Source organism: Leucopleurus acutus (assembly GCF_964270905.1).
Source record: "Leucopleurus acutus genome assembly, chromosome: 1".
NCBI lineage: Eukaryota > Metazoa > Chordata > Mammalia > Artiodactyla > Delphinidae > Leucopleurus > Leucopleurus acutus.
The window spans coordinates 39,471,570-39,759,927 of NC_139142.1; the positions used below are offsets into that span (position 1 = coordinate 39,471,570).

The 288,358-nt window shown below is 43.1% G+C and overlaps 2 protein-coding genes and 1 pseudogene across 3 annotated transcripts; 2 read left to right on the forward strand and 1 right to left on the reverse strand.

Moving 5' to 3' along the window:
• Positions 1-9,230: 9,230 nt before the first annotated feature.
• Positions 9,231-232,023, reverse strand: PRKCH (protein kinase C eta). The gene is made up of 14 exons (XM_082846315.1): positions 231,555-232,023; positions 160,838-160,901; positions 111,688-111,838; positions 106,867-106,901; positions 103,415-103,503; positions 101,770-101,899; positions 99,157-99,284; positions 96,092-96,235; positions 95,737-95,910; positions 72,315-72,469; positions 31,493-31,631; positions 30,651-30,839; positions 11,872-12,015; positions 9,231-10,458 (listed from the first exon to the last, which is right to left on the reverse strand). The coding sequence occupies exons 1-14, from the start codon at positions 231,915-231,917 to the stop codon at positions 10,312-10,314; spliced, it is 2,052 nt and encodes a 683-aa protein (XP_082702441.1). The 5' UTR covers positions 231,918-232,023; the 3' UTR covers positions 9,231-10,311.
• Positions 62,779-63,748, forward strand: LOC309960240 (large ribosomal subunit protein uL11-like; annotated as a pseudogene). The gene is made up of 2 exons: positions 62,779-62,901; positions 63,263-63,748. The product of its transcript is annotated as a large ribosomal subunit protein uL11-like (transcript).
• A 35,562-nt stretch (positions 232,024-267,585) lies between the features above and the next one.
• Positions 267,586-270,897, forward strand: TMEM30B (transmembrane protein 30B). The gene has a single exon (XM_082844588.1). It carries the CDS (start codon positions 267,777-267,779, stop codon positions 268,836-268,838), a length of 1,062 nt encoding a protein of 353 aa, XP_082700714.1. The 5' UTR covers positions 267,586-267,776; the 3' UTR covers positions 268,839-270,897.
• The last annotated feature ends 17,461 nt before the right edge of the window (positions 270,898-288,358 follow it).

The following is a 288,358-nucleotide window of genomic DNA, read 5'->3' on the forward strand; positions in this document are numbered from 1 at the left end:
GACTTCCAAAACTATGTTGTATAATAGTGGTGAGAGTGGACAGCTTGTCTTGTTCCTGATCTTAGAGGAAACGCTTTCAGTTTTTCACCATTGAGAATGGTGTTTGCTGTGGGTTTGTCATATACGGCCTATATTATGTTGAGGTAGGTTCCCTCTATGCCCACTTTCTGGAGAGTTTTCACCATAAATAGATGTTGAATTTTGTCAAAAGCTTTTTCTGCATCCATTGAGATGATCATATGGTTTTAATTCTTCAATTTGTTAATACAGTGTATCGCATTGATTGATTTGTGTATATTGAAGAATCCTTGCATCCCTGGGGTAATTCCCACTTGATTATGGTGTATGATCCTTTTAATGTGTTGTTGGATTCTGTTTGCTAGTATTTTGTTGAGGATTTTTGCATCTATATTCATCAGTGATACTGGTCTGTAATTTTCTTTTTTTTGCAGTATGGTTGTCTGGTTTTGGTATCAGGGTGATGGTGGCTTCATAGAGTGAGTTTGGGAATGTTCCTTCCTCTGAAATTTTTTGGAAGAGTTTGAGGAGGATGGGTGTTAGGTCTTCTGTAAATGTTTGATAGAATTCACCTGTGAAGCCATCTGGTCCTGGACTTTTGTTTGTTGGAAGATTTTTAATCACAGTTTCAATTTCATTACTTGTGATTGGTCTGTTCATATTTCCTGTTTCTTCCTGGTTCAGTCTTGGAAGGTTATACCTTTCTAAGAATTTGTCCATTTCTTCCAGGTTGTCCATTTTATTGGCATATAGTTGCTTGTAGCATTCTCTTATGATTCTTTGTATTTCTGTGGTGTCCATTGTAACTTCTTTTTCATTTCTAATTTTATTGGTTTGAGTCCTTTCCCTCCTTGATGAGTCTGGCTAAAGGTTTATCAGTTTTGTTTATCTTCTCAAAAAACCAGATTTTAGTTTTATTCATCTTTGCTATTGTTTTGTTTCTATTTCATTTATTTCTGCTCTGATCTTTATGATTTCTTTCCTTCTACTAACTTTGGGTTTTCTTTGTTCTTCTTTCTCTAGTTCCTTTAGGTGTAAGGTTAGATTGTTTATTTGAGATTTTTCTTGTTTCTTGAGGTATGATTGTATTGCTATAAACTTTCCTCTTAGAACTGTTTTTGCTGTGTCCCATAGGTTTTGGGTCATTGTGTTTTCATTGTCATTTGTCCTGATATTTTTTGATTTCCTCTTTGATTTCTTTAGTGATCTCTTGGTTGTTTAGCCTCCATGTGTTTGTGTTTTTTACAGTTTTATTTTCCTGTAATTGATATCTAGTCTCATAGCATTGTGGTCGGAAAAGATGCTTGATACTATTTCAATTTTCTTAAATTTACTGAGGCTTGATTTGTGACCCAAGATGTGATCTATCCTGGAGAATGTTCTGTGTGCACTTGTCAAACCCAGCCTTTGGTGGTAAGATCCATATTTCTCCCTAGCCTTACTCTCAACACATATATCTCCAGAGCAGATCTCTGTGCTGGAGTTCTGCCTGGTTAGGGAGGATATTTAGCTCTTCTTCCTAGAAAGCAGATAAGCATGATGAGGGACAAATCAATAGGGGTGAATTCAGAGGTTTCCTAATGCCCCTAGGATGCTAATGATGCAGACAGTAGTCCGAGAGGACTACTTATCACTCTGCATGATGGTGAGTCAAGAGAGCCTTTATCATTTGCTTTACCTCTTTGTCATCTGAGCTGCTGTGCAGTTTGTACACACTTCCTGAGCCCGTCAGCAATGCTGAGCACAGGTGCAGGACTGTGTGGTATAGTGAAAGCAGCAGGGGCCAGGGCATGTGGCCAGTGGAGACATTATGGTGAGCCAGCCCCAGGCCTCCCCCGGTGCGCCCAGAGAAGCAGCACAGTTACAGTGTGCTCACTAAGCCCATTCAGTGTGTGTCATGATGGTCTCCCAGGGTTGAAAGGAACCTCTCTGAGATGGTCCATTCTGACCTCCTGTCCACCATCTCACCAAAGATTGTAGAGTCCTTGAAGATGTCCAGTGATGGTGAACTCTTTCTTTCCCAAGGAAGCTGATTACACGTTTGAGTACCTTCGTGAAACAAAGTTCACTTTTATGCTAAAACAAATTCTTTAACCCTTGTTGCAGCCTGACATGATCCTAGTTTTAACCCTGGGGGCTCTAAATTACCAGACTCTCTCCATATAGCAAGCATTAGGATGGACGAGGTTATGCCACAGTGACAAACAACCACCACAATCTTAGCAGTGATGAAAATATGAGTAATTATTGCTGATCTTGTAAAATGTCCATCAAGGGTTGGTCGAGGGCTTGGCTGGAGGGGAAAGAGAGTCCGTCCCAGCACTGAATGTTCAAGGTTACACACATTATACATCATTCTGCTCTTAACTTGTTGGCTAAAACTCTTCATGTGGTCTCACCTGTCCACAACGGGGCCAAAATGGGGCTCTTACTCAATGTCCAGGAGGCAGAGAGCTGGAAACACTTGAAGAGCAGCCTTAATGATCACCACAGTAGTTGTTGTATACTTGAAGGTAGTTACCATGTCATCCCTCATTTTCTTCTTGGGCTCACGCCCAGTTTACCCTCTCATTGCTGTGTTACACACTTTTTCTCCCTTCATCACCCAGTTCACTCTTCTCTGAATATGATCGAGCTTTGTATCTCTGTACTGGTGTCTGCAACTGAGTGCAGTTTTCCGGGCATAGTCTAATCATGGCCAGCTCAGTGGGGCTCATCATCCCCCTCATCTGACAGTGGGAACTCTGGGGCCTCGGTTGCATTTTTATTTTTTTGGGTAGCCACAGCACCCTGTGGTTGTCTATTCACTGGACCATAAGCTCCAGTGGGGAGTGTGGGGACTGTGACTGTCTTGCTTGTCATAGTGTCCCATAACTTAGCAAAAGTTAAATCCTAATAAACATTCATTGGATGAATACATACATTGAATTTATTCTCTTTGCCTCTGCCTACTTTTTTGCCCCTGCTGTCATCTCCATCTTGCCCTGATATAATCAGCTTTTTCAGACCCAAGTACAAGTTTCATTTATTTCTTAAATTTGTTCCAGGTAGAGCTGAGAAAGTGTATTATCTTTGTAGTCAAAAAGTGGGTGTTTGACCCCCAGCTCTGATGGTGTCATTCAAGAGCACATATTTCTGAAGCACCTATAATGGCTCAGGTGCCACAGGACCACAAGCCTGCCTTACCATTGAGTGGGTTCATTTGGGTAAACACTATCACATCTCTAGATTAGAGTGCAGGAATCTTTGGGTGTGTTTTTATTTTTGTGTTTTCGCTTTAGTGTTTTCCAGCCACAAAAGCATGCCAGGCATATAGTCCGTGCTTAATACATATTAGCTTCATGAGTGAATGGATCTCTAAGCTTCATTTTGCTTTTATGTATCAGAATCTCCTGGGAGGGCATGTGTAGTTTGAAAACAAAGTGGTACTTTGTCTCATTATCAGATTGTTGTGGTTGGTCATGATGTTTGAAATCTAAAATAAGACTCACGGAAGATGTGAAATTTGTCTGTTACTGTCCAGGAAGCAACGGTTACCCAAGGTTGCAGAACACTGTTTCAGATTGATACTAATCTATTAATCACCATACTTTGGGTACCATTGTTCATTGAATCCTGCTGGGCCACATGGAAGTAAGACTTTGTCATGTATGTTGTTGAAGCTCAGCTATGTGAAACTGATCTTACAAACCTGATCCACCAGTCTAGTAAACATCAAAGAAGAAAACAAGATTAGACTTTCAAGAGTTGTTTTTTATGAGCCGCTGTAAGGATCAATAACCCTTCCGGTGCTCATGCATTACTGCTTAAATAATTCTGCAATTTTGCCTGTACTTACCTAAATAATTGATATCATCTCTTCATACACCTTGGCCTACGATTCATTTTCTCAATAACTATTGTATCCTTGAAAATCATTTTCTTTGAGAAAATGGAAAGGGAGCTGAGTTGAGGAATACTGCTTTCTCTTTCATTCTTAAGTGCTTGATTACCAGTTGCTAAAAGGGGGCTTATCCTTCTTGTGATCTTGGGCTGATCATGATTTTAGAGAGCCTTTTTCCTTTCCATGTATGGACAATCATGAGAAATATGAAGGCCAACCACGTATAACATGTAGATATGTGATTTTGGGGACAAGCGATCTGTGTGAGACTCAGGGGGGTTCGGATGGAGAGAGCTAGCAGAGAGGGTGTGTGGGTGTGCCAGGGTGTGACGTTTGCAGAGATGGACAGGGAGGAAATCTGAGTGATGGAGGTCTTGTGTGTGGTGAGAGTAGTGTGGAGTTGATGTCTACTGGTGGAGGCTGATGAACCATGTCCCTCTGTTCATCTCTACTCTTGAGAGCACAAGCCTGTTAGAACTTCAGAGATCATCCTGGTAATTTCTGACACTGTCAGATCAACTGACTACTAGACTAACCCTGGTTTCTAATTTGAAATGTTTCCAAAGAAGATTCCTCTTTCAACCTTTACAACCACTTGAATGTTGGACTGTACTCAGTGCCTGCACAATCTTCACTTTGTCTAGCCCAAATTCTCCCAGCTGTGGCCCGAGCCCTTAGAAGAATGAAACCTCTGTGAGGTAAGAACTGCCTTGGTGGCATGAGAAAGGCAGCTCTGGGTGGCCTTTGAGTGTTACATGAGGACAGGGGTGCTACGGCCCACGTTCTGGTGAGAACACATAGGACTACGCGCTCTCTGGTTTTACCAGAAACCTTCATAGGTATCTTAATCCAGGAAGAACAGGCTCTGTACGCTATGGTTGGCTTCCAATCCTTAGGCATGCTAGGATGCAGTGGACATCTTGAGCACACGTGTTCTCTTTTCCGAACTGGTCCACAGGCGTGCTGAGGGTCCAGAGGGTACCCGGCAGGTATTGGTGTTGAGGTGTGGTTCTTGTGTTATTTGGTCAGAAGTCAGTTGAATGTACCTTCAGATTAAATCCAGCAGAACGAAAGAATTCCTGAAAGGCTTGAGAGAAGAGCCATTTTAGGGGAAAACCATGGGTACTTCTTAGTCTCTTTTTTTAGGGTGAGCAGCACAGTTTCAAGCTTAATGCTGACTCTGCATGTCAATCAGGGCAGCACAGACTCAAAACATCCTAGGAGAAGTTTTTGAAAGAGTCTCCTGAGAAATCTCAGCAGCCAACTAGTTAGCAAAGTACAAAGCCCTCCAACATGGAGCTGGCAGGCATCCCCATAGGTGAGATGGGCAGGATGGAGGACATGGGGGTCCCACTCTGCCCATTTTCTGGGGGGCGTCACATGCAACCTTCCCTTGGTCCTCTGGAATAGCTCACAGTAATCATTGTTACCACTGACTGAGCATTTTCTATGTCCCACCCTGTAGTATGGGTTTCACGTAGAGTATCACATCTAAGCCCTGCTGTAATAGGATGGGCCAGGCAGGTGTCATTCTCACTCCCACTTCACAGATGAGCCCTGTGGTCACAGGTTCTTCTGAACTGATTTGCGGATTGGACCGAGCAGGCCAGAGTGCAGCGTGTGGGCCAGAAAATGGGAGGCTGGGGAACTGACCCCCTTTCTCCAAGCACACATGTGAAGAGGCAGAGTTAACACACAGACCTACACTCTGCCCAGCTCACTCCTGTGACGGCTTACCTCCAAGAACCATGGGCGGCACAGGCAGGGCTGCACTCAGAGGCTGTCTATGCCAGGGCAGTAGCTGACACAGGGGGTGGGGTGCGGTGGGGGTGATGCTGGAGATGCAGAAACACAAGGGAAGGACGGCTGCCATTTCCGGGCTCTAAAAGAGCCTATAACGTAGGCAAATCAGGATTTTATGTCATCTTGGTGGTTGGAAAACTGGCTGTATGACGGGCTGGGCTGTAAAAATCAAATGAGAGAGGGAGAGAGAGAGTACAGAACTGACTTATTACACCAGGAAATAAAGAGTGTGGAAGGGGAGGGGGAGGAGAGAAAGCACTGACAAGGGAGTGGAGGTGATGGGGAGAGGGGCAGCTGGGACAGGAAGAAGCCGACGGTGGCATTCAGCTTTGGTTCTAATTCAACACAGGAAGGAAGGGAGATGACAAATCCTCATTTATAGCCGCACTTGGACCCTTTCTGTCCAACCCACACCTCAGTTCAGAGCAACTATGACCACAGGGCTCATTTCCACTGCAAATGTCTCCAGCTGTATCTGAGTCTTATCCCCAGGTGACATAAAATGAGAAGTTGTAGGACACTGAGCCAGGGGCAGTCACAGTGGGCTGCCTAGTCATTTTAAGTCAACACAGCCAGATTAAGCAATGAGGATGACCAAATCCGGGAATAAAGAGGACCTAAAGCTTTATGACGTTGGCCTGTGGTGTGGTCAAGGCCAGACCTGTGGCTGGAATATGTTTATGGCAATGTGAACCTAATTAAGATCAACAAATGATAAACGGGGCATTGTTATTTCACTCTTTTCTTTACTGCCAAGTTACATCAGCTCTGTAGCTGGAAACATGCAGCTGCCCGGGTAGGACTTGGGCTATATGCCTCTTTCCTGATGATGCCGTACTACCAGCAGGGTGGATCACAAGGGTGGGTTACCAAAACACAAAGAAGCTCCTCCGGGAGGGGAGAGGAAGGGAATGGACCCTTACCCTCAAGGCTCAGAGGTCACCCCAGGGGTTCAGACAGGGTTTACAGCATCCAGTCTGGGTTTATGACCCAGACTACCAGACTGTTTCCTCTTGGGGCGGCCCAAGTCCTGATTACGTCATTCTGACCTGCCCCAGTTCCTTTAAGGGGGTGCATGAGCAGCTCCAGGCCCTTGACATGCAAATCACATGGTTTCACTGCTGGTAAATGGTTCTGCAGACCGGCTGAGTAATACCATCCTGCCCAGCAGGCAGCTTATCTAGTGCTTTCTGCTAAATCCAGTTTACACCCTTTTTTTTTTTTTTTTTTTTTTTTGTGGTACGCGGGCCTCTCACCGTTGTGGTCTCTCCCGTTGCGGAGCACAGGCTCCGGATGTGCAGGCTCCGCGGCCATGGCTCACGGGCCCAGCCGCTCCGCGGCATGTGGGACCCTCCTGGACCGGGGCATGAACCCGTGTCCCCTGCATCGGCAGGCAGACTCTCAACCACTGCGCCACCAGGGAAGCCCTACACCCTTTTTATTGTTCTCAATACCTTACAAAAGTGGGAAAAATAAAATTGGCCTTAATAGAGGAATTTCAACAAATTGGGCTAAAACTAGGGACTCAGGAGTTAAACCGCCTTGTCCCAATCCTGACCCTACTGCTTTACTTGTGTGACTTTAAACAGGTTACTTAATCTCTCTTAATACCTCAGTTTCCCCAGTTGTACAATGAAGATGAGAGTACCCACCCCTTGGGGCACTGAATGAGTAAATACATTGAAAGTGTTTGCATCGGGGCTTCATACATAGTAAATGTGCAATGAATGTTAGCCATTAGTAAGTGAAAACCCCTTCTGCAGTCAAAGGATAATCAACACGTCAGAGCAAATGCTTTACGGTTTATTCTTTCAAATACTCAAGGCTGCACGTCTAACTTAGGTTGGCGTGGAATAGTTTGGGAGGGTAGGGACAAACGCGTGTCGGGAAGAGGGAGTAGGGTGATAAGGCCTGAGGATTTCTCAAGATTCCTCTTGCAAGAGGCGAGATGGTCTTGAGGGAGGGACGTGTCAGTGTGACCTCGTCTTGACCTCCACGGTACCTGCTGAGCTCAGGGAACGGGGCAGCCCCAGCAGACTCAGCACCTGCTGATCAAATGGCTCGTGGCCAGCCCGCCTCAGGAAGTGTGGGCCTGTGGCCTTGTGATTCTCAGAAGGGATGCGAGGTTTAGGAGAACTGATGAAAGATGTGAAACAGAGCTCTAACCCTGGAGTCGGAGACTGCGCTTTAGGTCAATATCACGTACCTCCTCTCTCTCCTCACATATAAAAGAGCGATGGGGATGAAGCGCTGGAAATCCCATCATTGCAGGCTTTGGCTGTTGGATAATCTGTCTGATAGGTCTGGAGTGATCTTAGAAGAATGGACTGAACCTGAACTGGGGGACCCAGGTAGCAGGCTTGAGAATAGATTGTGACGAGGGAAGCTGCTGAGTCTGGAAGATATTTGGGTCCTCTGCAGGCCTGTGATAATGGCTTTTGTAAATGAACACGGGGGCCTGCTTTATTCTTTGTGGTTCTTTACACTGTGGAGTAAACCATATCCAGTAGCTCATCAGCCCCACTGCTCTTCAGAGCTGCCAAGTCGCTACAAAGGCCAAAAAAAGTCCTCAAGTCAGAATGAGCCTCCCTTTCCAGAAGTCTGTTGGATCAGAACATCAAAGATTTAGACTCTAGACCGGATCCACTCTTTACCAAGTCTGAAACCTTTGGGTAATCAACTAACTCAGCTTCTCAGAGCCTCTCTTGTTCTCGTGTGTAAAATGTACCATGGTATTCACACCGGAAATAGGGGTAGAATGAGCTGCTTGCCTCACAGGGATGCTGGGAAGATCTAGTAAAACTGCGTGGGGGAGAGTATCTATGCACTGCTAAGAGCTAACCATAAAGGGCGGCTCCTAGCTACTCTCTTCATTCGAGAGTCATTTTTCACGTTGGGATGCAACAAAGAATCCCCAACAGAGACCGTCACTTCTGCCCAGGTACCCCTGGGCTGCTCTATAATTCCCAGTCCTGTGTGTAGTTAGAGGGAGGCCATGTTCTGGCCAATCTGGTGTGAGCAGAGGTGACGTGTGTCCCTTCTAGGAGTTGTAGTTAAATAGTAAGCACCGCCTCCATCTCGCCCTTCCCTTGCTATGGCAATCTTGGAAGCTGCATTATCAGAGGGCACAGTTATGAGTTGGAAGAGGGCCGTTGAACTTGCTCTCACTGGATGAGAAATAAGCAATTACTATGTCTAGCTACTAGGAGTTTGAGGGTTACTCCGTGGCAGCAATACTTAGCAGTCATTACCCTGACTCAGGATGAAAGTTGTGGTTAGGAAGAGACAGGCCACATTCATTTAAGTGCCTTACACAATGTGATGCCAACCTTTGCTCTCAGGACATTGCTTTGAGTCAAGAGTTCTATCCATTCTGCTCAAAGCTTATTTTAATTACATATCTCCTCTCCTAGTGGGGATGGGACAAATCCTTCTAGACAAGAAGAATCCCTTTTGTTACAAAATGCATTTATTTCAGCCAGATAAAATTCTCCAACTGCATACATGGGTACATATTATAAGGTCCTTCTTTGATACATGTCCTGCTTACGAGAGCCATTTCTAATTATTAAAATGCATACCAAACAGACATCTTTGTCTCTTAAAATATAATTTAAATAAATTGCTAAGGTATAAGCCATAAGTCTGGTCATGGATGCGAGTGGAGTGCGATTCTTCAGTGATGAGTCCAGAGCAATATTGGCACATTGCCCCCACGATGAGATGCCACAAGTCAGCGAGCACCTGAGCTCACCTGCTGATTAACCTGCCGATTATGTGGACAGTTGCTGTTGGGGCATCGAGCTGCCTCCTGTGAAAAACGTTATGTGCAAAGTATGACGTAGGCAACGTGGAGAGGCCTTTCACAGAACGCAAATGCCATTTACGTAACTTAAGGATGAAAGCTTGGTGAAAGCAAGTCTGTTGTTTACACTGCTGGGTATTGTGGCCCCGTCTCACTGGGCACTCAATAAATATCTATTAAATGAAAGTAAGGATAAAAGAATAAGCTGTAGCCGTTGCCTTGGTGCCCATCTGTTGTCAGGATGGGGCTTTAAGTTATGAGCTTTATGGACACACTTTTTTGTTCAGAGTAAATTGCTCTATTTGGAAGCCATCCCTTTCCTTCTCTTCAAGGGCTTCCTTAGCATTTACAGACTTCTTGCAGAAGTCTGCCGGTATTCGGGGCTCAGTGGCTTACAGAAGAGCCCGGCACACCATACAAAGTCTAGGTTTGTCCCTTGAAGTAAAACGCCTGATTGGCTCAGAAGTTCTAGGATCTGATTTATTCTTCACACCTTTTCTCCTTTTGGCTCCTGTCAATCTCCCGAACCCCAAGTAGCTATGGAAACTCAGAGGCTGAGCAGTGTATTTCTTCATGAAATCTCATTTCAGTATCAACTGTTTCCAGGACCGTGGCTCCCTCAGGACTTGAAATACTGTAGTTGATCTCTTGACGTTCCGTCCTTCACAGAGTTCTCCACCTGCTCCCTGAAGGTAAGGTTCTTGTTCTAAGGCTGATGCTGAGGAGTTCCCCACAAAGGAAATTCCTGGAAAATCTCTATCCCCTTTTGATTCTCATGCCATCTCTCCCATTCCCCATAAGGCTATGGATGCAATTCTGGAGAGACAAAGGAAAAGTTTCTAAACTCATCCTGGTTAATCATAGGAAGATGTCCCTCATCAATTGGAGTTAAAGCTGGTTCTTCCTTTATGAAGTCGGGGTCAAAATTACTGACGTCTTCTCGGGATTTCTGTCAAAAAGGAAACAAGGGAAATTTCAGATTCTATGCACTTGAGGTTTAGTCATCTTCCACGGGACTTAGCCCATTTCAATGAGTTCGGAGGCCTGCCCTGCAGCTCTCTCGGTAGTGTTATTCACAGTTATGACAATCGGTTAAACAGTGCTTTATACTACTTCTACTGCATCGTGTATTACTAGGGCATTTGGTAACCACCAATTCACTAACCCCACAAAAATCTTGCTGAGCAGGCCAGCCTTAGGTTGGGAAACTAAAAAATTAATGTGCTCACCTGACCCAGCCAGCCGGTTCACCCTCCCCATTTCACTGAGGTACCACTTCTCAGCAGGCCTAATGGAGAGGCACATAAACCAACAGAGGCAGAGCAAAGTCATGCTCGCCCCACCTCCCGTCTTACAAAGGTCTAGATGCTTGAAGAGATTTTCTTGAAAGACTTCTTGGAAATGCTGAGTTTAGGGAACAAATGCCTCTCACTTTACTCAATAGTCAGATTCATTCTGCCCTGCTGGCAAAGCCTTCCCTCCTCCCAGAGGGGCTGGCAGGGGGATGTCCATTAAAGGAAGTGGCTTTGTCTCTGTGTCTCAACCTAGCAGGCTGTTACAGATGAAGCTAATGACGCTTGGAAATGTGTATTTTACATCTTCATAAACTAACGCTGGAGAGATCATTTTTACCATTGTGAGACCTCCTACTTCTCTTCCTTGAGTCAATGATAGTTTTCTCTCTGCCTTTGAGCACCCCTCGTCCCCCTAACTCTTGAAGTACTGCCAGCCCAGCTTCTCTGCCTTCCCGTTGCGGTTCTCTTGACCCACCCATGAGAAGGAGCTTAGCTCTCAGACCGAGAGCTGGACCACCCTCAGGAACGCCACCCCACTCAGCTGCCTCACTTCCTAGTGAGGTGCTCCCAGTATTTCCTAGTCAAAGAGGACTCGGCCTGTTCTGCCCTGAGCCCTGTGCTGCAGTAGCTGTTACAGACCTGAGCTCTCCAAGCCAGGGAGCCAGGCTTAGGGCTTTGAGGAGCATTCCATGGCCTCTCTACTTTCTTGGGGGCTTGGGAAAGGCACCCTGACTAAGGAGCATAAGGAAAGCACCTAGGAACAATGTTGGGGAAACCTGGAAAGTTTCAAGGCCTCTTAGACCCCAGGAAATTTTAAATTAAGAGAGGATGGGGCCAGGGCAAGCAAGAGGTAAAAACTTTTGGAGAAGTAACCCTGGCACACACACACACAGAGATGTTGCCTCAGGGGCAAGGAGCCCAGCCTTCTCCTGGGTGAAGTACCTTGCAGAGCGGCAGGCTGAGCTTCCGGTCTGATCATTCCCCAGGGGACCACCGGGCTGCTCAGTGAAACACTGAGACGTTTTAAGAAAGAAGAAGGTCTACTAAGGTGGTCTTGGACAACTTACAATTCTGGGTCTGAAAGGCGGTTCTACTTGGCGATGGTTCAGCTGGGTCCAGTCGATTTCCTTAAAGAAAGGATGTCGCAAGATGGCATGCTCGCCGCCCAGACTCGGGCTGCCCAAGCGCATAGTGGGGTTCTTGGTCATGAACTGAGAGGGAGAGAAAGAGAGTCGATCATTCAATCCTAGACAATAAGTAGGTCACAAGACGGTAGGCATTCGCTCTGGCAGAAGAGCCGATGTGAGGCTTTCCGGCTGATCTGGCTTAACCAGCTGAATTTTCCCAGCGGCACAGCCACCATGAATCATCCCGTAAAGGCGCAATTTTCCTTTACACACGAGGCGCAAATTGCTCATGTGTATTTATGGCCTTCCCCACTTCCATTTCAGACGTGGCACCGAAAATAAAACCGAGGGGCCCGGTTTTCTTTCCTGTAAATACCACGTATATTTTTTTTCCTCTTTAAAGAAAAGAAACGCTTTATAAAATAGTGTGCTTTTCTCTAGCACTGCAGTTGTGGACAGCCGGCATCTTATGAATGGGGCTACTTTTCAGAACAGCTGTGTCATTCTTCTGAGAGACCCAACCAGCCGGCCAGGATTCCCACTCTCTGACAAGACCACAGAGAGAAGAATGAGAGTCATTTTTCTGAAGAGCTGTGTGAAGAAGCCGCAAGGGTGAAAAACTTAAAGTTCTGTGTTCGGGCTCCAGGAAAAACAAAGTTGGCCGCTTTTATTATGCAACAAAGATATCACAGTTTTGAGTGAAAAGTTTTTTCCTTTGAGATGCTCCCTTCTCTCCTGCCCCTCCATTTTGAAATGTCTCATGACTGGGACTCTTGCCACATAGTCCAAAATTTAAAAGCACTGCCATACATTCAAGGAATGTGTGTATATAAATCCTCTGTATTTATATCAATTGGGCACTTCCTCGCAGCTGAGCTCCTATCAAGATGTTTTGGGCTAACCCTCCTTTCCCAGAGTGGTCAATAAAGGCATTCTGATCGTATCCTGACCAAAGACCCGTATAGGATAATTCACTTTTCATGGCCAGAATGTCATTTTCAATTTTAAAGACACATAAGCTAATTTCCCATTATCAAAAGAAAATTGCCTTGGATAAAAACTTTTTAAAAACTTTAAATCAAGTTATCTTTAAATGAATTTATAACAGTCCCCAAGAACCCCTTTCCAAGTCTGATTTATGAACACAAAAGTAATGGTGTGTTCATAGAAATGGCTTTGGAGTGGAATTTACACAGTATTTTGGAAAAAATCTTGAAGGTGCACACAAGAAAGGGTAGGGTTGGGAGGTGAGCAGCCCTGCCATGTCAGGTGTCCAAAGCTGCGAAACCTCGTGGATTGCTTCAGGTGAACGGGATCAGGTGGAGGGAGGAGGCTGCCGAAGTCCCTAAGCAAATCTGACAGGACAGACCTCATAAAATGCTAAAAACGCTTCCAAGGGGAGCCAGTAAAAACTGAAGACACGGATGGGGTTTAATGGTTTCTCCTCTTTCCTAGAGACAAGGAATGAAAGGCCTGGTGGCGCTGAAATTTGGACGTGGAGCTCGAAAGTAAAAGCAGCTTTCAGAGCTCCACAGCAGTTAGCACTCTGGGCACGCACGGTGATCAGCGTAGACTTAGGAAATATATCTCATAAACAACTCCGTTCTGAAAGAGCTAGGAGCTCATGCTGCGTGGGCTCTCCCCAGATAAGTCTGTGCAACTCAGAAAGGCAGGGGAAAATAAATATACAAAAGAAATGAGTAGATTCTCTCCTTAGGAAAGTCAATGGGATACAATCCCTGATGGAATAGTCATGTCTATTCTAAGAGCTAATTAACAAAAAACAAACAATGCTGCAAAAAACCCAAGCTACAAGGACAGCAGAACAGACCCAGATGGCTTGTGGGAAACTCCCAGGCCTGCCAACGGTGCGAGCAGAGGACACCTTGTGAATGTGTGAGTACAACTTGTTCTTCTGGGCAAGAGGAACAGTGTGGGGCTCTTGATGCCAGGGTGGCAGAAGCCCTGGTGTCTGAACAACTTTGCCCATTTTTCCCTGCCCGGCACGCAAGCCAGCCTCCCAAGGGGCACCGTGGAAAAGCACTGCCCAAGGAACAGGAGACCAAATCGTGGCTGCTCTCCTCTATAAACTTCATCCCTGGGAATGGAGTCAGGCAGAATGGCCCTTTCACTAGCTTATGCTTAGAATTCTGATAAATCCTTTCAAATAACCAAGCAGTTTTGTTTTTGTTTTTTTTTGCGGTACGTGGGCCTCTCACCGTTGTGGCCTCTCCCGTTGCGGAGCACAGCCTCCGGACGCGCAGGCCCAGCGGCCATGGCTCACGGGCCCAGCCGCTCCGCGACATGTGGGATCTTCCCGGACCGGGGCACGAACCCGCGTCCCCTGCATCAGCAGGCAGACTCTCAATCACTGCGCCACCAGGGAAGCCCAGCAGTTTTAACTTTGGCTGTATCTAAAGGGCTCAAGATATTCATTCTCCACATAAAAAAATTCAATTTACAAAGGTTTGCAGGTGTCTATGCAAGGCAGTGCACTAGGCCTCATAGGGGGTGGGTACATGGATGACAAGGACAGTGTCTCCCCCCAAGAAGGAGCTGATCAAGAGAAGGGGCAGAGGCAAGCACACTTTATCTGTAACGCAGCTGGATGAAAGGAAGAGAGACACTGCCAAGTGCAGCGGGAGCTTCGGAGAGAGACTGGGAAAATCGCATTGGGGGCTGGTGGTGAGAGGGCAGGCGATGGCCTCCCAGAAGAGGTGACAGCTGCTGACATGAGGCAGATACAAAGAATTAACAGAGCCAGGAAGGAAGAGGGCAGTCACGCCCGAGAACGCAGTTGGCACAGCAGTAGGCAACCACCAGCCACATTGGTGAGGGAGCCTATAGGGTGGTAGGGCTGCCGTGAAAGGACGGCCGAGGAACCGTGGGGCAGCCAGTAGGACCCGACAAAAGCGTCCGAAGAGGTGAATGACGAGAGCTGCCCTGTGACTCAGGGATGACTCTAGCCACGATGGGATGGATAAATCCCTCATGGAGGGGTAAGAGATTTGTGGGTAGGGGGCTGACTAGTTAGGAGGCTGAGACGACAGCCGAGAAGACACGACAAGTCTGGAAACTAAATTTTCTGGTTAGTGGAAAGGAAAAGAGGGGCGCAGGTCCTGGGGGGCTTGTGGAAGAAAAATGAGCACATTCCACACTGCCTGGAGCTGGGGGGAAGGGGCAGGAGGACAGCCAGGTCCCAGGGTCCTCTCCGGCTGTTGAGGGACGGAAAAGGATAACGAAAGAGAGACTGATTATTGTTGGGAGTATTAGTGTTAACAGAAGTATAGTAGTAGTAGCGGTAGTAACTTTTGTCAAAGGGATGAAAACAAAAACATCTACCATTTCTCAAGGTCTTGCAGATCTGGGAGGTTGGTGAGCTCAGCTTTGCATCTGAGATGCGCAAACACCCCCCAGGAGCTGACTAGCCCTGTAAGCCTGGGGTGCAGGCCAGGGTGAGAGGTCTGACGCCTAGGGCCATCACCGTTTGGTGAGAAAGAGCTGATGCTGGGAGGGCAGAGGTGGAGGGAGAGAGAATAGAACTGAGAGCAGCTCCAGGCCACAGACATTTTATTTGGCCCACATAGAGTGTTTCTAAAATAATTTTAACTACTTGTCAAACATTTAAAAAGTAGCAAATGTCACATCACACACATGAAAGTCAAGTTTTCCAAATTCCCTTGGAAGATGGAATATTCTGGAACATTGGACCTGCACTTCTTCTTGGTGAAAATGACCTGGAGTTGAGCAGTGGCTGCCTCATTAGCTGGGGCGGGTGACCCCCTGTTCCCACCACTCCCCTCGGCCTCATACCTGGCTGGCTCCCCACATGCCTGAGCCCTGGCTCCGAGCCCTGGCATAGGGTGGAAAGAAGGCCGGGGTGGCAGCAGGAGCTCATGAGAAAGCCAGAGCAGGATGAAGACCACGGAACAGAAACCAGCACAGGGACCATTCCGGGCAGGAGGAGGGGTGATGGGTGGTGCTGAGGGTGTGGAAGGCTGGGCGGGGAGGGTTATAGCTCCTCTGTGACTAACCCCTCCCCCCTCCAAAGGTGGGAAGTTCAGGGAACACTGAACATCAGTCCCAGGCCTGGAATCTTTCACAGTACATGTCGGTGGAGGGGTATGGGGCTGGGGACAGGAGGGGTTCACTGCCCTAGGCCAGGCCCAGGACTCGCCTTAAACACGGTGTTCCTGCTGCTGTGATGGTGACGGCACGATCCCGTTGCAGAAAACTTCCTCTGTTTGCTTATGCCCCTACTGGGACCCGAATGCCAAACAAGTTAACAACCGTGGCGTTTACAGCCATCACTCAGCTGTGTCTAAGGTCATACTGAAAGCTTGCCTCACCTCAACTGACCTTCTCCCCGACTGTGGTCCCAACGGGGAAGTCACCAAAGAGGAAAATAAAGTGACTCCATGGAAGATTCTGGACACATTTACTAAAGGAAGCAGAATGGCTGCTAGGGTCAATGAAAGCACGTTATAAGCCGCAAAGAGGGAGGAGGCCCGGGTGGAAAGTCTGATTCCACCCCGAATGTAAGTCTCCAGCTAACTGGAGGGCAGGGGCAAGAATGTGTGGACTCGTTTCATATTCCCCTTCCTCCTGTGGCCCTCGTGAAAGTGGAATTTCTCTAGAGGATCCGGAAGGAATCAGAAGCACACCTGCCCAGAGAATGAGAAACAACAGTTCCTTCAAGGCCGCAGAGAAGGCATGACCGCAGGGGAAAGCAGTCATCCAGGCACCTTCCTGAAGAAACATAAGCAATGCAGGCCAGGTCTGTACAGGAATGTCCTGCCAAGCCTCCAGCCAGCCAGGGACGGATCATAAAGGATATAAGAGCTCCTCTGATATGGAGGGCCCAGAGGGGAGCTGGTGAGGCCCTGCAGCTTCACTGCTGTGTCTGGATGCCAGTTCTCCCATTGATGAGCTGTGTGACTTTGGACAAATGTATTAACTTCCCTGGACCTCAGATTCCTCAACTATAAAATGGAGACTTTTCTGTATATCCTAATATGATAATGAGTAAATGAGATAATCAGTATAAAGTACCTGGCACAAGAGCAAGCCTTCAACCAAAGCTAGTGAGTTTCAGCAAGATCTTGTTAAACCACTTGGAGGGCCACCCTGTCCGACCTAAAGACAGGGGCATGGACTGAAAAGCCTCTGAGAGATGAACATCTGAGGTGAGCCTTGGCCCCGAGGCTTATCTGGCTCTGTCTCTCTCTCTCTCATACTTTGCAGCCAGGAAAAGGGACCAAGGTCTGTTTCTACCTTCACAGCCCCAGACTCCAACAGGGGGGTGGTAGTGATGGTCTCAGTGAAAAACAATTTTTCTGACAGCAAAGATTTCTAAAGACAATTGAAAGTAAGAATACAGATGATACGCAGGTTTTAACGTGCAGTTGTATCTGCTTTCACAACAGAAGGGAAGTGCTGAATGCAGGGTGAAGGGTGCAGTGCAACACTTTCCTATAATTCTGAGGTCAGCTATAGCACTTGTCATGTCTTGTGGGCTCTGCTACACCTGAGGCGGCTTTGGTTTTGAGTTTTCAGATGTTCCAGAGGATAGAGTTCAAACTCACCCCATGTTAACAATGTGTCTAGAGATAACAGCGTCCAAATGTACTCTGAAACTCATTCAAACGTAGGCAATGACTACAAGTATATTTCCTTCCAAAATCTGATTTCATAGGAAGAGGACTAGTTACATAAATAGGGCCATTAATCTAATGAGATTTTCTTCCAGCAGAGAGATAACACTGTATTTTCTACTTAACAGATGGATTTGGCTGTTGGGCAAACAAAAAGACCTTTTCCTTTCATTCAACTTTGGACCAAAGGGCAGAGAGTTAGCAGATAGTGCTGGTAAGCATGCCATAGGACATCCCCATCAGTATTCCAGGGAGATGCTCCTAGTCAGGAAGAAGGAATTTTATGACTCTACAGAGAGTCCTGAGGAGGGAGTGCAGAGAAGGAACACAGGACACAGAACAGAGTATGGTTCACGGCCATGAAGGCCACCCTGGGGTGGATAAAATGCATGCTTGTGTATGTTGCAGCCTCCTGTGTCTCTGTGTTTTGCCACTATCACAGGTAGAGTCTGACCTTGTTATGAAGACTAGTCAGCAACCTTCTCCTCTCATACCCCTTCCTGCCAGCTGCAGTGGTGGGCATACAGCTGGCAACCACCAGTGCCAGCCACATTTCTCCAAAGAAGACATAAAAATAGCCAAGAGGCACATGAAAGGATACTCAACACTGCTAATTATTAGAGAAATGCAAATCAAAACTACAATGCGGTATTACCTCACACCAGTCAGAATGGCCACCATCAGAAAATCTACAAACAATAAATGCTGGAGAGGGTGTGGAGAAAAGGGAACCCTCTTGCACTGTTGGTGGGAATGTAAATTCATACAGCCACTATGGAGAACAGTATGGAGGTTCCTTAAAAAACTAAAAATAGAGCTACCATATGACCCAATTCCACTACTGGGCATCTACCCTGAGAAAACCATAATTTGAGAAGATACATGCACCCTAATGTTCGTTAAAGCACTGTTCACAATGGCCAGCTCATGGAAGCAACCTAAATACCCATCGACAGAGGAATGGATAAAGAAGATGGAATATTACTCAGCCATAAAAAAGAACAAAAGAATGCCATTAGTAGCAACATGGATGGACCTAGAGATTGTCATACTGAGTAAAGTAAGCCAGACAAAGATCATATGCTATTGCTTATATGTGGAATCTAAAAAAATGGTAGAAATGAACTTATCTACAAAACAGAAATCGACTCACAGATGTAAAAAACTAACTTCTGGTTACCAGGGGGGAAAGGGAGGGAGGGATAAATTGGGAGATTGGGATTGTCATATACACACTATTATATATAAAATAGATAACTAATAAGGACCTACTGTATAGCACAGGGAACTCTACTCAGTATTCTGTAATGACCTATATGGGAAAAGAATCTAAAAAAGAGTGGATATATGTATATGTATAACTGATGAACTTTGCTGTACACCTAAAACTAACACAACATTGTAAATCAACTATACTCCAATTAAAAATTAAAAAAAAATAGGGAAACTGAGGAACAGACCCACCTGGAACCTGCCCCAGGCCACACAGTTTGGGAGCAGTAGAGCTGAGATTTGAAGCCAGGCCTATCTAACAGTAAAAGCCTTTGCCCTCAGTCACTATGCTAAACCTCCTTTTGAGGTTTACCAATCTTCTCATTTGGATCGTGGATGAAAGAGCAGTGACAGGTCAGGAGCAATCCTGGGATGATGCCCAGGTAAGAATGCACAGCACTGTGTGTGTTTACCTATGTTGTACTTCCTTTGCTGGCCCACAAGCTGTTCTTCTTTCTCTGACTCTATGGAGGGAGAAGGGATGGAGATGTACACCCAGAGCAGGTGCTAAGAGAAGGGAGAGAAAAGGAATAGGCTTGAACCCAAGGAATCCTTCATTCTGACCACCTGGTTTTATTTCCAACAACTGGGGTCTTTATATTGGAGAAGAAAAGACAGATGCCACTGTTGATAGTTTCAAATAATGGAAGTGCTGTTGGCCAGAAGAGACGGTTCTAAATGGGAGAAATAAGTATGGGGAGTGGAAGTTAAAGGAGTGTATGTAAGGATGTCATAAGGAAAATTAAAACAAAAATTTCTAATACTCAATGCCATTAAGTGAGAGAAGGCGCTTCCCCGGGAGGAGCGGGACTGTCTTATTGGAGACACTGAAAGAACCACCTGAATGACCCATCTGTCGTCAGGTGGGAGGGGAGAGCAATGTCCTCCAGGGTCTGTGCCTCCATCAACAATCTACAGTCTTATCCTTTCTTCTCTATTTGGAATTAGAAAAATTTTGAAGACAACTGTACCTCCCTCAGCTGAAGATGCCATGTTTTCCTTGGGTCTGAAGTGGACTTGCTTTATAAAAATGAAATAAAACATGTTTAAGCTGATCTCCAGAGCTAGTTACTGAAGGAATGGGCAGGTGAGTATGTAAGTATATTTGAACACACCAGTGGATCAATGTCTAACCTGAGCCACATCAGAATATTCTGTGAGATATCTCCAGAGACAGTCTACAGTGCACTTTATTCGCTCCTAATGGAAACAAGTACAAAAATGCCCTGTACTGTTCCTCTTTCTGCACTGGGGCAGGAATAGTGCTAAAATCTGTTGCAGGTTTGTTGGCTATATTTTCCATCCTGTCTCTGATTAGAATCCAGCAGCCTTTACACGGGCATATACTTATTCCTTATCACTGCTCTTAACACTCTGCCTTGCCTGTGTTTTATACTCATTATAGCTTCCCCCGAAACCCAAGCCATCTCAGTAGCTTCACTAAGGTCATGTGATAACACTGGTTAAAAAAAGTTTACGATCAGAGATGAGTCTCAGAGACAGAAGCCCAAGGTCGGGCCCTTGTGCCCATGCCAGTGTTGTTGGCCAAGAAGGTTTTATTCCTGGCAAACCAGACCCGAGCATCTCTGACTAATGGTGAGGGTTTCACTGCTCTCCAATAACTCCCAAGTGTTGAAGGAAAAGGAAGCTCACCTGATAGCTGTGATCCCCCAAAGTGCAGCTATTGAAAGGAAGCAAGTGCTAAAGAAGGATCCTCCAGAGGCGTACTACACAATGTCTTTATTTCCTCCCGATGAAACCCAGGCCAACACCCTTCTTTATCCTGCATACACATTATCTTGGGTGTCCAAACCAAACCTAACCACCACCTGCTAAAAGTTAATGCTCTTTGATCACTGGAAGGGACAAATGAAAGAAAACAAAGTGCGCTACTTAGAGTTTTTAAGTGTGTTCCTTAGAGTTTTTCCAACTTAAAACAAAAAGCTCTTCTGACCCGCAGACATCAGTTAGCAAAACCCTACATAGAAAAGATTTCCATGCTCATTTTACAAAACCTGATATCTTTATGCTCCTATCTGAGATAGGAAGATTAAAGAGTCATGTGGTATTAATACTTCATTAAAAAAAAAAAATCCTTCACGCTGCTAGCCACAGATAAAATGTAAGTTTCCTAAGAATAGAGGTCCTAAACAATCTAAAATGGGGGAAGAAAGTTGAGAATAGTAACTTTAATAAAATGATAAAGAATGCCAAAAATGAAGCCTCTAGGAAGATCAGTATTTTTCTGTTTTCTGCCAACACTAGCCTGGCCTATCTGTGAAAAAATGGTCCATTTCTGAAGGTGTTAGTTTCAGTAAGAAGCCTGAAGCTCCATTTCCTCGTATGGGAACTCCAGTCCCGGCAAAGGGCAGGGGCTGCCAGGCTTCATGTTAACCATCCTCTTTTTAAAGGACCTTTTAGTAACTTACTTTTGGATTTTCCCTGTAACGCTATTTGAAAAATTGGCTCTAACGATGGAGAGCTGGGTCCTCTGCATGACCCTGGTCCCAGTTTTCCCTCCACTTCCTCAGCCCCCTCCTGGCTGACCACCTTTGGCTGCCGCCTTGACCATTCCAATCTTTGCCAGGAGGGGAGGAGGAAATGCAGAGGATCAAGCCCAGTGCCGCTCTGGTCAATTGCCTGGTAACAGATGGGAGACACACTCAGGGCTAAAAGAGGATCCCAAATTACTTGTGGTTCCTTCTCTGTACACAGAGGCAGACGAGACTCCTGCAGGCAATGCACAGAGGATGAAATCTGATAGGCGTGATGACAGATAAGCCCACATGCAAACACACAGCTTAATTTCTGTAAAGCTTAGGAGCGAAAGCATGCTATAATCTCCTTCTGAGGCCAAGTTTACAAGGCCTCCCGAACTGACAAAGGTGACTCAGGAGAATGCAGCAAACTCCTTTCAGCACTTTATTTAACCTGGCCACCTGTGTGAGCCCCGAGAAAAGGGCGTTGACCTCACCCAAGTCAGCACTGGCGCCTTGTGATCTCTCACCGGAGATGATTTAGCACAAAGGCATGCTCACCTCAGAGACAGAGGGCATCACCTTCCTAAGCTCTGGGGACTCACGAGGACTCCCTCAAGTCTTTCTGGAGCCGATGAGGCCAAAGCGCAGTGCAGCTGCAGAACCTCTAAGCAAACCATACATTTTCGTCTGTGTCATGATTATTCACATTTTGGGATAATTCAGTGCCAGTTTAGGAAACTCGGTAACACGGTGGCCAACAGAAAACGCGTATTTATACCAAAACCAAGTAAAAAAAAAAAAAAACAATTAAAAAATCATCTTTAAGGTCAGCAATCTAGAAAGTCTAGGTCTGTTTTTCACACACGAGTGTGTATCTTTATGTATCTTTCCTGTGCTACCTTCTGTGGGTGTGGCCAGTTTTTACAACCTGTTCTCTGAGGGGGGAGGGGAGGATGGTCTTGCTTTCGGAACATGCACGTGTGAGCATTTAACACACACACTCCTTCACAGCGAAGATGAGACATGAGAGACAAAAGGGCAAGCAAGAAAAAGTCTTCCGCTGTACATTTTGGGGTGAATACTATGGTTATTTTCAGTTGTCAGGATCACTGGTTAATGACTTGGGAATTTTTTTCAAGTAGAAAACTGGGCTAAAAGCTGTGTGCCCCCCCTCGCCTCCTCCCGCGACTCTGTGCTCCGTGGGGAGTGTTCTCACACGCAAGTTCTCAGCTCTCTATCCAAGCTCATGTGAAATTTGGGAGGACTTTTGAGTTTTGGGTGTATGGCTACCCAATCTTGGGGGTGGGGGTAAAGACGATGATGGGAAGGGTGAGGGGAAGGAAAGTAATACAGGGTTAGGAGTTACACTGGGTAAGATGTTGGTGCCCATCCTGTTCAACCCCTCACTCTCCTTGAACGACAGACAAGAACACCCCTCACCCCGAATTCAGAGGACGCACTGACGTTATTATACCATACGAAGCCCCCAGGTCTTGAACATCTATGACTCTCTAGTGTTATATAAATGGGCATCCAAACAGCTTCTACAGACAAGGAATGATAATAATACCTTCTACTTAAAAAGGTAAGAAGGCATTCAGAAAGCATCTCTAGTGTTATATAAATGGGCATCCAAACAGCTTCTACAGACAAGGAATGATAATAATACCTTCTACTTAAAAAGGTAAGAAGGCATTCAGAAAGCATTTCCTTCTGAAGGGAAGAAACAAAAGGGCAAGTAAACTATCCAGCAGACACCAGTTCCAGGAAGAGTGCTGACCTTACGTTCCAAAGAGAGGATCATCAGGAAATCTCAGGAAGCCAAGTAGAGATGACCCACCATGCTGATTCGGTGGTGAGAACGGATGTGAAGGGCTGGCTCGGGGATCTTGGCTTTCCTGCCTCTCTGGTGGGGAAGGATCGCACACAGAGGCGAGGGCAGCAGCATGGGCAGAGCTCACCAACGGGCGCTTGCTCCTTCTCTGTTTATTTGTTAAAAATCTTTCTTTGGGGTGCACTCAGGTACTCAACTTGGGGGTTGGGGAGTGGGGAGAGGTAAATTAGGCATTTGGGATTAACAGATACACACTACTGTATAAAATAGAAAAATAGGGGCTTCCCTGGTGGCGCAGTGGTTGAGAATCTACCTGCTGATGCAGGGGACATGGGTTCGTGCCCCGGTCCGGGAAGATCCCACATGCCGCGGAGCGGCTGGGCCCGTGAGCCACAACTACTGAGCCTGCGCGTCTGGAGCCTGTGCTCCGCAACAAGAGAGGCCGCGATAGTAAGAGGCCCGCACACCGCGATGAAGAACCGCGATGAAGAGTGGCTCCCGCTTGCCACAACTAGAGAAAGCCCTCGCACAGAAACGAAGACGCAGCACAGCAAAAATAAATAAACAAATTAATAAACTCCTACCCCGACATCTTTAAAAATAAAAAATAGAAAAATAACAGGACCTACTGTATAGCACAAGGAATTATAGTCAATATCTTGTAATAACCTATAATGGAAAAGAATCTGAAAAAGAATATATATATATAATATATATATATATATGTGAATCACTTTGCTGTACACCTGAAACTAACATAACATTGCAAATCAACTACAATTTTAAAAAGGTATAAGAAAAAAAATGCTTAATTGGAAAAAAAGGCTCCTGGGAAAACAGAAATACAACTCTCTCCAAAATAAAAAGCTAACACAGCCTCATGTACAATTAAGTGCTTAATAATCTTGATGATGTTGGTGGATTGTTCAAAGGGAGGATGAAGATAATGACACCTCTCAGCGTGCTGTAAAATTACTACTCATAACGTAACAATACTAATAACTACTCCTGTATTGTGCACACCACTTTGAAAATGCTTTCATGGGTGCCACCTCATTTGAAGTGGGTACTGTAGGTGTTAACATCATTGCGTTACAGAGGTACAGACTGGAAAGCAGTGGCAGGAGTAGAATGAGGTCTCGCGATCCTCAGACCAGTGTGTGCTCCTTCCATTCTACTGTGTGAGGTTGGTTCACCTCTCAGCCTCAGCTTCACCTACCAACCAGGGAGTTAGACAAAGTGTGTTTTTTGTTTTGTTTGGTTTTGTTTTTTTTGCGGTTCGCGGGCCTCTCACTGCTGTGGCCTCTCCCGTTGCGGAGCACAGGCTCCGGACGCGCAGGCTCAGCGGCCATGGCCCACGGGCCCAGCCGCTCCGCGGCATGTGGGATCTTCCCGGACCGGGACACGAACCCGCGTCCCCTGCATCGGCAGGCGGACTCTCAACCACTGCGCCACCAGGGAAGCCCTAGACAAAGTGTTTTTAAAGATCCTCCATCTCTGAAATTCTGTGTTTATGTTTCTAATAGTCACCAAGCTCCATGACAAATGATTACAATCCAAAACAGTACGCACGACTTCCTCACAGTTTTGGGGACTATGTAAGACACTACCCAGAGGAGTCAACATTAGGAACTTTTTTTTTTAGTTGAAATATCCTTGATTTACAATGTTATATCAGTTTCAGGTATACAACATAGTGATTAAAAATTTTTATAGATTATACTCCATTTATAGTTATTATAAAATATTGGCTATATTCCCCGTGTTGTATAATATATTCTTGTAGCTTGCTTATTTTATACATAGTAATTTATACCTCTTAATCCTCTACCCCTTTCTTGCCCCCTTCCCTCTCCCCACCGGTAACCACTAGTTTGTTCTCTATATCTGAGTCTGTTTCTTTTTTGTTATATTCACTAGTTTGTTTTATTTTTTAGATTCCACATATAAGTGATATCATACAATATTTGTCTTTCTCTAACTTATTTCCCTAAGCATGATACCCTCTAGGTTCATAACATTAGGAACTCTTGAAGTCACTAAGCTCCCAGAATCACAGGTGGTCACAAAATCCTTGCAAAAGGCCTGAAGTCTGTATTTTTAAAGAAAGCAGTGTACCTTACCTTGATCTGGAATTACACAACAAAATGAAAGCTTGTTCAGGGTCCTTAAAAACATTTCAACTTACCTACCTCCTAATAGATACTTCCCCAAGCTCTCGGTTTTCTGGCCAAGGACCATTTTCTCCTGAACCTGGCTAGCACTACTCAAAAGTTATTGCAAGCATCAGTTTCTGGGGAAATCACACTGTAAAACCACTGGCCTATTTCACCACAAGTAAAACTAGCAGATGAGCTGCAGATTGAGATGTTTACACAACCTGAAGTCATTCCTTCCTGACCTCCTCTTCCACTGTCACCCTTTCAATACTGGTGTCCCCAGGCCTTGTCCTCCTTTTACTCTTCACCCTCTCCCCCAGGCCATGCCTTCTCCCCTGTTCTCACTACCATGCTACAGTGGTCACCTCCTACCTCTCTCCTGAGCTCCAGACCTATGTGACCAACTGCAAGGAACAGACCACTTTCTGAATGTCTCCCCAACCCCTCAGAGGTCCCATTTCCTAAACTCATCTTTCCTAGCCCCTACCTTGCACCTAACACACCCACGGCGGAACTGGTGACTGGAGTTCTTTGAACACGCAGGCTGCCTCTCCCCTCCGAGGCTTTGCACAAGTTGTTTCCTCTGTCTAGAATACCCTTCTCCCCCTTGTCAACCCTACTGAACCCTTATTTGTTCCTCAGCACCCAGCCTACATGCCGCTTCCTCTGCCTCGTCCTTATGTCATTTCCCTGTCCCTGATCCCAGAGAGAGTTTTGATCATTCCTCCTCGGCAGCCAGCTAAGTATCCGTTTACGTGTCCTCATTCCTACTAGGCTGTGAGCAACAGAAGAGGCCGTGTCTTTTCAGCTTTGCTTCCCGGCACTTAGCGCAGGCCAAGCCACGGGAAGGCATCTGACAAGTATTTGCCGAATGGAACTAGACAGGGATCCTAATTCCCTAAAGTATCAGTTTCTCCTTCTACCGTCACAGGCTCACCTCAGGTCAAAAGAGAAAGATTCAAATGCACAATCTTTAAATAACACTGACATTGTTATCACAAACATTATATCTCACTTTACGGAAGGTTAAAAGGTGGCAGATTCTTGCTCTGTGGGTATTAAGTACACAGGACCCTGGTAACTTCCTCCAGTGGCTCATGCTTCTAGGACAAGTGGAAAGAATTACATCAGGGAGTAATCTGGGTGCTAACACGTGGTGCTCTAAGGGTACAGGACACTTATTAATGAGACGTAGAAGAAAAATGGGGAAAGGCCAGGTGTAGCTAGCTTAGGACCCTGGACTGGGAGTCAGGAAAAGCTGGATTCTGATCCCAGGGTTTTTTCCTTACTGTGGTGTAATATACAGAACATAATATTTACCGTCTTAACCATTGTTAAGTGTACAGTTCAGTGGGATTAAGTCTATTCACATTGTGGTACAACCATCACCACCATCCACCTACAGAACTTCTTTCATCTTCCCAAGCTGAAATTCTACATCCCTTAAACCCTCGCTCTCCACCCACCCACGCCGCCAGCCCTCGGCAACCACCATTCTGCTTCTGTCTCTATGAATGACTATTCTAGGTACCTCCTGTTAGTGGAATCATACATTTGTCCCTTTGTATTTGGCTTATTTCATTAAGCATAATTCATTCAAGGTTCATCCAGGTTATAACGTGCATCAGAATTTCCTTCCTTTGTAAGGCTGACTAACACATTTTGTTTATCCATTCATCTATTGATGGACACTTGGGTTGCTTCCACCTTTTAGATATTGTGAATAATGCTATGAACATTGATGTACAAATGTGTTCGAGCCCCTGCTTTCAATTCTTTGGGATATACAACCAGAAATGGAATTGCTAGGTCATATGGTACTTCTACGTTTAATTTTCTGAGGAACTGCCTGCTATATTACTTTCCGCAGTGCCTGCATCATTTCATATTCCCATGCGAGTTGCGCAAGGGTTCTAATTTATTTGTTTGTTTTAAGTAATGTGCTGAATGGTCTTTGGTGAGTCACAATTTCTCTGGACCTCAGTTTCCTCATCTATTAAATGAAGGAATTTTAATGGATAATCTCTTAGGTTTCTAGTAGCAATTAAAAAAAAACTGTAATGGTCTAATTGAATCAAGTTGCAATTACAGCCAGAAAGCAGTTTAAATCATTTCCTAATACAGTAAATAGAGTCATAATTTTTCAGAGAAATGGGCAAAGGATCTAAAAATACACCCAGGGCTTCCCTGGTGGCACAGCGGTTAAGAGTCTGCTTGCCAATGCAGGGGACAGGGGTTCGAGCCCTGGTCTAGGAAGATTCCACATGCCACGGAACAACTAAGCTCATGTGCCACAACTACTGAGCCTGCGCTCTAGAGCCGGTGAGCCTCAACCACCGAAGCCCGCATGCCTAGAGCCTGTGCTCCGCAACAAGAGAAGCCACCGCAATGAGAAGCCCGTGCACCGCAACTAAGACTAGTCCCCGCTCGCCGCAACTAGAGAAAGCCCACGCGCAGCAACGAAGACTCAACGCAGCCAAAAAATAAATTAATTAATTAAAAAATAATAAAAATGCACCCAGCTCTCACTGATGACAGTGGTGGCTGCTTCCTGAGCACCTACTCTGTGCTCAGCACTGTTCCAACTGTCCTCCACGCATTATCTCAGAGCCTGAGGGTACAGATGTGGAAACCGAGGAGCGGCAAAACTGTGCCATCTTCCCGAGGTCCCACAGCCAGCAGGTGAAAGAGTCAATATCTGCCCTCGGACAGCGCTGCTCTGGAGGCAGGTTCCTCACCAGCACGCCCTGACCCTTCGCTCCTGGGTGCTTTGCCCCAAGTCTTCAGTGCTCTTCCCTGTTTTCTGTCTTGTCTTTGATCACACTTCTGTTTAGCTGTCTCAGTCCTCTGCCAAGAACAGCTGAATTTCCTCAGCTACAGCGTTGAAGCTTCTTATTTTTAGGTCTGGAGGCTGAAATGTACAAAACTGTCTCAGAAATCCTCTCGGTGACTGTTTTTTAGTAATTTTCTCTGACACCTTTTCCAGTGTTTTCCAGAAAATCACTTTTAAGGTACACTCCTTGAAGGAGGAAGAAACCGAATGCTTACTGTGCTCCTGCGTGGTTTACATATGCATTCACTGCATCTGGGCAGTAACCCTATGACATGGATTTTATTACCTCAATTTTATAAGATTTTATGAGCAAGGACACGGAGATTCAGAGAGGTGTGTTAGCTCATCAAGGTCACTCAGCCAGAATGTAACAGAGCTGGGAGATAAGACCGCCACGGGGTGAAACCCAAGCTCCTTCCTAGGGGGGAGACTCCCGGCAGAACACAGAGAGCCACTTAGGAAAATCAGTGCTCGGCCAGTGACACACCATGCCCCGCTACCATGACCCGCTGAGCTGCTAGCATTAGAAAGGGGCCAAAACAAAGGGAAGTGAAGAGGTTCACAGCTTCGCAGAAGGAAGTAGAGGGAACAACCCAGTCCACACTGAAGAGTAGATTCTCTTTAGGCACCAGAGGCTCTGTTTTCTCCCAGAACAAAGATTGTGGAGGGAGGATATTCCTGGATAACATATATTCTAGTTACCAAAAATATTTCTATATACATCAAAGATATAGTTTAAAGTAATTGGGGGAGGGATAAATTAGGAGCTTGGGATTAACATACACACACTACTACATATAAAATAGATAAACAACAAGAACCTACTGGATGGCACAGGGAACTCTACTCAGTACCCTGTAATAACCTATATGGGAAAAGAATCTGAAAAAGAATGAATACATGTATATATATATAACTGAATTACTCCGCTGTACACCTGAAACTAATACAACATTTTAAATCAACTATACTTGAATAAAAGTAAAAAAAAAAAAAAGTAATTGGATTTATCTGGGTAAGAAGAAACCATCTTAATAGTTCCATATGATCTTAACATTGCTTAGTGCCTGTTCTAGGTTTTACAGGGATTGAGTTAAAAGGGATGAAATTTAGGTCCCAGATTTAGTCAGAAAGAATTCTCTTAAGAGGATTCTAAATGCCAGAAAGAGGTTGAGGACTCCTAAAAACTGGAAATAAAAAAATTGAGAGAAGCAGATGTGGGTTAATGTTCAACTCAAACGATGATGTGGTCTCTAAAGACCACCGTAGAGGATTCTCAGGGACAATCATCCCATCAGCCCCAGGACACAGTGATCTGTATACAAAGTGTCCTTAAAATGACACTAATTATATGACTGGAGATTTCTTTTTCTTTTTTTTTTAAGATTTTCTATTTTTTGATGTGGACCATTTTTAAACCATTCAATAAGACTTTACTGAATTTGTTACAATGTTGTTTCTCTTTTATGCTTTGGGTTTTTGGCCATGAGGCATGTGGGATCTTAGCTCCCTGAGGAGGGATCAAACACATACCCCCTGCATTGGAAGTTGAAATCTTAACCACTGGACCACCAGGGAAGTCCCTATGACTGGCAGTTTCTAAAGAGAGACAAGTCTTTCACCAGCATGGCTAATTAGTTTTTTTGTCTCAAATCACTGGACAGGATATGATTTGAGCAAAGTAATTCTTATCCCATAGATACTATCCAGGAGAGAATGGATTGTTCTGAGTTTTCCCTATTTGAAGAATATTCATCTTTATTCCTCCTATGCATTTAGTGGGAAATAATACCTGATTTTCTAATACAGAACTGACCCAAATGATATGTTATTCTCTCATTACATGTTACTTTCTTATTTTCAACATAAAGCATCAGATCCATTTTCTTCCACACTTGAAAATAAGGCTTCCAGCACAATGCCTTAAATGCACGAATGAAAGACTTTTTCAGTGTGATATTCTACACTGCACCTGAATCCTGGGCCTGGCACCTGACTTGCACAAGGATAACATGGAAGCAAATGAGATCTTGCACAACTTTGGAAAACCTCTCTTCTCTTCTCCCAGCACTACAGGAAAGGCCCCTTCATCCTTCGATGTTGCCGACAGAAACACAATCCGTATCGAAACAACCGGGAGTGCTGTTCACATGACCCAACGGCCTAATGTGTCCCGACTGGATGAAGCGGGAGCATCACTTCACCTACACTGAAGCCACAAGTGCTAGAAACACTTGATATATGGCAAACAATGCAATCAACTGCTCATGCATCGGCTCCAAAATAACTATTGCGTAAGAGAAAAAAAACAGCCTGAGAAAACTCTGCTTCTTTGATTCTACAGATTAAAACACAGATTTCAGTTAGAGCTGGTAGCTTCCTGGCGGGTGGTATTCAAAAACAAACAAACCAACCCGAAGCCCAAGAAGCACACTCGTCAAGCTGGTTTGCAGTAGTTCAAAAGCTGGCTGAGCGCACCAGACTTACAGATTTCAGGATCCCTGTGGCATCTTCATGCAGCCACGTAGGGTAGACCACTTCATCGTTCAGTATGGCTTCAAAGAGGTCATCTTCGTTCTCTGCTTCGAAGGGCGCGTGGCCACACAGCATCTCGTAGAGCAGCACGCCCATTGCCCACCAATCCACTGCGGGCCCGTAGAGCATCTCCTGGAGGATCTGTGCATAGGGGTAATGTGAGAAGAACTTCGTGCATCTGATGAACAAATGCATCATTAATGACGAAGGAAAATGATGGATTAGGAGATGAAGTAAAACAAGGGAGTTTCCTGCGTTGGCATACGTGTTTCATTCCATCTCTAGAGGGCGGTCTGTTCTCCCTGGGGTCAATTCAGAGGCCTTGTCATCCAGGTGATCAAACATCTATGGCCTGCTTAGGCCAAAGTCATAGTATATGCAGATCCAAACCAGAAAGGGTTTTGGAACTCTATCTGTGGGCTCACTCACTCCTATGGGAAAGATTCAAGAGCTTGTCTTTATTTCTGCTAAATGGGGCTGGGATCAAAGCAACTGAGTAGAGGCAAAGAAAAAAATTAAATCGCTGTGCCTGGAACATACTTTGTCCTCATTCAGGGCTAAACCCTAAAGCAACTGCAAAGTTTACAAAACTTTTTGACTCACATTTGTATCGGGAGGAACCAAGGACATTTTCAGCCATCATTCACCCAATGAGCCACAAAGGAGTCTGGAGGCGTCAACTTTCAATGCCGCCCACCAGGCTGCAGCACATCAATGCAGCCTGTGTGGCTTTTCTGACGGGGCTGCTAGAGAGCCTGGATTTCCAAAGCTGCTCAAGGCGCAAGCACACTCACCTCTGGAGCAATGTAGTCGGGTGTGCCGCAGAAGGTGGCCGTGGTGACCCCGTTACAGATCCCCTCCTTGCACATTCCAAAGTCTGCCAGTTTACAGTGACCCTCGTGGTCCAAAAGTACATTGTCCAGTTTCAGATCTCTGCAAGAAACAAAAAGCAGCATGTGGTGGGGCAGCCAGGCCCCACGCCATCCACCTGGCTGAGCTGGGTCACGGGGTGGGAGATCACGCAGCTGGGAGAGCTTTCTGCACACACCCTTCAAAGGGAACACACTTCCTTGTGTTATCTGGAGAACAAATTTGGATCTGCTCTTGACGTTTGCCTCGTGGTCCCTAGACGATGGTTCCATCTGAATGGGCTAACCACATATCAAAACACAGGCTGCCCATTAGAAACTGAGAACGTGACTTCCAGGCTTCCCACTTACCTTAAGCCCATGAGACATCCACCCACCCGCCCCCTGTTCTCTGGCATCTATCTCTGCCCACTGGGCTTCACTCGGTGAACATTCCGGAGCAAGTGGCCACTGTGTGGCATGGACTGTGATAGGCATGAAGAGTACAGACGATCCTTCTTCCTAAGGAACTCACAGTATAATGGGGAGACAAATATTTGCTAGACTGTAAGCTCCATGGAGGAGGGACCAGGTGGGTTTTGTTCCTAGCATAGTGCCTAGCATAGTGCACTCAATAAATATTTGTTCAAAATGTATACGTATAGATGTGTGTGTATAGAGATACACACACATGCATACACACACACACACACACACACACACGGGGGAGGGAGGAGAGGAGAATGAGAAGGGGGTTGGGGAGGGAGACAGAACCAACTGTTGTATAATACAAGCGGCACAAAGGAAGTATGAACCGAGCGCTGTGAGGGAAACACAAGAAGGAACAATTCATTCCTTCTAGTGGGAGGGGGGAGGGACATTTCCACAGTAGAAACAGAAATTGAGCTGGGTCTTAAAACATGAGTCAGCATCTTCCAGACAGGGAAGGGGTGTGAGAAGGTCGCTGTGCGCAGGTGGTCAAGGCTATTACATGGAGCAGACGCAGAGGTGTGAGGTGCAGGTGGGCTCAGGAACCCCACGTGGTGTAGGAAGGATGGAGAGGGGGCTCGCATGGGAACACGGGGGCCATCAAAACGCCAGGGCTAGAAGGCAAAGTTAGGTCCAAACTGTGAAGTATCCTGAATGCCACACTAAGGAATTCTGATATTTAGATATTAGGCGAAAGTGACCCATTGAAGCTCTCTAATTAAGATTTCCAGCTGAGGAGAAGAGATCAGCTGGAGGCAGCTGAAGCAGTCCAGGGAAGAGACGACCTGAACGAGGACAGTGACAGATGGAATGAAAACTAGGGGGTCAGTCAGCAGTGCTTTGGTGAAAACACAGTTAGTATTAAGGCTCGATGACCATTTAGAGGGAGATGAGAAGAAGCAGCAAAATTGATGACCCCTGGGTTTCTGTCTTAGATTCAGTGGGTCAGTGGGGACGTGAATAACCAGGGAAAAGCAAAACAGGGTAAGAAGAGGGTTTGTTCAGGTGTACCCCAGATACACAGAAGCCTCAGATATTATGGTGAGCACACGACAAAAGGGCACTTACCGTCCCTCGCCCAACCCTTAGGAGCAGCATCCACTTAAGGGCAGTGCGTTTCCAGCAGCAGAACTGTCTGGTAAAAGGCCTCAGTGGAGGCAGGAACATGGGTTGGATGCTAATAAAACTGTCTGCAAGTGAAAGGCAGTGCCCCCCGAACACCCCCTCCCCAACACAGGCTTCTGGCGCCACCTCTGCCATCGCCATGCATATCCGGGCATCATTAAAGACGGAGGTCAGGCACCATGGCAAACTGGGAAAGAGTCCTACACACCGACGCCATTGCCAGCCTCTAAGCTCAGCCTCGGGAGAGGTCCAGAGAAGCAGCTTTGCCTGTGGGGCGACACCTTTATGCTTTTGGTTTTTGAAGGAATGACGTGCTCAGAGGCAGCCACGCGGACTTATCAGTAAGGAAAGGCTGCCCAGCCAGAAGGCGATGCTAGGTGCCTACCCTTCCCTGGAGGTTTGCAGTCGCCTGCCAGGTGGGAGGCTGCCACGGCCGCGGCCTCCTGGGGCTGTGCTGTTAGGAGTGCTGGCGGCCCCTCACTGGGCATCTTCACGTCCCCAGTGGGCTGTGTCGAGGCACTCATAGCTCTGTTCTCCCATCCCTGCTCTGACAATAAAGGTCTGTTGGGCTGCTTGGCCCAATGGGAAAGGCTGGTCTCTGTCCAGCCCAGAATCACGCTGTGGCTCAGAGGAAGCAGGTGATGACAGAACTGGCGAGACTGGTTTCCACACTGGGCCCTGTGAGTTGATCCAGCTGGACCATGCAGGTCTTACAGACAGTGGTCACTGGAAGACACCCAGGAATGAAAAGCAAGTCCTGTTTTCCAGGAATCCCCGATAAGCGAGGTGAGAGCAGCAGAGCTTTCTCAGACCAGCCTCCTCTCTGTGCTTGCGCTCCAGGCGTCTCCCGGGTGTCAGGCAAAGATGCGCTGGGTACTTGTGCAGCCACCGCAGGAAAGCGAGGCTCCTCTGCCTCTAACCCAAACCGGGCCTCCGTCCTCCAATCAGGCTCCCGCCCCTTTCCCTGAGCAGAATCCCACTTCCCTCACAAGCAATGCTTTCAGTGGGCTGTGGTCTGTGGAAACCATACCCTCCTCCACTGACCCCTAGACACACACACCCAGCGTGAGCAAGATTTGTTTAGCCAGCGTGAAGGCGGAATCCCGAAAGCACAGGTTGGGGGTGAGGATGACACTGGTCACGGCCACTGCCAAGAGCACGGTCTCACGCAGTTGTTCTTCCAGAAGTGGTTTCAGACCCGAGGCCCTATTAGCGCCCGGCTGTCTGGCTCCTCTGGGGACTGAAGCAAACATTATAATCTCTAACCTCGGCCAGCCACCTCTAGTCTGTGCCTTCAGGAGAGACCAAGGCCGTGGGGGACCCGAGCCTGGGGACTGGCTTTATCAGCACCATGTTCCAGCCCAGCGGTCCAGGTTCGTGTGGTCCTGCTCCCAGAGCGCTCTGACTCTCTCACATTGCCAAATAGGGTGACTGCATTTCTGAACTCTCCTGAAGGGCTGATAAGGGCTGATATAATGCCTGATAAGGGCTCGGAAAGGATCTCCTTGGGTAGCAGAAACAAGTGCTAACAGAAACCCACAACGGTCTAAAGAGCTGGCCTGAGATGCTCAGGAGAGCTTGTCACTAACCACCCAGGTAAAGGGGTTTGATTGTTTACTGCTCAGCAGCTGTCACAGGTAGCAGGAATTGTTCGGGCAGAGAAAAGTGCTTTGTCATCAGTTTTCACAGTGCCCTCTGCACCCAGCAGTCTTGGAACACAGCCCCGACACTCAGGACACAGAACCGAGCAGCGCTGGGGATGAGCCTCAGCCTGGTCATAGGATGCCCCAGGACACAGAGGCAGGTTATATACCTCAGTCCTGAGTTTGCAGTCTCATTTTAGGCATGCTCAGAACCGGACCAGCCCTGAGGGAAATGCCACTGCTCGTTTCACACCAGATGCTACCTAATAGGGCAAAACTCTCAAATTGGGATCCTAAGGGGGTTCGATTAAGAGCATAACATAATCCCAGGCTATCAGTTCTGCCCTCAGCCCAGATATCTCCAACCTCCACTGTGGGGTCTGTTCTAACGTCCCCAGCTAGTCAACTCTGCCCCTGGAGCACGCAGTTCGGAGCCCTACGATAGCACACCTTTCACTGCACTCCAGAAGACTCTGTCTATGCACCTGTCCCCCCCCCCCGTGGCTGGGGCTGAGCCTTATTCCTCCTTAGTGTCAGCTCGGGGCTGGCAGAAGATGCTGACCAAAGACATAAGCAGAAGAATGGCAGATGGATAACAGTGAGTCGTGCTGGTCAGTTCAGAGCCTGTTTTATTTTTAGGGGAAGGAAGGAAGTTCCATAAACTTCACTGGGACTTTTGTTCCAAAGTAATTAAACCCATAAAAATCCATGCGCTTTACCCCTTAGAGAGAGATTCTAGGGGAAGAGAAGAGTCCTGAAATATAAGTTCAAATTCTTTGCTTTAGTGAAGCTGGAGGAAAGAAACTGCTTTAGGAGGGGCAATTATAAAGCAGAGAGGACCCAAGCATAATCCTTTCCCCTGGTTTACACGCAGACGGAAGAGGGTTTTCAAACAGATGCAAAGGTTACAGAACCATTTATGGCCACGGTCAGCTTCCGCTCTAAGGGTAAATAGACATCTTCACTTCAACAACAACAACAAAAAAAGCAAAAAAGTCACCCTCTGACTCCCAAATTGAATATGAAATATGCAGAGGTCCGTTTTTGGCTTTGGAGCTCCTCAGCCTCCTCTGCCCACATGTAACTCGGCAGCCAAAGTTAACAAGGCTACACAATGAAGCCTACAAGTTCATACAGGGCAGAGGCTCAGATCCTAAACTGCTGAATACACAGTTACGGGCTCATCACGCATTAGCTTATTGAGCACTTGTATTTAATAGCTATACCTTTGTTATGCAAGCACAGAGGGTAGAAAGAGTCATTTTACCCTCCCTGATGGTCTGAAAGGTACATTGTTCTTGCCGGGTAATCAGGGTTACTTAAAATGCCCACAGTGGTTTCAGAGAGGATTCTCAAGTGGTTGAAGACAAAGGAAATTCAGAAATTGTATTTATTTTGTTTCCACCATGAGCTATTCTGAGAGTCATAAAACATAATGACAAGAGACTTACTGCTTAGATCACTAGAATCGGTTACTCTTCCAAAAGAAATAAAGGACAGTGAGTTGAGAGCTGGCTCCCTGAACAAGAATGCATCTAAGAGGCTATTCAGTAGCTATTTTTAATGTATTTACAAAAATTTTTATCTTGGAAAACTTCAAACTTATACAAAAGTATAGCGAATAACACAACGACTCCCGCAGTGATCTCACAGCAAAAGCCGCTATCGATGCCCAATCCTGTTTCAGCTGTGCATTTTCTCCCTTGTTGACCCACCTGTTCCAGATCTGGAAGCAAATCCAAAACATGAAATCATCTCATTTATCCATACTTTAATATCTAAATCTAAATGACAACAATTTTTTAATAAAGTACAACTTTGCTATTAGTTTTCCTAAAATATACAGTCAATATACTATTGTAAGTATATTGCTTTTTGTCTGTTTGCTCATTTAGGGGGTATGTGTGTGTGTCCAGAGAACCTGAAAAAACCTTCTGGGGATGATGATGATGATGATGATGATGATAATAACAACAATCAGTGTCATTAGTGGCTAACATACATTGAATGTTCACTAAATGCTAAGTGCTTTATCCATATTCTTATTTTACCTTCAAAACAACCCTATGAAGCAGGCTCCACACCAACATCATTTAGTGAGCCAGGGATAGAGTCAGGATTTGAACTCAGTTCTGCTCACCTCCCTCCAAGGCCTGGGCTCCAAACCCACTACAACAGGCACACTCTCTTCCATGCAGTACTATTGTGTCACTGGCTAATCCTCCTAGTAGACTGCTTCCTGAGAGGACTACATCAATTGAGGAACAAGAACCATCTGAAAATCAACAAATATCCTGACCCTGAATTATGCCCAAAGGCCATTTTTGTGCACATTATTAAATGCATGATCAAAATTCTGGAAAAATAATTTTTTTGCTTTGGTTCTTAGCTTGTGCATGGAGGAGCTGACTGGATTTCACACAATCCTTGAAGGTACAGGAGTAAGGGAATGCATAGCAAATCCCTCTCTAGTTGTCAAATATTGAGAAGGTAACTTGCTGCCCTCTTCTAAGGAAGAGAGGCTGGCATGTGGGCAAGAGTTAAGAGGTGGCATTTGCCAAGGGAGTGAATTTGGATTATGATCTTAGTTTCAAAACAAAACCATTTAGGGCCGGCTTGGGTTTTGAATATGTGGGTTTATATAAACATGACATTTTTTCAAAGCAAGACGGACTGTATTAAATTGGTAAAAGAATTTTGAAAAGTCACTGAAATAACAAAAGCCTAAAATTTGGTTTTATCACAAGTTAGATACAGTAATGCCATTCATGTCACCTCAGAGAAGACATTCAGACATTCATCCACCCAACAAACCTTTGGGTGCCATGTGTGAGCCAGGCAATATGCAAGGGACTCAGAATATTGAAGGGGGCAGGAAATGGCAGGAGCCTGATATACCAGGGTCCAGGGAAGATTTCCGTCTTCAGCCCACGAGTTAAAAGAAACCACTGAAAGGTCTTACACAGGAGAAGGATAGCATTAATCTGATTTCACAACAAGCCTCCAGCCACAGGAAGGATAATAGGTCAGAGGGGATGAGAACAAACATGAAGAGACCAGCTGGGAAGCTAATGGAGTATTCAGAAAAGAACTGATGGTGGCCTGGATCAGGGTGGGGCAGTAAGGTAAAGAGAACTCGATGGATGGAGAACTACTAGGGGAAAAAAAGCAATGGGATTTAGTAATGCAAGGATGTACAAGGTAAAAGGAAAGACGGTATGAGCATGTTCTGGCTCAAAGAATTTATTTTGGACATACTGAGGTATTTTTTAGACATCTGAGTGGAGATGTTTAATGGGCAGCTGAATATACATGGCTAGAACTCAGATGAAAGGCCAGGCAAAGGATAGAAATCTGCAAGTCATTAGCTGGGTGTGGATGAGTTCACCTGGGGAGGGAGAATGGAATAAAAAGGAGAGGGCTTGGTACTAAGCTTTGGGAAGTGTATCCTGAGGATAACATCCCTGGTCTTTTTCACACTGAGACCACAAACACTAGAGAGAAATGATAGTCAGAGTGGGTAGCATAGCTGAGTGCCGGGAAGCAGGGATCCAACTCTTTTGCTTCCAGTGGATCATATGTGGTCCTGTTAAGATTTAAAAGGATTAGAAAACATTACCCTTTTACATTCAAAACCATCTTATGGATTCTTTCTAGGTTCAACTGTCAACCTCTGCTACATGAAGTGATGATTTGGAGAGTGTAAACGTAAATCTTATTTTACAAAGATGTTTGTTGCTGTATTGTGCATAACAGCAAATTTTGGAAGCAAGCTAATTTATTTATTAATAGGGGAACAGCTAAATAAATTATGGTATATCCATGACAGAATTTTATGAAAGCTATTAAAATCGTATGAAGGGCAAAAAATGCAGGGAAATATTTATGACAGAATTTTTGTCTTTTGAAAGTTACTTCTTTGGGGATTATACAAGTACTATTTTCATTACCTAAAATTTGGTCATTCCTGAAAAAATTATGGCGAAAATGACAGGTTCCTAGTCGTCCAATCTTTTCTTCTTAATGCTACACTACCATAAATCAGGAATTAACTTGCTTTTCTCACTTAGTGAACTTTTGGACACATTTCTATATCCTGTAGATCTGCCTCATTCTCTGTAATGGTTACAAAAAATTCCATTATAAAGATGTTTCATAATTTAACTAGTCCCCTCTCTATGGACATTTAGATTGTTTCTCATTGTTTGCATCTTCAAACAATGGAGTAATGAACATTATTTGCACTCTCGTAGGAGGGTTACATTTTTAGAAGTGGAAATGCTGTGTCAAAGGGTATGAATATTTAAAATTTAAATAGATGTTGAGCAACGGCCCTCCAAAAAGCTGGTACCAATTTATACTCCCACCAATAGTGTACGAGAGCATCCGTTGAGCTTCCTTATTCAGGTTAGATGTAATCATCCTTGTATCCTTGCCAATTTGCTAGGGGAAAATGATCTCATTGCTTTAACCTCATTTCCTGATAATTGAGATTAATCTTTAAAATATATATATATGGTTAATGGCCATTTGTATTTCTTCTGTCTGTTGCCTATTCACAAGTTTTACCTGTTTTAAAATTTGAGTTATTTTTCAGATTCTTTTTTAGAGGCTCCTTATACATTATGGATAGAAGTAATTTGTTATACGGGTTGCAAATATTATTGTTCAGCTTGTTTTTGTTTTGTTTATGGTAACTTTCATATTTTTATATAGTCAAATCTATCAATCTTTTTATAGCTGCTGGGTTTCACAACTTATTTACAGACTGATACCATTCTAAATTAAAAAGCAGAACACGAAATTGTATTTTCAATATTCTCTTATGTTACAGTTGTTGGAGTGGGGGACAGAGGGAAGAAAGAAAGACAGGAGGGAAAAGGGAGAGGTGGGAAAAGCTAAAAGAAAACGATTACAAGTTTATTTCTAGGTTATATGTTTATGAATGATTTTTCCTTTTTTGTATTTTCTAAATTTTATAGGAATTACGTATTACTTTGATAGCCAGCAAACAGTCATAAAATATGTATTTACATCTTTTGGCTTTAATCCTTTTCTTTGGTCTCCCTACTGTTTAAGGTTGTAATTCCCAAGGAAGATGTGGAGGGAAAGTGATCTACTGGTAGGAATGGAAAGGATTTATTCTGGAACCCAGGCCGTAAGGGAACGTTGAAAAAAAATCACCTTACTCGCTTAGGGAATGTGAACATTTGTGGACTCAGAATTCTGACCTGTTGTCATAAGCTCATTTTTTTAGCCACTGAAATTACCAATGCTTGTGGATAGCACTGGTATTTTCAATAGCCCTGCGACATGTCCCTGTAGTCTTAACCAACTTAAGTACGAAAATGAGGCCCCTGCTAAAAGAAGCAACGTTCCCAATTATTAAATGAGGTCCCCATGCCATTTGTCCTCATGAAGTGACAATCTATCTGGTGTTTGTGAGGCTGATCTATTGCAACATCAGCTTAAGAACAAATACACGAGGCATGAACATTCATCATTATGAAGGTAAATGCGAAATAACTTAACTTTCCGGTAAATGAAAGTCGGTAAAACAATTTCCAACCCAGGAAGTGTGAGAGGCTCCTTTGTGGCTCTTTTCCCCCTACCTTTCCATGTTTCTTCCCAACAGCTATTTGAGATGGGAAATGATCACAAAAGTGACTCCGTGGCGAGTCTGGCTATTATACTCCCTTTAAAACGGGGCCAGGGACTCACGAACTAACCCCCCACAGGCCAGGTGCTGGGCTCTAACCAGTGCTGGTGTTTGGTGCACTTGATATGCAGGCCGCCTGTTCCCACCTTCACTCCTGTGTACACACAGGACCAACTTAACTTGAGCAAAGGGACTGAGAGATTGCCCCTTGCCTTGTCTTATGGTAGGAAAAATAAGTGCAAAGAAAACATTCGTTGACTCTCTGGACAAATGCAAGAGGCAATGAGTTTGGTTAATGTCCACACTGCAGGTCACACACCTCCTTAGGACCATCCAATGAATGAGCCATCAAACCGGCAGTTGAGCCTTCGATATATATCTTTTCCTTCCACACCCCCCCACTCCCAGGAGGGTTGAAATTCCCTGGCTGAAGCGGCACAAATTTATTTAGCACTCCTTACAGTACTCTTATTTTATAGTTGCCAAGAAAACCTCTCTCAGCGACACTTCTTGCCAAAACGCTTCCTACGTGATACCTGACAGCATTCGCTGAGAGAGCCGGAGGCAGGGTGGAGGGCTTCAGACAAAGACACCAGGGAGATGACAGCCCCTTGGTGGTCAGGGAACTCCTGGCCATTGGGCCTAGCTCCGACCACACAGAAAAGATGCCGGGCCCAACGGCATACCTGGACTTGATGGTCCAGGGGGCACAAAGTGATCAACACGCTGAATCCCGCTTTAACTCCGCAGGCCCCCCGACTGCAGAGAGCCAAGTGCAGCTGCTCCATGGAAAACTACCTGCCAGGGCAGCGTGGCTTTCCAACCACAGAAATCCAACAAGGAAATGGAGGTTCTCAGCTAGCAAGACCGCAAATAGCATCAGTGAGTCACAGGGATACTGAGAGCCTGCAAGCTGGGGTCACGGTAGGCGGGGAGGAGACCCTCCCTGGCTGGCCGTCTGCAGGGCACGTGCATGAAGATGAAGGATGGAAAGATTTCCAATAAGGAGGAATCAGAGCGTGGCTCCCTCCTAAGCAGAAAGATTTTAATGACAATCAGGGCAGCTGTGGAGGAGGGGGGGCGATGGGCAGGGGCAGACGGATCCTACCAGGTTTATGTCGGACACACGGTGCCAATACCAACAAACGGGTTCACAGAGTGAAACTCTGTTAACGTTACCGGGCACACAGCACTAGGGAAATGCTAGCCATGGTTTCTGGAGACGATGGAGACAGTGTAAGGGACAATGAGACATCTTAACTTGTCTAGCTGCGGCTGGTTCCCTCTAAGGAAACCCAAGACTCTTCTGACTAATGAGACTAGATCCTGTCACTGGGGCTGGTTCCCTGAAGCCAGTCCACTGCGAAGAAACAGTAATGTCCCTCCTCTGCCAGGGTTACAGCTTGGGGCAAACAAGCAGCAGAAGCTGGTGCAGCCATTTGCTGAAGGAACATGCAGCCTTGCAGACCACGTGAAGGGGGACATGGGTACTGCTGGGAGGGGGTGAGGAGGAATGTTTTATGACAGGAAGGAGATTTTATAGCCCCAACCCCCCCAAAAGCAGGCTGTTTTTGGCAAATGGCTAAACACAAATCTTTGCCAGCATTAGTAATACCTTATGCAATAGCAATCTCAGAGGGGAGGGGCTGGAAGAGCAGGGGAGGGGTGGGGAGGGAGGGAGCCCTCAGACGACCTGAACAGGAACTTTTGGCCACAATCAACAGGTCTCATCTGGTTACCTGCTCTCCCTATCCGAGCAGAAACCTGAGCCATCTAAACGGAAGTCTGAAAAAACCCAAGGACATCTATTCAGAACCACTCCCAGGCCCTCAGAATTGAATGGGAAGCTCACATCTTAGTCCTGGATTACAGTCAGTACTGCTTTGTTTTCTAATTATGTTTTGCATAAAAAGTCTTGCTTTTCCCAATCAGATTACAAACTCCAAGGGTAGGCCTGGAATATTCCACAGCTCATTCCCAGACTACTGATCACAGGCTGGACTCAGGACAGCAACACACATCTGAGTTCCTTTCCAAGAAGGAACTTTACTGATTTCCTCCTAACGCTGCGCATGTCAGAGAAAATGTGCAAAGCATCACATTTTCCCCTAAGATATCTCCCTTTGGGAGAAGTCATTGCTACTTCCTGAACACCTACCTAGTCTGTTCCCGGTACTTGGTCTTGTAACCAAAGAGCCCAGGTTTTTCAAAACAGACATTTCAGTTGTTCACTTTGAAATACGTGAGTACTTGTCTGTGGAGACGCTGTCCAAGGACTCGCCAATTTTATGTAGTAGTATTCTTCCTAATAAAGGTAATCTGTTAAATGTGTAAGAGTCATCATAACTTCCTAAGATCTTAAAAGTCAACAGAATTCACAAATCAGGGGGAAAAGTATTTTTAGCTTATGCATCTTATTTTTGCTTTAGAAAGTATCACCAAACTTGTAAGCAGAAGTAGCAGATGAACATACTTTTTGAGAGGAGACTAACATTCTTCTTGCCTAAATGCTGGACTAATCTTGATCCAGTAAATAAAGGCTATTTCAGTTTGGTCACTTTCCCCAGCTCCTCAGTTTCTCTGTTAAAACACTGTTAAGGTCACAAGGTGATCGACCTTAGTCTAAACAGTTACTAACCCCGGATTTCATTCCATAAATAATCCATGCCACAACATTATACATATTCCCATATGTATATTACAGAGGCAATTAAAGACCTTTTGCAAATATAAGGTTTCAGGCAGCAATAATAGTGGGGCATATTTTACATTTCCTAGGGAACCATAGTCCATGCTGATGATCTGGTAACAAATCCAGAGTGATCAATTCTGAGGACAGAGCAAATCTGGACTTGGGGCCAAGAATGACGGATGGGCAAATACTCGATTATGCCCTTATGGAGCAATACAGCCCCCACTTGCCTCTTTCAATCTGCTTCCTTCCCCCTCCCCCGGGCACCCTTAAGGAGGTTATTCGACTGACTTTTGTCTGCCTGTTCCTAGGAAGTGGTGTAGTGTGAGGTTAAGGGACTCTGGAGCCAGGCATCCTGGGTCTGAGTCTTGGCTCAATTCTTTACTAGCTGTGTGATCTTGGGCCATTTACTTAATCACTCTGCGTATATTTCCTTATCATGAAACACAGATAAGGAGAGTTCCTGCCTCATGGGGAATTATGAGTGTTTCAAATATGAATTGCTTAAAACAGTGCCCACAATGCACTGAAGTGTTATGGAAGTATTAGCTATTATTTCCTTGTCAACAACAACAAAGAAACACACAACAGATAACAGCATGGCCAGTTACTTAAGGTTTTTATGAGAATCAAAACCAATAGAGAGGACACACGGACTTTATAAATTCTAAGTAACTACGGTAAGCTTTTGAGTTTGAGGCAGGGAGGTCTATTAGGTTATTAAGTGACACATCTGGCTTATAAACGGCTCTGTGGGGAAGAGAACAAGAAGTCAAAGCAGCGTGCCACGCAGTGCCCCAGCCTGACGCCAACAACGAGCAAAACGTCTCAAGAACTGGTGCAACCCCGTCATCCAACACCTTCGTCTCCTCTGCACGTCTTTGCTGAGACCACTTTCTGAAGCACTAAGATGGAGGAACAAAGATCTCTGTTCAGCATCAGCAGCCCTGCCCAGCACAACGAGAAAAGGTGGGCTTAAGTTGAACTGCCAGGCAGTTCACTACAGGTGATCCATTCTTTCAATCAGACTAAGCTGGAGGAGGAGAGGGAAGTCACTAGATCCTGTTGTTGGCTATCAATACCATCGCTGTGGCCGGGGACATTTATTTCCATTCTGAAGAACCGACATGGGATCCATATCTCACAATGCAATCAGATAAAACTCCACTGGTACACCCAGTCCTCGCTTTCTACTACCCTCTCCCTGCCTAATTATCTAGGACATAAACCCAGTTATGGAGATGGGTCTCGTACATTCAACGATGTGATAAAACCCAGGTCCTGCAAGGCCACTTTTGGGAGATGTTGTTTCTAATTGTTCACTGTTTAAACAATATGGTGATAAATGAAGGTATCTTTTCAGTGTGCCTAAATCGATTAATATTTTTTATCACGTGTTTTCACAAATGAGCAGTCAACTCCGGGTACTATTTAAGAATTTCTATCAAGGCCACTGCACTGGTGTTCACCTTCCTTTACCACAGGAAGCCAACAACGGTCACAGGTATTCAAAGGAAGGGGCAGGCAGAGAGCACAAGTTCCAAATCCTGCCTCGGGCTGCTGTTTTATGATTCTCATTTTCCCAACTAAAATGTCATCTCCAAGGCGGTGCCTCGTTTTCATTTTTCTATCTTTGTATTTTTGAGTTCCCTTTGGTGCCTAACACCGTGCTTTGCACCTACTGAGCCCCTAATAAATGGCTGATATTCTTTTTTTTAATAAATCTATCATTTATTTATTTATTTTTGGCTGCGTTGGGTCTTCATTGCTGCGCAAGGGGTTTCTCTAGTTGCGGCGAGCGGGGGCTACACTTCGTTGCGGTGCCCGGTCTTCTCATTGCGGTGGCTTCTCTTGTTGCGAAGCACGGGCTCTAGGCGCGCGAGCTTCAGTAGTTGTGGCACGCGGGCTCAGTAGTTGTGGCTCACGGGCTTGGTTGCTCTGCGGCATGTGGGATCTTCCCAGACCAGGGATCCAACCCGTGTCCCCTGCATTGGCAGGCGGATTCTTAACCACTGCGCCACCAGGGAAGTCCCAATGGCTGACATTCTGAAGAGCACGCTCCCTCTGCCATCTGGTGTTGGTTTGGTCCTGAGACCCCAAAGAAGCTGGATTAAGGGAGGACGTGGGGGACTCTTAGGAAGCTGGTTGATTCTGGTTTGTGCTGGAACTCTGGCACCCATCTGGGACCTCTGGAGCAGACATGAAGCTGCCATTGCCTACTGGGGTCCTGTCTTAGAGGTGACCTAGGACCAGTACAGTACCCCAGGAACCTTTGTGGCTCTGAACACACTTTCAAGTCCACCCCGCTCCAGACATGAATCCTTCCTGTCCCATCTAGAACCAAACCAATTCCATCCAAGAGAGAAAGGTAAACTGGCCCTGCTTGGTGACTGCCTGTTCATGTTGGGCTGATAGGTGAGAGCAACCTGTGTTCCTGTAAAAGGAGGATATTAAAAATTCTGTTGACTTCCTAAACAGGATGTATGTGAATTCAACTGACTACAGGACACAGTGAACCTGGGAGTGGATTCTGTCATTAAGACGGTGGCCATGAGCGGAGAGCACAGGCAGTCAGGCCGGCTGGCTGAGTGCTGCTGGGCAGTGGGCAGGCTGGCATCTTGGTGCACCAAGACCTTCTGAGGGACACACATCCTACCCTCTCCTCAGAGGCAGCACAGGGGGTCAGGTGGTCAAGCTGGAATGCAGGTACTATCTGGTGCACTGTCTAGTCAAGGGACAAGGACACTCGTTCCAAGCAAGAAAGCAAGGTTTCTTGCCTCAGCTCTGCCACCTCTCTGGGCCTCAGTTTCCTCATCTGTAAAATGATGGGATGGGGCTCAGTGACATCCCCTCTCTACTGCTCACATCCAGTCAATCACTAAGAACCGACAATTACGCCTCGTGATTATAGTTAGAATTGGATGCCTTCTCTGCACCACACTGCCATGGTCTCTATTCAGCCCATCTCTTCCCAGGTGGATCACTGCACTTCCTAACTGGTCTCGCTTCCCCTTTTCTCCTCCATTCTCCATGCTCTACCAGCTATTTTTCAGAACTACAGTTTTGATCTTGTCCCTTGAACGTCTGAAACTTTAAGAGGCTCCTGTCTGGCTGTAGCATCCGTAATGCTCCACCACTGGGCCTCTGCCTGCCCTGCCTACACTACTTCCTCCCTACACTGTCCTCGCCTGCTTTACATTCCCAGATGAGCACCGTGCTCTCTGGTGGACAAATGCTCTCTGTGCCTAGAGCAGCGCTACTCGAAGTGTGGTCCGTGGACTGGTACTCACCTGCAAACTGCTACTGGCCCACAAGGACGTAGAAAATGAATGAAGTAGCAATGAGGTAAATAGAAAACTTGAGAATCAGCATGTAGAAACTTTTATAACTCTTCAACAGTAATTTTATGTCTGTTGAATCTAATAAGAATGTGGGCTTCTATTTATGTCTTTTTAAAAGTTCATTTTTCTAGTAATTTACTTTTATTACATTTTATACAAGTATTGGTCCTAAATGGATTGGAAAGGAAGAAAAATCCACTGGTTTACCACTGCAGATAGTTTGAGGAGCTCTGGCTAGCATCTTTCTTCCTTCTTCTCTACTGGGCTTGTCTGACCACTTCAGTCTCACTGAAGCCTCTGTGCCTCAGAAACTTCCTGAGTCCCTTCCTTGGACAAGCATGATGTCTCTCCTCTGCGCTCCAGGGGAATTCGCTGCATACGTCTAATTACAGCATTGATTGCACTGACTGTAATTGTTGTTTTCCCTGCAGGTCTCTCCCATGCTTAATTCAGCTCTCTAACCTCAGAGCAAGGCGCCTGGGCTGAGTGGGCAACTAAGTGCTGATTAAACTGAACAAGCCCTAGTTTTTTACCCTAAACTCTGGTGACATGCCCTTTACCCATACACCCCTTGAGTATAAGATTCTTCTGGCCAGTGTATCTCCCTCAAATACCTAGTTGGTGTTCTGTACATAATGGGTGCTTAGGAAATGAGGAAGAAATAATGGGAGCGCTTTCTGCATCTGGTGGTGACTTCTTCGTGCCACGCAGCCAGTTGTACTCAATACTCTGGCTCTCAATCTAGTCCTAGAGTTAATACAAGAAAGCTGGGCTTGTAGGTTACAACAGCGCATGACTAATGTGTATGCCTGGTGATTAAGCATCCTTACAGCAGTGTAGTATTATAACCAGCCAAGACAAATTACCCCTGTACATTTTGCATAAAATTAAAAGGTTAGTCCGGGAAGAAAAGGAATAATAAGATTCCTGAAGTCCTTCATCATGTTGAAAAGCTCCTCTGATGTTTTTTGTAAAAGGCATCTCATGGAAAACTCCAAAACCAGAAGGGACAGAATATTACAGAAGAATCGACTTAAAATCTCAGAAAGTCCTTTAAGCCAGAACTAAAGAACACAATTCCCACCACATGGGACCACTTTCTTTCTGAAAGTTGATAAATCCAAAATCGTCACTGGGAGCCAGTGGTTCTCTGCATTTTCCAGAGAAGGCAGTCTGAGTACACATTTCCTGAACCTCAGCCTCTTGGGTTCTACTCCTAGATTTTCTCTTTGAAGCCATGGAAAAATTCTCTCCCCTCCTCTCTGCTTCAGAGACCTTTCTTTTAAAATGGTTATGTAATCGCCCGCGTTTTCAGGATGTAGTGTATGAAATTATCCCAAAACTTCATGAGGGCTTCTGAAGCCAGGGCCCCTAGGTTCACTTATGGTTAAGAACCAAACAAGCAAGCCCCAGAGACGGAACAAGTGATTTTTTTTTTCCCCTGTTGGAGAAGGGAGTCTTCCTCATTCAAATTAAAAATAAAGGATCAGCTGATGAAAGAAAAATCACCAACATTTAAGATCTGAAAAAAGTGATTATTTTGAAACAGAACATTCTGACTGACTGATGTAGGTAATGTACAAGCCATGGAGTTCCACCCACTCTGATGAACCCCAGTTTCACTCTGAGTTTTACGGCCGTTCTGAACAATGTGTTATCTGCCTATAGGGCCGGGGTCCCGTTGACACAGAGGTGAACTCGGAATGTTTGGTCTGGGTTACATGACACATTCCTGGCCAGGAAGGTGGTGCTCTCTCTCCTCCTGTAACTTTCCATCAATGCAAACGAGGTCACAGAGGCCGGGAGGCAGCAGCGACAGGTCTACATGGGAGAGACTCATCAGCCGAGGCGGGGCTCGTGCTTTCTCTTCTGCAAAAAGCGTTCACATCATCCTGCTGGCACACGTCGGGGAGGCCACAGATGAGTCGAGACACCCTCCAAGCCATTGCTCTGGGGATGCCTTTTCTTCCTTGCATGGCTCAGGAGGCAAGAAGCTTCCTCTGCCCTTCCAGGCCCTCAGAGGTCAGGACTCAGGGCCATCAGAGAGGTTCTGCCTGTTCTGGGCTGGGAGTGGCCCCAGCAGCTCCTGACTTCTGGCTGGAGCCGAATGTGACAGGGGTGAGTGGCCTGAGGGCGTGTCCTTTCCTAGGGACAGCGAACATGGCCCGCCCTCTTGGAGCCACCGGGGGACGCTCTGGAGTGGGCATTCCAGAGACATCTATTCACTCTGCATGTTGCTCACCTGCCCAGTATTGGCTCTCAGGGAGCAGAGCGACAGAATTGATCATTCTAGGTCCTAACCGGATGGAGACTGTTAACTCTCCCATTGGCTGGGGTGGGGAGAAACCCGTGGGATAGGTGAAAAGGGGAAACTCAGGGATACTATTTGCAGGGGCTCCACCTGAATCCTTAAACCGAAGTAAGATGGGAGTTCACTGAGTGGGACTACGTTGTCAGGTAAATTCCAAAGCAGCTAATAAACACAGTCTTCCTCACGTCTCTAACCACTCCTAAGTGTCTCCTTTCTGGGCCCCTCCTCCACCCTCCCTTGAAGGGTAGGCGGCTCCCTGAGGTTCTGTTCTTGGCCCTTGCCTGGGTTTATTTCCAGCACAGCTGCTAGACCATATGGCACCTTTGTGCAAATTAGAGAAAGGCACCCTTTTCTCAAGACATGTTACCACCATTGCCTAGGAAATTCATAGTCATCACACACATTATCACAGACTCTGACGGAGGGGCATTCCCTGGAGTTGCTCAGCACACGGTCTGGCCAGTTGTGCAGTGGAAGTCCATGGATTCAAATATCACCCTGGACAGATGGCTCCCAAGTTGAAACCTCTACCCTGACACCTCTCTCTGGAGATCCAGAGATGCCTGAGAAGTTAGCCATTAACTGATTTGGGGGCAAAGCTACCAGGGATGTGTCAACCCTTCAAACCCAAAAGGATGAAACTGGACATTACCCAGTGCTGTCTTCACTCAGTTAAAAGTTATAAAGCAGAAACTAACACACCACTGCAGAGCAATTATACTCCAATAAAGATGTTAAAAAAAAAAAAAAGCTTTAGAGTTCTCTGCGGGAAATCTCGGAGTCATCTTGAATGCCTACTCCTTGGTCTCCATATGCAATTCACCAGGGTCCTCTCAGCTTTCCCCCCACTCCATCTCCCATCCCTCTTCTCTCTCCATCACTGGCACTGGCTTGCTTCAAGCCATGACTAGGTCTTGCCTGACTTACTCCAAGGACTCCTACCTGAACTCCTGGCTTCTGGACTCGCTCCTCTGCACTCTATTTCACACAGCACACTTATTTCCTATTAGTCTCTTTTCTCCAAAGCTTCTGAGGGTTTCAACTGACAGGCCAATAAAACCCAAACCTCGTAGTCCACATCCAAAACCTTCCACGTTCTCACCCCAACTTACCTCAACTGCCACCCGCCCCCTGCTCTGGTCCCTCAATCACATTGAGTCCTCATGATTCCCCAGCACAGGACACTTCCTGCCCCCAGGCCTCTGCCCCTACTGTTCCAATTACCTGGAAAGTATTTCCGTATTTTGCTGCTAACTAAAAACCTATGGCTCAAGTGCCATCTCTTCTCCAAAGCCTCTGCATCAGAATTAACAGCTTCCTTTTCTGTGTTCTCATCGCATTCTGTTTTCGTTTCACTTTGACCATTTATGGTACCATGCCTTAAGCTGTCAACTTATGTATGTGTTTGGAGCCCCCAGTAGACTAAAGCCTTGAGGGCAAGGACCCTGTTTTATGTATCTTCTGGTTTTCAGAGCCAAACCCAGTACCAAGCAGATGTGCAGGACATACTGAATAAGTAACTGAATGAGTAACTGAATGGTGGAGACGGCTCCTTCATGGTCAAACAAAGGCCACGGAAAGACTTAACGATGGTCTACTCTGAGCCTGCATGTTGCAAACCCCAGCCAAACAAGGGAAAATGAGTGCATCACAGTATGTCAGGCGGGGTGAAGGGTACTTTCCAAACCCAAAGGTCCATTTAAGACAAACATGCATTGATGCCATAACTCACAACCTGCATCAAATGTGATTCCTGGAAACCAAAAGCTCTTGGCAGGGGGCTGAGGCTTGGCACCTTGGAAGAGAGTTGGCAGGGCTTGGGGTTCTTTCTGAAGTTCCCTTCTGCCTCTGCACAGCTCTCCAGACCCTGGACTGACGCAGCCCTACCGCCCATGTTAATAACACATTACAGGAATCTGGGCATGACTCAGAATAATGCTCACCTTGGGAAGGTGAGGACGTGGATGGGAAAGAAGTACCGCCAAATGGGATGCTTACGAATCTAATTAGTAGCACCGTCTTGAGAGCAGAGCAAAAAAACTGACTATACGTTCTGAGTGCAGTAATGCCCTCAAGCTCCACTCTTTGAGACACATTTACAGACATGAGAAATCCATCTAAGAAAGACCATTTACAACATAGGGTCTCACGTGTGAGACAAACCCAACCACCTGACCAGCATTTTTTCACCTTTATCCTATGTAATGCCAAACCTCCTCTTATCTGAGATTGGGTTCCCCCATTTGGGTGAAAGAAGTGACCAGGAGCACAAATCTACCAAGACAGAAACTGGGGAGGGGTAGACTGACTTTGCTTTTCTGACACAGTGGAAAATGTGGGTGTCTGCACATACCACTGCCCTTATATTCTGTCCTCACGCAGAAGCCTGACTAGCACAGAAAAAAAAAAGGAAGAGCTTTCAAAGTCAGCTGATCATACGCTTTTCTGGCCATCTAGATTCTTGCTTCCTGGATAGATGTCACTAGGATGGCCTTAATAATATCATTAACCAAGCCATCCTCCATCACTGTGCCTAGAGAGCGGGAAAAAAACCACACCCCTATCAATACCTAGAGAAGAACAAGACTCCAACCTCTGTATTACCTTGATGCTAAGATCTGTGCCCACTCCATCCCCTTTAATGATTTTGCAACAGGGGAGTTTCTTGAAACTAACGACAAAAAAACTTGCCAGTTGCCAGTATCCTCATTTTCATCATATCAGATACCATCAGCATCTTGTGATCTTTGGTTACTTGGAATCAAGGATATACAGTAATTTTCAGTAGGCATTCCCCTTGTCAATAGCTGTGTTAAAGGCTGGGGGAACCAAAGGGAAGGAGTTACTAACAAGGAAATTACGACTTATGCATATTGATTCACCTTCAAAGAAAACAGAGTCTAGGTAATTCCATTTGAAGACACCAGTGCCTTAAAAGAGGCTTTGTGGAAGGCCACTGGCTGCAGGAACTTTCCTACTGCATTAAATGTCTGTTCAGGAGGAGTCACTGTGTGGCCAAAGGGAATAAGAAGTAGTCAGGTTCCTTCTTAGGGGTTGTCTTTTTTCTTTCTTTCTTGGTCTGAGAAAGAGCCCCATGGAGCCAGAGGGCAGGTGACTGATAGCCTCTCCCATCCTTCATGAAAGTCTCGGTTAAGGATAGTGTCTGGTTTTCTAGGAGACTCACTCTTGGCACTGAAGAGAAATTTTCTGGGAGAGTGGCAGGGGGTGGGTGATGGCTAAAGAAGAAGGGAAGATGAGCTTTCCAGAAGAAAGCCCATTCAGGAAGCCAAGGCTTTCAGACTTGGCTTGGGAGGGTCACCATCGCCCACTCGAAGGAGCCTACATTCCAGGGCTGGCATGTATGGTAACACCACGTACCCCTCCCGACACCCCCCAGCTGGGGCTGGGAAACTTCCACAGCCCCTCTGATTGGAGGCCCGGGGCCACAGTGTGGTGGAGTTCCTCCTGCTGACTCACGGGAGCTCCACAGAAGTGTGTAAAAATTCCATGATCAAAGATGATCTTTGTGACATTTCTGCCAGTGCTGGGATATTCCATCAGATTTCCTAGAGCAGAGTCTGGCCGCCATCCAAACTCTGGAGGGATGGCTCAGTGTTTCCAAAGTGAGGTGGAAAAGCTCCCTGTGGTTGTAACATTCTAATACATACTGCCCTCGTTTCCTCCGAGGACCCACAAGGGGACCTACTGCAATGGAAGACTGAACCAGGCCTGTGGGCACTGATGTGGAGCTAAAGGACATCTGGGAGTTTTGGAGGAAGTGAATGAGTGGCCAGGCCCAATGTGGTCTGGCCTTGGGTTCCTTGTTTTTCTTTTTTAAACTGAACTTTAGTTGTACAGACACATGAGTTCTATTTGGTTAGAACTGTGGGACTGTAGTGTCCCCTTTGGTCCCTATTCTGAAGCTATTTGAGTCTGAGATCCCGTTCAGCAACAAAAGAAGTGGACAGAGAGGTAGCTGTCTGTCTCTCTCATCTCCCCTTTCTTTAGCTCTATCGAGTAAAACTAAACGTGAAAAATGCACTTATTTCCTTCCATGTCATTTTCACGAGCAATTACTTTTACTTTTTTATATGCTTACACTAGAATACATGCTTCCTGTAGGCAGGGTCCTGGCCTATCTTGGTCACTATGATATCCTTAGACACAAAGTAGGTCTCAATGAATATCTGCTGCATGAATAAATGAATGACTTAACAGATGCATAAATAAATAGATGAATGTGGACCCATAAAGTTATGACTACTGACAAATTTATCTCTCATGCAAATATATTAAAGTATCATGCAAAGGACATAACACATGGGACTCAGGGGAAAAGCAATTTTCTTCCATGTGTCTTTCAAATGAAGATAGTGACCAATGCTAAAAAGATACTTTTAAACGGTTAATAACTAAATTTCCAATTCATGGCCTGGGAGAGAATAGTCCATGAAAAGAAAATGCTGGGGGAATTCCTTTCCTACAGAAGGGGGACCCTCTAAACTTCTAAAACATATCCCCTTTTCTTTGGTTCTGCCATCTCACAGAAAAAAAAGAAAAAGTTGTAGAATGTGGACACCTCTTTGTAGGGTGACTGTGCAATGTATTGTCCAAAATGGGCCTCTGAGTAAAAGGGGGGCGCTATTCAGGGGGAATCACAGGAGCAGACTGGGGCTTCCCTGGGAAAACTAAGATACGGGGCTGACCTACCTCTTCACCATGTAAGCTACCCACTCAGAGTTAAAGCAATTTCTTGAAATTCTTCTCTTGAAAGTGCTTGTTCTTTCCTGAATTCTTCTCATCTTAACTCTTTGCTGAGTTGTTATCTTGAGAACTCATTCTCAGGAAGTACGGTATCTTGAGCTTCTCTGGGAAGTTATCAGTTCTAGAGTTAACTCTTTACACACCAGGTGTGACCCAGGCCACCCTTCCTGGATCATGTATCAAGTGAGATACTATGAAAATGCTCTGCAGAGTAAGCCCTCGATGCTTCCTCTTTCTTTTCATGCAAACAGAGCATAAAAATACACCATAGCTGCAGCAAACTGAACAAAGCCCAGCGGCCCCTCAGACAGGCTTCGGAGGGAACGTGCTTTTTAACATACTCACTTCCTTTGGTAGTGCCACAGCACAAAGATTACACTCAGCCTTCCCAGCCATAAAAGCTTCAGTTTTTCCCATTCTTGCTGCCAAAGCTGAAATGCCAAGAAATGCTGGGAACTGTGATTATACACACTTCATATTTTACACTCTGAAACTCCAAGGAATAAGCTGTGGAGAACAGAGTCTTATTTCTTAAATGGCAGCTGAACAGATAGGGCACTCAAGCTTTGCGGAACGCGGCTGAGTATTTGCATGGGGAGAAACAAACAGAGACCTCACAGATTTTTCCCGTCTGTGTGGACCTTCCTGGCATGTGGGGCAGACGTTGGCTAGCTTTTCTCATTTCTTTCTTTTTTGCTATTTTTTAACTTTCTGAATTACTCATCCAGATTCTTACGGGAAAAAAAAAAAAAATCAATGCCACACATATAAGTCAGTCATAAGGAAACTCAGCAACTGCCTCTGACAGGTTTGAACCTGTTTCTTTACAGACAAGAAAACAAAATTTCAGTGTTCTTTAGGCCCAAACTGAATCCCCCTTTTTTTAGAGTAGCAATAAAGCGGCCAGCCTGACGGCATTTAGATCTCAGGTTTGCTTTGTCAAAATTTTCCTCCCAAGCTGTAAGTTAAGTCTTAAGTTAATTTCACCGCTACAGAGTATTTTTCTCAATTCCAGCATCCAGTGTAGGAATTAGAACAAACACACACTAACCAAAAAAACTGGTCTTCCTTCCTCCCTCCCTCCCTCCCTTCAAGAATTAACACAAGAGCCCTGGGTACCTCACTCAGGAAGGGCTCATGATGGCAAGAGCTGTTCTTCTAAAGGGTGAATTTCATGACTCACTTATCACCTGCTTTCCTCTATTGCCCCCTCCCATTTCTTTGTCAAAGGAGTGTTAAAATCCTCACTCAGGGCAAACTTGGGAGGGGCCGGCTTCTCATTGCTTGGATTAAACGAAGATTTAACACCCGCTCTTGCTTAATTCACAAGATCTGGAAGGCTTCCACATGTTTACAGAGCATAAGAGCTCACGTCTGATTTTTTTCCCTCCCTTTGCCAGTGCCTGCTCCAGTGCTTTGCAGAGAAAGGGGTTTGAGAAGCTGCTGGTAAATGACCACTGTGCGCCAAAGCAAAGCGAGCACCACGCAGCCAGCGTGGACGTGAGTGCCGCTGCTCCTTAATCCCGTGATAAACATAACCACTGATGCAGCTGCACGATGTGTAGGGCTGGAAATAAATTTCTCTTTGTAGCTATATAACTGCACTAAACTTTTATAAGCCTGTTGCATGATCTCCACAGACCTGCACAGTTTCTCCCACAAGAGCAGAATTCTTTGCAGGTTTGAACCCTCACCCACAGACCCTGCTTGGAAAAGAGGAGGAGTCTCAAAACTGCTATAGCACCATTTGTTTTTCGATAGGAAACATAAAGCTTGTGTATATGTAAACCATTTCTGGCAGGACATACAAGAAATGGGTAACTGGTTGCCTTGAGAAAGAGAAATCAGGAAGCTGGACTTAGCTTTCACTGTAATCTTTTTAGAATAGCTCAATATTTCTTTTTTTTTATCATGTGTATGCATTAACTCATCTAATTAAGTTACATCGACACTGCTCTTTAGTCAATAACTAATACCCTGTTGATACCCATCTTCATATCATTTATCTCCCCCAATGTGTTCCTCTGGACAAGCTCAGTAGCTAGAAATAAAACAGAAATGAAGAGAAGAAAGAAGAAATATTGCTATACCATGTGCCAGAAATGGAGGGATACCAAATGAAAATGAACAAGGAAACCAAAGCTCTGGATGCCAAGCCCTGATAGAGCCGTGACAAATGAGAGAAAGAGCCTGAGGATCTTGGCTCTTCATCCTGCACCCCCTGGAGAACATCCCTTCCCTTGCTGACAATTCCCTTTCACTCCCTACTGACTGATTTCTCCTCTTCCTCTGCGCATCCCCCACTCCTTTTGCTTATTTCATTTAAAAATATTGGTTCTCAAAAATCACAAAGGTAACACATTCTCACTACAATCAGTGTGATACAATATGAAGATAGCTATCGAGAAATTAAGAACTGTCCACCCCATCCCAAACTTGTTTTGTATCTGCTCTCCCACAACTTCTTCCATGCACATATCTATGTACAGTTGGGTTTTGCTACCTTTTTTATTTTTAAGCAAAAAATGGGACTTAAATGAGCATATGAACCATTTAACTTATTTTTCTCACTGATTTATCTATCAGGAAAAAACCACCCAGGTGAATAAATGTAAATCTAACTCATTCACTCTTTCAATAGTTGTATAATATTCTGCAGGGTATACTGTAATTTATTTAACCTTTCCTTATTAAATCTGTCCACCTCTTAAATGGGTTCACTATTCAAGTTTCTTCCCTGGGTCATTTTCTTCTTTATAACTGATAACATGTACGGAGAATTAACTGATACCAGATATGGCGATAAACAAGCAGCATGAATTGAAATCTCAAAATAACCTCATGGGATAAGCAGAACTGTCATCCCCATGTTATAGATTAGGAAACTGAGACTTAGAGGAATTAAAGAGTTTACCCAGTATCACAGAGCTAGTACACTGTGGAGGTAAGTTTCAAATCCAAGTTTGATTCCAAAGCCTTGCTCTTAACTGTAAGTCAATACTGCCTCATTGGCACACTGTTGCCACGCAATCAACCTGGAGCCTATGGCCACTGTCTTCAGCGTTAGCCTGGTATTTACAACTTTGAGATGGGTCAGTTGACTAGGCGTTCCACAGGTACCTCTAACTCGAGGTGTTCATGTCTTCATCTCCCCCATCCCCACACCTGTGCTCATCCTCTGCCTCATCGTTGCAAAAGGAAACTCTGAAGAGCCTATTTTTTTTTTTTTCCTTTGCGGTACACGGGCCTCTCACTGTTGCGGCCTCTCCCGTTGCGGAGCGCAGGCTCTGGACGCGCAGGCTCAGCGGCCATGGCTCACGGGCCCAGCCGCTCCGCAGCACGTGGGATCCTCCCAGTCCGGGGCACGAACCCGTGTCCCCGGCATCGGCAGGCGGACTCTCAACCACTGCACCACCAGGGAAGCCCTGAAGAGCCTATTCTAAAGTCACATCAACAATCAACTTCCCACCATGCCTGCTACCCCTATAATCAGCATCAACAAAATTCAGTTAAAGCCCAAGTCTTATTTAAGAGGAATAACGTGAGCTATTAACATCACAACTCACTGTAGTTAACCAATTACTAGTTATGACGCTGCTGATTTTACTAGAGAAGAAGAATGTAACACATCAAACAGATACTGAATCAAGAATGAAAAATTACATGGATGGCTCATGAGTGCTCAGAAATCAGTGATCGCAAAAAGATAACCAGAATGAACAATATCACACTAATCACATTTCCTTCTTTGACAGGTAAACTACGTTGGAAGAACCAGATTGCCTCCAAATACCTAAAAGGCTTTCTTGTAGAAGGTTTGTGTTTTTTCAGTTTCCTCCTTATAGGTGGTTCAGAACCAGTGAATGGAAGATACTGAGAGGTACTGTTTGGGTCAATACAAAGGTGAAATTTCCAAGTCATTGATGCCTAAAAGTGGAGGGAACAAGTTCCTTTTTGTTTGGAGGTGTTTAAATACAGACAAAATGACCACTCAGCAGGCTATTAGGTATTCATGCTTTGAAAAAGAAGGGTATGTAACTGTGAACTCCCTTCCAGTCCCAAGGCTCAAAAATTGTGTCAGTGGGACATGGATCAGGGAAGTATCAAGAATGTAGGACAGAGATTCTATATGTGAAAAAGCAGGTTTGGAGGGATATTCTGAAGGTTGGAGGAGCAGTGCCAAGGGAGGAAAGAGAAATGAAAGGTCATACAGTCAAACTGCCACCTTCCCATTTTGAGCACCATGCACGCACTTTGGGAACCGGATCCCTCAGTGATGTCATTCTCCAAGGTGTGGGGCAGTTTGCCTGTCAGTTTCACTCACTTTTCTTCGCAGCTGAACTCAGAAATTCATCAGTGTCTGGGCATTTTTGCCAAATGGTAACAGGGTGCTTGCACCAAGTTATATTTCTTCTTAGGAAGTTTGCTGATAAGTAAAATTTGACGTTTGCAAGACAATGGAAAAAATTCCACCTTCAGGCAGACTATTTATCAAAAGGCAAACAGTAATAATACCACGTTCCGCTTAGCTATTTCTCCTGCCAGGCTTAAGTACTGGGATCCAGGAGGAGGATTTGGTCTCAACACAACTGGAAAACATACCCTCCAAGACTAACATACACGGCTCAGTGAGCCAAAAGAATGACAATGCCCTCATCTAATCCACAGCTGTTCTCTCGCGTCAATCCATGGTGTGTTCAACTCCAGCAGGTACTATTCTCCTCAGGGCTGAAATTATTTCCAGGTAGATTTTGTACCATCAAGTAGTTGCAAAGCACCTTGCTTCACATAATAGGAAATGTTGAAAATTGAATAAACGTATGAATGAACCACTGCGATGGACTGAATGGCTGCATACCTCCCAAATTCATATGTTGAAGCCCTGACCACCCCATATTTGGAGATGGGGCCTCTGGGAAGTAATTCAGGTTAGATAAGGTCATGAGGGTGGGTCCCCCATGATGGGATTTGTGCCTTTATAAGAAGAGACGTTAGAGAGCTTGCTTCTCGTCTCTTCTCCACCAGGCATGTGAAGATACAGCAGGAAGGTGGCTGTCTGCAAACCAGGAAGACAGGCCACACCAGACACCAAAATGGCTAGCATCTTGCTCTTGGACTTCCCAGATTCTACAAGTATAGACATAAATTTCTGCTGTTTAAGTCATCCAGTCTATGGTGATCATTACGGAAGCCTGAGTAGACTAGGATGATGACTCACAGACAAGGAGTGATCACAGCCTGAAGGCCAAGGCTTGACAGAACTTAACTGGTACAGCAGCAGCAAGGTACCTATTTTTGATATAATCACGTTGCAAAACTCGTATTGGGGTATATTCAATATCATATTTGAGATTCCCTTTTGAAAATAATATTTTTAATGATTAAAAAGACAATGTCTGTTCAATGTAGAACATTTGAAAAGCATTAAAAGGGAAATAAAAACCACCTGCATTCCCTCAGATACTCAGACAACCACTGTTGATGTGCTGATAAACATCCTCTTGAACTATTTTCTCTACAGAGAATAAAGCTGACAAGGAATGAGGTCTTCTGGGGGGTTTCTTCTGAACCATGACCATCACTGCACTCACAAAGTCACCTTAAAGAACCCCATCCTCTTATACTCATAAGGACATTACTGAGAAGTGGTTTTATTTTCAGGGTCCTAATATGGATATGCACATCCTATACTATCTACATAGAATCAACACTGGTTGCCTATAGGGGTGATTAGGGATTAACTGAAAGGAGCACAAGGAAACTTTCTGGGATGATGGAAACGTTCTATCTGTTATTTAGAGAATTGATTACATATTGTGCACTCACCAAAACCTATCAAATTGTACACTTAAGATCTACAGGGGTGGGGGTGGCGTGAAGTGGAAAGACAAATACAACCCACTGGGTAACACCAATACTCATCATTAAAACATGTGCTTTGATGCATTTTTCCAAAGAATGTTCAAAAGGTGAACATTACTGAGCATGTACTACATACCAGGCTCTGGGCTAAAGGCCTCACATGCACCACTCAGGTGTGCATTTCTAGGATCTGCATTTTATCAATGAAGAAACTGAGGCTTATAGCCGTTACGTAACTTGCTCAAAATTCCACAGCTCGGAAGTGGCAAGGCAGAACTGGAACCCAGGTCCCTCAAACCCCAGGAAAAAAAGTTATAATAACACGCATGCCTTTTGACTCAGCAGTAATACCTCCAGGAATCTGTTCCAAGAAAAGAATCAAAGGCTGATCCAAACAGATGTGTAGAAGGATATAATAAATTCACCATTATTAATAAATCAACTTAAAGGTACTATAAATTAAGTAGGTCCATATGGTAGACCATTCTGTATCATGTAATATTAGGTTTAAAAGAGAATGTAAATGACTTTCATGATAGGGGAAAATGGTCATGACAAATTAAGTGAAAAAAAAATCAGGTTAAAAATGTATATATAGTATGACCTCAATTTTGTTTCTTTTTTTTTTTTTAAAGTAAATACATTTTAAGACTCTAAGGAAATATATCTGAAGAAAATGATTATCTTTCAGTGGTAGGGTTATAGGTTATTTAATTTTAAATTTTCAACAGTTACTATATGTTACTTTTGTAATTAGAGAAGAATCAATTTTATTTTAAAAATAAAAAACATGGGGAAAATCATTGCTCTCACTAACGAATGTATACCCGTATACCCAAGACTGTATATACACATTTTTATGAGAAAAATATCTTTGTACAGCCCCTTAATAATTTTAGGGTATTGATGGTATTCGATAACTTACACATAACTGTAAAAAAAGTGAAATCACCAGGATTTCTAACATAGTCATATAGGTAAAATATACATGATAGGTTTAAGGAACTTACAAAACAATGTCTGGTTTGTAAAAATGATCTTGAAGAAGCTTTTACCTTTCCTTTTAGCAGAAAGGCATAAAAAAATGGAACAGATTACTGTCGAAGTCCTCTGAACATAGCAGACAGACCTGATGTAAATCTGAGAGGAAGTAGAATCACCTAAAGCAGAAAAGTACACAACTTAAGTTTTCTACAAATTCTATGGATCTAAGTCATCCAGTGTAGAAGGGTCATGGCAGAGACCACCACTGTTTCTCAAACCCAAGTACCGTACAGCTCCTTTTGAAAGAACATGTGAAGAAACACTGACAGACATGTCTTTTCCTATGAAATATCTTTCACTTTCAGTAGGTCAAATTCTCAAAAGGCATTCATTTATTAAAAATAAACTACCTTGATTTCTCAGCAAATCATGGGTTTGGACCAGTATAATAGTGGTGATAGATACTGGGTTAAAGAGGCATGGTCCCTGCTCTCACGAGGCAGCCCATACGCAAAGAGGCATAGGCCAGGAAGGAAGCTGAGGAAAGGGTATTACAGGACACCGTGCGAGCAGAGAGGGTGGGTACCCAACCCAGACAGAGATGGGGGGCAAGGGGGTCCAGGAGAATTTCCCATTAGAGGTGACAATCTAAGCAGAGACTGCAGGGATCAGCAGGCATTCCCTTGGCAGAGAGAGGGAGAAGCGTTCCAGGCAAAGGGAAATGCATGTTCCAAGGCCTGGAGGATGGAGGAACTGGCACCTTCCTGGATTCAAACCTGAGGTGGGATGATAGAGTTCCACCACAGGCTGCATGACCTTGAGAAAGTTACTTCCCAGAGCCTCAAGTTTCCTTATCTGTAAAAGAAGGTTGACACCATTTCCTTGGAGAGATGTCATAAGAAGGCAAAATTAAATAGGTACAACTCCTTTACAGAGGTGTTTGTCCTCACGAGATAAATGCTCAGCACACATGGCTATTATTCTGTGTGGCAGAATCAGGGAGAGAGCTCGGATCATCTCCTCCGCTCTGCCCCATACCTCTCTGTCCAGCCATCCTTGACCTCGAAGAGCACATGCCCCTCCCACAGTGTCCCTGCCGTTCCTTCCACCCAGAATGCTTTTCCCCCCGTTATTCACAGAGAGCCTGTTTCCTCGCGTCCTTAGGTCTCTGCTCATCTGCTCAAAGAGCCCTTACAAGAGAAGCCTTTCTTAATCCTCTGTGTAAACAGTAAAACCGTTCTCCTCAAACTTTATCTTCCCTGACATAGCTTTTTCTCCACGGAGTTTATCACCCCGACACTCAACATACTTACTTTTTGCTTGTCTGACTACCTGTGCTAGAATTTAAGCTCCTGGAGGGTAGGGTGGCTTTATTTCCAGAGCTTTGAACAGTGCCTGGCCCACGATGTGTACTCAACACCTAAGTGTGAAAGGAATGGATAAGTAACCCAAGCTAGAGGGCGAGGCCCTCCTTTATTCTTCTTTTAGTCTCTGAAGGTGTGACATAAAGCTTTGCATTAAGTAGGCATTTCATAGGCATTTGTTTAACTGTACAACTGAATCACTTTTTACAAATGGCAGTGTTCATCTGGTACCTAAAGATCAACGATTATATTTTTAGAGCTTAGCAAATGAATCCAAGATTGTGTTTAATTATAATGAAGCAGTAGATTGCTGGATCAATTTGGTGGGGAATACAGCAAGACTGGTGGTCTGATTTCATTAGCCAGTGGAATCAATTAACACATATATCAATTAGTCCCAAATAACCACAGCCTTTGTTCATGCAAAGGTCAAACACGGATGATGTATGCCAGGATCAGTATTCTGATCTAATAAGTGAAGTACAGAAACAAAGTGTTTCAGGGCTGAAATTTCTTTCTGTCATTAATCTGGATGCTTGGAGAAACTGTACCAGGATATTTACTCCAGTGATGGTCCAAAAATGTTCTTGAATCGCCCCTCAAATGAACAAAAAAAAATTTTGCTTCAATACCAGAAAAAGTAAACTCAAAATGAGTTCGACTGTTTCCCCCATACATTAGAGAGGCAGCTGACATTTAAACAAAATGCAACAGTATAGTCTTCAAGTTTTACAATATGTCCCCAGTGCTCCAGGGCTTCCTAAGGAAACTATCTTAAGGACTTATGATAACTACATGGTAACTATATTAACTATACATGATATCAAAATATGGCTAAAATGCAAAGAAAAGTATTTGGCTTGAAAGGAAAGCATAATCAGATTTAGTTTACTGTAAAAAGATTGGTCCCCTTTCAGCTTTGGGCTCAGAGGAGGCCAGGGCGCAACTTTCTTCATTCATCCTGAATCCCGGTTCATCTGACGCCAGCTGCCTCCACCATGCTGCCTAAGTTCGACCCCAACGAGATCAAAGTCGTATACCTGAGGTGCACTGATGGGGAATTTGCTGCCACATCTGCTCTGGTCCCCAGGATCGGCCCCCTGGGTCTGTCTCCAAAAAGGGTTGGTAATGGGCTTCCCTGGTGGTGCAGTGGTTGAGAATCTGCCTGCTAATGCAGGGGACACGGGTTCGAGCCTGGGCCTGGGAGGATCCCACATGCCGCGGAGCAACTAAGCCCGTGAGCCACAACTACTGAGCCTGCGCGTCTGGAGCCTGTGCTCCGCAACAAAAGAGGCCGCGATAGTGAGAGGCCCGTGCACCGCGATGAAGAGTGGCCCCCGCTTGCCACAACTAGAGAAAGCCCTCGCACAGAAACGAAGATGCAACACAGCAAAAATAAATTAATTAATAAACTCCTACCCCCAACATCAAAAAAAAATGTTTGGCATTTAAAATAAACAACAACAACAACAACAACAAAAGGTTGGTAATGACATCACCAAGGCAACTGGTGATTGGAAGGGTCTGAGGATTACAGTGAAACTGACCATTCAGAACAGACAGGCCCAGATTAAGATGGTACCTTCTGCCTCTGCCTCTGGTCATCAAAGCCCTCAAGGAATCACCAAGAGACAGAAAGAAGCAGAAAAACATCAAACAGAGTGGCAGCATCACTTTTGATGAGACTGTCAACACTGCATGACAGATGTGGCATCCATCTTTAGCTAGAGAACTCTTTGGAAGCATTAAAGAGATCCTGGGGACTGCCCATCTGTGGGCTGCAATGTTGAGGGCTGCCCCCCTCACAACATCATAGATGACATCAACAGTGGTGTGGTGAAATTCCCAGCTACAAGAACTGCAAAGAAAAATAATTTAATAAAGGATTATTTGACGATCCCCATGCCTCCAAAAAAGATTGGTCTTCAGAGGGTTGACTTTTACAAGCCACAACTCCAATTTCTGTGAAGAATTCTCTATTTTTGAGGACGCATCACGAGCAAAGTTTCAGCTCAAGCCTATGCTACAGAGAAAGTGCAAATCTGCTGATAGCATGTACGCAAAGAATAATCTCTATCGACGTGGCATGTTTCAAGGAGCTTTCACGTTTCCATTTCCACCTGACTGGAGCTTCATCAACACCCTACAGGAAAGCTATGTCAATGGTACCCCATTGGACAGAAGGGCAAACGGGCTCAGAGGGTTCAGCAACCCCCCCACATCCTCAGGACCAGTATGAAGCAGGGCTGGGACTAGCACCTAGGTCCTTCTGAAAACCAGGCCCAGCATTCTTTCAGTTCAAAGAATATATGCTGCCTCTCAAACTTACTTTAAAATAAGTGATGCTTTTCTATTTTTTTTGTAGCATTATATTTTAAATGGAATTTTACTTTGGGGACACGTACTCCAAATGATGCAGTATATCAGTATTTTGTGTAACCACAGAGCCAAATGTAGGCGGCTTCCCAATGGGGCCTGATTCCCTAGGGTTCTGTCTTTAGCTCAGTGTTCCATTTAAGACACTGTTGTTGGATGATCTCATCTAGTCCTATGATCTGAACTAACAGCTATGTCCTGATGACTTCCAAATATTTAGTTCCGGCCCCCCTTCACTGGGCTTCAGACTCAAACCCATCTGCCCATTTAGCATTTCCACTGGAATGTGTCTCAAGTACCTGACATTTATGTTTCTAGTTCTCATCTTCATCTTCTGCTGAGATCTCTTCCAAGGCTCATGGTCTCTCCTAGCTAACGGTACCATCCATCATCTATTCAAACTTCTAACTAAACACCTAGCAATGACCCCAGGTTTCTCATTCATGCCCTGGGTCCACCTAGTCACTAAGCCCTGTCTGTTCTACTTGCTGGTATCTCATAAATGGATGCCCTTCTCCTCAGCCCTACCGTCAATATCTTAGTTCAGAGCCTCCTTATCTTCTTACCCAGAGCACCGTAACAGCCACAAACTGAACCTTCCCCTGCTGCCCACATGCACATGTCCACACACTCCCCCCACCCCTGCCAAATACATGTAAAACATAAATCCACTCACTCATGTCATGCAACTTGCTGAAAATTCTTCAAAGACTCTCCTTTACCTGCTACATAAAGCCAAATTTCCTGGTATGAAATCTGTACGTGACAGTGCAGGTTTTCTATCAAATAACTATTCTCCTTCTTTTCCCTTAATAAGAGAAACTCAATTTTTAGTTAGAACATAGCCATGCAGTAATTTCCTAGCCTTCACTGAAGCTAGGTACAGCCATGTGACCAAGTTCTGGACAATTCCATGGTAAGTATTGTGTGGAAGTTCAGGAAAGATCCTTAAAGAGAGCTGACTCAGCTGGAAGGAGTGCCCTTTGCCCTTCTTACTGCCTGGAACTGGAATGCAGAGATGACTTCTGGAGCTGCAGCAACCATCTTAGACCATGAGGTGACCTTGGAGACGGCAGAATAGAAAAGATAGAAATCTGCGTCCCTGAGGACTCCATGGAGCTTTAATGGTAGAGCTGGACACCCTACCTCCAGATTCCTTACAGGGAAGAGCAATACATTTCTGTTTAGTTTAAGCCACTGTCATTTTATATTTCCTGTGACAGGCAATGGTGCCAAATCCTAAGTGATACAGAATTCATACTTCTCAAGAATGTTAAGCCTTGCATAACTTCATTTCTGTCAAGCCCTCTGGCCTTATTCTTCCACCATACTTCAACCTTTAGGCTCTAGTACTACCAAAATTCTAGTAGTTTTCCACTCCACCCACAGATTCACCAGGGATTTTCACACTTCTCAGATTTTGTTCAAGTCTGCGCCCTACCTAAACACCCTACTTAATTTTATTCAGCTTTTAACTTTCCACACTCAGCTCAGGCATCACCTCCCATAGGAAGTTTGCCTAAATCTCCGCCTTAAGCTAAGTGGCCATGCTCTGTGCTCCCATAATGCCCTAGGCATACTCCAGTTTTGGAGCCCATTTGCTATTATTTACGGGCCATCTCTCCCACCCCACAGAAAGCACCTCAGAGGGCAGACAACACATCTACTCATTTTGTATCTATATCTCCTAACACAAGCGGGAGCTCAGTAATTATGTTCTGAGCTCAACTGCATTTTCCTCACTGAAAGGGGGCGAACAATATCACATGCTTCCAAATGTCTTGCTTAGCCCTTCAGGCCAGCAGTATGTGGAAGACTGAAACAAAATTTTCTAATGGCAATATTTTTTTTCTGGAGGTGAAAAAACAAGCTGCAAGTGAGCCATCCTAAGAAAACATCCATTCTGAGAAGCAATTTATTGTTTGGATGTTTCAGACTTGAATTCTTTCATCTGTTAACCAGGAACTCGGCACTAAGTAATCTTGTAAGTCTCATCGGGTTCTGACACTTTATAATTCCATTTTTGAATACAAACACATAGATTTGGACACAAGAAACTCACTGTGAGTGAATGGCTCCTCCAGGGACTGACAACATGACTAGCCTTACCCAACTTTTAAATAAATTATTTATAAGGAGTGCCTAAAAAATCTCAAAGTCATCAGAGGACAGTGACCACATTAGGATATTGAAACGTCAGTTGTGGGAAGATATGCCTCCTAAATTCCAACCACACTGGACTTCTCTAAAAGCCCTTGAGCTTGCCATGCTCCCTCCTGACACTGGGCACTTGCATTTGCTATTCCTTCTGTCTTGAACGCTCTTTCCTTCGCTCTTTACTAGTTACCTCAGCTCATGAGTCACTTCCTTAGGAAAATCTTCCACCTTCCCTTCACCAGATTGAATCACCCTATGAGAGGTTCTCATTCATTGCAATGCATTCCTCTTCTTCACAGCACTGGTCACAGTTGTGATTTTCTATTAGTATGATTATGTGATTGATGTCTTTCTCCCTCACTAGACCATACTCTCCACAAGGGAGCACTTTTGTTTTTGCTTATCACTGTATCCATATCCTTGGCAGAGAGTCAATGCTCAATAAATTCTTGTCAAACGTCCCCAAAGGCTGTGCAAGGGAGGAGAACAGGGGCTGATGAATTTCATTCGGGGGACATGTCAAGCTATTTTAGTAAGCTGGAAATCCTCAGAGCTCCCCAGCACACCTTTGAAAAAAGGTCTCAGGAGTTAGGGATTGAAGTCACTTTCTGGTGACGGACGAGCAGGCACTGAATGAGCCCATCATCTGGCAGAACATGCATAACAAGCTAAGAAGAGAGAAGGCAGGAATAGGACTAAAATGTTTGGAGCTCCAGTAATAATCCTGAGTAAGAGCTCACAGCCAAAATCCGAAGTGAAAGTTACTAATGTATTGAAAATCCCAAGGCTAGCACTTCCTGAAAAAACAAGGACTATATGAAGATAAAAACACAACAATTTGTGGCTGTCTTTGTAGCACACAGATCAAGAAAGAGCAGACCTACTTCTTGGAGCAGAAAGAATGATGTTATCACATGGCAAAGGGAAAACAGAGCTCCTAAATTTGACTTTCAACTTTATCTAAAAAGACCACCTTTCTCACTAGACTGAGTAGAATAAATACAAGTATAGAATCGAATTCCACTGTAGATAGGAGTCCAGAATTCCAGGCTCAAATGAAAGACATCTGGGGACTCTGAAACTCTGCTGATAAATACTTAGGAGTAAGAAAGGTCCCCGGAAATGGGAATCAGAGAGGTGTTGCCACAATTTTCAAGAGGGGGAAGAGCTAGATATCAGAGAACAATGACTCAAGCATATGATATTCACCATGGACCCAACACACAAGTTGATCTGGAAACAGATGACTTGTGAATTCTTTTTTTTTTTTTAATTTTATTTTGATGTGGACCATTTTTAAAGTCTTTATTGAATTTGTTACAATATTGCTTCTGTTTTATGTTTTGGTTTTCTGGCTGTGAGGCATCTGGGATCTTTGCTCCCTGACCAGGGGTCAAACCCTCACCCCCTGCGTTGGAAAGCAAAGTCTTAACCACTGGACCACCAGGGAAGTCCTGACCTGTGAATTCTTAAACATGAAAGCAATACTCACAGAGGTGGCCTCTCTCAGCATGGCCTCTCTAAGCAAAATGGTACTCAGCTAACTTCAGATCACACAGGTATGTGGAGTCAGCAAGGAACCTGATGGTCCCTTATGGTATCTTTGAGAAACAAGAGTCAGATGATATAGAGGTTGGTGTATTCATGCAGATACAATGTCTCACAGCTGTGCTCAGAGACTAGCTTGAAAGACCTCATCTGGCAGGGAGATTGCTAATCTTTCCAAATTCTGAATTTATGGGGAAAAAAAGTCAAATTAGGTAGTGATTGTTCTCTAATTTGAGGAGAAATCAAAAGTGATTTTCTTTAAAAGTTAGTGTACTGTATAAGTATATGAGTACAAAACAATATGTCAGGTCTGGCAGTCAGCCTCTGTGGCCAGTTCCACATCTGGACGATGGGAGGGCAAATTACCATTGATATCCATGCAGCCCGCATGATGAGAACTGCACAGGGCACAAAGCAGTCAGACGCATGAGTTGAAAAGTATATGTTGAAATGTGCTGTGTTCAAGTATAACCTGGGAAGGAGGAATCAAAACTTCAGCTGGGCTCGTCTATAAATTCTTCTTCACTCAACCTATTTTATTTTATTTATTTTTTAAATTTTTAAATTTTATTTTATTTTTGCGGTATGCGGGCCTCTCACTATTGTGGCCTCTGCCGTTGCGGAGCACAGGCTCCGGACGCACAGGCTCAGCGGCCATGGCTCACGGGCCCAGCCGCTCCACGGCATGTGGGATCTTCAGGGCACGAACCCGTGTCCCCTGCATTGGCAGGCGGACTCTCAACCACTGCGCCACCAGGGAAGCCCTCAACCTATTTTAGATACATTCCATGCTTTGTCAGAAACAGCAAATCCAACGTGCGCTGGCTGGCTTTGGGAGTTAGGGGTTGACACGTCAAATGATGTCTGAGTTCTCCCCTAACACAGTTTATGAAACACGATAGAGAACGGTGCCCATAATGCTGGCAGGCAGGTAAATGGGATGCGTGCCTCTTTGTTTTCCCCATTTCTGTAGGGCTTGACTCTGGAAAAAAGTCAGTGCCCATGTAAATTATTCATGAGCACTGTCTGGGATTCCAGTCAGCCAATAAGCCCCAGACAAAGGACTGAATAGTCTTTTTTTCCCTTAGCAAAGTGACTGACTGCTTATTTTGCAGCCCTCTCTTTTCTTGGTCTGTGGGCCACAGCAAGGCTCCAGACCTTCCAACCAAAGGCAAAGGGGCAGACTCTTTTCTTGCTGTAACTCCCAAGAGCTGGGCTTCTGTTCCTCCATGGAACGCAAGTGAACACATCTGAGAATCAGGGTCAGAACACAAGCAGAAAAGCGCTTGAATGTAACTGGCCTGTCTCCTCTCACACAAGGCACAGTCCGCTGAGAGAGAGAAGAAAGGCATAAGGCACTACCTTCTAAAGTCCCATTTGATGATGACTTGCAAATGGTACCATCTTTGTAACTTGCTGCAAAAGAAACACCTCCCCCAGAAAAAAACAAAAACATAAAACAGCCAAACAACAACAGCTCTATTTGGAGAGATCAGAGGCATCATTCAGGCATCATTCATCTTTTTAGCTCTGATAAAGGCCATCCCAGGACATGTATGATAAACAAGGCTGTCCTGTGCTCCCACATTTCTCACTGTGCAACCTGGCTCAAATTCACACCCTCTGAGACCCAAATGTACCCTTTGCTCTCTGTGAATTACAAGGACTTGGTTTTCAAAGGCTTATCCTTAAGACTCTGCTCTCAGGCCAGTACCCTGAATGGAATTAAACTATCCCATGAAATAAATCCACAGGATAAAAATAGCATTGGAATCTATCCTAATTAAATGTGTTCCCTTCAAAGTCAACCATATCAGTTAGAGCCTGAACATGGAATTCAAGTCAAAGAGTGAATTAAATTCTCAGATTTGAACCGCAATATCAAGAACTGAAATAAAATTTCTCAAGATGTGGGCTGATAACTGCTTCACCAGAAACCACATCAGGCTACAACGTCCATCCTCTATATTTCAAGACAAATGAAACAGGGAGATGGAGAGGCAGTCTCCATCTGACATCCCACACAGGTCATCTAGTATGTGCCTCGCATCAAGGTAATACAGTGCTTATGAAAAGCCTGAGTATTCAAGAAAATGATTTAGGCCTTACTGCTTTTCCCCACTGCTAGTCTGAATGTTTGTGTCCTCCCTCCCCCACATTATGTTGAAATCCTAACCTCAAAGGGTGATGGTATTAGTAGGTAGGGCCTTTGAGGGGTGCTTAGGTAATGAGGGTGGGGCCCTGATGAATAGGGTTAGTGCCTTATAAAAGGGGTTCCAAAGAGATCCCTGGCCCCTTCCACCACGTGAGGTCACAGTGAGAAGGTACCAGCTAGGAGCCAGGAAGAGGGCCCTCACCAAACATGACCATGCTGGTTCTTTGATCTTGGACTTCTAGTCTCCAGAACTATGAGAAATAAGTTTCTGTGGTTTATAAGCCACCTAATCTGTGCTATTTTGTTACAGCAGCCTGAATGGACTAAGACACCCATTCTGCCTCATTTTCACAAATCAAAGTCGCCCTATCACCAAAAGGGGAGTAAGAAACCCACTCTTCACGTGACAGTTTACTTTAAGGTTGTACTCTAAGCCTTCAAGTCTCTCCTGAGGAGACAGTATAGCCCAGTGGTTAAAAACATAATTTGAATTCTGGCTTCACTACCAGTTAATAGTCTGGTTATTAACTCATTTGAAGATTAGTAATTCATCTAAGTAACACAAGTAATATTATTGTTGTATAATACCATTGTTGGGAGGATTAAGGGAGAAATTCAGGTCAAGTACTAGGCCTGTAACAAGTACTCTGCTTAGCTCTTGTTGCCATTGTTAATCTTTTTAAATTTACAACACAAGTTCCTGTCCAATAGGGAAGTGATTACTCTTAAAAATTAAATGTGGGGAAGGCTCTCCCTGGGCTAAACAGAGCAGAGATGGGTAGCTAAAGCAAGGAGAGGAGAACAAATGTGGAACGCACAGCCCAGAGTCCGATACCACCACCAGGAGGGACCTAGAACTCCCTCCAGCACCAGAGATCATGTCAGCAACCACCACCAATCATGCGCGGAGCGGAGGGCTGAGACAGGAGAAACGCCCTGCTGGGGCCGCCAGGAGAACATCAAGTCCTGGTTGAGAAAGCTCAAAGCACAGGCCATCCAAAGTGACCTGGGGCCGCCTCAGGACTTAGGAATGAGCGGAGATTCCTCATGACCTTCAAGGGACGACCCCACTGCTGGCGATCCAGCCTGGCTCCCCGTGCTGTCCCCCCTCTTCTACTTCACAGCGGGGGCTGTGACAGAAGAGCTGTGTCTACTTGAGGTTTCATGTTCTACAGTGCGAATTCACTAGAAAACATTTCTGCGCAGTGCCTGCTCTACCTTCTTGTTTTCCCACTTCTTTCTGGTACCATCGACCAGTCCTACTGCATTCTTTACTGGTGTCACTTCTCTCTTCCTACTTTTTTCTCCCAGGGTACTTAGGAATATTCAGTTTTTAAAGCTCTCTCACACTTTAATAATGATGTTCATGCTGTCACGAGCTCACGAAAGGAAGAGCCTTTAGCAAGCTAATAAACAATCAGGAAATTCTTTCCTTCAACATTCATGTGCCTAACATGAGACAGAATTTTTCTCAAGGGAAAGAAACAATTGCTTCTCAAGAGGGGAATAAAAAAAGGAGTATGTGTGGCAACTAAGTCATAATGTGATGTAAAGAGCAGGAGGACATTTTCAACAGGGGAAAAAGGGGAAATTTAAGAATAAAAATGATCTAACACTCACTATTACATTTTCCACTTTACTCAGCTTTGTGTCTGACTAAAGTTTAATTTGATCTCCCCTGAGCTCTGAGATCTAACAACATCAACCAGATTTCAAGCCCATTTAACGTATGATATATTACGATCAAAAGATTGTGTGTCATGAAATGGAATCAAACAGTATTTGGGAGGGGGCTTCAAGTGATAGGTATCATCAAGCAGGAGGACACTGCCATCAGCAGGTCACCTCTTGGCTCCTGGGCTGGTAAGCCACAAGCTCATTGGACTGTGATTCCTAATCACAGCAATTTAGGGCAAGAGGCATCCATGATCTGCAGTTCAGGCATGGATTCTGAACAAGGAACTAATCACTCTCAAGGTTAAAACAGAAAAAAGAGAGCAGCCACGTGTTCAGCCCTTTGCAGGGTTTGGCCTTAGAAAACTCCAGCTGAACAAGTTCATGAACAGTCTCTTCTGAGACTCTCAAGCCTATTTTACGAATACCACACGGGGGCAGGTTTTAGTTCGCAGGCATTGTTAATCGCTGTGTTATTCATTCATTCTAATGGACACACAAAGCTCTGTGAATTTAATTCCAAAACCATTTCAATTGTTCACCATGAGAAATGGAAGGATGGGTTGAACAGGGGAATGAACCAGGGATGAATTATGAGAGGGGTTACCCGCAACCAAAACTCACCTATAGATGATTCCTTTGTCATGTAGGAACATAAGCGCCGAAATGATTTCTGCAGCATAGAAACGAGCTCGTGCCTCATCAAAACGACGTGACTTCTGAATATGAAACATCAAGTCGCCCCCGTTCACAAACTCCATCACAAAAAACAGACGATCCTGGGTACAAACACAAAAGAGACAAAAGAGGATCCAACGTGGTGTAGCCATTAGCCTAGAATTCAGTCAGCATCACATGACCTTGGGCTCCGGCGTGGGGAGAAGAGGTGGTTAAATGGAGGTACTCAGTGGAACATCCTGACAGCGGGTCAGGGCAAAGCAGGAGGGTCTGGTGGATTAAATCCTTGGGATGGTGGGGATGGGGGCTAGGTGGTGCTAGTAACGTCTGGATCTCCTTTAAGTAATTCCACACAACCTTGAATTTCTGCATTAAATAAAAAGTAGAGAAGGCTTTGGTTCTAGTTTTAGTTCTGCACTTTAAATACTACGTAACCTTGAATTTAACTTTTTTTGGATGTTCAACATTAATAAGGTGAGGATGATGATGCTATCTCTACCAGGATCGTTGAGTTTTATAAACTGGAAGAGAGAAGCATAAATCAAAAAGTGCATGCCTTTTTGTCTGGAACATGTAGGGTTAATCACCGCAAGTAAGGGACATCTGATAGGTCCTCACACCTGGGCGGAGAATAATCACAGAGAAAGGAAAACAGTTTTGACAAATCAGCCAGACAACAGTCTAATGACAGCCTCAGAGTTGCCTCAATGTTAGAAATTCCATTTGGCCCCTCAGAAGGTTCCTGAATCAGAAAAGGCAACTTAAAGTCAAGTGAGATGCTGTCTCCATCTGGAAGGAACTCTAACCCAGCAGGTGAAATGGGCTCTTAGAAGTCACTGTTGCAGTCAATGTACTAAGTACTGTGCAAGTATTATGAATAAAGCGCTATGGAAAGTAACACTGCTTAATGGAAGAAGTGTACAAGTCTCCATTAAAAAGTGATTCTCCAAGATGGACAGCATAAAACGCTTTGCTTCAGGAACCTCTGAGACCAATGGACTTCCTCATTCCCTCTCATTAGCATTTATGGAGTCCCAAGTTAGCCAGTGCTGAATTAGGTGATGGGGACCCAACAGAGAGTAAAAAAAAGGCACAAAACAGACACAGTCTCTATCCATAGAGAGTCTAGTGTGGGAGATACACATTACTTTAAAAAAGCCACAGAGTCACATAAACAGGCAAATGTACAAATTCTGGTCAATGCTGTGAAGGAAAAGTGGAGGAAGCAATGATATTGTGTCATCCGCTTGGGGGGTCAGGGGAGGTCTCTCTGAGCAAGTGATGTGGGAGCTGAGACCTTCCAAATGAGTGCAATCAGGGCCAGTGGTCATCCTTTTGGAGGGTGGGAGGGTGGGAGGTCATTTTGTAAGGAAACTGGTATCTTACCAATTCACAAAGGATGTGTATACGCACACAGAAGCCATCCTTATTAGTGGTTTCAGGTGCTGCCAGCTCTGTTTGGCATTGCCATGCATTCACAGCTGAATGGTGGACAGAGATTGTGTCTGCTGTTGTTCATCTCCTGATCCAGCACTGGTTTAATCAGGCCCTTCCCAATCAGAAGACACTACAACTTATGACCTCCTATTCCCAATTTTAAGACAAACCTTAATTAGAAGGAAAAAAAAAAATCCTCTGGGTCTATGAAACGTCTCTTTCTGCTAATGAGAAGCAAGAATTTAAGAGTGAAGATGGAATGGCAAGACTCACGCACACAAAACCCCAAACCAAACGTCAATAAAACAACTCTTCAGGTTGACCAATATAAGCCAACAGAATACTAGATATATCAAGCCGTCTGACTAAGCTAATGGCCTTCACGTGAGTGTGACTGACCAGGGGGAGAGGCCGAGTTGGGTGGGACGAGCTTGGATGAGCAATGGGGTTCCCTATTTTCTGTACGGGGAGGGCTCGGGTGGAAGGAGCAGGTTAGCAGTGGGCGGGGCAGAGGGTAAGCATGTGATAGAGACGGGTCTAAGAGCTGCATCCGCATGAGAAATTGTTATGCCGACGCTGTGTTCATTTGGAGGGGCCTCAGGGGGCCCGGATGAACCCCCAGGCGGTAAAGCTGCCTCAATCCATCCCTCAGCAAGAAGGTCCATCTGATACATTTCTGTCATCTGGCCTGTTCACCTTTGCATGGCTGGGACTGGCAGTCACATGAATTCCAACAGCTTGAAATACCTGGTTGCTAGAACTGGGTCAGTAGGTAAGTGGCTACCCCTTAGGCTGCTGGAAGTCAGTGGGGGTTAGCAAGAACGTCTGAGACAGTAGGCATCAAGATGAGGGCATTCTAAGGGAAATTGCATCCATTCCTAGTTCCCTCCTAAAATAATTCTCATAATCTCAAGTCTGAAAAGCCAGACCCTGGGCTAAATTCCAGATCTGGGGAAGGACATAACTGCCTTCCCTCCCCAGTCATGCTTCTCTGTCTCGGCCCCACCACCTGCCCTGGCGGCAGATTTCTCAACTAATGCACGGGTTCCTGGGAGGCGTGCACGCCTGGCACGCACAGCAAGAGGTCATAAGCTTTAGAACTGCGAAAATATGCGTTATTTTTCACCCAGAGTCTCATTTCTAACTTCCTGTCTGGCACCACCTAGAACAGAGGGTACAGCTCCCACCCCTCGGGCTACACACAACTCTTTAAGCAAGCAGGAAGGGAGAACGAGCCAGGAGATACCAGGACACTTTAATGAAAAGTAATAGTCCATCTTACCAAAGACCTACAATAATGTCACAAGGTAGAAAACTAAAAGCATGTTTATCAGCTAGCAAAATGCGTTTGCTGTGAAGAGACCTTCTGTTTACATACAGTTCTGTTCACTCTATTTTAGAATGTCTGCTGCCAAGGCAGTTCAAATTAGGTAGCAATTTCTCCATGATTTCTTTTGTAGAGGCGGAGCTAAATGACAGAAACATCCAGCTTTTAGCAAAGATTCACTCATAGTGGGGGTGAGTGAGAAGCCATCCTCAGCAATGAACTTTTATTAAACCTGTCCTCAGGTGGGGCTTCTAGAAAGTGCACAATAAACAGTAGCGGCTGCTGGTGGTGGCTGTAATGGTGAAGATGTTTTCAGTTAGAAAAAAAAAAAGATCATACCCATGAATGTGCAGAATTATTTCAGTTACAGCCAAAGATGCAGATATGCACAGAAAAGACCAAAAAATACCTATGTATGACAAGTCAGCTTTCAGTTGTGAGATCTTGTATGTCATTTATCTCTTCTTTATACTTTTCAGTATCTCTGAAGGTTTCTTTTTAAAAAAAAATTTTTTATTAAAAAAACTTTTTTTGGCCACATGGTGCAGCTTGTAGGATCTTAGTTCCCCGACCAGAGACTGAACCCGGGCCCTCGGCAGTGAAAGCGTGGAGTCCTAACCATTGGACCGCCAGGAAATTCCCTCTGAAGGTTTCTATGATGAGTGTGCATTATTCTTATAATTAGAAACAAAGCAAAGTCACCTATGGCTTCCTCCATATTTCCCTAATTTTCATCTGAAAGATGAGAGATTGGGAAAGTGCAATTTTGAGACTATCTTAGAGCAGGTACTTAAGCAGTGGGAGGTGGGATTAGGAAAGCAACTACAGAAAGAGGGGTCTTCACATCCCTGGCTGCCCATTATTCAGGGCCCCTAATAACCACCCTCTCCCTTCATAGCCATTCTGATGCCTGATATAACCAGGCCATCAGGCTTGTTGGAATCACATCCAAAATGAGACTCAGCAGGCTCTGGTTTGGGTCCCAGGGCTCCACTGAGAGGAGAGGGTCTGAGTTCTGGTACACAGGCTTCATAGAGTCTACTGAGTCCTTCAAAGACTTTTTTTTTTTTTTTAATACTACTCTATTTATTTATTTTTGGCTGCACGCGGCCTCCTCATCGTGGTGGCTTCTCTTGTTGCCGGGCACGGGCTCTAGAGCGCAGGCTCAGTAGTTGTGGCGCACGGGCCTAGTTGCTCCACAGCATGTGGGATCTTCCCGGACCAGGACTCGAACCCGTGACCTAACCACTGCACCACCAGGGAAGTCCCCTCAGAGACCTTTTATGCTTGCTTTAAGGGTCTCAACAAGGAGGAATACACGTTTACTGAGCACACAGTATGCCAGGCCCTGGGTGGGGGCCAAGTTACATAAAATGAACAAGAGCCCAGGCCTGCTCTCAGGAAGCTCTGGTAGCCGGAGCACATCAGCCCAGTGTGCTAAGCACAGTAGAGGGGCACAGGGGGCATCATGCAGAAACAGAGCAGGGACACTGGAGCAGCCTGGAGGCTGGGGTGGGGTTGGGGGAAAGCTTTGAAGAGGAGCCGATTCACCAGCCTTGAAGGATGAGGAAGCACGAGTCAGGATGGAGTGGGATGGAGGGGGCAGGAATCAAGGTGAATGAACAGCTGAAGCGTCAGGTGTGAGGCACGGTGTCGGGAGTGCAAAGGGGGATGTTCCCCAGGTGCTGAGGCTGCTTTCAGGGTCAAGTGCTGGTACAAAAAGCCAAGGCTGGGCTTCCCTGGTGGCGCAGTGGTTGAGAGTCCGCCTGCCGATGCAGGGGGTTCGTGCCCCAGTCCGGGAAGATCCCATATGCCGTGGAGCGACTAGGCCCGTAAGCCATGGCCGCTGAGCCTGCGCGTCCGGAGCCTGTGCTCCGCAACGGGAGAGGCCACAGCAGTGAGAGGCCCGCGTACCACGCCCCCCCCCCCCCAAAAAAAGAAAAAAGCCAAGGCTAGTTAGGAAGCTTCCCTTCACCCTATCCGCAGGTCACCCACAGCTGAGAACGGGGCGTTAGTCCTATGAATACACACGGTCATTCACTATCGGCCTCTGTCACAATTACAGGCCCAGTGTCTGGGCTAAAGCAGGTGGCAGCTATGCTTTCTAAGGGCTAGGCTTGAAAAAGACTGCAGTAGTGCTGGAGCCTGCCACAAATAATAAACATCGGCTACAAAACCCAACGACTCCAGCTCCTACGGCATTTTACTCCTATGGCATGAATGCCATCAAGCTGGAAACTTTTCACATTGAACAACTGCCCTTTGCCAAGCAGCAATGAAGCAACGAGGCAGATCACCTCCTGCCTACAACTCCACTATCTGTGCTGCTTAAGACCTAGTCTCACTGATGACTTGACAAACACTAAGTCATGCTGAAGAAACCCAACTGGGAAGCAACCAGGGGAAGCATCTGCTGGGATCACTGCACGGTGGATTAAGGCTGCCATGAGTCATTTCTGGGGCAGGGAAGAGTTTCCAAATCCCACCTTGGGCAGTGAGGGCAGACGGCTGTTTCTGTATTTAAGCCTGTGTAGATAGCATTCCAGTTTTTCTAAAATCCAATTTCCTAGATGCTGAGCCTGGACACCTGCACGGCATTCCCCGAGGCCTCTGGCTCCTAGATGGGAAATCTTGCCCTGATCTGCACAGTAGAGAATCTAAGGTCCCCCAGGCTGGCTTAACCTCAGTTCTAAAGCCAAGTGGCCCAGCCCTTTGTCTGTCCCTTGCTCCTCTCTTTTGTTCCTGATTCAACCAACCACAAATGCAAGTCTTTAACATGGGGTGAGGAACACCTGGGGGAATGAAAGCAACTCAGAAATCCCTTTGTCCCACTCAGCCCAGCCCAGCCCAGCCCAGCCCAGCGTGAGTTACAGGAGGCCAAGGAGCTGGTGCCTGGTTAATAATAGAATTCCTGTCATCACGTGCCTGGTTCCATTGACCGGCTGCAGCCCGGGCCAAGTCTGCCCTGGCTACTGTCAGTTCAGGGATGTTACTTCCCCAGGCCAAAGGGGATAAAAATATCTTCTGCCCTGAAAGTGGCTGTCAGTATAAGCAGTGTGCATTCCCTAAAGCCCCTCCTAAGGACTGTTTTTTAGGAGGTAAAACTGTTGGACAATTGCATGAGGAAACGTTAGAGAGAAAACACCAGTATAGACAGAAGTGCTATGGTACCTGTGGCAAGGTGACGTCGCCTAAGGAGGGTGAGTGCAGAGTGAGCACGGGCCGGGGATGAGACCCCTTAGGGTCCGTGTGCCAGACACCTTCAGAGGTGTCTGTTCAGCCCATTGAGCCCTTCCTTTCTCAGAGACCTGCCCTGGCACCGTCACATGGGTAAGTGCTGGACATCCTGCACACGGCAAGTTGGACCAAGTTGCTCCCCGCCTCCCGCCCCAGTCCCCTTCCCAGAAAATTGGAACTGAGACAGACAGGTGTTCATGTAGGCTGTGCTGCGTGCAAGAACTGAGGAAACATGAATTAGGGAGCTGAGGCTGCCGCCTCTGTGGTGTCAACACATGAGATGTCTCGGTATATCAGAGCAGTGGAAGCCTGGATGGACAGATGGGGGAGAAGAATGGGGCAAAGATAAGAAAGTGTGAATGGGCCGAGAAGGAAACTACCTGGGTCCCTCACACCCTTCCAGTTTCAGGTCCCCAGAGAGACGTGGCCCTTGTGTGCCCTTGGGTTCCACGAGACACCACTGTACCTCTGATTCTTTATTTTCACTTCTCCCTTTTTGCATGACTCTAGTTAAGTGTTTTTCCATTATTTGCTACCAGGAGAATTGTAACTGAAACATTCACCGATTTTTAAGGGGCATGAGGTTTCCTGATTTATAAACCTAGGGTAATAACACCTCTAGCTACACCGATCGTGTGAGGATTAAACCGAAGCCGAGTGCCTGGCACAGCCCCAGACCCAGACAGGGATCTCAAAAGATAGACTCTATTGTTATTACTACATCACACAAAGAGGACCAGAGCTACATCTGGGAGACCTTGTGCCCAGCACTGAAGTCCCTGGTGTAGCCAAGAGAAAGCACGGTGCAGGGGTCAGGAGTCAGGAAGCCCGAGATGCCAAGGCAGCTCCTGCTGTGCGCCATTTATTTTTTCGCTCTCAAAACTCTCATCGGCAAAATGGGGATAATCAGGTGATTGAACTCACAGGTGTTCGAGGATGAAATGATTCAAGCTTAGAATTTCAAACAGTTATGTGGTGGATGCGGAGATGGTGCCCCACTCGTGGAGTACTCGGCCTGGCGAGTACACAGGAGCGAAACGGCAGCCTCAACCGCTACAGCAGCAGCTCCCCGACCCGCAGTTCAGGACAGGAATCTCGAGGGATCAGGGAGTCAGGAGGACCCCAGGGCAGCTGCTGGGTTGCAGGAGCTCTTCCTGATACTGCACAGTCATGGCCCTGACCTGATAAAGTGAACTTATCTTTCTTGGACGTGACTATTTAACAAGGGGTCACGAAACTAGATTTGATAAGCCAAGACACATTGACCAAATAAGTTTTCTCATTTTCCTAATATTAGATAATAATTCATATTCTCTATTTTAAGAGCTTTATAATAATCATAATCATTATTGCAAGGCAAATGTGCTCCCCTATGAACTGCAAACACTATGGTAAACGAGACTGTTTATAGTAGCTATTCTCCCCTTCTACAAAGTCGATTTTTTCTTATAAACAGACTGAGAAAGATGTTTCTGTTTAAACCAAGGATCCATGGTCACTGCCACTGACACATGTAAATCTCATTTAAAGATGTATTTACAGTGAGGATGCAGGTTACCTTTTGGAAATAAGACAAAGAATAGAAACAACATTTAAAGTTAATGACTAATTTAGTTACTGCTTTAAGGCAATGTTAAGCTGGGAGCCACATCAATACTTACTTAGCCAAGTTCTAAGAATTGCTTTGGAATTACTTCTAAATGAGTAACACATCAACCCTGTATCAAAAGCTGTGGAGTGCTGTTGACCGGCTGTGGACAAGGAAAAGGAAATCTCCAGTAATAGACAATAGATTTCTCATAAGTGCCTCTGTTTTATAATTTTTCTCTGACAAAGTCATCTAGAGGGTGAATAGGGAGTTCAAACCAACAGGAAACCATTACTGACGTCAAAGAGGTGACAGCAGAAAAGCACCCCTGTGAGGAAATCTGATTGCACCATGCCTGAACTGGAAACAACTTGAACTTAACCACATTAAGAATGATTACAAAGTCTTCAAGGAAGAAACAAGGAGAGGGAATTGAATGGCTTTTTGTTTGTTTGTTTTGTTTTTAATTTATCATTTTGTGCAGCCCAGAAGATATGCGAAGTTAATTCAATTACCCAGCAACTCTTCTGTCAAGCCCACAGGCATGGTACATCCTATCTGAGCTCAGAAACTAGTCTTTGGGAAGGTGAAATATGTCTCCAATATAACAAGCCCTTAGGAGCTTGCATTTTAAACCTGGAGGGACACACAGTTCTTTCCAAAGACCAAGTGTTCTCCTGGCAAGCTGGATACGTTACGGTCCTCTCTTATAATGAAACTCGACAAGGTTCATTGGCATATGTACCAGATGAGGGAAACGAGGCAATCGAACCTGCAGGTCAACATCCTGTGAAACATCTGGGCCAGGATGGTTTTTTTTAAGCATAAATAAGCAGCATACGATCAGGGATATAGCAAAGTTGGGGCACAAGTCCTCCCTTCCTGCTGGAGCCTCCTTTGGCGTCTCCGGTCCACACACATCCTGCCCAGTATCACAGGGCTGGCTGTGCTCACTTTGTGCACTTGGTCGTGTTTTCTCTGGAGGACCCGAAACCTTTTAAGGCAGAGCCCAGATGCCAAATGATGTATCTCTAGTACCACCGCCCCCAGTGCCCGGACTATGGTAAGGTTTAATAAACCCTTGAGGAACTACCATAGCAGGAGACCATTTTTGTTTCCTGATAAAATTTAAACTAGATTAGAAAAGTTGGAACAAACCGCCAAGACTAGTTTTACCCGGCCAGTTTGTGGAAGTCAAGTGCAAAGAAGTGAAGTGTCTCGTCCACAGTTAAAACCGTTTGTGAAAGAGTTCAAGAGAGGCAGGTCTGCTTGACGCCACTCCACTTCCCTTTATTTATAAAGCTCTGGTTTTTCTGTTTATAAAAGTAATTACATGTTCTTCGTTCAAATGTAATTACAAAGTAAATACATGGAAAATTGAGAAAATAAAATCACCTGTAATCCTGACACCCAGAGAGAGAAGTCTAAATACAAGGAGAAACAAAACTATTTATGGCTTTTAGCATCTGAAGAACTGCAGATTTTAGAGCACCTAAGATATTTACAAAGTAATTTTAACTACATTCGCTTTTCCCCTTATGTCCGAATTATACTTAACACTTTATAGCATGTTTAAAGAACAGAAAAAGAGAAAATAAAAAAACATACCCTTCCTTTTTCACTTACATTACATAATATTTCCTGATGTACTTAGTCATCAAAACCATGATATTTTTTAACAGTTGCGTACTATTCCCCATGCCATTTCTATGAAGTCCTACAATTAGCTGGATTTCTGCTTACGTTAATGAGAATAAGAGACATGGTATTAACAGTCTAGTCACTGTCCTATGATAAAGATCATTTTTATTAGCCTGGAAAAACAGGCATCTCTGAAAGCAGATTATTACGAACTGGACATGGTTTTTAAATTCTGAATGTAGATTCCCAAAGAAGATACCTTAGGTGATTATTCACTTAAAAAAAAAAAAAAAGGTTTGGTCACTTAAAGGTATGCAGGATAGGATTCCTTTAAATCATTATTTCACATAGTACATTCTTTTTATAAAGATTTTGGTTTCAGCATCAAATAGGAACAAGTCTATTGAAGATATTTATGGATTTAGTTTGTATAGGGCTACAGAATAAAGAGTAAAATAAAGAGTAAAAATTCCGTTATGCCATTTAGATTCTTTTTCATGACAGAGGTTCCTAAACTTCGCAACTTGTTAAAGAAGATTTCATGTCTCCCTTTGATCTGTGGATCAACTACACATTTCTTCCTCATGGGAGGAGATTCTGGGTTATAGCTTTCTGATTAAACATTTTGCCAATTAGGTAAGTATCAAATCTGGCCAAGAATATTCCATATCTGCCTCAAGATGATGCCTGGCAATCCGCTGGCTGAGAGTCTGTTCCTTCCTCTGCTCTGTGGTGCTGCATGCTTGCTGAAGTTTCTGTCTGGAATGTCTTCCATGTGCTATTTTGAGTTTGAGACTTCCAGTGTAGCCACAACATCATTCTTCTCTGGCCCTCTGGCTGGGGAATGAGATCCCCTACAATCTCTTCCCAGATCCTTTTTGCAACGTGGGCAAAATATGGATCTCCACTGTCCACTGAGGAAGAAAGATGCAGACTTTCCTGTAAAGGTAGGGAGACCCAAGTAAAAGAGACACAGCTCTAATAAGATGAGGGGCAAAGTGATCAGAAATAGATGAAAACGTTTACCCAGGGGAGAGGACACTGTGCTACTTTCGTCGCGAAGCTTTAGCTGGTGAAATGAAGTGTGATGGGCCCTTCAAACCCCAAGGATGAGAATGGTGACTAAGGTGGCCACACAAACAACCACATCCCCAATCCAGTGGATAGCTTTGAATCCCTTGGTGAACGGACTTCGTCTCGGCACTTGATGGCTCCTCCTAAGAAACCACTTCCTCCTGATTCTTCTTTATTCCCCCTACCTTTAACCTCCCTTACTTAGAAATCCCTCTTCAGCCTTCCTCTCTTCTCCTTCTATAAACACCTACTGACATATTTTAAATGACAGTTTCTACTACGCCAAGTGGATACTGACACTAAAATCTACTCCCCATCTGAACAGTGTTTCTGAGCAACATCTTACCGCTGGATTTTCTGCAAAACAAAAACACAACCAAAAAAACCCAAAACATTTACTCCGTTCCCCCAGGCTCCCAGCTGGTCAGAACTCTCGCTACTCCTCTCACTCTTTTACTCTAAAAAGTCCTATCAATTCCACCTCCTATGTGTTTCCTTGACTCCATCCCTGTGACTGCTGCCTTGGAGCAGGAAGGTTCAGCAGGCCAGTGGTTCAACAGCCTTACCAGGGCTGCCCCCGCAGTCTCCTCTCTCTGCAGACAGCCACCTGGAGCCCTCCCAAAATGCAAAGCTTAGGTTGCTCCCTGCCAGTTCCTTTCACCTCATGATTGAGTCTAAACTCTTCAGCAAAGGATGTCTTCTTTCCTCCCCGTATTTCCTCTCCTGCAATCCTGCCACATCAAGTTATTTGGGGGTTCCTGGGCACATCGTACAATTTTAAGCCTCTGTGTCTTTGCACTGCTATTACCTCTGTCTGGGAGGCCCATCCCCCTTCTGTCTCTGTAGGGCTCCTATTCATCCTTAAAACACAGCTCAGACAGCCCCTCCCATGGAAGGCCTTTGCAACCTCCCCAGGGACCAAGCTATGACTGTCTTCTATCACGCAGTGATAAGACATATCTGTGTTTAGGAAGACCCTTGCCTGAAAGCAACAAAAGGGCAGGTCCACATTTTGTTCTTCCTTATGCCTTCAGTCCCTGGCACATAATGTCCCTGGCTCAGGAAACATCACTGAATTGAATTAAAAATGCAACGTAGACACAATATTACCATTCAACGTATTAACAGGTAATGTCTCTGGTGGCTAGGATCTACTTTTAATATGTAGAGACCACTCAGTTTTGCAGATAGCCTCTAAGGTGTCTATCTTAAGCTGAAACGGCATTCCCATACATGGGAACAAAAGAAAGAAAACAGCAAGTCCGCTTTCCCCAAAGCGCACTTGTATTGCTACCAGCACATTTTTATACACTGGTTGGGAAATATTTCTTAAAGCTTTATCTCTGCTTGTAAATTCCAGTCATACGTACCACACACAGGATAAGAATCTGACTCACAGAGAGGCACCCCTTTAAGACCAGAGTGGTGACGATGATTTTCATAAAATGTCACTCATTCAATGCTTTGTTGGTAAAGTGGACAGATAATCATTAAATGCCAAAACACGAGAAGCTGCACTATTTGTATTGCTTGCTTTCTAACATAACCCATTTTAACTATATGCTCACTGAGCTTATATTTTGTCCCTTAGATGCCCCAGGCTCTGACACCCAGCGTGCTGTTTTTTTTATTTATTTATTTTTTATTAGAGTATAATTGCTTTACAATGGTGTGTTAGTTTCTGCTTTATAACAAAGTGAATCAGTTATACATATACATATGTTCCCATATCTCTTCCCTCTTGCATCTCCCTCCTTCCCACCCTCCCTACCCCACCCCTCTAGGTGGTCACAAAGCACCGAGCTGATCTCCCTGTGCTATGTGGCTGCTTCCCACTAGCTATCTACCTTACGTTTGGTAGTGTATATATGTCCATGCCTCTCTCTCGCCCTGTCACAGCTCACTCTTCCCCCTCCCCATATCCTCAAGTCCATTCTCTAGTAGGTCTGTGTCTTTATTCCTGTCTTACCCCTAGGTTCTTCATGACATTTTTTTTTCTTAAATTCCATATATATGTGTTAGCATACGGTATTTGTCTTTCTCTTTCTGACTTACTTCACTCTGTATGACAGACTCTAGGTCTATCCACCTCATTACAAATAGCTCAATTTTGTTTCTTTTTATGGCTGAGTAATATTCCATTGTATATATGTGCAACATCTTCTTTAACAGGACAGCTGTTAGAAGTCCCCAAACAGGAGCTCTGTCTACAAACTCAGAAAAAAACAGAGATAATGCTTATGTCTTTATGTCACATTTTCTTTGGCCTCTGTGAAAAGGCTAGTGATCTAGCCTACTTGACTTCCCATATCTAGGCTGGACCACTAGACACTCATGTAAGGCAGTGGTTTTCAGCTGGAGAGATTCTTCCCCCAGGGAGCATCTGGTCATGTCTGGAGACTTTTTTGGTTGTCGTAACTAGGGAAGTGCCGCCGGCACCTGGTGAGCAGAGGCTGGGACGTTGCTAATCCTACAACGCACAGGGCAGCTCCCTCCCCTCCTGTGACAAAGGGTTATCCTGCCCTCAATATTAGTAGTGGGCAAATGATATCACATTGTACAAATACGTGATTTAAATTTTTTTAACTTATTTTTTTAAAACCTTTTTTACTGGAAAGGTTGAACATTCACCAGTCATTCAATTCCTTAAACTATTGACCTGCTGGTGAAGGTCAAGGTCTTGGAGGTAAAGTTCTGAGCAATGTGGAGGGAACGTTCTGCTACGGATCTGCCCTGAAGCCAAAGTAAGGAGGGGCAAACCGAGTTTCTGAGCAGGCTCTCACTTCTGCAGGTTTCCAGAAGAGGAACTTGAACCAGTCTCTAAGTCCAGTTCTCTACTTTGTTGGTTGTGGTTCACTTATCTTGAACCGCCTTCCACCACTGGTGAGACACACGCTAGTGCAGAAGGTCTGGGCTTGTCGTGGGCACAGGCTAGTTCCCACTTCACAAGCAGACTATGGGTCAGTGCTCCCTGGGGGTGAGGAGAGGAAGGAAAAGGACAAAGGCACTTCCCACGCGGCCACCGCACAGGAGCAGGAAAACACGTATGGGTGGGAGGGGAGCAGTTTTGCAGGAAGGGCTCTCCTCTTTTGTTTTGGTTGGGAATTATACATTACATCATTTTAACGTTGAAAATACCATACACAATGGGAATGGAATTGAGACTCTGGGAGGAGTTCCAAGACTCCCTTTGTGAGACCTAAGCAATACATCATTACAGACCATCCTAAAGAAATGGGTAGGAGTGAGCTCCAAATACAGCCGGCTCTTTTGCTGTGCAAATATACTAAAAGCTGGACGCCTGCACTGAAAGGAAGCAGGGACTCCCTGGGTGGTCCCAAAGGGGCCTGCCAGAGCCCGCCAGTGGAGCGGGAAGGTCTGCTGGTGAGACAGCCAAGGTGCTCTCTGACAGTGGAAGGCTGGACGAGGAACCCTGCACAAGTCAGTCTCGACGGCACTGATAGGGGGGTGGGGGCAGGGAATGAGACCAGTCTTTCCAGAGGGATGAAGAACACTGTGCCAGTTACAATGGTGAGCATGGGAAGTAAGCCTGCTCTTCCATGACGCCTCCTGCTTTGGGGCCCAAGCCCGGTGGTGCTACAGAACCCATCGCCGTCCCTGCCCCCAGGAATCTCCATCAGGTCTTCAATTCACTGCACCACACAGGCATCCACATGCAAATGCAACTTCAATACAAGCCCCGCAGACTCTCTTCTAAGCGGATGGCTGCTCTGAGTCTGTCCTAAATGGCAATCCCAGAACTGCTACCATGACCAGCCCACCGTGGAGGGTCAGCAGCTGACTCTATGTTACGAACAGGCTGCTCAGGCCCCCGAACTCCCCGGGAGGACACCGGCTCCGTGAGGGAAGGGGCCTCTCCTTGCTCCGTCCACTGCTGCATCCTCAGGGCTCACCCGAGCCTTCACCCTGAAGGAACTCTGTGCACATTTGCCAAATGAATGAACACCCTTGATCTTCACCTACTGGTGGACAAGCCTCTGTCACTACAAGTCGGCTAAGCTGATAGTGACTGACGGAGCTGATTCTGTCCTGAGGGGCCCCGGATTGTTCTGGGGCCTAGTGGAGATGGGCGCAGCTGGGTTCTAACCAGTGATGAAGCAATTATGGAAAACGCAAGTATTTCAAAACTAGGAGACATTATGGTCTGTGGTTTTCACCCAGACCAGTTGGGCTTCTAGACTGCACGATTCTGGGTTCAGGGTAAGGGGGACCCACTCCAGCCACCCACAGGTGTCGCGTCAGGCCCTGGCCTCAAGGTCCCAGTTGGTCCTGGCAGAGGCCAACCCAGCTTCCCAGGGAAACACCCGCAGGCCACCCTCAGGTGCTGCTGGTTAGACTGTTAGTTTGATAGTCATTCTGGTTGACCTTCTGAGGAGAGACTGGCCCGTAGGTAAAATTTTCCCCCAGAGGCCAGTCCTCGTTTTCAGCTACCTTTCCTTTGGTAGCATGGAGTAAACACAGCCATTATACTGTCTATGCCATGCATGTGAATCTCCTCTTCCCAGCTAGACTGAGGATTAAAAGCACTGCTTCTCCCCCTAGCCCTCCATCAGTGTGATCCCGGACTGGCTGACTTCTCACTCAACTATTTGGTAGAAAGCCCATCCCCTTCTCATGCCTGGAGCCACTCCTGGCACCTCAAGCCCAGTGCTTTAAAACAGGGCCCTGCTGAGGCGGGAGTATCTATAGTTTGGCAGGTTCCCAGGCACAATCAGGGAAAACCGTAACCAAAACTCACTGCCACAAAGCCTCGCCAGTCATCGGGAAGCACAAGGGCCGCGTCTGACCCTGGCCACTCAGATAAGTCGACGGAAGTGACACACAATTCGTGAACCGCCTTACCACCACGGAGGTGGGGAGTCCAGGCCATCTCTGGGTCATCGGTGTGGATGACAGCTAGTGACGAGGCCAGTTACAGCTGAACAACCTCAAAGGGAAACACATGGCAACCCTTTCAAGCCCTTTGGTCACACCAAGTGTTCTGGCAGTCCTCCCTGAGCAGAGACAGCCAAAGGACCAGCAAGGACTTCGCGTCCTCCTCTTTCCCATTCATTTTCCCGGCCCTACTGAGTCACAGATAGTCGGGGAGCCGGGAAGCCTCCGAGGACAGAAGCAAAGGTCCTAAATCAGCCTCCCAGAAATGCAGAGCCCAGAGATGGCCTATGTGCATTCTCTTCCCAGCTGGAACACGATTAATAAGTTGGAAACATGCCCAACTGGGAAACACCATGTTCTGGTTCATTTTCTATTTTGATCTGAGCCAAAGGCAAACTATACCAAATGACCCATAAGTGGCCCATAAGCAGACCAAATGGTGTTTAAGGCACTCACTGCTCAGGGAAAGGAGGAAACCCAGTTCCAAACAGGGACGAGGAAATGGCCTTTCCTTAGGTATTTTATAAAAGGCCACATATAAAGGCCACATATAAAGGCCTTTATAAAAGGTATTTTATAAAATGGCCACAAAACTGTATGTTGTGAAAAACTGCCTTCACTCCTGCCTGATGACACTCTCCTCAGCTGTACACACTGCAGAGAGAGGATACTTCTCTTTGTGCCATATTAGTAGATTATTAAAACTGGACGACCTGGTTAAGAATCCACAGACTGACTCCTGCTTGCTGTGTGATCTGGGGCAAGTTCTTTAACCTCTCTGGACCTCAGTTTCCAGATCTTTAAAATGAGGATAATAGTATCTATACCCCCATGGACTGTTTTGAGTATTAAATGAGATATTTCATTCAACAGCTATGTATGGAAATACCGAATTGTACACTTGTCTAGACACTGGTAGTGAACACGAGCACCCAGAGTATGCTAGGGTCTCGGTGAATAGTACCTGCTGCTGCTACTTCATCCTTCACCCACCCCTTCTGCAAAGCTGGCGCAGTGAGGCGCCAAGAATCGACCAGCTATGTGACGTGTTAACAGAGGGCTCTTCCCCTTTCCCGGGATGTCGCTGTGATTTAGAGCGTAGCGGGTAAAGCTGTACCAGGGGCCAAGTGGCCCAGCTGCCGCTGCCAGATGCTCCCTGCACACCGGGAAAGGGAATGAGAGCTGGAGGGGCTGCAGGCGGTTGGGTGTGCAGGGCTGACTGCACCTCCCACCCCCACCTGAACGAAGTCCGTGGGGGGGTCCCTATTGGGAGGCATTTCTGCCAACAGGTCTGTGACAGAAGGGCACAGGAGGTGCTTATCTGGAAAAAAAAAAAAAAAATCCAAGGCAGGGGACCTTCCTCAAGACAAGGGGACTATTAGCTAAGTCAAGATGAGAACTCAGGGCTCTCCTGTTGAAGGCTACAGTGTAGTGACCTCCTGATGAGATTCTGAAAGATGCATTCCAAGGCCACACGACCATCCTGCTGCCTAACTCTTCTGTCTGTCTGTCTCTCTCTCACATGTACACCCCTTTGCTAATATTTAATATGACGATGGAGACAATAACCCAGAGAAAAGACTGTTTCCCTGCACCCATGCTGGCAGGCGACTTTCAGACATATTTTAAGTGTGATTTAAGTGCACCAAAATCAGTTTGCACCGGTTGTATAAGCTGACAGCACTTAGGTCACAAGATTCCTAGCCGCCCTACCCTTCAAAGGCTGGATTTCTGCTTTGTTGACCGACACTGACTGGCAGCTTCTTAGGGAAAGCAATGCCCCTGCCAGGAGCCCCAGGTGCACTGCTTCGCGGACGACCCCTGCAGGTGACACCCGAGGACACCCCGTGAGTAGGGAGATGAGAGCACTGGGCTTCTGTCCCTGTAAAAGGAGGTTTTGTGTAATCTGTCCCCCGCCCCTTGCAGGGCAGCAGCTCACAAATGCAAACAAGTTCTCTCCCAAAAACCGGGCTCGTGGACCTGACGCGGCCGGGGTCGTGCCGACGAGAGGCAGCTCTTGGGCACCAAGCACAGTGTGTCTTATGTTTTCCAAATGGAAGCCTTTGCTCTAACAAACTGGGTCTCTGAACAAAGGCTAAAGCATCTGACCAGTGTTTACTCTGCCACTCCCCCTCCTGCTGCTGCTGCCTCTTTGTTCTTCCTGGTCTCGGCCCTCAGCACTCAGCCAGGGCTCCAGGAGAGCCAAGGAGAGCCCCTGGGAGCTGGGGGTGGGGAGACCCGGATCCTAGGCCATAAATGCCAGCAGGCTCGGCTGCCGGCACAATAGTCACTGATTAAGATGAAAGGCGTGTGAAGTGAATTGAACCTGAAAGAGCGGGGAAGGTGGCCTACACCAGGCCGGCAGCCCAGACCCTGGGCCCTGCTCCTTTCATAAGGCCTCACTCCTCCCACCCTCATCCACAAAGAAACAGAAACACATTGCAGAAACTGACAAACGAGCAAAGAAGAAAAAGATCATCCCTAATTCCACAACCTTCATAACAGTCCCTGGTAGTTTACTGGCATCATCTCCTTTCAGGCTTTTTTTGGAGGAGGGGCCAGGTTTGCCACATTGCAGTCCTGGGTGAAACCTGATATAGACTCACGCCCCTAATCATCATAAATTCTGTACTATTTCCCGGCTTCCCATCTCCGAGTTCCACCATTTACTCTGTTAAGATTTAGGGCAAGTAACTTAACTCCTCCTTCACTTTATCACTCGGCAAAATAAGGATAATTAATTGTACCCATCTTCTACGGCTGATGTAAGAATTATATGCAATAAATATTACACGTTAGATGCTTCTGACAGTAACACACGATGATCTAACTACTTAATATTCAATTATTTTTCTACTGGCTGAAAATCTTCATCAAATAGTACATTGTTTAAGTAGACTCCTATTGCTGAAGGCTGAAGTTGTTTCCAAGATTTTCCTCTTATAAATAATGCACTGAAAGTTAAACATCTTTATGCATAACATTTATTTTATTCTTTACGTTGTTTTCTTTGGCTAGATTATCAGCAATAAAATCAACAGATCCAAGAGTATATGCATTCTTATAAGTCTGGATCCAGGTTATCAAATTATTCACAAACTATTAGGATTTACAGTGCTTTCAGAAATTTATGAGGACGCCAGTGGAATGATATACATGCAAGTAACAAGCATTATATTGAAAAAATCAGGGCAGTAATTCATGGGCTCATAATTCTATGCAGCAAACGACAAATTATCTAATATTTGAAATTTGCTTATCTTTGCGTTCTGGCCAAGAACAAAAGGAGTTTCCAAATGCCTACTTTGTGGGTGTTTACTGTCACCTCCATGTGGGGGTCTGTGCTGGCCCCTGGGAAGGCACAGGACATCTTTCTGGTGTGGGGAAGGAGGCGGTCATCACAACACCGAGTTGCCGCGCGTGTAGCAACAGCGTGTCTGCATTCTCGCCTTTGGTCCTCACAGCAATCCTGCTTTCATCTCAACCATGAGAACTTGAAGGCTCAAAGGAATTTTAAGGTGGTTGCAAGCCATTCAGACAGAGGAAAACAGAGCTGGAAGAACTTAGGTCTTCCGTTTCCAAAGGCAGAGCTGCTTCCACATCAGCAGGTTGGAGGTGAGTCAGGGCAGACAGGAGGGGCTTTAAGCAGATGCTGAACCAACAACCTCAAGGCTGTATAAGACACCAAGTGGACGGAGCCAGGCTGCAGAGTCAGCCTGACCCAGAGATAAACATTGTCTCCACCACTCCCAGCCTAAGGGATCCTCAGCAAGTTGCTCCCTTTCTCCTGGGCCTCAGAGACACTCATTCTACAGGGCTGGACGGCGAGTGGACTGCCGTCTCTGCCAGCGTCTTCACAGTGAAGTGACACACTGCAGACTAGCATCTCACTTCAGAGGCCAGGGCCTGCCGAACCCAGTTTCTGGCTAAAAGTACTTTTTAGCTAAAAGTAGTCATTTACCTGCTTTAATTTCTCATGGTAACTAACATTTTCTGTTCTTTATAGTTAGTTTTTCAGTAGCAAATGGGGATAGTGACTGAGGATTTCTGACAGATGGACAGATGCAGAGAGCAAATGCTATGCATATGTGGAGTCTGATACCTTGCAAATCCGAGAGAAGGCTTAAACTACAGCAAAATGGAAACTGTATATCTCTATCTCAGCATGAGAAAAATGCACTTGGTTCTTTTAAGTTGGTTCTTACCACTTTATCATTTAGACTTAGGGCAAGGGAAAATTCCCATTATCCTTTGGTTTGGAGACATCTACTGTAACACACAAATTTTAACCCCAAAGTCAGCTCCTCTCTCTCTGGTGCAGAAATAAAAATCACCTTGCGGTAACGACTGCCACCTTGTGGCCATATATGAAACTGTCACTAGGAAAAATAGATGGCCCATGTTAAAATAAAGGCTTCACCGGCTGAACACTGTGGAAATAACATGTGGACACTAATATTTGGCGATACTGTAGAGTTTATATTTTCCTGGAAAATTTTGCATTGTATATTCTATATTTGTTGGTCTCCCAATCTGGTCCAGGTTAAGTTCTTTTCTACTACAACACCCTGTAATTGTTGGTAAGACCTCAGACTGCTTCCATAGAATCACAGGGATTTCCTTCGGTAGGAAAAGTCCCCTGGAGTTGGGTAGGTGACGCTTCTTTATTTGTTCATTAGAGTAACTTGAAGCAGCCACTGCACAACCATGTCCGTCAACTGTTAATATCACCTAACCCAATGTCATAGAAAACCATCCGCACTTTGGTGCAGCCCTGGAGAGACGACCTGAGTATAGCCCTGTCCGGCTCATGGAATGAGGAGAAGGTAAGCCTGAAGCTCAGGAGGGTGACCAGTACCACCCGTCAGTCTTGCCTTCTTCACAAGGGTGTTCTCAAGCTCAGGGCTGTCACCCCACTCTTCTCTGGGAAAACAGTTGGATGAGGGCTGATGAAGGGCTTTAGGCGGACAGAGCACAAAGCATGGGAAATAGTGTTTTGGGGATACTCTGGGTAGCAGTGGAGAATGGGCAGAACCGGAGCTCTGAAGGAACCATGGACCTGGAGATGGGAAGCAAGAATCGGGCAAGGTGGTAGGGGCGGCATGGACTCCAGGGATTCCAGGGACTCCAGGGCTCCTGGAGCCACTGAGGACTCTGATGAGGAGGGCGTGGCCTCAAAGAGCCTAGACCATGAGGGGCGGGAAGGAGTGCAGAGGAAACCGAAGCCCAAGAAGCTATTACTTGAACCCCAGCTCCTTCCAACATACTCAGACAGCATGGGAGTGCACGCTGTGCATCCCCTTTCACACACCCTCCTGTCTCCCGGCTTGCAGTGTTCCCTGCTCCGTCCATTCCCTAAGCTGTACATGTGTCTTTGCCAACACAAGGGACCCTTAAACACACATGAACGCTCAGCCTCACTCACTGTCAGAGAAATGCCGGTTAGAACTCCAAAGACACCTTTTTAAAAATCTCTCCAACCATCAAAATGATAAGTAGCATGCCATGACAGGAGAGTGGGGGAAATAAGCCTTCTCACACATGGTTTGGGAGTAGGAATTTAGAAATACAGCCAGCAAGTGGTAAGAGCTTGGGCTCAGCAGTCAGACTGAAAACGTCTGCCACTTGGAAACTAAATTTCTTCCTGCCTCAGTTTGTTCATCTGTAAAATGGGAGTGATGTTAACAGAACTTACTTCATGGGATTACTGTAAGGATTACTGAGATAATACACATAAAGCACTTAGAACAGTGCCTGGTATTCAAATGATAAAGTGTTAGCTATCTTTAACCACGATGGGGAGAGAGGGCCAACTAGATAAAATGATAAATGCATCTACTTCTGACAAAGCAATATCACTTCTAAGAGTGTATCATATAGAAATCATAGCACAAGTACCTGAAGATAAAAGTACAGAGACTCACTGCAACTTTGAAATAAAAGTCTAAGTACAGCCTAAATATATAGCAATAGGAAACAAGTTAAATAAATTGCATCATGTTCTTAAAATGGAATAGTATGTAGCCATTAAAAATGAGGCAGCCAGGTATATACAAATATAAGACAATCTCAAGATACATTATTACATTTTTTCAAAAAAATAAGGAGAATGGGGATGCAACTTACAATATGGTGACTACAGTTAATAACATAGTATTGCATATATGAAAGTTGCTAAGAAAGTAGCTCTTAAAGGTTCTCACCACAAGAAAAAAATTCTGTAACTGTGTGATGATGGATGTTAGCTAGACTAATTGTGGTGATCATTTTACCACATATACAAATATCAAATCATTATTTTGTACGCTCAAAACTAATATAATGTTACATGTCAATTATACCTCAATTTTTTTAAATGTGTAAATTTTGCGAGATGCATTACAGAGATTTACTTCCTTAATAAAACCATTCTGGATTTTTTTTTCCTTAAAAAAAGGATACAGAATGGTGGACAAATATATACTATCATTTGTGCTTTTTAGAAAAATAAATATGGATGCATATATGTGGTGTGTGTGTATACTTTGGGGTGCAAAAAAACTCTCTGAAAGGCTACACTTGAAACCAGTAATAATTGTTCCTTTCAAAGAGAGGGTACGGATACTTGGAGGATGCTTATACTACCCATTGCAAAAAAAAGAAAATAAAATGGTTTTTAATAGTTAAAAAATGCAATCTGATATGTCATTCCTCTGCTTAAATGTCTTCCATTTGTTCTTAGCACTAAAACCCTAGCTCCTTTAACAGCGCCTACAGCGGCCTGGGCTACTTCTGCAGCCTTAGTTCTCACCAGGCCCCTCCTCAACTTCACATTTTACGCTCGTGAGCTTTATTTACACCTCCTCTTCCCGTTTACTAGTAGATCCATGCCTGAGCTGTTTAAACTTTATTCCATATTCGCTTTCATTCTCTTTGCCTGACGAATTCTGACTGGCCCTTCTGGTTCCGGCATAGCTGTGACTTTCCCTAGAAATGCATCGCAGCATCACTGGACCAGGTGGGACGCCCCCATCCTGCTCCCATCACACCCTTTGCATCCCTGATGGTAGCAGAGGCAAGGGACATGTCCTGAATTCTCTTTCAGAATGCCTTTGACAGCAAGAAGATTAAGAAATATCTGTGCCAGACCCTCTTGCTGCCTTCACAGGAGCCCTCTTCCCTCTCCACTGACAACAGGAGCCCAGTTCTGAGCCCAATGCTAAATGGGCTACAGAGTGTCCTGCCCCAGGGGACACGTCAAGGTTGATGTGAGCCGATCATGATAAAGCAGCTTATCTTGACTAGATATTTGCTCTTCCAGCCTCCTTTGCAGCTCGGGGTGAGCCTGTAACTCAGGTCTAGGAAAGATTTTTCTCTCCTTGATAAGAGGAGAGTGGTCCATGAAGCCCTTCTGCCTCCGTCCCCCGAGCTTCCTGCTTCGGATGCTGTCACATGAGGTGTGATGTTTAGGGCTGTGGCAAATACCTTGAGACCCACGGGGAAGAGATGTCTGATGTCACTGAGCAACTAATCCAACCCTAACATCGCTACTGTCAGACTTCCCAAGAAAAAAGTCTGTACTGATGAACTAAACTCATCCTTCCTGTCTGTTGTATAAACCACTGTCAGTCACATGTTCTGTTAACTGCAGCCCAAAGCATTCTTAATGGCACAACAGGATGGGATAGACAGAATCCCACAACCAGTCCACAGGATCAAGCAAAGGGTCCTTGACTGAGGCCAGGAGCAATGCCCTGGGACATAACAAGTCAAGGTGCCCCCTTCGGGCCTATCCTGGTCTGCACTCTTTTCCCCGGGTCAGAACCAGTTCAGCATTTAGCAACAGAACTGAGGTTAAAGTCACCAAAATAAGCAGTCCCTGACGTTTACTGTATTCTTAGACTTCTGCAATCTTCGCTCTGCTAGAGAAGACTTATGTATGAAGACGTTTTCAATCTTAGGACACACAACCCTCCAAGTAATCCCTCTCCAGGACAGCATGAAAGGAAGGAAGCAGTTAGCTCATTGGTTCTTGTCATCAGAAGTCACTGGATACTTCAAATGACCCTACCTTAGGCGTCCATCCCCCCAAAGTTTCTAATACTCTACTTTATGAAATCTTCAACATCTGTGAGCTCAGCTTTTGAAGAAAGGAGGCCACTGAGGCAGTGAAGGTGGGTCATACTTACAGGGGTCTGAAAGCAGCAAAACAACTGAGTGAGGAAGGGGTGATTGCGGGCCAAAGACAGGATCCTCTTCTCTGTCATGGTGCACTCCACATCGTCATCTTGCAGGATCACGTCCTTCTTTAGCACCTTCACGGCATAGAGGTCTCCTGTTTCTTTTATTCTTGCAAGCATCACCTATGGCAAAGCAGGAGGAGGGAGCGTGAGAACTCATGCAGCTCTTAGGGTGTGGCCTCGGCTGGGGCAGAAGACAGATGGCACGTGGGAAATGGGCATGTGTATACATACATGCACAGGCAAACAACATACATGGAGCAGGCATCCTTTAACCACCCGAACACTTGGCGCCAACACTCACTTTCCCAAAGCTGCCCTTCCCCAGTACTCGGATGAACTCAAAGTTGCTGATCCCAAGTCGGTTGGAAGAATTAAGCCCAATGCCATTTCCTTCTTTGATGCTCTCCTTTCCTTGTCGTCTTAGGGTTGATCTGGAAAGAAGATTCTGCAAAGGACAGTAGGAATACATCGAGTCAGAAATCACAGTGGAGCATGAAGCATTTATGGATGAAGAAGACCTTACTTGCAGCTTCAACCCTCAATACAACACATGGGGAAAGATCAATACAGCTTGACATGTGATCAGGTTCTGCCACTCAGAACTGCTTCGGCACCAACTCCTGATCTGTGCTTACTGTATTTGGGTCAGAATCATTTAAAATATATCTAAGCCACCGAGTTTCAGTTTGTGCTCAAATGGGAGTATATAGAAAATGTCTCAGTCTGGTCCACCTGCTTTCTTGTGGTGGCTTTCTACAGGGTGGTCAAAGTTCCAAGAGCGCCACCTGGTGTCCATGTCCTGCAAATAGCAGCTTTCACAACTGCTCAGAGAATTGAGCACCACTCCACACCAAGAATGGAGGAAGCAACACTTCTATATATAATATTTTAAATTATAAAAGAGAAACAAAAGTTAATGTAAATATATGAAGGGTAAGACTGACAATACCTATAATCTCATCTGCCCTCCTCAAAAAACAAAAACATACATATACACACGTCTATCTTTACACTTAATTTAAAAAAATACAATAAAATTGTTTCATAACACAAGTTTTAATTTAACATTTTTCCATGCATATTATCCATATCTCTAAATTTCCTTCAAGAACATGAGTTTCAAAAAGCTGTCCAATATTCCATTTTATAGATATATCACAACTGATTCACTAATTCCTGGTATTGGAAATATAGATGATCTCCCAGTTTTCACTAGTATAGATAACACACAGTGACCATACTTGCATGCAGATCTTCAAATCAGGGTGATTAGGAGTCTAAGCTCTCAAGCAGGCGGCCTGGGTTCAAATCACAGCTCTACAACCTAACCCTGTGACCGTGGACAAGTCACCTACCTCTCTGAGCCTCAGTTTCCTCTTCTAACAAAGGGGACGTTATAGTACCTGCAACATGGGTTGTTATGAGGAGCAAATGAATAACTGCACTTAAAGCACTTAGACCAGTGCCTGGCACATTCCATAAACCTAAGCTGTGTTGTCATCTTTATCAACACGATCATCCTCATCAACATCGTCTATTTTCTTAAGATCACTTTCTGGAAGGGGAATTCTTTGGGCCAATGTGTTAATTTTGAAGACTTCTGATACATGGTCAACTTGCCCTCCAGAAAGGTTAACCACCAACACAATGAGAGCTCCCAGTTCACCACACAGAACCAGAAGTAGGTGTGGCCACTTTGGGGAGTTCTCTAGCCCCATCCCACTAGTACAAGACTCATCCCAGGGAGGGTGCTACCTAAAGACAAGGTGACGTGCAGGTGTCTACCTTGGGATATTTATAAGACAGGCTACCACCAGATAAGAGACCAAAAGTCTGACATCCTGGAGCATTTGACCTATTTAGCTAAAAAAAAAAGCTTATCTGGGGTAACTTCTAAGCAATGTTTGTAATAAACAGCTGGGCAATATCCTGAAACTACAAGGATTTTTCTTACTCAACCCAGTGAAACAGTGATTGAAGATATAAAATGGATCACCTTTAAAATCCAATTATTTTAATAGTTTCTCCTCTAGATTTCTGATCATAAATTTTTCAAAGATGGAAAAATTTTACCAGCTTGAATCTCACTTCCTCCACTTAAATACTTCCCCTGCCAGAAAACTCTAAATCCAGTGTCTCAATCTTTTGTTTGTTTGTTTGTTTAACCCATTCTTCTCTTTTGATAGACTGAAGATGTCTCTCTTTAATGCTGTACTGTCAGCTCACAGGTAATTTGGGTTTTCTCACTATTAAGTATCAGAACATGAAAGATACTTGGTTCAAGTGACAAGTGGCGCTGCCCATTCCTAGAGGTTGTGCCACATGGCTCAGCTTATTTCCACAGTATTTCAGAAGCCCTGGGCCAGGCCGAAATCCCTAACCTACACTCTTCAGGCACAGCTGTCCCATGCACTGGAAATCCCCCTCACGGTATAGCATCCTGCCCGTCTGTCCACAAGAACGACACACAGACTTGAAGGACTTTGCCAACGCCTTCCTGAAATCAAGAAATGCAATGTCAATCCAAGCCCCTGCTTTACCAGGCAGGGCCCTTCAGTGACAAGGAAATGGGGTGGTTAGTGATGACACTGTTTGGATAACCAAGAACCTGACAGTGATTGCACTTCCCTTCCTAAGTGCCCAGAGAGATTTGACAGTTAAGTCTAGAATTTTCCTGAACCCGGCGTCAAGCTACACATTTCAGAAGCCTCAGCCGTAACCATGGCTCTTCCCCAATTCTCAGCAGACCACAGCCAGGAAGGCGGCAATAGGATGTGGGCCTGGGATGTGGCTGAAGCTCTAATGGACAACAGCAGGTGGGGGAGGGTCACTCAGGGCGGTGGCAGGACACAGCGACTGACATGCTCCACCCACTCCCGCCGAGAGGAAGGAACTCCTGTCTGTGGCTGGACTTGAGATAAATTCACGATCCATAAACAAATACTACACAACTGCTGGATTCCAGGCCTGTGGAGAACATCAGCTCTTCAAGTTCAACCCCTTCAGAGAGAAGGAAGCAAAGGCCCATAGTTACTGGTCAACTGCAGTGCCGGGGGCCCCGACAAGAGCAGAACCGAGGACCCTGGATTCCAGGCTTTTCACCAGACCACAATGACAGGAAGCTGTTTAAAAAAAAAAAAAAAAATCCCTTTTCTGCTTCTTGCTATATCTGCACGCTCATTATTTCTTGTTATATAATTGTATACAGAACCTTATTTGTGGAACAAAATGCTCTTTAAAAATGCAATAAATCTGTTTATTGTATTTGCTGAGACTAGGAACTTTGATTATGCCACACACAATACTAGGGCTCGCCACATCTGAACAACTTCTAAATTACAAAATATGAAAATAGCAAAGTCTCACCGAGGTGGGAGAAATACTTCCGGGTTGGAGGCCCATTCCTGCCAGAGTCTTGGCCAGCTCCGCTGCATTCACTCCACAGTTTGGGGCCACGTTCGCCTGACATCGAATGTGTACATTCATTTTACATACTGGATGGAAGAGGAAAAGGGAATCCACGTTCAGAAAGGAGCCACGTCAACATGTGCTGTGAAAGAGAGCTGAGATAACCTGAAAGACCGTGACTGAGGAATTGCACAGGCTGAATAATGATATCTTCTCATCAAATTCTACTGACACTCACAACGATCCCTGAGTGTAAGTAAATCCCTGATTTTTTCTCTATTTCTGTTCTGTGCAGAAGCAGTAAGCCTGGCATACGGAAGAATAATACATTTCAAATTTCTTTTTGTTTTCACTGTGACTTGATGCAAGACATTCACTTAAATCATATTTTAAAAGTCATCACTGATTTCCCAGCATGATTCAATACAGAGATCAAAACATTCATCACGGCAACAGCTCACTCGATTAAATAACAAGGAAACGCGTCAACCGACTTTATGCCATTCCTTGTAACTCTCAATAAAAGGTAGCAATCTAACAGCCACGTGTAGATGGCTGTTCAGACAGGATGGAACTGGTGTTTCTGAGAGAAACGCCTCTAAGTAAAGCTTTCTTTCTGAGCACTGTCTTTGGGTGGCCCTCACAGCACAGAACGCGGCATCCTGTGCAGCAGCTGTATTTCTCAGTGCTTGCAGCCTGTGGCTTCATGGGTGACAGAAAGCAACTTTTTTAAAGGTCAAGGCAAGTGGCAGTTGGAAGAGGAGAGCGAAGCAAGCTAAGCTCCTGGTGCACAGGAAGCTGACTTGGGGTGATGCAAGACCCGAGGTTTAATCAGCACCGAGTTCTGACATGGTTTCTTGACACGGGCCCTGCTGATCGGAGGCAGGGATAAAGCAGCGTAAGATGCGTTGAGGTGTGTCAGCCCATCTTTGGAAGCATACACAGAGCCAGGTTTCGTGGTGCCTGAAGTGATGCAATTGTAGGGTTGCCCTCTTTAAGAAAAAGAGCATTTCATCAAGTAGAGAACTTGGAAGGTACCTTGCAAGGGAGGAGCTCCAAGGCTTAAGCTTCATTAGATTCATAGGAAATCCACCTCTCTCAGCAAGGCTGGTACGGAGACATACAAACCTGCAGTGGCCTTTCTAAAGCTCCACGTGACAATAAAAGCAAAAATGATAGGAGCTGGAACACTGCAGGCGTGCTATCCTCAGCACCACCAGGGACAAGTGCAATGCAGATGAATCCCACCCATGGCTCTGCCTGTCAGCAACAACCATACGAAAGCAGAAAGTGACTTTCACGCTAGAAACCCACACCTGGGTGACACCATCCAGCTAACGATCAAGCAGTGCCTGAAACAAAGCTACATGTGAGTTGGCTGCTGTTTTGGTTGAAAAAGAATTACTTCAGGTATCTATGAAGAAAGAATAATTAAATGGTGCTCTGAAGAAATAAAAGAATTTGCCTTTCTTAAAGACAAGTGACTAGCCCCTTTTTGTTAATAGAAGCAGGTCTGGTTAAGTCCAGGCAGCCAGTGGAAGCTGTCCAGTTGTACTGACATGAACTCTGCCTCCCCTGGTGACACAGAATGTGTCTCAGGCTTCAGGCTGAAACTCACACGTATTTCAGCACAGGACAGTGCACCCCACGACAGCAAGATTGTTACAGCAACACTCAATGAGAGATGACTCCAGGCCAACAGCCCCTCAACTCCTAACAGGACAGGGACCAGCCCCCACATCCTTATCCTCTGCTGAGGCAAAAGCTCCAAACTCAGGCTCCACTGGACATTGTTGTTGAAGTGCATGCCCTCGCACGGCCACCTACTCTCTGGTCTCTATCAAGCTCTTTGAGAAGACACAGGGCGGACTGAGTTATGCTTTTTTTTTTTTTTTTTTTTTTTGCGCGTTACGCAGGCCTCTCAATGTTGTGGCCTCTCCCGTTGCGGAGCACAGGCTCCGGACGCGCAGGCTCAGCGGCCATGGCTCACGGGTCCAGCTGCTCCGCGGCATGTGGGATCCTCCCGGACCGGGGCACGAACCCGTGTCCCCTGCATCGGCAGGTGCACTCCCAACCACTGCGCCACCAGGGAAGCCCTGGGTTATGCTTTTATAACCCAATTCCTGCTTATTTTTGGTGAGGTGATCAAACCAACTCTCCTGCTAGCTCTTACTCACAACTCAACCTTCTCTGCTGGCCACCTCACCTCCTACCATCTTCCCTTTCTGACCAGATCCCATCTTTTCCTCTTTCAAATACCTATGGAAATACACAATGACTAGCCTGTACTCAGTACTAAATAGAGGATAGCCAACAGGTTAGTTAACCAGACAGGACATTCCATTTAGCAAGTGAGTAAACATTCCATGGTTAGGAAATCTGTGGCTCACATGCAGCTCTCTTTACGTGCCTGACAAGGGACACATACACATAGAGAGAGCCACTAAGATGCTCATTTACAAGGTATCTAAAACCATCCATCCTAGGTCAGATTCTGAACTGCAGAATTCTGAAAGCTCGCAGCAAGGTGTTCTCACGAGGAAGTGGGTACCAAGCCCCCGAGAATCTCACTTTTACACTGAAGTCCTTGTCGCATTATCCCCCAGAGCAGGGAGCCACAGTGATCACAGAACGTTGGCACCTTGTAGTTGTGGACGCTGAACTTGTGTGGGATGTTGATTCCGAACCTCTGCTCAGCAATCTGTAGCAAGGAAACAGGAGGACGAGAGCTGAAATTCCATACCCACACCTTTTGTGAAAACTGTAACAGGAGCGCCCACCAAATGCAAAGTGTTACTATGACACCCGAGATGAGTATAGTATTACTGCTCAGCCACGATTAATTACCCAGGCCTCACCACGCAGACGAAACACACTTTCTAGTGAACAAGACTGGCTGGACAGAAATGTGTGGTATACATTAACCTGTCCACCATCTTGGGAGATTAATAGAAATTTAAATATTCATTTCACATTTTACATTCACTTGGCCGTGTTTCTCTCCTGGCCAATTCCTCACACCCATGTCTATTTCTAGAACCTTTTAACTTCAGGATTCAACACGTCTTTTATAGGCAACATACACTTGCTATCACCACAAGTTCTTCCAGAAATTGCGTCATGAGGATGGGGTGACCCCCAGAGGACAGGGAACCACAGAAGGAATTTGTTCCAAAGTGACATTCAACTGGTGATCTTATTCAGCCCTTCCAGCCTCTGCCTGTCTTTGTATTTTGATATCTGAGTGCAAAGATTCTGCTTTTATCTCACAGACGATCACTTCTCAGGATCAGGTGAAATCTCACATACTGTTTCCAGCAAAGAGTTAAATTAGGCATATGCTCTATAGTCTATATCACAGTTGGAAGCAATAACCACAGAGCCGCACATAACAAGTCGTGGGGCAATATTACTCCTCTTGAAACGTTTCTGGCCTCTTTCTCATAAAAGAAAGTACACACGCCTCTGTGTGTACTCTCAGCCATCCTGGGTGTATACTGTAAAGAACCACCAAGTTCCAGAGTCGGACTCTTCAGTGCATCTGTAAATCCACTGCTAACTGTTGGTAATACTCCAACCGCCTTCCACCTCCAGAATTTAGAATGTATGCCCACCTCAGCTGGATGCAATGCTAATGGCAAGAGTGATGTTCAAGCCTTTATGTATAGATATAGATCCTCCTTGAAATTCCTCGAGAGGCTGGAGGGGGCCAAAGGTCACTTTATTTAGGAAGTGCAATTTACAGTTAACAACATACTTACCATATCAATTCTATCTTGTAGTATTGATACTATTTTAGGTCTGAGGCTGAGAGAGAAGCTAGCTAGCAGAGGCTGGGTTCTACATTCAAATCCCAGTCATCCGATGCCAAACTCAGGGAAATCTCTCTTCAAATTAGTAGAACGGATCCCTAGAGCTTTCACCCAGCTGATCACTAATGGAGTCATTTCCAGGACAGGTCAAGCTATGCAAGTAAAGAAATACAAATGCCATGATATAAAAAGGAGAGAAATTTCAATTCTGATACCACCATTGGCTTCAAGGAGTGTGGAAGGGAATTGGGAATGAAAGGGAGGAAGAAAAAGACAGAGGGAAGAAGGGAGAGAGAGAGAGAGAAAGAGAGACAGAGGCAGAGAGAGGGGGAGAGAGAGCGAGACAGAGAGAATGTGCTCGCATGAGCTCATGCAGGCACTTAATCAGCAAACTGCTATCTCACCTTTGAATCCACTTTGTTAATATTGTTTTGGCAGGTGCAGGCTGTAACAATTAGATGATGGCAGCGCTTGTGGACGACACAGGTGCACACTAGGAAATTAAATCCAGCGATTATACATTTATTGGAGGCACCAGGCCATGGTGGCTTGATTTAGATGGTGGGCCCACATGATGGCAGCCAATGCTCCCGTTCTTCCTATATTCCTCACCACCACCCTAACTCAGGCCTTTGCTCACGCCTGAACTATTCATACTCAGGTCCGGAACTAATGTCATCCTTCCTGGCTTTCCTCCTTCCTGCCCCAACCTCCAGAGGAATCATCTCACAGTATATGATTCTGGTCACCTCAGGCCCATAATCTAAAGCATTCAATCGTGCCTCACAGTCAGTCAAACTGGAGTTGAAATTTCCCAGATGGGTTTCAGGCTCTCCCAAGCCGACCCCAGGCTCACCTGTCACCTTTCTTCTCTGGGGGCTCTTTGTTCCACTAATAACTAGACTAGGTGCTCTTCCTTGAGCAAGTCTTCACCCTCCCCAACACACTGTCCATGTCCCTCCCAATCCCTGGGGGATCTTCCTTTCCTATCACTTCACTAAACCTCAAATGTATAACAAGACACAACTTTAAAAAAGGTCTCTTTTATGAAAATATACTCCCCATGGCTCCCCTTCTAGACTGAAACTCTCTCCCTCCTCTAGTCTCCTACAACCTCTAGCTGGCCTCCCTCATTTCAGATCTTCCACATACAGCCTCTAATGTCCTCTGGATTCCCAGCCAGCATGATGACTTGAACAAAGTAGGCATTCATTAAGTATTTGCAGAATGACCCAATCAATTGCTTGAATAGTTAGAACTTTCTAAATAACATTTTTTTAATTTTCATTCAGACAGCTGATAGAGTCCAGTTTCCATTAAAGGATGAACATGTGCAATGAAGCAATATGAAAATACACATCATTTTTAAGATCTTTCAAGACATATGGAAGTTTCTAGGATTAAATACATAAAGACAGATGACATGTCAGCAAGTAGCACTATAATCTAAAACAAATCTAGCTGTCATCAGATTGAATTCTCAGGAGAACCAAGTTGAAAGTGCCCAGAGAACTGGTCTTTTTATATGAGGGAATCCTTCACATAGAAAAATCTTATATTCCAAGCCATTTGTTTTTTTCACAGTCAGCTTGGCTACAGGTTTATCAATTTTATTGATCTTTTTGGAGAATTATTGATAGCATTTGGTTTTGTGGATTTTTAAAATTGTTTTCCTAATTTCAATTTCACTGTTTCGCACTCTATTTTTGTTATTTATTTTCTGCTGCTCAGTTTAGGCTTAAATTTCTCTCCTTTTTAAGATGGAAACTTGGATTATTGATTTTAGACCTTTATTCTTTTCTAATATATGCATTTAATACTCTAAATTTTCCTCTGAGCACTGCTTTCACTGCCTCCCACAAATTTTGATAAATTGTATTTTCATTTGATTTAAAATATTTTTTATTTCCTCTTGAGTCTTCTTTGACCCATGTGCTATTTAGAATATGTAGCTTAATCTTCAAATATTTGGAGGTGTTTGAGCTATCTTTTGGTTATTGATTTCTAGTTTAATTCCACTGTGGTCTGAGAAGATACTTTTTATGATTTCTATTCTTTTATATTTGTTATGGTTTGTTTCAATGTCCCAGAATGTGGTCTATGTTGGTAAATGTTCCTAGTAAGCTTGAGAAGAATGTGTGTTCTGCTGCTCTTAGATGGAGAATTCTATAAATGTCAATTTGATCAAGTTGTGATAGTGCTGTTTAGGTCAACTATATTCTTACTGATTTTCTGCCTGCTGGATCAGGCAGAAATGCTGATCAATCAGAATCAGAAACTGCTGAGATAGTAAATAAAATTCAATCCAACTATAATAGTGGATTTGTTTATATCTCCTTGCAGTTCTATCAGTTTTTGCCTTAAGTATTTTGATGCCCTGTTATTAGGTGCATATACGTTAAAGATTTTTATGTCTTCTTGGAAAACTGACTCCTTTTATCATTCCATAATGCCCTCCCTTATCCTTTATAAATTTCCTTGTTCTGAAGTCTGCTTTAATCTGTTTGCTTTTTTTAGCATGATTGGTATATCCTTCCAACTAGGCATGTGGTTTTATATCCCTTTGCAAGATGTGAACAAATTAGTGTCCTCATGTCTCCTGACCAGTGTTCTTTCCTGGTCCTTTAACAGGTGGCCCACTGAAAATCAGCTCTTCAAATATCCTGGCACTATGGGCCATGGTAGAAGAAATAAACTAAAAGCACAACAGATACGTCACAAATCATGTATTTTTAAACTCAAAAATGTAATCTTGTTTACCAAGAGGTTCTCAAGTTGTCTTTGTATGCATGAGATGGACAGAGCATACCCCTGTGCTGGAGAGGTCCAAGCCAAAAAGTGACATTGATTCTGACCTGTGAACTATGCTCTCATTTGAGGCTGAAATTAATAGCAGAAGGTCAATTATTGTTGTCATATCAATTCAGTTTTTCCTAAATTTGAGAACTCAGTAGAATTGTTCATACATATTAAAGTCAAAATTACATCCAAATGTATGTCTTATTCCATTCTTCTAAGGGAAATAATATTTTACTTCCCCTCCTTCAGAAGAGAAGGTGGGATTTCTTTATTTACCTAGTTTACCATAGGTTACCACTCTAGGATAGGTAGTACTATTTTACCAATGATCTGTAGGGTGTAAATTAAGATAATAGGTACCATATGGATAAACCATGAGATGACGCTCAAGTTAATGATGAGGGAGGCCCAAATAAAAGAAAAGTCCAATCCAGCCTGGCTAAACCTCCAGATTAAGGAGCCTTCTTTTCCTCTTTCCTTTTTTATTTCATTCCAATTCTTCTGGAACACTAATCGAGGTTATCTCAGAATTGTGAAAATCAAAATAAATTGAATGGATAATAACTTACAAGACCATTAACAGCCTAACTTTGAACATTCTCACATTTAACTAAATTCAGAAAATCCAAAAAGCAACTTGGATAATAGCTTCTATTTCCAATTCAGGTAAAGAGAAATCAGCATTGTGCTACTTCTCACTCCTACGGACAAGGGGATTGTAAAACACCAAAAATTTATCTTCAAGACTCAAGGGTCCTGCTCACAAAATCACATTACCTTTTAGTATGTTCATGATCCTGCAGAGACAAAACTTTAGACAACTACACTTATATAGGTATCCTGGATTCAGAAATAAAAACATCCCCTCTACTTTGTCTACAAAAAGACATGGCTAAAATTTAAACAAAACTAAAGGGTTGTAATTCTATGGGGGTCTCATTTGACCTACAGAGAGTTATTTATCAAAATATTAATGGAATGTATCCTGTTTTCTCTTGGTATAATCGCTTTTTAACACAGGAACAAGATTAAACATAGTTTTAAAATGTTTTCTTACCTTGGCATTGATAACCCTGTTTCCCAAATACACCCCTGTTCAAGACAATAGAGAAAAAAGAAACCATTAGTCAAATATTTCAGCAACAATGTTCTTATAATTACAGTACTTAAGGAAAACAAATTTTATCCTCTGGTCCTTTATAAAAAACACAATTTCAGAGAAGCAGCAGAAATAATGTCCTTTTTAAGCCCTTTTTTGTTACCACAGGACAAGGAGGAAATTGATGAGTTAGAATGCTCCGAATAACAAACAGGTGAGTTTGGCAATTCTCATTCTACCCATCACTGCGGCAATCCCCCAAGTCCTCAGTGAAAATAAACCTCCTCTGTGTGTATGACTGAGCCTCTTCCTGAAGTTTCACTTTACTGCCTTATTGATCATTCTCTCTCACATACACATAAAGACACGCAGAGGGTGAAGTAAACAGATGCAGATATACATATGGATGTAAACAGGTGGGTCCACTCCAGCTGCCTGACCTGAGGCATCTTCCATCTTCCGTGTACCCACATCACCCAGAGTCCACTGGGGAGCAGAAGTGTGGTCACAATATGCCCATCATGCCCACAGCTTCCATCTCTGTCTCTCCCTAATACAGTCTCTGGGTGATGGTGATATGATTCTCATTCTTATTAACAAAAACCACATTTTACTAAGCCAGTAGGATATGCCAGGCAATGAGCCAAGCAGCTGACCTCTACCATCTCATTTAATCCTCATAAAAGCCACGTGAGGTAGCACACATAATAGGATGGCCTAGAGCACAGATCCTGAAGCTGGATGGCCTGGATGTGATTTGGGGCAAGTTGTTAACTACTTTGAACCACTGTTTCTTAATATATAAAAAGGTATAATAATAACAGTACCTACTTTATAAGGTTATCATGAAGATAAAAAGTGTTGATAATGTAAAATACTTAGAACAGTGCCTGGCACTCTAGTGCATATAAAAGTTTATTATGTAAATAAAATAAAATTATTGTCTCTGTTTTGCAAATGAGGAGACATTGCTGGGTTATATAGCTTGTCTAGGTTCACACATCTAGTTGGTGATGAGATTGAATGACAGAGTCCATGTGCTTAATCATATATGTGTGTGTGTGTATGTGTGTGTGTGTGTGTGTGTGTGTATAAAACACATAACCACTATTTTAAGTGTGTGTGCATGTGTGTGTGTGTGTGTGTGTGTGTGCGTGTGCATGTGCGTGTGTTTCACAAGGCCAGTTAGGTGGGAGTTAAAGTTTCCTTGGTAGAAAAAAAATTGGTGAAATTATCAAGTAAGTTTCCATTAAGAACGTTAGTTGAGATCACAGGTTGTCACCACAAATGCCTACAGGGGCAGACAGGTCACGTAAAGGAGGGAAGCCAAATGGTGTGACATGAAATAAAACAGCAACAGACAATTATCCTTCTGGTCAGGCAAATTCAGGGAGAAGTGGGTCTAACTGGAACATGCAAAGAAGAAAAATGGGCTCGAAGTTGCCAGAGATGCTAATTTTTTCATTAAAAAATGGAATAGGAACCTCTTCCTAAAGACTACAGTTTTAGGCTTCATACATATCGACAGCCAGTTTAGGGCCTTTGGTTTAGACAAGACTCTATACTTTTTCTTTCTTTTATATTTTATTTATTTTTTTATTGTGTACAAATTTAATGTCTTATTTCTTTTTAAAATTTATTTTATTGAAGTATAGTTGATTTACAATGTTGCGTTAGTTTCTGGTGCATAGCAAAGTGATTCATTTTTTATATATATACATATATATGTATACATATATGTTCTTTTTCAGATTCTTTTCCGTTATACGTTATTACAAGATATTGAATATAGTTGCCTGTATTATACAGTAGGTCCTTGTTGTTCATCTGTTTTATATATAGTAGTATGTATCTGGTAACCCCAAACCCCTAATTTATCCCTGCCCCCTCCTTCTGCCTTTGGTAAGCATAAATTTGTTTTCTATGTCTGTGAGTCTATTTCTGTTTTGTAAATAAGTTCCTTTGTACCATTTTTTTAGATTCCACATGGTATCATATGATATTTGTGAGGGGATGGAAAAAGGTATTCCACGCAAATGGAAATCAAAAGAAAGCTGGAGGAGCAATACTTGTATCAGATAAAATAGACTTTAAAATAAACACTGTTTCAAGAGACAAAGAAGGACACTACATAATGATCAAGGATCAATCCAAGAAGATATAACAATTGTAAATATATATGCACCCAACATAGGAGCACCTTAATATGTAAGGCAAATATTAACAGATGTAAAAGGAGATATCAACAGTAACACAATAATAGTGGGGGACTTTAACACCCCACTTACATCAATGGACAGATCATCCAGACAGAAAATCAATAAGGAAACACTGGCCTTACATGACACATTAGACCAAATGATATTTATTGATATTATCTATAGAGCATTTCACCCAAAAAGCAGCAGAATACACGTTCTTTTCAAGTGCACATGGAACATTCTTGATAGATCACATGCTAGGCCACAAAAAAAGCCTCAGTAAATTTAAGAAAAGTGAAATATCAACCATATATTCCAACCACATCACTATAATATTAGAAGTCAACTATAAGAAAAAAAAACCTGCAAAAAACACAAACAGATGGAGGCTAAACAGTATGCTACTAAACAACCAATGGGTCACTGAAGAGATCAAAGAGGAAATAAAAAAAATACCTAGAGACAAACGAAAATGAAAACATGACAATCCAAAACCTATGGGACATGGGACTTTGCTGGTGGCACAGTGGTTGAGAATCCGCCTGCCAATGCAGGGGACACAGGTTCGATCTCTGCCAGGAAGATCCCACATGCCATGGAACAGCTAAGCCCGTGCGCCACAACTACTGAGCCTGCGCTCTAGAGCCCACGAGCCACAACTACTGAAGCCTGCGTGCCTAGAGCCCATGCTCCACAACAAGAGAAGCCACCACAATGAGAAGCCCGCGCACCGCAACGAAGAGTAGCACCCGCTAGCCGCAACTAAAAGAAAGCCCGTGCACAGCAACGAAGACCCAACACAGCCAAAAATAAACAAATATTAAAAAAAAACCCCACAACACCTATGGGACACAGCCAAAGCAGTTCTAAGAAAGAAGTTTATAGTGATACAAGCTTACCTCAGGAAACAAGAAAAATCTCAATAAACAACCTAAACTTACACCTAAAACAACTAGAGAAAGAAGAACAAACAAAACCCAAAGTTAGTAGAAGGAAGGAAATCATAAAGATCAGAACAGAAATAAGTGAAATAGAGACTTAAAAAGCAATAAAAAAGATAAATGAAACTAAAATCTGGTTCTTCAAAAAGATTAAAAAAAATTGATAAACCTTTAGCCAGACTCATCCAGGAAAAATAGAGAGAGGGCCCAAATCAATAAAATCAGAAATGAAAAACGAGAAGTTACCACAGACACCACAGAAATACAAACGATCATAAGAGATTACTATGAGCAACTATAATGCCAATAAAACGGACAACCTAGAAGAAATGGACAAATTCTTGGAAAGGTACAGTCTCCCAAGATGGAACCAGGAAGAAATAGAAAATATGAATAGACCGATTACCGGTACTGAAATTGAATCAGTAATTTAAAAGCTCTCAACAAACAAAAGTTCAGGATCAGATGGCTTCACAGGTGAATTCTACCAAACATTTAGACAAGAGTTAACACCTACCCTTCTGAAACTATTCCAAAAAATTGCAGAGGAAGGAAGACTTCCAAATTCATTCTGTGAGGCCACCATCACCCTGATACCAAAACTAGACAAAGATATCACAAAAAAAAAGAAAATTACAGGCCAATATCACTGATGAACATAGATGCAAAAATCCTCAATAAAATACTAGCAAACAGATTCCAATAGTACTTTAAAAGGTTCATAGACAAGACCATATTCTTGATTAAAAAGGCCAGAAACACAAACTAAGCCTGCATTCTGACTGTTAAAAGGTATAAAATCCAAAGTAATCACAAAACCCCCCACAAAACACAAAGTAATTGATCAATACTCAGAAATGAATCTGAATCAAGTGTTTCTGCCTTAAACAAAATGACTAAAATTTGCAACAAAAACAAAGATCTCCTTTTATGCTGCAGATATGAAAGTGTGTTTCTTCCTCCTGAGAAGGGTGTGTATGTGTATGTTTTGTGCATGTGAGGGTATTTCTTCCTTCTCTCTGCAAATAAATATGTTTAATGTTGCCTCTAATTGAAGATAACTATTACTTAAATTTATTTTACATTATAGATTTGCCACTTGAGTAACATGTATAGTAAGATATTGCCCCAAATCATCTAGAATTTCTCAACTATTAATTATCTTGATTCTTAAATGCCAGGGATTATAGTATGTGATCACTGAAAGCTATTACCTTTGTCTACATACTATAAGGCTGAAGACTACTGTATGTTTAGTTTACTTGCAACAATTAATTCCATAAGTCATCATGTGATTCATGCCTTCTTAGAGAAATACTGTTGATATTTCTTTCCTCCTTAGGGATAGATCATTTATTAACTGATTAGCCTCTCTCTCTAATTAGTGCTTTTTAACCAGTTCATGATTCATTAGCACTTTTACCAACATGATTGGCAAAAGAAATAACATATAAAACTTAATCTGTAAATTGTGTAATTTTTTTGTTGGGGATTAAAATTTCTAGGTCAACATATTAGAGTAAGAGAAAAAAATCAGATTCTAAAACAATTCTTAATAATCATGCTTTCTCCTGAAATCACACACAACCAGAGGAAGTCTCAGCTCTTGGGAGGAGAGAAGACAGGGGACCTCTTACCAGATAAACTCCCTGCAGTGAGAGCAGTAGGTGGGCTGCCTCAGGTATGTGGCCATGAACTTATGTCCGTTGATCTGGTGGACTCGCCTTCTCATAGCCCTTTGGCGCTTCCTGGTAAAATGTTTGAAGATTCGGTCTCTCTGGAGAGTAGCTATATATATTAAAAGAAGGGAAAAAAGAATAATGTGTAATGAACCTACCAGCACCTAATGTATGAGAAAGTTTGGTAGTTCAAATACTCCCCAAATTACTTTTTTCTTTCTTCAAGATGTAAAACACCCCAGAAAATCATCATGCTTTGTTAGACATACGTGAACCCTGGGATTCCCAACTGCCTAGTTATAATTGGCTATCTTGGGCCAGTCTCCCCCAGAACAGAGCATGGGTTCCCCAGAGTTTCGATGCGCCAGTATGTGACAGCAGCATGGTCTCGCAGTCCCTGTCCAGCTGTCTGGGACCTCAGGTTCACCGACTGGCTGCAGTGACCGGCTGGCAAACAGGGCTCCTCATTACTCCCCTTTCATTCTGCTGTCCTCACAAACTTAGTGAGGGAACTGCCCCCAACACAGTGAGAGCCCTGCCCAAAAGCATCAGTTCCAGCACCACCTCTGTTAACTTGGAAGAGGCAGAAATTAACTGGGAATACACTCAGAGTTCCCTTTCTAATTTCATATTTTAAAAGTAGTGGCTCCTAATCTGAAGACTCTAAAAACTGTGCACCATTTAAAGATCATAAATGATATCTTCCACCTAACTGTTCTAGAACTTTTCCAATGTATGCAGAGACTTGTGATTATAAAATAAAGATTCCTTCTTCAATAATGCTTTTAAATGAATCACTGCTCCAAAGGAAACTAAAGGAATCATGCAAGAATAATCTGCTAATAAATTTTAAAACCTGGAAGAAATAGAAGATTTCCATGTAAATACATGGTCAAAATTAGTCACATAAACCAAAAAGTCTAATTTTTTAGAAGGAATTGATAAAGTTTTTAAAGGACTACCTCTAATTCTGAAGGATTCATTTTATGTAGACTTTTCCCAGTAGCAATATACTCAAATAACCAGAAACTTCTATACTATCCAGAATTATCTTAAAAAGAAAAACTCACTATGACCAAGTGGGAATTTTCTCAGGAGCATAACAATGGGCATATTATTACAAAATCTATTATAGCTTATTCTATTAATAGGTGAAAGAATAAGTATGACAGTTTCAATAGATGTTTAAAAGGCACTTGATAAAATTTAACTTGTAATCCAGTAAAAAATTCTTTCGAAAAGACTAAAAGATTGTCTCTTTAACATGACTAACACACATTTTCACAGGTCAGAAGTATCAAACTGAATGGTAAATGTTAACAAAATTCCTGGGACAGTTAAGAATGAATAAGACTAATTATCACCACTATTATTTAATATTATTCTGAAAGTACTCACCAAAGTTGTTAGAAATGAAACAAAAGATCAAACTATTAGGAAAAGGTGGCAAAGATACCATTATTTGAAGTTGTTTAATGTATGACTAGAAAACTCAGGAGAATTCAGCCTAATTTATTAAAAAAATTAGTTTGGTGTGATGGACAATAATAAATCATTAAAAGTCAAGTTATTTAGTATATCAAAAGAGCCAACTAGAATAAGTTAAAAAATCCCATTCATACAACCAAAAAAACCAAATTATCTAGGAAATAATTTATCAGAAGTGCAAGATTTATATGAAAAAAAGACTATAAAACCAACTGAAGGGTATGAAAAGATAAGTAAAAATGAAGTTCTTAAATTGGAACACTCAATACTACAAAGTTGTCAATTCTATCTAATGTCTAAATTCAACAAAATTTCAATCAACATTCCCAAAGGATGTTTCTAAACTTGACAATTTTTTTCAAGGTTTATTTGGTACTATAAATATTTTAAAACTGTCCCAAAATTTCAATGAGGGAGGACCTGCTCTACATGTTAAAACATATTATAAAATTACGATAATTTAAACAGTGCTCTACCCCCTCAAGAAAAGTCCAAAACTAGAGATCAATTTGGCTGAAAGAGAATATGGTTCAAATCAGTGGGAAAAGATGGATTATTCAATAAGTGGTGTTTAGACAACTAGGTAGCCTTTTGGGAAATATCTTTACCTCACTCCTTACACCCAAATAATCTCAGATAAATGTTGAGGTGGAAATTATAGAAAGAAAGAAAACATGGGAAAAAAATACACTCCTAGGAATGGGATGAGGATAACAAATTTCTACAGCCATAAAAGATCCACAGATTTGCAATCTATGAAATTTAAAGTCCTACTTGTCAACAGACACAAAACAAAGTTAAAACAAACTGGGGAGAAAAGGATTTGCAACATGTGACAAAGTGTTACTATTTATAATATGTATAAATCATTAAGAAAAGAGGATAAACAATCTAGTAAAAAAGGGGCAGAGGAAGTGAACAGGGAATTCATAAAATTATAAATGCAAATAGACAATAAACATGCCAAGATGTCCAATCCTATCCAAGACAGACATGTAAGAACTGCAAGGTAAATGACATTTTACCTCTTAAGTTGGCAAATACTTATAAAGGTAGTTAACATGCCTACTCTTACTACAGTATAGGGAAATCTGCACCTCCAGCCTCTGCTGGTAGGAGCATAAACTGGTCTCTAGTCCTCGCCCCACCATCCTCTGGCTGTATTTACCCTGCTAAGCCTCAGTGTTCCCATCTATAAACCAGGTAGTGCCTTCCTCCTAGGTTTTTTCCAAGGACTGAAAGAGATAACGCGTTAGAAACGTTTTGCCCAGAGCTAGGCACCTGGTCACATTCAACACGTAGCTATTTCAAGAATGATTTCTTTCGGTGACCAATTTGACAAATAACTGTCGAAGTATTTATTCCAGTTTTATTGGGAAATAATTGACATAACTTCACTGTGTAAGTTTAAGGTGTACAAGCATGACGGTCTGATTTACAAATACTGTGAAATGATTACCATAATAGGTTCAGCTAACATTCACCTTCTCATATAAATACAATAAAAAGAAAGAAGAAAAGGAAATACATATTTTCTCCTTGTGATGAGAACTCTTAGGATTTATTCTCGACTTTCCTATATATCATACATCAATGTTAGCTGTGGTTATCATGTTGTATACATTACATCCCTAGTACTTACTTATCTTATAACCAGAAGTTTATACCTTTTGACCACCTTCCTCCAATTCTTCCTCCCCCTACACCCGGCCTCTGGTAACCACAAATCTGATCTGTTTTTCTGTGAATTGGTTGTTTTGTTTTTCCTGTTTGTTTTTTAGATCATACAGTATTTGTTTTTCTCTGACTTATTTCACTTAGCATAATGCCTTCAAGGTCCATCCATGTTGACGTAAATGGTAAGATATCCTCATTTTTTTATAGCTAATATTCCATTGTGTATATATATCACAACTTCTTTATCCATTCATCCATCGATAGACACAGGTTGTTTCTATATCTTGGCTATTGTAAACAATGCTGCTATGAACACGGGGGTGCAGATATCTTTTCGAGTTAGTGTTTTTGTGACCTTGTCCAAGTGTTATGTGCATTTCCTTTCATGCAACAATTCAACTTCTAGGATTTGTTTTCTATAAAAAAACACCAGAAAGCAGGAATATATGTTATATAGATATCAATCATTATATTCTTTTTAACAGTAAAAATTAGGGTCAATACAAGAAATCTCAAAGAATAAAATGTAGAAATAGTCCAAATAAACGTTGCTAAGATACCAATTCTTCAGAGGCTCTAGCATGGTTAAAATTGTACCTGCTTCAGGTTTTGTTTTGGGGTGTGTGTGTGTGTAACATCTTTGGCAAGCAGCCCAATTACTATCATTCTCAGGTTTCCCAGCTATCTAAAGAAGATGAAAATATACCTTTGTCCTCAGCACTACGGGGATAGTGTCATAATCAATATTCCTGAGAGGCTCTTACAATTTTGGATAAGGGTCACCTAAGAACAGAAGTCACTGTACTGTACTGCTCTCTTCCACAATACTTCTAGAAGCCATTTAGTAACCACAAAATAAACAGATTTTAATGTTCGTTTGTTGACAGATGATGAAAGTTAGCCTAATGATAAGACCCTATCCCTGATCTACATTATCACCAACCTAAGACCCAGCTCAGTACTGGCCAAAGTAAAACTTGTATTGAATTACTAAACACTTATCACATCTAAATGCAAATTAAATTCTCCCTGGGGGTCCAATTACTAATAATTTACTCATTTAATCCCTTAATACTATAAAGATTGGTTAAAAGGTCAGCTCACTTGCAGTTTTAATATTTCATGAATTGGGTCTTTTTTTTCCCCCCTCAACAGCTATTACCATTGCAGTAATGTGACCTATCAATTTTCCAGGTGATTTGTTATAGCTGGAAGGACATGGGAAGAAACTGCTTGTAGCTGTTCACCAAGTCGGTCATCCCCTAATGCCTTCGCTCCTGCCTTTCACCCCCCCTGGAATGTTCTTCCTTCCCTTTTTTTTTTTTTTTTGTTTTAAACTAGTTAACTTAGACTCTCCTGTGTGCCTCAGAGCCTAAGGCAAATCCTGAATCAGAGTGAAATGCTTCTCCCCTCTGTTTCCACAGCAACCTGGGAGCACACCTCCATCTTTTCCCTTATCCCAGGCAACTAGGGGTTATGTCTCTTTCACCTCCTATACCCAGGTGCCTCATAAGACCTCATACATGGTCATTTTAACTAAACTTCACTCTTCCCTTTTCTCTATTCTTTTGCACATGTGCCTCTTTTTGTTTAGAAAGCAAACACACACTCACCCACACCTCAGAATTTGCAAGAAATTTAAGTCATGTAAGTAAACCGGGGCCCCCATGGCTTCATATGGCTTTCCCTATCACCATTCTTTTGCTGGCTGCCCTGACCAGAAAGAAAGAACTCTGGGACTTAACTGTGTTCCCCAGAGCACAGACTCAACCCCCATTTGACAATCAGAGCACAGAGGGAGCTTCCTCATTGTTCACACGGCCTCCTGTTGACTTAGGACTGAGTTAGAAGGGCTAAAAAAGACGATGTAATCCTATGTACCCTGGGCTTTGAGAAATCTTTCAGATCACGTGTTAGTTGAACACATCAAGCCATCCTAACATGCTCTGCAGCCAAAACTTGCATCACAACCTCTGTTTTGCTCCTGAGGTGCTCAATGCCTCTAAGTAAATAGGAAGCTGGCTCAGTGCCCCAGAGTGGAAACTCACATTCCAGTCTCAGGAGGTGGGCAGGTCTGGAGCCCTGATCTGTCTTATCCAGGAGCTGGTGTTGCCAAGCCCTCCCAACCACAGGGTGGAGAATAATTATGTCAAATGTAACGAAGCTTAACTAGTTTGAAATAAAATTATATTTCATAAAATCTGATTGTCAGCCCACACACTCTTTCAGAACTTGAGGAGGCACAAGTGAGTAGGAGCCACCCCAGGGTAAGCTTCCATCGCAGAAAGCCGTGCTGGTCTGAAACTTGCGCTGCTGATGTGAGGTTCTGCCAGGGAGGAGTGGCTCTCCGAAGTCTCTGTCATACGGTCTAAACCTGATCTCAAAAATAGTAAATATTTCATCCTTTTTAGTCTTCTGCTCTCCCTACCTGAACTTAAGGCTTTATATACCAGACATAGACATCTGTATTTGAAAGTACTTCTGAAACATTCTGATGTGAGTCAAAACAGCATAGTTCCAAGTTTCCAAATGACTGTAAGCATATTAAATCAGAAAGAGAAATCTACGGCACTTTTTAATTTTTAGAATTACTGATATAAAGCATATAAAGGAAATACCTCTGATGTAGTGTAGAATGCAATTTAAGTTGAATTTGCTCAGCAGCAAAAGCACTTAGTTTACTAAAATCTGGTCTTCAAGGGGGCGGTGCAGAGGAGGTCGTGCAGCCTTTATATATGGCAGGCAGGAGAGTGTGGTGGGTGAGCGCTTCGAATCTGGAGCCCAGCTGTGAATCCTGCTTCTTCCCCTTATAAACTGGGTGACCTTGGGCAACTTGTTTTATCTCCTATGCCTCAGTTTCCTCATTTGTAGAACATGAAGGGCTAGAGAACTCTCCTCAAAGGGCCATTTTGAGGACTTGCTGAGATAACAAGTGTAACATAATTAGAAAAATACCTAGCAGGTGGCAACTAAGTGTTACCTATTATACTTGTTGTTAAAACTCTTACTTCAGAGTTCAAGAAATAGAAGCGATTTTTAATCCAATCACCTAATTGCCTAGAAGAAGAATCAATACCTAGGAAACCATTACCTAGAAGTTCAACAACGTGCTCAAGGCTCATCTAGTAGCTAGCTAGCACCAGAACTACCCCCGGAATCCTCCACTCTTGATCTTATCCCAGGACCATACGGTTAACACCATCCTGCACTTTGTCCTTTATTAACATTATTAACATTGGGTCTCCTAGAATCTTCTAGAATCAATTGGGTCTCTCCCCTGGAAAGTAATAAATTTTCTGGTGAGGAAACAGAAACTAACAGGAAGGTTAAGTGAGGTCAGGCAGCCAATGATAGAAGTGGGGACGCCAGACCCTGTTTACTATGTTGAACTACTGAGCAATGCTATCAGATGTCTTTTTTCTTCTTCCTGAGACATTCATTTTACCATGTGTGCACTTGGGAGGTGATGACTATGGGAAAAACAAACAGGAAAACCTTAGTGTTGACCAAAAGTTACCAGAAAGTCAAGAAAGAACCAGAGTGTGCTATGTTGTTGATGTCTCTAAAATACAAAATATCCTTGAAAGGTAATGCAATAAGGTAGTGAGAGAATTTTGCTTAGTATTATCCAACATACTGAATAAGCAACCACGTGATCACAGAACTGTGTGATAAAGAATGATGCTTAAGAACTTAAACTTAGATGATTCCTGTCTGAGACAATAGTGATAATAACAGAACAATTAGCACACGTATTAAGCAAATACATAATTTAAATGAGTCTTTACAACAGGTACACACAACCAGTGGGTGACAGCATTTATTGGGTGTTGAGTGAAGAGAGAATCGCAGGAGTTGTGTACCTAGTCGTCTGATTAATTAAGGAAGACTTCATAAATGGGTTGAGATTAGCTGTTGTTTGGAAGAGGAAGGAGAACCTGGTGAACCAGGATAGGGAGAGGATTCCAGGAATTTACGCCAGCACCAGTCACAATGGCTGTGACAGTGTTGGTATTAAAAATGGCAAGCAAAAGCCCCCAAATGGCACTGAGCAGAACAGAATCTTCTGTTTTTTGAAAAGAGCTGAATCACATGACTCATAGGTATTTCTAAATTCAGACAGAATGATTCAACTCAACGTAGTATGAGACCTGACTCTACAGGAGCTATATACAGGTGTTTCTCAGGGACTTGGCTTCCTCTGAGGAAGCACAGTCTACAAAAGCATCTACCATCGTGCAAACTCATGGGGATGACCATCACTGGAAAGAGGAGGGAAAAACAATTTTTTACTAGATTGACCCTCTCGCAGAGGACTCATGGCTCATAGCATCATGAAAGCTGAGCCCATTCTCACCCAATCCCACTAACCCTCCAGTCTCCTCTGTCAGCAGAAAGAGGAGCAGAACAGAGGTCATGGATGCGGCCATCAGAAATGGTACCCAAGTTCCATCAGGAGCCTTGGGAAAGGCCTCTCACCCCACTGTTATAAGAGCCCTGATCTCCCATCGTCTAATCACCTCCTTCTTAATTTCACCCCTTGTATCTACGGGTACTGTCCAAAGTACAAACTCTCTCCTCAGCCCTGAAGAAAGGGACCTTGGCTCCAACAACATCTGGTTCCTCTCACTCCACAATTTCTTCTTAGTCTCCCTCACCAGCTATTCTCTTCCACCCAACGTTTTAAACATGTGTGTGTCCCAAGGTTCTTTGTACACCATTCTTCTGGTCTTTCGGGGCACTCATCTCCTCCAAGACTTCAAAAGACCTCTTGACTTCCAACAATTGCCTATGTACTGAGGACTCGCAAATCTGCAGCTCTAGCTCTGGCTTCTAACTACTAAACTTGTTTCTAAGTAGCTTCTCAGTATCTCTTCAAGACATCCCCAAAGTACCTAAAACTTGACATTTGTAGGCTGAACCCTCTTCCCCAACCTCTTGAACCCACGTTTCTTCCTAGATAATAGTACCACTATGCTTGGAGTCATCCAGAAAAAGAAGAAAAAACCCCCCAAAACAGCGTAGAGATGTCTTCAGGTCCTCCTTCTCCATCCACAACAAATTGATCGTCAAGTTCTACTAAGCCTTCTATGATCTGACTGGGTCTCTCCCTCCCATGCTTATTGGGTATAGTTAGTTCATGCCTTTTTCCTCTCATCTGGACTGTGAAATAGTTTCCTAACCAGTCTCCCTGCATAAGTTTGCTCCCCTCTGAAATCCATCCTTCATCCAACCAGTTATGTGCAGGAAATACACATAATTCACAGTGTATGTGAATATCCTGCATGGAAATCAGGCTTACTGTAGTTGTCCTATTTGAACCATAGTAAGGTAGTAGGGGGTATATTTTCCCCAAAGGGTGGTGTTTCCACTGTCCAACATCTGAGAGAAAGTTGAGTCCTCAGACAGCAAAAAGACTTTCAAGTGGGCCTTAGTCAGGTGGGAGACTAGTCTTTCCCCCGGTCCTCAATTTCTGGGGTCTGGACCTGAGGTACCAGGAATGGGGCATCCACAAGGCTCTGCAGAGAAAGACAGAGGTAGGCTAGGAGCAAGCCCAGTAGTAATGGGCTTGGAGGACCAGGATTCCTTTCATTACGAACCCAGAAGATCTTAAACTCCTCCACTAAGTCTGTTTAGTAGATACCAATGTTGACTTCCCTAACCCCACACCCACTGTTCTCAGGAACCCATCAAATCTTCTCCTCCCTTTCATCCTGCCACCTGGGTTCCTTCAGGGATCTCTAAGAGTTGGCAGAACATCCTCAAGGGGCAAGGAAACTGGGATATTTATCCTCCAGCTTCCATCTGACATTGGTTAATGGCTGCTTCAAGGAAAGGGGACATTAATTCTCCAGCATTTCCAGCCCTTCTTTGTGGGCTGCGAGGAAATATGGGCAGGTCATTCATAGCATCTACCATAGAATGAATTCATACTTAGCCTGGTCCTGATTTCTTATTTATATTTTGCTGCCATATATATTTCCTAACAAGCTTCTGTGGAATGAGATGGAGTATAACTAGAAAATTCTTACAATAATAATCTTTGACTATCATTGTGCCTACTCTTTTCTGCACATATAATTTAATGACAGAAATTTCTTCTTGTTCCCTATGACAAATGCAAGGATCCTACAATGACTCACTGTGAAAAATGGGAAGGATTTCTACTCTGCGATTCTACAAATATTTTATTTCCCCCACTGATTTCATCCGTAAATAGACTTCCAGCAGCCACTTCTTCATTCTTCAGTTTTTTAAAATGAAAATTAAACATTGCTCAGTGGATCATTAACCATCAGCTTTCAGGATGAGCAGGAAATATGTTTCTGTTCCATCAAATTTGTATTGGATCCTTGGAGGTATGTCCCTATCATCACTCTGTCATCCTATCTGGAAATTATCTCAAAATAGCATTATCCACAACTCCAAGCTTAAGTTAGATAAAGTATCTTGGTTTTATATGCTTAAAAATTGAAGCATTTTCCAGTTATCTGGCAATTTTTCTTTTACCTGGAGAGAAAATTTAACTGGAGAGAAAATGTCCCACTCATGGTATCTCCTGTCCCTTTGATAACCTTCTGAACTTAAGAGGATAATGAAACCATGATGTGGTTTCACTTATCAGAGCAGAGGCAGCATATAAAAATGTCTTCTTGCTCTTTCATTATAGTTGTTTATAAAGATAATATATGGTCACTAGAGAAAATGCAAATGATACAGAAAATAAAGAAAAATTTTTTTCTTTTAAAAAGTCATCTTCACGGGGCTTCCCTGGTGGTGCAGTGGTTGAGAGTCCGCCTGCCGATGCAGGGAACACAGGTTCGTGCCCCGGTCCAGGAAGATCCCACATGCCGCAGAGCGGCTGGGCCCGTGAGCCATGGCCGCTGAGCCTGCGCGTCCAGAGCCTGTTGCTCCGCAACAGGAGAGGCCACAACGGTGAGAGGACCGCGTACCGCAAAAAAAGTCATCTTCAATCTTACTATACAAATAATCACTGAAAATTTTGGTGAACATGCCAAATATATACACTGTATAGACATGCAATCTTATGTAAGTGGTGTCATATTCTTTGTGCTACTTTGCCAACCACTTTCCAATTAAAACGTCTTTCCACATTTTTTTTAATTAAAAAAAAATTTTATTTATTTATTTTTAAATTTTTGGTTGTGTTGGGTCTTTGCTGCTGCCCGCGAGCTTTCTCTAGTTGCGGCGAGCGGGGGCTACTCTTCATTGTGGTGCACGGGCTTCTCACTGCGGTGGCTTCTCTTGTTGTGGAGGACGGGCTCTAGGCACGCGAGCTCAGTAGCTGTGGCTCGCAGGCTCTAGAGCGCAGGCTCAGTAGCTGTGGTGCAGGGGCTTAGCGGCTCCGCGGCATGCGGGATCTTCCCAGACCAGGGCTCAAACCCATGTCCCCTGCATTGGCAGGCGGATTCTTAGCCACTGCACCACCAGGGAAGCTCCCTTTCCATATATATGTATATATGTATATATATATATATATATATATATTTTTTTTTTTTTTTTTGCTGTACGCGGGGCTCTCACCGTTGTGGCGTCTCCTGTTGCAGAGCACAGGCTCCGTAGGCGCAGGCTCTGCGGCCATGGCTCACGGGCCCAGGCGCTCCGCGGCATGTGGGATCCTCCCGGACCGGGGCACAAACCCGTGTCCCCTACATCGGCAGGCGGACTCTCAACCACTGTGCCACCAGGGAAGCCCTTTCCATATATTTTTGAAGACTATATATTTTTAGAGCAGTTTTAGGTTTACAATAAAATTGAGAGGAGGTACAGAGATTTCCCAGATACACACTGTACCTGCCCTACACATGTGTAGCCTCCCCCATTATCAATATCATTCACAGGAATAGGTACGTTTGTTGCTAAGGATAAACCTACATCGACACAACATAATCACCCAAAGTCCATAGTTTACCTTAGGGCTCACTCTTGGTGCTATATATTCTATGGGTTTGGACAAATGTATAATGACATATACTCATCATTATTACAATATACAGAGTAGTTTCACTGCCCTAAAAATCCTCTGTGCTCGGCCTATTCATCTCCTTCTCTTCCTCTCACCTCTGGCGACCACTGATCTTTTTGACAGTCTCCAAAATTTGCCTTTTCCAGAATGTCATAGAGTTGGAATCACACAGTATGTAGTCTTCTCAGATTGGCTTCTTCCACTTACTAATATGCATTTAAGGTTCCTCCGTATCTTTTCATGGATTGATAGTGCATTTCTTTTTATTGTCTGGATATTTCATTGTCTGGATACACCACAGTTTATTTATCTTTTCAGCTACTCAGGGATATCTTGGTTGTTTCCAAGTTTTGGCAATTATGAATAAAGATGCTATAAACATTCATGTGCAGGTTTTTGTGTGGACATAAATTTTCCCTATCTTTTTAAAAGTTACTATTTCTGCTTTTATAGCAACTAATACTAAAGTTACCACTTAATCATATCTTATAAAATGAATATACAGCACAGCTGACTTAAAAGTAAGCTAATAGCATTAGCACATCCCCCCTATGAAAGTAGGGTTTCTCTATTTGAAATCTGTGCTTTTTTTCTCAATCTCATTCTCTAACAGCTTAGAGACTGTCCTCTCCACCGCCAGCCTCCAAGCTCAGGTTAGTCTTCCTTCCTCACAAAAAAGATTCTTACACAAACAACCTGTCCAACCAAAATCTTTTCCAGATAAACATGTGTTTCCTGCTGAGAACTAAAAGAATCCTGCCCTTTAGTGTGGCTGATTCCATTTCCCTTTCAATTTTTGTTTTTTTCCTTTCTACTAGTAGACTTCTGAGGTCCCTTCTAAGCGCTTGAGTTCTGATTTCATGATTTTAGAAAAACTTCACAGGATATTAGCCATGAGGAGTATGATGTCTAATCATTTCCTTTTCCAGCTACATGGCTGGAATGAAAGCAATGCTGCTCCCTCATGTTGCTGATTCAACATGATTTTTAAAACCACTGCACCATTGCTCATTGTAAACAGACTAATTCAAAACCTAACACTGAAGGTAAAACACCTTTATCACACAACTAAATGTGCTCCAACACTGATGCCAGGGCTTTGAATCTCAGCCAGCTTTATTTGATAGTTATTTTAAAAAAAGGAGAGAGAGAGAGAGAGAGAGAGACAGCTGCTTTAATCAAATGTTATTTATATCATATGGTCACTTCCTGTTAGAGGCTCACAACTTAGAAGCATACATCTGGCTATTAGGTTGGCTTTTTTTGTTGTTTGGGTTTTTTTTTTGACAATTGCTTTATGCCTTAAATTAAACAGGGACAGATAAAATTTAAAGGCGACAAATTAAACTTTTAAAAATAATGCAAACCAAGGTTTGGTACTGACAGGGATTGAAACCACTGATAAAAGTAGAGTTTGGGATTAGCAATAAATTCCCATCTTAATGATCCAGTGTTGTTATTACTGTGCTACCAGAAAGAACATTCCACTAGTCAAAGACAAATGAATCCTCTTTTCTTAAAATCCATTCAAAGGATTCCTTCTTTATTACCATAAACAACCCACTCTATATCCTTGAATAAGAGTTCATACCTTTCTAGGAAAAGCAGAAATGTATACAAGAATACACTAAATAGCTGGATAAGGTGTGACAAATGCCTCCATCTTCTGAAGCATTTAGTACCAGCTCAACGTATCACATCAACAAAAGTCTGGATATTTTGGGTTTAATTCAGAGCTTTATTATAACCTAGTAAACATAGTCTAAATACACAACAATTCAACAAACTGCTAGGGTTCCGCTGGAAAATGAATAGCAAAAGACCTCTCAACCCTAAAGCTGTCATTCAATGCACAAACCACTTTGAGGGCAAGCAGGTATTCTGTCCCATTTTGGACACTAAAGGGCAGCTCATCTTTTGTTTTAACCTTGGTCCCCATATAGGCTCTAAGGACACCCAACCTCTTCCTTCTCTATCATATGTGCATTCAATCCACAGATTTTGAATCTTTATTAAGTGCTGGACACTGCGATGGGAAGTAGGGGTACAATGGTGAACATGGTAGAGTAATGCCTTCAACAACTGAAAGCCTACATTGGAGACAGACTGTAAATGGCTATTACTGTGCATAGTACACATTTCCATGTGAGTGTGGAAGGGGAGGAGCCTTACCAGGACAGGCGGCAATCAGAGGTGGCTTCTTTTTAAGGACAATGAAGTTACGACTTTCAGAACAAGTGAAGGGGAGGCGGAACAGGAAAAATGGGGAAGAATGTTGCAAGAAGAGGAAACAGTACGTACCCACGTCCAGAGTTGAGAGAATACAAGGTTCAAGCAAATCCTGATATTCACCTTCCGACCTGATCACTTTAATACCTCGTAACTGCAGCACCATCATCAAATACTTACTAAATGTCTACTATTTACTAGGGCCCAGAACACCAAGAAGTAGGGCAAGATTACTCCAAGAAGGTTCTCAAATCGTTACGGTGGGATACAGGAAGAAACGACTGCACCTTCCATTTATTTATTTCTCACATTCCTCACTTCAATTCTATGATACTTTGTGTTTATAGCAATCATAGTACTATATATATATATACACACACACACATACTATATATATATATATATATATAATTATATATATAATTTAAGAAAATATACATATATGTGGGGTGCATGCTCAAAAATTGTTCACTGATGTCTACTTGATCAAAGAAGTTTGAAGGCCATTTATCCAGATGGGCTCACATTCCAATTGGAGACACAAGCTATAAAGAGATGAAAAGCACCCAGCAGAGAGGCTAAGTGCTATCTACAAGTGTTAAAAGGGGAAGGGGAAGAGGGCTGGGGTGGTCAGGAGAGGCTCCATGGCAGAGATGACATTTCATTTAGGCCTTGACGGAACAGCAGAACTTAGACCAAGGCACCCTATAAAGGTTAGGGAGGATGATCTATCTGGGAAGACTGACATAAGCCCTGGTATATGGGCACTAGAGAACAATGAGAAAACCAACTTCCCTAATACAAAGGCTTCCCACACAGAAGCAGGACAGATGGTGGGGATTCTGAAGCAGAGACAATGGGAGCAGGACAGGGGCATCTTCATTATCAGGCTAAGAAATTGTACTTTATTTTGTAGGCAGTAGGGACCCTGGAAAAATTGTGTGCCCAGAGGCAGGCTTTCTCTGGAAATGGAAAGCTGGGCTACATGGTCACTGAAGTTCCTTCTAACTCTTTAGAGTCTATGTTCCTAATGAAACTTGCTTTCAAGAATGAGGGGAAGAGAAAGATATTTCAGAAGACTGAGGTAGTTCACCACCAAACACCTTCACTAAATCAACTTTTAAAGGATGTACTTTAAGAAGGAGGATGTACTTTTAAAGGATGTACTTCAAGAAGGAGGATCCTCAAAGGAAGGTCTGAGCTACAGAAGAAAATGGTGAGTAAAACATTACAAACATGTTAGGTGAGTATGAACAATGATGGAATAAGCAAGTAATGTCTAGTTAATAGAGCTTCAAAAGAAAAGTAAAAAGACATCTAAAAATAGCAACCAATTAATTACACATCAGCCAGGGGTAAGGGGACTGGAGTTGAAGCATTTAAACATCCTTATTTGTTCAGTAGAAGGTTAAGGTAGTGGCCAACTTTAGATTTTGTTACATAGATGTATTAAAATTCCAAGTATGGCCAGTTTTAAAAAAAGAGGTTATATCTTCCAAACCATAAGAGCGGCGAAAACGGACTTGGTGGAGATGGTGGTGGGAAGAACCTCTATCAACTTAAAAAAAAAAAAAGAAATTTAACTACTTGTGGTTTATAAGACACAAACCTAAAACATGGATAGAAAAAAAAAAAGTAAAAGAATCAAAGAAGATACAAGGCAAATACTAATCAGAAGAAACAGAGTAGCCACATTAATATCATATTAAATACACTGTAAGAGAAATAGTATATGTCATGCTTCTCTGTGGGAAGCCTTTGTATTAGAGAAGTGACGATATAGTGATAAAAGGTTTGTTTCACCAGGAGGATATAAAATTTTATTTTATATATCTAATAGCACAGATTACAAGAAAGTATTAAGCAGCATTAACTCATTATATACTATTGCTTACCGAGGAGCTGAGTAGTATAATAGGGTTACATTCCCTTCTCTAGGTGTCCACTCTGAGACCCTCTAATAGAGGAAAGAAAACACGCCAAATGTCAAGCTCAAATATATTCTTGATTCTTTCATTCCTTCAGTTGTTCAAAATCACACTATAGTTGGCATCTTCTTTTCATTCATGGAGATATACTTTCATTTCTCTTGGATAAATACCTAAGATAAGAATTGCTGGGCTTCCCTGGTGGCACAGTGGTTGAGAGTCCGCCTGCCGATGCAGGGGACCCGGGTTCATGCCCCGGTCCGGGAGGATCCCGCATGCCGCGGAGCGGCTGGGCCCGTGAGCCATGGCCGCTGAGCCTGTGCATCCGGAGCCTGTGCTCCGCAACGGGAGAGGCCACAGTGGTGAGAGGCCCGCGTACCACAAAAAAAAAAAAAAAAAAAAAAAAGAATTGCTGGGTCATAGAGTAGATATATGTTAGTTCTGAAAGACAGTGCCTGCCCATTTTTCAAAGTGGTTGTACCATTTTGCACTCCCACCAATCGTTTGAAAAGTTCTAGTGCTCATGGTCTTAAGCGTTTAGTGTGGCTGGTGTTTTACATTTTAGTCATGCTAGTGAGTGGTATCTTATTGTGGTTTTAATTTGCAATTCCCTACTGCCTCAAAACGTTGAGCATGTTTTCATGTGCTTATTGGCCATCCATATTTCTTCTTTTGGGAAAATGTCTGTCCAAATCTTTCACCTATTTTTTAAAAATTGAGTTGTTTGTCTTCCATTTGTACTATGGCTTTCTGATACAGCTGTTTACTTTTGGGGAGAAGTTAGCAACTGTTTTTCCTGTTGAGAAAATTCAATTGCATGGAATTCACCTGAGAACTCTCTGCCCAAGATTGTGTCCAGATTGAAGGCAAAGAAGGCTTCAGAAAGGTTAGGGCTCATGTTTACTTTTTTATACATACATATTGGTGGGGAGGAGAGAAAATCTAGACTTATGTTTTAAAATTCCATGTATATAGTATTATCCTGACCAGCAAGCAAAGTAAAAAATCACTTTTGCCAAGTTTTTTATAGCATCTCTAGCTGAGTAAAGTAATCCAGTTAAATTTTAATATTTTTGAATTTTAATAAAATAATCTCAATTACATTGATTCTGCTTCATCACCATTTACAATTCCTAGCATACACACACAGATTTTTTTTTTTCTGGCCTCATTAAAATGAGTCTTGTTAATATCTTTGTCAAGTTCTTTACTAACTGAAGTACATTTGATTTTAGCAACTGCCACTGCAACTAGGCAACTTCAGCAGAGTTCAAAGAACACAAATTCCAAGACTGCCCAAGGCTCTGAAAGCATCAGCAATGGGTGTGACTGCTCACCTTCTTTACGTGGAAGCAGCGTCCCGAGCTATTGTACAGACGTATTTTTTTAAAAATCCTCATATCCATCTTTGATCACAAATATCAAAAACAGTGGATGAGAGCATGCCCTCTAACGGCAAAGCATTTATAAACCTCTACCATTTGCCCTTGAGAAACAGAGTGTTCACTCAGTTCTATTTGAGCTCTTGCCCAAAGCTTACCAATTGGTTCCTTGACGTGACATAGTAATTCTGATGAAAGAGGCCTAAAAAGAGTCTACTTTTTCTGTTTCTTACTTGTATTTAATGAGAAGATAGGAACCGGTTTCACTTGATCTGTAAGGAATGAAGCTTTTCATGTTTCCCTCTACTCTCCGGATGAACTGGAAACTGAATGTAAAACTGTAGGAGTGCTCTGTAACATTTAAGAGATAAGTCCCTCTTGCTTTAACGTTGCTTCCTGTAAGAACTTTTTTTAAACCTTTGGCCACGAATGTGGAACAGGGGATAAGGGTGGGATGGGAACAATGGCATTCAAAATTCTTTAAACCATCTATGCAAAAAAGGAAAAACTATCGTTACTCAAAGTTTGAGCCACCTCATTCCCTCACCTCCAAAAAAGGGGTATTTTATTTTTTTTATTTTTGGCTCTGTTGGGTCTTCGTGGCTGCATGAGGGCTCTTCTCTAATTGCGGCGAGCGCGGGCTACTCTTCATCGAGGTGCGCAGACTTCTCATTGCGGTGGCTTCTCTTGTTGCAGAGCATGGGCTCTAGGCACGCGGGCTTCATTAGTTGTGGCTCTTGGGCTCAGCAGTTGTGGTTCACGGGCTTAGTTGCTCCGCGGCATGTGGCATCTTCCTGGACCAGGGATTGAACCCGTGTCCCCTGCATTGGCAGGTGGATTCTAAACCACTCCACTTCCAGGGAAGTCCCAAAAGTATTTTAAAGACACAATTAGAGAAAAGTCTACCTAGTAAAAACTTTTTTTTTTTTTAATTTTTAGGCAATGATTGAATCTCAGAAGCAAACCAATGGGGAATATTTTCTGTGATTGACAGACACAGAATTTTTCACGTTCCCAAAATAAGAGTCCCCACTAATGTAAACAAAACATTTTTGGTGTTTAAGAGCCAGGTGAAAGCTCAGTAATTCTCAGCATCTGGTGCTGACTGGTAACAAGGTGGGATTTCGAGGGGAGAGCCATGTTGCTGATTTTGTGAGCACATATATTTCCCCATTACAAACTGACTCTAATCCACTTTGTAAACTGCGCTCCTGAAGCAGTAACTCATGAGAGATGAAAGAGTCGAATTTCCTCAAACAAAACTTTCCGCATTTTCTTGTAGCTGTGTGAGAAAATTCCTCTGTGAACACAAGGACAGGGTACTCCAGCTTCACGCTCTAATTATAGATAAAAGACTCAAAACAGAAACATTTTAAAATAAGCTACAGCCCTTCACTTAAAACTGTATAAATAATTTTAACAATAGAAGACTTTCTTCTGCCAGTATTTGTGGCAAACTCTAAAGAAAACAAGAGCCTTCACGGGAGTCCTCTTATACTTCCTTGGGGCAAAACTACCATCTAAGACTATGAAGAAGTTATCCTGGATCAAAGAGTTATTAAGAAGTGACACCTCTGATGAAAACATTCTCAGTGAGGCTGTCTGCCCAGACTTGTGAAAGAGTGAAGAATCTGGCTTCAGCAATGACAGGGTCAGTGTGAACTGAAAACTTTATTCTAGATCACGTGTCTGGAGGCTGTAGCACTGTGTTTTGCATTAATGACTAAGGAAATCATAGTTCTGATCTTTTAAGTGTTTTCACTGAAGGCACTGGCAAATGCATGGCACCATAGGGAACGTGACAGCTTGGTGGTGTGAGCAGGGCACGGGCACGAGGAACAGGTGGGGACATGAGAACACTCCTCCCTAGGGAAAGCCAGACAAAACGGTCCCTGGATGCATTCTGGTCTGCTTTCCGCTCACCTGGAACTCAAGTGTGACCACGGCTCTCCAAAAAAAGAAGTATATGGTTGTTCTCTTAGATTCAGAAATGCATGACTTTGTTAAGGTGCACAGAGTTGGAGACAAGGAAAACAGACCTTTAAACAGCTGAATTTGCCTGAAACTACCAAGTACCCAGATCCCCAGCCTTTCCTTGAAGGCCCCCCCAAGGCTGGACCAATATCCCTTTCCAGAGTAACACCCGTGGCCCCTCTACACAGACCTGCTCCAAGCTGGCGTCCTTGCCACTCAGAGCCCTTCCTCCAGCCAGACTCTGCCCAGGTCACTCTCGTCAGCACGAATAGCTGTTCCCTCTCCCAAAGCCAATCCTCATCCAAGTGCTTCCTCATCCCAAGGTGTCTGGAGACCCCTCTAGCTACCTGCACTCTCCTCTTCATTATCAGCGCATGGCTCTGATGCTCGTCCGTGCACGGCACCCCACCCGGCCTTCCCCATCTCACAGTCATTCAATTGCCTGTGCATTTTTCCCTTTTACCTCAAGTAGACCAAAGATTTCTTGGAGGCCAGAGCTAGATTTTGTATCCTCACAGGATCCGTCATAATGAGGTTCTAACACCCATTAGTGGAATCCTTGCAGATTGTACCAACACACAACTGAAAATCATGAAATGCAAGTTAAAGATTCCTTGTTCCCATTTCTGGGTCTCTAGGATTCTGTGGTTCAATGGGACTGCCTGCTTCTCCGAGGCCATCACAATGTGGCAGCTGTGATATAGTGATCTGTAAAAGAGCCTGGCCTCACAGTCACCCGTGAGCTTTAATTTAGGCTCCCACGCTACTTATATATATAAATTTGGGCGACTTTTTCCATTAGACCAAACATGTGTAGCACAGCAACTATGTACCAGGCACTCTGTTAAATATGGCTTTAAGTATTGGGTTGGCCAAAAACTTCATTCTGGTTTTTCCGATGGTAGAGGGTATGGAAAAACCCGAATGAACTTTTTGGCCAACCCAGTATGACTAAGACAAAGTGTGTGGGTGTCAGTGTGTGTGAGTACAGTGTGTACACACACACGTGAGACATAGGGCCTCATTAAACTCACACTCTGCTAGAATATTTCTGCTTATTAAGAAGTGGAGATTCCCAGACTCTATTCCAAACTAACTCAGAATATCTGGGGTAGGAACCCAGAATCTGTATTTTAAACTCAGAGAACCAGTGGTCTAGCAGGAAGGACCTGCAAATCAATAGAGAGTTAAAATACAAAAGCAATTGTTGCCTTATTTCTAGGTTGCGTGTCCAGGGTGCTATGAGACAGAGGAGGGGGCCTGGACAGAGCCCGGGAATCTGAAGCAACGCAGGGGGAGGTGTTGACTGCACTGAATCCAAAGCCCGAGCAGCACTGGATCGCGGGAGAAGCAGAAGGAACAGGAAATGCCCAAGAAAGTCTGTTTCAGCCATTCCCACCCAGCCAGCTCCTTCTGAAAAACCTTTCAGTGGCTGCCTCCAGGCCTCAGGGCAAAGTCCTCAAAGCAGCACACGTGCTGGTTTATCTGCCTGTACTAAACCCTTAACATTCATCCATCCCTGCCTGGCCCTGGGCTCCAGGCTAGCCCTCCTCTCTCCTGTCCTTACTCTCCCACCCTACCTCCCTGTAAAACAACTTCCTTAAGGACTTGCCTCGTTGACCCTTATTCAAGTCAGGGTTTGACTGTCCTCCTTGTAGTGTTTCCAGCCCCAACACCAAAGCTCTTATCATGCAGACTCATATTTACCTGTTCAGACTGTGAACTAGGGGTATGTGGGGGTAGGGAGACGCATCCCTAGTGTTCGCATATCAATAGCCATGAATGAATAAATGGGTGAGTGAGTGAATGGATGGAGGAAGAAATGAATGAATGGATAAGTAAACAGAAGTATAAAAGAGCCTGCCACATTCAGGCACCCACAAGTAGTATACTATAGCTGGAACTACAGTGAGTATGAAGGCCTAGTAGGAGATGAGATTTAGAAGGAAGATGAATACCAGACCTGGGCAGGAAGGAGGAACGTGAGCCTGCACAGATCAAGGAAGACACCGAGAGGTTTCAGCGTTACCAGATTCCTGAAATTCTCTCAAGATAAGGCCAAGAGAGAACCAAGGTCACAAGGGCTGATCTGTGATGATTAAAGCGGAGAATAGGGGCTTCCCTGGTGGCGCAGTGGTTGAGAGTCCGCCTGCTGATGCAGCGGACACGGGTTCGTGCCCCAGACCAGCTGGGCCCGTGGGCCATGGCCGCTGAGCCTGCGCATCCGGAGCCTGTGCATCCGGAGCCTGTGCATCCGGAACCTGTGCATCCGGAGCCTGCGCGTCCGGAGCCTGTGCTCCGCAACGGGAGAGGCCACAACAGTGAGAGGACCGCTACCGCAAAAAAAAAAGAGGAGAATACACATAAGAACAATGTATACATTATAAAGTTATGTATAAGTGTAAGAATATTTTCTGCAACTGCTAGCTCTGAAACCCATTCAATCCTATATGTTTAGTTTTCATATCTCAGCAGCACCTAAAACTGGTCGCATAATTAGATGATAAAAGATGACAAAAGTACAGAGGTCAGAAAATGCAGCCACTTGTTAGAGCACTTCGGGGAGGAGTCCTGGGAACTCTACTCCCCTTTCAAAACAAACCAGTTATATACTGGGTCACTCATCAAACCATCCTCGAGATAACATCTACTAGATACTCATATATCAGTGGTAACCTTTGCTGAGCCTCTGTTTTTAGCTCAGTGGTTTGTGTGCTTACAGCAATAATCCACACCAAAGATTTAAGTAAATAAAATGGATTTCAAACAAGGAGTAGAAACCTTTTAAGCAAGAAGTAGAAACCTTTTTTCTAGATGTTCTGGAGCTGGGGGGTCTCAGATCCCTCACCCAATTCCAACCCAAGGCGCCCCCCGAGCTCCTCTCCTCCAGCCGATGGTGGCAGCAGTGGGAGAGGGCAGGGGGACGGAGAAGCATTACCACTGGCTCTTCACAGCCTCATCCAGGAATTCTAGGCAAACTGCTGCCAGACTCCTGCAGGATTTCTGGGAGTGGATTTCTAAGAAGGGTTAGAGACCCACAGATGGACATATAGGTAACATGAGTTTTATTCATTCCTTTGTCCCCATAGCTCACTGTAGGGGTCATGCCATCTTCGAGGAAAACAGAACTTTGCTTTAAGGGCCAAAGACCTTCAACAGCAGCCCAACAGATGGCTGGGGCGAGGGGCGAGCCCTCGAGCAAGGCACAGGCTCCCCAGGGATCTAGTGCTGGACTCCAGCGGTGGCATGGGGTTAGGGGGAGTCTGCTGGACAGACGGACTGAAGCTGAGCCCTCTAGGCGGACAATCCCCGCCCTCCCTGAGCCCACGTGTCCGCCCACTGGTGAGAATGACTCAGCGGTATTGTTGTTTACACTGACACCCACGTACCTGGGCTACAGAGGCTGCCTCAGGGATAGGCTTCCACACACTTTCCCCACCTGGGTCAGGGAGGAAAAGGTGGGAGCAGCACGTGCCAAACTCCCAGAGTCCTCCTCCCACCCCAGCTGGGGCTCAGAGTGGCAGGGGACAGGAGGCAGAGCTGGGCTCCCTGAAAGTCACTCACACATGTACAAAAGCACGTGCTCCTCCCTAAGTATGAAGCACAGAAGTACGAAAACCCATCCAATGATTTCAGAACAACGATCCAAACTGGGACCCAGTTAGCATCTGGCTGAAAGAGGCTGCTGGTACTGGCCCGCACTTCGATCCTACCTTGATCAGAACCACCTTGAGGAGAGCTGGTTCTGCTGAGGGGTCACACAGCAAGGGTGGGCTCTGGCACAGGGCTGAGAGCCACATGCCCCCAGCTGGCATCCCTGGTAAAAGAGGACAAAATGTGGTAGCCAAAGCCCAGTGCATACGCAGTTAGGTGGCTATCATCCAACCATCTCTCTTTCCTTATTCTACAGAGCCAAGTACACCTACAAAGTATACCTTCATACACATGTAACTGTTCAGTGTACATTCAAAATACTTGTACGTTTGTCTAATTTTAGATTTTTAAAATTTTAACCAGTTCCCCATGTTCCAGATCTTGAAAATGACCACCTATCCCTCTGGGACTGTGCACCTGTGTACCTCAGAGCCCCACACCAGTTCCTCAAATACCACCAGCAAGGGTCAGGAACCCTGGGCAGAGTTCAGAAGGAGTTTAATCCCCCTTCCAAAGCATTGGTTCCTTCTTTAAAAAAAAAAAAAAAAATCAGTTTTATATACTGTAGTGCATTGGTTCTCAACTGGGTGTGATTTTGCCCCCTGGGGACATTTAGCAATGTCTGGAGATACTTTTGGCTATCACAACTGGAGCGAGGCTGGGGTTGCCACTGGCATCTGGAGTGTACAGGCCAGGGATGCTGCTAAACTTCCTATAACGCACAGAACAGCCCCCATGACAAAGAATTATCCCACCCAAAATGCCAATCATGCCAAGGTTGAGAAACCTTATGGTATCTGAATTCTGTAGATTTCATCTGGGGGGAAAAAGTATTTTGTTGCTTAAAAATAAGTTTGAAAACTTCTCCTCTTGACACCTGCCCGGACCTGAACTATTCAACTATAAAGACTCTTTTGTATTGGGCTTCAAAGTCCTAAGATAGTACAGATTTTCCCATCAGACATTTGCTTTTAAATTCCCATAATAGGTCTTTTGGAGAATCTCTAGCTGCTAAAAGAGCTACGACCTTGTCTTTTTATCTTTAAACACAGGGTGGGAATCCAGGCCAGGTAGCCACCTACTAGGACTTAACACAAGACTCCTACCGAGCCAGTTGAGAATCTCAATAACTTCAACCAGAGAGGGGAAGATGAGATGAACACTGAGGGTCTGTCCTGCTGGGAAGCCACGGGTGTTGGCTTCATAGAGATCAACCCTCCATCAGTCAGGCAGAAAGCCAGAAGTTAAATATATTGCTTCTTTTAGGAAGGAAAAGGAACAATGGCCTCTTCATTTGAAACCACGATGGGAATTTACGAAGCGGCACAGCTTAATTCTCAGGATGGAAAATGGCCCGGGCTTCAGGGTTAACGTCCTTGCTCTTGTGAGGCAGCCTTCAAGAGGTTTTCAATCTATGCCACTGGATTCCCTATTTACTAATTCCAATGCAAAACCCAGGGACTAAGGGGCATCTTTTGATGCCAAGTGAAGGGATAATTCTGATTCTGGGGTCAGAGGAATAAGTACGGTTGCCCAACCTGTCACAACGGCTTCCGGCTACTCTGAGGGTCTCTGAGACATCTCTCAGTACATGAAACCGACACCCCTGGCTTAGGCTAATCCTAAGATTACAAGATACAAAGACAGAATCCACATAACCCATCACACGTGGCTCTCTTTCTGAGCCCAGCTTCACCTTCTGTCCCCACCCTCTCTTCTGAAGCCACAGGCCTTCTTCCAGGAGGCACCCTGGCCCCTTGTGCAGCAACCATGACGTGTCACGCTGACTGTGTTTATTCCTCTCCAGACTGTAAGCTTTTTGAAAGCAGAGATGCTGTCAACATTCCCCTTTTTATCACTAGGACACAGGCTAGTGCCTGGCCCGGGACCAACTTAATATTTAATGAATGACTGAAGGAGCTTGACCTGTCAAACATGCAACATGCTTCAAAGTATGACCTCCCCAAACTGCACCGGCGGGCCAAACCCACCCTCACGCCGTACGTGCGGTTTGCAGGGTAAACGTAAGAGCAGAACTCGCTTTGGTAAACACAGCCAAGAAACAGGATAGACCTGTGCAGATGTTAGCTCTTTCTCCAGGAACCATTCCATATGGAAAACAATCGTAGGGTGGATAAATTCAATAAACAGCTGCCCTTTGAGGTGGGAAAAGACACACTCTCCCTTTTCAAGTGTAATCGGCGGGTCAGATGACCTTGCCTCTGCCCTCCCAGCAGAGAAGCAACCCCGGTGTGGCTTCCTCAGCAGCTCTTAGAAGCATCCACGAAAAAGCCCTCCCACCCAAACCAGCTGCACACACGAACATACTTTCAACCTAGAGGCTTTCATGTAGACTCTCAAGTTTTGTAAGATAAAGATTCAATCACTCTATAGGCTGTTTTCTTTTCTTTCTTTTTTTTTTTTAAAGAAAACTGGCTACTGGGACCATTCCTAAGCTGTGGGTCTAGAAGGGCTGGGATGGACTCCTTATAAAGGAAGATGAATCCACAATGCACCAAACACTGTCTCAGACCACAAAACATGGCTAACATATATACAACTAGTGTTTACATACTTTTGTAAATGAAACAAAATCCAATTAGAGACTTTACTGAATTTAATTTTGCCATTAAATACATTATTGGTTCCCAAAGACACAGAGTCTAAGTAGCTACACTTATGTGACGAGCTGGGAAATTTAGCAAAAGCCTTGCTAACCAACAGGGTTAGAAACCACTAAGCCAGCCATTTAAAGCTGCTACACTGCACGAACAGACCTAGAAACAAGGTTCTTTCAGTTAAAATGACGGTAGACCAGGGAAGGTTACCAAAAAAGGAGACACTAATAGGGATTCTATTTGGTAAAGCAATCTGGGATGCAGACAGTGGGAGGAAGCCCTTTCAAAGAAGTTCACCTTAAGGAAAAGGTCTCACCTCTGGAGAGACTGAAGTTGCAGTCAGTGATCATACAGTCATCTAGAACTAGGTCCCCTTTAATTTTTTAAGTGTAGCAGGAGGTTGGGTGGGACTTTTCCTGTTGTCCTAAAATTTTCACTGAGGACGAAAGGTGCTAGGTACCCCAAATCTAAGTTCTGAGAGCACCCCCCCCCCCCGCAGCAGGGCTTCCTAGAGACAGAACCGGTAACCCCATCACCAGGTCTGCACACTCCCTCAAAGTCAGAACCAGTCTGAGAAAGGAAGGGGACTTCAGCATTAGAGGGGCTGAGAGTCTATTCCCTCCCCAACCTGAAGCAGAGGAAGGGAGGCTGGCTCCAAGACAATCACTCTTGGGGGGGAGGAGGGGAGGAAGAGAGAAGAAAGGGGGAGAGGAAGGACAGAAGGGGATGTTGGATCTCAGGACAAGACTGCACCCTCCTCCCAAAAGGTACAAACTTCCAGTTATAAAATAAACAAGTCATGGGGATGTAACGTGCAACATGGTGACGACAGTTAGTAATACTGTATCGCATATTTAAAAGTTGCTAAGAGAGTAGACCTCAAAAGTTCTCATCACAAGAAAGAAATTTTTTTTTGTAACTATGTATGGTGATGGATGTTAACTAGACTTACCGTGGTGATCATTTCACAATATATACAAGTATCAAATCATTACATTTTACACCTGAAACTAATGTAATGTTATATATCAATTATACCTCAAAAGAAAAAGAGATTTCACCCTCCTCTTCACTCCAAGCAGCCGGGTCACAGCTGTGGGAGGTGAGTCAAGGAGGCCTCAACTGACTGTGAGATGGGAGCTTTTAAAATGAACAGGGGCTTCCCTGGTGGCGCAGTGGTTGAGAGTCCGCCTGCCCATGCAGGGGACATGGGTTCGTGGCCCAGTACGGGAAGATCCCACAAGCCGCGGAGCGGCTGGGCCCATGAGCCATGGCCGCTGAGCCTGCATGTCCGGAGCCTGTGCTCCGCAACGGGAGAGGCCACAGCAGTGAGAGGCCCACGTACTACAAAAAAAATTTAAAAAATAAATGAATAAATAAAATGAACAGGATTCAGTCTAAAATATTAATGTGAGACTGTTTTAAAACTGAAGGTGAACAACCCAAGAGTCCACTGACAGATGAATGGATAAACAAAATGTGGCATTTACATACAGTGGAATATTACGCAGCCTTAAAAAGGAAGGGAATTCTGATACATGCTGCAACATGGATGAATCTCGAGGACATTATACTAAGTGAAATGAATCAGTCACAAGAGGACAAATACTGTATGATTCCACTCATAAAAGATACCCAGAGTGGTCAAATTCATAGAAACAGGAAAAATGATGGTTGCCAGGGGCTGGGGAGAGGGGGAATGGGATTTATTACTTAATGGGTAGAGTTTTAGTTTCACAAAAGTTCTGTTCCGTTTCGAAAAAAGTTCTAGAGATGGACAGTGGTGATGGTTGCGCAGGCAAATGTAATAAATATCACTGAACTGTACAGTTACAATGGTTAAGACGGTAAATTTTTATGTTAAACGAATTTTACTACAATTAAACATAACTTTAAAAACAGAAGGTATTGACAGATGTTAATTAACTGGATGGTGCAAATCCTTTCATGATGTATGTGTATCTCAGATCACTATGATGTATACTTTAAACATCTTGTAATTTTATTAGGCAACTGTACCTCAATAAAGCTGTCTGCATGCCCCGCCCCCAACATCTGTGAGGGTATAAAGTGAGGCAAAGAGAAGAAAAAAATCTGAAGGTAACAGGAAAGTGACGGAAGTGGCCCCATATGGTGTTAAGGAATCCACTAGCCAAAAGGAAAGAAGACTGCAATAGCATAGTCTAAAGTAAGTGTTGTTAAAATAATTCCTGCAAACATCCCCAGTAAGAATCCTCATTAAACTGATTCTACATCCTCATCTTTCAATGGCTAATCTTCTTCCCTAGCTCTCCTTCTGGTTGGAAATGGAAGTCTGGATGAAACCTCTTCCAAAAACATCACTTCTACTGTGATTACTTAATGTCACAGCTGGAAGGGGATGGGGGCTCTGCAGATGCTTGTTAGAACGGGACATGGTAGGAGCCGCTTCTCTCTGCCTCACTTCATACCCTCACAGATGTCGGGGGCGGGGCGCACAGACTGAGGTACACAACAGAGCAGGAACTGCACACTGCTTTTGTTTTTATTTGGAGAGACAAAATACTTAGGTGGGGGAAATATGTCGGTTCGAGCTTGGGTGTCTAGGAGAAGAGAAGTAGCAAGGACAGAAATGGAGTAGGCAGAGGGGGTTGAGAAGGGAGGAGAATGATGACTCGGGTCTGAGTCTAAGGTGTTTGAAAGACATCACTGAACTAAGGCTCATGGGAAGAACTGAGGCTGCAGGTAATAACTGACAGTCTCCCTGAAGATGAAAGACCCTATAAGGATCTTATAGGTGCTCACTTTTAAGATATAGGAGGAGGAATGGAAGCCCATGAAGGAAGAGGAAAGAAAAGAGATGGGAACGGGATCAGACACCTGGCAGAGGGGGGATGCTTTCTTCCACCATAGCTAACATTTCATATTCAACGGAACATGGGGATAGAAGATGCATGTTTGCTAACTGAAAGAATGAATGAACACCGAGGTGGGGGTTCCCAGTATGTGACTGGATATGGGAGGCTGACACTCAGGTGAGAGGGCTGGACTGCAGACACAGATGTCAGGGTGGAGAGCGACAGGCAGAGTGAAATCCCCGGACTAAAACAGATCCCCAGGGATGTGCGTGAGGACACCAGTGTGCTGAACACTGATGCCCGGAGAAGCAAACTGAAGGGGGATGGAGAGAAGTCCAAAGATACAGAGAAGGAAGAGTCAGGGAGATGTCAGCCGACTTCAGAGTCATGGAAGTCGAAGAGTGGAGGGCCCTGAGGTAGAGGGAGTGATGGGCATTGTCAAAGGCAACAGATGTCCAGTAAGATGAGGCCTGAAAACTGCGGCTGGATTTGGCAATACAGATGCCCCTGGTGACCTCATCAAGGGCTCCTTGAGCAGAATGATAATGAAGGAAGCCAGTGAGCTACAGTAGTGGCTGAGGGAGAAAACAGAAGGCAAAGAAGGGGAGAGAGTGTACACAGGCTATACTCTGAAGACATCGGGATGAAACAGTAGAAACACACTGGAAAGTACCCAAGGAGGTGCTGGATTTTTAGGATGAGAAGGCTTGGCCATGTTTACAGATTGAGGAAAGAAACCAAGAGAGAGGGAAGTGAAGAATTAGAGGTAGGGAAGCCAAATGCTTGAGGAAGCTCAGGTCTTTGGCAAAAACAAGCACAACTGTCCTCTGGGACAGAGGCTAAGGAACAAAGATGGTGGGCACGCAGATAAAGTCGTGAGCAGGATGTAGCTGAGGGAGGTCACGCCGGCTGCAATTTTCTTAACCACTTAGGAAGCAAGGCCACCTGCTTTGAGTGGAGGCACGGGGTAAATGGGGGTCTTGAAGAGGACGAAGGATGAAGGTTATCGTTGAAGGGAATGGGAGAAGGAGCTGAAGGCACTGAGCATCACCAACTCAGAACAGAGGGGAGATTTGTAGTGGTGATTTGAGGCGCCCAAAAGAAGAACAGGAAACAGAACCAAATACAGCAGGAAGGTCAGAGAGGAAGATTGCTGAGAAAGGCTGGTACATTTTGTAATCAGGAGGTGTCTGAACAAGAGAGAATCAGAGACTGGGGTGAAAGTAGGTGGTCAGGAGCAGATACAGAATATTTGTCAAGATAGTTGGCTATAACAGGGGGAAAGAAATAGGATGGTAGCTGAGGGTCAGGTGAAGAATTTTTTTTTTCCGTCAGCATGACCAAAGGAGAACAACCAAAAGCACAAAGTGTAGTCAGACCAGATAAGTGAACAAGCAAGAATATGTTAAAGACGCCAGAGAGGATGAATCTTCCCAGGAAAAGGGTGTAGCCTCTGTGAGAAGAGTGGTTTCCCTGGCAACCGGCAGAAAGGAAGAAAGGAGGTGGCCACACTGAGAGACAGTGAGCACATAAAGATGGAAGTTATTGCTGGATTTTTTTTTTTTTTTTTTTTTTGCGGTACACGGGCCTCTCCCTGTTGTGGCCTCTCCCGTTGCGGAGCACAGGCTCCGGACGCGCAGGCTCAGCGGCCATGGCTCACGGGCCCAGTCGCTGCTGGATTTTTTTTAGCAGAGTATTAGAACCAGAATTTGTGTGAAAGGGAAAAAAAAAAAAGAAAAAGCTTGCAAGTGTAAAGGTTTTGGAATTGCTGAAAAAAAACAAGAAGCACACTTGGATTTTTGCTGAGTGCCTGGGTGCTACACCAGGAATTCAGATGCATTCTTTGTCCCAGGAGCAGCACTGCAGAATGATTGCTCAGGTCTGGCACTGGCACAGCAGGCATGAAGGAAGGTTAAAGGTGCAGCGGACTCCTGGCATCACTGAGTTAGCATTGCAGTGGCGACCCCAGCGTCTGGGCTCAAGAGAACACTGAGTGGACCAGGATGGGCTTAGGGATCAGATAAATCAGTAGGGCCCAGGTTTGGGTCATGTGGATTTGGTGGAAGTAACGTTAAGGATTAAATTACATAAGGCTTGATTGTAGGCACATCATGTTTGAGATCCGATTTGTGGGGGGGGGGGGGTTAATCTTCCTTCTCTGTATTTAACTTTTTTGAACATATGAATACTTAGCATAACTGTTTTAATATCTGGTCTGCTAATCCTAACATCTGTGTTAGTTCTGGACCAGTTTCAATTGATTAATTGATTTTCCATTACAGGTCATATTTTCTTGCTTCTTTGCATGTCTGGTGATTTTTGATAGGATGCCAAGCATTGTGAATTTTACCTGTTGAGTACTGGATAGTTTTGTCTTCCCATAAATATTCTTGAGCTTTGTTTGGGGACACAGTTAAATTACTTGGAAATAGTTTGATCCTATCAGATTTTTTTTTTTTTTTTTTTTTTTTTTTTGCGGTATGTGGGCCTCTCCCGTTGCGGAGCACAGGCTCCGGACACGCAGGCTCAGCGGCCATGGCTCATGGGCCCGGCCGCTCCACGGCATGTGGGATCTTCCCAGACCAGGACACGAACCCGTGTCCCCTGCATCGGCAGGAGGACTCTCAACCACTGTGCCACCAGGGAAGCCCTGATCCTATCAGATTTTGATTTTTAGAGTTTTTAGGTGGGCCAGAACAGTGCTAAATCTAGGGTTAGTTATTCCTCACTAGGGGGGCAACGCCCTTCTGTGTACTCAACTCAATGTTCCATGCATCTTGAGATATTCCAGTCCAGCTGGTAGGAACAGGCACTATTCCTGGCCCTTCGTTAGTACCAGGCACAGTTCTCTCTAATGCTTTTGGATGACTCTTTCCCCTGCCTCAGGTATGTCCTTATACTGTTTAGTACTCAGTACTAAAGGGGTCACTTTGCATATTTCTGGGGTTCCTTCTCTGGGCAGCTGTCTCCTCTCGGGTATTCTATCCTATCTCTAGCTGCCTTAGTCTTTGTGGACCCTCAAATCCCCATCTCCTTAACTCACGGAGTCCACGGGGCTCCAACTGAGAGAGGGGATGGGGGAGAATCCAAGAATACGGTGGGGACTGCAGAAGGAGCAACTGAGCCGCGACAGTCCCCACTGTCACCGTCCACAAGCCAGAAATGGTGCTAGAAGCAGGAAGTAAACACCCAGATCTAGACTCTGTTCACCATCACAGGCAGCAGCACTTCCCCAAGACCCCCAGAGCAAAAGAGTCCTTAACATACCTTGATGATACCTGTCAGCCTTCCCAGAAGCAGGAGCCTACCTTCAGCCCTTTGGATACGTATTACCCTCCCTACAGGCACCACGGGGCAGCGTAAAGAAGCTAAGCCAAACCGCCACAAAAATTCCCAGTTTTCTAGCACGTGCTCCTCCTTCATGTGCAACTCAGTTATAATTTTGCCTCCAAAACACACAAGATATATATATATATATTTTTTTTTTGTGGTACACGGACCTCTCACTGTTGTGGCCTCTCCCGTTGCGGAGCACAGGCTCCGGACGTGCAGGCTCAGCGGCCATGGCTCACGGGCCCAGCCGCACCGCGGCATGTGGGATCTTCCCGGACCGGGACACGAACCCGTGTCCCCTGCATCGGCGGGCGGACTCTCAACCACTGCGCCACCAGGGAAGCCCCACACAAGAGATATTTTAATTAATAATTAAATACTGGATTTAAAATGGATTTTCACTTGAATATAACACCATCCTTAACTTAAGAAGGAACTAGGTAGTGCTTAGGCCCTCAACAAAACAAGCCAGTCCACAAACAAACCCTGCTTATGGACTCAAACAAGAGACACCATCTGGCAATACAAAGACAACCAAGCCTGTAAAATTAAAACCGCAAAAGTCAACACACACTTTAACTGATAAATGAGGAACTAATTTAATAAAGTAAAGTAAATATTTGGAAAAAGACCAAAGGCTACGAAAACATCCACATGGAGTGAACCAACTGCAATGTGTGAATAAATAACAACAACAACAAAATAAAACAGCTAGGGCTGCTCCAAGTTGATGGACAGCACTTAGGTCATCGGGCTGGTGACCAAACCTAACAAAATCCGGGTATGGGGAAAAGGTAGAGGACAAGAGCCAATGCTGCCTGACAATTTACAATGTGCAACCTGTCACTTAAAATTCAATCCTCTAGGGATAAGAAATTAACAGCAAGCAGCACATGCAATCTGCTTTTAAAACACACCTTTCTGGGACCTAGAAATGTCTTACAAACATTAACTCATTCATCTTAAAATAGCTATGTGAAGAAGGTACTCATTGCACCCATATATCTGCACTGAAGGAACCAGCCAGCCATGGGAGCTGGTTTTCAATATGATCCCAAAGGACAATTCCTGGACCCACTGCTCCTTGGGTCATGCTAGACAGGGGAGTAGACCCTAATGCCTGTCCTTCTGTCCTACCACCATTCTTACCGAGAGACCATGGCAGTTACACACACACACACACACACACCATCAGCCCTCACAAGGAGACACCGTGCAGCAGCCGCTGCAATCCAGGCATCAGCTAGATCCTCAAGGGGTGACTTGGGGAAAGATGTAACATTGGCTTTGGCAGGCAGATTTAGGAAGAGGGGCAACCTATGTTCCTTGGGGTCCAGCAAGCAGGAAACTGGCAAAGCAGTGCCCCCCTCACAGGGAGTGAATTATTCCTGTACCTTCTCTCACGTCCATGGCTTCATCAATGGCAGCTCCCATCAAAAGCACTTAGACACACAGACTGGAATGTACCTTGCACCCCTTCCAGAACATGAAATACATGATAGGTTCAAATGCTGTCTAGGATTTGAAACAATGACTGAGAAAGGAGGCTTATGTCATCATATTTTCCCCAGTGCCTTTCAGATGATTCATCACAAAGTACATGGAAATAAACTGGGTACAGATTTCCTTCCCAAATGGGTGGGTACGTAATCTGCATCAGGCCATAATACAACACTGTGGGTGTGTGTGTGTGTATAATCTCACATAACCTTCGCAACAAACAATCCTGGGGGTAGATACCGCCAGCCCTGTACTTTTCATGTAAGGCAACTATTGCTCAAGGTCACACATGGCTGGGAAGTACAGGAAGCGAACCAGGTCCATCTGACTGAAAGCTGATGCCCTTCTACCACTGACCCCGCATCTCCAGCACAGTAAGAGATTCCCAACAGCAGTTCCCAGGGGATTGTATCTGTGAGCTTCTGTTAAAGAAAGGATTAACACTAACACCAGAAATGAACATTTTGGGGCATTCAGGAAGCTGGAGACATCACTAAAAGTGATCTATTATCTAAAAGTCTGACTTATTTCCTGGATTAAAAAACAAACAAACAAAAAAACAACAAAGAGAGATTTCTTTCCCTACCCTTCCCTGCAAAATTCCCCTGAACAGTGAGACTCTGCCTGACCCAAAACCGGAAGTGGGAGGGCCACTGGGGTCGGTTGGGATGCTGAATGGTGCAAGAGAGGAACTTTCACGATCTTCAGCGAAAGGAAAGCGTTTTCAGGTGACTCCAGCAAAGAAGTGATCCTTCCCTGTAAAAGAAAATTAAGAGCGCCCCACGGCTACTACACATTGCCAAGAAAAAACAGATTCAGGATTGCAAACTGAGAGGTAGAGCCATGGAGATGTGAAGTCAGAGGGAATTCAGATAACAGGCAGTGCTGGGAACAGGGATGCCCTGGAGAACCCTGCCCGGCCTGAAGAGTTCAAGTTGAAACACTTCCAAAGCACTGTATTGTGCCACAAACAAAACCAAACCCACCTCTGGGCCAATTTCAGCCCCTAAGCAGTTCATGGTTCCTGGTTAGAGTGAGAGAGAGGCGACCAAACAGACATAGCCAGCATATGGTCAATATCCTACATATTAGAAAGAGGGCCCATAAGACTGGACTTAGAGTGAACTTGGATCACTCACAGAGGCAAGACCAAGAACCTAGGAATTTGAGTATCTACTAAGGACATGCTACCCCTGAGACAGAGGCATGGAGCAAGACATGACTGGACACAGGTACACCTGAGCAGGACTCAGTAAGTTTCTTCTGCATCCTGGCTGAGTGTCCCCACAGGGTCCTGAGGGGCCAGCAGGAGGTATCAGAGCCCTACTGAATCGTCACTTATTAATATGTTTAACAAAATCAATGGTTCCCTCTGAGAGCTAAGTTCAGTCTTTGTCAATGAATCCTTCCTAAAGTTCACTGCTGGAAAGACTCCTCCAGTTATTGTTAGGTACCCCTTTGGGTGGATTCTAAGTAACCATTCGATGAGATGGTGGTACCCAGATATGCAGTCCCTTTTACACAATGGTATCTGAACACTACTGACATATTCAAGAGTTACTACACCCTTCCTAAGAAATAAGTTATTTATTTCACTGAGACACCCACACTCATCATCTGAGTTTTCATTTCCAAAATCCCCCATCATAGTGAGATTGATAAAGGTAAACTAAATGCTCAAAGCATAAAAATCGTCATCAAGGAACAGACTGACCACTTTTAAACTAGTCCCTTCTCTGACATTCCTACCTGCTTAAAACTATCCTATTCTTACCATGCGAATGGCTGCTGTTCTCATTTTCTGAGTATCAGCTATACTCCACAATACAACTTACACAATTAAAGTCAGGTGCAGGGTCAAAGTGAGACCTTGTAGCTGATGCAGGTCTTGAAATTGATTGACAAGCTGCTCCAATCACAGCTAAGGCCCTGACAAAGTAAATCCAGGTGTCAGGTCCACCACCAAGGAACAAGAGATCAACACTGATGGAGCGATGCCCAGCCTTTGGAAAACTTGATCACATCTTCAAATATTTTTGCAAAAATAACCCTCCTCATGATAGTGCTGAGAAAGTCAGCATAAAGTGAAAGATATCAAGCCTTCAAATCAGTCAGAAAAGTACACGCTGAGTTATTTGATCTGTTCTTGGTTCTAAAAATTAGCATACAGGTGCCGTTGTAACCCAAACACTGATAAATAAGAGATGAAAGAAACTTTCATAATTTTTGTCATCATTTTTAAAGACAGAGCACCAATCCAATCTTTTAAAACATTTATACTATTTTTTAAATCTTGGCTCCTATTGTAACTGGAATCACTTTAAATTGCCTTTTCCTGACCCCAGTTACTTGAAGAGAAGGGGAAACATCTAGAACCTGTCTCAAAGCCAACATTCCCAACCTGATCTTACTATGTTCAATCCTGACTTGAGTCTCAGCATTAGCACCGAGTGTAGACATTAGCAAGGCCCTTTGCCTCTGAGTCTCATTTTCTCCTCCTAAAAGTGAAACAACTATAATCCGACCATTTTACATCAGAGCATTTTAAAGGCTGTTTAAAAAAAATGAACTTGGAGTTCTGTCAACTCTTAAAAGACTATGCATCAAACTAATACACTCTGCTATGCAGTTTTTTTTCTACATATTTTTTTCAACTAGCAAACCTCCCAATCACCAGAATGTTCCAATTATCAAATTAAATATGATTTAAGGTACAACGAGGGCATCCAAACATGGCCAACTATTAGAACCAGCCTAAGTGCTTATTAGGAATCTGTTTCCCTGGCCTCTTCCCCAGAGATTCTGATTCAGTCTGGGGCCTGAAAATCTGTAGTTTTCAAAATTCTCAAGTGATTCCACTGATCTAGAATATAGATCCTCTCTTGACATTTCAAACTTTTTGAAGGTCCCATTTTCAGTACTTGGTAATTCCCAATCTAAGGACTCAGGTAATGGAAGTGTCCTCATTTACACGAAAAAAGTATCATCCAAATGCAGTAAGAATTAACCTTCCAAAAGGTATATACTAAGTCCCCTATGTACCCAGACTGACCTTCAACCTATTTACTTTTCCAGATGTTTAGTAGATGTGTCACTAACATTTATTAAAACTTAACAAATGATAGATAGTTCCCACCATGTTCACAGACAGAAGACTAGCTGAACCTAAATTTACTGTGTTTTAGATGGGTGAAGCTCACAAATAAGAGTAATTTCTTAACAACCTATAACTAGAATTGAATTACAGCTAATTATATTTAGCAGTGCATGGACCTGTTATATATCCCCAGATAGTACATTGGAACTTTTAATGTTTATTAAGCTGTGTAGTGGACCCTAATGTAGCTTAGAACAATAAGAAACCCTGATGGAATGCACAGAACTTGGGAAAGTCTTCATGATAAATTTAAAAGTTTCTGCTTTAGCAACTTACATTAAATCATTATAAGTGGCTGTAAATATGGTGCTCTTCAAGCCCCTAGCCAAAGGGGGAATATTATGTTCAATGAGCCAAATGGCAAGCCAGCATCAAATATAGGTGAACTTCAACTTCACTTAATTAACAAAGGTATGTTCCTGAGAAGGGAAGTGACATTAACAGGGTACACACCTTGTGGCAAAATGATGCTGGTACCTCCCCTGGACCCCAAGGCTCAGCCACAATCCTCTCCCTACTGCTCTCACTCACCTACCACACCCCTGCCTTAGGGTCTTTGTATTTCCTGTCCCCTCTTCCCCCAACACAACCTCATGGTCCCTCCCTTCCTTCAGATCTGCAGCTCAAATACCAACCTGATTTGAACAGAACTGCACACACACAGTCTTCATCTCTGTCCCCTTGCTCTACTCTATTTTCTCCATAGCACCACTTGGCATACAATGTTAATTTGTCTAATTGTCTGCGTCTCCACCTACACACTTTTTGAGTTCTACTGTAATAAACTCAGTGTCACTATTAAGCACTTGCCTACACACAGGCATGCATATATATATCACATAATGTTATACACAAATACTCTGTGTGTGTCCAGAGAGAGTTCCCTTGACCCACTGGATCCAAGCGGTGATAATTTAGAAGTATCGCTCAACCCAGTATATTCTGTAACCAAGTAAATTCACAGAGATAGCAACTGACTTTCTCCAAAACAATGTTAGAACTAAGTTGCACTTAGAAAATCGAAGGCAATCTCTGACATACACAAAGAATGTGTCTTCAACCCTAGATCACTAAGGCCCCCCTCGCCCACTCTCAGGCTCATGCAGGAAGTCAGCTACTGCTGAACAGAAATTTCAGACACCAGGATGAAATCTTAATGCTGAAGACAAGTTTCAGGGGGGAAGGAAAGAAACAGGTCTTCCTGCCTCTTTACCTGCCCACTGACACAGGCGTTACTGGGGAAAACCTAATAAAAGGGATGTCAATGTTACTGGCCTGGCAAACAGAACCTCTGCTGCCTTGTTCGTTTGAAACAAAAAGAGCAGAGAGCTCTGAGGTTGCTGGAAATGAGATTGAAGCATAATGAAACCAGACTCTGGAGCAATTAATTTTTCTATCAGATAATTAAATCATTTGTTTTTCCCAAATCTCAGATCCACTGAGAGAACACTGCATGAGTATAATTTCAACTAAAAAAATATGAAGCTTGAGAAAATGAAGATACCAGTCAGACTCTGTTTTGCAAGAACCTTGATTTTAGAGGAACATGCTGGTTAATAAGTGAGTGTCACATAAGGTGAATCCGCTGATGCTTCCGTCCATAGACTTCTGAGCTATTTTTGCAGTTCAGCTTTTAGTGCTTACAGCTCTGATCACTTGCTCAGAAGTATTGCGACTGCCTTGTTCCGCTCAAATCAAGCAAAGGTTTAGCATCAAGCTACCCATAACAGGCACCTCTAAAGTTAGAAACCACCATACGCTTTTGGGTCGTTTGGGCGTCATTTCCTGACCTCCCTATTTTTATGAGAAAAGGCTTATAACAAAAACCGGCTGAAAAAGTACATTGCACAGTCAAAATAATTAGAGAAAAAGGATTACAGTTTCAAAAAATGATCGAATTATTCTGTCGTGTTGATCAGCTAATTGTCACCTAACATCAGTCCCCAATAGAATGTCCACAAATGTCTGTCAGTTCCTTCTCTTTAAATGCTCACTAAAATGAAAAGTTCTGGACTTCTGAAAGAAAGATAAAGGGGAAAAATAACCTAGAAATTCTAAAAATAATTTGGTCTCCGGACCCTTTTATAGTCTTGAAAATCAAGGACTCAGTTTTGGTTTCTGTGGGTTCTCTCTACCAATATTTGCCATATTAGAAATTAAAATTGAGACTTTTAAAAATATTTATTCATTTAAAACAAGTTCATTGCATGTTAACAAAAATAATATTTTTATGAAAGATAACTCTATTTTCTAAAGCAAAAAATGTTAAGTGAGAAGAGTGGCATTGTTTTACAATTTTGCAAATCTCTTTGATGTGTGACTTAGAGGCCAGCTGGATTCTTAGATCTGCTTCTGTATTCAATCTGCTGAAACATTGTTTTAGATGAAATATGTGAACAAAATCCAGCCTCGCATGGAAATTAGTGGAAAGGAGAGTGTTTTAATAGTTTCAGGTACTTCTTTGATTCTACATCAAAACTTGACAAGTGGTAGCTTCTTAAAGGTTAGCTGCAATGTAGAATCTAAAAACAATCAATGAACTTTTTATACTGTTGTATAAAATCGATTAGTCTGTCTTCAGCTTTCAATGGATCCTTGACCCATGCATGGTTTTGTAACATTTTGTACTGGTCATTTTGAAAACATGGGTTTACTGAGTTATGCAGATCCTCTTCCAAATGTTGACCTATTTTACAATATTAAAAATCACAGTTGTTAACATCAACAACAAACTCATGTGAAAAGTCTTTTTTAAGTATTGCAAGCTGACAAGCTCATATGGTGGATATAAATTTTCCAAAATTCTACCTATGGCTTGCAGGATCCAATTTTATCACTGGCATCATACTCACAGTTGCTTGCCTTGAAGTCACAAGCTCATTTCACTCATTTTTAAGAAAATACCTGATAAAATCCCAAGTCTCCATAACTATAGTTTGTCCATCATTCTTTCAAGTAAATATGGTGCCCCATGGGGGGAAAAAAGTGGCTAGCTCAATCATACAAGTGTTCTTCCTGAGACACGGTAGTATTGCAGTATGTAGCAGAAGTGTCTTGTGCATATTTCCCATTTTGTCACACAGAATATTATAAAGATATATAGTCAAGGGATGAGCTTAAGAACACTAATCATGTTTAGTGCTTCATCAAAGATATTCTTAAGTGAAACTCTTCCTCCCTGCCGTTGCCACACAATTGCAGAGAGGAAGAATACACTGGCTACACTGACAACTGTACACTTTGGTGGCTTGATTCATTCTAAGGCACCAGCAGTTTTACCCACCACTTCTTTTGCACCACTGGTGCAGACGTCAACACATTAAAAAAAAGACAGAACATCTTAGTATTATAAGGAAAATAGTTTTGAACTACAGACCTCTTGAAAATGTCTCTGGAACCTCCAGAGATCTGCAGGACCACATTTTGAGAACCAAATGAAGAATTCTGAACAAAAACACCACTTAAAAGTTTATCATCAGTAGTCAATGCAAGTAAGAGAAGTAGTCAGGATGAAGCTAATGATGGTTGAGGTATAACTAGGCAAATATAGCTATCATATCCTAAGCTGAACTCGTTTATTTGACTTTGAATTTCTTCCGAGTTCTAGTTTAATGCCTGCATTAAGAGAAACTACGGGTGATGACGGTAAAGCTCAGCAAATCTTAAGCTCAGCCTTCTCAGAGCTCTCTGATCCATACCTTGTATTTGAGAAGGTGGAACCTTTCCTAGGTCAATGTCAATCTTTAGGTTTAAGGAGGAGGAATCCAAGGAAAGCCTTGCAAAAAAGACATTATCCCAAAAGATGACAAAACTCTGAGGAGGGTGGGATTATACCACCTAAAGGACAGTCTTTTCTTCCCAAGGTAGAATCAAGATAAAACATGGAAACACCTCCCAGATAGCTAGATGGCCTAGAAAGATCTTGCACCTCAGCATCCCAGTCTGAGCTTGTGTCTGGGCTCTGGCACTCATTATTCAGGAGACCACAGCAAATCAGTGTCCCTGAGCTTGCATACTGAGGATCACATCAGCCTCAGAAGTCTGTGACGAGCAAATGAAATAACAAACAGGATAGCGGGAACATACAGAAGGCATCAGTTACGAGGGGACGAGGCTATCCTGCTACCAGAAGAAAATAAAACAAGGGCTGCTATTGCTACGTGCTCAATTACAGGCCTACCACAGCGTCTGGTCCTCAGAAGGAGTTCAATAAATGAGCCCGCTGTCATGCAAAGGAGGAGCAGGTCAACTATGACATGGGATGATTAGTCTCAATCCTCTAAAAAGATCATTTCTTCTTTTTCCAGTGTCCCGTTCCCTCAATACCTTTCTTTCTCTCCTACCCTGTCTCCAACCTGGCAGTCATTTCCAGTGGGAGCCATATAACTGCTTGGATCAGCAAGAGAACGGAAGTAGTCACTCATCCCCCAGGATGAATGTACAGAAAGAATACATTAAAAAAAAAAAAATCTAGGGGCTTCCCTGGTGGAGCAGTGGTTAAGAATCCGCCTGCCAATGCAGGGGACATGGGTTTGAGCCCTGGTCCGGGAAGATCCCACATGCCTTGGAGCAACTAAGACTGTGTGCCACAACTACTGAGCCTGTACTCTAGAGCCCGCGAGCCACAACTACTGAGCCCGCATGCCTAGAGCCCGTGCTCCGCAACAAGATAAGCCACCGCAATGAGAAGCCCGCACACCGCAAGGAAGAGTAGCCCTCGCTCGCCGCGACTAGAGAAAGCCTGTGTGCAGCAACAAAGACCCAATGCAGCCAAAAATAAATAAAATTTAAAAACTAAAAATTAAAAAAAATCTAAATTAAGAAAAAGTATATCAACAAGCTGTCACCAGGCTTTGAAACATGAGAAAGGAATACTAAAAAACAACTGTCATCAGAGATAACATTTTCCCGTTTAAAAATGACACACATTGAGAGTGTCAGATACAGTGAGAAACTGGGGGTTGCAGCCTTCAAGCAGTTAACACGTTTCATCTGCCTTGGTACATGTGGCCATGATGATTTAGCAGAGAACATAATTATGTGTAAACCAGTGGTTTGACACAGGAAATTTGAGTGAAAATGGTTCAAAAAGATCATAATCTTACTCTACATTATAATGCACTGCCTTAGTAGAAAGAATAAGCAGATACCAAAATTCAAGCACTTTCTATATTCTTCCCAGGGGGAAATGTGTTATTAGTTCCAAGTAACATAATAAGAGCCTGAAAGAAGGGGGCGATTCAAAGTTTTAGCGAAGTTTTCTCAACGAGCTTCAAATCCACAAATGACAGGTGCTCTGTCAGGTGGCATTTTTGTTTGTCTTTTAAGAAGTTACTTTTTCCTCCTAAACTGGTGCAGAATACTTTCAAGTTTGCTTTGGGAACTCTGGGGAAGAAACATGTCCACAAAGAACTTCCATCTTACTATCTTCATAAAGATACTTCTACCATTAATTCTTTTGATTTACTTTATTCTTTTAGGAAACTACCTTAAAATTAAACTTTCTAAGGGCAAAATGTTATGTAATAGTTAACAGGAGATGATTCACTTGTCATTCATTATGAGTGAGAACTTTACAACAGAACGAAGGGAATTATCTTACTCATCTCTTCCTACCTGCAGTTTTTGACTCACAGCTTAGTATTTATTTAGAACCTTTAAAATATTTCTGAAATACTTTAGTCATTTAGATTTTTTAACTCACCTCTTTGTAATACATAAAAATTGGGAATTAAGGATAAAATATATACAGACAAAAAACACCAGCTTTAATTTATAAATGAGAATAGGTAGCATGTGTTCAAAGTTAAAGCATCATTTGGATGTTGCAGAGGCAACCCAGATTCTGTTTTTTGTTTAGAAAATAGATTTTTTCAATGTGTAATTTTAATTTCTTATTAAAGAGAATCTCAAAAACATGCAAAAGCAGACAGAAATTTATAATAAACCTACATGTAACCATCACCCAGCTTCAACAGCCAGCTTGCGGCTAATCTGGTTTTATCTGTACCGTATCTCCCCTCCTCCCACCTCTGGAATATTCTGAAGTAAATCTCAGCTATCATTTCATCAGTAAACATTTCAATATGTATCTCTAATAGATGCTCTATTTTATTTATTTATTTTTGCAGTACGCGGGCCTCTCACTGTTGTGGCCTCTCCCGTTGCGGAGCACAGGCTCCGGACGTGCAGGCTCAGCGGCCATGGCTCATGGGCCCAGCCGCTCTGCGGCATGTGGGATCCTCCCGGACTGGGGCATGAACCCACGTCCCCTGCATCGGCAGGCGGACTCTCAACCACTGCGCCACCAGGGAAGCCCAAGACGCTCTATTTTAAACAACCAAAATGCCACAATCACTGCTAAATTAGGTTAATAATTCCTTAATATCATCATGTATACAGTTACTGTTCCCATTTTCCCAGCTGTGTCCTGGGAGTTATTGTTTTGCAATCTGCGTTTGACATGTTCTATATGTTGAAACTGGTTAATATGTTTCTCTTCTGCTATTTTGATTTTCCTTCCTTCTCTTTTTTTTTCTTCCAATTTCTGGTCAAAGGAACCAAGTCTCTTGTCCTATCAAATTTTTCCACAGTTTGGGTTTTGCTGATTGCATCTCCTGGTGTCATTTAAAATGTGCCCCTATCCACTGTATTTCGTCTACAATGGTGGTTAGATGTGGAAGACTGACCAGATTTGGGCTGGGTTTTTTGACAAGACTACCCCACAGATGGGGTGGTGTGCTCCCATGAGGAAACACACATTGTCTGGTACTTGCTCTGTGGGCCAATCACTGAAGTATGACGTACCCTGAATCCAGGCGAACTTCACTTATGCAAACTACATTATCATCTTCAAATCTTAGACTATTTCTTAATAGCATTACAATGCAGCAACATCTTTTTTGGTTTATTCTCACATGAGGGCACATCACTACTTAACTTCTTTGTGTTGCTTCTCTTCCAATTATAACAGTTATGAGGTTAGTTCGATGCATTTTCATCAGTACTTCATCTGTTTTTTTTTTTTTTTTTTTTTTGCCACTCCACTCTTCCAGGTAAGAACTAGTCCAAAATAGTGACAATCGAACAGGGCCACAGTGACAGCATCTAGAGGTTGCATTAAAAATCCAGGTCTATTTCATCGCCTTAATAAATTTCAGCTTGATTACGTGACCAATCCAGTTGTTAGCTCCAGAAAGGCTTAGCCAGAATGAAATAAAGAGGGACATGAGGCAGCCCTTTCAAAAGAATAAATCACTTCAACTGTGCCTTGACAGCAGTGCTGAGGGGAATTTGGTAACTGATCAAGAGTGATAACACCTTTCTTTTTTTTTTTTTTTTTGCGGTACGCGGGCCTCTCACTGTTGTGGCCTCTCCCGCTGCAGAGCACAGGCTCCGGACGCGTAGGCTCAGCGGCCATGGCTCACGGGCCCAGCCGCTCCGCGGCATGTGGGATCTTCCCGGACCGGGGCACGAACCCGTGCCCCCTGCATCGGCAGGCGGACTCTCAACCACGGCACCACCAGGGAAGCCCAACACCTTTCTTAAGATGAACAATGGTGATGGGCTTTTGACCCCGTTGATAATGTTATGCCTTCAGCTCTGTGACAGACTTCCACGAAGCGTTTTCTTGCTCCATCTCCGTTTAATGAAGAGCCCTCACTGTAGGTTTCTAAGCAGGCTCATCTTCTTACCTCAGCATTAAACATAAACCGATACACAGCATACTTTATCGTCAAACTGTGAAGCTACTACTGCTAACACCAATTCAAGTATGACGTTTCAAAAAGAATTTCATGTTCTGTCCTTTCTCCAGACTTCATTATCACCATTTTGATGCCAATTTCTACCACCTGGCGAAACAGTCCCTGGCATGCAGTAAGCACTCAAATATTACTGAACGAGGATATTAACAAAATGGGTGTTCATTAAGTAAACCTTCAGCAGAGTTTGGGTGAGTTTGACAAATTATAATCTGTGATCCAGGTCCTTAATTACTGGTGTTCCACAGAGTTCTGCTCTTAGTCAACCTTGGCTTTCTCTCTAAATCTTCTTACCCTTCATCCTTGTGCCTGTCTCCCACTGGCACCCAGAGCTACATCTCAGGCCTCCATCTCTTGCCAAACTCGAGACTCCTGTTGCTAGTTCTTCCTAAACATCTCCACTCGGGTTTCCCACAAGCTTCTCAAACTCCACCCGTTCAAAGCTGAATTCATCACATTCCATTCCTATGTTTCTGCTCTGGTGAATGACGCCACACCCCTCTGAGCATTATCTGGGTCTCATCCCTACTCATCCCTGACACCCTATGAACTGCCGATTCCTGTTGGTTTCGAGATCTATATATTTCTCATAGCTGTCCCCTCCTCTCCATCCATCCTGCAGATTCCAACTGAACTTGGGCTCTAGTAACCTCTCCCTCAGACAGCTTTAATTGTCTCTTACTGGCTGTCTACACCCCTGTCTCCTCTTATGATCTGAACAGCCCCCAGCCCCAAGCCCCTTGTACCCACAGCTACCAAGTCAGATTTTGTTTCTCATTCCTTAAAACCCTTCACTGGCACCCCATCACGTCTACTAGCCTAGAAGTAGTGTGTGACCACGCAATTTATCCTCTAACCTGGGACCCTTCTGAGAGTGAAAGGTGACACTGTTAGTAGTTACAGTGGTATAGCAGACAAACTCAGACTGTCCCGGGCAAACCTACGCATGAGGCCCTCCCAAGTCTCTGCTACACCTCCCACTGCACTCCCTCACCTTCGGCACCCCTCTTGCTACTTTCAGTCTCTGAAATCTGTCACTGTTCTCTCACCCCTATGCCTGTGAACAAACTATCATCCCCTCTTGAACCATCTTCCCCGGCCTGCGACATTTCTATGGATCATTCCAACTTGCTTTAAACATCACCTCCCCTGTGAAACTTCTTCTAAAATCTCCTGGCTGATCCAATCACATATTCCTGCCAGCCAGCACCATGCCTTGGACTTATTCCTATGCTGGGACCTGGGCCCCTGCACTGCAAACATGGGCTGCATCTGCCTGCCTCCTATGAGCTCCTTCAAGTGTCCGTGTCTCGTTCATCTTTATCTCCCCAGCATCTGTGATGAGATCACAGGTCTGTACCCAGCAGGCATTTCTCATGTCATTTCTCAGTCATGTCTTATATTTAATAAAAACGTTTTTGCCTTAGCTACTAATTCAGCACAATTAATGAAAGATGAAAAGATGAGACAGGATGAAATAAGGAGTAGTCAGTAGCTCCTAATGCCAGTCCTGCACATCACAGACCACAGCTCCATTTAAGCAACTGCTTTTTAAAGGAGAGCTTTGGGATTATAACATCTGGGCTAATGGCAGAACCCCTATAGGAGGCCATGAAAGGGAAACAGCCATGGCAATAAGCCAACATCATATTAGAAACTGTCCACTAAATTCTCGAAGCTTCTAGTATAAAATAAAGGCAGTGTTGAAATAAAACACACCTGCTGAGTGTACTTGGGGTCCCAGGCAGGGGTGGGGAGAATGACAGGACTCCTGCTGCTATGACAACAGGAACACAGAGATAAGAACCCACTAGTGTACCTTCACAGAGCACTCTACAGTTTGCAAAGCATTTCCCTACGCATTCTACCACCTGACCTTCAAAATAACCCCGTGAGATAGATCAGATGCATGCCGAGGCTCAACCAACACCTCTTTTATTTTTTAATTTAACTTTTACTTTATATTGGAGTATAGTTGATTTACAATGTTGTGTTAGTTTCTGCTGCACAGCAAAGTGATTCAGTCATACATATCTCCATTCTTTTTCAGATTCTTTTCACATATAGGTTATTACAGAATACTGAGTAGAGTCCCCTGTGCAATACAGTAGGTCCTTTTTATCTATTTTATATGTAGTGGTGTGTATATGTTAATCCCAACCTCCTAATTTATGCCCCTCCCAACCTTTCCCCTTTGGTAACCATAAATTTGTTTTCTAAATCTGTGAATCTGTTTCTGTTTTGTCAATAAGTTCATTTGTATCATTTTTTCAGATTCCACATACAAGTGATATCATATGATATTTATCTTTCTCTAACTTACTTCACTTAGCCTGATAATCTCTAGGTCCATCCATGTTGCTGCATGTGGCACTACTTCATTCTTTCATCAACCAACATTTCTTGAGCTCCGACAATCCCTCTGGGATCCCAGGCCAGTGCCCCCTTCACAGCCTGAGCCACACCAGGCAAGCCTGACCTCATCCTGCTTCTTTATGTAAAACCCTTCAGCATCCCAGATGGAAACTAGAGCTCCAAATGTTCTATCAGTCTACCTGTCGCTTTATGGCCAGGGATGATCTAGGGTGGCTGACAGGTGAGAGGCCAAGCCAGGGACATTCTCACAGTGCCAGGTCCAGGTGCTGCCATAGCTGAGGCAGGTGTGTGTGGGCTGGGAGGCTCCATTCCCTCCTTGTGTAACATACACAGAGGCAGCCATCACGTTGTCTGCATGTGACAAGGAAGCTGTGCCCTAAGGCAGCAGCAACGTGCGAGCTCAAGCTGAGCCCCGGCCTAGGAGCCAAACTGACAAGGCAAGGCTCCCACAGACAAAGAGAACAGACCTGAGCTTCTAACATACAGCCCACACCGTGATGCCATAGATCCTGAAATTTCAACATGAAAAAAATCTATTTCTCATGGATAAAACAGCTCTTTCAGCATCTTTTAAACTACGCAGGCACACCTAAGAGGGGTAGAGTGCTAAGATAGCGATCACTATCATTTTAGTGTGAATTAGTCCATGAATTCACTGCCTTCCTTATTAGCAAGTGTTCCTGGAGAGAGGAGATCACTGGGCATCTTACTGGAGTAAGAGACAGTGGAAGGCAGAGAACAGGAAGGACTTAGAGGGGAGGTGGAATTACCAAAGATGAACTCGGCCTGCCTCAACATTTTACGCAGGGTCACCTCCGAAAGGAATATAATTGCAATGACCTGGTAAGAACTCACCCCAAATAACACTCCTTTCTTCTTATCACTATAACTAATAAATTAATATTGCGTTGGCCAAAAAGTTCCTTTGTAACACAGAAAACCCGAACAAACTTTTTGGCCAACCCAATACTATGAGAATACTGAGGAGTATTCCAGAGCCACTGTTCTGATGTTTCTAGTGTAAAATTAAGGAAGGTAAAAACTTAATAAAATTTAGTCCTAGAGAGCTGGTGTAACTCTAAAACAAAGATGTCATGTAACAACAATGGCACCATCAGACCTGGTCTAACAGGCATGGCCTTACTCCACTGGTCCCTTGTCACTCAGTGCAAAAACGTAGTTCAGCACATTCAGAATCTCACTCACTCCTCATTCACACCTCTATTCTCACTGCTGGGCTTGTCTATACAAGACCTGGTCTAACAGGCATGGCCTTACTCCACTGGTCCCTTGTCACTCAGTGCAAGACCTGGTCTAACAGGCATGGCCTTACTCCACTGGTCCCTTGTCACTCAGTGCAAAAACGTAGTTCAGCACATTCAGAATCTCACTCACTCCTCATTCACACCTCTATTCTCACTGCTGGGCTTGTCTATACCATGGCTGTACCCATGTTCCGTGTGCTGTAAGAATGTTCTATCAGCAATGTTCTGTAACATTACATTATATTTTATTTGACTGAGTTACGAGCAGACTCCTTTTTCCCACAAATCCTGTATGTTCAAGATACCAAGCCAAACCAAAAGACCTGTGAGCAGGGAGAAGACCCTCAAACTGTAATCTGGACAGTTTTCTCATGTTCAAGTATCCCAAGTTTCTGCTAATTTCAAAAGATAAGATGCGACAATTGAGACAACAACTTGAAAAATGTTAACATTAAGACAATTTGCCCACATGAATGAGAAGGGTTGGCTGAGACAAGAGAAAAACACTTCTCAAAAGTGTCCTCAATTTGCAAAATGCCAACACCAAACAGACAAACCATGAAGCCACACATTTACAGATCTTTGCAAGGATTTTAGTAACGGTGGAGTAGCTTGTAATGGACTAATCTTCCCACCAAAAACAATTAAGATATTTAGAAATACATTCTAAAACAATTAATTAGAAACACTGGAGGGCCACCAGAAAAGAGACAGAAATTAGAGGGAATTTGATATGCAACTTAAAACTACAAGATATCATTTCATAGCCACCAGCATGTCTAAAATTTAAGAGAATGACCATACCAGTGTTGGGGAGGATACAGAGTAACTGGAACTCTCATACATTGCTGGTGGGAATATAAGAATACAACCACTTTGGAAAACCATTTGAAAGTTTCTTATAAAGTTAAACATGTATCTACTCTATTATCCAGCAATTCCACTGCTAGGTATTTACCCAAGAAAAATCAAAGTGTAATTTATGTACAAGGATGTTTATGGAAGCGTTCTTTATAATAACCCCAAATAGGGAAAACTCCAAAATGTCCATCAAGATGAGAATAAGCAAACAAAATTGTGCTACATTTATGTAATAGAGTACCCAGCAGTAAGAAGGAACAGAATACTAATATACACAATGACATGAATGAGTCTCAGAGAAATTATGCTGAGCAAAAGAAATCAGACACAAAGGAGAACCTGCTATGTAGTTCCATTTATATGAACTTCCAGAAGAGACAAAATTAACCTATAGTGAAGAAACAAAGCAAAACATTGCATTCACTGCCTCTGGCAGCAGGGGATTAACTGGGAGAGGACACAGGGAACTTTCAGAGGGATGAAAATGTTCTATGTCTTGGATTGGAGCACTTGTTACACAGTTGTATGCATCTGTCAAAACCAAACTCTTCATTTCTGATCTATTCATTTCTCTGTATATAAATTTTACCTCGATTTTTTAAATATGGGGAATGGGAGATGGAGGTAGCGCAAGGGGAAGAGGAACAGAATACCTTAAAGGACAGAATGAGATAAAGATTATAAGGAAGGGAACGCAATCCTTAAATTTTTGATACACTCCTAGGGCAAACTAAAAGGTTGGTCCAAAGCCAAAAATCTAAAATACAGTTTAATAGACATGAACCAAAAGAGGCAAGAACCTCTTGAACTAAGAACTAAGATGATGATGAATAAAAACAAAACCTCAGTGAGTATGTTAAACAAAACACAAGATTGCCAGAGTTAGCAAATATATTTAATCTGGCAACCCAAACCAATAGACCATTAGACAACAAAATACCAACCAACCTGGTTTATACAGTCAATTTTTAAAGCGTCTTTTACGAAATGCTCTTTTTATATGCTCCGTGATATAAATTCCTACTGAGTATAAACTAAGAGTACACAAATACCTGAAACCACCCCAAATTCATTCTTACCTTCAGTGAAACTTCCTGTTAGGGTTATTACAACAAATACTTTCCCTTCTGGCTCCAGATCCACCTAGAAAGAGAGAAAAAAATTGTACGTTATATGCTAATTTTGAAGTATTTTTTTGTGGGCCTCAAATAATTCTTGACAGAGAGGCCTCAATGCACAAATCACAGCCATAAATCAGATCTATGTTTTTCATTGAACAGTAGAGGGGCAGGAAACATGTGACAGCACAAGAAACTGTAACGGATGAAAAGCAGATCTAAACGAAACCGTGCAATGTTTTCCCTCTCTCGAATGTTTTCCTCTTCCCTTTTGGCTCTCTGTGATATTGATGAGCAACCATACACATGGTCACTATTTTTGAGACACCCCTAACTGATGTGCACCATTTGTAAGAACAATATTTTACTAAACCACGTGGCAAGAGTTTGAAGTAGAGAAATAATGGCAACATAAAGGCAATGAACCAATGCCATGGTCAACCGCGTACCTTTAGTTTGAGGAAGTAAAGAGTTTGAATAGAAGAGTGCTGTCTCTGTCTACACCATCTCCACCTGAGTGCAGTTCATCCTCAGGGAGCACCAGGGGAGGCAGTACGTGTGCTGTGCATTCACTACTCTCGACTGTTCACGGGAACATCAACGTTCCTTCAAGTTCTTATCTACGAGCTGAGAAAACAAGACAGACGTTCTGCCAACGAGGCAGCTGTACGTCTTCTCACTAGAGCCTGTCCTCTGCACACACTCCTGTCTCCCAAAGACCTTCACACAGCATGGCCCCAGGATGGGGCAGGACCCTCCGTATCTGCTCTGACCACACTGGCCCAGGTAGGCAGGCTCTGCCCTCTTCATGCTAACCTTGAACTACCCATGAACACCTCTAAGCCACGGATTCTGAGGTTCTTTGGGGCTCCAATACATAAATTTACAATTGTCCTTAAATAAAATCTTGTCAGGTTTAGCCTATCGCTTCAGCTCTGCCTTTGACCTTTTGTCTAAGAGAGGGAGGTTCAGAGAAGCTGAGTATAGATATGGATGGTCTTTTGGGTAGAATCACATGGTACAGTGTCCAAACTAGACCAGGACACGGACTCCAGTCTGACTGCCGCAGCAGCTCTGCACTCTGGGCAAGGTCCTTAACCATGCCCAGCTTCACTGCTCCCATCTCCAAGTCCATAACGTCATTATTCAGCATTTCCGACGTGGCTTCTGTCAGACAATCTCAAAGAGCCTTAACAGTACTATTTACTGTTTGTATTGTATCTATAGGTGACCAATACCGAAGAAAAGAAATGCACTGACCTTACCCTAGAGCTCACCACCACCTGTTTTTAAGTACTACACCCTGTTTATGCTTTTTCGAAATAAAAGATGCCTGTTTTATACTGACTGGGAGAGCTTCATCTATATAACAGCCAATTCTTATAAACCCTGCTGCCTTTTTCTGCGTTCAGTCTGTTATCAGTGTGGTTACCACACCATAACTCACTCCAGTGTTCAAATCAGCTTCTTGCATCACGACTACTAACTTAACAATAGCCCCTTAACAATCTTAACACCACTTGTGAACCTTTATAGAACAGTTCTGAAAATAGAGCTCTCTGGAGAGATGACTAAACAGGATGTCAGTCTCTAATTGTCTCCACTCTCTGCCTCGACTTGTTTCAAGTCAAAAATATTTTATTTTTAAAAGCCACTCCCTCATCTTCAATATAAAAGCCTGGCAGAGCCACATACAGGCACACACATTCGACCTCACAACATCAACTGCTGCTGGCACAGAAGGAGCTGCTGCCAGCCTCCCAACTGCCAGGCCACCTCCGAGATCCAGCCCGTAAACTCCCTCCAACACTGCCCGAGGGCCCGCAAAACAAAGAAGGCTACGCCACCACATGGGCAGGAGCTGCTCTGACAGACAGCAGGAGACTCCAGCACTCAGAATCAGGAGCTCTCACAGGGCAACAGGTTCGAGCCTCATTTTTGACCCAAGCCACCATCACAGTGGAAAAGTCAGACGCAAATGCCATCTGTAAGCCTAGTCCATCTAAGACCTCTGACCTTAGAACAGGGTTTTACCAACTGCAGGTCGAGACTCACTAGTGAGACATGAAAACCAGGTAGTGGGTTGCACACAACAGGGATTTTCAACTAGAATAAAGTGGAACAGAAAATATGAACACGCCAAATGGTAAGGAAAAGCACCACACCACGAAAATTCTGTTTGCAGTTTTATACGCGTGAGAATGGTATCCTGGGTTTTGGTGTAAAATGTCTTCCTTAGTGCCTCACAGAGAAACAGTTTGAAAATGCGGCCCTGGAGGTTATCTGCTTCACCTATACAGTGCTGATGGTTTGGCATCTATACATGGTGGTGGCCGCTTAGACACCTCCAGTGACAGCCAGCTCACTACCACCACAGCTGGCGTCTTTCATTCCTGTACCCCAGAGAAGATCCTTCTCTAACAGCAGAAATGCAGTGACCAATAGCTTCCATTCATTGACCCTAGTTTTGTCCCCTACTGCTGTGGTGCATACTTCAGCTCTGCAGATTCTGGGAAGAGCACTTCAGCTTGATTGGAGAACCACCCTGCCCTCACATTAGTCCATGGCTCAGCTGAGAGTCTACCGCTGGTTCCAGAGCGGACATGTGACCCAGGCTTGCCAAACTGAGCACTGAATTCCCTCGGCCAAGATGACGGGCCTGGAGCTGGCATATGCCCTACATCTGGCCATCTGAGTAATTGCTCCTCTCAACCCTCAATCACTGGTGCAGGTTTGGGCACAAAACCCAAGTAGGTCCAATCAGGAATCCTGGATCTACAAGGAAGAAGTACGATCTCACTCCTGCTGAACTGTAATCTGGAAGGACATACACTTGGGAGTGTCTGGCACCATTCTTACTACCACACTGGGCTGGAGAATGAAGTCAGTAAAGAAGGGAGAGCTGAGAGACAGAAAGAGACCAGGTCTTGATGTCATTTAAAGCCTTAGATCAAGCCCTGCTTGATTCTTCTGGATTTTCAGTTATTTGAGCCCATAACTTCCTTTTGCTTTAGCCAGTTTGAGTAGGGTTTTCTATCACTTGCACCCCAAAAGGCTTATCCAAATTGGCAGCCAAAGAGAATAAGTCATATTTGTAAAGACAATCATCACCTCCCCTCTACACTTTCTAACGCCCAGGCCATCTCCCGCAATCTGTCCCCCTGCCTCTCTCTGGCACTGAAACAGCTCCTGTAACCCTTGTCACATCCCACGGTCAGATCCAAAGATGTGTCCATCTTCCCCTCAGCTGACCCGTCTGCCAGTATCTGATGTTCTTGCCCACTTCCTCCTTCATGAATCTCTCTTTAAACCCTGCTGCTCCTGAGTCCTCTTTTCCTTCCATTGGAAGATTCAGGCTCATGATTTCAAAACCCACCTGACATTCTTTGGGCGTAGGAGTAGGAGAAAAAACAAACATATCAGAACCTCCGAGAGGGTGTAGTCACATTCGTTTCCTAAGTCTCAAGCACATACTTTATTCTCAAACCTATATATGCACCTTTTCTGAAAGTCTCCATCTCAGTGTCTCACTAAGACAAGTCCCTTTAATTCAACATGTCCAGAGTCCAAAGTCTTATCATGTACCCCCAAATGACTCCCCCGTTTCCCCAGCAGCCCAGGCTCCTCACTATGTGCATATAATCCTACCAGATCCCACCAAGTCCACTTTCTGAGCCTCTCTTAAACCTTCCCCTTCCTCTCCACTCCTCCTGCCCTGCCTCACCTTGCCCCTTGCAGGGGCCTTCTAGCTGGTTTCCGTCTCCAGACTCATAATCCCCCAGCTGCTACCACTGACATTTCAAAAATGAAAATCTGACCATGTGACTTTCTAACTTAAAATCCTTCTATGTGTCCTCTCCCTTCGATAACAGCCAAACTCCTTAGCAGGGCACACAGCCCCCCATGCTGTGTCCCTTACCATCCCAAACACACACAACCCATATCTCAGCATCTATAAATTATTTGTAGACTCTTCAGGGAGGCATATTATTTCATTTATAACCTTAGAGGTCAACAAAATGTATTATGGGTCAGACAGCATAATGGAGAATGTAGTCAAAATGATGAAAAATATACATTACCTGTCTGAAGCTTATTGCCTAGTGATTTGAGGCATGCAATCTTTATACCTAGAAAATCCTTCTCTTTTTAACCCGTCAAACTCTTATTTGTCTATCGAGAATCAACTCAAAACTCACTTTTTACAGGAAGACCTCCTGAGACCTCTTTTAGACAGGTGGGCAACTCCACACCATTACAGAGACCATTGCTGGAACCCCTTCGTTGTTGCAGCCACTATGCCCTGGTCCCTTAGGACCCTGACTTGCACATAAGAGGACTGAAATGGTTTTGTGAATGAGTAAATTAACAAACAAGCAAGGATACTCCAAGCAGCTTCATAGAGGACACGGTTTTCTCCTCCTTCACCATTCTGATTGGTTTCCTCCAGATATGCTCCAATTTCTCCACATTCCCATGAAAGAGTGAACATCAGCCCGCAGGTGCATCAGACGCTAACAGGGCAAAGCAACGTTATCACCAACTTTGATTTCAACAGTGACAGTGCCCTTTAGTGATGCAGCTACAGACTTCATGAACACTTTGAGAAGCCCCAGTGACCCAGCTTGAGTTTGCCATCAACTAAAACCTTTGCATCTTTTCTACATGCTGTAAGGCTCTGCTTCTCACATCCTGTGCAGTGCTTAGGCCCCAAATCCTAAGAGCTCCATATGTTTTCTGCAGAATTTCAGCTTGTTGCTCTGGGCTCCAAGGCTCACTAGATCCCAAATCCAGTCATTCAGTCACTCTCCTTGTCAGCTTTATGGCCTTCCAAATCAGGGCCTGGGTTACCCTGTCATCATCTAAGGCACTTACAGAATGTCCACCATGACAGGGCTGAGGCCAGAGTGCCATGGAGGTCCCACGTAGAAATGGATGTACTGTGCATTCCTTCTGTAACAGTCATTCAGGGAGAAGTGAATATGCTAAGCCCTCTTTCCTACAGACCACTTCTATCAGTGAGAAGGGCAACTCCTGGGCCCTTGTCAAAACTCAGAAAGCAATGGCCTTTAAAAGTGACATTCTGACACACAAATAGATAAATCATCAAAACTCAGTGTAAACAAATGGTGCTGTAACTGGATGTCCATATACACAATAGTGAACTTCAACTCACACATTGTAACTTATACAAAAATTAACTCAAAATGGATCACAGACCTAAATGTAAAACCTAACACTTTAATACTTCAAGAAAAATACATCAGAGAAAATCTTTGGAACCTTGGATTAGGTAAATATTTCTTAGATATAAAACCAAAAGCACGGGGCTTCCCTGGTGGCGCAGTGGTTGGGAGTCCGCCTGCCGATGCAGGGGACGCGGGTTTGTGCCCCGGTCCGGGAGGATCCCACATGCCGCAGAGCAGCTGGGCCCATGAGCCATGGCCGCCGAGCCTGCGCGTCCGGAGCCTGTGCTCTGCAATGGGAGAGGCCACAACAGTGAGAGGCCCGCGTACCGCAAAAAAAGAAAAAACAAAACAAAACGAAAAAAAGCACAATCCATGAAAAAAATGACAAATTGGACTTCATCTAAATTAAAATTTCTGCTCTTTGAAAGACACTGTCAAGAGAATGAAAGACAGGCCACAGATCAGGAGAAAATAGTGTAATTTTTTTCTCACTTGTATCCAAATAAAGAACTTGAAAAACTCTATAAGAAAACAACCCAACTTTTAAAAAATGGGCTTCATCACTTCATTTCACCAAAGAAGACATAATATAAAGATGGCAAATAAGTATATAAAAACAAGTTCAACCTCATTAATCATTAGAGAAATGCAAATTAAAACCACAATGCAATAACAATACATACCTATTATGAGGGCTAACACTAAAAAGTCTGACCATACTAAATGTAAGAATGTGGAGCAACTGGAATTCCCATATGTTGCTGATGGGACTATAAAATGGAACTATCACTTTGGAAACAGTTGGACATTTTCTTAAAATGTTACACATACACCTCCCATTTGATCCAGCCATTCAACTCTTAGGTATTTAACCAAGAATAAAGCAAGCATATGTTTAAACATATGTATGCAAATGCTCAAGGCGCTTTTTAAAGAATATGATATAGCCATAAAATGGAATAGTATTCAACAATAAAAAGAATAAACTATTGATGCATGCAACAACATGGAAAAATAGTAAATGAAAGAAGCCAAACACAAAAGAGAACATACTGCCTAGAAAAAGAGAGACAACATATAGTTTAACCTGACTGTAAACATATAGTTTCTATCGCGGCAGAAAACATCAGTTTTCTGGGGATGGGTAAGGGAACATCTGCCTGGGGATGGGTAAGGGAAATAAGACAGGTGGTAGAGAGGGATTAAAAAGGGGCAGGAGAATACCAAGACAATTAAATGGAGAAAGAGTACTCTTTTCAACAAATGGTGCTGGGACAACTGGATTCCACATGCAAAAGAATAAAAGCAGACTCCTACCTCACACCATATATAAATATGAACTCAAAATGGATCATAGACCTAAAAGTAAGAGCTAAAACTATAAAACTCTTAGAAGAAAATAGAGGAATAAATTTTCCTGACTTTGGGTTAGGCAACGGTTTCTTAGATATGACATCAAAATTACAAGTGACAAAAAATGATAAATTGGACTGCATCGAAGTTTAAAACTTCTGTGGTATAAAAACAAACAAGTGTCTACCTCTCTCTGCCCAAATGCCCTTTCCAAAGTGCCGCTCTCATCAACTTTCCTCCATCCAAGCCTCCAGAGGCTTCCTAGTGCCTTCAGAAGAAAACTCACTCTCCTTTACCTGGCTTTCCAGGGCACCGTGGGCTCCCCACTGATTAACCCAAACCTGTTTTTCAAATTTCCATTCTTTAAACCTACTCTTCTAGTCAGGTCCATCTCCTCACTATGTCACAGCCACACCTGTGCTCGTGCTGCTGTCTCTACTTAGAAAGCCTTTCTCTCTTCACCTATCCACTCATTCCAACATTGACTGAATGACTCCTAGGGTCAGGATCATTGCCAGGTGCTCAGGATTTCCCAGAGAAGCTCCCTGAGGCTGCACGTGGAAGAAGCAGCTGAGTGTACCTGGCAAAGATGATGTAACTACAGAAGCTGAAGGAAGAAACTTTTGCCAGGAAGATCTCACATGCACATTGATCCCTGCAGTCTCAAAATTCCTTTCTCGATTATTATCTTACTATTTATTGATACCCTTAACAATTAGATAAAATTTCATAGACTTACATCTCATCACTTGCAGTTAAGTCTGTAAGCTCCTTTCCAGTGGGATCTGACACTTTTTTTTTTTTTTTTTTTTTTTTTTTTTGCGGTACGTGGGCCTGTCACGGTTGTGGCCTCTCCCGTTACGGAGCACAGGCTCCGGACATGCAGACTCAGCGGCCATGGCTCACGGGCCTAGCTGCTCCGCGGCATGTGGGATCTTCCCGGACCGGGGCATAAACCCGTGTCCCCTGCATCGGCAGGCGGACTCTCAACCACTGCGCCACCAGGGAAGCCCGGATCTGACACTTTTTTATTCCCCGAAGGGCCTAGCAGAGTTCCTTGAACCAAGTAAACGCTCAAAAATATCTGTTGATTTGGTCTAATGAGATGAATTGGAAGGTCATCTGACCACCTCAATTTCATCACCTATAAAATGGGAATGATAGTATTTTATCCTGTAATAAACACTCTGACAGCACTTTGTAAAATATAAAAGCACTTCAAGATGGCTCCACGGCAAACCAGTAGCATATGGACTACACAGGCCCCCTCCTTAAGGATCATACTCTGCTCACTTGACGAGCCAACTGATCGCCAGCCCCCCTCCTCCACCACACACCCTGAGCCAGTGTTTCCTTTCCCTTGGCATCACTTTGCAGAAGTTGGGCAAGTCACCTATATCCCTGACTCGGTCTTCTTGCCCATGAAATGAGAGGATTGTTAAAAAAAAACCTTTCTAGCTCTAATATTCCATGATTCTAAACAGGCTTGGATAAAAGCCTGCAGACAGGACTCAACGGAAACACTCATTTAATTAACTGGTAATAATTTACAACCATTTCCCTTCACAGAAGGCATTAGAATTGATCACAGGCAGGAAACTTCTGGCTACTTAATTTTCATCTCAGCCTGGGATAAGCAAAAGGCCCTAGCATATTAAAAGAAAAAAAAACAATCCTTTATTGGGCAAAGGTAGAAGGTTCACCTAAACCCTATGGGCCTTGGGCCAGACATCTGTGATATTCAGATTCTTGGCTAGGTGGATCATTTCTATAACTTTTCTAGGTCTTACTCTAGGGATAAGTAACTAAAGAACTTAAAAACATGATAAAGCATTTCATAATTCTCTTCCAGCTAAAACCATGAGACTTGAAAATGAGAGTTCAAATTCTTAAAGGAAAAAAAATTTCTTTACGGAATTGTACCAATAACCAACAAGGAGACATGTAAGCTATGTTCTTTAGTAACAGAAATAACAGTTACTGTGTCTTGAATTCATCAATGTGCAGGAGCCCTGCCAGGTAGGTGCCTGACCTACCTTATTTCTCACCTTCACCCCCTGCAAGGTATCACCACCACCATTACAGATGGGAAAATGAAGGCTCCATGAGGTTACGGAATTCACCAGCAGAGAAGGCCAAGCCAAGATACAGACTCAGGGAAGACCCCGCCCCAGTTCCACACCAGCCTCCCTGTAGGCTGCTGTGCCTGCACCTGCCTGCAGGTTTGCCTGATGCCTTCTGTTCCACCCGAACCAGCCTGCCCAAGCCTTGGCATGTTAGGTCAATCGCATCACCCGTCTCCCTGGGAACTTGGGCTAGACTTGTGCCCTCGGCACCTGAGGGTGCTCCCGGCCAAATGCCGAGCCTCGGTGTTCCAGCCTTGCTTCCTCACTGCCAAGGCCAGTGGGAGTGGCATCAGCCTGTTGGTGTCACCTGATGGCTCTTCACAAGGGCATGTGGCAAGTCTGTGCTGGGGCTAGCAGAATGCAGCGGGCAGCTCAGGTTCCACTAGTCAGCTGCCTGGAGGACTTGAGTCAGGGTCATGTGCTGCAGACACACAGCGCATCGCTTCGCCATGGGAAGGAGTTTAAAGGAAAAGGGGGTGAATGAGGCAAACCCTATGTCCCTGCTGGTTTTCTGTTTTTGCAACCAGACAAGGTTTATGTGTTAAAAGCACACTAAAAAGCACCACAGATTAAAAACGATCAGAAAAAGAAGATGGCAAAAACTGAACAGAAAGGTGAGACTTATCAAATACGACTGTAGTTTAAAGCGAAGGAAAATACTATCTTTAGTCAGTGATTAAATCCTCATCTTTCTAAGTCTGGACCCTCCATGTGGTCGAAGAGGATGGTGGGGAAAGAGCCCTCGGCTGTGACCACAGCTCTGGTGGCAGGTCATCTGGCTTCTGCACCTAGACAATAAAGGTGGACAACGAGGCTTTTAAGTCCTTTTCATATCTAAGATTCTACGACTCCAAGCCACAAACAGGTTCTGAACTCCACAGAGGACGTAAAGACTACAGAAGAGTATGCCTCTCAAATGCATAAAGCCTCATGGTAACTCTTCCCCACCCCCAGCTAAACATACCCAATCACTGCAAATTTAAACTTAGAGTTATTTCAATTCAGAGCCCATCACCCCTATGTCCTAGTGTAAATAGTGTAACTCCTGGCAAAAGGGGAATTCTTTTGTATTAAAATTAGTTTTTCAAAGTGTCCCTGACCAAAATGAAAAATCAGGAATAAGTAGTCCAGATTGGATATCTCTGAGGACTAAAATACTTTTTCTTTGCCAAGGAGAAGGCTAAGGATAGATAGATAGAAATGGTCTATTGTACAAGTGCTGTGTGTGTGTCTCTCAATCTTTGACTCCAATATCCAAGGGATTGAAAATGTCAATTAGATGATGGGATGCCTTAGGCTCTTCAAAACACTCCACTACAATTCCTCCCTCTTTACCTCCTAAGGGAGTTCAATTCTGTGCTGGGAGGCCTACCTGACACCTCCTTTGTGAAGGAGAACAGAGGCTCTAAAGGGACCTGCCCAGCCCAGGAGATCCAGAGCTGCTGGTACTCCTGATGGACCAAAAAGGGTGGGCTGAGCTCTTCTGGAGTCAAAGGCCCACCCTTCAAACCAGCAGGGGACTCTCAGAACAGCACCCTCCAGAGCTAAGAGGGTACTTTCTTTCTCCTCCAATAAGGTGTCTGCCCCGCAAGGACCTCATGCCAGAGCAGACCCTAAACTGAGAGAGGAACCATGGTAATTGTGTTCCCTACATCAAAGAACACTTTAAAAGGGCACATTCACCATGATCTCAATCCTTCTCTTTTCTGTTCCATAGACCCTTCCGGAAGAGAACATACTCTGTCCTTGCCAGGATAAGGTATTAAATGAAAGGGACAGGTGGCCTTTGGACTGTGGCTGGAGGTGAGGATTGCTATCCTTGCCCACCCTCCTGCTCGGTGGCCTCACAGCCCCCTTCCTTCTTCACAGCTTCTCTGGGTTGCCTGGGGAGAGCTCTCAGCACCCCCGGTGAGCCTCCCCCTGAGGTGAAGCTCCCACAAGGATGGAGACATATTAGGAGGTGGAGAGTCTAAGTTTTGCTACAGAAGATTTCAGGTTTTTTTAAAAAAAAGATATAAACAAATCCAGAATTATTCTACATTGTAATGGAGGAAGAAAGCAAAACCAAAGCAAGGAGTAAGTCAAACTATACAGCATACACTTAAGCATTTAAGAGGTTTGTTTGTTTGTTTGTTGTTGTTGTTTTACTATGGCATTCTTTTCAGCATTGACTTGAGGTCTTTTTGTTTCCCAAGCGGCATGAGGGATTAGTTCCCCAACCAGGGATCGAACCCACTCCCCCTGCAGTGGAAGAACAGAGTCTTAACCACTAGACAGCCAGGGAAGTCGCTCAAGATGTTTTATAGATGTGTCTACTTAATTTCTCATTGCTCAGACTCTTGGTCACCTTTAGATAACTGTGAATCTGAAGGAACATTAGAAAATACATCAAGCCCAAGGTCTCTCCCAAGGGTTATCTTGTGAAACTTTCACTCCTTTTGGCCTTCCAGAGGAAAGGAAAGAGGAAAGCTTTGCCAAAATGGACATGGGTGCCCTACCTAGAAATACAGGTAGCAGTTTTCCAGGTGGGCCAGGGAAGGGGAGACAGAGTGGAAGTATGTGCAAATGCACAGAGGACTATTAGGGTTGCGTATGGTGGAATGCAGGCTGTGTAAATGAGATGGGTCAGAAACTAGGCTGGAGAGGAAAAGCTATCAGGTCAACAGTGGCCTCCTGGCACCCTGGAAGGCTAGCTCTTATCCCAGGGCAATGGGGAGCCGCTGAGGGGTTTCAATCTGCAAAGTTTCAGGATTATACCAATATGATAGAGCCCTACAGACAGGGTGTTGGGATTATAAGGGGAGAGAAGCTCGTGGTGGGGATACATATTCAAAGGCTATTCTGTTGGTCTTAGCAAAGGTTGCAGGTGACCTGAGCTAAGCCAGCAGCAGAGCGGATGGAGAGGGGGAGGCAGATGGGGGAAGACAGGGGAGGGAGCAGCAGCTGTACTTTGTAATCAGAGGTGGGGTAGAAGGTAAAAGAGAAGTGGTAACAGAGAGTCACCAGGCCAATGACAATCTTGGTGGCATTAAATGAGACAGAGACTCTAAAGGGATAAGCTGATCTGGAGGAAAGATAGAAAGTTCAATGTGTGACCATTACCCATGTCATCTGAGCATCTACTGGGCCACACTGAACAGCTTCTTAAAGTTTAGATGGAGAACTAGGAACACCACAAAGATAGAAAATACAAACTCAGTACAGTCTCAGTGGAACAGGTAAGAGCAACATCAAAAGCACTATTCAGATCAAGAAAAGGAGAAATCAGATGACCTGATACTATACACAGAAAATCCTAAAGACGCCACCAGAAAAATACTAGAGTTCATCAATGAATTTGGTAAAGTTGCAGGATACAAAATTAATAAACATAAGTCTGTTGCATTTCTACACACTAACGAAATACCAGAATGGGAAATTAAGGAAACACTTCCATTTACCATCACATCAAAAACAATAAAATACCTAGAAATAAACCTACCTAAGGTGGCAAAAGACCTGTACTCTAAAAACTATAAGATGCTGATGAAAGAAACTGCAGACAACACAAACAGATGGAAAGATACCAATATTGTTAAAATGACCATACTACCCAAGGCAGTCTACAGATTCAATACAATCCCTATCAAATTACCAATGGCATTTTTCACAGAAATGAAAATGGAAACACAAAAGACCCCAAATAGACAAAACAATCTTGTGGAAGAAGAACGGAGCCAGAGGAATCACACTCTCTGACTTCAGACTATACTATAAAGCTATAGTCATCAAACCAGGATGGTACTGGCAGAAAAAAAGACACACAGATCAATGGAACAGGATAAAACACCCAGAAATAAACCTGTGCACTTATGGTCAATTAATCTATGACAAAGGCAAGAATATACAATGGAGAAAAGACAATCTCTTCAATAAAGGGTGCTGGTAAAACTGGACAGCTACTTGTAAAAAAATGAAATTAGAACATTCTCTAATACCATACACAAAAATAAACTCAAAATGGACTAAAGACCTAAATGTAAGACCAGATACTCTAAAATTCCTAGAGGAAAACATAGGCAGAACACTCTTTGACATAAATCACAGCAATATTTCTTTGGATCCACCTCCTAGAGTAATGGAAATAAAAGCAAAAATAAACAAATGGGACCTAATTAAACTTAAAAGCTTTTGCACAGCAAAGGAAACCATAAATAAAACAAAAAGACAACCTACAGAATGGGAGAATGTATTTGCAAATGATGCTACAATTAAGAGCTTAATTTCCAAAATACACAAACAGCTCAATATCAAAAAAACTAAACAAGCCAATCAAAAAATGGGCAGAAGACCTAAATAGACATTTCTCCAAAGAAGACATACAGCTGACAACAGGCACATGAAAAGATGCTCAGCATTGCTAATTATTAGAGAAATGCAAATCAAAACTACAATGACGTATCACTTCACACTGGCCAAAATGGCCATCATCAAAATGTCTACAAATAATAAATACTGGAGAGGGTGTAGAGAAAAAGGAAACCTCCTGCACTGTCGGTGGGAATGTAAACTGGTGCAGGCACTATGGATGTTCTTTAAAAAACTAAAAGTAGAGTTACCATATGATCCAGCAATCCCACTCCTGGGCATATACCTGGAGAAAACAATAATTGGAAAAGATACATGCACCCCAATGTTCACAGCAGCACGTTAACAATAGCCAAGACATGGAAGCAATGTAAATGTCCACTGACGAATGGATAAAGAAAATGTGGTGTGTGTGTATGTATGTATACATACATACACACACACACACACACACACAATGGAATATTATTAGCCATAAAAAAGAATGAAATAATGCCATTTATAGCAACATGGATGGACCTAGAGATTATCAAACTAAGTGAAGTGAGTCAGACAAAGACGAATATCATATGTTATCACATATGTGGAATCTAAAAAAAGATACAAATGAACTTCTTTACAAAACAGAAATGGACTCACATACACAGAAAACAAACTTATGGTTACCAAAGGGGAAAGGGGGGAGGAATAAATTAGGAGTTTGGGATTAACATATGCACATTATTATATATAAAACAGATAAACAACAAGGACCTACTATACAGCACAGGGAACTATATTCAATATCTTTTAATAACCTATAATAGAAAAGAGTAAATATGTATATATATACATATATTTATATATTTATAACTGAATAACTTTGCTGTACACTTGAAACTAACACAACATTTTAAGTCAACTCTACTTCAGTTAAAAAAAGAAATAGAGCAGAAGCAAGAAGAACTACAATCCTGCAGCCTGTGGAAGAAAAATCACATTCACAGAAAGATAGACAAGATGAAAAGGCAGAGGGCTATGTACCAGAGAAAGGAACAAGATAAAACCCCAGAAAAACAACTAAATGAACTGGAGATAAGCAACCTTCCAGAAAAAGAATTCAGAATAATGATAGTGAAGATGATCCAGGACCTCGGAAAAAGAATGGAGGCAAAGATCGAGAAGATGCAAGAAATGTTTAACAAAGATCTAGAAGAAATAAAGAACAAACAGAGATGAACAATACAATAACTGAAAAGGAAAATACACTAGAAGGAATCAATAGCAGAATAACTGAGGCAGAAGAACGCATAAGTGACCTGGAAGACAGAATGGTGGAATTCACTGCTGCAGAATAGAATAAAGAAAAAAGAATGAAAAGAAATGAAGACAGCCTAAGAGACCTCTGGGACAACATTAAACGCAACAACATTTGCATTATATGGGTCTCAGAAGGAGAAGAGACAGAGAAAGGACCAGAGAAAATATTTGAAGAGATTATAGTCGAAAACTTCCTTAACATGGGAAAGGAAATAGCCACCCAAGTCCAGGAAGCGCAGCAAGTCCCATACAGGATAAATCCAAGGAGAAACACGCCGAGACACATAGTAATAAAATTGGCAAAAATTAAAGACAAAGAAAAATTATTGAAAGCAGCAAGGGAAAAACGACAAATAACATACAAGGGAACTCCCATAAGGTTAACAGCTGATTTCTCAGCAGAAACTCTACAAGCCAGAAGGGAGTGGCATGATATACTTAAAGTGATGAAAGGGAAGAAGCTACAACCAAGGTTACTCTACCTGGCAAGGATCTCATTCAGATTTGATGGAGAAATCAAAAGCTTTACAGACAAGCAAAAGCTAAGAGAATTCATCACCACCAAAGCAGCTCTACAACAAATGTTAAAGGAACTTCTCTAAGTGGGAAACACAAGAGAAGGAAAGGAACTACAAACCCAAAACAATTAAGAAAATGGTCATAGGAACCTACATATTGATAATTACCTTAAACATGAATGGATTAAATGCTCCAACCAAAAGACACAGACTTGCTGAATGGATACAAAAACAAGACCCATCTATATGCTGTCTACAAGAGACGCACTTCAGACCTAGGGACACATACAGACTGAAAGTGAGGGGATGGAAAAAGATATTCCATGCAAATGGAAATCAAAAGAAAGCTGGAGTAGCAATACTCATATCAGATAAAATAATGTTACAAGAGACAAGGAAGGACACTACATAATGATCAAGGGATCAATCCAAGAAGACGATATAACAATTATAAATATATATGCACCCAACATAGGAGCACCTCAATACATAAGGCAACTGCTAACAGCTATAAAAGAGGAAATCGACAGTAACACAATAATAGTGGGGGACTTTAACACCTAACTTACACCAGTGGAAAGATCATTCAAAATGAAAATAAATAAGGAAACAGAAGCTTTAAATGACACAATAGGCCAGATAGATTTAATTGATATTTATAGGACATTCCATCCAAAAACAGCAGATTACACTTTCTCCTCAAGTGCTCACAGAACATTCTCCAGGATAGATCACATCTTGGGTCACAAATCAACCCTCAGTAAATTTTTAAAAATTGAAATCAAATCAAGCATCTTTTCTGACCACAATGCTATGAGATTAGAAATCAATTACAGGGGAAAAAACCGTAAAAAATACAAACACATGGAAGCTAAACAATACGTTACTAAATAACCAAGAGATCACTGAAGAAATCAAAGAGGAAATCAAAAATGCCTAGAGACAAATGACAAAGAAAACACGGTGATCCAAAACCTACGGGATGCAGAAAAAGCAGTTCTAAGACGGAAGTTTATAGTTATACAAGCCTACCTTGAGAAATTAGAAAAATCTCAAATAAACAATCAAACCTTACACCTAAAGGAACTAGAGAAAGAAGAACAAACAAAACCCAAAGTTAGCAGAAGGAAAGAAATCATAAAGATCAGAGCAAGAAATAAATGAAATAGAAACAAAGAAAACAATAGCAAAGATGAATAAAACTAAAAGCTGATCCTTTGAGAAGATAAACAAAATTGATAAATCATTAGCCAGACTCATCAAGAAAAAGAGGGAGAGGACTCAAATCAGTAAAATTAGAAATGAAAAAGGAGAAGTTCCAACAGACACTGCAGAAATACAAAGCATCCTAAGAGACTACTACAAGCAACTCTAGCCAATAAAATGGACAACCTCAAAGAAATGGACAAATTCTTAGAAAGGTATAACCTTCCAAGACTGAACCAGGAAGAAATAGAAAATATGAACAGACCAATCACAAGTAATGAAATTGAAACTGTGATTAAAAATCTTCCAACAAACAAAAGTCCAGGACCAGATGGCTTCACAGGTGAATTCTATCAAACATTTAGAGAACAGCTAACACCCATCCTTCTCAAACTCTTCCAAAAAATTACAGAGGAAGGAACACTCCCAAACTCATTCTATGAGGTCACCATCACCCTGATAATAAAACCAGACAAAGATACTACAAAAAAAGAAAATTACAGACCAACATCACTGATGAATATAGATGCAAAAATCCTCAACAAAATACGAGCAAACAGAATCCAACAACACATTAAAAGGATCATACACCATGATCAAGTGGGCTTTATCCCAGGGATGCAAGGATTCTTCAATATACGCAAATCAATCAATGTGATACACTATATTAACAAATTGAAGAATAAAAACCATATGATCATCTCAATAGATGCAGAAAAAGCTTTGACAAAATTCAACACCCATTTATGATAAAAACTCTCCAGAACGTGGGTATAGAGGGAAACTACTTCAACATAATAAAGGCCATATACGACAAACCCACAGCAAACATCATTCTCAATGGTGAAAAACTGAAAGCATTTCCTCTAAGATCAGGAACGAGACATGGATGTCCACTCTCACCACTATCATTCAACATAGTTTTGGAAGTCCTAGCCACGGCAATCAGAGAAGGAAAAGAAATAAAAGGAATACAAATTGGAAAAGAAGTAAAACTGTCACTGTTTGCAGATGACATGATACTATACATAGAGAATCCTAAAGATGCTACCAGCAAACTACTAGAGCTAATCAATGAATTTGGTAAAGTTGCAGGATACAAAATTAATGCACAGAAATCTCTTGCATTCCTACACGTTAATGATGAAAAATCTGAAAGAGAAATTATGGAAACACTCCCATTTACCAGTGCAACAAAAAGAATAAAATAACTAGGACTAAACCTATCTAGGGAGACAAAAGACCTGTATGCAGAAAACTATAAGACACTGATGAAAGAAATTAAAGATGATGCCAACAGATGGAGAGATACACCATGTTCTCGGATTGGAAGAATCAATACTGTGAAAATGACTATACTACCCAAAGCAATCTACAGATTCACTGCAATCCCTATCAAATTACCAATGGCATTTTTTACAGAACTAGAACAAAAAATCTTAAAATTTGTATGGAGACACAAAAGACCCTGAATAGGCAAAGCAATCTTGAGGGAAAAAAGCGGAGCTGGAGGAATCAGACTCCCTGACTTCAGACTGTACTACAAAGCTCCAGTCATCAAGACAATATGGTAGTGGCACAAAAACAGAAATATAGATCAATGGAACAAGATAGAAAGCCCAGAGATAAACTCACACACCTATGGTCAGCTAATCTATGACAAAGGAGGCAAGGATATGCAATGGAGAAAAGACAGTCTCTTCAATAAGTGGTGCTGGGAAAACTGGACAGCTACATGTAAAAGAATGAAATTAGAACACTCCCTAACACCATACACAAAAATAAATTCAAAATGGATTAGAGACCTAAATGAAAGACCGGACACCATAAAACATTTAGAGGAAAACATAGGAAGAACACTCTTTGACATAAATCACAGCAAGATATTATTTGATCCACCTCCTAGCGTAATGGAAATAAAAACAAAACTAAACAAATGGGACCTAATGAAACTTCAAAGCTTTTGCACAGCAAAGGAAACCATAAACAAGATGAAAAGACAATCCTCATAATGGGAGAAAATACTTGCAAATGAATCAACGGACAAAGGATTAATCTCCAAAATATTTAAACAGCTCATGCAACTCAATATTAAAAAAACAAAGAATCCAATCAAAAAATGGGCAGAAGACCTAAATAGACATCTCTCCAAAGAAGACATACAGGTGGCCACAAAGCAAACGAAAAGCTGCTCAACATCACTAATTATTAGAGAAATGCCAATCAAAACTACAATGAGGTACCACCACACACCAGTTAAAATGGGCATCATCAGAAAATCTACAAACAACAATTGCTGGAGAGAGTGTGGAGAAAGGGGAACCCTCTTGCACTCTTGGTGGGAATGTAAATTGATACAGCCACAATGGAGAACGGTAAGGAGGTTCCTTAAAAAACTAAAAATAGAATTACCATATGATCCAGCAATCCCACTACTGGGCATATACCCAGAGAAAACCATAATTCAAAAAGACACATGTGGGCTTCCCTGGTGGCGCAGTGGTTGAGAGTCTGCCTGCCAATGCAGGGGACACAGGTTCGTGCCCCGGTCCGGGAAGATCCCACATGCCGCGGAGTGGCTGGGCCCATGAGCCATGGCCACTGAGCCTGTGCGTCCAGAGCCTATGCTCCACAACGGGAGAGGCCACAACAGCGAGAGGCCCGCGTACAGAAAAAACAAAAACAAAAATAATTTAAAAAAAAGACACATGCACCCCAATGTTCATTGCAGCACTATTTACAATAGCCAGCTCATGGAAGCAACCTAAATGCCCATCGACAGATGAATGGATAAAGAAGATGTGGTACATATATACAATGGAATATTACTCAGCCATAAAAAGGAACGAAACTGGGTTGCTTTTTGAGATGTGGATGGATCTAGAGACTGTCATACACAGTGAAGTAAGTAAGAAAGAGAAAAACAAATATTGTATATTAACGCATATCTGTGGAACCTAGAAAAATGGTACAGATGAACTGGTTTGCAGGCCAGAAATTGAGACACAGATGTAGGGAACAAATGTATGGACACCAAGGGGGGAAAGTGGCGGGGTGGTGGTGGTGGTGGTGTGATGAATTGGGCGATGGGGTTTGACATGTATACACTAATGTGTATAAAAATGATCACTAATAAGACCCTGCTCTATAAAAAAAAAAAAATTAAATTAAATTTAAAAAAGAAGCAATCGCTGGGCTAGGGCAGAGCTTCACCTGAGTTGAGGCCCGAAGGCAAGTTTCAATAAGCAGGAAGAGACCCTGTGAGTCAGGAGCACATCATGAGCAGAGATAGATCCACTATCAGAACACAAACTAAACCAGCATGAATGAAGAAGTGTCCACTCAGAGGAGCAAGAGAGGTTAGAGGCAAAACTGAAGAAAGAGCTGCACTTAGAGAATTTTAACCTTATTAAAGATGAGACACTAGAGGTTTCTGATTATGTAAATTGATGGACAGTAACATGTAAAAGGGGCATTTTATCTACTAGACCAATGAATGAGGGAGAGTATGGTCTAGAAATATGAAAGGTTTCGTAAGGATGGAATCAGTGGAAATTAAAATCATATGAAAAGAAAAAGCAGTAGGAAAGTCAAAGGAATATTGAATCTGAGGCCCAGGTGACCTAGGATCAGAGGTCAGCAAACTATGGCCCACAGGCCAATTTCAGGCCACTGCCTGTTTTTGTTAAGTAATGCTTTACTGAAACACAGAGACACCCATTTTTATTTACATATTGTCTATGGCTGCTGTTATGCTACAAGGGCAGAGACGAGTGGTTGTGACTAAGACCTTATGACCCACGAAGACAAAAATATTTACTGGCTGGCTCTGTACAGAAAAAGTCTGCCAACCTCTGTTGCCATTAATCAAGCAGGGAACTCAGGGGGAAGGAACATGTTTTAGAAGGAAGGAAATGAGTTCAAATTTGGACACAAAGGAACCCAAATAGAAACAACTGGCAAGAAGATAAAACTAAAGACACACTGTGGAGTGAAGATCAGGCTGGAGCTCTCATTTAGGGATCTTTCTCAAAAGGTGATCACTAAGAGTCTGAAATTCTTCAAGAAAGAGCACAGGAAAGGGAGAAATAATAAGAACCAGAGATGCAATCCGAGGGGTGGGGGGAATTCGCCCAAGTGTGGTATCATGAGACATGGGAGGAAGCAGCTTCAGAAAAGAAGAGACACGCTACAGAGGTGTAGGAAGATAAAGACTTTAATGGGATCCCCAGGCTTGGGAACCAGGAGGTAACAGCTGGCCTTCCTCCATGATACCCACCCGCTCCTTAGCAGCTCTGTTGGAATGGTCCTCCTCATACTTAGCCAAAGTCCATCCATATTGCTATACCCTCTACCTGCAAGTTTAATTCCCCCTCTAAAATTTACCCTGCCAAGAGAAGGGGGGTGGGGAAAAGGAGAGCAAACAGCACAGAAGCAAGAAGGAATATGTAGTTTAGTTAAATAGTTGAATTAAGCTGGAAGGTAAAGCTAGAAATGCAAGTTGTACCTTGGATGCCAAGTTAAGAGTTTACATTTAAGAAAAATTAGACTAGCAATAGTAGAGGAGGCCAGGCTGGGAGACAAGGTAGAGGGGGTGACCAGACTGGGGGAAGAGGACACAGTTAACAGTTTATTCCAATGGTACAGGTCCGTGGTTGGGGGGAGACAGGAAGGAAACATTATAGGAGCTCAGCACGGCTTGGGGGCTAAGGGCCAGGGAGGCTGAAAAACTAAGGGCTCCAGTATCTGGAAGCCTGGAAGACTTACCCTGGAAGAAGTAAGAGAATCTAGAAGGTCAGTTGGTTTAGGTTGACTCTAATTTTTAAATATATTGATTTTTTGAGGAGACACTGAGGTAGTAATGCTTGGCAAAAAGACAGATGGGGCCTGTAGCTTGAAACAAAGGGCTAGACAGAGTGGTAGGTGCCATCCATAGACTAAGGACAACTGAACTGCAAGACAGTGACCCCAAGGACAGAGGATGGAGTTCAAAGAGCAGAGTCGGGCTTCCCTGGTGGCGCAGTGGTTGAGAGTCCGCCTGCCGATGCAGGGGACACGGGTTCGTGCCCCGGTCCGGGAAGATCCCACATGTCGCGGAGCGGCTGGGCCCGTGAGCCATGGCCGCTGAGCCTGCGCGTCCGGAGCCTGTGCTCCGCAACGGTGAGAGGCCCGCGTACCGCAAAAAAAAAAAAAAAAAAAAGAGCAGAGTCAAGGGGGAAAGCCATGTTTAGAGAAAAGGAGAAAGCAGAGCCAGCACAGGAGAAAGAAGAGGGTGCAGAGGGTACAGGCACTCCATCTACCTTGGTACCCTGAGCGATTTCACATTTTTTTTCCATTTATCTTCACAGCCACCTTCCGAGTAAGGCAAAGTAAAGTACAACTGTGCCCACTGTGCTGCACAGTCACCCAGGGGTAAATGACTTAATAAATTGGCAGGTTGAAATAAACTGGCAGGTTGAACTAGAGTTGGATTTTAGGTCCTCAAGTACCATTCCCACCACCCTGTGAAGGGAATCCTAATACATGTATGACTTTCAATAAACTCGATTAATATTTACCACACAGGAAGTTTTCCTAAAGTTCACCTGTCCCATTCTCTCACTTCTTACTAAATTAACTTTGCCTACTCTTAGAAACTAGTTCACAACCACAGCTGAAAGCCAACTAGGGCTTCAGCCAGGGGACAGGCTGACAGCAGACCAGTTTCTGAACATCACTTCGAAGTAGAACCGGAACTGCTTTCAGATGTAACTGATTGGCAGGACTCTAGGCAGGATGTTCAACCAAAGGGTGAGCTGAGGCTACTGTAGGGCCTGGAAAAAAGAAGAGAGGCCTGAGACAGGATGTCCACCACCCACCTCCCACCTCCCGTCTAAACCAGAGGTACTTCAACTAGGACTCTTTGGAGGCTTTTTGCTAAAATGAAAAACCCAACCCCTATTCTTTTCTCAGTCATGTCACTTGACTCTAACCTAAACCCATCCCCGGGCCCTAGGCTCTGCCTTCTCCTAAAGCAGCAGACAAGGCCCCACCAGCCTTTGCTTTTTCATGAGAAGCTGTTTTCTAATATTCATTCCTATTTCTTTCACCTAGCCATACTTTCACATTCTTAAAAATGCTTCATTAGCACAGGGGCTTTTTTGAGGGCAGTAAAACTGTTCCATATGATGCTGTAATGACAGATACAGGACGCTAAGCATTCACCAAAACCCGTAGAACTTTACAGCACAGTGAACCTGAATGGATGCAATTAAAAAAATAAAAAGCGTTCAACGAGTCAAAAGATCCCTGGATGGAATGCAACTGCAACATGAGAATCAAGTGTACTCAAAACTATGTTAACCTCACTGAAGGGAGAGAGGGAAAAGGTGCTGACCTAGTAACTTGGGAAATGAGTGAGTACTCGAGACCAAAGCAAAAGGAACTTCACGTAAGCACTGAACTCTAGCTGGAAAAGCTGAGGGGTGGGCGTGGGGTGGAACCAGTAAACCCTTCTGAAGCCACTACACACGTATATAAAGGGATGGCAGATGGTGGGAAGCAGTTCTCACTGCTGGAATCTGCAGACAAGCAAGGGAGAAAGGCTAGAACGATCCATGTAGTCGTGTACTGGAGTTGAAGACATCAGTGCAAACTCACGTCTGGCTTAACACAGATACATACATAGAGAGAAATACTTATATATATGTGTATATATAAGGCTTGGTATAAATACATCTCTCCTTGCTCTGTCAGCTGAGAGGACCTAGAAGCAGTGACACTCTAGTAGCAACAAGGACACCCAATGCCCAGAACGTGGTTTCTAATAACATTTTGCAATAAAAGGAACAGCACTCCTTGGGGAAATGGTTGATTCTACGGCTGGGGCGATAAATATACAAAATGAGCCTGGAGCGTCTGTAGTGCCAGAAAGAATAAGGAAGTGCTCAAAAAAAACCCCAAAACAGGGCTTCCCTGGTGGCACAGTGGTTGAGAGTCCGCCTGCCGATGCAGGGGACATGGGTTCGTGCCCGGGTCTGGGAGGATCCCGCATGCCGCGGAGCGGCTGGGCCCGTGAGCCGTGGCCGCTGAGCCTGCGCGTCCGGAGCCTGTTCTCCGCAACGGGAGAGGCCACCACAGTGAGAGGCCCGCGTACGGCAAAAAACAAACAAACCAAAAAAACCCCACAATGATGGGGATATGTCACCAAGGGACGCAGGAGCCTACTGAAAGAGCTTCCAAAGGCCGAAGCTGGCACAGTTTGAGCAACCGAATAATGGAGTGTTGGATTATAACCTAAGGTATGAAATAAATATCCACAGTTCCACACTGACCTAAATAAAGTGTTGAATAAATAAGTAAATGGTGTGTGTGGGGGAATCTCGTGAGCAGAACATGTAATAATGTACGTATATACTTATCCCCCATCCACCAGCCCAGGAGGTGGAGGCTACCTCTCCAACCTTAAGTGTGGGCTGTGCATAGTGACTTCCTTCCAAAAAGTACAGGACGGAAAGGGGGGAAAGAGCAACCCCATGGGAAAAACATGACAAACGTGAGCTCATCCACGCAATCAAGGTTTCCATCAACAGTTTTTTGCTCGTATGTGTGTATGGAATGTGTACTGATGTAATTAATGTGATGTAATGACACGCAACACTTTACTCTGGTCTTCCTCACCACAACCCCACCACATCTCAGTCTAACTACAAGGGAAACATCGGACAAACCCAAACTGAAGGATATCCTACAAAATATCTGACTAGGGCTCCTCAAGCTTTTAAGCTCACCAAAAACAAGGAAAATCTGAGAAACTGTGACAGTCTCAAGGAGCTTAGGGAGACGTGACAACTAAATGCAGTATCCTGGATGGGATCCCAACACAGAAAAGGGACATTAGGTAAAAACTAAAGAAATGTGAACAAACTATGGAGTTTAGTTAGTAGAAATGTATCATTACTGGTTCATCAGCTGGGATAAAAGTACAACGCTCATGTAAGATATTAAGAGAGGAAACTGGGTGTGAGGGGTGTGGGAAGTCTCTGTACTATCTTCACAATTTTGCTGTAAATCTGGAACTATTCTAAAATAAAACGTCTATTTAAGAAAAGTCCCTTTTAAATAAAGACCGCCTCCATGGAGACCTGAATCCAGGTGACCCTTCGAGAAATCTAAATCTGAATTAGTAACAATACTACAGGTGATAAATGTGAGTTTTTCACTAAATGGATGAAAAGCCAGCCAGAGGCAGCAGTGCAGAAGGAGCCCTGACCTTTTTAGATTGTGTACGTAGCTTTGCCACATCAAAGCTAAGTTGGCCCTGTTTCCCACTTTCCCCTTCTGGTGCAGGTTAGCCCATCCCAGGCAGAGCCAGTTTTCATACTGCAACCTTTAGTGCTGCACCACGCTCCTGGAGAAGGCCCTCAGTGAGAACCCAAGACTTTTCTTTTAAGAAGTACTCCCATTGATTCCCTTTTTCCAGATTGTTTTTAGACAAGCTGTTGGTGAAGGGTCTTCCATTAAACTCAAAGTAGGAGAGAGCAAGAGAAAGAGACAAAGAGAGTCAGAGAGAGACAGAGACAGAGAGACAAAGGGGCAGGGGAAGGAGAGAAATCAGCTATAAACTGCTTCCAACCAGCATCTAACATGAGTGTTTTTTTTGGAGCTAACGCTGTGTAATGCAAATGATGTCATGCCCATTACACTATCTGATTTCACAAAGAGTTGCAGAAAATCTGAACAGGAACTCCTCATCCTCCAAAAAAAAAAAAAAAAAAATGGATAAAGACTTGGGAGGTTTTTAAGACACCCCCGCTTTTCATTTTTCTCCCCAGTACTAAAGGAGTAAAAGTGCAAGAACTTGTCCCAGGCCCCCTGAGCCAGACTCTCCTGATGTACTTAGTAAAAATGCAGGCCCCAAGCCCAGGCCCAGTAAACCAGCACCCCATGTAACAAAGCCCTCAGGTGACTGACTCTGATGCACACGAACGCTTGGCAACCCACTTTATTAGTTCTTCCTCCCCTGTTCTCACCGCTCCATCCCTTCTCTGCTCATCCCACAATCTAAGAAACTATATAGTTTGCTTTTATATAGTAAGGTTCTCAAGCAATATAAATTTCTGCTTGTATGTCATATTACCTATGCACCAGTTGTTTAAAAACAAGTCTATAATTTTTTACTGAGAACTTTGTTTCTCACCCTCTTATCCAAGTTTTGATTTTCAATCCACTTTGGTTAGTTGCTATTAATAATTCGACTTCTCTGGAGAAACTACTCCTATAGCTAATAGATTAAAGAGTTAAAACATAAAAGCCAAATGCCCAAGAACGGTGACTGCAATCACATTTATCAATATGTACTATATTCCACAAAACAGTTTACCGGAAGTTACATAATAAAATTGCAAAATATAAACAGGTAAAAAAATCAGAATGGGGAAAATGAAATAGGAGGTCAAGGCTGGGGCTAAGTTTAAAAGTAAACAGTTTAACTTTTATTAAAGTTGATCTAAAAATTTCAGTCCGAATTTCTGAAGCAAAGCAAAAAGGGAACCAAGATCATAACCATGAATCACATTAACCACAATGAAACCACACCAATTTCTGAGGAGGAACAGAACTCCCAAGCCCTTTAGGTCTAAAGAAATGTCTAATGTAAGACCACATCCAAGTGTGGTCCCTAGACCAGCAGCATCAGTACCACCTGGGAATTTCTTAGAATGACAAATAGTTAAGCACCCCGCTCACCTTAACCTGTCAATCAGGAACTCTGGGGCTGGGCCCAGCAATCTGTGTTTTAACAAGCCCTCCAGGGGATACTGATAGAGGCTAAAGTTTAAGAACCACTGTTTTAGTGCATCTTCATATAGGATGTACTGAAAGTGGTTACAGACCTGCCCAGAAATATCCCAACAGTAACTCAATGGTGCATTTTGCACAGCAAATTCTAGCAGCATTCTTCTAAAGCTGATTTACAAAACCCAAACCATGTGGCCAAGTACACAGCCTGGGTGTCAAAAGGAAGCATAGGCTGAAGTATGTTTCCAGGGTCTGGCACATATTAGACTTCTACACATTTTTCTGCATAAATGAATAATGAATAAATGCATGCATGCATTGTTAAATATCCTTCAAACAATTCCCCATAAGTACCAATTGGATGCCTATGTATATAATTTCGAAGGCTGCAAAAATGTCTAATGAATTTATTTGCAGGGGGCAAATCACCATTTATTTATAAGCAAACATCTTTCTATTCTAAATTTTTGTAAAAATTTCAAGAATGTTCAGACCTCCACAGCACACTCCCCTTGTTGGCTCCACTCGGGAGGTAATTGGTACCAGCCCTAGTTTTACAGATGGAAAATACCTACAAGAGAGTTACAGGAGTTGCCAAAGGGCACATCAGCATTAAGTCCTCTGACCTCTGGCCTAGTTGTTCCTCCTCTGTTACTTCATAAACATCCATCTGTCTGCTGAGCAGAGACTCCATAAAGTCAGCTCTGCCTCTAAAGGGCTTTCCTTACAAATCGGTCTGGAGGAGTCTCCTCATCTCCGGCATCAGGCCAAGGACCATCAGCAGGAAGTCTTCCCGAGCAGGACACACACCGGGCTCAAAGGCAAGATCACCTTGGAGGCACGGTTTCTCTTTTTTTTTTTTTTTTCATAACAAAAGGCGAAATGTGGCCTCTGTCAGGAACCTCCAGTAGATGCTGGAACTAGAAGGCGCTGGCATGCCCACAGGAGGGTTAGGCTGGGTTAAAGCACTGCCCCTCAGGAGGCCAGGTTGGGTCATAGACCCCTCTGACTCTCTCCCCAGAAAACCCCAACTTTGCATCCTATTCCTGAGGCCCATGGAAACCTGAAGGCTCCTCCAAGGAGCCTGGGTTTAGAGCCTGTAGTCTATCTGAGTAACACATTATTTTGCAGTTGTTACAAGGAAGTCACAAGCAGGACATAAATCTCCCCTGGGCTCTCGTTCCTTGTAGAATGATTCCAGGTCACAGAATTTCCAACAGGGGTCAGAGTTAGCACCTATTCATCCAGTTAGTCATTCAGCAAGCATTTTTTGAGCACCTACTGTGTGCCAGGCACCAAGGTGGATGCTGAAAACAGGGAAATCGTGGGAGGAGAGCAGCACCAAGGGCAGCTCAGGTGTGCGGTGCCTCTTGCATGTAACCTCACCCACCATGACCTCACTCACTGTGACCTCAGTGGCAGTTACATCAGGGCTGATCTCTGATACACATGCATGTACACACATTGCAATACCAGAGTCGCACCGTCTCGTATTTGTTTTTCTGGGTGCGTGTCCTCTGAGGACGTTGAGTCAGACGTGGACGTTTAGACTGGGGAAGGGGCAGATGTCACTTTGAGTACTAGCTGACTCTACCCCTTCCCTGTGGCTGTAAGGCATGCTTCCTTCAGCTTCCTGTCTCACCTCTATCCCCACTGTTCTTTGACATACTTTCCTAGCTCTAGGCCCCCAATCTGCTAAAGTAGGAGAAAGTCATGTTTATGGTCCTTGGGTTACCAGTTCCAGAAGCAGTGAAGGAGTGGAGCAACGGAATATGTAGGCAAGTGGATATATTCAGGAAAACAGAATTCCCTACTCAAAGTATTTATCTCAGAAATTTCCCTTTTTGTCCAGGTTACTACTGCTACCTTAGAGAAGGGAACACCACAGCAGCAATGAGCCACCTCCCTAGACAGAGAGGTACTCTCTGAATACTCAGTGAATTTTAGGCTAAATTTCCAAGGTCCCATGTTCATCTCCATTACGCTAAGAGCCCAGGAGCCCTGAATGCCTCAAAGTCTTTGGCAATTCGGGCAAGTATAAATGTTTGCATAAACATGGAACACAGAGATGTTGAAGGATCAATAAATGTATAAGAAGGGTCCACATTAGTTACAATCTGGGTACAAGCTTCCTTGTATAAATGGTATAAATGAATACCATTTATATCCCCAAAGCAATTAACAATAAAGTTTACATGACTAACATCCATGTCCTTATATCTAGGAAACCCATGAATTCTGAGGCCATCGTCTCCAAAATGCCAAGGGTCAGGCTGGGTTCACCCGAAGTGGTCACCAGCCACCCTGCAACTTCCACTGACTTTTTTAAGGACGCCAGGTGAACAAGTGAATTACAAATTATCTTCCCCCTAAATTGGAATCTGGTTCCTCACCTGTTTTGCTTACTACTTATTATCTTTGCTCAAGGAAATAAAGAAATAAAAAAGGATACATGGCCATGGAAACAATTTTTCCAAAGCAGTAATTTGTCTAGTAATTTTGCATAAAACGTCTTCCGAGTTTTATGAGTCTTTCCTTACTGAAAAAAAAAGGGGGGGCAAACAAGGCCAAACGTTAGCAATATGCTAATTCTTTCCATCTCAGTAAATGCGAACAACAGAAACGAAACCCTAGTAACCTAAAACTTCACGCACCTTCCAAAGGTTTGCCATTTGTACCTCCTACACATTATGGAAGGCCCAGACCTTATTTGCAAACAACTTTGCAATCACTGTCTCACTTCCTGACAGTCTGGGAGGCAACATACCATCATGCCCTTCTATCGATTGGGAAATGGAGGCAAAAGGTAAGCAGAAGCTGTAGAACAAGGCTTCATAATTCCCAACGTTCAGTCCCTCTACTTAATCCTTTTCTTCTTTCCCTTCATTTTCCATCATTAACACCCCTTCCTTTACCGTCACTGCCTGAAATGGCCTTTCTTCTGAACTCCTGCAGAACTGCTGCCCAAACCATGTACCTATCTGTTCACTAGTCACGTCATGCCCTGCTGTTTACTTCCTGCATAATTATCTAACTTTTCCTGTGTTTACGTCTTGTTTCTTCAACTACATTCAGATCTCTTCGGAGTCAAGAAGCAAGTCTTATGCATCCTTTGTCCTCACACCACCCAGCACATGGTAGGAGACGAGAAACTACATGCTAATGTGATTTGCTTCCATTTTTTCTCATCTTAGAAGACATACCTGCAGTTTAAAAAATCAAATACAGAAATATATAAAGTTGAAAATGAACTTTTAGGTGGAATTGCATTGAAATGTGTATAATTCAGCATCAATCTACTGCCTTTCTTAGCACGAGAAAACACTTAAATTGACTTTAGAGCTTTCAGTTCTTTCTGTTACTCACTGAAATATATGGGTTATATATTCCTTTCTATCACCTCTGCAGAAAGTAACAAACTAAAAATTGACTTTTAATGGATTACCCAGAACTACCAAACTAAACTGAATAGCAAACAATATCTTTGAAAAGTATAAAGTATTATCATAAATTATATTCCTTGTCTAAGCGTTCTTATTTTCCTCCTTAAAGAGACACAAACCCAGGCTTTTTCCCTCACTTTAAATAAATGATGACAGAATCCCACCAGGTGCCTTCAGAGATGCTGAGGGGAGATGCCCCTGCATCTAGGAAGACTGCTCAAAACATTCAGGACACATACCTACCTACTGTGTTCTTAAACATCCAAATACAGTTTTTTATTCAACACATTCTCTTGTAATTCAGAGTGAATCCTACAAGTTTGTGCAAGTGGAATCAAAGTCCCTTTTCTATAGTTCTCCTTGCAGGCCACCCTCCATTGAGCTGGCCTTCACTGCCAGGCCACTTCTGCCACCCACTCACATGACCACACACTGAAACTGCTCTGGGATCTACACCACCTTACAGCCTCCTGGCTCCTCCCTCTACACCTGTTCTTTGACCACACAGAGCCCTCCAAGGCCATGAACTGTTCCCTTCCAACCTGTGAGGCCCCCTCCTGGTCGCATTTCCTTCCCACTTCTTGCTAGTACCTTCACGTCCTCACACCCTGCTTTTCTACCACCTCTGATTGGCAACACCCCACCCTGGACCAATCTCCTCATCTGCTGCCTCTGCTCCTGCACACAGGCTGGGGAGCCACATACACTGGGGCCACTGGACATTCAGAGTTTCTAACCTCAAGCCTCAGCATCTCTTCACCTTTCTTCCACTCTTCTTTGGTCAGCTCACCTCCCATTTTCTCCAGTGACTGGATTATTCCAAATAATCTCCATTCTCTTCAAACACCCAAACCCACTCTACCTTGACGGCTACTTCATCAAATACTTAGGGTGGCCTGGGTTAGCTATCTCAACTCCAAACCTCTCAAAAGGCTCCCCCTCCCAGCTTCTATGACAAGTACAGATGCCGCCTGCACAGCCCTTCTTCACAGTCTTTTCCAGGAATGTCTTCTTTCATCCATCCTTCCATGTCTGTCTGCTATTCCCTAGGACTTGGTCCTCCGTCCACTGCCTTCTTCGTTCTGTGCTCTCCTTGAGTATCAAACTACTCATATTTGTTCTAACTACCACCTCTATATGGATGACTCCCAGGTTCCTGTCTCTAGCCATCCATCCTCCCAGAGCTTCAGATTCACATTCAACTGGCTGGTAGACACTTTAAAATCAATACGTCATCTTGGCCCCCACACCAATTCTTTCTCCTACATTCCCCAGATCCATAACACCACCAGAACTGGAGGAGTCATCCTGGTTTCCTCCATCTCATTCATTTCCCACAGCCAATTGATCAAAGTCATATAAACTTCACATCATGGGAACTTCTCACACCTATCTTCCCTCCAGCCCTAACTTCCATTGCTTACTTGCATGGCTGATCCTCTCTCATCTGGCCAACCATGATAGCTTCCTGCCATTCAGCCTCAAGTCTCTGATCCACCAAGCTGCCATGGCAACCCATCCAAAAGGCAGATCTGACCATTTACACCCCTGGTTAAAATTCAATGGCTCCCCAGCTAGAGCATATCTCTAAGCCTTCACATAATAGACCTAGCCCCCAGCTACACCCCTCCCCTTGCAGCCCTTGACCCTCACCCTATGCTTTTTTTTTTTAAGAAGTGGGGGCCACTCTTCATCACGGTGCACGTGCCTCCCACTTTTGTGGCCTCCCTCGTGGCGGAGCACAGGCTCTAGACACGCAGGCTCAGTAACTGGCTCACGGGCCTAGTTGCTCCGCGGCATGTGGGATCCTCCAGGGCTCGAACCCGTGTCCCCTGCACTGGCCAGGGCTCGAACCCGTGTCCCCTGCACTGGCAGGCAGATTCTCAACCACTGTGCCACCAGGGAAGCCCTCACTCTGTGCTTTATGCTCAATTGAAAGGCTTGCACTTACCAACATACACAGGATGTTTAGTGCGTTAACACTCATGCTATTCCCTTAGCCTACAAACAGTGGCCCTCTCTCCTGCCCATTCATCATATGACTAAGTCCTACTCATCATTCAAGACTCCGTTCAGGTGACTTCTCCACAAAGACTCACATGGGGTAAGGAGCTGTTTTCTGTCATCTCCCAGCTCCCTGTCAGGGCACCCATCATCTGATACTGACGTTGCCTGTGCTCATGTCCACATTCCCTTCTATACGATATGTATCTCCAAGGCTGGGACCCATCGTTCCCCCTCTGGGAATTAGCCCAGTATCGGGTGCAATCCACAGGACACACATCTTCAGTAATGCTGGCCCAAGCAGCCCAGGCATTAAGGAAAAGGGAACTTCATTTCCTTCTGTGATGATCGCTGCATAGTGTTCATGGGAGGAACACTTGATTATTCCACCTCCTCTGTGTCAGAGTCACATGAATCCTGACTTTTGTAAGTCTGTGATAATGTTTGTGATCACTCAAAACTGGGAAGTCTGTCCTCAAAACGTCTCTGGAGGATAAGGTGGATTTTTTATTTCTCTTAGGCTGGATTGAAATCAGTGAACAATGATATTCCTCAAAACAGCAAAAAGTTCAAATAATCAAGGGCTTTTTAAAAAAAATGAACTTCCTTTGAATTTCCTAGTTTTCTCATTTCCCTTGGCCTCTTTGTTTTCCTTTAAATAATACAGTGATTTGCCTTAAAAGGAATAGATCCTTTTGAGCACATTCAATTTTATTTTCTGATTAATTCCCTAATAGTAGGACAGATTCTGAGACTGTCTAATTTCACTGAGAGCCCCTTCTCCTTATAGTTTTATGACACTAAGTGAATACACGTGGTAAAACTCAAAGAAAATGACCAAACTTAATCATAAAAATGATCAAGAAATATGGCATGTTTATTAATTTTCAAAGGTCTTTCTGAAAATGAGTCAACTTGACTTAATTTTGTATTCCACACATGAAAATGTCCTTCTCTTGCCTGTGAAGTAAGCATTATCATTCCCATTTTACAGGTTATAAAATTAAGGCTTGGAAATTTAAATAACTTGTCCAAGCAGTGACCATGGGTTTCCATCCCCCATCTATCTGCTGCAAAGCCCACATTTGTAACACTAGGCTATACTGCCTCTTTTCAAAAGGGGACATAAAGGGTATAAAATTGAGCCCCATTGTGATGAAGGGAGACAGAGTTGAAAGTTTTAGAAAAACCATGAACAAAGTCCACAAATAATTAACTGCCGGAAATTCTAATGTTTCACTGGGAAGTAAAAGTTCATTGGTAAAATAAACTTGTAACGTTGGTCAGGAACCCACTTTGCCTATACTATAACCACTGTGATTATTATCTAGGACAAATACCCTTCGCCCTTCACTCTCTTACAAACTTTTCCACACTTACATGCCCTCTATTCTCTCCCTCAATAAGGAGGCATCCTAAGAAGACGAAGGTACAGGAAGGTCAAAGTAGAATTCGGTGCCCTTTACCCTCAAGTTCACATCCCTCCTCTCAAAAAATGTTAAGCGGAAGAATGTCCCCAAGCACTGTTTTAAACAGGGTGGGGAAACAAGGTGCTAATATGAAACCACAGCTCTCTGTAATCCAAAAATTACCCCACCTGCTGCAGCCTCTGCACTGGGTGTCAGAAGCCATCCAGATGGGAGTCACCTATGGTCTCCTGGGGTCTTTAATCACGAATGACTCAGACCATACTTCCCTGTGCACAGCAGTCATGCGTGAATCTGTGTGTGTGAGATGAGCTGTACAGGTCTGTCACTTTTATTCCTTCTGAACGATCATTCCAATCCCTCCCATCCCTCTACAGTACTGGCATCCAAGGTATTCAGTGTAAAAAGTTGCTGCTCCACAGTGAAATATTCTAGCGAGTTCCCTGGCACTACAAGATAGCTAGAGCTTCCTAGCATGGTTCCAGCTGAACTAAGCCTACGCTTACTTCTTAAATTCCTCAGGCCACCAGAATCCAAGTGGATAAGGCAAATATGGAAGAAAACAAAGGAAAGTAGAAGATCTTGCTTTCATTTTCCTTTTTATTTTTAAGTGTTTTTATATTATACAACAATATAGATCATTTGTTTCCCTTTCATCCAACACACACACACACACACACACACACACACACACACACACACACACACACACACACACACGGAGATGGCATTCTTTAAGAAATGTAAATATTTAGTTTCAGGATGTATTTTAGCCTGTGAGTTTTTCTGATAATGTGAAGCAAAGAAAAATAATTCCATTTATTCAACCCACGTCCTTCATTTTCCCCTTTGAGTTGTATAAGAAAACATTTCCAGACAGAAAATATAACATTCGGTGTCTGAATATCATTGTCTCTGAAGATAAAGACAAGTTCAAATGATAAGGAGACATAATGCTATATATACTATATAAAATGACACAGCAATTATATGGTGTACCCAGTAACAATTCTTATTTCATAGCTCTGTAAAACTCCCTCTGTGGTTAGGTGGTTTTGAGATTATCCATCAAGACTTTCACATTCAAAAGCAGTGTGTCTAACAGAACTTTCTGCAATGAAGGAAGTGTTTTCTATCTGAGATGCCCAATATGGTAGCCACTAATCATATGTGGCTACTGAGAACTTGAAGTGTGGCTAACATGGTTGAAGATCTGAATTTTTAAATTTTAATTCAATTGAAACTTCAGCAGCCACAGGTGGCCGGTGGCCACCGTATTGGGCAGCAGAGTTCTAAAATGTCCTAAGCTTTTCAGTGTTCGGCTGTCATGTTTTTAAAATAGAAAATTAGGAAACAAGCAGCCGCTGAAGTAGGTCAGTCTATTTTCCATCCCTAAAGAAGTTCTGTCTCACAGTATACATGTTCTCTATCTCTGTATCGATGGAAAGTAGTTCCACCGTGGTGTAACACTACTCAGAAAACTTTACACCTGTGGTATCTTTCATCAGGGAAGTTCTCATGCAAATAGAAAGCGTTAATATTACCATAGGTTTTAAAATATTAAAGTTTTCTCCAGAAAAAAATTAAGCCAATAACGTGACACATTTTATTCTTCACAGGAATAATTTTCAGGCTCTGACACTAGTGAGGTGACAGTCTCACTCCAGGGCTGTCATCTAGGACAAGGAACTCCAAGGAAGGTATATGAGCGTGTCTACTTCTGTTGTGGCTGCCCAGCCATGGCTTGAACTGCTGAAACCCAGTCCTGCCCCAGAACACTGTAGTCCACACAAACCAGAAAAACAAGGTCATCGGGAGGTTTGCTCGAATTCAGTCATTCATCTAACAAACATTTCAGAAGTCCCTACGACATGTCAAGCATCGAGCTAGGTACAAAAAATATAAAGTTGAATGATACATAGTGTCTGCCCTTCAGGATTTATGTTGGTAGGAAAGACCATAAATAGACCGTGATCCCACCTGGTAAGCGCATGATGAGTATAGAGAATAACAGGATTCTGTGGAAGATGACCTAACCTATCATCAGAGAGTCAGGCAGGGAAGGCTTCCCGGAGGAGGTGGCAACTGAGGGGAGTCCTCAGAAGAAGGAGGTAGTAAGGCAAAAGCAGGGAAGGGAGCATTCCAAGTAGTGTGGATAATAAAGGTGAGAAAGAGCCTAAACGGCATGGCATGCGCAGGGAACGGAGCAGGATATTTTTGCTCATGAATAGAGCCGGAGTCAGGGAGTGGGGAGAAATAAGCTAAAAGGCCACCAAGGGCCATGAGACACCAGGGATACCATGTTAAGGAGCTTGGTCTTTGATCTACACGTAACGGGAGTCACCAGAGGGCTTCAACCAGGGGAGAGGTCCTGTTAAACAGAGAGAGGCCACCTGGTAGCAGACTGGACTTGCAGGAACAAAAAGAAAGCAGGAGACTGTGGCCTCATCTTGGGGAGCAATAATGAGGACCTGCATGGAGGCAGTGGTAGTGAGAATCAAGAGAAGAGGAAACTCAGAAATTTCCAGGACTAGGAAATAAATGGTAATTAGAAATCAGCCACACTGGGAGACTGGTTGGATATAGGAGCTAAAGAAAGCAGGTATTAAGGATGACTCGACGGATGAGGGTAACTAAAAGAGAATACCACCAGTAGAAGCAAACATGTATTGCCCTCTTATTCTGAGCCAGGCACCATATGGATATATTAGGGTCTACTTCCTAAGAACCTTCTGAGATAGGTACTATTTCTATCCCCATTTTAAAAAGGAAGAGGGACTTCCCTGGTGGTCCAGCGGTTAGGATTCTGAGCTCCCAATGCAGGGGGCCCAGGTTCGACCTCTGGTCAGGGAACTGGATTCCACATGCTGCAGCTGAGACCTGGCACAGCCAAATAAATAAATAAATAATTTTTTTTTTTTTTAAAAAAAGGAAGACTCTGAGTTTTGGGAATTAAATGATACGTTCAAGATCAAATATCAATGAGTGTCAGAATCCAGATCTGTCTGATTCCAAAGCACCAACCTTCACCACCATGCAATATAGTCTCTGAAGATGGGAGAAAGGGGAGACTTCGGAGGAAAGGTGGTGCGTTCAGCCCCCATGCAATTAAGGAGCTTTTCAGATATACATGTGATGACCAGCAGATGCTGCACACCAGGCTGCAGTGTAAGGCAGAGAACTGGGGGGTCACGGCACATAGATGGTGATGAAAACTCAGTGAGTGGATGAAGCCCTGAAGCCAGAGTATGTGAGAAGAGACGAGCATTACTCCAGAACTGAACTTCAACAGCAAGGGCTGAGTAAAGGAGGGCAATTGCACAAAGGAGATAGAAGATAGAAAAGCAGCAGGAAAACCAGAGGCATGGACCATCCCTTCTAGAAGCCAAGGACTCTTAAGGAGAAGAGAGTGGATAAGCTGCATCAGACACAACAAGGATGTCCAGAGCAACAAGGACTACAGCACGTCCACTGGATTTGACAAATATATATTAGTAAGTACAAGAAGTACAAACATAGGAAATGCTGAGAGCATTGCATAGCCAAAGGGAAAGAGAGCGTCAAGATGCAAAGGTTGAAAATTAGAGAGGAAGGCATAATGACTAATAGAGGACGGCCTAGGAGCAAGCAGGAGGGGATGGGAGAAACCTAGAGGGAAGCAGATGAGGTGACTACACATATGTTTGCAGGCACCAGGACAGGGAATTGGTGGAGATCATTCTAGGAAGTCCCAAGTTTCTTAACGAACTCAGATGCAGTCATTTGAAAGAGGAGGTGGAGAGGCCTTCTGGAGAACCAACTGCTTGGAGTAAGTGTTCAGTAGAAGGGGGTTGAAATGGACAGCATCAACCTGCCCAGGTGCAAGTCTTCCCTGCACAACTTGGCGGCCCAGGTACGGGACCTCCACCTTCTCCCAGGTGGAGAAGGCAGTCCTGGCTTTGGCCTGGGCCTGGGTTGCTACCAGACAAGGATGGCAGAAGCACAGACAGACCATAGAATTGGGGGACTGACCAGTTTTCAGATGACCCACCATGGCCCTCCTCACCACTGGTTGCCTACTGAACTCCCCAGTGGGTTCTACCCAAAGTAACAAAGAACTAAAGATAACTTTATTTCCCCCCAGAGACGTCCCAAGGCAACACTTAATAAATTATCAAAGTATAGGTCTTTTGACTCTTACTATGTAAGCTTCTAAACTGAGACAAAAATCAACTGACACTCAAAACATGTCAGTGGCAAAGCCAGAAATAGCCTGTAAAGAGTCTTCCGGCTCTCAAATTTCACAGAATTTGACACAGAAGAATCTCAATTCTTAAAATGATGCTAGAATTATCATCAGCAAAGTCCCAAGGTCAGTGTGAGGGGAATAGCAGGGATCACAAGCAATCCAGATTCTGAAGCAACACAAGGATAAGACGTGTACAAATTCCCCTCCTTGACAAAAATGGTATAATACATTCCCTTAGACATAGACAATGAAGTACATGATTCCAACTCCTCCCCCCCACCCCAAACAACCACTGCACTAGAGCTAGCAGCCTACAAAATAATGGAAATGTCAGGTCACCCTCCTGCTCTGTGGCCCCGCCCCCTCCACTTCCTCTTTCACCCTGAATGAGTTGTCATCTTTCCATGAAAGAATGCCAAGCGTTCAGTCAGTCTGACTGGCAGTTCCTGCTCTTCAGGTTCTCTGGATACTTCAAAAGGGTGGTGATGTGTTACCAGAAAAACTACCCTCTTTGGCAGGCTGTTTTCAGGCTTCCACCCATGGTGAATCACCTGCCAGTTTCTATTACGTATAAGGAGATTTATGATTAAATCATTTGAGTGTCATGAGCCTGAGGTTGCCTCTCTTGCAAGTGACACTTCTGAATTCAGACTGAATTATACAGGTGTTTTGGTGGACATCTTCCAGATTCCAGGTCAGCTAGAATGTGGAAGTAGCAACAAATAAAATCATGACAGAGCAATACTAACAACACTGGCCCTGAGTAGCAACATTCCAAGCAATGAATTCAGAAGCCACCCATGAAGCAAATGATAAGTCAAAGCAATAGTAGTCAAGAGATTTCAATCTTGAACACGAGACTACCAAATCTTCCCTTAAAATTATTTAGTGTATGTTTTTAGTAAAAAGGTAAGAATATAAATTTTGGTCCAATTACTTAAATACTTATTTGATAATCATCTTTTAAAAAGAATTCTCCATTTGACCCAAGGGATACATTAAAACGTATGTAAGAAAATGAATTTTCTGGTACAACCACTATGGGGAACAGTATGGAGGCTCCTTAAAAAAATAAAAATAGAACTACCATATGATCCAGCAATCCCACTCCTGGGCATATATCCAGAGAAAACCATAATTTGAAATGATACATGCACCTCAATGTTCATAGCAGCACTATTTACAATAGCTAAGACATGGAAGCAACCTAAATGTCCATTGACAGAGGAATGGATAAAGAAGATGTGGTACATATATAGGATGGAATATTACTCAGCCATGAAAAAGTATGAAATAATGCCATTTGTAACAACATGGACGGACCTAGAGATTATCATACTAAGTGAAATCAGACAGAGAAGACAAATATCATATGCTATCACTTATATGTGGAATCTAAAAAGATGATACAAATAAACTTATTTACAAAACAGAAACAGACTCACAGATTTAGAAAACAAACTTATGGTTAACAAAGGGGAAAGCTGGGAGGGAGGGATAAATCAGGAGCTTGGGATTAACATACACACACTACTATATATAAAGTAGATAACCAACAAGGACCTACTGTATAGCATGGAGAACTCTACTCAGTATTCTGTAATAACTTATATGGGAAAAGAATCTGAAAAGGAATGGATATATGTACATGTATAACTGAACCACTTTGCTGTACACCTAAAACTAACATAACATTGTAAATCTACTATACCCCAATATAAAATAAAAATTAAATTAAAAAAAATGAATTTTCCAATGTATCCTATCCAAAGTTTTATTACCAACACTGTTCCACATGAATTTGTATTAGATACTATCAGAGATCAAATCATCCCTTCCCTCAAGGAACTAAGTTTTTAAAAGGGCATAAAGACCAAAACAAGAATAGCCATCAGATAACACCAGTGAAAGAGGCCCTGAAAAAGCTTTTAAATATGAGGAAAACAAAGATGTCAAAATAAGTCCAAAAGGTGAATGTTATTGGTATACAATGCAATGACAAAGAAGGATTTGTACAGAAAAGCAATAGCTTTAGCAGAAAAGAACTTAAGACGAACCCACTCCTAGTGCAGAGTATGGGTAAAATCAGGTAAGACATTGTATAACATGCTGGCACTGAGTTCTCCTCCAGGGACTTTGTTGCAAAGGGGAAAAAGGTTATTTTCATAAAGCACTTATATATCACTGAAATTATCAACCCAATCCATTGGTCACCTCTAATGTTGTAAGTTTCTCAAAGCAGGGAACACATTCAAACATTTAATTCATTTATTCAAGCACTCATTTATTAGAGATATTTGAGTGTCTAGTAAAGTACCAAGAGGAACAAATCAGACATGGGACCTGTTCTCAGAGTTCATAGTCTATTGAGGAAGGCAGAAATAAAACAAATAATCCCAGAATGACCATGTAGTTATAACCATGATTAAATGAGAAGAAAAAGTACAGAAAAACCTAAACTACTTTGGGGGACTCATAGAAGGCCTCCTGGTGAAGTGGAATTCAAATGGAGAATTAACCAGGTGATGGGGAGAGAGTTCCAGGAAATGGACACAGCTCATGCAAAGGTTCTAAAAATTCATCTTTGTATCTCCAAAGCCTCAACACACAGTAGGTGCTCAATAAATGCTTATGGAATAAACTTCAAGTTCTTATTACATTCAGAAAATCTTTCATAAGAAAACAATCCCTAGATATACGAGGGGAAATAAAAAGGAAGACCTACTGGCACAGAGAGGTGTTATTTGTAAAAAAAAAAAAAAAAAAATTAGAAATAGCAATAAGTCAGCAAATTATGTAACGCAGTGACTGAAATATTATGCAGCAACATACAAAGAGTAATTATACAATTAAGTGGGAAAAGGTAACAAATGAGTGATGAGTACATTTTGATTAGAAATATGAAAAAATGTGAAAACTAAGAATAATATAGGTCCTTATGTATGAACTGACAAAATTAAACAATCAACTATCAGCCATCCCACTTATGTTCCATACATAAAACTGCAAGTGCAAGTTCCTTCAATTTTGGAGGAATTCTTCCAGTCCATTTTCAAACAAAGCCCATTCCCACCAACTCCATTCATTCCGGGCCGCCAAAGAATTGCAATGTTACTTCAATAACATCTTTTATCTCTGTAAGGCCTTATATTTCCATAAAGTGTTTTCCCATACATTATATTTTGGCTATCATTATTTGCTTCTTCCATGTGATTTTTATTATTTAATAGGTCACTATAATGTGCTCCACAAACCAGGAAGGAGGAGGTGTCTCCTGACCTCCCACATGGGACTCCAAAGGACTTATTTTTTTACCACTGACTTTTTAATTACTATTACATATTCTTTTTATATTTCTTCTAATATTATTATCTAGAAAAAATATAAGTATATGTAAACTATAGTCGCACTTCAAAAATTTGAAAAATTGAGGAAGAACATCATTCAAACCTTAATGTCCTAACAAACAGTGCAATGGATTTGTTAAATGTATCTCTAGCTATTTTTTATACATGTCTTTAATCATTTTTTCTGATTATAAAATTAGACACGCCCACTAGAAAAATATATAATTTGGAAAATAAAATTCCTCTGTAACTCCACTCCACTTCTCTACCCAAGAAAACCATTGCTAAGCGTTTGATACATAATCTTCCAGATTTTTTCCCCCTTTGCCTATACACGTCCATAATCCCTTACCTGCAATCCTGATATTCAAAAGGCTCCAAAATATGAAAAACTTTTACAATGTTTGTTGTCAAAAATCTGACCTCAACAAATATAAGGCAATTTGCCATCTTCATTTATCCCACTTAGTGTGAATATTCATGTTTCACTGCAGAAGCATTAATGCTTTTTTTTTTTTTTGCGGTACACGGGCTTCTCACTGTTGTGGCCTCTCCCGTTGCGGAGCACATGCTCCGGACGTGCAGGCTCAGCGGCCATGGCTCACGGGCCCAGCCGCTCCGCGGCATGTGGGATCTTCCCGGACCGGGGCACGAACCCACGTCCCCTGCATCGGCAGGCGGACTCTCAACCACTGCGCCACCAGGGAAGCCCAAGCATTAATGCTTTTGATTACAAGGTGCCGTCCAGCCCCTAGGGGAAATATTATTTAACAGAGGACACACGGCCCCGTGTAAAACTGAAAAATCCTGAATTCAGGAACACATCTGGCCCCAACAGTTCAAATAAAAGATGTCGACTTACACTAATGTAGATACTGCAGAATTCAGAGCCAGAAAAGCCCATAGAGATAACGGTCTGATTCCTCTGTTGAAAGATAATCTCAGTGGAGACAGACGTGATGGTTTCCTTGAGTTCACACCGCTATTTAGAAACCAAGCTGGGACAGTCACCCCAGGGTCCTTCCTACCACAGTCAGGGCTGCTGCTCTAAGACTCTGCACTTCACAGTTGACTGTGAAAAGTGTGAAAGCAGCCTTCTCTGCGAGGGAGCATCAATTGTTCCCAGGGTTAGCCCAAGGCGTCAGCGTAGAAGTCTCTTCACCTGCCCTGGTGAGTTAGCAGCCATCCAAACTTAACAGCATGCATTTTTATAGTTTTACAGCTAAACAGAAAGAGATATGGGAAGCCACCTCTTCGTTAAATTCATTACTAAGAATTCAAGTTGAAAGCTCAAGTTGGTGTCACTTTTTCCTCAATACAAACCTCAGCGTGCCAAGAGCATGTCATTTTCTTTACTAATCTTGATTTGTCTTTTGGGCCCCAGAGAGCTACACCTGTACCAGAGAAGAGGGCGCCAACACGATTCTACCAACTGGAAAACCACCAACACCGTGTGGGCCTCCCCCAGAATCTCTCCACCTCTCACTGTGCCTCCAGACACCGCATAGTTCCCTCGCATATGTCCCTCCCAGCAAGCAAGTATGCTTTCGTTTACGTAGAGCAAATCTTAAATGTATACATGCACCCAAATCCTGAAATTCAGGAGACAGAAAGGCAGAGCAGGAGAAAAGACAGACTAAAGCTACCGAATGCCAGCCTGCCTTTCCCTGTCCTCTTCCCCAACAGGCCCCCAACCATGACCACATGCAGTTCCCACTCCGCACGCCCACATGCCCAAAGCAGGAAGTGCAGTGTGGCAGAATGCAACCCTGCAGGACCTTAGCTAGAAGCGCCACCTGTGAGAATGAAGATTTAGAAACACATTCTTCCAGAATCCTGGGGCGCTTCAAAGGAACCCTCATCCCATAAAGACAAGGGAAATAAAGGCCAGTGATGCAGCCCTCACTCAACACTCAAGGTTGCAACTCAACATTGCAACTCCATGTGGCGACAGCCCAATCATTTATTTCGGGGAATCAGTAGCTACCTTAAAGTTTTCTAATAGGGTATCATTTCATGCAGCTTCTGCAATGTTTTAAATGAGCACTGCTTAAGCTGTGTAAATTGACTGCAAGATTAGAAACACGTGTAGCGTACTTCTCACCCTGGGATCCTAACACGCAAAGCAAAGCGGTGCTTCATCAAAGGTGTGGGGTGAAGAAAAGGCAGCACCAGAGCCTACTTATTTCCTCAGCTGAGGCTGCATGAGGCAGACTGGGCTCTTCCAGGGAGAGTCGAAAAAATAACCTACAATCCCTCAACAGATATGTTTGCCACACCTGACACTAAAGGACTGGTCTTTGAGCACCGTAAGATCGAAGTCAGCAAGGGTGTTTTGGAGTAACCTGAAGGTCTAAGCTAACAGACACAGTCGATACCTCTGCCTCCACAAAGGAGAACTGACTGTATTCCCTTCCCTCCCTCCCCAGGTTGCTGGGGCAAGTGTAGTTATAAAGCGCTTTGAGCTCCCCGGTACAGACAGACATGGGGGATAGGAGACATTCTGATAGTGTCTAAGAGGCATGGGACTCTGATGAAGAGGTGAGGACAGAGACTCTGCTGCAGTTTCTAGGCTCAGTTTCGGAAACGATTCCGAGGGGCAACGAGATGTTCTTACTCTCCAGAGGAGTATGGAGCCAGCAGCCAAGGCATAAACACTAACCAGATAAAAGTAAACTTTATTTTGTGGACAAGTCCATAGATCTAAATATCTGTCAATTCTCTTCTGTTTTTATACTGTTTGTATACAACACCAACCAGGCAAATGCATGTGCTGGTGTTCTTCTAGGGCCCAGTAGCCGACAAGTAGCCTTTGGACAGGTTACTGTCTCAACCTCAGCCCTGGCTGGAGAGGGAGGGGGATGGCGGTACGGGGCCGGGGGTGTGGTGGGGGGGAGTGCGGGGGATGGGGGGAGAAAAAGAATACAAAAAGGGTGACCGTGAAAGCAAGAGACATCATAAGAATACAAATGTTGGTTATCTTTCCAGCTCTACATTCCTACAACGCATAGACCTTTTGGGGGTCATTTATAACATATTATATTGTCAATAGCTCTCTGTATGGTTACCTTATTCATCTTTGCATGCCAAGCACAGTCCTGGCATCTCATTGACACTTGCTAAATACCATACAGTATGTCTAACACTACCATGAACATAAGGATGAACATACAGACAGCAACCAGAATTTCTAAAGTGACAAGCACTGCTCCCCATTCCCCACCAGAAGAGTCAACAAGGTTTCAGCTGGCACTCTGTGCCCTCTGTGGCAACAGCTGTGCCCTCCAGCACTGGAGAACTGGGTTTGAACCCAGACTCTTCTGATGCCTTTTACTATGTGTCTCTAGGAAAGTTACTTAACCTCTTGTAGCCTCCATTTCCACATCTGCAAAATGGGCATAATATCTACCTCAACAGAACTGATGAGAGATTAAATAAGGTAACAAATATTGGGCTGGCAAAAAAGTTAGTTTGGGTTTTTCCATAACATCTTGTGGAAAAACCTGAACAAACTTTTTGGCCAACACAATATTAAGGACTGGTACATAGTAGATGATCAATAACCATGACAGTAGAGGGAGGAGCAATATGAGATAGCAGGAAGGTCACTGGATGTAGAGTCAGAAGACCTGTCATCAAGCCCCAGCTACACCCCTTAAGTTACAGGTCGTGTAACCTCCTATGTCCCCTCAGCTGAAATGGAAAATGATGATATACCTGCCTTAGAGAATGACTGTGAGGGTCAACGTAGGAAACGCATATGAAAAGAAACAGGGAAAACACTGTGAAACCTGTAAAGGGCTAAGCCAACCAACTGCCACTTACAAGTCTCAAGGGCAGACTTGTAAGAGTATAAACTGTTACCCACCATCATTTTAGCAAATTCTCAGAATGATTCCATTTAATGCTTCCAAAGGCTGCCTCTGCGCCACTCTGTCAGTCTACTGGTGGGTTGGACAACCAATACTAACTGATCACCTACTGTGTGCCAAGCGTGTGTTGGGAGCAGAGGATGCTGATGGACCCTGCCTCATGAAGCTTACAACCTAGGAGGAGATAACTAATCAACTGTCAATAACTGTGTGCAAAGTGCTACAAGGCAGAAGTGCCAACCGCTAGGGAAGTATAAAGTGGGGGTGGGAGACTAACCGAGCCTGGAGGATTCATAGGAAAAATGATATTAATCAAGGGCTAATTGGCTTTGGCGACTGTGACGGGGAGAAAGAAGAGAAAACGCTCAGCCACGCAAGTTATGTACTAAGGCTGGTGTACAAGGCAGCTCGGCAGAGCTTACTAAAATTAAGAACACCAGTAACAAAGGCCCTTTCTCTTGTATTGGCCCCAGTAAAAACTAGAGAAGCTTCCCTCCGTCTTCACACAATCAAAGTAGAAAAGTGGCTGACCAAGCCTGCACGCCAGAGGCAGAGTTTTGTTTCCCTCCGTCTGTCAGCAAACCTCGTCCTACCTCCTGCCTCTCCAGAGGCCACACATGGTTCAAAAGGCCTCATGTGTCGATCCACCCAGCCTTTCCTTCTATTGATTCAAAATCCACTCTCTGGCCACGCACCTCTGGAGCATTCTAACGCAGGGTGAGCCCAGACAACTCGCGCTGAACAAAGGAGCAGGCGGTCCTCTCCACGGCACCCTGCTCTCACTGTGACACCCTCCCCCGAAAACACCGCACTGTACTGTCTGCCATTTAGGAAGATGTGAAAATAGACCAGTGCAGACAAAACTGGAAGGCTGGCCAGTAAATAAACTGGTCTAAGATCATATCAGAAAGAGGAATGGAAAGGAACAGGGGAGTTCCTCTGTGGGTTTCGACAGCTTTCTCAGCACTTGGAGGAACCAGCTTTGGAAAGCTTAGTGAGATGCTCTCCTCCCCAAGCCTGTTAACTCCCCTCTTCATCCCACTGCCCCAGCCAAGCTCAGTAAAGTGCATTTCATCCCATTCCCTGAAGAACCTGGGTCCTCTCTTCCTTTCTATTTGGGTAAAGATGGTTGCATCCTCCCTCACCCTGAGGACACTTCACTGACTGAGTGAAGTTAACACATGTGGCGTAAAATGTTTTAATATCTAACACGACAGATCTGCCAATATAAATTACTAAGGAGATTCATTACTAGTTATATTAGCCTCCTGGTGTGTAAAACAGAAGCGTTATTAACCAAATTCTGATGAAAATGGACTGAGCACTTCTCTTCAAGGGACATACATTAGGTGTCTTTCCTCCCATGACCCCTAGTTAACATTGACCACCACTCAGGGGTAATTAAATCTAAGCTGAGAGTACAAACCTCCACAAAATTGGGATTTGGGAATAAATTACAAATGTTCCAACTGCATTAGGGCCAGAGACACCACTGTTAAGCCCAGCAGGCAAGAGGTACAAGGTGGCTGCCAACCACCTGCACGTGGGCACCAAGGCCTGGGCCAGCGAGCAGGTGATAGTGGAGGAGCACGTGGAAGGACCTGTGCTAACACTTTCCATACAGTCTTGGAGATCATCAGAAAATTACCATTGGTATAAGGACATCGCTTTACACTGCAACACCCCATCCCCATGACTCCAAGGAAAACAGTGAAATAAAAAGCAATTGCATTTTTTTAAGTAACTAAATTTCCTCCAAACTTGGCACAAACCAAACCACCTTAAATAAGCAGCATTGTGACAGCTTCTCCTGGATTTTCTCCCAAATACCTTCACAGTTTTTGGAATACCTATCATCGGTTCCTCTCCCTACCAGTCCCCACCTCGTACCATCAACTTCAAAGGAACTCAAAGAAACAATGCAATCATTAGTGAACAGACTGTAAAGCAAGGGACAGCAAACAAGTCCAAGTAAATATATGGCACAATTCCTAAGCCACCTCTAAACTTAAAAATGACTTGGGAGAACTTCATTAGCTAATCATGGAATGAAGAGGTGAATGAGGAAAACCGTAATGCTTAGGAAAAGGAACTCATTTAAATGTTCATTCCTATAATGGCTGCCTGGTTGAAGTCTGGGACAGAATGGTTCCCAAAACACAGGCAGAAAGATGTGAAATGTTTGCTCATGCTTGCTTTGCTCATGAAGTTTTATTCCTTTAGAATTCTGCATTAAGGTCATGTTAGACACAAAATAAAATCTGTGATCCCTAGAAGTATTTAGGTGTCTGTTTCCCCTATGAGGTAAGCTTCCTGAGGGCAGAGAATCTATCCTTTTATTTCTGCATGATCCATGTCTAACAGAACCCCAGACACATAATAATTGCTTGAAGAAAGTGTTGAACCTATTGGCAAAGTAAGAGTTAATCTTAAAATATTTCAAAAGAGGAAAAAAAGGCCATTGGCATAGGCTACAGCCATAAGCACTGGGAAATTCCCCTGACTACCTCCAGTGACTGCTTGTAGACTGCAGCCAACACTGTCTGCACCATGCTTGTGCTGGTAAGTTCCATCATGTCTTTACCTAGTAATTCACTGTTCTATTAAGAGAGCATAAAATTAAAGGCAGAAGAAATGTATAGTGCAGCAAGCACAGGGTTTGAGGGGAGGTAAATTCCAGAGAAAGCCCATCAAATTTGTGCTATGTGATCATCTGATACTTCACTCACCCCACTGCTAAGACAGGCACCAAGCTGAGGACCTGTCATCTGCTACAGAAGCATATGCAGTGCATGGGGCATGTTCTCCCCATGCAGGCCCTATGAACTCTTAAGCTCTTGATAATGCCACAATATCAGAATTAAGAGACATATACCTTTAAAAGGTAAATACACAGGAGTTCATCTACAGGTTTTATATCTTGCTTCTAATCATCACCTGAAGCAGGTGAAATGCCACCTAGTGACTCTATACAGGGGTTCACACTCTAGTTCCATCACTTACCTGGGCAAGTATCTTAACATCTCTGGGCCTCAGTGGCCTCATAAGGAATGGCTCATAAGGAAATCTATCTATCTCAGCGGTATTCTGAGGATTGGATAAGTCAATGTGTGTGAAGCACTCAGCCTGACACCTAATTAACCTTTATTGAGTACCTACTATTACTATGCATGACCCCACCCTCCCCCGACTCCATTTATCACTTCTCTGCTCCCTCTGGACGCTGCACAGCAGAACTCTAAGATAGAGGAGACAAGCTGAGACTCATGGTGGAGGATCATTTATCCTCTTCAATATGCACAGTTCACATTTCATTTGCACCTCCATCAAATTACTATTTGAGGCTCTGTCAATCGGGTCTCCAGATACAAATACTAAAAGTTTTGGTCTACGGATGGGGAAAGGATACAAATGACCTACTACTCCTATGTAGTGGTCAATGTTAACTAGAGGCCGTGGGAGGTAAGACACCTAACGTAGGCCCCTCTCTTTTAATGAGAGGTCTTAGTCTGGAATAATTAAATATTAAATGGAGACTCTTAGAAAAGACTTGGTAGCACCCTACTCATGGTAGCCTCAAAGGGACTACAGATGACAGAAGACTCTAGAGAGAGACTGTCCTCCATAAATGGGCTCCCTAGAGAAGGGTTTGAGAAAGGAGGGTATCTATATGTGAGTATCTTAGGATCTGCTACCCTAAAAATAGGGGAAAGAGGACAACGATTTGTGAGGAAATATACTAGAAAAGGGAACTGCGGGAGGGTGAGTGTGCAGCCTAGTATTGTGACAGGAACAGAAAGAGCCCTTTGCAGGCCTGAGAAGGTCATTCTCTCAAAGTGGAAACCAAAAAACTATCACGTGAAGTAGGAGACTTGGTAAGCAATTCGAGCCTGGCTTCAATCACTCAACTGGAAGTTCAAGGTGGTCACTGAAACTTAAAAAAAAAGAGAAAAGAAAACTTTGGTCCTAGATGAACTCTAAGATCCCTTTAGCTTGAAGGAGCTAGCAGTCTGAACCTGGTGAAAACAGAAGGTCACATAGCCCAACCATGGGAGGAGCTTTCAGAGTCACACCCAAGCAAAGACCAGCAGGGCCAGTACTTTCATCAGAGCAGACCAGCAGGTGTCCACTCCACCTAGCTCATCCGCAAGCAAACCTGCTGATTATAGGCCCTGATGCTGCTCCGGCTGTACCTACAGCTGTTTGACTGCCCCCGAGCTGGCTCTGCCGGCCTGAAAAGAACAGATCTGGTCCCTCGGCAGCCATCCAGCACTCTCCATGGGCTCTTCTCTCAAGTAAGTTACTTCCAAACGTTAAGCACTTCATTTAACAAATTACCAAAAAAAAGATTAAATTGGTCACTCATTCCAGTTGGCAGTGTGCCACACCTGTCACACAGCAGCTTATTTTCCTGAGAACCCCTGGCACACAATGGACCCGCCTGCCTCTGCGTGCATCACAAGACACTTCTGCTCTGATGTGGCTGGGAAATGCCAGGCACCGTCTCTCTCAACTCCTGACCCACTTCCCACTGGCCCAGCAGAGCTAAGTCTCTCATATTTATTTCCTTTTCTTCTTACACCTCCAGTGTCATGAAGCTGCAACCCTGGCAGTGGATGTGGATAACATCAGAATTCTCAGAGCCGGGGGAGCTTTCAGAGATCACCCGGTTCCATCAACAGCGTGAACCAACGCTACAGCTCTTCTTTCTCAAGCCCACAAGAAGCCATGTCCCTCAAATGACAACCTTCATGATGTTCCTAAGATAAACGGGCATCATTTCAGGACGACGAGGAGAGATTACTAAAGGCAGGAAGTCACCATCCAAAAGAGCCACTATTACAAAACACAGGCCTGGTGTAGCATAAAGAGGACGTGATTCTGGGGGTAGAAGACTGACACTGAAGACTGTAAGACCTAAGAATCGCCTAAGAACTCACCTAAGAATCCTGGACCCGAGAGAAAGCCAAGGGGTAAGGCTGTGCTTGTCCACAGAAGATGGAATCTGGAAAAAACCTGTTCTAAATAATCCAGACCAATTTCCTGGTGCCAAAGATAATTCCACCCATCTCAGCCTAACAAAGTTATGAACAAGATTCTTTTTAAACATCTTCAGACTCATATAATTTTTTAACCAATGTTTACACTTTCACAGTGTGCCATGTGCTGTTACATAATGAACATTACTCAAAATACTGCTTGATTACAAAAAAAAAAAAAAAAGGCCAGGTCTTACTCTTGCACATTAGCTAGATGTTCTGTGTTTAAGATAAAAGTCTAAAGAAATCTGTCGCTCTGCCTTTGTATTGTCGAGTCCTTGTTCTAACACAGCTCCAGAATGAATGAAAATTTAAGACCTTTTCCTTATAGAGCCTAGTCCTTTCATAGTTTTAGAAGAGGAGTCAACCAGTCTGAACACAGGTGTCTTCTCTATCTAGCCTAGTGTCTTCTTTTTCAATGAGCTGGTCACTATTTCTCTGAAGAGCCACTCTTTTGGAACATCTCTCGCTTGGGTTATAGTCATTTGAGATTCAGTAATTTCTTAATCAGAGTTACAGTGAACCTTCCTCCAGACAGTACACTAGCCTCCAAGCCATTCCTTTGACTTACCAACGCAAATAACTACTCGATCACAGTGGCAACTGCTCTGCCATCAACACCAACCAGGCATAACGTGAAGTCCAGTTAACAGCCAACTATTCCAGGCCACCCTGTAAGCACTCAGAAAAAAAGGAAAGCAAGTGACTCAATCAGAACAATATCTGTTGATCCACTGAGAAACTGAAAGGGACAAAACTGCCTTAGCCAGAGGTAAGTCTTAACTTGGCTCACTTAACGGTGATGTCCTTGGCTGTCTTAACAGTGATGCTACACACTTCTCGGACCTTAAACAGCAACTTCTACGTGGTGTTGTCAAATGTTAGCGGCTAGCGGTACACACTAAAAGGCCTTTCTGCATGCTAGTCTTCAACGGATCATTTAGGACATCTAATGATCCGTTCTTATGTGGTAATCAGTAAAGCTGGTTTTAAGACTCCACGGTGGACCAGAACGCACTGGAAAATTTGCAGTGAGGGATGGAAAGATCTGTGACATTTTCAGCGAGGGCTAAAACACCTCCGCCCTGTGGGTTCTGCCGTACAGCCACAACAATGACACTGGCAAAGGGCAGAGTTCCTGTGGAAACACTTACGGTGCGATTCTTCTGGTGGAAAAACAAAGGCTTCACACCAATAGTAGGCAGTGACGAAGCCCAGTGGAACGGGGGTCTGGGGCAGATAATTCCGGGCCCAAACCAGATAATCATTAACTTCACATATGTGGAGATAAAAATCTGTAATTAACTATAGGACAAAGCCCACAGATATGACATATTCTGGTATTTTGAGATCTTTGAGCAGCTGCTCATTGACGAACTCATAATGCAGGGCATGTCTCCCAGGTTTTTCTGCAGTTGGGAAAGGACAAAGCACCATCATTTACATTTACAGAAGTTAGAGTGATCCTATTATATGCTAATAAATGAGTTAGCTCCACCTCCATCACCCTTCTGCTTGAATTTAATTATTCGTTTAGCCTTTAAAAGGGCACTCCCTTCAACTGCAAATGAGTTTGGCACTGGTGTTCAGAACAGAGTTGGACATCTAGCCTACACACTGCCCCCGCCAGGAGCCAGCCCAGTTCCACGACACAGGCAGGCCACCATGCTTCGACCTCACAGGCCCATCCCACACCGGCCTCAACTGTCACACTTACTTGTCTCACCTCCAGGGTAAAGAGGAGAACCCTTTCTCACCCCTCACTCAAGGTGTCCAATTCAACCATTTATTCAGCACCTACCAGGGCCAGGCACTGGGAATCAACAGGGGCCAAGATAGTCCCCTTTCCCTCATGAAGCAAGTTCCTGCCAATGGTCTGAACCAGACAGAGTTTGCTTTTGATTTTTTAATTTTTTAAATGAATTTAGCACTTAAAAATTTTTTTAATTTATTTTTTAATTGAAGTATACTTGATTTACAATGTTGTGTTAGTTTCAGGTGTACAGTAAAGTGATTCAGATATATATACATATTACATATATATTATATGTATATTACATATATATTATATATATTTTTTCAGATTCTTTTCCCATATAGATTATTACAAAATATTGAGTATGGTTCCCTGTGCTATATAGCAGGTCCATGTTGTTTATCTATTTTCTATATAGTAGACAGTTTGCTTTTAAAAGGCACTGAAAAAAAAAAAAGAAAAAAAAAAGGCACTGAAGTGTTGTTAGCCCTGTGTAAAATGACCCACATGGGTAAAATTCTATGGAAAAAAGACAAATCCCTAAGGGAGACGAGGCACAGGAGTCTGTGCCACCTTAAATCTGGTGAATACTGACTTTCCCTGAAGACTGAACTTGGATACCTCCTCCTCCACGAAGTCCTCCCTGAAGCAGGCTCACAATCCCCTATGCCCTGCACACACTTCTATTCCAAAGGTACCCTCTGATGAAATAGTGGGCTCGTGCCGTCTCCCTCACTACAGGTGAGCTCCTTGAGCCGTGCACCCGTAGCACCTGATGCGCCTCTGGCTGTAGCAGGTGCTCTGGGAATGCCGTGTGTTGTTATGTGCATGTGCATGCCCAGGCCTGTTTGTGAGTGTGTGTGTCACATGGCAAGTGACATCTTTTTGCTATGTAACCTTCATCCCTCCTATCTTCTCCAGTGTTATGCAACAAGTCCTCTGCACAAATTACAAAGGAATACCTGCTCTCCTCCCCCAGTATGTACTGAAAACAAAGTGAATTAGACATGAGTAGCAGCAAGAAAACCTAATTAGCTCATTTGTACCTCGATCATGAGCTAGGAGACAGGGAGAGGCGGCAAAAGGAGTGGGGGAGGGAGACAAGGGCCAGACTACCGGGAATCTTCCCAAGGAGCCTGAACTTCATAGCAGATGGGAAGCCTTTAAAAGATTTCTAGCAGGAGAGAGGCTAAGGTCGAGTTTTTAGACAGCTGATCCGGGTAGCTCTGTGGAGGATGGATTTGAGGGAGTAGATTCATGGCGACCCGTTCCAAGGCTATTGGAATAATCTATCTACGTGATAAGGGCCTGAACAAGTGTGGTGCTGATGGAAAAGAGAAACTGACTCAAGAATATTTAGCAAGCCAAGTCAGCAGGACTTGGCAGTTGGTGAAAATGGGAAAAGAGGTGAAAGGAGAGAGAAAAGTCCACAATGATGCATAGGTACCTGAACAATGGTGAGATGAGTTCTGACTGGGAAAGTGGGTGGAGGAGCAGGTAGGGATAAAGGTGGGGTATTTAGTTGTGGACACCGTTGACTTGGAAATGCCTGAAGGATGCCCAAGTAGGTCTTTCCAGCAAGCATATTAGACACAAGGCCTTGGACCTGTTCTTGGACATTCTAAGCCACAGTCTCCTCGGGTAGGAAATGCAGGAACCATGGCACTGCTCATCTCTCACGACTGTTGTATAGACTGAAGGAGACAGAGTATAAACCCCTTTGCCCTGAGCCTACCCCAATCCTAGAAGCTGTAATCAAGCCCAGGGACAAAGATGGGAGACAGAGCTTTGGAAATTCTTGGCATACGTGCAATATGGTTAAGACCATGAGAGCAGATTAGACCATCTGGAGTGAGAAAGACAACAATATAAGGACAACACTCCAGGAAACACCAATATTAAAGGAGATTAAGGGATAATGAAAGGGGTACAGTAAGAAACAAACAAAATTCCCAGAAGGTGCTGGAGAAACACAGAAGCAGGGAAGCAAAGAGAAGGTAGCAGTCAACAAGATAAGTAAGTACCATGATTACACGGCCATTCCTGGGCTTTGCAGGAGCGGTATTCACACAGTGATGCAGGCAGAAGTCATCCTGCATTGGGAAGAAGAATGAATGGGCTAGGGAGGACAGATGCAGACAGCTCTTTGGGGAGGTGGCCGAGATGGGAAGGGGAGACACTGAGCCTCACCTCAAAAGGGAAACTAGGGCTTCCCTGGTGGCGCAGTGGTTAAGAATCCGCCTGCCAATGCAGGGGACGTAGGTGCGAGCCCTGGTCTGGGAAGATCCCACATGCCGCAGAGCAACTAAGCCCGTGTGCCACAACTTCTGAGCCTGTGCTCTAGAGCCCGCGAGCCACAACTACTGAGCCCGCATGCCAAAACTACTGAAGCCCACGCACCTAGAGACCCTGCTCCGCAACAAGAAGCCACTGCAACGAGAAGCCCACACACTGCAACGAAGAGTAGACCCCCGTCACCGCAACTAGAGAAAGCCCGCGCGCAGCAACAAAGACCCAATGCAGCCAAAAATAAATAAAATAAATAAATTTATTTAAAAAATAAAGGGAAACAAGCAAAGCAAAGAGAGGCCTGGGTGGTTTGTTCTATGGGGTTTGGGGATGCTGAGTGCTTAAGAGATCTGGGTCATTTCTAAAGGAAAGGTGTCGGGAGGAAGGGAGAGGATGAAGGTACAGGAAATGAAACATCTGACCCAGGGTGGATACAGAGGGAGCCCAAACAGCAGGTATAGGACTGGGCCTCTTCCCAAAACTGCCTGCAGGAGATGCCACAGGTGGGAGCAGGAAGTTCACACCTGTGCACTTCAGTTTTCTTAGAACATTAGGGCCCTTGACTACAGAGAAGAATCTGGGTGCTAGGAAACAAATTTAAATTCTCCCTGATTATAACTCTGACTCTAACCTGAGCTCTTCCAACCAATGACCCAAGCAGGAGACAAGTAAGGAGCAAGGGTCCTGAGAAGAGTAAGGAGAGGGGGAATTGGGGGGGAGGGGCTTGGGGAGAGTGCTGAGAATTCATTATTTTTCTTCCAATTCTCTCAGTCAGTCTCTTCTTTTTAATGTAAGCTTCACTGAAGCCAAACTGTCACTAGGTAATTTGACTTCAAAATACTAATGGAAATGATATTAATGGAAAGACTCATTTAATATCTTGACAGGAACAATTTTTCAGAATCATTATTTTTCCTGTTTTAAAACAAAATTCTACATGCAGAAGCCCAATAGGACCAAATTACAGCAGGAGGAGTAGACGATGGGCCATCAGATATTCCGTTCAGAGAGAAAAAGGCACACTGGATTCCTAATGAGGCAACTTCAGGGGTCACTCATTTATTTTGCTGTAACAGAATTTTTTTTTAAAAAAAAAGTAAGCTTAAATGGCAACTATTCCTTCAAGGTCACAGTTAAACCATGATCTAGTTTACGCCCCTTGCTGGTGCCCTGTTCTTACCAAGGGCAGGCTGCCATTAATATGGTCCTTACATCTGGTATACCAGAAGATGGTTTGAGTCAGTTTTTCCTCCTTTGAAAACCATCTTTTATCACCCAAACAAAAGTTAACATTTTATTTGGGGAAGCTGGGATTCAGCTAGTCTTTTCACACACCTTTTACACTTATTAAAATAATCAAGGGAATAAAAATCACACTGGCATATTCATTCTCTCTAAACGACTCCTGAGGCTACTCTTAACCTCACACACACCAAGTATGAATGTCTATATCTGAAATAGGAATTTTTTTAAAGAGAAGATCTCTTAGCAAAAGTGAATGACAGTGTTTGAATCCTGAGGAAGACGCAAGACAGGAGAACAAGGAGGGGTTTCTTCATTCTACAAATGTTTCCTGAATCTCTACCACGTGCAGGGCACTTTGCCAGGGACCAGGGAGCCGCTGAGGGTCTCTAGTGCTCACACAGAGAGTGGTAAAACTGGGCTGAAAGGAGGTCAGCGGACGAAGTCAGGGCAACACCCATGAACAAATTCTCATTCGCCCCCAGATATCTGCAACAGCAGCGCCCCAGCAAATCAATATGACCACAACCCAGGTACAGGAAGTACATGACAAGAAGGCAAGGAGGCCCAGCAGCGAGACTCAAAAACAATGTATTCTCCGCAGAGCCAAAGAGCTAACCAAGGCTTCTGAACAGCCAAAACCAAGGCCGCGCTGAACATTACTATAAACACTGTTGGCCCTTACTATGGAGCAGATGAAACTTTTGTTCTGAAAAATTAAGTATTTTCATATCAGAAAACCTCTAACTTAAAATCACCTGTGAAAGATCTAGGACCCCCCCCCCCCCCCCGCAAACAAGTATCAAGTCGACAGATAAAACTAGAGGGAATCGATATGGGGGAAATCGTCATATTTTCTTTAAACCAAATCAAAATTATTGGCATCTTTGATTCACCCAGAAATCCACAAGTTCAAACTATGCACTTTTAAAATTGTAGTTTTCCTCCTTGAAAGGATGAAAGAACAATTCACATCCAATGCATTACATGTTCAAACTTAAATCAAGGAAATGTCTTTTAATGCCTATTTAAAGAGGCCATTTACCATCTTTCTCAACTGTAGCAATAAACATGCTCGCTTCAGCTTTTGAAAGGGGGCTCCATCAGACTTTTGCAACTAAAATGTTGCAACTTTACTTCTTTCTGATTACTCACCCTAACTCAGAACCTTCTCTCTATCCAATATTGGATAAGCAAACCAACAGACTCAAACTCAAGGTTTTCCATAAACTAACTTGGGCCAACATTGCAGCTATAGTAATTCCAGCTTCATTTCCCCAGATTCCTTGCAAGATCTTTCAGAATGGACATTTGTGCAGCATTTACCCCTAACCCAGGATAAGGAAACCATCTCCTCTTCCACCAGTAACCATCCGCTGATTTACACTCCAGAATCTTAAATAAAAAGCAAACACGGCAAGAAGGCTGGACTCAAAAATCCCTTCTAAAATTCTAAAAATTCTAAAGTCTAAATTCCTTAAAATTAAAAACTCCAAAATTCTAGGTAAATAAATATCATACTGTTTTCAGAGTTAATTTCAGAAAAGGCTGGGCTCATGACTTCATATGTAAGTACTGGGGTAGAGTGGTGATGGTGGTGGTAGTAATTGTGACATTGATGATTCTTCTGTAGTGGTATGTGTTATGCACCGTGCTAGATGGTTTACATAAGTCTTCACTATATTGTCACATAACCCTGTGAGGTAGGTACTACGTTATGATGAAAAAGCTGGGGCTAGCAGAGGTTAAATGACCTCTACAATACGAGGCAAAACAAATAGCTGAACCCCAATCTGGCTGACACCCAAGCATCACACTATGATGCACTGCTAATTACGGTAGTTGTCCAATAAATATTCCTCAAAGCCGGTATTTGTGTGCTATGCCTCTGTCATTGTAGATTCTGCATCTTAATATGCACAATCTTAATATGCATCTTATATGGCTTAGGCAAATGCTAATGTGTCTTTTTACATTGAACACAGACCAAATGGATATTGAAGGGACAGTCAGAAATTCCGGAGATCAGGGAGATGCCAAAATAGGCATGATCCAAAATTTTTCAAAATAGACAAAATTATCCAGAATTAATTCACAAAATTATAGTCAATAAGGTAAATGAGCTTTCAGTAGTCAACAAGAATCAACTGTATCCACTAATTCATAATTTTTGAGGTTTTATTTCCTTTATCATTACTGGCACCATGATTATTAATTCTCATCCATACATTTATACTGATAGTTTCCAAAAAAAATAAAATAAAAACACCTGGGACCCTCTCAATTGTATCACTGCAGTACAATTATCCTATCCCTCTAAGTATTAAAATTTTCCATTAATACTTATGACTCCATAGAAAATAAATGTATCATTCAAAAATTCAAGAATCTTGAATAAACTTTAGTGTCTTCGTTTCCTTTCCCCTACTCTTTTTTTTTTTTGGAAAATATGGCACTGAAAGAGGTAGAGAACAAGCAGACGCTATTCCCAGGAAATGTTTACATCGTCACCTTCATTGTCTAAAGTGCAACCATCCGAACGTCCTTCCTTGGCCAATATTATTTTCAGAAGACCCCTGTCAAAATATCAATTTCCTTGGGAGATTAAAAGCAGCCAAAGCTACCATTTCTTGAGGGCCTATTTTGTGCTGAGCATGTTTAATGTATTAAATCTAATCTTCACACCAATCCTAAGAGTTATCTAACTTTAGCACCATTTTCCAGAAGGGGCAATAGAGCTGAAGGGACTGGTTCATCGTGGCAGACCTGGGGTTAACATACTGCACTTGCTAATATGAAGTGTATCCTCTTTCTAATACCTTCTGCCTGTTCCTCCACACGTCAAGCCTGTTGCCACCTTTGGGGCTTTGCCTTAGCTGTCCCCTCTGCCTGGGATGCTCTCTCTAATCTTCACACGACTGGTTGCTTCTTGCCACTTGGGTCTCAGCCAAAATGTCACCTTCTCTTGAGTCCTCTATCCATTCTAGGTAAAGCAGTCACCTTGTCACACTCCGTCACATCACCCTGTTTTAATTCTCCACTTAGCACCTAACCACGATTTGTTATTTTTTTGTGTTTTGTTTGTTTGCTTATTATCTGTCTCTTCATGAGAGGGGAGAAGCCCCGTGAGAGCCGAAATTCTGGATGTTGTGTTCTCTGCCCCATCTGTAACACCTAGAATGGAGTCGGGCACACAATAGGTGCTCAATAAAGATCTATGAATGATTGAATGGCTTTCCTGCTGCCTCCATCACACACTAAAGTGGCATCAGGAAAGAATCTTGAAGTCCAGAGAGCTAAATTCAAGTTTCACCTTCAACTAGCTAGGGGGCTGCGCTCTGGGTGCCCTCCATTCAGCTCAATTTCTACCACCATCAGGTTGTTTTCCAAGGTCTCAGCAAGGTGAGCAGGAACTCAGGACAGAATCAGAAAATCTTATTGGGTCAGAGGGACCCAGGCCATAAGAGACCAGGGGTCACAGGGCAAGAGGAACAGGCAAGCATCACTGATTTCATCATTTTGTCTTGGACTAACACAGTGGTTCACCGTAAGGCCCAGTACAGCTCAAGAAGAGGGTAAAAGTTTTAAGTATACAGATAAATCCTGTCTCTTTTTACAGGGGAAAACTTTATATTAACAAAAGACATCAAGCCAAGGTCACTCAAACTGTCCTAGTTTTTTTTTTTTTTTTAACTTTTCATCTATTGCAAACCTCAAAGAAACCCCTTCAACAGTAGAGACTTCTGAAAATACCTATATAACACAACCAAATAGGTCCTAAAATGGGTCATTATCTAGTATATTTCACCAGGAGCCAGCCACTTTACATCTTTTTTCTCTAAAATTTACAGCTTCTCTTTTCTACTAGTTAACTGTCTCCTATAATTAGCTGAAGTGAAAATGTCCTCTAATTGCAGGGGAAAATATCAGTACAATGCCCTAGGAATTAGGAATTAATAAAAACCTTATTTTTTGACACTTTTCATTGGAATTTCTTAAGCTGAGGCCGTGTGTCCACAGTAAGGCTTCAGGGGACCACTAACCTGATGACGCTTTTCCCAGCATGATGGCAATATGCACATACGTGCATTTTTCTAGAAACAGGGTCCATAGCTTTTAACATCACTAAAAGGGTCCAGGGTTCAAAAACAGTTTCAGAAGCACTGCTTCTGCTAAAAATTTGTTCTGAACTCTTCTGTACTGTGATGGAACAAGAGTAATAAAAAATAAAGCACTTAAGAGGTCCACAGCTCACAAATTAATAAATGCATTTTGTATAGGAAATTCTGCTAATATGGCTCTTTCAAAAATAATTTCAGAGCCTAGAACAAAACTGAGTATCAGCAGAACAATGTCCAGAAGACATTTCAGAAGGGAGCAGAATTTGTATCGTCCAATGGAACCATGACCAGAACCACATAACTCTGATACTGGAAGGGGCCACAGAACACTGGCTGCCCAGATGCCAGCATCACACATCACAGGCAAGAACACCAATGCCCAGTGTGAGGACAGAGGCACATCAAATGTAAGTGCTATGAGAGAGAAGCAGAAATAGCGACAAGCACGTACAAGAGATATACATGACTTGCAAATAAAAATTCAGCTTTGTGGTTTTGGTTTAAGCAATTGGAGAACAGGCACTAGGTCTAGAGTATGCTCACACTGGCCCCATGTGACTTATTTCATTAAAGTAATTACAAGGAGCTCATGTTGGCCATGGTTCTATCCTATAGCAAATTTCTTAATTTTTTTTATCACAGCACAAACTAAACACCTTTGGTTAACTTTTAAGCATTTCTTTCCCTGTAAGGTCAAAGTTGTGCAAGGGTGAAACTTATGAAAAGATCAAAGGAACGTTCCAGAAGGCAACACATAATGAAAGCACAGTTTAGTCTTTCTACTAAAACATCCTATGTGCTCTGACAATCACTGTTCTAATTTACAGGTGCTACAGAAACACACTAATGTAATTCTTGATAAATCTCTCTGGATAGTACCACAGTTCTCAACAAAAATTTCCCATCTCATAAAATTTTTCAGTATAGCATTTAAACACTACAATAGCCAATACCCTTGGGCCCATTCCTCCATCTAATTAAAATGTCTGTCCTGGGCTTCCCTGGTGGCGCAGTGGTTGAGAGTCCGCCTGCCTATGCAGGAGACCCAGGTTCGTGCCCCGGGAGGATCCCACATGCCACAGAGCGGCTGGGCCCGTGAGCCATGGCCGCTGAGCCTACGCGTCCGGAGCCTGTGCTCCGCAACGGGAGAGGCCACAACAGTGAGAGGCCCGCGTACCGCAAAAAAAAAAAAAAAAAAAAAAGTCTAAGTCTGTCCTACAAGTGATTTATAGTATTTGTCATCACCTAGGGTGGATAGATAGACTGGTGGCTACAGACATTTCATGACAACAAAGCATTAATTACCATGCTAGTGAGAATGGCTTCTAGCAAAAGCTCAAATGGTGGGATTCTCAGTCGCTCTCTGATACGAGAAAACAGGGACATAACTTACCATCCCATAGAACAAGGAGCCCATTAGTGTAAATCAAGAAATATAGGCTTCCCTGGTGGCGCAGTGGTTAAGAATCCGTCTGCCAATGCAGGGGACACGGGTTCCAGCCCTGGTCGAGGAGAATCCCACACGCCACGGAGCAACTAAGCCCGTGCACCACAACTACTGAGCCTGCGCTCTAGATTCACGAGCCACAACTACTGAAGTCCACGTGCCTAGAGCCTGTGCTCCGCAACAAGAGAAGCCACCGCAATGAGAAGCCCGCGCACCGCAACGAAGAGTAGCCCCTGCTCACCACAACTAGAGAAAGCCCGTGAGCAGCAATGAAGACCCAATGCAGCCAAAAATAAATAAATGAATAAATAAATTTTTTAAAAAAAGAAATATAACTGCATGGCTTGAAATGAGGACCCACTGTAATTCCTTAAGGCTGATTCTAAACCAAGGAAATAACATCAACATCACTACCAATGCTGAAAGTCATTTAGACATGAGTTAAATCCTCTCCAAGCCGGAGCAATTTAGATTTGGACCAACTGAATTCTTAGGAGTTACTAACTTTGAGAAGATATAAGTCATTTTGACTGCTTAAAACCAAACCAGTTACTCCTAAAGCGAAGAACTGATGTAACTGCCTAACAAATGGAGGCAGAAGCTTTAGAGATGGAAGGGTCCTTAGAGAGATTCTAGTGCAGCCCCGTCTTGATAGAAACTAGGGAGCCGAGACCCTGATACACAGAGGCTTGCCTGCAGTCACAGCTGACAGCTGGCAAAGCCACACCTTGAACCCAGCTCTCCTGACTCTCACAGAACAGTACCTATATATTGCTGGAAGCTGTACAATGAAATACAAAGAGTTTCTTTAATTGGGTAGTTAATACTATACTAATTTACAGTTAAAGTTCCCATAAACTTCCCATATATTTACTAATAAGCCAGCTTCCACTAAAATTTTAGAACACAAATATATATATATACATAAATATCTAACTTAATGTATTTACAAATTAATACATATCTAAATAAATTGAAATAAGTACATCTTCATATCTATGTAGATGTTAAGTGTGTCTGTCTGTCACACATCACATGAGCTAAGGCAACAGTAAAGCTTTGGCTGGAGCTTTGGTTTCCACATTCTGAAAACAAAGGACTGAGCTATAGTAGGTTCAAAAACTCAAAAATTTCTCAGGACCAAGCAGGTAATGAGTCAAGGGGACTGAGTATTAGGGGGTGGTGGGGTCTGCAGCAAACTACAGCACCACAGAACTAAATGCCTTCAGACTGAATGTTAAACATCACTGCCAAATGAATACATCTGTAGCCCGTCCACGGGCCTAAAAGCTGTCAGGCTTTTTGTTGCTGTTCTGAACTAGACTCTCCCGCTTCAACATCAGTGATTCTTTTCTGATCTGTAAAAAGCTTGGGGCATTTGATGGTTCAAAAAGGGTGCTACCGTTTTCTGTCTTCGGGAGTTAAATGTTCTTTTGGGTCATCTGTTCATAGATATTGAAACTTAGTTCCCTCCAAACTTTCGGACGATGGAAAGATTTCTGTGGGTCAGGAACGTTTAACTTTCAAAAGGGATCTGTGATGTCTCTCTGGGAAAGCATTATTAGGTCAGACGTTCCTTATCTTCTTTTGAGGGATGATTTTTCACGGTCCTTTAACTGAAGCAGGCCTGTGGCCATGCTATCTATGCTGGAGCCTTAAAAATCAACTGTTTTTCCTCCAGGAAAATGTTTCTGGTCTCCGCAAAGCAGGCACTCACCAGCATCTTAGTCCTTACTTCTATTCTGTCATTTCCTGGTTGTTGTCCCCCCTACCTCCCCAATCTCTCTCCCCCTTGGAACTACGAGGCCTGTGAAGAAAAGAGCCATGTCTGTCTTGCCCACTTGCCTCTCCAGGGTACAGCACAGTGCCTGGTACATAGGACACGCTCAGTGGTGCATGAAAGCTCACCTAAGGCTTGGCATTTCATAGAGAAACATGTAATAGTCTGTTAGAGTAGCTACCCCAGGAGCAGAAGGGATGAATCTCAGTCAATCACCCACACTTTTAAACCCTGAACTCCTCTGACCAATATCATACACTTCCATGAGAGCCCAATCCATTCATATATCCATCCTTTCAGGATACAGGGGGAGTGGGCAGTGGAGCTCTTAGGATGCTGAGGGAACACGAAGGAGGAGGGGGAGAACCAAACCCAGACTTGGAATGTCAGGGAAAGTTTCCTGGGTAAAGTGAGGTCTATGGTGAGACCTGAAGCACAAGTAGGAATTAGCATGGTTGCTCTTGAGGAACTGAAAGCTGCTCATTGTGGCTGGAGCATGGAGTGTGGGATGGGGTGAGGTAAGCAATAAGGCTGAAGAGGAAATTGGGGTCCAGAACATTCTATAGCATTTTGAAGAGTTGTGTTTTATCTAAGGGCAGTGGGGAACCACTGAAGGGTTTTAAGTAAAGGAATGACTATCAGCTCGGCAACTGAGAAAGATCATTTTGGATACAGCAATGACGAAGGTGGAAAGAAGGTGGTCAGGAAATGACTTTCAGGCCTCATTTTTATCATATTCTAATAAAATGGAGCCAGCAGCCAACACAAATGGAGTCCCAGATGTAGCCAACTGTTTTACAAAATAGAAGGAAGACCACAGAAAATCCAAGGCACTCCTTGATTCTACATAAATGCTACCCCTCTCATTAAAAAGTACTGCACTTCTACTATCACAGCTAGTCATCATTCTAAACATTTGCTAGATACCAAAACTGTACTAAGAGTTATGTAAGATAAAATGATTCACTCTGCCCACCAACCTCATTAGCTCTCCAGGGTTTGCACAACCGAATTTAACATGTCGGGCTCACAAACTACCCAGTGAACAAAGTTATACCATATTAACAGGTTTAGAAATCACAGTCTTTTAAAATAAGCAAAAGCAAAGATTTCTCCAAACAGTTTTCCATCCATTATCATATTCAAAGGACCCAAGAATCTGGTCCAGTCTTTCAAGTGCAAGTTGGTATGTAATTAATTGATTTTTTTTTTTTTACAAGGGACACTGTGATCATTGTAATAACTGGTCAATCCCGAATTACTTTCATTTTGTTTTTAGACAGATGAATAGGGACTTCCCTGGTGGAGCAGTGGTTAAGAATCCGCCTGCCAGTGCAGGGAACACAGGTTCGAGCCCTGGTCCGGGAAGATCCCACATGCCACGGAGCAACTAAGCCCGTGCACCACAACTACTGAGCCTGTGCTCTAGAGCCCACGAGCCACAACTACCGAGCCCACTTGCTACAGCTACTGAAGCCCACACGCCTAGAGCCTGTGCTCCACAACAAGAGAAGCCACGGCAATGAGAAGCCTGCGCACCGCAACCAAGAGTAGCCCCCGCTCGCCACAGCTAGAGAAAGCCCGCAGGTAGCAACGAAGACCCAGTGCAGCCAAAAATAAATAAATTTTTTAAAAAAGATGAATAAAATGTTTAAGTCAAGATCCTTCCAAAGTGCTTATACTTTACTTGCTCCAAAATCACATTTCAACAGAGATTTAGTGCCTACTATATACCAGACACTGCTCAAGATGCTGGACTTAGAACAGTGAATAAGAGAGGTGGGGTCCCTGCTCTCAAGGTGTTTATACCCTAAAGGAGGAAGGTAAAATAAGAAAATAAATTAACAAAATGATCTCAGAGAGGGATGAGTGCAATGAAGGGTGACAGATAATGTGGTGACAGATAATGTGGTCTGGAAGGTGTTCTCTGAGGGGGGAACATTTGAGCCACAACTTAACCATGATGAGAAACAGCCAGCCCCACTGCAGCAAAATTCTTACCATGAAACTGAAGACACAATATACCCAACACAATTCACATACACTGGGATAAACCTCCCTAGAGATGCTAAAATATGTTTCTTCCCTAAACGCTCCTCACCAAACTGGCTCCGAAAAAAATCATTGTGAGAACAAATAACTGTACCACAAAGTACAAAAGAGAATGAACCGCTAGATAATGAATCTAGAAGATTCAATCTGATGCTATAAATTCATGTACCTGGATCCAGGAATCAAGAGCAAAGATAATCAACGATTGCCAAGTGGTAACCTGGAGGCTTCCCCTGACAAGACTACTAAACAGGTAACCAAGACTACTAAATAGGTAACCTCACTGAGTTGAGAGAAAGCAGTCCTCCACTGCTGCAGGGAACAGAATGTCTTCAGGAGGGTTGAACCAGGAAAACAGCCTGGGATACTGCCAAGCAGGTCCTTCCTTCCTGAGGGGATGCCAAGGCCTTTCCATGACGCAGCCTCCAGCCCCTCCTGCCTCCTGCCATGTCCCTATGCTCTGCACTAAGTATTAAGTGCTGGTCCCCATTTGGAAAGTCAGCGAATACAGAGCAAATCTATGAAAGGAGAAGATAAGGTTTTAACTTAGACAAACTTTCGAGTTTTAGAAGTTCAAGAAATTATGCAAAACAAACCGGTTCTAGAAGAAACAGAAAAAAAGCTGACAGTGATAATTTAGAAAATGAGACTGTGTCCAAAAGTCAGAAACTGTATTTAATGAGTTTGGTGTTTTTTAATGCTCCTACTCTGATAATATTTTTTGCACTAAAGAGGCAACGTGGTTTTCAAGAGTCAGCCTTGGCTCAAATCTAATTCAGGCACTTATTTACCTAACATCTTCTTTGGTAAAATAAGGATAATAAATCCTCAACGTTTTTTCTCTACAGCTTTATTGAGTATAACTGTCACTCAACAACGTGCACACACTTAACAGTGAACTATCTGATGTGCTTAGACGTTAAGTATATAACTGTGAAACCATCAGCACAATCAAAATAATGAATATATTCATCTCGCTCAGAAGTTTCCTTGTGCCTCCTCTGTAATCCATCCCTCCATCACCTTCATTCTCCCGTTCCCAGGCAACCACTGATCTGCTTCCTGTCACTACAAACTAGTTTACATTTTCCATAATTTTGCATAAATGAAATCATATAGTATGTACTCTTTTGTGTCTGGCTTCTTTCAGTATGTAAATCACATATTTTAAGATTCATCCATACTGTTACGTGTACCAATAGTTCATCACTTTTTATTACTGGGTAGTATTCCATTGAATAGATACAGAATTTGTTTAAATACTCACCTGTTGGGGACTTCCCTGGTGGCGCAGGGGTTAAGAATCCGCCTGCCAGTGTAGGGAACACTGCACTCCTGCCAATGCAGGAGACACGGGTTCGACCCCTGGTCTGGGAAGATCCCACATGCCGCGGAGCAACCAAGCCCGTGCGCCACAACTACTGAGCCTGCGCTCTAGAGCCCCTGAGCCACAACTACTGAAGCCCGCGTGCCTAGAGCCTGTGCCCCGCAACAAGAGAAGCTACCTCAATGAGAAGCAAGCACACCTCAACGAAGAGTAGCCCCTGCTCGCCGCAACTAGAGAAAGCCCGCACACAGCAACGAAGACCCAACGCAGGCAAAAATAAATAAATAAAATAAATAAATTTAAATATTCACCTGTTGACTGACATTTTCCAGTTTGGGGGCTATTACAAATAAAGCAGCTGTGAATGTTCATGTACAAGTCTCTGTAAAATGGTTTCATTTCTCTTGGTAAGTACTTAAGGGTAGCTAGGTCCCATGGTGAGTATATGTCTAACACTTTAAGAAACTGTTAAAGTGTTTTCTAACGTGACTATTATTTTATATACTGCACAGTAGTATATGAGAGTTCCAGTTGCTCCACTTCCTCACCAACTCTTGGTATGATCAGTCTCTTTAATTTTAGCCTTTCCCATGGGTTTTGGTTTTAATTTACGTTTCCTTGACTAATCTATTAATGTGCTATTTTCCATGAAGGGTGCCTATTCAAATCTTTGTCCCATTTTTAAATTGAATATTTTTCTCATTGCATTTTAAGAGTTTTTATATATTCCCGTTAAAAGTCTCTTGTCTGATTTACATGTTGCAAATAATTTCTCCCAGTCAATGGCTTGTGTTTTCTTTTTCTTAAGTATCTTCTGAAAAGCAATAGTTAATTTCAATAGTCTGATTTGATTTTTTTTTATAGTACTTGCTTTTTTGTGTCCTGTCTAAAAAATGTTTGCTTAACCCAAGGGCACTAAGATCTTTCTTCTATGTTTTCTTATAAAAATTTTATAGCTAAAATCCTTTTTTTAGGTCCATGATCCATTTTAAGTTAATTTTTGGGTATGACATGAGGTAAAGGTCAATGCTCAAGTCTCTGCACATAACTGTTCAATTGTTCACACACCTCTTGTTGAAAAAAATTATCATTTCCCCATTGAATTGCCTTGACATCTTTGTCAAAAAAAGAAAGTCAATTTATCATATATGTGTGAACCTATTTCTAGACTCTCTTCTACTCTGCTGATCTATATGACTCTCTTTACTCCGATACCACAGTATCTTAATTATGGTAATGTTATAGTTATCTTGAAATCAGATAGTTTAAGTCCTCCAACTCATCCTTTTTCAAAATTATTCTTAGATGAGTCTGGGTCCTTCACATGTTCATATAAACTTTAGAATCAGTCTGTTAATTTCTACAACAAAGCTTGATGGTATTTTAACTAGGATTGCATTAAATCTATTGAACAAGTTGGGAAGACCTGTTAAGAATTGAGGTCTTAACAATATTGAATCTTCCCATTTATGAACACAGTATCTCTCTCCATTTATTTAGATCTTTAACTTATTTCAGTGATGGTTTGTCATTTTCAGTGAACAAGTCTTGCATGTTTTATCAGATTTATCCAATTTCATATTTTGATGCTCTTTTAAATGGTATTTTTCTATTTCAATTTTCGATTGTCCACTGATAATATATAGAAACAACTGATTTTTGTAGATTGGTTTGGATCCTGCAACCTAGCTAAACCTAGCTTGTTGGTTCTAGAAGCCCTTTTGTAGGTGTCTTAGAATCTTCTACAATTTTACTTCTTCCTTTGCATGTACTTTATTTTTTTAATTGCCTATTGCACTGACTGGGACCTCCAATACACTGTTGAACAGAAGTGGTAAGAGTAGCTATCCTTGTCACTCCTGATCTTAGCGGAATATCATTCTGTTTTTCACCATTAACATGTTACCTGTAGGTTTTTCACAATTGTCCTTCACCACGTTGAAAAAGTTCTCTTCTATTACTAATTTGTTGAGAGTTTTTATCATGAATGGGTATTGAATTTTGTCAAATACTCTTTATCTATTGAGATGATCATATGAATCTCCTTTTTTATTCTGTTAATATGAAGAGTTGCACTGATTGACTATAAATGTTTAATCAACCTTGCAGTCCTGGTTATAACCCCATTTGATCATTTGCTATATTGCTGGGTTTGATTTGCTAAAATTTAAGAGTTTTTATATCTATATTCACGAGGGGCACTGGTCTGTAGTTTTATTTGTAATGTTTTCATCAAGTTTTGGTATAAAGGTAATGTTGGCCTCGTGAAATGAGCCGGGATGTGTTTCCTTCTCTTCTGTTTTCTGAAATAGTTTGTGTAGTTGGCAATATTTCTTCCTTAAATGTATGATAGAACTCACCAGTAAAGCCTTCTGGGACCTTGAGTTTGCATTGTGGAAGGTTTTTAACTACAAACTCAATTGCCTTAATAGACATAATGCTATTCAAGTTATTTGAATGAGTTTGGGTCATTTGTATCTTTCAAAGAATTTGTTCATTTCATCTAATTGTGGAATTTCCTGGCATAAAGTTATTCATAATATACATTTTTAAATGTCCATAGGATCTATAGTGATGTTCTCTCATTCCTAACATTGGTAATTTGTGTGTTTTTATTCTTGATCATTTGAGGTTTATCAATTTTATTATGTTCCTTTTTTCCCAAAGAACAGCTTTTTGTTTCATTGATTTTTCTCTGCTGTTTCTATTTTCTGCTTCAACTGACCTCTGCTATCTTTACATTTCCTTCTTTTTGCTTACTTAGGATTCAATTTGCTCTTCTTTTCTAGTTTCAGGTGGAAACTCAGGTCTTTGAGATCTTTTCTAATTTAAGTTTTTAATGCTGTGAATTTCCGTTTAAGAATTTCTTTAGTTGTTACATTATATCCCACTACCTCCTTGGATATAATGTAAATTAAATGAAATAGTATAGTTAGGAAAGAAATAGTTGATTGCCTAATCCATGGCAGGCACTGTGCTTGATACTAGGAATATACTGCACAGAAGAGATCTAACCCTTTCTCTCATCAAGATTAGAAGGTAATACAGACGAAATTGGTTCAAAATCAACGCCAATGATTATCTTCTTAATACTCAGAAAGCATGTTAAGCAAAAAAGCATAACAACTTTGTTTTAGTCTAATAATAAAGGTGTCTTCTGTTTTTGTCTCTTCTCATGATCTAGCAAAAACTAAGCTTTTAGTATTTTTTAGAGTTTAGAAATTTGTAATTTCAATTGCAACAAATAAATTTACTGTAGAGTAAATTACTCCGTTTGTAACTTCCTGAATAAACTACACATTTCAATTTAATATGCTAAAGATAAATAAGTACTTCTGTCATTCTAAATTTCAAAACCACCTTTAGACCTATAAAGGATCATTTAGAAAACAAGCATTCCATGTATTTCCAAATATTTTCTTAAAATTATTTTCTTAACAAAAAATTTTAAAAGAAAGGAAACACACTACCCATTCTACCTTATCATCACAGTTTCAAAATACCCAGAACTTTTAAAAACTGCCTCCTAATTGAATGAGTGTCTGACAAATCACCAGTTCCAAGGTCATTTAAAGGCTGACCTATCCTACCAAACACTCATATTTTCTGGAACCCCACATTAAACACCTAAATATAATGAATTCAGACAATTATAGATATAGAAATTTAATTTACATTTAAATCTATTCAGCCAGTGGGACAACAGGCAGCTCTAAATACCCCCACCTTGTCAGGTAACCTGAATCTTTCTACACTTAAGCTTCTCCAGCCCTTATCTTTCAGTCTTCATTTAGCCTACAGGTTCTCAAACTTCACTGCACATTGCAATCACGTGGAGAGCTGAAAAGTACTGATGCTGGGGTCCACAGCCATAATAGATTCCTGTCTAGAGTCTTTAAAACTGGGGAGTTTGAAAAGCTCCCCAGGTGATTCAAATGTGCAGACTAGGGGTAAAATGAACCAGTCTAGGATCTTTTTGGGAAAACAGGCTTCTAATGGCCATTGGTCAGTCTGCACCACCATATTTCAGAACCTAGTTCTTTTAGAGCTTTGCCCAACCTAACTCCTAATCAGACACTAATTTAATAATTCCATTCAGATTCCTAGACTCACCTCTATTTCCTGTCCAGAAAGTCACAGGATAAAAAGTCAATCTCTACTTTGGCCGTTCCTCTCTAAGCCACTTCTAAATTCCACCAAGTAAATTCAGCTGAAGGGAAAGTAACTCAATATAATTTGATGATATGGTTAAACAGTCGTTATGGTTTTTTCTCCTATTTAAGAGACTACTCCACAAGCTGCTGTAAGTTTACAAAGTATATGATAAAATAATCAATTCCTCAAAGTGTAAAATAAATATCTAAATGAATCTTCCTTATTATCCATCTGATTCCCCCACTTGTTAATTTCAAACAGGTTTTCAATACTGAGTCACCATTCTGGGCTCAAAACTGACATTCTCCAGAATTTAAATCATTAAACTCCCGAGACTCTTCAAAGGGCTTACTCCATTTTGCCAGGCCAGACCTCTTCATTATAATTATCATTTCATCACATAAGAGTGGGAAGGATAACACCTGCATCACAAAAACAGTATGAAGATTAAGAAGCAAACGCATTTTAGCACTGTGTAGAGTGCTCTAGACATTTTAATTTATTTGCAGCAGAAATTTTGCCTCATGGGAACTATGTGAAAAAGCACAGGCAAGTAGGAAGTTGCGGGTTAACTACTTGTCAATATACAGAAGCACCAGCAGGTGAGGAGAGGGGAGGGGGGCGGTTCACAAACTGCTGAAGAGCCCTCTAAACTCTCAGTACCAATAACAACAGAAACACATACTGCAGGACTCACCCCTCTCAGGCTGAAACTGAACTGAAGTTACAAACACACGTAAACCTCATCTCCTTGGAAAACTGCTAAACGAAACTTGGCCAACTGAAGACCCAGGCACTCCAATCCCTGCCAATGCAGGTTATGTACCTCTGGGATGTAATGGATGTGCATGCTGAAACACGTGTGCACATCTGAGCTGCTGAACCAACACGTATCCATAAACATTATGAATAATACCTGCGAGAATGTATCACCTTCTCCTAAAAACCGCTTAAAGAACTTGACCCAAATCAAGTCACTTTCCTATCTATCACAACTTCTTTGCCTTTCCTGCGTATTACCCTCAAGCTGAGAGTTGGGGCGCCTTACCCAAAGTGTGGGCGGAGGGGGGTGACCGCCCCTACCCCGACTTCCCGTTAGCCCAAGCTGCCATCCCGAAAGGGGACCGTGTCGAGGATAGCTTTCTAGAGACACACCTGTGCCCTAGCGCACCACCAGTGCCGTGGCCACCTGGGCGAGAACCAAAGCGAGGGCCGCAGTGGAGGGAATTCCCTGCGCTTGGGAAGATGGGAAAGCGCGCCCCGGGCAAGTTTTGAAAAATGAAGGGGGGAGAAGGTGCTGAGTGGACACAAAGGGGAGGGTTCAAGGTACTCACCCAGCCCTCAAAGGTGTCCGAGGCGCCGGCCGTGCGCAGCAGCTCCTGGAACTGCAGGGTGCAGTTGGCCACAAAGTGGTCGTAGCCCAGGGGCGTCTCGTGGAAGACAGCCAGCTCGAGGTGGCCACCGTCGGTGACGTTGGCGCAGAATTCCTCGTTGTACGTTGGTTTGTTGGTCTTCTGCTTGGTGCTCGTCTGGCCCACGCGTACCTGGTCCACGCTCACCGTCAGGTAGGGGTCCAGCAGCTGATAGCCCTTCTTGAAGAGCGAGTGGCGCAGGGACCAGCGGGTGGGCTGCAGCCCCACGGCCTCGCCAATGCGGACCCTCAAGTAGCCATTGAACTTCATGGTGCCGGACGACATGCCGGGGCCGCTGTCCCAATCCAGGGACCGCGCGGTCTCGCAGCGGGAGAGCGGGGAGACCTCGTTCAGGCCAGCCCTCGCGGCGGCCGCAGGAGTGGAGGCAGCTCCCGGGAAAAGCAAATCGCAAGCCCCCCTCGAACAGCCATTCTGCGTCCCCCGCCGGACCTTCCCTCCCCTCCTTCCCTCCCTCTCTCCCTCCCTCGCGAGGTGGAAAGGAGGGGAGCCGGGCGCCAAGCCCTCAGAGGGCCGGGGTCGCCCGACCGTCCCTCTCGAGCGCGCGGCGCCTCCCGGGGGCTCGCGCGGGACTCGCCCCTTCTCCAGGGCCGGGAAGCACCTCTCCCCGGAGAGCCGGAGCGACCCGTCCGGTTAGCTCGAGCCTCAAGCGTCTCTTGCCCCCGCCTCCTCCCGCTTCTGCTCCTGCCCCCGCCTCCGCGGGCTCACGCTCTCCCCCACTCGGTGAGCTTCAAACCAGGAAACAGCTGCCGCCCCATCCCGGGCAGGAGCCTCGCGCCGCCGGGCTCCAAGTTCACGGCAACCCTGCGCGGGTCTGGCGCGCCCTCCGAAGCCCGGGGGCGCGGCGCGCGGCCGGCGCCCGACCCTGCGTTCGGTCAGTAGCGGGGCGCAAACGGCCTGGGGAGCGCGGCGCAGGCCGGTTCGCACCGCTCTGCTCGCGCTCCCTGCAGCGGGGTCTGGCGGGGAGCTCTGGGCTGGAAGCTACCCCAGGTGCAGGCCAAAAAGGGAAGGGCTTGCGGCCCAGCCTGAGCGAACACCTGAGGCGTGGGAGACAGACCCGGGGAGCGCCGGAAGGCGGGAAAGAGGAGGAGCAGGGAACCCACGCGGCCGGGAGTCGTCCGCGCACCCCAGTCCCCCCTAGGAGGTGGGATGGCGACCCAACGTGGCCATCTGGGAGAGGCCCTGGCCGGAGGCGGGTGCGTGACGGGAGGTTCCTTTACCTAATCTTTACAGGGATGGCTCATCCCGAGTTCAGCTTGGGCCCATCCTGTTTGTGTACCTTTCCTGCGGAGAGTAATTACACGGTTGTTGTGTGTGTGTGTGTTTTTAATAGAGCAGTAGTGATGATGGAAATCCTGTCCGCCTCCTTCCTCGGAGAGGTGTGTCTTGTTGCACAAAGAGCAGGAAAGTTCAGTTCTGAAGACAGACATGGCCGGGACGTAATAAATCTCTTCCTCTGCGGGGTGATTCCCGGTCCACCCGGCCCTGCATGACAAGAACAGTAGATGTTCACACACACAGTCCCTGGCACATGTGCTCGATCGCCTCTTCTAGGAACACTCGGGGCTGTTGCTCTCTTTATGAGTCAGAGGGGGCAGCCTTCAGTTTTTTCTCCACTCAGGGCTCCTGCAGTTTTTGTCCCCTGGGAGCTCCTTACTCCCTGAGGGCCAGGTCAACCAATTTGTCTCCCATAAAGCCTAGGTCATTCTTAAGATACTTCATCACATTCTCTCTGGCGACTCAGCCTCCTGCTAGCGGGTCAGTCTTTCTAGCCCCCCTACCCACAGTGCCCTATTGGGGGCTTTCTAACCTAGGTTCTCAACATTTCACTGAGGCGCACTATGGAATGAAAACAAATAAGAACAATGGGTCGGTGGGGGAGGGCCTGTCTTAGAAAACAGCAAGATGTCCTTAGAAGAACGGCAAGGATGCAGCACATCGTCCTAAGGACCCCTTAGCTTTAGATGGGGCTCGTAAAGCAAGCTCGCAAACATCCAAGGAGTTCCTGCGTGGCCCTGGTGCTCCAGGAGAAAAGGTCAAGGGGACCATTTGCGTCAACTTTGTCATCCTCTCCTCCAAAGAGTGGGACTCTAACTTTAAGAACCACTAAAGGATTTGCTGCTGTTGGGCTATGATACTAAAAGAAGACTGTCCCAGATCGTGGCCAGCTATACAGCTGCCCTACGGTTGTGCGATGAGAGACACAAGATACTCCATTTTTGCCCTATCAGTCAGTGCCAGGCATAGGTGAGCAGTGGTGACAGAGCAGTGAGCAGGATAGCCATGGTGCCTGCTCTCCTGGGGCTCACAGTCCCACAAGGGAGGAAAAACAACGAAGGGAGGGTGCAGTGGAGGAACAGGCCAAGGTGCCATGGGATAATGTAACCTGCGGGTCAGGGGTAGTCAGAGAAGGGTCACCTAAAAACATTGACAGCAGAAGAATCTGTTTATTCAGGGTTCCTGAGAAAAGGGACAGTTTGACCTGTTTGGGGAACAGGGAGGATTCCATGTGGCTGGAGGGGCAAGTGACTGAAATGAGCCTGAAAAGGTGGGTCAGGGTCCGAGACTGACCAGAAGTGTTAGGTTTTTGGACATTAGCTGTGAACAGCTGGAAACCTCTTGAAGGCTGTTCAGCAGGGCCAGGACAGGATGAGATTGGGGTTTGAAAATCCTCTCTGGGGCTGTGTGAAGAATGGACTGGAAGGGGCAAGCACAGGTGTGGGGAGACCAGAGAGGAGGCTGCTGCTGAACTCCAGACGGGAGAAGACGGTGACCGGGACTCAGGTGGTGTGACGGCGATGAGGATAAGGAGGTGGGATGGACAGGTCTCGGGGATGGATGGAAGGGAGGGAATGAGGAGGAGGAAAGTATCAAGGGGGAACTTGCAGGAAATCAGCCTGAGCAACTGCGTGGATTACAGAGCCATTAGTAATTAGGAAACACTAGGAGAGGAGCCGCAGGTTTGTGGGAGGGTTCGGAGGGGGTGGAGTTCAATTCAAACCATGTCAGGTTTGATACACCTTGGATACGTTTAGGTGTAAATCCAAAGTGGGCAATCGGGGCTGTGTGGTTGCGAAGGTCAGAGGTGGAGTCTGAAGTAAAGGCATAAATGTAGGCGCCGTTAGTATAGAGATCGCAATCAAAGCTGGAATAGTGGATGAGATCTCTGTTCCAGGAAAAGATAGGAAGAGAACGTAACTTGAGCAAAGAAGGGGCTTGTGATGCGGCCTTCCAGAAACCCCAACATCTATAGGTGGAGGGGCAGGCAAGGGAGTTGAGAAGTGGCAGGCGGGAGTGAGAGAAAACGCAGGAGGATGTGGTGTTAAGTTATTGTGGAAACTAACCCCAAAGTTCTCCAGCAGGAAGGAAAGGTCAGCTAGGTCAGAGGATGCTAAGGGATTAAATAAACAAGACTGAAGAAGCCCTGTGGAGTTGGCAATGGACAGGTCCTGAGTAATCTTTGAGCCGATTCAGTAGAAGGGTAGACATGAAAGCCCTTTTGGAGTAGGTTGAGGTGAAAAATAAGAAGTGGAGAGAGTGAGCTTAGACACTCTTTCAAGACGTTTAGCTGGAGTGAGGAGGAGAGAGAGAGCTGAAGATCAGGATGCAATCACCAGACGGAGGGCTTTTTAGTAAGGGGAACAATGCAAGAAAGGAGAGAGTTCGCACCGTTCTGAGACTGCAGGAGGGAATGCCATCTGAGGCACATGTGAAAAAATGGGCCTTAGTTTAAGAAACATCTATGCCTGTGGCTCTTAGCCTGCTGTCTAAAATTGTCTGCCTATAGCCAGGGAAGACGGTCTACAGCAGCCCCAGCTTCCTGGATTTCTAGTTTAACAGCCCCAGCAGAACGAGGATTTCCTCTACTAGTATCCTTAAATCAATCTTGAGGAAGACTCTGTCTCCAGCCTATGTCATGTGTCATTAGGTGGCTCCTGGGGTACACTAGACAGGTAGAAGACAGCACATAGCACAAAGCCCCTGTAGGGGAGGACTAGCTGCCCATACAGACCTCGCCTACATGACAGCTGTTATCCAGAGCTGGTCATGACGTTTAAGGAAGGCAGGGGAGGAAGAAGTTCCCTCTCTCTACACATCCCACCCTGCTTACTAGTGGCTTGTACATAATACAGTGTAGCAACTTGCACATCTGTATTGACTACTTTGAAATATGTATTATAGGTTCTTTTATAGACTAGAGGTTTGTTTCTTTTTTTCTTCCCTTATCACTATTACTTGTTTCTTGTCTTAGTCACATTATAACTTTGGACTTCTCTATATACAATTCCTAGTACATTGTCTAAATGCTTTTTGATTGATTGCCTGATTGACTAAATCACTGCCACTTTTCTAATTTCTTAAGGAACATTTCACACAACCCCCATTCCACTTTAAAATAGAATTAGAGAATTTAGAGAATAATGCAGCCAGGTCAAAAACTACCCCATGTTACGATAATATGACACAGCCTTTGGAGGGCAGTTTGATACCATACATCAAAATCTTCAAAGTAAGGAGTCACTTATTTGCCTGAAGAGGTCCAGTAATAGTGAAATGGCTGAGTAAATTATAAAATAACAACTCAATGGAATATCACATCGTTATTAGAATGACATATGATAACATAGAAAAAAGATAGTAAATAGCATTTTAAAAATCTAACATAAGAAATATAAATATGCTATGAAGTACATAAAATATGCATACCAAACGATTAAGATTGGAGTTTAACACAGATAAACGAACACAGTTCTTAGAATGCCGGACTTACAAATGAATACTAAATGTACTTATCTACAAGGGCTCTGAAGATTACATAATTCAATATAAAATATGTGATACATGGGCAATCACAAGGTACATTTCAGCTGTTACCTCAGCTGCCACATTGCCATTGATTAAGTATCTACCAGCATTGTAACAAGGCACTTGACAAACATTTCATTTGAGTCTCATGACAACCGTAGAAGTAAGTGTTATTATCTCTATTTTACACATAGGAAAAGTGAGGGCCAGAATGGTTAAGTGAATTGGGTCACATAGTTAATACATGAAAGAGCTAAGATTCGGTCCATTTTTCAAAACATGCACACCTAACCCCCATCCCAGGTGGTTTTAATGCATAGTAGGAATGAAAACTATTATACACACTGAGTACAAAGAGGAAGAAGATGGAGATTCTCAGCAGTCAGGAGCGAGTGCCACACAGAACAGGGGTTATAGCAGTGCCGTCCCTTATGCGTTTCTGAATATGCAAAGGCACGTATGTATAATGGTATATGTATAAAGGTACATAGAAAGTGGCAAAGGTGGGCCTCAATGTCCTTATACATGTTCCAGAAAGAACAGAGAAAGGTAAGCTATTTCACAGATGTTGTACCATTTCTCAGAATGCAAGGAAGACACGAGTGTCACATTGAAAAGGACACGTTGTATTAGGCAGAATGAATGAAAGAAGACCCAAACCTAGACACATCACTGTGAGGCTTCTGAAACCAGATAAAAGGAGAATCTTCAATGACTTGGAGGAAGAAACAGAGGCAAAGTCGGGAGGTAGGGTGGGGTGGGAGGAGTCTGGGATGAGATCAGAGTAACAGGTCTTCAGAGAGCCAAAGGGTCCTGACACAACAGTCTGTGAGTCAGTGGATGAACAGCTCATAATGAGAGAGGGAACGAGGGAAAAGAAGGCAGAGGGGCAAAGTCCTAGAGAGCCGATGGGGTAGACCGGCTGAGCTCCCCACCCGTCCTCAAAAGAAGGGCCTTCCAGGGACTGAGATCAGAACAGAGGAGCAAACATAAAAGTAATACCCTCATAAAAAGCAGTCAAGTTGCCTAGACATAGCCTGGTGATCAGGAGCAATGACTCCATAAGTCATTTCTGCCATTGTTTTCTAACAGGAAACTCCAGTGAAGTTAAATATTTTCTGAGTATGAACAGAACAAACACAAATCTCTCCCATGGCTGATTTACTTTTTTACATAACTCACCTACTTGAATCTACCCATGTTAGAATATTTTCATTTTAAATCCCTTGCATCACCTAAGTGCCTTTCTTATTAGTACTGTGGAATCCTGGAAAACGTCACAAACATTCTGTTAAGAAACAGTCCTCAGTCTGGGGCTTCCCTGGTGGCACAGTGGTTGAGAGTTCGCCTGCCGATGCAGGGGACACGGGTTCATGCCCCGATCCGCGAAGAGCCCACATGCCACGCAGCGGCTGGGCCCGTGAGCCATGGCCGCTGAGCCTGCGCGTCCGGAGCCTGTGCTCCACAACGGGAGAGGCCACAACAGTGAGAGGCCCGCGTACCGCAAAAAAAAAAAAAAAAAAGTCCTCGGTCTGAATTAAAGTTTGGTAGATTTTTTAAAAAGACATACCTCATATACCATAAGAGATCAATAGTTTAGGGGAGCCAAGACGAATCTGCATTTAGTGACCTCCAACATTTCTTCGTCTCCACTTCTATAATCACAACTTACGGAAGCATGTCACCAAATGAGGCAAAAGTATCTTTTGAAACTAAAATAATTCAAAATTCCTTAATTCTGAATGCAGAACTTACTGTAACTCTTCATTTTAGTATGTTTCGAAATATCTTAATATTTCTAAAAAACACTAGTGATAGAAGCAAGCAACTATGGTTTAAAATAGTAATAATTTTCTCTAAACCTATTGTTAATGTAGTTAATGGTCCAGTTGTTCCGTTAACTTTTATCATTTGGTTCTAGTCCATTAACAAGCTAAGTGGTTATGAAGTAGCAACCAAGTTATTAGATTTTAAGGGTTGTGTAAGAAACCCGTGAGAGGAAAATGATTATTTTGTCCTAATGGCATCTTTCTTTCGCCCTTTGCTGGATTTTCTCTATGTCTCATTGATGGCATTCTTGGGTTTACTCAGTGGCCATCTAATCCGTAATTCCATTCCATCCGTAATTCATTGGGCATCAAACTCAGACTTTTCAAAGTCCTCTGGAATTGCCTTTAGGTCATTTGTAACACCCTCTACGTGTTCTTTCAGCCTTGGAATTGAATAGTAGATAGTGATAAATTTAGTACATAAAATGGCTTTTGTCAATTCAAGTAATCTTAATAGGAAGATCACCTGGGCCTTCTTGGCTATGCTTTTTCTTAGTTGTACAAAGGGAGAGGGGAGGAGCTTCCCTTTAAATAGAATATTTTGCCAGAATGTGGCAGTTACTATTTACTATAGTAACCATTACAGATGTTCACAATATACTGTCAGTGAAAAAAGCAGGCTATCACACTGTAATTCAGCAGGATCCTATTTGGTGTAAAGTGTGCATGTGTATGTTGTGTGTGTGTGTGTATGTGTAAATTTGGAAGGGTAGACCCCTAAGTGTGAACAATGGCTATCACAGGTCATAGATTACAGAGCAGAGTCTGGCTAGCATAGAGGTTGAAAACAGGGACTCTGGAGCCAGATTGTCTCCACCCAAATCCTATCCCCTATAGCTGTGTGACTTTAGGCTCTACCTCTCCTTACTATGCCTTAGTTTTTCATCCATAAAGTGGGTTGATGTGTGTTCTATAGGGCTGTTTGTAAAGCCCTTGAAACAGTGCCAGGCACATAGTAAGCAACTTTATAAATGTTTATTATTGTGGGTGGCTTTTTCTTCTTTTCATTTGTCTGTATTTTGTGATTTTTCTATTTTTTCTGTAATGAAGATTTCAGCAATTTAAGTTTATTTAGCTAATATTAAAAAACTGCACACCAAATCACAGATAGGTGGACTTTAACCCTTTCAAACTGTAATCATTTCCTGTCATCTTTCTGGTGAAACTTGAACGTCTTCTTGTTCTTGGAAATGAAAAAGCAGTTTGTCCCCTCTTCCCAAGAGCTTATAGTTAGTTCATAATAAGGAGGTATAAAAAAAGCTTTTCCGTCCTTGAAATCTTGGTAATGAAGTATGAAATTTTCACGTCAACCCCAATCATCTTTCTCAGGCAAGGAGAAAAATTTAACTTTCTACAAAACCAATACATATTTCCATATTAAAATCCCCCAAATCCCTTCCCGTCTTCCCTTCATAGAACTCTGACTCAAGGCATTTGTTTAGAATACAGAAAGTTAGCAACTGTAGATACTAGAAGAGCAAAGTAGGTAAATACTTTGTAGTAAAGCAATGTACTGTTTGTTTTCTAATAATTTAATGCAGTCCCACAATACAGGCAACATAACTTTAGCTCTAGAAGCCAACAAGTGACAGAAGGGCAATTCAGACTTTCTGGCCATGATTTTGGGGATGGAGTAGGGAGTTGGATGGCCAAGGAACTGGCATTTTTGACGAAGTTTGGCAGGCTTAGCTGATTCTTTTATACTTAATTTCAAGGAGCCCAGGCATGAGAGACAATAGCATTCAAAGATTTAGGTTTGCATCCTCTAAAATCACTAGATGACCTTAAAGAAGTCACATGATTGCACAGAATTAAATGAAAAACCAACTTTAATAAAACACGTGGCAAAGTCCTATAGTATTATATAAATGTTATCAGTTCTTCCTCACCCTGCTGCTCACTTTCCCTTCCCCCACCTCATTCTTACTGCTTCACACTACGCCATGTGTCCCCCCTCTCTGCTGAGGAATCTGTGCTCAAGACCAGGGGCTCAACTCCACCACCCTCAGAGACTCTTCAAATCAGAGGTAGAATTTTTGGCACATTGCCTTAGTTCAAATATAATCACTCATATTGAGATTCTAAATATGGAGGAAAACTTGAAAAAAATAACACCAGTAACAAGACAAACAAATACGGAGAAAATAAGCTCATGGGCTAAATGGGCATGGAAACACAAAAACCACTTATAGTACTAAGATGAAACTTGGGCTCAATACAGGAGAAAGGAAACCAACAAAGGAATTTTACACATTTCCCTGACTTACTCATTTTTTTGAGAGTTTGAACAACTGAAATCAGGAAACACCTGTGCTTGTTAACATTAGTTAGGAAATGACTTAAAAAAACTTGGACTCAGCTTGAGATAACTGATGGCAGGCAGTGATATCATTCCAGAGTCTATATTTCCATGTAAATGCACAAGCTACTTCTGTTAGTTTGGGTCCATTTTTGTAATAGCAATCGAAGACTCAATGCATTACATTTATGGGGTAATTGTTTTCTTGTTTTAAAATTACCTGGCACTTTGCCACATGTTCGTTTTCTTTGTTCCCATTTATAAGTATTCGACGAATATGATAACCACCCAGAAATACAGCTGTCATTACTTTGAGCTGAAAATAAACGTATGGAAAGAACGTTTTAAGATGAAAGACTGAAAGACAAAAATATAGCGTTGTAATAAGAAGATGGGTTGGAAAATAAAGATACAAACGCAAAAAGGTTTGGTCCTTTGATCTGGAAGGAATGCCTGAGAACTCTAGACCAAAACTTTTTTTTTTTTTTTTCTTTTTTGTGGTACGCGGGCCTCTCGCTGTTGTGGCCTCTCCCATTGCGGAGCACAGGCTCCGGATGCATGTGGGATCTTCCCGGACCAGGGCATGAACCCGTGTCCCCTGCATCGGCAGGCAGACTCTCAACCACTGTGCCACCAGGGAAACCCTAGACCAAAACTATTTTACAGATGAGGAGCCAGAATCAGAAGTTGGCCATTTCTCATGTTGTTTATTACACATTCCCCGGGTCTTCAGAAAGTGAGGCCAGAGCTCCGCAGAGCTGGTTCTAGTCTCAAGTAAACTACTGACTCAATATGCCTTATCTCTAATCGATTTATACAAACAGCAGTATCATTTATATTGCTTGGATATGTTTTGTTAAACAATAAAGTAAAACACACAAATTATGGTACAGTCGATGATTTATTTCAGTTTCTTAGAAATTCAGGGTCAGGAAAATTTGTTTCTAGCATTTTCCTTTGACATGCCAGTTAAATTATAACCAGTGAGAAATGTTATTTTTGTTGTTTTTAAGAAAACTACAAATAGAATTTTTTGCCAGTGAACAAGGTTTGCATAGATCATTTTATTATCTCATAATTTTAACACACTTTTTAAAATAGAAGGATATTAGAATACACTTAGTTCTACCCACATTTGTTTTAAAGTCTTGAAAAATGTCTTTTCAATGTTTGATAAACACTGTAATGAGTCTCACAGATATTAATGTTAATTATTGATCATTGTCATTTAGAAATATTAATTATAATAATTTAAATGAACTTCAACAAACTAACAATTATTGAGGTAAGATTAAGAATACATAATAATCATCAGGAACAGTGCCCTGACACAGAAATGAAACAAAGATTTTTAAATGAAAAAAAGAAAAGTGATGTTTTGTTTTAGTACTTTATTGAGGTGTATCAGGTTGGTCAAAAAGGGCCTTCGGTTTTTAAGTAAAAATAAAAGACACATTTTTCATTTTCACCAAGAACTTTATTGAACAACATATTCACCCTTTTGTTCCACTACCTTCTACCATTTTCCAGGCAACTTCACATTTCCATCTTCCCAAATCTTTTTATTTTTTTGAGCAAAAAACTGTTCAGGTGCCCTTCACAGTCTTCCAGGGAATTGAAATTTTTTCCATTAAGAGAATTTTGTAAAGACCTAAATAAATGGAAATCCAAAGGTGCAATGTCTGGTGAATACGGCAGATGAATCAGAACTTCCCAGCCAAGCTGTAACAGCTTTTGCCTGGTCATCAAAGAAACATGTGGTCTTGCGTTATCCTGATGGAAGATTATGGATAATCTTCCATTGACTAATTCCGGACACTTTTCATCAAGGGCTGCTTTCAGTTGGTCTAATTGGGAGCAGTACTTGTTGGAATTAATCATTTGGTTTTCCGGAAGGAGCTCATAATAGCGGACTCCCTTCCAATCCCACCATACACACAACATCACTTCTTTGGATGAAGACCGGCCTTTGGTGTGGTTGGTGGTGTTTCATTTCATTTGCCCCACGATCTCTTCCATTCCGCATTATTTTACAGTATCCACTTTTCATCGCCCGTCACAATTTGTTTTAAAAACAGAACACTTGGGCTTCCCTGGTGGTGCAGTGGTTGAGGATCCGCCTGCCAATGCAGGGGACACGGGTTCGAGCCCTGGTCTGGGAGGATCCCACATGCCGCGGAGCAACTGGGCCCATGCGCCACAACTACTGAGCCTGCGCTCTGGAACCTGCGAGCCACAACTACTGAAGCGCACATGCCTAGAGCCCGAGCTCCGCAACAAGAGAAGCCACCGCAATGAGGGGCCTGCGCACCACAATGAAGAGTGGCCCCCGCTCACGCAACTAGACAAAGCCACACGCAGCAACGAAGACCCAACGCAGCCAAAAATAAATAATAAATAAATAAATTTATGTTAAAAAAAAAAGCAGAACACTTTCATTACCTTTAAGTAGAGAATTGCATGCGGAAATACGGTCAAGAAATTTTTTTTCACTTAACTTAACCCAAACATCAAAGCAATTGACATAACCAAGGTGGTGCAAATGATTTTCAGCACTTGATTTGGGTATTTTGAGTACGTTGGCTATCTCCCACGTAGTATAATGTTGACTGTTCTCAATCAATTAATGTCTCAATTTGATCGCTATCAACTTCAACTGGTCTACCCGACCACGGAGCATCATCCAGCGAGAAATCTCCAGCATGAAATTTCGCAAACTTTTGACACGTTCGATCAGTCACAGCACCTTCTCCATACACTCCATACACCTTCTCCATACACATACAAATCTTTTTTTTGCATTTCAGTTGTGTTTTCACCTTTCTTGAAATAATAAAGCATAATATGCTGAAAATGTTGCTTTTTTTCTTCCATCTTCAATATTAAAATGGCTACACAAAAATTCACCAATTTTGATAAGCCTTTTTTTAAATGCACACTGGTATGACAGCTGTCACCTACAGTCTAACAAAATTGTTTTGAATGAAGTTAAAGACAACTAAGTGCTACTAGAGACATCTTATGGAAAAAACTGAATGAACCTTTTGACCAACCCAATACATATCATACCAAATCATACAGAAGAGGACATCCACTTCTGGCTGTACAGAGTGACTGGTACTGGACTGGCCCTCCACTGAAACCAATTATAAATATCTGAGGTAACTGATTTCAGGCACTTGGCAATAAACACTGTAGGACTGTGATACTCGGGAGAAGGGAAACACACAGAGAGCTCCACATCTTCTTCAGCTCTCTGCCTGGGGTCACCAACTGGACCATAAGGAAGTGGAATCCAAGGGGACATGGATGTCCTGCTGAGCTGAAGAGGTGCAGATAGAGTTGAGGATATCCGTGGTCTCTGGAATTTGTAAGGCAGGATATCATAAAGGAAGAAGCTGTGCAGAGGAGGGTGACAAAGAAGACTTCATGAGTGTTCCCTGACAGCCTGTGTGCAGGATGAGATTTCATGAGGCCTAAGACAGAATGGCTCAGCAAGTAAGAGAGCTGGGCCAAGATATCACAGGCTGTGCAGTGCTGGAAACATGAGAATTTTGGCCCAGACACAGTGGAGAGGCCTTATTAAGCACCTGATGCATTCAACTGAAACCCCAAAGAGGCCATACCTTAGGAGTAAGTACCATGACCCAGAGAAAGGACCATGCCCCAGGACTAAGGATCAATCTGAAATAGAACTGTCCTAACAAATAATAAAACAAAGCCTAACAAGATCAAAAAGATTTGCCAGTAATTTAACAGCCTGATAGAAGAAATGTCAACACCCTTCAAAGGAAGGTAAAATAATCCAGACTCTCTATAACTCCCTTTTAACAGTATTCAAGAATAATATTTAAAATACTAGACATGTGAAGAAGCAGGAAAATGTGACTGATAATCAAGAAAAGGAACAGTCAATAGAAGCAGAATCCAAGAGAACACAAATATTGGAATTAGCAGATGAGTTCTTTAAAACAGCTATAAATATATTTATGGGTGAACAGGAAAAGATGAATATATTGAGTAAACAGATGGGGAGTATCAGCAAAGAAATAAAACATATGGATATATTAGAAATAAAAAGAACATATCTGAAATTACATATATATATATATATATATATATATATATATATATATATATGTAATTTGAGTCCTAGTAGAAGAGAAGAAAGAGAATGGAGGGAGTAGAATAAAATTTGAAGAAACAGTGGTTGAGGACTCTTCTAATTGGGTGGAAAACATCAGCCTACAAATTGTGTAATCAACAAAATCCAACCACAATAAATCCAAAAAACCACACCTAGGTATGTCATAGTCAAAAGGCTGAAAACCAAAGATAGAGTAGAGAAAAGTCAGTTACATACAGGGAAGCAATGCTGTGAGTGAGAGTTGAATTCTCACTGGAAACAATGGAGGCCAGAAGAAGCGGAATGTCATCATTAAAAAGCTAAAAGAAGTGGCCAACCCAGAATTATATGTGCAGTAATAATATCTTTGAAAAATGAAAACAGAAAAAACATTTTCAGATAAATGCATGCTGGGAGAATTCATTGTGAACTATAAGAAATAGTCATAGAAGAGTTTTTGAGGATGACGGGAAATGATAGCAAGGGGGAAACCTGCAGTAGAGGAAGGAAGCACCAGAATACAGGAACTCTGCAGGAAGAAGAGCAGAGGAAATGGCAAATAGGCATGTAAATATGAAGGACTGTCTTTTTTTCTCCTTCTCATAATTTATTTAAATGACAGTTAAAAGACAAATATATTGTAGGGGTTTTAACTCATGTAGTAGTAACTATATATAACAACAATAACAAAAAGGATAGAGTTGATATTATATTATTGTGAAGTTCTTATATTTTACGTGAGGTGGTACAATATTAACTCCAAGTAGAATGATGAAGATGTGTTATCCAACACAGTAATCACTAACCACAAGTGACTAAATTTAAACTTTAATTAATTAAAATGAAATATAGTTTAAAATTCAGTTTCTCAGTTCTATTAGCCACATTTCAAGGTCTTAATAGCCACATATTAAGCTCTTATATTGGAAAAGCACATGGAATATTTGTATCACTGAAGGGAGTTTAGTCGGAGAATGTGAGAAACCACTGGGGAAAAAAAATACAGATGTATAACTTAAAACCGATAGAGAAATTGAATTAAAATAGAGTACTAATCATCTTAGATCTGCTGTCATGCAAACTCAGTAGATGCGGAAATGTTCACTTTCTTCACTATTGTATGCAACACCAGGCTCAACGCCAGGCATACAGAAGAAGTTTTACAATTATTTGTTAAATAAATAAGGTCTTCCAACTCTTAAAGATTAAATAAAATAGAGGACTAAAAATGTCTTATTAACCAAAACAAAGACATAAAAGGAGAAAATGAGGGGGAAATAAATGGGACTATAGAAAACAACTAGCAAGATAAAAGACTTAAATCCAACCATATCAATAACTACATTAAGTGTAAATGAACTGAACAATCCAATGAAAAGAAAGAGATTACAAGGATGAATAAAGAGCAAGATTCAACTACATGCAGTTTACACAAGATGCATTTTAAAGACCCAGCGAAGTTGAAAGTAAAGAGAGGTGAAAAGACAGGCCAAACAAATCTAAGAAAGCTGGTGTTGATATCATCATACAAGATAAACTTCAAGTCAAGGAAAATGATCAGAGTTGAAGTAATATTTCTTAATGATAAATGATCATTTCATCATGAAGATGTAAAAATTCTAAATAGCTATGGGACTAAAAATAGGTTTAAGTAGGGCTTCCCTGGTGGCGCAGTGGTTGAGACTCCGCCTGCCAATGCAGGGGACATGGGTTCGTGCTCTGGTCCGGGAGGATCCCACATGCCGCGGAGCGGCTGGGCCCGTGAGCCATGGCCGCTGAGCCTGCGCGTCCGGAGCCTGTGCCCCGCAACGGGAGAGGCCACAACAGTGAGAGGCCCGCGTACCGCAAAAAAAAAAAAAAAAAAGGTTTAAGTACAAGAAGCAAAAATGAGAATTTAAAGGACAAATATACAAATCCATAATCATAGTTGAAGATTTTAACACCCTTCTCTGTAACTGATAAAAGAACTAAACAAACAAACAAAAAAGAATAAGGATTAAATGATTTGAGCAATATTATCAGCCAACTTGATTTAACTGACATTTATCAGATATCTCACTTAGTATCTACAGAATACACATTGTTTTCAAATGCATATTAGTATCTGCAGAATACACATTATTTTCAAATGCATATGGAATAGTCACTTTATTAGTCAAAGTTCTTCAGAGAAACAGAACCAATAGGATAGACAGGTAGGTAGATAAATGATAGATAGATGATAGATAGATAGATAGGTAGATAGATGATAGATACATGTAGATAGATAGATAGATAGACGATAGATAGGAATTTAGTATAAGGTATTGGTTCATGCGATTATGGAGGCTGAGAAGTCCTATGATCTGCTGTGTGTGAGCTGGTGACCCAGGAAAACCAGTGGTGTCCTTCAATGACCTGAGAGCCAGAGACCAGTGGTATAGGTTCCCGTCCAAGTCTGAATGCCTGAGAACCAGGAGCACCAAGGGCAGGAGAAGATCAGTGTCCCAGCTCAAGTGATCAGGCAGACAGGGAATTCAACTTTCCTTCTTGTTCTATTCAGGCCCTCAACAGACTGGCTGAGGTCCACCCACACTGGGGAGGGCCATCTGCTTTATTCAGTTCATCAATGCAAATGCTAATCTCTCCCAGAAACACCCTCACAGACACACCCACACAACATAATTCTAGATAACTTATAAGTCAGAAAAGAAATCACAGGGAATTTAGAAAATACTTTCACCTGACTTATAATAAAAACAAAAAATGTCAAAATTTGTGGGATACAGCTAAAGCAATGCTTAGAGGGTAATTTAAACATTTATATTTTCATAGGAGAAAATAAGGTTTTAAAAGCTGGGGGGAGGGTGCGGGGGGAAGAACCAGTTAAACCCAAGATGAGTAGCAGAAAGGAAATACTTGAGAGCAGAAACGAATAAAATAGAAAACAGAGAAAATGAGGAAAGTCAAAAATTGGTTCTTTGAAAGATTAATAACATTTTTAATCCCCTAGCAATACTTATCAAGGAAAAAAAATACCCCACACAAATTACCAATATTAGGAATGAAAAGGGGACCTCACCACAGAACATATAGATATTAATAGAATAATAGGGAATATTATGCTTAACATTGTGCCAATAAATTCAACAACGTAAATGAATTGGAAAAATTTCTTGAAACAACACACCACATAAAAACTGACACAAGAAGAAACTGACACAAGAGAAAAGCAGAATAGCCCTATATCTGTTAAAGAAATAAAACAGGCAAAACTCTGGTAATAGAAACCAGATCAGTGGTTGCCTATGGAGGATGGTGCCTGTTAGAGGTCTTGAGAGAACTCTCTGGAATGATGGAAAAGTTCTATATGGCAAATTTTTGTGCTCATTGCAAGGATCATTGACACACTCATAATTGTAATTTGGTAATTGTATTCTTGAGTACATTTCACTGTATGTACATTTCACCTCAAAAATAAATAGATTGCATCCCCCAGACTACAACATAAACATACAAAACTTGAAACATTCTGAAATTTTAAACATAAATTTTTTTAAATAATTGAAATTGAAAGTTCCATGAGATATGTTAGATAGTATAACGCCAAAATGATCCTATAGCCTTAGCTGAAAAATGTTGCTTTCTTTTCCTTCTGAATTAAAGTTGTAGAGCTCAAAACCAACAGTATTTCTTTCTGCAATGAAAATAACAGGGCTAATCCTGACTTCCAGAGTCAGTTTGTGACCCTTTTTCAGGGTAATCTTTCTGGAACCACAAAGAGGGTATCAGCTCTAGTTCTGCTCCTTTGCCCTCCAGTGTATACCTGCTTTACAGCACCTGTATACGGTATTCTGATTGTCTAAAAATAGTTATTCTCTCCTACCCTATACTATGAGTTCTTTGAAGATAAGATTGTGCTTTTATCTCATTTCCCCAATGCCTGGCATGATTTCAGGCTTAGTAGGTACTCAATAAATACTGATTGAGCAAATAGTTTAATGATATTCATATGGAGGTTCTTTGAGCCAGAATACACCGTTGGTCTTGAAAAAAGTATTTAAACATTTTCCCTTTAAATAGGATTCCCTTCCTGTTACACGTTATCTAAGGAAACACATTCCATAAGAGTATTCCAGTACCCCGAGGAAAAATAAAACATCCAACGAAACAAAAATATTAGATACGAGATATTGAATGAAATGCTCAAAAATGCTCCAGTTCAAGATTAAATGAAAAGATAAACTATGAGATAAAATGAAATGGGGAAATGAGGCCAGGGACCTATAGTACACAGTCTTCAGATTATAAAAGGAAGAAAAGCTTACATATGGGAAGAAGATCTTTCTAAATCACTTTCTGAAAGGTCAGGTAGTATTTAAACTGTGTGAAAAAAAATGTTATTTATCCTTTGAAACGCTTATTTTAAAATAACCTTTCTAATAATGGATAATACATATGCCTACATTGTGTTATACCAAATCTCAATATAGTTTGTTAACTTCTGTAGCCATATTGTGGGCTGCAGTGCTCTAGTTTGATTTCAGGTTAAGTGGGGCGTGCTCAAATATACATGAACTCTTAGGGATAAGATGTGTGGTGTACTATTATACACAATGAATAATGTTTAGCAAGAGATCCTGTAAAACTTAAGAAGTCTCTAAATTAGGATCAGGAAGATGGAAGGAAAGTAACTTAGCAGCTAGAGATCTGTGATCAAAAGAAAGAAGGCTCTCCATTTATGGAGAACTGAGCAAGGCTTTGCTTGTCTCAAGAAAAGGTGTCACGGGAGATGAGCAATTAGGATTATACCTGAAAGGCAAAGGGTTACAGGCTTTCTGCAAAGTTTGGGGCTGGGAATGCTCTGGTCTGAGGCAGAGGAGATGGGAGGTTTTGGTAACAAACTGCCCTTTTACTCAGAGATATTTACATAGTGAAAAAGGTCCACGTGACAATGTTTTACAGCTGTTAGTATCCTCAATTAAAATAATCAAAAATGCATTTCCTGTCAAGCTTTTTGTATAATATAGTATATAAGAGGTCATGAGCTAGAGGCAAACTGCCCGGCTCCTCTTCTCATCCCGGGTGGAATTACTAAACCTCTCAGTGCCTCAGTCTTCTCATCTCTAAAATGGGAATGCTAACACTCGATGGCACCTGTCTCAAAGGGTCTTTCAAGCATTAAGTGAGTTAATGCATGTAAAATGCTTACAACAGCATCTGACACATAGTATGTGCTCAAGAAACATTACTATATTTTATTACTATGGAACGGATAATCAACTCCCTTCCTCTGAAGGAAGTGAGTACACAGAGTGGCTAGCAGAGGGAAACAGAAGTCGGAACACACGCACGTTCCTCACACGCACTGGAAACTCTAACAACAGCCTCACTCAAACGTTATGGGACCTAACACCCTTAAATGATGGCATGAGTAGTTTTCACAAGCAAAGGTTTGTAGCTTTAAACCTCAGACAGAGTTCTAAGTAAAATAAATTTTTAAAAACCTAAAATTGAAGGTAATAGCCATGTAAACAAAACCAGGCCTAAACCCCCAAATCAGATGAAAACTTATTCTCTCTTCACCACCTTTTGCTGCATGATCTTTGGAAGCAGGAAAAATCTGTTCCTTCTCCACTCTCATGGAATACCTGAGAAGGACCTTGTCCTGCCCTGAAGAGTGCAGAGTCTAGTGGAGATGGTTCACACAATTTCCACACAACGTATGTGCTCTGACTGAGGTTTGTGCCGAGTGCCGTGGTGGTCGATGGAAGGGACTCACTCCCGCTGGGGTGAGCTGGGAAGACAACTGACCTGGGTTATAAACAGTAAGCGAAAGTGAGCTACATAGACCAGGTCTTCATTCATTCGTTCAAAACATATTTACTGAGGACCTACTATGTGTTAAGAACTGTGTTGGATGGTGGAGATAGGACGGAGAGTAAGAGATGTGTTTATTACAGTCTGCAGGGTAGACTAACAGATAATTACCATATAGTGTGATAAGGGCTGTGGTAAGCAGGGGAGCTCATCCTATCGGGAGAAGCAGTGGGGAAGGTTCCCTTCCCAGAGGCGGTGACATCTAAGCTAGGAATTATGCAGGAGACAGACAGGGGTGGACAGAAAAGAATTGCAGAGGGGACAGTGTGTACAGAGGTGGGAGGCTGGAGAAAGTCCAGCAGATCTGATATGCTGACAGGTGTGTCTAAGGACAGAGTACAGAGTTTGAGACAGAGGAGACAGAGCCAGAGAGGTAGGAAGGGCCCAGGGCCTTATGTTCACATTAAGGAGTTTAGATCTGTCTTGAGAGAGATGAGAGGCTATCGAGGGTTTCCAGCAGGATCCAAACATGGTGGTAACCGCATTATACAAGGATCAGTGGCTATAATGTGGGGAAGAAAAAAAAAAAAAGGGTTCAGAGGGACCAAGACTAGGAGAAGGTTAACAGTCATCATCTAGGGCTTCCCTGGTGGCGCAGTGGTTAAGAATCTGCCTGCCAATGCAGGGGACCCGGGTTCGAGCCCTGGCCCAGGAAGATCCCACATGCCGTGGAGCAACTAAGCCCATGCACCACAACTACTAAGCCTGAGCTCTAGAGCCCGCAAGCCACAAGTACTGAGCCCACGTGCCACAACTACTGAAGCCTGCGCACCTAGAGCCCGTGCTCTGCAATGAGAAGCCACGATAATGAGAAGCCCGGGCACTGCAACGAAGAGTAGCCCCCGCCCACCACAACTAGAGAAAGCCCGCACACAGCAACGAAGACCCGACACAGCCATAAATAAATACATACATACAATCATCATCTAAATGAGAGATGATCCAACCCATGTCCATAGTAGTGGCAGAGTGAACGTTAAGGATGGGTGGATAAAAGCAAGGGAGGGTGGAGCCTGACTCTCAGATCTCTGTGTGGGCAACTAAACGGATGAAGGTGGCATTGCCCCACGGAGGGAATGCTGGTTTGGAGTTGGGCAGGGTGAGTTCCATTTCAGATGAGTTAAGTATAACAGTGCCTGAAGACATCTAAGTGGAAGAAGTGGATACATGGGCTGAAGATACAGACTAGGAAACATCAACACCAAAAGGTAACCAGAGTCCTGGGTGCAGGAGAGACTGCTCAGGGGGAGCTGTGGGAGGAGAGGACAAGGGCCCCTTGGCAGAGCTCTAGAGTGACTGGGTGCACAGTGGGAGGGAAGGCTGGAAATAGGGGAACAGGAGACTATTGGTGTAGCAGGAGCTATGGGATATTCTGTCTGGGGATTAAACTTGAGTAACATCTTCCATTAGTTGGTTAACAATGAGAGTCATGAAGCTAGATCCTGGGATTGATCCCTAAGAAAGCCATTTTTATTATTTTCTAGAGTTAAAGCTAGCATTTCAGATAACATGTAAATGAATTTGCATCCTATCTGTAAGTAAATGCTTCCAGTAATAAGGACCTCCAAATGAGAGAATATGGCTACACTAATACAAATTCATCAACACTGTTAGAAAATGAGGAGCACAGTGCTCCAAAGGGGAGGCGAAAGTTAAATTATCTCATTTGACTCAGGAGTCCCACACCCAAATCTCTAAGTCTAAGAGGCATTGCTTTTATGTCATACAGTAAGGAACATTTTCTTTCTGCAAGGAAAGTTTCAGATGGAACTGTGGGATTATGTTCTGGGTTGTTTAATAAATTATAATACTGGAAATTTTTATGTGAAAAATAAAATGTTTCTGCCCTCATTGAAACAAGAATGTGACAATTTTAACTAATGCATATCACTTTCTTCCGCGCAGCCTAGCATTGGAATTTCACGCGCTTTTCATATTTGAAATGCACAGCGCCACCTAATGGTCACAAACCATATCTGAAAGAGAGGAAGAAAAAAAGAACAGAACTAAAATAATAATAATGATAAAAGGAAACTCAAATAAATTTCAAGTTTCAAAGTTATTTAGTCAACTGGCATTGCAAACAACAATTTTATCTTTTCCCTAATATTGTCATGTGAGTTACACATGATCATATTGCAGAGATAACTATAGATCACATTTTAAATGTAAATCACAAAAAACCTGAAACCATAAATTATACACATTTTTTAAAAATCACAAAATCATTAGAAACACCTTGGATGAAATAATATGTTCAACTATGATGATTCTTTTTTTCTTTTAATGAGGTAAATTAGGGGTATCAGTAGAAGGACTTTATCTTGATTTCTACAAGGCTAATGTGGGACCAGTCTTCTGCATGGAAACTGACTATTCTAAGTACTCTCCTTGCAGCCCCTCAAGACTGGGGACATTTGGGGACTACTGAATGAATCTTGGACTCCAGGGAAATAAAGTAAAGATGGCATCTATTGGTTCTGTCTTGGGAAGCTGTAGCATGTGGCACGACCCTTCTCCAGCCCAGCTCTGGAGTCAAAGGAATTTTCCATTGTTCATACATGCCATCCAGCTCTGGGGGCATAAACAGGAGAAGAGATGGGAGGAGCACGGCTGTGTACCATCTTAGTCAGGCTTGCTACTCCAAGAACAATGCCTCCCAGACTGAGACTTGGGTGTGGGGCTCCCGAGTCAAATGAGTCACCTTCCCTTCCAGCTTACTGGTCTCTTTAAGGCTACATCTCTTTGGTCTCAGCCTTTCTGAGGTGGTTTGAACCATATGCTATAGAAATTGATAATTTCCCATAAGATTTGTTTTAAAATATCCTGCTCTAATTGAGGAGGGATTTCAAAAATAAAGTATGCTGTTTCACTCTTCCCTCATCACATAGAATATTCAAAATGCCAAAAATTCCACTAAAATGTTATGATGTGGAAAACTGATTTTTCCTGTGTAGTCTTTCCCACCTGCCTTTAAGTTCTTTGGGGAATGAAGATCACACATTGCTTTACATACAATTGCAAATGTTTCTTGAATTAACTTCCAGGCTTACCAGAATGCAAGGGGGATTTCGTAATGCAAAAGCCACAAAAAAGAAGCAAAGGATGTAAACAAAAAAGTTAAAACATAAGTTACATGTGGAAGGTTTGTTACTTTATATGGAGATCATTAGAAATGATGATTTTCACAAACTGGCATCAATACTAAGCAACCAGTTTCTTTGCTTGCTTCTTGGACTCAGATAAGATCCTAAAATGTGTTGGAAAGGGAGAAGAGGGAAGAGATATGATAAGGAATGACCTGAGGATAAATTTTAGACTTGTGGGCTGGATGCCATGGAGACAGCATATCACTTACCAGGCTTTACCATGCGCCGGGCACTGGATTAGGCATCTTGTGTGCATTACTCCATATAAGCCTCACCACCATCCTTGAAGATAGATGTTAATATTCCATTTTGAAGAGCAGGAAAAAAAAAAGTTTTTTGAAGCTTAGGCTGGTTACCTGGGGTCCCACAGCCGGTAGAAGGCAGAGAATTTAGGTGTATTCATAGCTAAGTGGCTCTGTCCACTGGCTGGTCCAGGGACTGGCAACAGCAGTTTCATCTTGTGCTTCTCCCAGGGGAGATGTTTTTTAAAATCTCTTCCAATAATTCTGTTTAGCACAATGGTCTGAGAACCACTTTCCTGGACCTGGAGAAAGGTTTTCAGAGATATGCCGTAGGGATCTCTTTGATCTTTCTTCTGATTTCTTTTGAATTTTTAATTAATTAATTAATTTTTGGCTGTGTTGGATCTTCGCTGCTGCACGCAGGCTTTATCTAGTTATGGTGAGCAGGGGCTACTCTTCATTGCGGTGCGCAGGCTTCTTATTGCAGTGGCTTCTCTTGCTGTGGAGCACGGGCTCTAGGTGCACGGGCTTCAGTAGTTGTAGCACGTGGGCTCAGTAGTTGTGGTGCATGGGCCTAGTTGCTCTGTGGCATGTGGGATCTTCCCAGACCAGGGCTCGAACCTGTGTCCCCTGCATTGGCAGGCAGATTCTTAACCACTGTGCCACCAGGGAAGTCCTCTTTTGAATTTTTTAAACTATAAAATTCTTTTTTGTTTCCTCTGTTTATAAAAGCAAGCCATGCTCATTGAATAACTTTCCAGAAGATACATACAAGAATTAAAAAGAAAAGGAAAAGTTACTAGTAGCCTGACCACCCAGAGATAAACAGTGACTTTTCCGGGTGCATCTATTTCCAGGCCCTTTTCCGAGTATGTATACACCCACACATATTTTAACAGCACTAGCATTAAAACGCGTAATATTCAATGATTGTTTTCAGTTTTCAGTATACTGTGGACACTGTTCCATGACAATAAACAGATCTGCAATAACACATTGAAGCTCATGCTACAGTCCATCAAATAAATCTACCACCTAGTCAACAAGTCAACATTGAGTCAAATCCAGTCCGCATTTTTCTTAGTGACTTGGATGAAGGGGTATGTTGATCAAATATCTGGATGACACAAAGCTGGCAGAGATGGCTAATGCACTGGATTTACAGAATCAGAATGTAAATCATCTTCATTAATGGAAATTATGGCTCTAAATTGATATAAAACTTAATAACAAATGTAAAACTTCAAGTCTATTTAGTAACTGTCTGACCAAACCCCATATTTGGGGGAGTGGGGAGAATACTGACTCTAAGAAGGGGTGAAGATAGGGCCGGCAAATCGACCATTCACCTGTCAGGTATCAACAAACAAAGTGTACCAAGATTAGTGGTGCAACACGAGAGATGCGAATTATATTCAATAAGTGGCTACCCAGGAGCAGGTAAAAAGTAAATCTCAATACAAACATATCATTGCCTCAGAAGGGCTCAGTCACCCACTCTGTGGATAGGCAGGTTCTGCGGTAGTTTCCCATGTTAGATTGTCCTGGGAGAAATCCCAATGTTCAGATCGTGGGTGCTGCCCAAGAGGTTAAATTTTCAGAGCTTGCAAGGAGAAGGCTGAGTGCTCTAAGTTTGCAGACAGAGACTAGGACCTAGCAAGACTCTTTCTTATCACTTAGCACATTTTAAAAATTGAGCTAAATAAAACTCTTGGAGGAGACTGATCGCCCACAGATCACTTCTAAGAGAGAGCTCTGATCTTAGCGAACTTACTTGCCAAAAAAAGGTTTCAACTTCAGATTGTTTGGAGAACAAAGTGATTTGGTCTCCAAGATGAGTGTTTGTACAAGCTGGGCAAGGGGAACTCTGCCATTTCAACGTGGGGTTGAGATGTCATCCCAGTTGGATGTAAGGACAGCCAGAGGTAGGCTGTGTGAACCTACAGGGAAGGGCCCAATGGGGGTGTTCCCCCTGCTTCTGGAAGGAAGACCTGGGACCAGTGCTACACAAGCCTGTTCTTTATTGCTGTCATCGTCCCTTCCCAGCCTGCAAGGCTTTTGGACTCCGGGGTCCTGTGTCTGCTATGGTGATTTGAGACGAGGTAAAAAGGGCCTACGGGTAGCCAGATGCTTCCGCTTTGAGCCCTAGCTGCAGGCCCTGTAAGAAGGCAGGAGGTCTATCAGTCCACAGTGCTGTGGTCAATCAGGCATTTCAGGGCTTTGCCCTAACAGATTCCTTTTGCCAATTTGGGAGGTTAATAAAGATGAGCTTACGTTTGATTAATTCTGCAACTTTCACTGTTCAATCATCTGTGACAAAGTACACAGGGTTCCTTACACATATACACTATTCCCACAGATGTCTTTTTAAAAAGGTTGAGTTATCACATGGTTTTGTGAGTAGATGGGGAAGACCCTTTGTTAGTGGTATTTTAATGAGAAATTTCTCCTTATTGATTGGACCACAGTTAAGTCTACCACATTTTCCCTAAAGGCAGTCATTTACTCTTCTCTTAATTTACTAGGTGGTCTACCTAAAATGTACGTCACTTCCCTGTTTGATAAATTGTAAGTTCTAGAACTCTTGGGTCAATGTTCTACAGAAAGGGAGCTATAGGCATAGCTATTCCACCATTGATCATTATTAAACTCTTTGTCAATCTCATGGAGCCATCTAACAAGAAAAACCTGAGTGTTTGCTGCTTTTATCTATTTTCCATAACTTTTGACTCTGAAGGCTGAAATCAGTTGTGGGCTGAGATATACAAGCTCAATAATTAGTCCCCAGGTCCATTCCCACCCTCACCTGAAAGGCTTATAAGGAACCTGCACTTAATACCATTGTGTTTCAAGGTCAGGAATAACAGTCCATCAATAGATCAGACACACTGTTTACTCCAATTACAAGAAAGAGAAAAATGGGCTTTCTCTGGTACACCAATGCCATGGTCTTAGTATCAAGGACCAGAAAGGCATTAATAGTCAGTTGACCCCATCTTTTATTATCACAAAGAAAAGCCAGTTGTTCTAAATCTAAAACCATCAACTTCCTAGTTTTACATCTATATTTTAAACATATGTAGACCCTTCTCAATATAAAAGCTAGATGTTCTATGAGTGACTTACTGAGATTTGCTTGTGGATAAAATGGGTGTTTGGTTATGAGATAAATTTTTCAAGCTAAAATCATTGAGGCTGTACTTTGTGTATCAACGTGTTAGAGCAAATGCCAAATTATTTCTTCAGGAGAATCTGGGCACCAACAGATGGTCCTTTCTTAGTTCACCTCCAAGTGGAGGTGCAGTGGCCTTCTGTCCACCATATGTCCTTGTTAGGTACCTCAAATTTAATAAGAAGTTGTCAATCCCTCCCTAGCTTGCTTGATTATTAAAACATATGGCCCTGAGTTTAACTGGCAATGTAGAAGCTCTGTGATCTAGGAACTTACTGCGATGTTTAATCTTGGAACTCACAGCTGCTCCTTAACTATGGAAAACTTTGGGAAATGAATGATATTTATGGAAGATTACCTGAAGGATAGCAGTGCACCCATTCTGTTAAGACCAGTCGTTTTCAAACTTCTTTTTTAACAATAGAATTCTTGTTCAAACCATGTCTTTCTTAGAAGCCCAGGGTCAGAGAATGGGATGCGAGGAAGGGATGGGGATCTTAATCCCACCACTGGTGGTCCCCCCAGAACGTAGCTTGAGAACCCGTCCAAAGACAGCGGGGCAGAGAAGCACACACAGACTGGATGGGGGGCCTCCCTAGAATGGCTCCACTGAATTGTGCTTTGACCAAGCACCATTATATCTCACTCTGGCAGATGGTGTAAGGAACAGTGCTAGGAAATGAATGCAATATTTACTGCAAGGTTTTTGTTAAAGACATTGTTTACCTGGTTTCACAACATCTTCTCTGGGAGAACCCCAAGGAGAAAATGTTTCCTAGTCTTTACACCAGAAATCACTTAATATTCTTCTGAGCTGATGCTCTGTTTCCTCCCATGGATGCAGTGTTGATCCTTCCCCCTTGGAGCTGGCCACTGGAAAGCTTAAGAAGCAAGCCTGTAGACCACCCTTAGCAAGCCACACAATCTCATGGCAGGTGCTTCATGAACCAACTTCTCACTCAGCTCCACCTTGTTTTACAAAATGTATTCCCTTTGCCTTCATTCTTTTGCTTTGAAGTATTTTTTGTATGTCGCTTTACTGCATATTTTAAAGCCACCTCAATCCTTTTAAAAACATTACTCTATGTAAGTAAGAAAATTCTTATTAAGAAACCAACTCAAGAAAAGGAAGGAGATCAGGATGATGAGAGTCTAAACCCAAAGAGGACCAAATCAGGAAACTAAGCAAGTATGTTCTGGAAATAAAACTCTTGATGCAAACATGATAGCCATCTTCAGAGTTTTTAAAGGGCAAGGAGTAAGTTTATTCTGTATTCCTCTAGAGAAGGAACATAGAATACATTATGGTCATTACCCAAAAAGCTGTCAAATCTTAGAACTGGACAAGGAAAGGACCTCACAAATTGCTGAGTTCTTTGTCACAAGAAGTGGAGCTCAAATGACCCCCTCGTTGGGAGGTTACAAAGGTGTGCTGGACACCCTTTTAGTTCTCAGCCAGACTACACCCCCTCCTTTGGAAGAGTCCATTCAAATTTTACTGAAGAGATGGATGTGGGCAGCCCTGTGTCTGTCTTGGGACCTTTCCCCACTCCTGCCACAACAGATTGGACCAGCGCTGGACCCGTGACCCAAGCTGGAGCCTCCCTTGAACTAAAGAATATAACTGCCAGAGTCGGGAGGAGCTGAAAGGTGACCCAGCACTGGGGTCCACGTCAGAGCTGTGGCAACCTGAAGCATGCAAAGTCCAAGATTTGGAGAAGCAAACTTGCTTGAGAAGGTGGCCTACAGAACTACAGGGAGAAGCAGCGGCAAGAAACAGTGCAGAGAGAGGAGAGAAGCCTGATGACTCTCCTCCTATGAAAGCCAGATATACTTCCCTCAGTTCCTTGCTTCTGTGACGTTCCTCATATCTGAACAATAGCTACCTGTTGCTGAAGCTGTTCCTTGCATTGCAGAAATCCTTGACTGTCTAATCAAAGCAAATCCCCAGATGGATTATGAGGCTGGAGTAGATCAGTGGCCCCCAAAGCTGGGTGATCATCACACTGCTCTGAGTAAGCTTCCTGGGTGCCAGCCCCTGGAGACTGTGACTTAGTGGCAAGAATCAGACTCTGAGAAATGTGTATTTTTAAACACCATCCCCACTCCCAATGATTTTGCTACTTGGCCAGATGGGGAACCACTGGATCAAGTATCATGCAGGGCCTTGGTCCCTTTAAGATTCTCAGACTTTGGTTTAGAAGTTGACACAATGCAGCTGTCCTCACAGTATCCCTCCTACAGAAAGAGAACTAAAATTTTAAACACAACCACTTCAAATTCACATTTCAGAGACAAAGGTCAGGGGCCCCTGCAGTCCTCCAAGGGTAATACAACCTCCAGATTGAATATTAACAAGGCATATTGATCAGCACGAACAGCAAGTACAGGTTCCCAGGTTCTCGGCCAAGGTTGTTAAACATTTGTATCAGTGACCTAGATAGTGGAATTAAAAGTATGTTTATTCAGTTTGTTGATGCTATCAAGCAGGAAAGAGCATTAAGCACATCTGTCTTGGGCACTTCAGTTTTCCTAAGATGAACCCTCCCTCTTCACATTATGGGTGTTAGAACATAGGGCTGATAACTGTTTTTTCTTTTTCCTTTTTTGATTTGAATTTTATTTCATTTTTTATACAGCAGGTTCTTATTATTTTATTTTATATTTTATACATATTAGCAGATATATGTCAATCCCAATCTTCCAATTCACCCACCACCACTGCTCCGCCCCCAGCTTTCCCCCCTTGGTGTCCATGTTTGTTCTCTACATCTGTGTCTCTATTTCTGCCTTGCAAACTGGTTCATCTGTACCATTTTTCTAGATTCCGCATATATGCATTAATATACAATATTTGTTTTTCTCTCTCTGACTTACTTCACTCTGTATGACAGCCTCTAGGTCCACCCATGTCTCTACAAATGACCCAATTTCATTCCTTTTTTATGGCTGAGTAATAGTCCATTGTATATATGTACCACAACTTCTTTATCCATTCGTCTGTCAATGGACATTTAGGTTTCTTCCATGACCTGGCCATTGTAAATAGTGCTGCAATGAACATTGGGGGGCATGTGACTTTTTGAATTATGGTTTTCTCTGGGTATATGCCCAGTAGTGGGATTGCTGTGTCATATGATAATTCTATTTTTCATTTTATAAGGAACGTTCGTACTGTTCTCTACAGTGGCTGTATCAATTTACCTTCCCACCAACAGTGCAAGAGGGTTCCCTTCTCTCCACACCCTCTCCAGCATTTGTTGTTTGTAGATTTTATGATGATGCCCATTCTAACTGGTGTGAGGTGATACCTCATTGTAGTTTTGATTTGCATTTCTCTAATAATTAGTGATGTTGAGCAGTTTTCATGTGCCTCTTGGCCATCTGTATGTCTTCTTTGGAGAAATGTCTATTTAGATCTTCTGCCCATTTTTTTATTGGGTTGTTTGTTTTTTTAATATTGAGCTGCATGAGCTGTTTATATATTTTGGAGATTAATCCTTTGTCCGTTGATTTATTTGCAAATATTTTCTCCCATCTGAGAGTTATCTTTTTGTCTTGTTTATAGTTTCCTTTGCTGTGCAAAAGTTGTTTCATTGGGTCCCATTTTTTTATTTTTGTTTTTATTTCCATTACTCTAGGAGGTGGGTCATAAAAGATCTTGCTGTGATTTATGTCAAAGAGTGTTCTTCCTATGGTTTCCTCTAAAAGTTTTATAGTGTCTCGTCTTACATTTAGTTCTTTAATCCATTTTGAGTTTATTTTTGTGTGTGGTGTTAGGGAATGTTCTAATTTCATTCTTTTACATGTAGCTGTCCAGTTTTCCCAGCACCACTTATTGAAGAGACTGTCTTTTCTCCATTGTATATCCTTGCCTCCTTTGTCATAGATTAGTTGACCATAGGTGCGTGGGTTTATCTCTGGGCTTCCTATCCTGTACCATTGATCTATTTTTCTGTTTTTGTGCCAGTACCATATTGTCTTGATTACTGTAGCTTTGTAGTATAGTCCGAAGTCAGGGAGTCTGATTCCTTCAGCTCCGTTTTTTTCCTTCAAGATTGCTTTGGCTCTTTGGGTCTTTTGTGTCTCCATACAAATTTTAAGATTTTTTGTTCTAGTTCTGTAAAAAATGCCATTGGTAATTTGATAAGGATTGCATTGAATCTGTAGATTGCTTTGGGTAGTATTGTCATTTTCACAATATTGATTCTTCCAATCCAAGAACATGGTATCTCTCTCCATCTGTTTGTGTCATCTTTGATTTCTTTCATCAGTGTCTTATAGTTTTCTGAGTACAGGTCTTTTACCTCCTTAGGTAGGTTTATTCCTAGGTATTTTATTCTGTTTGTTGCATTGGTGAATGCGATTGTGTCCTTAATTTCTTTATCTGATCTTTCTTTGTTAGTGTATAGGAATGCAAGAGATTTATGTGCATTAATTTTGTATCCTGCAACTTTACCAGATTCATTGATTAGCTCTAGTAGTTTTCTGGTGGCATCTTTAGGATTCTGTATGTATAGTATCATGTCATCTGCAAACAGTGACAGTTTTACTTCTTTTCAAGTTTGGATTCCTTTTATTTCTTTTTCTTCTCTGATTGCCATGGCCAGGACTTCCAAAACTATGTTGAATAATAGTGGTGAGAGTGGACATCCTTGTCTTGTTTCTGATCTTAAAGGAAATGCTTTCAGTTTTTCACCATTGAGAATGATGTTTGCTATGGGCTTGTCATATATGGCCTATATTATGTTGAGGTAGGCTCCCTCTGTGCCCACTTTCCAGAGAGTTTTTATCATAAATGGGTGTTGAATCTTGTCAAAAGACAAGGTGATAACTTTTTGAAAATTTTTAAATGTTTAACCATTCACTCCCGATACAGAGTGAAGGATTCCTACATTTCAAATAGATATTGTCACTGTGGGAAAGGGAAAGCCAGTGTGTATATCACATTCCTCAGTGGGGTCATCCCCAAACCAATGAGTTTCACTCCCACAGGGACAGGGAAAGGGCAGGGGAGGGTGGCCTTTAGTCTCAACAGACAAGCTGGTTCCCTAGACACTGCTCTGTAGGTGTCCCCTCCCTTTTGCCATCCTCACCCTGGTATATGGCCCTCTCACCTCTCACACTGCATTAACCCAATTCAGTTTTGATTTAACTCTTTCTTATTTCCAGTGACAAAGCTTTTCCTTCCCCTCTGTCTCAATTCTGTCACCCAACTTGTCCTCCTGATATTTTGGGTCTCTCTAGTACCAACTCACCAAGCACAACTCCTACAACCAAACTCTATGCACATAGTTCAAGTCCAATCCAATCCCTGCTGATTTTTCCAGTCTTTTAACCTGGGCATCCCATAGCCAATGCCTAAGACCTATTGTCACCTATCTCAGTCACATTGTTCATTTTATACTGCCCCCTGCAGCTCTCAACTCACCCAATTCTGCTCACAAGTGGCCTCCACTGTTTTTCAGTAAGTTAATGACCCAGAACTCCAACACACTGCAGCAAGGAGTGCAAAGAACTCCTGTCTGTCTTTTCTGCTCCCAGTGCTTACAGTACTCGTTCACCGAAGTTACTCTGCATCTTCCACTAGGGGGTACCACCCCATAATTTTTGAAACAGGAAGTCTGCTGAACACAGTTCTTAATGAAAAATGAAGTCCAGGCACAGTGGATATTTTTCAAACTTTTCTGAACACATGCTGTAATTTATGAAGCAATTTAATTTGATTCCTTTTAAATAAAAGCTGCCCCATGGGCAGAGTAATAGGCAACAATCCTGAGCAGTATAAACTTATATAAGCGAACACCAATTAAAAACCCTTGGCTCTATTACGGTAAGATAAATAGTCATGAACTAAATGAAATAAATGCAAAAACTGAGTACAGCCAGACAAGTGAAGTTATTTTTACTTTAGCAAGAGAAATAGACATGCTGAACAAAAGTTGGCTTCAAAACGAAAGCTTTTGTTAAACAAAAATAAGGCAACTCAGATGTTCTGGGACTTTGCATAAATGGAACAGAATTCTCTTATCTTTGGGGTATAAAAGACCTGCTACACTAGAAGTCGGTTCAAGTCTTTTGGGTTCTTTTAAGAAGAAGTATGTCTAGACATTACACTGTGGTGACTGAAAATGAAGGATGCTGGAATTTAGCACTAGACTCTCAGCTACCACTTACCTCTATAAGAACTTGGCTAGCCTCCATTTCCTTAGCCTAAATTTTAGTTCTGCATCAGTTTCATGGTTATAATATTACCTACCACCTAGGTTTGCGGTGTGAATTAGATGAGATACTGCACATAAAGTGCCTACAGAGTGACTGGCCCACAGTAGGTACTCAGTAAATGCTGACTATTTTTTTTTTTTTAATGCTGACTATTTATTCAATGAGTCAGTGCAAGGAAGACCTCTTGGGATGACTAGAAACAGATATCTTTGCATTGAAAGAGATATTTACTATCATTTTGGCAAACACACTCATACAGATAAGCAATCAGGAAACCAGAGAAGTTAAGCAATTTGACAAAGGTCACCCAGCTATTTCTTGATGAACTTTTGACTAGAACTTGGACTTCCTTAACGTCAGGCAACTTTCTCTCCCCTATCTTATATTGCTTCTCCTAGTATCTGATAGTTTATTAGCGCAGACTAAATATATTCTGTGGTTTACAACTGGTTTTGTTGGCAACATTTTGGTGACTGTAGCCAAGTAAACAATGTTGTGGCAGTGTCAAAGACTCTAGAGATATGTATCTTTAACAGATTTGACTTTTAAGCCCCTTTCCTGCTTTTAGAAATTTATCCTAAGGAAATAATATAAAATGAAAGGTTATAGGCGAAAAGATGTCTACTACTATATTCTTTGGAATACTGAAAAACTGGAAATAATCCACATGCCCAACAATAGGAGAGTGGTTAAATATGGCAAAACCATGAATTTTGGAACCATTTAAAAATTATGAAGACCACAAAGAAACAGAGAAAATATTTACTTTATTCTTCATCTCATTCCATAAGGAGGTAATTTAACACACAGAATGATAATGTAATTTTTATAATTAAAATCTATTAAAATTAAATGGATAAAACCCACAATATAACATGGAAAAATAAAACGATTTGAGGAGTACTGGGATTGGGAATGACTTTTCCTTTCACTTTGAGTTCTCTTTATAATAAACAGACACAAAAAAGAATTGTTTAGAATGAACTAACTTCTTTTTTGGGACTGGGAAGAGTTCACAAGAGTCACGTGTCCTTTAATGCATCATAACACATAACCAAATGCAAGACACGAGGTCAGAGCCCTCGTTATACACTGAACTCTGGGGGACACAGCAATACATACCAGTCCCTGGCCTCTCAGAACTTGCAAGCTGGTAGAGAAGACATGACGTATACATGCATCCCGGCACTGCTCCACCTCCAAAATCTTTTTTTTTTTTTTTTTTTTTTGCGGCACGCGGGCCTCTCACTGTTGTGGCCTCTCCCATTGCGGAGCACAGGCTCCGGAAGCGCAGGCTCAGCGGCCATGGCTCACGGGCCCAGCCGCTCCGCGGCATGTGGGATCCTCCCGGACCGGGGCACGAACCCGTGTCCCATGCATCGGCAGGCGGACTCTCAACCACTGCGCCACCAGGGAAGCCGCTCCAAAATCTTTAACATCTCATCTCATACCAGGGCTTTTCCCCTCCCAGCTTTCATGCCACCTGCTCGTTAATTAACATCATTAGGACTGCCAGTCTGCTGGCCCCTATGCTCTCTTTTGGTCCCCCAGCTTTGTTTCATTTTTCTTTGCTATTCTCTTAAATACTAAGGCCTATCACTTAAGCCACCCGCTCCACAATAACTGCAATATCTTAAGCCTTTATTTCCAATTCACCTGCACTGAAAGCCCCCATGTGCTGGACGTGTTCACTTGCCTTCTCCCAGCCTGGGTTGCATGACTCCTCTAGATGAAGCCACTCAACATCACTTCATATATCCCAGGCCAGTTCCCTCTTCCCCTCCTCATAGACTTCCTTAGGCTCATGCTTTCCCTTCCCCGCCCCCCCAATGCCTTTTACGGCACAGAAAGAAATTCTTATGTGGGAACTTTCTCCCCTTGAGCCAAGACCAAAGCCCAGTTGCATTCTGCATCCATCCTTACTCCCTGTTTCAGAGGTGAGCTGACCCTGCACCTGCTCTCTGGACCCGGAGCCTCCTGCCTGCTCCTGCCTTTGGACCATCCATCAGCTTGTCGCCCCTCTCTTCAACCTTGCCGGAACTGTTATCTTTTCCCCTTGCTGCCATCTAGAAAGAAGCCTTTCCCTTGGGATACATACTCTTCTAAATGATTGTCACTTGCCTTTCTCCTGCCCCTCCCCCATACTTCTAAAAGGCGTTGTCCTGCCTGGGCTGCCTCCACATCCTCTTTCCCTCACCTGAGACAGCCTGACTCCTCCCACCCCACCACCCAAATTGTTCCCACAGAAGTTAAATCCAATGGCACCTTTTCATTTCTTGTCTCACTAGAACCCTCAGCTGTGTTTCACCCTGTAGACCATTCCTTGTCTTGAAATATTCTCTTCATTTGGCTTTTGGGACACTCTGGTGTGACCCTAGTTATCAGAATGAATAAATGAATGTCATCCAGGGAGGGGAGAGCTGGCAAGTCTCTCAGCTCAACAGGAGGGCTCACACTTCCGGGGAGTGGTGGCAGGGCAATTGTTAGACTTAAAATCCACTAGGTTAAGTTTGGGGAACCAAATTCCTTCCTAGGGACTAGTTCTGTGGACTCTATGTCAAACCAACTGATGACTCAATGATATAGGAGTGGATGGAACCCACCAAAATGATACAGAGAACTGTTTATTCTTTTATCTTCTTGAAAGAAAGGTGTAGTGGAGACTGGATCACACCATAGGAAGTTGTGGACAATGTTGGGATTTCCTCTCTTGGGATATGATTAAAAGTGAGGGGAGTGGAATTTGAGTCACCTGGGTCTCCCTCAGTATTCTCTAACAGCTAAAGCTTGCAATCTGCATTCATTCCATTCAACAAGATAGAATGAATTTTCTGTTATTAAAACAATATTACTTTTTAATTTTAGTATCATTCTTGTAAAGTATAATTTGGTATACTTGAGTATATGCTGTGTATTGTCTATTTTGATTAATCTTATTCCTAAGTAATATGTCCCCTATCAGACTGCAAGTGCCTTGAGATCAAGGGTCCTTTTTAGTCTAATTGTCTTCTGTCTTCTACCTTGCTTAGCTTAGGGCTAACACTTAAAAGATGCTTAAAAAAAAAAAAATCCCTGTTGTTTAATTTAGCAAGTATTTTAACTTTCCAGATTTCAATGGGTTTGAATAACTCCTGAATGCAATACATTATTCTAAGTGCAGAAGTGTAATATAGCAAATATTTAAGTTATTTGCATTTTAGGAGCAGGAAGAGAGGCAGAAACACCTCAATACCTAAGGAGGATTTAGCACAAAGTTGAAATGGCCCGACACCCTCTTTTGTATATTGTACCAACCTAGATATAAAAGCCAGAATCGCAAGCAATGTTCAGAGCTATTTTGGGTTTCCTTTGCAGTAAGTCCTATAAAACCTTGTAGTTCACCTCCTTAGGCCCAAAGTCCTAACATCCTTGATTGTGGATAGCAGCTAGGTCTTTTGGGACCTTGGGTCGGACTTTTTTCCAGTCAGGCAAATAATCTGAAAAGAAAAAGAAATCACATGTAGTCCAGTGCATTTTTCTCCTTGTGTGGCTTCTCCACCAGCTAGAGAGATATTTAAAGGCTCTGAACCTCCTGCCATCTTTAGTTCTCTTTTTTAAGTGTCATTTTTAGAGAACTTTCCACTTTTCTTAGTTATACAGCCAGATTGGGACACCTAGCCGGAAAATCATTTTCCCTTAAAAAAAAAAAATTCTAGAATTTGAATGCAGGCACGGCATTCCAAACCGATTTACCATAGTGCAGTCTCTTGGGCATTACAATTTGTGGCTGCAACTTGACCGAAAGGGGGCCCCTAAGTTAACCTACAAAGACAAGAGGGTCCAGAGACACTTTTTTTCCACTTTCAGATAAAAGAGGATTAATTACCTGAAATCTTCAAGGCTCCAGGACGCACGGTGCAATCCCTCAGTGGAACTTTGTGCTGGAGGCTGCAGCTCCTACGATTTCGGGCAAGACTGGCCCAGGCACTCTAGTCACTTGGAAGGCGGAAGGGAAGGAAGTACCTGAGCAAGGTATGAGCCACTCAGAGGCATCCTGGGGCCGCCACTCACCTCGGGGAGGAGGAGCTGGAGTCCGGACCCACCCGGATCGAGAGGAAAAGCGAGCTCTGGGCCCGCCAGGTGAGGGAAGGAACGCCCGGCCGCTCACCTCCGAAGAGGCGGGGCGCGGCTCTCGATTACCCGCAGGGGCGGTGCTGGCCGATCACCTGGGCCGAGGCGGAACTGAAGGGTCCGGTCACTGCCGGAGAACCTGTAACTAAGACTCACCTGTGCGGGGGTCGGAGGCGGGGCCGGGGCCAGAACTCACCTGAGCCGGTGGAAACCTGCCCTGGGGGTAGCCCCGGGTTCGCCCAGCGAGGAGGGGGAGGCGCCCCCGGCCGGCCCCATCCGAGCTCCCCTCCGTGGGTCCGCGCGGCCGCCATGACCTGGAGCGCCACCGCCCGGGGCGCCCACCAGCCCGACAACACCGCGTTCACTCAGCAGCGCCTCCCCGCCTGGCAGCCGCTGCTGTCAGCCAGCATCACGCTGCCGCTCTTCTTCTGCGCCGGCCTGGCCTTCATCGGCCTGGGCCTGGGCCTCTACTACTCCTCCAACGGCATCAAGGAGCTCGAGTACGACTACACCGGCGACCCGGGCACCGGCAACTGCTCGGTGTGCGCCGCCGCCGGCCAGGGCCGCGCGCCGCCGCCCCGCTGCTCGTGCGCCTGGTACTTCTCGCTGCCCGAGTTCTTCCAGGGCCCCGTGTACCTCTACTACGAGCTGACCAACTTCTACCAGAACAACCGGCGCTACGGCGTGTCCCGCGACGACGCGCAGCTGAGCGGGCTGCAGAGCGCGCTGCACCACCCGGTCAACGAGTGCTACCCCTACCAGTACAGCGCGGCTGGCCTGCCCATCGCGCCTTGCGGCGCCATCGCCAACAGCCTCTTCAACGACTCCTTCTCGCTGTGGCACCAGCGCCTGCCGGGCGGGCCCTACGTCGAGGTGCCGCTCGACCGCACCGGCATCGCCTGGTGGACCGACTACCACGTCAAGTTCCGCAACCCGCCGCTGGTGAATGGCAGCCTGGCGTTGGCCTTCCAGGGCACCGCGCCCCCGCCCAGCTGGCACCGGCCGGTCTACGAGCTCAGCCCAGATCCGAACAACACCGGCTTCATCAACCAGGACTTCGTGGTATGGATGCGCACGGCGGCGCTGCCCACGTTCCGCAAGCTGTACGCGCGCATCCGCCAGGGCAACTACTCGGCCGGGCTGCCGCGGGGCACCTACCGCGTCAACATCACCTACAACTACCCGGTGCGCGTCTTCGGCGGCCACAAGCTCATCAACTTCAGCAGCATCTCTTGGATGGGCGGCAAGAATCCGTTCCTGGGCATCGCCTACTTGGTGGTCGGCTCCCTCTGCATCCTCACGGGATTTGTCATGCTGGTCGTCTACATTCGCTACCAGGACCAGAACGACGACGACGAGGACGACGAGTAATTCCTGCTTTCAGAGTACCCTTTCTGCTTCTTGCCACAACGCTCTTGCAAGCTTCTTTTGGTTTCTCCCTCCCGACTGTCACCCAGTTCCAACTTCGCCTCACTTTGCCTCCAGTTGTGGATGAGGGGACCAGAGAGAGAGAGGAATTACACCCGATCGGGGGCTTCCAGACTCTTCTGGGGTGTTTGAACTGCTAGAGTGAGACATCCCTGCACATTTTCCCCATCTCCTTCACGAGTTGACACGTGAGGTTCTTTGAGAGAGGAAGGGACGGCTAGACTCCTCTCATTCAACCCCCATCTGGTGAAGAGATGTTTAACTCATTCCAGATCTAGCAGCTGCTCATTGCCTCCTCACGCTGACTCTAGAGCTTTAACCGCTGCAGTACAGTGGTTTTCTTTTTTCTGTTTTGGGGGGTGGGAGTGTAGAGAGGGAAGCCCATAAATAACCAGCAGAGACATGGAGGGGTGGGGGAGAACATATTGATTAAAAATGTAGGTAGTTTAGGAGGCCCCATCCCCAGAAATTCTGATACAATAAGGCTGCGGTGAGACCCTGGAAGCTGCGGTTTTAACAAACGCATCTGGAGATTCCTCCTGTATTCCCTCAAGTTTGGGAATCAGTGCCCTGAACCAGGGAGCAAGTAGGATAACTGCCTGTTTCCCTATTTCCTCAGGTGTCTGAAGCTGGGCCTGACGCAATCACTGCGTCCAGTTTTCCAGGGGGTCATTTGTTCCCAGGGGCAGTGACAAGCAGGTTTGGTCTAGCACTCCTTCTTGAACACAGGAAGCTCTCTACAATGTGCAGAATAAGTGAAAACAACTAGCTGGCATACAGATTTGCAGAGCAGCGTTTGTATCAATTCATTTGATATTTGAGTGTAAGAAATTAAAAGGTTTTTTGAGGGGGCAGGGTGGCCAGGTACTGTGTAGAAACTGGAAAATGCCAGGTCAGTTTGTATAGTTCAGAGGGAATGTTTTAACCTTAGAATCAGATAGCTGGAGGGGATCTTAGAGGGAAAGTGATTTCCCTAAAGTCATATCTGTGTCTCCTGACTCTGGACTCAGTCCTCTTTGTCATCTAAATGACTTTTTATGCTTAGAGAGAAAGGGCTACCTTCATACCTTTTCCCTTGGGTTTAAGAAAAAAAAAATTTTAATCTATGTTCTCAGATGAACCATGTTTGTTTTTAGTAATATGTTTAAATGAATGCTAAGGAATATAGCCTTATGTAAACTAGAATCTTAAGAATTATTTGAACCTTTGAGATAATGTTAAACTCTGACTGCTCTAAAATCATTCTAATATATGTAAAATTATTCTAAGAAAATAGAATTTTAAAAACCCCTTTTATGGCAAAAGAACTTTAAAAAAGTGAGATCATCTTAACCAGTTTATTTGCCAAAAGCAGTTATTTGGTGTTCTGTCAGAATTCTCAGTGCCTGTTCTCTATTACAGCTACTTTCCAGTTACTACAATTTTTGCTCATGCCTATAAGGCAGTGCAATACCTTGAGGTATTTTTCTTAAGTAGTCAAAGCAATATTGAATTGTATTAAATAATTTACATTAATTTTATTTTACTCTTCTAGTCCTTTGAAAACTAATAGCCGATAGACATGCATGTTCATTGACATCTGTCTCAGATCTTCTGGAACAGTCATGATTTTAGAGATTCTGTCTCAGTATTTACATAAACCAAAAAATGTTTTATAATCCCAGTGTGCTGGCTTCCCAACTCCTGAATATAGCACAGTTTTACTGTCAGATTGTGTATTGTGATTTTAGGCTATGAATATATGATCAGATATATAGAGAGTAATTTTTATTTATTATGAGTGTTTGATCGAGCAGCTCACTAGCCTAGCCCTTCTTTATGATGGATAAGAGAATTTACTACACTTTTTTACTACTTAGTTGAGAACAACCATGTATATTGCCATCACTTTTACAATAATCATTGTATTGCTATAAAAGTTTAAATGGGACTACAAAATTTAAGGTATTCTGATTAAATCAATGAATATGGTTCCAAGCCCTATTTATTCTCCAGGTTTTTGAAAGAGAATAAAGGTTATGTTTGTGTTGCCTTTTTTATCGCACTTGCTTAATTCTTTTGAACTATGATCTTAAAGGCACAGACGTTAAAAAAGTTACCAGCTAGCAACCACTTTGCTCATTTGTTATTAGCAGATTTATAATGCAGAAAGAAAATCATCTTTCATAATAAAGCTCGCAGTGAACTCAATCTTTCAGTGTTAACTTCCCAGTGCAGAATCTGAGCTTATATCAACATCAACATGTAGTACAAATCAGATGATCTTCAACTATTGTTTGAATTTGGTAAAATTTGGTCAATTTTTAAAATATTTTATTTATTTATTTTTGCCTGCGTTGGGTCTTTGTTGCTGTGCGTGGGCTCTCTCTAGTTGCAGTGAGCGGAGGCTACTCTTAGTTGCGGTGTGCAGGCTTCTAATTGCGGTGGCTTCTCTTGTGGAGCACAGGCTCTAGGAGCACAGGCTTCAGTAGTTGTGGCTGGCGGGCTCTAGAGCACAGGCTCAGTAGTTGTGGCACACGGGCTTAGTTGCTCCGCGGCATGTGGGATCTTCCCGGACCAGGGCTCGAACCCGTGTCCCCTGCATTGGCAGGCGGATTCTTAACCACTGCACCACCAGGGAAGCCCTGTGGTCAATTTTTAATAATATTTAGTACTAAAAGTTACTAAAGAATGTGATTGCAGTAATCTTACTTTTCCATTTCTGCATTTTACTCAAATTCTAAATTGCAATTATTTGTTGGGTATTTTGGACTACAACGCCTCAGAAATTTTAAAAACAAAACATTCTCCTGCGCTGTAGCATTTTGTTTGGTATCTCAGCATTTTAGCTGGACTTGAATTCTCATGTTGTCCAGTAAAGGCTTCCTAGCTAGAGCTGTGTCATCTGGAATGAGACAGAAAAGAGTGAACCTCAACAATTGGACTGGAAATGTGCTTTGATCTACCTTGTAAACCACAAACAAAAGAGAAACTAATTAATGTGGTTGGCAGGAACTCCCAAAACAGAATAATATAACAAGAAAGATTTTCCAAGGATCTCCAGAATCAAATCAACTAAACAATTCACAGACTATACAGTTGTTACAAATCAGAGACAGAATAATAGTCTGAGATTTCCTTTAGTAACAATATCACTTCACACTATATAACCACAACCCCTTCTGCCTGTGGTGTCTGTGCTCTCTTCCTGTCATTGGGGATCTCAACAATCTTGACTAAGATCTCAAAGAGTTATTGGTAGAGCTGCAGTGTAATCAATTCCTTATATGCCCCTGGGTATAAGTCATCAGTTACGGTAATAATAGTAAATTCCCCCTTCCTTTATTTTCATCGGGCATTTCTTTGCATTCTAGTTTTTTTTTTTTTTTTCCTACAGATAAAACATAGCTGACTGATTTCGACGACAAAATTAAAATTTTTTTAACTTCAGTTTTTTTCCCCCAGGAGAATTTCTCGTAATTTCCCTCCAACAAAAGCAGCGTCATTTATAAAGTGTCATTGAGAGAGTCTTAGTGAATCTGACTGAAACACATTAAGGTCCCTGAGAGATCTTATCTGAGAGTAGCATCTTGTGTAAAGAATTTGCAAAAATCGCAAACAACATTGACTCTATGTATACCACCATCCCCCATGATTTATCTGATAAGACTAACAACATGTATTCAGGCAAAAATACCTCCCCACTGGTTTGCCACCTGGCATTATGATTCTCACCTTTAGCGGTAATGGTGTAAATTAGTTCACCACAGCAAGGTGGCATTCCTTTATTCATGCACTTGACTGAGCAGCTCACCATAGGACAAAGGAAGATCCTGAGGCAGTGAAACCCAACATAGACTGGGGGTGTGGAGGGAGAGGAGAGAGGAAATAAAAAAGAAAGGTGAAGTTTGGAGCCAGAAGCAGTTTTCTGGGCCAGCAAGTTGTCCAGAAGGGGGAGACTTGGCCACAAAGGGAGCCCACTGCAGAGGGCAGAGCTCTCCAGCGGACTCATTGATGATAAGGCCTTTGAGAAATTTACTAAGTGGATGGTAGCTCACCTTCTGAACCTCTCAGCTTGTCTTTTTGATCAATTTCAGTATGATTTATCTTTTTCCTTAGAAGCAAAAGGTATTACTGTCAAGAACCTCCTCTAATAGCCTTGCTCTCCACATTGGAGCTCTTAACTAAATTCCCATTAAAGTGGCTGAAACCTAACATTACTAATGAAAACTGTAAGTGATGTGTCATTAATAATGATACTTTGTTCTTCTAAAAGGCCTTTGTTCTGAAAGTCCAAGGTGCTTAACACTATGTGGTCTCATTAATCTTAGCCATCAAAATGCATGAGCTTTTAGAAAGTCATCAAGACTAACGAGGGAGAAATAGATTCCCTTCTATTTTGCTCAGTTTTGTTTGGAACTCTACAAAAGTAGGCAGTCTTCTACAACAAAAGCACAACCTCTGGATGTGGCAGTGATATCATTTCAATGATTTCAATCACTTGAGTATTCTCAAAGGAAGACTTGATTAAGTCTTGTTATGATTTTAATAAGTAAAAGACATATCCCATTTTTGTTAAAGAATCCAAAATGAGAGCTGCATCACTTCCTATTCATAGCAAATGACAGAATGGAAAACACTTTTTACCCTTCCCTTTTTGTTTTTACCTACAGGGCTTTAGGGGTGAAGACTTACCTTGTTACATCAAGATAGTTTGCAAATAACCGAATGATGGTATCTTTCATACCATTAGGGGGCAAATTAGCTCATTTATTCACTTTCATGCATCTTTAAAAACACTGACCATCATATATATAAATGGCATAATCTCTACCTCCAACCTTAACTTCTCTCCAAACTCACACGTCCAGCTGCCTCTGGGACACACTTAAATGTCCTACAAATAACATAAGCTCCACGTGGTCAGCAGGAAACCCATTGACCTTTCCTCCAAACTCATTCTTCCAAGAATAGTCCCAGGTGCTGAAAATGACTCATCTGTCCCACTCAAGCATCCAAGCCCCAAACCCGAACTACCTCCTTGACTCCTCCCTCTGTTTCTTCCCGCATCCAACTGGTTATCAGATCTTGTTGCTTCCAGATCCCAAATGCACTTTCAATCAGGTCTCTCTTTGTCACTGCCCTGGCCCAGGACTTTGTTATTTTCCATCTGGAAGTTGGAGGAGCCTGCTAATTGGGCTCCAGTTTATTTTCCACATCCCAGCCACGAGGAGCTAGCCAATACACAAACCTCATCACGTGACCCTCAACTTCCGCTCCCTCATATCTACACACAGCCTACAGGAGGAAGCCTAAATTCCTCAGCAGGGCCTTCAAGACCTCCATGGTTGGCCTCGCACTGAATCTTCATCCCTTCTTTCTCCAAAGCTCTAGCAAATTTCAGCTATATCGAATGATTTGAAGAGGCCTGAACCCAGCATCCCCTTGTGTCTTTGCCCGTGCTGGTCTTGCACGTCCACCTGACCACTGGAATCTCCCCAGTCATCCTCAAGACCATGCTCAGCGTTTGGGTCTCCGTCCTCTGTGAAGTCCTCCACAAGCCCTCCTTGCCTCCTCCACTGTGTCCTCAGCCTCGTCTTCTCTTTGTGCTTATTCCTCTCTCACAGCCCTTGATGCGCTGCCTGGAAATTCCTTATTTGGTTATCTACCTCCATATTCAAACTGTTAGTTCTTGGAGCACTGAGGATTTCTTTTTTCTCATTTATCTTTATTATTGCCAGTGTCAAGCTGAGTGACCAGCATGTGGTGGGTCCTTAAACATTTGTTGAATGATTATTAGGAAACCGACGATTCCATGACTTAACTACCACTGAACAGCTTATTTCTTACAATATAGTCGAATGCACAGGAAATCATTGAGGAAACCAACGAGGTGTGGAGATGACACCCTACACTTTTGAAAATCTTACAATAAGGAGTGCTGTGAATGCACACATATTTTTGACAGCATGAAAAGACTAAACTTAGAGTTCCCATTTGGATAACTTAAATGTGCAGTCGGGTTTTCCTCCATAAACTAATTTGCAGAAATGAATAACAGATGGGTTACACTAGTTCACTGATAGTGGGGACAGTTACTTTATACTCAAAGGTAATCAGTATCTTTCCTATGAAACTGCAGTAAGTTAATGGAATGTTTATATTTTTGTGGTGCTTTTTATAGAGAATTTTTTTACTTACTGTAGTATTCTATAATAAAATATAAATGAGCATTGCTTTCCTCCACCAGATAATTACCCCAGAATCCATTTAAGTGAAAATAGCATTTGTAGAGAAATATCCAGAAAGAAAAGCAAAAATAAATGGAATACTTGTTGTCCCATTTGCCAGCTGGTGTTTGGTTTATAACATTTGGCATATCTTGATATCTACATAATAGTAGTTTTAAAACCATAAATAATATTTTACAGAGGTCACACCATAGTTATTTAAGTTCAGGGGTTTATTTCCCAGAGCACTAAGTAGCTATGAATGAATTATGTTTAGTCTGATCTGCCACAGAAGGGCCATAAACCTCCAAGTCACAGCAAACCGTGGAATATTACTTCAATACGTCAGGAAAATTGTACATGTAAAAGAATAATGCATGATAAGGGAAAGGTATTTTTATTTTTCTAAAGTAATATATGTTACCGGGCAGGAGCTATAAAATTTTGTTATGTTAAGCTTTCCTCTGATTCTGGAAAACAAGTTAAGAAACAGCTTTGCCTGGTCAGCCCTAAGCTGGCAAAGCAGGCTGTGGAAACAGGGAAGGCCTAGGAAGGAGAGTTTGGCTTTGAATCAGGAACAGTTTTTCCTTCTGAGAATGCTGCACCTCAAAAAGATGAAAGCAAGGAAAAGCTGCAAGAAAGCAAGAGATGGTTTTGCAAACTTCTCTTTACTATCATCATCCTTCGCCCAGGCAAACGTTTTGGATTCCCAAGCAAGTGTTTTTGTAGATACCCAGAAGTGAGTGTAGAGACAGTTTTTAGCACTAAGGCCCAATTTACTTTTAAAATTAAATCTAGTCAAAGTGCTGAAATGAAATTGTTAAGCATTTACCAGACAACATGCTATGTAATTTCCTTGGTTTTCTCCTTTAACTTTTTTAACAACCCTAATATTATCCCCATGTGCATATGCAGAAACAGAGGTTTGGAAAAATAAAGAAACTGGTCCAAGGTGACATGGTTGGCAAGAGACAGCCAGGAGGTCAGTGTGACTGCAGAAGCTCTCAGCTATTCAAAGCCGATAGTGTCGCCTTCCAGGCAATGTTCTCAGTGCCTTATCTATGTTACCCCATTGTAATCCTCACAACAATCCTGTGAATTGGTGCTACTATGATGTGCATGTCACAGATGAGGAAGTTGAAGCTAAGAGGTAAAGTAACTAGCCTAAAAGGCAGCACAGATAGTAATGAAGAGCAGGATTCAAACCAGCTTGTCAGACTGAGGATCCACACAAAGGCACTCAGCTTCTCATCCTCTCTGAATATTAAGAGTAATCTCATGAAGGAACAAACATAGACAAGACACCCCTGAAGAAAAGGAACAGGGGTTGTGGGAGTGAGGAGGTGGAAGGGGAATCTCGCTTGACCTACCAGAAATGAAGTCTTACTCCAAAGCTTCAGTAATTTAGACAACAGGGTGATTTTGGTCCAGGGAAGACAACTAGACAAATGGCACAGAATAGAGAAGGAATCATAGCATGAACTACCATATGACCCAGCAATCCCACTACTGGGCATATACCCAGAGAAAACCATAATTCAAAAAGAGTCATGTACCAAAATGTTCATTGCAGCTCTCTTTACAATAGCCCGGAGATGGAAACAGCCTAAGTGTCCATCATAGGATGAATGGATAAAGAAGATGTGGCACATATATACAATGGAATATTACTCAGCCGTAAAAGAAACGAAATTGAGCTATTTGTAATGAGGTGGATGGACCTAGAGTCTGTCATACAGAGTGAAGTAAGTCAGAAACAGAAAGACAAATACCGTATACCAACACATATATATGGAATTTAAGAAAAAAAAAGTCATGAAGAACCTAGGGGTAAGACAGGAATAAAGACACAGACCTACTAGAGAATGGACTTGAGGATATGGGGAGCGGGAAGGGTAAGCTGTGACAAAGGGAGAGAGTGGCATGGACATATATACACTACCAAACGTAAGGTAGATAGCTAGTGGGAAGCAGCTGCATAGCACAGGGAGATCAGCTAGGTGCTTTGTGACCACCTAGAGGGGTGGGATAGGGAGGGTGGGAGGGAGATGAAAGAGGGAAGAGATATGGGAACATATGTATATGTATAACTGATTCACTTTGTTATAAAGCAGAAACTAACACACCATTGTAAACCAATTATACTCCAATAAAGATGTAAAAAAAGAAAAGCCCAGAAGTGATTACAATTTAGGAGAGTGGTTGCTTCTGAGAAAAGAGGAGGTGGATGGAAAGAAGCAGGGACGGGCAAACAGGGGCACCAAAGGTACTGGTAACATTCTATTTCTTAAACCAGGAGGTGGATACACAGGTGTCCATTTTGCTATCATCCCTTAACTAGGCATATAGTATAGTATTAGAAAAAGTAATAGCCCAGAGAATGCACCCTGTCCTCATGAAAGACTATGGAAGGTTCTCATGCTACACCTCCACGAGGCCCTTAGAGTCCACTCCTTTCTGTGGTGTTTCCAGTGTTTCTACAAACTCACGCAACGCATACGATTAGAAGTCATTCTAAAGCATTTGTTACCTCATTAAGGAACTCGGAAAAATTTTTAATTTAACATTTTCTTTAAGTTGAATGATAAAAATGTCATTAGATTGACTACTGCCCAAAGCACTCCATTCTAATTGAATTCAAAGGCACAGAACATGCCTGCTAGTCAGTCCCCTGGGAATTCTGGTGGCTTGGACAATCCCAGTTCGTCCAAATACAGCATGAAGGAAGCAAAGCTCTAGGCGGGGATGGTACAGGGAGGCAATTTTTAGATTCGAAGATGCTCCTACAGGACCAAAGCCTCCACATCTCCCCCTCATTGTCCTTCATCAGAGCAGAAAACAGGAAGAAATGCAATCTAAGTGCCGATATCTTGGGAAGGGAATGAGTCGCATTTTAACCACATTCCCTCCAATTTGTTGCCAAAGGCGAACTCAAGCAGCCAAGTGGTGAGGCTTGGTCCCAGATCCTCTGCGTGTCACGGGGCCTTGCATTTTTCCCGCATCACACACGCCTGGGCTGAGGGAGTACATCCCACAGAACTGGGAAGAGGAGCCTTCAAGTCTGCCACCTGGGCCCCTGAAGACAACTCGTCGTGGCTTTGCTGACCTTGCCAAGGACTGTCACCGGAGGCTGGCTCAAGAGACACGGAACACGGTGTACGGTTTCTCAGGTTGAGGCTCGTCCAACCTGAAACGGGAATCCCTCTTCTAAAGATGTGCGCTACTGCCCTCCGCTGGACGGAGACAGAATCACCAGCATTTAACTACCTCTGGGCCTAACGCAGGTGGGAAGGAAAAAAATCTTTTATGTGATTGTGTAATGCTCATGTGGAATACTAGTTTCCAAAAGTAAGGTTCCTGAGAGTAAATAAAAGATGAATGCTTATAAGTTGCATAATAATTCTGTGAGTTTTAATACGTTCCAATTAATCTATCAAAAAAGAAACTGGAGTGTTTATTTTTAATTTGTATTCAAATAACATAGAATATTTCCTTCAAATATAATTCTAGTGGTTACTACCAATTTAAGTTTTTTTCCTGCTAAAACGATTGTGTTTATTTTAGAGCTATGTAAAAGATTCTTTACGCTATTGTTGGAAAAGTATATGTAATCTACTTTGTTGTATCTTAGGCACCAAAATGAAAAAGACTGCTACTATTCTTCTTTTCACCAAATAACTTTGCCAAATAAGCATGAAAGTGTCGGGTTTTATTTGAAATTTTTATTCTTATTTATTTGGAATTACAAATTAGGTTTTTTACAATGAGAGGCTAATAAATATTGGCAAGAACCTTTCCCAGGAACTATATGAAGTTGCCTCACAGTCTTCATAGACTGACAGATAAACCGTCTCCATGGCCACTTCTTTTTAAAAAGAAAGCCTATAGAGTCTCTCTAGAAGTAAAATAAGCATGCTTACTTAGGGTCCCGTGAACTGCTTACACTGAGACGGCAATTCAGGGGTGGATAATTTAAAACTTTGCATTCCTCTCTGAGGTTGATGTTGAACCTCAGAAATAAAAAGAGAATTTTTTGTAAAATATTTCTAAGTTTTGTATACATGAATCTTGTACCACGCTTTGAGACTGAGTCATACCATATTTCTTCCATTCTAAGATATACCTCCCCCCCACCCCACCCCCCCATGTTTTAACATCTCTACAATCAGGATGTGTCTCAATTTCCTGGCTTCTCACTATCCATGGCTTCTTACAGTTGCTGTCACTTAGACTCACTGTCAGCCAGGCCACAGTCATGATGTAGTTATTGTGTTGCACTGTCATTGTATTTTGGGGCAAAACACTGCATTATGTATAGACATTGAAGAATCTGTCTCTAGAGGGGTTTGGAAGAGTTGGACTCTGGATATGAAGAAATTTTAGGAGAAACTTAGCCAACTTATTTTACATATACTTTCCTTTTTATGTCTGCACAAGTGGGACACATAATAAATAATCTATCCAAATAAGTATAAAAGAACCCCTTGAAAAAGGATAAAATACAAAATTTAAACATAAGGAACTATTAGGTCCTCCTTTAATAGGCAGTATTTTTTTTTGTAGTGGTACATAAAAGAATGGGACATGTTATGATTGATGGCATCTTAAATTCAATGAATTATACGGCATAATAACAGGGCAGTGGAAAGAATACTTCTGAATTCAAAACCAGATGACATAAGAAGGCATTAACTGAAAAGGCATATTCACTCAATTTCCACTGCCTGGACCATCGATCAGTTTTGGAAAGGAAATGGAATTTTAAAAATCCTCTCACTCCTCTGATGCATCCAGATATTAAAAGAATAAAACAATGTGCCAGATACCAGCATGGACCATCCCCTCAGCCTTCAGCATCCCACCGCAATTACTGGATACAGGCCAACCAACCTCTGGATCACAAAGAGCGTAGGTGAGGGGCTCAGAGATCAAAGCCGACATGTAACTCATCTGAAGCCCACGTAATATAATTCACTGGAAGGATGCACAGGGGGATATAGTGTCAGAAGAGTGAGAATACTGAAGTGTCTTTCTCAGTCCCTGAGGTCTCCTTTGGACCAGGAAGCTTCGCTGGACAGGCATACATCACAGCTCTGTATATTACATCTCTCTGTGCTCTCCCAATACAAGTTGTATGTGAGTGTGTGAACTTGATGACCAAACATAAATCAGAGTTATTTCTGTTGACAGGAAATAAAGTTAGGCCATCAGACATACTCAGAGCCAATATCTGCTTTCATGTTTTTCAAAGTTATGGGGGAAAGATGTCTTCCATTATTAGGACTGTCTTATCAGAGCTAAGACGGAGCCAATTCCATTCCACCTCAGTTCTTTTTCTTGGCCAAGAATGGAAACCGTACTGTGATAAAATATTGGCAAGGGAGAGTTCCAAATAAAAGCCTCCCAGTCAATTTAGACTCAGCTTTGTTGAAGACTCACTTCAACCTCACCCTCTACCACCCAGACCAAGGAATCAGGTTTTTGTTTTTCCTTCAAAAGTGTTTCTTGTTACCCACCATCCATCCCCACCTCCTTACCTCCCTCCCTAGCAAAGCTCATAGAATCCGATTTTTTTAAGTGTACACAGATGCAGATTCTTATGCCAATCTTCGATAGTATAAAATGTACACAGATATGAAGAATAGCAGGTTTATAGATGACTCAGGTGTATAAAGCTGTTTCTAGTTACACGTTCTTATGAGACAGTTCCTCTTCTGGCCCTTCAGAAGTTACATTTCCATCTGCCTTCGCTCTCCATCTCTGTTCCAGTGCTGAGTCAAGCCACTGATTCAAAGGCTGGTGAGTAATTCTCCCAATAGTGATTAGCATTTCCTTGCAATGAACTCCACCTTTTCTGCGCTTCCCAGAATTCCTCAAGTTTGACAACTTTCCCACCTGCCGGCTTTATGCAGCTTCAGTGTCTATTGGGCACTGCATGCTTTCTGGATCTGCGATGTTTCTAAAAGCATTAGTAGTCTCTAACGTTCTCCCCCCCATCCTGGTGCACATTTCTTTCAAGTTCTCAATATTCTTCTCCTAACCTAGTCTCATCCTAGGCAAACATTAGCACCGAACACAGATGTAGCGACGTTTCAGTTTTGTGTTTCCAAGCTCAGACGAAAATTATTCTTCACAGATAATTTTAGGTGGGGGCAGTATAAGTGCTTTGAGTGACAGGGTGGTGACACAGATGACCACTGGCTTGGGAAGCGAAGATCCTGGGTATAGTTGCCCTTCTCTCATGATACCTAGATAAGTTATTTAATGTTTTGTGCCTCCTCTTCTGTGAAATGAGGCTGTTAGAGTAAACCACTGGATTCCTTTCCAGTGACAGAATTCTGTGACTTGGGATTTAGATGGAAATTTTTACAGTGGACGGGGCATAGGACTAATTTTTGTTTTAATGTTGAAGGATTAATCATTCCCTTGAAATGTCTTCTGTAGCTTATTTCTATTTTCATGAGATGCTATTTGTAGTTGTTTTGCTGCAGTTGGGGAAAGTCCATGGTCAGACAAGTTCAAATAAGCTTTCTTCCCTGAAGGACTTTTCAGAGACTTTAACATGCTCATATGCTTATGAATCTCCAGGAATGAGATCAAATGTTGCCAAAATATGCAAATATATTTGAACAAGTACCTCTTTTTTATTCAAACACCAATTACCATCTTATAGATGTAGGGCTCCACAAAAGGCATCTTGGAGAATGGTGCCCAGGGATGGTTTCATGAAGAGAAATGCAATTGTCAAAATTGCAGGAGTTCATAACAGAGGAGAATCCTGTCGATTTCCACTGAATATTTTGTAACAGATTATACTGAGGTTTATTTTGGACTTGTTTCCTTCCAATGTCAACTGCTAACATTTTTTAAATGATATGCTTATTTAGTCCCCAACATGTGGGGGGAGAAGGAGACTTGGTGTCTGTAGTGATCTTAACCCTCTTTGTACTCTAATCCCAGCGCAACTCACACTTGTCCATCCCTCCTTATTCTCCTCACAACATGCAAACTGAGGGACTTCCCTGGTGGTGAAGTGGTTAAGAATCCGCCTGCCAATGCAGGGGACACGGGTTTGAGCCCTGGTCTGGGAAGATCCCACATGCCGCGGAGCAGCTAAGCCCGTGCGCCACAACTACTGAGCCCGTGTGCCACAAATACTGAAGCCCACACGCCTAGAGCCCGTGCTCCGCAACGAGAAGCCACCACAATGAGAAGCCTGCGCACCGCAACAAAGAGTAGCCCCTGCTCACCACAACTAGAGAAAGCTCACATGCAGCAACAAAGACCCAACACAGCCAAAAATAAATAAATGTATAAAATAAAAAAATAATAAAATGCAAACTAAGCCTGCACCCTGGAAGAGCTAAAATCTGAGGAATCCAAGCCTCTATGTTTCACTGCCAAGCACTGTTCCAAAAAGTTCACTGATCTTTGAAATCCGCCAGCCCCTAAATCGCTGAAGGGGGTCAAAAGAGTTAAAAGATTCCAGATGAGGCCAGAGCAGCCTCTCTGATTTCTTCCGCCTCTGTTGCTCATTCAGGGTGTGACCTGTACAGGTCACTAAATCTCTATGTGCTTTCAACTCCCCATTTATAAAAGTTGGCCGATACATATCGATTTCTAGCATGTTTAGAGATATTGAATTAAAGTCACGACAAAGAGCAAATTCCCTACCTGATTTTTGTGTAATTACCCATAGAGGCCATGGGTACAACTCAACAGTCAGAAAGTAGCAATGGGTGAGAAGTTGCAGAAATTGACCAAATCAGGCATTCTTAGCTCTGAAAACCCTGCTACCCAATTAAGTGTGCACATTCACATCGGACAGCACCTAGTTTATAAAGGCGAATATTTAATTAGTGAGACCTAGGACTGGCAATGGACTTCTAGCACATGTAACAAGATACCTTACACTTGAGAAGCAAACCCTGTAAACTTAAACTACTGCAAAATTGTAAAGTTTAACATAAAATTGGAAAATCTGTAAATGGCCGTTTTGTGCAATGTTCTTCACAGACAAGACTGCCATACAATGGAACTGTGTAACTGCTAGCAGCAGGCACTCCAGGAAGAGAAAATAAACTAGCTTTATGGACCTGAGGAATTGATTTTTAATGAGATTCTGCTTGGCTGTAATGACATCCTGAGAGAGTGATCCAGTTTCCACGGCCTCTGGTATACAGTCATAAGGTGCAGAGCAGGACTTGCTTAAACAAGATCTGATGTTAAAAAAAAAAAAAAAAAAAAAAAAAAAACAAGATCTGTGCATTTGCCCCTTTAGAATACGAAATGAAATAAAATAAGGATGCTGTTCTAGGACACACCCCAGAAAGCGCATGTGCACGTGTGTGCACGCGTACATGCTACCACACCTTCAGACACTTTTCCTAAAGCATTACCTGCTTGTATATTCTGAATTTTAAAGGTCTAAAATTCTTGAGATGACATGCATATATAACTTTTATATTTTATGTTCTCTACCAGAGTATAAGGACCCATAAATTATTAGATAGACTTGACTGATTCTTTCATGCTCCATAACCTGGGCTCCTTGCTGACATTTATGCCTCTCTCTCTATGTATGTATAGACGGGGGTGTGGGTAAGGTATAGGTAGAGATATGGTTATAAATAGCTGACGATATAGAATGGAGAAGGCAGTGCAACATATTTGTTAAGAGCCTCAGCTTTGAATCCTCCTTCTTCCACTTCCTGGCTGTGTGCCCTTGGGCATGTTAATTTACTTCTCTGAGCCCCAACTTTATCACACCTATTTCGTAGGGCTATACTAAAGATTTAATGACACAGAGACACATAATTTACATGAATTTTAGCAATATAATATCAAGTGAAAAAGTAAATGCCAAAAGATTACGTAGAACATATTTTTTTCATAAAATTAAAGCTAAGTAACATCTAAATCTAGATGTGTAAGAATTCACAAGCATTAATAAAATTGTATGCAAAAAGGAAAGAAAGGGAATGGTAAACACAGGGTTCAGGATGATGATTACCCTGAGTGGGGGGAAGGTGGGAGAACGGGAGATAGGATTATATAGCTAGATAATAGGTTACAGTCAAGGTTCTAGTTAGTTCTTGGGTGGAGGGCTTACAAGTACATATTATGAATAAGATTAACCAGCTAACTAAATGAAACTAGCCATGCATGGACTAATGATGAGAATGTGTAATGAACCAAGGAATAGGACTAATCCAATTCTGTGCCCTGGAGGGTCAAAGAAAAAGGGAAGGACAAATAGATAATATACAAGAAAGTGATTAAGCACGGTGCTTGGTACATAGTAAGTACTCAAGAAACTTTCAGGTAGCTGGCTAGGTATTTCTACAGGTATCCACATACATTCTCATCCTTAATGAGTTTCACTTCCCCCAGCATCATCAATTTCCCCCCATTTCCTCTATTTTCTGATTTCCTCATTCATTTCTTTTTTCCCTGTTATAGCATCTGTATTTCCAAAATCCTTAACTTTTTAATTTTAAAATACTTGAGGTATAATTCACACGCAATACCAGGTATAGGTCTTAGGTGTTCAGTTCAATGTGTTGTGTCAATTGTATTCACAAACATAAGCATCATTTAAAACAAGATATAGATCTATAGATGATAGATCTATAGATCTATCACCTCCAAAAAGTTCCCGTGTGACCCTTTCCAATCAATTACCTGCCTGTCAGCAGCAACCTCTTTTTGATTTCTGACTTCTATCCTTGTAGATTAATTTTGCCTATTCATGGACCTCATATAAATGAATTATACAGCATATACTCTTTCATATCCCCCTTCTTTTGATTAACCTAATGTTTTGAAATTCCCCGTATTGTCGTGTATTCCTTTGTATTGCTGAGCAGTATTTTGTTGTATGAATATGCTACAATTTGATTATCCTTTCTGGATAATGGACATCTGGGTTGTGTCCAATTTGGAAGTATTATGAGCAGTGCTGCTATGAACATTGCCATATGATTATTTTTGTAGACATTTCTTTTGATTTTTCTTGGGTAATCCTTAGGAGTGGAATTGCTGAGTTGTAGGGTAGATACCTGCTTACTCTTTTGAGAAACTGCCACTTTTTTCCAAACTGGTTGAATCATTCCAAATCCTTAAGTTTGTAACATCTAACTTCATTGAAAGCTGATTAAGTGACCATACCGGCAATGACCCATTTGTGTCAGGTCCCTGTCTTTTATCAACTCCAAAAGGGCGCCCAGGCAGGGAAAACAAATTTTAAAAAGAGAGAGATGAATGTAAAGAGCAATAGGTGAATTGCGATTTGTCTGATGGTAGAACGTACAAAACAGAACAGCAAGAAAGCATTTCCCTGCTGATTCAGACCATGAAACGAATCGTTTTTAAGACTACGTGGTACTTGAGCGAAGTGTGAGCCTAAATCATAGTTTCCCCAGCTGGGTGGATGCCCCTTTCTGCTCTTCGCTTCAACAGACAGACTGAATAATCTTTGGTGGGGAGGGCTGGGTGATGGATGGTAGGGACATTCATTGCTTTCCATTGGCTGGTTGAGAAAGAGAAAGCCCTGCCCTAGCCCCAAAGAGCTTACATCTGTTTCTCATACAGTTCAGCCACCCATGCTGCTCCAACCATCCCCTACTGCTGGCCAGGCTACCACTTTATTGAATTTTCCCCCTGCCCTTTTAAAAAGATGAAAGTTCCTAAAAGCTTTTTGTATGCAAGTATGTGTGTATGTATGCATGCACGTGTGTGTTAGTGACAGCAATGGTTTAAGTTAACAAACTAAGTAGCAGCTAGGTTAACCATCAGGGGTGTGTGTGTGTGTGTGTGTGTGTGTGTGTGTGTGTGTGTGTGTGTGTGTGTGTGTGTGTGTGTGTGTGTGTGTGTGTGTGTGCGTGTGTTTAACCAATTACTCTAAGATTGGGTACCCCCAGTGGTGGAGCTGGCAGAAGCATAACGATTAGAATGTGATGACAACAACTTAAAGATAATTAGTTGACAATGACTTGAGACCTCATTAACCCCTTTAACACCTCATGGTTTATGATTAAAATGAAATACTCGGAGACCGTTTTAAAGACATCTTGTCTTACTACCAGCAGTTGTTTAAGTAGAGTTAGAATATTTGATATTTCTTTGATATGGCTTCCATTCTTTTGTAACCACCAACAATGATTATACAATATGGTTATCATTATTTTGTGGCCATCAGTGGATTAAGGATTTATGCTTTTATTCAGAAATCTGTTCTTTTGCTTCTTTCCCCAACACCCTCCCATTCTCATCCAGCCTTTTAAACTAAGTGATGGTAAAACTTTCTTTTTTAAGTCAGCCCCTTTGTTCTTATAAATTACATGGATTGATAAAGTCAACTGTGATTTTTACTGAAATCACTCCAACTGGTAGTTTAATGGCTGGAGAATTCCACCATGAGAATCACAGGTGTGGGTGTGTTTAGACGAATCTGGGATATTTCACAAATCTGCTAGCCTCAGGCTCCAATAAACATATGACAGTTTTCATTTTTCTTGATGGGTCTTCAATAAATATTTAATAGATGGATTGATGCTGAGATTCCACCATCTTCCAAAAACTTGTTCAGTTTCCTGCTACCTCTAAAATAGACACCATTTAAACCACTGGAAGCAAAACCTAGTGGTTCTATCATTTGTTACTAAATATTTCTTAGGAAAGAAGTTTCAGTGCTTCTGGGACAATCTGATTATACTACATATTAAACTGCAAATATCACACGACATTTGAATACGTAAGAAGATTTGAAATAAACTTTATTTGGTTATAAAATGTTAACTGCCTATAAAGCTATAATCTTAATATCAGTCGTACTATTTAGACACATAATAAGTTGTACTGTTTAGACATTACAACCATTTATTTGATGTGGAAGTTTCATATTAATGAGGCCAATACTACTAAGTTTGTCCACTTTCAGGACAGTGGTCCTTACCCTCTTTTGGGGTCACAGACCCATTTGGGAATATGGTGAAATCTATGAAACCTCCAATTCGTAAAAAGCCTCTATTCACTTATGCAACAAGTTGATTAATTTCCTGGGATTTATGGATTCCAGATTAATATTCTCTTATCATCAGTAACATGGGGTGATTTTAATATTCTAGACATGTTGGTGACAATCTATAAAACAAATGAAGGGAAAATGGACCATGTGTGAACAGATCATATTCAAGTTGGAAATCTGATCTGAGAGAACGACCTTAGTTAGAAATCCAATCAGAAAAAAAAAATGGAACCTTATTATAAAATAAGGGTCAAGTGTACAGTGGATATTTATTGAAAAGATTGATTGACCAGAAGTTCTGGGCAAAGGCTTCTCACAATATAATCTATATGACTCCACCAAAATTAGGAAAGGTGCTTGTTGAAAATGCATATTCCTCGGCCCCATATTTGGCCAAGTAAATTGGCATCTCCTGTGATGGGAGGTGGCACCCTAGATCACAGCTGAACAAAATTCCAGGTGATTCTAACACACAGTTAAGATTGTCTCTTACATGCTCATTCTTAATGCTTATCTTACGTCTTTTGCAAAGCACTTTATATTAGTACTGTTAGGCAGTCAGTGTGGATGCAGATCTTACATAAACATCCAGAAAACGCTTTTGATGACTCCAATTTGGATAGTGGATGTCATCGGGGAGAGAGCCCTTGGAAGGCAGCTGCAAACAATTGTCACTCCGCTGCACTTACCATCAGAGTCAGGCCACTTTAGATTGGCCCATCACATTGTTTCATTTTTTGGTACTTAGTCATTTGTTACAATAAAAATTAAGTTACAGGGAAGGAACACTCTGACAGGATAATGGACTCCTGCTCAGAAGAAACCAGCCTGCCTCCAATTCATCACGGCATTTATAGTGCATTAGAAGACATTACAGTGACAACATCATTCCTTTGGGGCAGGAAGAAAAACCAGATTGAGTGGAAAAGAGGGAATTTACTTCATGAACTTGGCAAACGTGGAATAAAAATGGAATCCGGGGTGGTTTAAATTGCCATGTTCAGCAAAGGACAAGGGAAAAGCTAACCATCTCTGAAACTAACATTCCAATATGTTAAAAAAAAAATTAGCTTAGTTCACCTTGCATCACATGAGCAGTGTATGGGTTAAAATGAAATGGTTGCCTAAGGAATAACAGAGAGGCATGGAGAAAATGGGCAAAGTTAAGGCAATTTAAAATGATTAAAGCCCACAAAATATTTTGCAAATATAAAATCCTGGAGGGA

Excerpts from the sequence above, each read along its gene's own strand:
- TMEM30B (XM_082844588.1), top strand. The coding sequence starts at position 267,777 with ATGACCTGGAGCGCCACCGCCCGGGGCGCCCACCAGCCCGACAACACC.
- PRKCH (XM_082846315.1), bottom strand. The coding sequence starts at position 231,917 with ATGTCGTCCGGCACCATGAAGTTCAATGGCTACTTGAGGGTCCGCATT. Across the intron at positions 101,900-103,414 it reads TTAACAAAGTGGATTCAAAG|ATTGCTGAGCAGAGGTTCGG; the intron begins GTGAGATAGCAG and ends TCCTTGCTACAG. Across the intron at positions 10,459-11,871 it reads CGCCTTTCAGACCCAGAATT|AAATCCCGAGAAGACGTCAG; the intron begins GTAAGTTGTCCA and ends CCTTTTTGACAG.